This window comes from Dendrobates tinctorius, unplaced genomic scaffold, assembly GCF_039654945.1.
Source record: "Dendrobates tinctorius isolate UK_male_01 unplaced genomic scaffold, ASM3965494v1 ptg000134l, whole genome shotgun sequence".
NCBI classification, from domain to species: Eukaryota; Metazoa; Chordata; class Amphibia; order Anura; family Dendrobatidae; genus Dendrobates; species Dendrobates tinctorius.
The window spans coordinates 2,329,756-2,618,113 of record NW_027361802.1 but is presented as its reverse complement, the minus strand read 5'-3'; the positions used below and the strand labels follow the sequence as shown (position 1 = coordinate 2,618,113).

Below are 288,358 nucleotides of genomic sequence, written 5' to 3'. Positions count from 1 at the left end.
CCCTGTGGGCCCCAGACACCCCAGTCAGACCCTGCATACTGCATCCATCAGAACAGCATGGCTTTGCAGAAGAAGAGTTTGGATGATGAACTAGCCACCCGCAGCCCAACTACGAAAAAATATTTGGTACATTATAAAATGAAAAATCAGGCAAAGAAGACCCAGGACTGTAGAGCAGCTTGAATTCTACATCAGATAAGATTAGGGCAACGTTCCTCTCCCAAAACCCCAGTAATTTCCTCACTTCCCAGACATTTACAGATTGTTGTAAAAAGAAGACACTACACAAGATGCTACACAATGGTAGATGTCGTCCTGTACCAACTTTTGAGATGTGTTGCTGCAATTAATATCTAAATGAGTAAAAAAAAAATTAAATGAAATGAACAAATGTCTTTCACCTTCTCATATTATTTCCATGATCTCTTGTGTATAAAATATGGCTATAAAACATTTCTAAATAATTGCATTCTTGTTTTCTTTATATTTTAGGGCCTCCTTCACATGAACGTGTGTTATAGTTAGTGATGAGCGAGCACGCTCGTCATTACTCGGTGCTCGCAGCTCACCCAATTTTTCTGGGGTTGCTTGGCAGGAGCTCTGGTCCCCGCCCTGCATGTTTGCCACTCTTTAGAGCGCCAATGAACATGCAGGAATTGTGTGATTGTGACATGACTTATGGATATGGGACGGACCCCCACTCCATCTTAAAACCACCATAACTACAGTAAACCTAGGCACTAGAATAAATACACAACACATTATTTTGGTTGTCAAAATGGCCACAGCTTTATTTAAATCACAGGATTAAAAACAATCACAGTAGGAGTCAGGTGAAGTGCTAGTACATTGGGATTCACAAGTACTGTGATATCCCCAGCTGTCTGACATACAGAACCAGACCAGACAGCCATAAAGGGGCGGCACGCACTGGTTTGCCATTCAAGCAGAGCCAGTAAACTTTCAGGGCGACAATGACCCTATTATCCTCACTCCAGTGCTTAACCACTGTGCCCGCCCCTGATTGACGTTACCATTACAACGTCCTTGAGGCTGGCCACCAAAGCCGAGCCTGTTCACCACCATGAGGTTTTACATCCTCTATTAGTTAAAATGAGTCCCCCTTAACTTGCCTGCAACTTCCACCTGACTCCTAAACGCCACCAGAGAGGCCATTTGACACCTTAAATGGACTCGACCCCCATCAACCATTTCTACATGCTATGCAAAGTCTGTGCACACAAGTAATAAACTTAAAATTCCAGAGCTCCGACAGATTAATTTTATCAATGCCATGCTACCAAGTTATGATCGATAATACGGTAACTACAGCAAAATAGCAGTTGCTAAACATCCTGCAATGAGGATCCCATAATGGGGAATGTGGAAAGTAAACCATAATTAAGGTCGTAGCCACAATCTGAATACCTGTATAATGACATCTGTCATGCCTCAAAAAACTATTATACCGCTCGTATTGCAGCCAGCTCTAATAATTCACCAAATCACAGATTTTAGTTCTAGAAACCACCATTAGCTGTGCAGTAAAATTTCTTAAACCCACTTACTATCACTACCCGAAAAGTGATGAACACATCAATAGAAAGATATTATAAATAGGGAGTAATTAAAAACTATACACAATATAACAACATTATAACGGACCATAAAATAACGTTCAGAATATCTGGAAGTAGTAATTTAAATAAACCTAACATTTACTGTTGACCTCTCCAACTGGGTCAACGGCATTGGGAATAGGCATATTGCCCTTCGTGTTAATGCACTTGATTACTTTACCCTTAGCCGCTCCCACTGGCTCAAGGGCACATAGATTAGGTACACTGCTCTTCAGTTTCATGCACTAGATAACTGCATTGTCCAGACAACAACCTTGTTCTCTTCTCCCCTCCAGCTGCTGTTCCTGGCTCAGAGGAGGCAATTTCTTCTGTACCAGGGGGGGTCAGCGGCCAGTTTATTAACCACTAACATAAACATTTACAATAAGTATTAAATACACAATCTTATACGACATGAGGGAAGGGTTCTTGGAGCCCAAAAAATTCTGGCTAAATATTTGGCAAAAAACACAAGAACTTAAAAATCCACGTTACCCTCAGCCGTAAACCACCAGCTCGAGGGCACCAAACATCCCGTTCCGGGAAGTCCAACCACCAAAAGCTCCCGGGTAACACCCCGTCCAGTGTTACCCGTCCAGAGCCGTAACCAAAAGCCAGATCCAAAAGCTCCCGGGTAACACCCCGTCCAGAGTTACCCGTCCAGAGCCGTAACCAAAAAGCCAGATCCAAAAGCTCCCGGGTAACACCCCGTCCAGAGTTACCCGTCCAGAGCCGTAACCAAAAAGCCAGATCCAGAATTTTAACTTCCAATTCCTTTTCGCTGATTCAGCGTCAACTCCAAGAACCCCACCCCAGAGGTCCATACTTAATATGGTTACCCCTACTGACAAATTTATAAATAACTTCCAATGACCCACTAAAAGGAAAACAAATAACTGTTTTTTTTGTTTTTTTTTATAATTTTAAATTCATGTCCTTATTAAAATAAACATCATAGCATAAATAACGTTAACACGCTGGGGGGAGTCCTTGAAGCTCCCAAATCTGGTGATTACCAAACATAGTGAACATAAAATGTACCAACAATTACTCCCAGCCGTTACCCCACCAGCTCGGGAGCACCATAACCACAAGGGTTCCAATGTTCACTTGAATTTCCTGGGGATCCGACAAACCCTTGCCGAAACTCCCCTCCACCTTTCACCAGATCAGAACCATATTAACTTCCAAAAAGAGGAATCCATATCCCAATGGATCCCCCAGACCAATTTCTAACCAACTTCAAGGACCCCCCCCAACCACCAGGGTCCAGGTAATCCACTCAGGCCTGTGCTAACCGCCATCTTAAGTAATATAAAATAAGCACTTGGTTGGTATACACCGATCCTTTTTTTTTTTTTTTTTTTAATATAATTATTATTCACACCTTTATTAAAACAAAAATACCATAAAAAATCAAAGCATAAATAATATTAACACGCTGGTAGGAGTCCTTGAAGCTCCCAAAAATCTGGTGATTACCAAACATAAAGTGAACATAAAATGTACCAACAATTACTCCCAGCCATTACCCCACCAGCTCGGGAGCACCATAACCACAAGGGTTCCAATGTTCACTCGAATTTCCTGGGGATCCGACAAACCCTTGCCAAAACTCCCCTCCACCTTTCACCAGATCAGAACCATATTGAATTCCAAAAGGAGGAAACCATATCCCAATGGATCCCCAGACCATATTTAACCAACTTCAAGGACCCCTCCAACCGCACAAAATGTGGGATAAGTGAGGGTGAAAATCATGCAGGTTTACAACCAAGGTATACAACAGGTTAATAATGGAAAATATCCCATTGTAAGGTCCAGGAATAGGCAGAGATGGGAAATGCTGTGTTATATGCTGTAACAATAAATGAGAAGCCGCCTGCTCCTCTACAGCAGTTACAGACTCTAATCACCAGCTGCACATAAATGGTAAGAAACATGTAGGTCTAATATAAGCTGCCTGCAGCCATAGGTGTGTGTGCAGAAAACTGCAAGTTCTGTATCCCAGCCAGTCACTCTACTACATACAACAGACAAGAGACAGGGCTGAAAACTGGGCCCATGCTGTGTCCTCCAGAGCAATGTGCAGCCTCACACTAGGAGTGCCTCCTCACTGCCCGCCATGTGCTGAGTTATTAGTGCCCACTCACTGCCCGCCATGTGCTGAGTTATTAGTGCCCACTCAAATGTGCCGAGTTACTCCACGATTATTTATTTTACACATGATAAAACATAATCCATTCAGGCCTGTGCTATCCACCATCTTAGGTAATATAAAATAAGCTCTTGGTGGGTATACTCTGATCATGCAACATACGAGGGAGACAATATAAACAGGATGGATATATCCGGCAGGCCAGCATGTAACATAAGAGGACTAAAGGCAGCAATAGCTACAGAAATCAAGCACTAAGCTGGAAGTCATGTCCAGATTATATGTACAGCCAGGAAAATGACCTGGAGACACAGGATGTTTATACCCAGCATGATCCGTATATAGCAGAGTGAGGAGTGATATCATGTATACAGACCTGTGGTACAGGTTAGGTATACAGCACAGGAATAGAGCCTTTACACAGATACCACATATAGCGAGTAACCTGGCTACACTGGATCCGTACACCCAGCATCAAAGTATGTAACAGAGATGAGGTCTGTCGGGATCCCTCAGATACTTCTTTCATCCAAAGGACCGATGTTTTTGGGTGTAGGACACCATATGTCTCTAATTGATTGCCCCGTCGAGAAGAATTACACAGACACAAGCTGTATAATACAACTCGGGATGCCTGCCAAGACGCCTCTGGCTTATCAGTTAGGCTTCCATCTTTTATAGCAAAGAATTTAGACATTTACAGACATGCGCAATAAAGAAAAGAAAAATAGTTACTTCTACAACAGCTTTGCCATGTAAGCAGGAAATATTTGACCTTGGTTCACAAGGGAGATGTCTGAGACATCTCCTCGAAGAAAAGATAAAGTTCAGCAGAATTCATTTAACTCATTCAGTTCTTATCATTCCCCCCTTTGACATCTTCATTTTCCACAATCTGGAACACTGGATCCTGCAACAACAGCGGATAGTGGCTCGTTCACCAGGTACTATCCCAGGCCGACGGGTTGCCCAAGGGAGACAGGTCTTCTACCTTCTCCATCCCCCAGATACTGAAGCCACGTCCATCATTGCAAGAGTACGCTCCTTCATGCCAGAAATGAGATGTCAATCTAGGACTCAAAGGAATAATAGTTAAATTCTTGTTATTTACAGTCAAACTTCCTTATCTATTTCTACATCTTTTCTTGCATACAGAGATACACCAAAAAACAAGTTTCAATAGCACATATATTATAAGGAGACAAACGGCAATACGTAATAAACTTAGTATAATCCCAGCTATCCAGCCTCCAATACCCTTAAACCAATTAGCTGGATTAAGAAAGGAGAAAGTGTCTGACCACCAACTATCTTTAGTACGATCATTGTCTTTATCATACTGATCTCTAAGTCTCAGGACTTCAGAAGGAGACAAGCCTGTGTTTCTATTTGGAGTGTGTCTGACTGAAAAGAGTGCAAGAGGCAAGCACTCCACCCAGCTCTTTCCTGTGTCTGCCATGGCCTTTTGAATTTTCAGTTTGTGTCCCATTTAGTCTTTCCACTTTCCCACTACCTTGTGGCCTATATGGTGTATGAAATGTTTGCTGTACACCCGGGGCCTGCATGACTTCCCTCTTTATTTCTCCCGTGAAGTGTGCACCCCTATCTGTTTCTGTGGTTTCTGGGACACCATACCTGCAGATCAGTTCTTTCATCAGTTTGTCTGTAGTCATTTTAGCATTTGCACGTTTTACCGGATAGGCTTCCGGCCAACCAGAGAAGAGATCTACACATACTAGGATATTTGCATACACTCATACCTTGGTAGCTGTATGTCAATCTGCCGTCTCTGAAATGGGTAGAGAGGCCTAGGTGTCGCTTTCTTAGGGACTTTTACTGTTTTACCTGGGTTGTGCTGTGCACAGATGAGGCATGATTGTACAAGTTTCGCGGCTGCGTAACTGAAGCCAGGAGCGATCCAGAAGGCATCTACCATGGCACACATGTGACTTTTTGAGGTGTGATTGGGGCCATGTGCTGCTTGCGCCATGATTGGGAACAGGGACTTTGGTGGGCACATTTTATCCTTATTCTCCCATACTCCATTTGAGTTCAGCTCAGCTCCCAGTCTCCCCCGGTGTACCTTCTCTGTTTGGGCAGCTTTATGCTGGAGGGATTTCAGGACATCTAGACCCAATGTGGCTGGAATACGCTGACTCCCCGCCACCGTCCACTGCTCTCTCTAGGCCGCCTTGTGCTATTTTAGCAGCCTCGTTCGCCCTTCTATTGCCCTCTACCTCCACGGAGTCACCTTTGTGTGTGCTTTTACCTTGACAATGCCAACCTGGACTGGTAACATCAATGCCTCCATCAATTGTTTCACCAGCTCTGCATTTTTAATGGGCTTCGAATCTGTGAAAATATTAGCGACTTTACCTGCAGCGGCTCTACACGCCTCAGTGAGTGCCTTCAACTCTGCCTCCTGCGCCGACATGTGAGGAGAGAGTGGTTCCGCTCGGATTACCTCATGTGAGGATACTACTGCATATCCAGTGTAGAATCGTCCATCCTGGTGGTATCTGGGGCCATCTACAAAAAAGAAACTCAAAGTCTGCATTAGGAACAGGTTTTTCATGAATGTGTGCAAACCCAACTGTCTCCTGACTCATCAGTTCTATGCAGACATGTTCATGCGTCATGTCAAAGTATCCTTCCTCACTTGCTAATATGGTCACCAATTCCCCCTTTTCTGAATCCACAGGCAGGAGGGTGGCTGGATTCAGAACGTTACATCTTTTGAGGAGTGACATACTCAGGAATTAGTAGAGCACACTCAAGTCGGAGCTGTCTGGCCATAGACAGATGTTTTGGTTGAACTTGTAGGAGTATGGCATGGATGTCATGTGGGGAATAGATTGTCAAAAGAAACGTCAGTGTGATCTCACATGCCTTCCCTATTACGTCTCCACTTTTTTCCTTGTGCTCCAGCATACATGACAGGTCGTCTTATTGTCCTTGTTTGCTCAATTTCTTTAGCTACCTTAAGGAGGTCTTTCGGATCTACATATCTCCATTCAGGTCTGACTGTCTGTACTGCGTCTCGTAAGTCTTTGTTCATACCGTCAATGAATGCATTCACCAGTATTCTAACATCAAGTGGGTTTATGCAAATGTACCCCATGTCTGCCCATTTCAGCTGTAACCGTCCAAAGTACATCTCTACACTCTCTCCTTTTTGCTGTGTCACATTAGTCAGGAGTACAGACTGCTCTGATTGTTCCACTGCATCCCATTGTCTTAGTGACTCACAGTACGTCTCCCCAGATCGTGCAGATTTATCATCCATGCCCCAAGCCTGATTCTTTGTCACATCTGTATGTGTCTTAATTATATGATCTAGTGCGTCACCTGCCTTTAAACTCACCAACCTCTCTAGGTCTGCCCAGGTACACTTATATGTCTGCTGTACTTCCTTTATGTGTCTGTAAAACGGGAATGGTTGGTCTTCAGGGTCAGGCAGCTGCTTCAGCAAAGCTAGCTGGTCAGAGGGGCTCCAGGGATAATACACCTGCATCTTTCTTATTCTAGTCACACTTCTAGGTCCTGATGGGGTTGGTCGTCTGATGTCTACTGTCAGCTTACTCCTCAAGGGCCAATGTCCCCACTACCCACTATCCACACTATTATGTCAGCTTCTTATGATCTTGTCTGGATAGGATTTAGTGCAATTCGCTTAGGTCAGTAGCACAGGTCACACAAGTAGCTATTCAGTCTGGGTTTGTCTGAGTCTGACCACAGTGTTTACAAGTCCATCTGTTTTGTCTGGGTCTCTGGTTACACTTTGTCAATCAAACATTCATAATACACCTTCCATACTGCCGCACATTCTCAAGCATCATTTATTCACTTGCTATTTTCTTCCCTTGTCTGTGCCTTTTTGTATATCCAAACATTCACACTCTGGTATTTTTGCCTTTTTCAATATTTGTCCCACTTGTTTTACTGCTTCCTTCCTTTTCTGTCTTTTGTAATTTGACACAATTTGCTATACAAATCAATCACACAACTAGAAGCAGGTTCAAACACATTAATGACCAAGCAATCACTTACAATGACCAAACAATCACTTACAATTCCCTTCTAAATTAGGCACCATATCTTACTTTTAACTTCCAATCTTCAATTAAGTACTGTTGCTTTAAAATGCACAAATCTTTCAGCGCGTACCTTACGGATAGAATTACAGAGAATTTTGAGCACAGCTCACACTCAGCAGAGATAAGAGCCAAGGGAGAAGAAAAACTGTGCAGCGCCATCCTTCCCCCCTGCCATCAGAATGCAGCGTCGTCCTTCACAGAATTCTGTAGTTCTTTAGACTTATCAAAATCAATTTCTACAAAGAAACTCAAAATCACGGGATTTCACTCTAAGGGCAGATAACTGTATAATGAGATTAACCATGCCTTGCCCTTTTTCTGGCCAAATGCATTCAGGAAACTTTACAATGTAATGCCACATATAGCACGAACTATATCATTACTCAATTCATTCAGTCTCAGATGTAGATTTGAAATATCTATAACGCATCTGTCCGGGATTCCACCACAACTCGAAAGGTCACAAATCTCTTGACACAAAAATGATGTGTGATGATTCATTCATACGTGCTCATTCACTGATTTTTTTTTTTTTATACTCAATTGCTCATCTCTCATCTTATTCAGAGGTTCTCATAGACATATATACAAGGATTCACACAGCCTGACTATCTTGCACTTTGGATTTGATTAATACTTTTTCCAGGTTCTTTGCTGCACTACTTCCATAGCTATCCTCAATTATATCACATAACCAGTCTCCTTCTTCGGGTGTCTTTCCCTGATTGTTCCCCATTTTATCTTTTATTCTTATCCTGTTTTTCTTGTTTCTTTCCTGTTGGTCCCCTGCCTTAGGTGGTGTATTGGGTAAGCTCAAGACTAGGCTCTACTATACCTCGTTACCTTCTTCCTAAGGTGCCAACAGGTTAAACGGGGTGTCTGTTCCTCCTTGTACTACGTGTCTCGTGTACTTATATGCTAGGTAGCATCCGAACAGTAACACTCCCACAACACACAGGATTGTAAATAAAGTGTCCATCTACTGGGGTTCTTCAATCATATCTCGTCACAGGCTTATTTCATGATCCTGTGCTCATTCTATCACACTCTTATCTGTCACAAGGTTTATTCGTAAAGGGTGTTGATTTAAGCTTAGGCGGTGACCTCCCCGAAAGGACGCTGTCACATAACCCAGTTAGGCAATATCACCACTCTTTGAACGAATACCTACTGTGCAGCTTATTTTTCTACTTTCCACAATCTTTCAGATCAAAGCAGCCACTCAACGACCTCCTTGATTCCTAACGCGGAATCGTCTATTGTGAAAAACTTGTCCGTTCGGGCTGCGCAGTATGAACTGTTCACCCAGCCTTAGATTCCGTAATGTTAGACCTCTCAACGTATCATTCAATGGGATATGTGTATTTAATGCTAGTAATATCCACCATTCATCTCCCTTACGTACGTGGTGAAATTTTTGTATATTCAACCCTGGGACTGTTCCCGCAAACGTCCATGCACCATACCCATTTTGATTTGCATCAGCTCTTCTCCTAAAGATAGCAGTATACAGGCAGAATCTACAATAACCTCTCATTTGAGCAGAAATTACATATGCGTGTCACACCCGATTTCCTCAGAGTTCTTATATGGACCTGATTTTACGGCCCCCTCCTCTACTAGATTCCCCTTGATACGGACCTTAGTTATAATGATAGATTATGAAGAGCAGAGAAGAGAAGAATTGATCTCTTACCTGGCCAGGTGTTTAGGTCTGCTGTTCACAATTTCATCAGTAACCGGAGTGGTCCGTAGGTCGGGTAGTCTCGGAGAGGTGCCTATTTCAGGTCCCTGTTCAGGCGCCAGGAAACTGTCGGGATCCCTCAGATACTTCTTTCATCCAAAGGACCGATGTTCTTGGGTGTAGGACACCATATGTCTCTAATTGATTGCCCCGTCGAGAATTACACAGACACAAGCTGTATAATACAACTCGGGATGCCTGCCAAGACGCCTCTGGCTTATCAGTTAGGCTTCCATCTTTTATAGCAAAGAATTTAGACATTTACAGACATGCGCAATAAAGAAAAGAAAAATAGTTACTTCTACAACAGCTTTGCCATGTAAGCAGGAAATATTTGACCTTGGTTCACAAGGGAGATGTCTGAGACATCTCCTCGAAGAAAAGATAAAGTTCAGCAGAATTCATTTAATTCATTCAGTTCTTATCAGGTCACATACAGATCATCAGACTCCATAACTGGGGAGGGGGGTAATCAGCACACAGCAGGGTCAGTATACAGTGCACTAACATGAAGTGCAGCCTCTCATCATCATACATATACCATCCCCCGACTGCTCCTCTCACCAGTGTATCTAATACATGTGACTGTCCAGCTCCACCATAGTAATGGCAGACACTGTATGCGTCCCTGCTTTGTCCTATCATACATATACCCAGAACTCATGAAGACTCTGTATAATACAGCAGTAATGTGGTATATCAGAAATGTCTGCAGGGTGGTCACACAAAAGCTGCCTCTGCAATAAGTGAGGGGACATGGCAGCTACATGAATTTCTGAGGTAATCTTGATCCCAGATATGATGTAGGAGCTGATACTACCCTAGTACACACTACACAATGTCTGAGGTGAATGCAGAGTAGTATATGAAACATGTCTGCAGGGAGGTCACACGGAAGCTCACAGTCTGTGAGGAAAAATGCAGCATGCACATGAGGGACATGGCAGCTACATGAATCGCTGAGGTAATATTAATCCCATACATAATGTAGGAGCTGATACTACACTAGTACATGATGTCTGAGGTGAATGCAGAGTAGTATATCAAACATGTCTGCAGGGAGGTCACACAGAAGTTGTCTCACAGTCTGTGAGGAAAATGTAGCATGCACATGAGGAACATGGCAGCTACATGAATTTCTGAGGTAATATTGATCCCATACATAATGTAGGAGCTGATACTACACTGGTACATGATGTCTGAGGTGAATGTGCTCCTATCATCTGTAATGTGAGGTGATAACCCCAGTATTATACGCCCTGAAACTGCAGACATGCTTCCTCCTGTTCATCCTGTGTAAGAAAGAGGGAGAGAGACAGATTTCCTGTTTTACTGTATATAAGCCCCACCCTCCTCACAGTAACCCACCAGGCACAGACATACTGTGCTTCTTACTCTGAAAGCAACATCCCTCGTGCTTAAAAATCTATACCACTACACCAAAAAAGCTGCAGGAGTAAAGGTCCACCCATCCCCAAGTCATGTCCTCCTCCGCCTATGGCTCCAGTGGTTTCTTTACAGTGATTGGCTGGCCGCACAGCGTCATCAGGTCTATATCAGACCTGGTGCCGCCCTGCTCATCACAGTCAGCTCTGGAATCAAGCAATGTAGGGAGAGTTGCTGCTGAATTAGGGAGAGATGTGTTTGCTTCGTAGGTAGTGTGGGTATACCACATGTAATACACATATCCATCTCAAGTAGTAGAAATTCTGAAAACTAATAGCTGCACAAATATTAGTGCTAGGCAGGTAGGCAGTGTATGTGGAGACTGCAGTGCATATACTGTAGCAATAGGATCCATTCCAGTTCTGTCTGCTGCTGCTACCTATCACAGATATTTATAGACATAGCCCCAGGTATCAGGGGCCAGGAATAATTTTTGGGGGGATCTTAATCCTGATTATTTGCTTTAAAAGCAATCTATAGAACAATGTTTTTCTGCTCCATTTGCTTGTTGGCACTGCAGAATACAGCCAGATCCTTTCCATAAGACAGCGGTAAAAAAACAGCTATTTTAAACTGGGGTTTGTCCACCACACGCATCACATATCAGTATGTTCAAAATTGTGCCATTTCAAGCCTCAATTTAAATTTTGTTGCAGTGTCTTAGGCAAGTTATTGACATCAGTTTGCTGGAAAAAAAAAATTTACCTACAGGCCAGATATTTTACACTGGGGTTTGCCCACCACACGGATCGCATATCAGTGCTGTCAAAATTGTGCCATTTCACGCCTCAATTTCAATTTTGTCGCAGTGTCTTAGGCAAGTTATTGACAACAGTTTGCTGAAAAAAATAAGTTACCTACAGGCCAGATATTTTACACTGGGGTGTTCCCTCACACGGATCACAAATAAGTTTGCTCCAAATTCAGCCATTTGTAGCGAAGGTTGAAAATATTGTACTGGATTTAAAATGAGCAAGGTTTGTGACAAGGGATGGGGAAGTGGATGTGATGGTGATGGTGCATGCAGAGGCTGAGGCCATGGGAAAACTGAAATTGTGCCACAACAAACACCCACATCTACTCGGCCAACCTTCCTGTCCCAATTACTAGGGGACCATAGCAGCACATCACTATTGAACCCAGAGCAGTGTCAAAAGGTTGTTGGTTGGATAGCGGATAATGCTTCCAGTCACTTTGCTGCCACCACCACCACCCTGTCTTCCACACAGTCAAGTCTGAGTAAGCTTGAGTCTGGACCACATATTCCTCACCCTGATCCTCCTTCCTCCCACTATGCTGAGTACCCGGAGACAACTGATCCCACACTTGGGCACTCTGAAGAGCTGTTCACTGTGCCATTCATAGATTCGGGCCTCTCATCCGGTCCACTTGAAATGGGACAAGAGGAAATTGCATGTAGCGATGCCCAAATATTTGAGCAGCCACGATCACACGAAGGCGATGGTGGGAAAGTGTCACAAGAGGTGGACGATGATGAGACACAATTGCCAGAAAGTAAGGAGGAAGACCTGGGTGCGGAAGTGGAGGACAAGATGGTGGATGATATAGTATCTGACCCAAACTGGCAGGAGGACATGCAGAGTGAGGACAGCAGCACACAGGGAAAGGGAGGCGTAGCACCCTAACAGCCAGGAAGAAGCCATTGGCCGCAGACAGAAGGCGGGCAACCGTTCCCCTTAACACCAACTCGACAGAAGTTGACAGTTCAACTGTTAGGCCAACCCAAGTCTGGTTGTTTTTTAAAAACTCTGTCGAGAACACCAAAAAGGCCATTTGCATCACCTGCCAGGCCATCAGCAGCAGGAGTAGCAAAACTACCAGCCTGAGTACCACCAGCATGATCAGGCACATGGCAGCAAAGCACCCTACTTTGTGGGCTGAACCCAAGGGTCCAGGAACAGTGTCTGCGGGTGACACCATTTCTTCTTCCGCTGTTGTGCATGCAAGCCAATTCCCTGTCCATGGTGCATGTGAAGATGCCTCCAGCTCTGAACCAGTCATTGCACCCACTCAACTAGCACCATCAGCAGGTAAGTCCACGTCCTTGTCCCACCACAGCATTCAGTTGTCCATGCCCCAGTCTTTGGAACGCAAGCGCAAATGCGCAGCCAACGCCCCACAGGCCACACTACTAAATTCAGACATTTCTCGACTGCTTGCGCTCGAAATGTTGCCTTTTAGGCTTGTGGAGATGGTAGCTTTCCACAACCTGATGGCGGCGGCTTGGTCCCCAGCCGCCACTATTTCTCCCAGTGTGCCGTCCCTGCATTACACAAGCATGTGTTCCACAATATTAGCCATGTCCTCAACAATGCAGTTACTGGGAAAGTCCACCTAACCACGAACACGTGGAGAAGTGCTTATGGGCAGGGACGGTACATCTTGCTGATGGCACACTGGGTTAACATAGTGGAAGCAGGGACGCAGTTGGACCTTGGGATGGAACACATCCTCCCGACACCGAGGATTCCATGCCCTACATTAATCAGGGTTGCCCCCACAGTCTACAGCTTCTGCACCTCCTTCTCCTCTTCAGCCTCCATCTCCAAATTGACCACATCAGTCACAAGCTGGAAGCACTGCAGCACTGCCTCAGCCAAGCGGCAACAGGCTATGCTAAAGCTAATATGCTTAGGTGACAAACTACACAATGCTGAAGAGTTGTGGACAGCTCTGAAAGAGCAGGCAGATCTGTGGCTGACACTGCTGAACCTACAGCCAGGCATGGTCATATGTGACAATGGCTGGAACCTGGTGGCGACTCTGAGGTGAGACGAGCTCACACACATTCCATGCCTGGCCCATGTGCTTAACCTTGTGGTTCAGCGGTTTCTTAAAACCTACCCGGAGCTGCCGGATCAGCTTGTCAAAGTATGCTGCCTGTGTGCCTATTTTAGAAAGTCAGCTACAGCTTCTGCCACCCTTGCCATGCTTCAGCAGCATTTGCAGCTTCCGGCTCACCGACTGTTGTGTGATGTCCCCACAAGTTGGAACTCTACACTGCAGATGTTGGAAAGGATTTGTGAGCAGAAGAGGGCAGTTGTTGACTACCAGCATCAACAAGGCCATCGGTATTCAGTTTAAATGCCACACATAAGACCTCAGGAGGAGACATGGATGTCAGACATATGTACCATCCTCCCAAACTTTGAGGACTCCACCAAGATGGCAGGTGGCGATGACGCTATAATTAGCATCACCATCCCGCTTCTCTGTGTTCTGAAACGCTCTCTGCTCACAATTAAAGAGGATACATTGCAGGCGGAGCATCATGAGATGGAGCAAGGAACCATAGAGGGTGATTACACACAGCCCAGCCTCATCTCATCCCAATATGGATTGGGTGACAATGAGGAAGAGGAGGAGTAGAAAGAACAGGAGTTATTTTCATGTGCTATAGATGGTACTACAAGCACAACTGTCATACCGTCTGTTCAGCGTGGATGGCCTGAGGACAGGGAGGAGGAGGAGGAGGAAAGCATGGTCAGTCATCCTCTTAGTGATGACCCGGAAGTCTTGCCTGTTAGCAATCTGTCATGCATGGCTGAGTTTATGCTACGCTGCCTTTCCCGTGACCCTCGCATCCTCAAAATTTTGGGTGACAGTCATTACTAGTTGGTGACACTTCTAGACCCATGCTACAAGGAGAGCTATCTATCTCTTTTTCCAGAGGCAGACAGGTCTACTAAAATGGAGCAGTACCAGAGGGCCCTTGTTGCGGAATTATTAAAAAAATTCCCATCTGAAAACGCTGGCAGTAGAGGTCACAGTTCCTTGGACAACCAAGGAGTACAAGCTAGAGAGACACAACTCCAACCCAGCAGAGGCAAGGGAACACTGACAAAGTTCTGGGAGACTTTTCTCAGACCCTCCTTTCGTAAAGGCCCTGAGGCGCGGGGTACTCCCACAAGGAGTGCAAAGTTTGGTAAGATGCTGAGGGAGTACCATGCAGACCATATTAACTTCCTCCGTGATTCCCCTGTGCCTTATAATTATTGGGTATCCAAGCTGGACACATGGCATGAACTGGCTCTCTACGCCTTGGAGGTTCTGGCCTGCCGTGCTGCTAGTGCTTTGTCAGAGCAGGTTTTTAGTGCCACTGGTGGAATTATAACTGATAAGTGCATTCCACCTGACAACTGAAAATACTGACAGGCTGACATAAAAATGAACAATGCCTAGATTGGGCCAGACTTCTCAACAACACCGAATGATAGCAGCGTAACTTAAACTCAAATCCAGTGTCTTTTTTTGGGAGCTTTATTCCCACGCACCACTTCACACCCACACATGGGTATACATTTCCTGATTTTGGCTGTTTGCTATACCACAAGATCACAAGGGTGATGCAACACCCACATAATTTTTTTAAAAGGTGTTTATGATGTCCGTACCAAAAAAAAATGGCTATACAGTATGTTCATGTATACTCCCCCAGGGATAAATGTTTGTCAGCCCATACACTTAGTGCATGGGCATTACAAGTATAGGAGACCCTCTCCTTTCTAATGGGAGCGTTTTTTATGAGGCCCTCCTCCACATCTCGTCAAAGGGTTATTGGGGTGCGCCCAAATTTTTGGCAGCCCTTGCATTCACTGCAAAAGCAACAACACTATGGGAGACCCACTTCCTAATAATGGTTCTATTGTTTTCATTAGGCCCTCCTGTACGTCTCGTCAAAGGGGTATTGGGATGCAACCACATTTTTGGCAGCCATTGCATTCACTGCATAAGCAAACAGTATGGGAGACCCACTTCCTAATAATGGGAAAATTGTTTTATGAGGCCCTCCTCCACGCCTCTTCCAAGGGGTATTGGGGTGTGTCCAAATTTGTGGCAGCTCTTGCATTCATAGTATGGGAGACCCACCCCCTTTTGGACCTCCACCCCCTGTTGGGACCCCAGTATGGAGTAGGCTGTGTTCACACGGAACCTTACATCTCCTGGTATCTCTCGACCAGTTCTTCGGCATTCCGGGGATCACCCTGGGCAACCCAAGTATGTATGGGCCTCGACAGGGAGTGAACAAACTGGTCCATCACCATCCGTTCTAACATCTGTGCAGGCATAAAGGACTCAAGCTGCAACCACTTCTGGACCAGGTGCAACAGGTGAAACATTTGGGAGCGCGGTGGTTTATCCCTGTGATACGCCCAACGGTGAACCCACTAGGCCCTGATTGTCATTGTTACCCCCAAGCGTGCAAGAATCTCCATCTTTAGCTTGCCATACTCTAGCGCCCTGCAAAGCTAAATCATAGTATGCTTTCTGGGGTTCCTCCATCAAGTATGGTACTACTACCTGTGCCCACTGCTCTGGCAGGAGTTTCTCCCTCTCAGCGACCCTTTCAAACACTATCAGGAAAGCATCAACATTGCAATTCTCCATTGTAGATTCTTCAGCCTCAACAATCCAGTTCTCCACTGCACGTTGTTCAGCTTCAACAGTGCAATTCTCCACTGCAGTTTCTTCAGCTTCAACATTAAAATTCTCCACTGCAGGTTCTCCAGCTTCAACACTGCAATTCTCCACTGCAGGTTCTTCAGCCTCAACATTAAAATTCTCCACTGCAGGTTCTCCAGCTCCAACACTGCAATTCTCCACTGCAGGTTCTTCAGCCTCAACATTGCAATTCTCCACTGCAGGTTCTTCAGCCTCAACACTGCAATTTGCCAATGCCAGTTCTTCAGCCTCAACACTGCAATTCACTGCAGGTTCTTCAGCTTCAATATTGCAATTCTCCACTGCAGGTTCTTCAGCCTCAACACTGCAATTCTCCACTGCAGGTTCTTCAGCCTCAACATGGCAATTCTCCAATGCTGATTCTTCAGCCTCAACACTGCAATTCACTGCAGGTTCTTCAGCTTCAATATTGCAATTCTCCACTGCAGGTTCTTCAGCCTCAACACTGCAATTTGCCAATGCCAGTTCTTCAGCCTCAACACTGCAATTCACTGCAGGTTCTTCAGCTTCAATATTGCAATTCTCCACTGCAGGTTCTTCAGCCTCAACACTGCACTTCACTGCATAGGCAAACAGTATGGGACTACCAACTTCCTAATAATTGGAACATTGCTTTCAGGTGGCCCTCCTGTATGTCTCTTCAAAGGGTTCTTGGGGTGCGTCAAAATTTGAGGCAGGTCTTGAATTCGCTGCATAGGCAAACAGTATGGGAGTACCAACTTCCTAATAATGGGAACATTGCTTTCGGGTGGCCCTCCTGTACATCTCTTCAAAAGGGTATTGGGCTGAGTCCTAATTTTTGGCAGCCCTGCCACTCATTTCATAGGCAATAACAGTATAGGAGACTCACTGTTTAATAATAGGAACAATAAAGCATAGCTGGCTGATGTATGAATAGCAAAGGCCGCCTGATGGCCCTATAAAAATAGGCTTTGTGACTTTCTGAGTCCCTCTTTCATAAATGAAACAGGATGTGTCTGATGATGTGTCACACACCACATGCCCAGACAAGGTTGTAAAATGTTAAAATGACTTTTCCCAGTGAATGCATTTGTCTTGGTTGAAAGCAATGCTAAAGTTCATTAACGCATCAAAAATGCTACATGTGAACATAGCCCAAGGTGTGGAGGAGCATTTTTGTTTTTGGTTACTTATTACAATAATCATTACTTTTATATAGCGCTAACAAATTCCAAGGCGCTTTACAGTTTACAAACATTATCATCGCTGTCCCCAATGGGGCTCACAATCTAAATTCCCTGTCTTTGGAATGTGGGAGGAAACCCACACAAACACAGGGAGAACATACAAACTCCTTGCAAATGTTGTCCTTGGTGGGATTTGAACCCAGGCCCCCAGCGTTGCAAAGGCTACAGCGCTAACCACTGAGCCACCGTGCCGCCCGATTTTGCCTTATATACAAGTCATTAACCTGGAAAGGATGTTCCTTACAATACTTCCCAGGAAAATCCATTTTGGTTTCATTTTTTTATGTTTTATTGTGAATCTTTAAAAGTGGCGTAAGACTCTGACATTGTTCTCAGCAGTGACCTGGGAGTCAGAAATGCTTTCAGGGGTCATTTGAGAACTTTTCCCATCAATTTACACAATTTCTAGTCCCTCTAAACATCGCCGGGGGGGGTGGCATAGTAAAAATGCTCAAGCTTCCCATAGACTTATATCAGGCTCGTTGCCCGGGTCGAGCACCCGAGCATTCCAATATGCTCGACCTGAGCAACGAGCACCCAAGCATTTTAGTGCTCGCCCATCACTAATTATAATCTGTGAGGCTCCTCAGATGTCCTTGTTTTTCACGGAGACATAACTGATTTTTCCTGTCAGCACGGATGGCACACTGATCCAAATCACTGATGACACCGGTACTGTTTTTTCCAGTGCCAGTTTTATACAGACCTGTGAAGAGGACCTTAGGCCACGTTCACACATTTAGTATTTGGTCAGTTTTTATATCAATAGTGGAACAGTCAGAGGAAAAGTATAATAGAAACACTTCAACACTTCTGTATTTATCACCCACTCCTGGTTTTGTCTCACAAATACTGATGGAAAATACTGAACTTGTGAACGTGGCCGTACACAGCGTCCCAACATTTTTGGGAATTGGAGTTGTATGACTGCCTGTCTAAAGAGGCTATTAAACAACTACCAACAGTCAAACATAATAATAATAATACAAATACATTTTTGGCAGGAATAAAGATGCATAAAAATGTGCCTAACAACATTTTAATGTTTTTTGAATGAAAGTAATAGTTAACAGAATCCTCAGAGATCATCTTGAAGCCATGATGAAATTAAACTAATGGCCTGTGCAGTGTAAGACCCTATAGGATAGTGCCTAGATCAGTCATGAAATATGCAGGGCGCACACACAATGAATAATAGCTTCAGAGTGGTCAGCTGCAATATGTGGCAATAACAAATGACTCTGACAATTGGGGACTAGTTGTTCAATTAGATCTAAAATCCCAAGGCCAAATACAAAATAAGAATTAATGGTTCAACAGTGAGAACTGCTAGAAGAGAACAACAGCGGTTTTCACATTTACTACAAGAGTCGGGAAAAACTAAAGTGTATTATTTTTGTAATATTCCACCAGTATTGATATGTCTAAAGAAATCCTTTCTTATGACTTACAGTATGTAATATTTATTATTTTAGTTACATGATAAATTTGTAGAATAATGCAATGACTATATCCAGTGGCGTAGCAACTGTTGTGGCGCCCGGGGCGGTCGAAAAATTTGCCGTCCCTTTGGTCGTTGATAATCCGGATGCATCCGAAAAGACCACACTACACTCAAAGATGTCTGCTGTTATTATTTCTAAATTTATAGACTTTCATCTTCTTGATGATGCTGGATGAAGACCTAATGGCTTTTTTTATAATAATTTTTAATAATGTGACAGAAAAAAACAGAAAGTACAAATTATTTTCGAAACTTGGGTTTTGTTTTGTTTTTTTCAGGTTTTTCAATAAAAATAAAACATTCTAAGTATATAATAATATGCAATCATGTGTCCTTTTGTGAATACACTTAAAAACAGATAAAAAAAATTAGAAGGCTGGCACTAAAATGGGCATCAAAGTGGGCTATGAGGTATGGTATTGAAGGGGTTAAATGGCTTTGTGCCACTGATCTGACATGTGATTTACATACCTTGTGATGCCACACATCAAGTTCATGTCAATCCAGCCTGGCACAAATGGGTTCTGGGCATCAGAACTTTGATGCCAGTTCAGGTGTTAGATCAGTGGCCCAAAGCCATTTAACCCCTTAAATTTAGCTGTTACTTATTCACATGTGTGAAAATTGGTTCTCTGCCCACTTTGATGGCAGTTTTGATGCCCATAACCCATTTGTGCCAGGCTGGATTGACATGAACTTGATATGTGGTATCACAAGGTATGTAAATCACGTGTCAGATCAGTGGCACAAAGCCATTTAACCCCTTCAATACCATACCTCATAGCCCACTTTGATGCCCATTTTTGTGCCAGCCTTCTAATTTTTTTTATCTGTTTTTAAGTGTATTCACAAAAGGACACATGATTGCATATTTATTATATACTTTTATTTTTATTGAAAAACCTGAAAAAAACAGAAAATAAAAAATAGCCGAATAAGAAACTGCCGAATAAGAAACCAACTTCAGCATCGTCAATCTCCAGGACTCAAGGCCTGAGGCTGTCAGGGACCAGGTTGACCGGGCGGTGTGTGGCAGGCCGCAGGCAGGTCACGTGTCTCCCTCGTCCTCCCCTCACAGATATCACGGGCAACCTGGCAGCGCTTCCCGCCGTCCCCCTCACTCACCGGCTCCTGTGTCCCTCCCGGGATCCGCTCTGAGTCCTGCTGCGACGGCTCAGCGCGAACACCTCCTCCAGGAGCGGACGGGTCTCTGAGTGTGCCCGCCGCCCAGCACCGGCTCAGGAGCGGACAGCAGCCGAGGCTCCAGTCCAGCAAGCCAGGTAGTAGAAGAATTTGAAAGCGCCTGCACTGTGCGCCTCCGCGGAGTCCGCGCTGTTCTCCCACAGGCCACAGAGTGACAGAGGAGATTAATTGAATTGCTGCCGCGCCGCGCCGCCCCCACACACGTGCCGCCTGGGGCGGACCGCCCCCTCCGCCCGCCCCCCCCACGCTACGCCACTGACTATATCCTGGAAATATGAAAAAAGTTCCAAGTAGTTCTAATAATATGTAACAATAATAACAACAAGGACTTGTATCATGATATTGAAATACAATGCCATTCTGCGCACTTCTAATATCTGCAACAGAACAATCTACATATGATAAACATTTTTTCTAAAATAAACTTTGAAATAGTCACCTTTTGTATGTCCAGGAACACTCTAACACTAAAATGTATTCTAATAACATAATTCACACTGGCACGGCTAATATATAATGCAGTCAGCTGCAGCACTTCTCAGTCCACCATAGAAATACATAAAACCAACAATTACAATATTCTGTTCGAGCATAGTAATATTATACCTATCATTTTTACCAATAAAACCATAGACCTTAATTCCCAGGGACGGGATAGTACCTCACAATGATCAGCGGCGCTCACAGAGCGCAATGTCGGACCGCCCCCGACACGTTAACCCCTGGCACAACGCGATCAAACACGATCGCGGTGTACCGGGGGTTAAAGGGAAGCATCGTCAGGGAGGGGGCTCCCTCCGTGCTTCCCTGAGCCCCCCACAGCAGCGCAATGTGCAGCGCTGCTGCGGGGGGTTCCTTCCCTGCAGATCCCCGGATCCAATATGGCGACGGGGACCTTCTGGGGCATGCAGGGAGCTGGCTTCCTCAGTGCCTGCAAAGCGCAGGCATGAGGAAGTCTGCTTCTATGCCTGTGACAGATCGCTGATCTGTTACAGCGATCTGTGATGTGACAGATCAGCGATCTGTCACAGGACAGTGATGTCCCACCTGGGACAATGTAATAAAGTTAAAAAAAGTGTAAAAATAATTTTTAAAAAATCGCTTAATAAATTTAAAAAAAAAATATTCCCTAATAAATTCATTTTTTCGAAATAAAAAAAAACAAACAATAAAAGTACACATATTTGGTATCACCGCATCCGTAACGACCCGCCCTATAAAACTGTCCCATTGGTTAACCCTTTTAGCGAACCTCTTAAAAAATAAAAATAAAAAAACGAAGCAAAAAATAATGATTTATTATCATACTGCCGAATAAAAAGTGCAATAACGCGCGATCAAAAAGACGCATATAAATAACCATGGTACCACTGAAAACGACATCTTGTTCCGCAAAAAACGAGCTGCCAAACAGCATCATCAGTGAAAAAATAAAAAAGTTATAGCTCGCAGAATAAAGCGATGCAAAAATAATTATTTTTTATATAAAATTGTTTTCATTGCATAAAAGCACCAAAACATAAAAAAAACACATAAATGAGGTATTGCTGTAACCATACTGACCCGAAGAATAAAAGCGCTTTATCAATTTTACCGCAGGCGGAACAGTGTAAACGCACCCCTCAAAAGAAATTCATGAAACGCTGGTTTTTGTTCATTCTGCGTCCCAAAAATCGGAATAAAAAGTGATCAAAAGATGTCACGTGCCCAAAAATGGTACTAATAAAAACGTCAACTCGTCCCGCAAAGAATAAGACCTCACATGACGCGGTGGGTCAAAATATGGAAAAATTATAGCTCTCAATATGTGGTGATGCAAAATCTATTTTTACAATAAAAAGCGTCTTTTAGCGTGTGACAGCTGCCAAACATAAAAACCGGCATAAATAGTAAATCAAACCCCCCGTTATCACCCCCTTAGTTAGGGAAAAATAATAAAATTAAATGTATTTATTTCCATTTTCCCATTAGGGCTAGGGCCAGGGTTAGGGTTAGGGCTAGGGTTAGGGCTAGGGTTAGGGCTGAGATTAGGGTTAGGGGTGTGTTGGGGTTCGGGTTGGAGTTAGAATTGGGGGTTTCCACTGTTTGGGCACATCAGGGGCTCTCCAAACGCAACATGGCATCTGATCTCAATTCCAGCCAATTCTGCGTTGAAAAAGTCAAATGGTGCTCCTTCCTTTCCAAGCTCTGCCATGCCCCCAAACAGTGTTTTATCCCCACATATGGGGTATCAGCCTACTCAGGACAAATTTCAAAACAACTTTTGGGGTCCAATTTCTCCTGTTACCCTCAGGAAAATAAAAAAATTGGGGGCAAAAATATGATTTTTGTGGAAAAAAATATGATTTTTTTATTTTCACGCCCGGGCGTTATAAACTTCTGTGAAGCACTTGGGGGTTTAAAGTGCTCACCACACATCTAGATTAGTTCCGTGGGGGATCTAGTTTCCAAAATGGGGTCACTTGTGGGGAGTTTCAATAGTTTAGGCACATCAGGGGCTCTCCAAACGCACATGACACCCGCAGACCATTCCATCAAAGTCTGCATTCCAAAACGTCAATACTTCCCTTCCGATCCCCGACGTGTGCCCATACAGTAGTTTTCTCTCACATATGAGGTATCAGCGAACTCAGGACAAATTGGACAACAAAATGGGGACTAAAAGATCATGTTTGTGGAAAAAATACGATTTTTTTATTTTCTTGCCCGGGCATTATAAACTTCTGTGAAGCCCTTGGGGGTTCAAAGTGCTCACCACACATCTAGATAAGTTCCTTAGGGGGTCTAGTTTCCAAAATGGAGTCATTTGTGGGGGGTTTCCACTGTTTCGGTACATCAGGGGCTCTCCAAAGGCAACAAGACACCCACAGACCATTCCATCAATGTCTGCATTCCAAAACGTCACTACTTCCCTTCCGAGCCCCGACGTGTGCCCATACAGTAGTTTTCTCCCACATATGGGGTATCAGCGTACTCAGAACAAATTGGACAACAACTTTTGGGGTCCAATTTCTCCTGGTACCCTTGGGAAAATAAAAAAATGGGGGCTAAAAGATTATGTTTGTGGAAAAAATATGATTTTTTATTTTCACGCCCAGGCGTTATAAACTTCTTTAAAGCACTGGAGGGTTCAAAGTGCTCACCACACATCTAGTTAAGTTCCTTAGGGGGTCTAGTTTCCAAAATGGGGTTACTTGTGGGGGGTTTCCACTGATTAGGTACATCATGGGCTCTCCAAAAGCAACATGACACCCGCAGACCATTCCATCAAAGTCTGTATTTCAAAACGTCACTACTTCACTTCCAAGCCCTGACGTGTGCCCATACAGTAGTTTTCTCCCACATGTGGGGTATCAGCGTACTCAGGACAAATTGCTCAACAACTTTTGGGGTCCAATTTCTCCTGGTACCCTTGAGAAAATAAAAAAATGGGGACTAAAAGATCATGTTTGTGGAAAAAATACGATTTTTTTATTTTCACGCCCGGGCATTATAAACTTCTGTGTAGCACTGGGGGGTTCAAAGTGCTCACCACACATCTAGATAAGTTCCTTGGAGGGTCTAGTTTCCAAAAAGGTGCCATTTGTGGGGGGTTTGCACTGTTTTGGTACATCAGGGGCTTTCCAAATGCTAAAGTATAGGAGTAGCCTATCTCGAGATGTAGAGCTGAAACGTTGGATTGTAACACCATCTTTTTTCACATAAAATAAAATCACAACAAAAAAGACTGTCGTTGCAAAGACTCTACTTTCATGTCATTAGTGTGCCGGGGCTACTCCTATACTTTAGCTTTGTTTTTTTCCCAGAGCACCTAAGTTGGGGTTTGAGCCTGTCATATCTACTTTATATGGGCTTTCCAAATGCGACATGGTGTCCGATCTCAATTCCAGCCAAAAACGTCAAATGGCACTGCTTCCCTTCCGAGCTCTGCCATGCGCCCAAATAGTCGTTTATACCCACATATGGGGTATCAGCGTACTCAGGACAAATTGCACAATAACTTTTAGGGTCCTGTTACCCTTGGAAAAATAAGAATTGAGGGTGAAAAGATCATTTTTGTGGTAAAAAATGATTTTTTAATTGTACAGCTGTACATTATAAACTTCTGTGAAACCCTTGGGGGTTCAAAATTCTCACCACACATCTAGATAAGTTCCTTGGGGGGTCTAGTTTCCAAAATGGTGTCACTTGTGGGGGGGTTTCAACTGTTTTGGTACATCAGGGGCTTTCCAAACACGACATGGTGTCCGATCTCAATTCCAGCCAAAAACGTCAAATGGCCCTGCTTCCCTTCCAAGCTCTGCTATGCGCCCAAATAGTCGTTTATTCCCACATGTGGGGTATCAGCGCACTCAGGACAAATTGCACAATAACTTTTAGGGCCCTGTTATCCTTGGAAAAATAAGAATTGAGGGTGAAAAGATCATTTTTGTGGAAAAAATATGATTTTTTAATTGTACGGCTGTACGTTATAAACTTCTGTGAAGCTCTTGGTGGTTCAAAGTTCTCACCACACATCTAGATAAGTTCCTTGGGGGATCTAGTTTCCAAAATGGTGTCACTTGTGTGGGGTTTCAACTGTTTTGGTACATCAGGGGCTTTCCAAACACGACATGGTGTCCGATCTCAATTCCAGCCAAAAACGTCAAATGGCGCTGCTTCCCTTCCGAGCTCTGCTATGCGCACAAATAGTCGTTTATTCCCACATATGGGGTATCAGCGTACTCAGGACAAATTGCAAAATAACTTTTAGGGCCCTGTTATCCTTGGAAAAATAAGAATTGAGGGTGAAAAGATCATTTTTGTGGAAAAAATATGATTTTTTAATTGTACGGCTGTACGTTATAAACTTCTGTGAAGCCCTTGGTGGTTCAAAGTTCTCACCACACATCTAGATAAGTTCCTTGGGGGATCTAGTTTCCAAAATGGTGTCACTTGTGGGGGTTTTCCACTGTTTTGGTACATCAGGGGCTTTACAAACACGACATGGTGTCCGATGATTTTTTAATTGTATGGCTGTACGTTATAAACTTCTGTGAAGCCCTTGTGGGTTCAAAATTCTCACCACATATCTAGATAAGTTCCTTGGGGGGTCTAGTTTCCAAAATGGGGTAACTTGTGGGGGGGTTCCACTGTTTAGGTACATCAGGGGCTCTCCAAACGAGACATGGCGTCCGATCTGAATTCCAGCCAATTTTGCATTGAAAAAGTTAAACGGCGCTCCTTCCCTTCTGAGCTCTGCCATGTGCCGAAACAGTGGTTCCTCCCCACATATCAGGTATCAGCGTACTCAGGACAAATTGCACAATAACTTTTGCAGTCAAATTTCTCCTTTTACCCTTGGTAAAATAAAAAAAATTGAACCTGAATTATTTTTTTGTGAAAAAAAGTTAAATGTTCATTTTTTTTTAAATATTCAAAAAATGTCCTGTGAAGCACCTGAAGGTTTAATAAACTTCTTGAATGTGGTTTTGAGCACCTTAAGGGGTGCAGTTTTTAGAATGGTGTCACTTTTGGGTATTTTCTATCATATAGATCCCTCAAAGTGGCTTCAAATGTGATGTGGTCCGTAAAAATAAAATGGTGTTGCAAAAATGAGAAATCGCTGGTCAAATTTTAACCCTTATAACTTCCTAACAAAAAAAAAATTTGGTTCCCAAATTGTGCTGATGTAAAGTAAACATGTGGGAAATGTTATTTATTAAGTTTTTTGTGTGCTGTATCTCTGTGATTTAAGGGCATAAAAATTCAAAGTTGGAAAATTGTGAAATTTTCGCCAAATTTCCGTTTTTTTCACAAAGAAACGCAAGTTATTTGAATTAAATTTTACCACTAACATGAAGTACAATATGTAATGAGAAAATAATGTCAGAATCACCGGGATCCATGGAAGCATTTCAGAGTTATTACCTCATAAAGGGACTGTGGTCAGAATTGTAAAAATTGACCCGGCCATGAACGTGCAAACCACCCTTGGGGGTTAAGGGAAAAAGAAATCCAAACCTACAGGGCCCTGTGTGAAAGAGATTGCCCCCAAAACCTAATAACTGGTTGGGCCATCCTTAGCAGCAACAACTGCAATCAAGCAAAAAAAAAACAACGAAAGACAGAAATATAATGATTAAATACCCTGCAGTATTTAGCTTGTTGTGTGATGAAAAAAATGCAAAAGCCATCCCACCACTACACGGTGACCCTGATTGGGATAGTCATATCTCTAATATTTGAGCTGGACATTATATTGATGTGGTTCCCGATGACTGTGTGTCTACTAGCTGGGCCCAGTCCTTCTCAGTCCTTATTCACATGCATGTCATTTGACAAACAGTAAAGTTTTTAATATTAGTGTTAATGTTAAGACTGTACTAATTAAGGTAACCGTGAAGTGATGGGATGGCTTTTGCTTTTTTTTATAAAAAAAAATGTAAACTAAGTACACTATATTATTTTCATGCACTATTGCTGTTTATTTATTTATGGCAGGGTATTTAATCATTATTTTTCTGTCTTTTAGTTTTTTTTCTGTTCAGTGGCCAGTGTGAATGTGCGTTTACATGCTGCATACACACCAGTTTGTATCCCAGTTCATATCTTTCAACAAACATTTTTGATAACTGGCATTGAGTCTTTTACAATGCTCTAGAGGAGTTTTAGCCCCCTCATCTTTGCAAAATTGTTGTAATTCAGGCACATTGGAGGGTTTCTAAGCATGAACCATCCTTTTATGGTCATACCACAGCATCTCAAACGTATTAAGGTCAGGACTTTGACTAGGCCACTCCAAATAGGAGTATAATGCAGCCCCATAGGAGAATAATGCAGCCACATAGCAGTATAATGCAGCTCCCTGTAGAGTACAATGCAGCCCCACAGAAGTATTAGGCAGCTCCACAGAATTATAAAACATCCCCACAGGAGTTTAATGCAAACCTACAGGAATATAATGCAGCCCTACAGGAGTATAATACAGCCCCACAGGAGTATAATGCGGCCCCACGGGAGTATAATGCAGCTGCCATTGAGTATAATTCAGCCCCCATAAGGTATAATGCAGCCACACAGGAGTAAAATGCAGTCCCACAGGAGTATAATGCAGCCCCCATAGGAGTATAATGTGTTAGGAACGGCGGAACGCATTAAATAAAAATAATAATAAAGTGCGTTCGCCACTCGGGGTCTACCGTGCAGTAGGTGTTACAACCGCTGCTGAGTAATGGCAGAAGAGCAATATGGTGATATAATGCGCACGGGTTCAACTTCACCCAAAGTGCGCAGAGCGGGCTCTGTTCACACACAGAGGCACCGCAACAAAAACACACAAAAGGCTGAGCCTGTTAGAGTCACAGGCCTCAGGTAAATGCACACACGGTATAAGGTCACAGGAGCAGGAACTAAGACAGAGGGTCTGCGTCCGTCTAGACCTACCGTGTGTGCGGCGTCGCTACTGCGAATGCCTAGAAGGGCTAACTGAAGCGCGGCGCAGGACATTGCCACTGGGCGGCACAGCTACAAAGCAGGCGCTATGTCGGACGCTAGCGCAGAGGTGCGGTGTGCACAGTGGCCTAAGGCTTGCCGCAGACTACTGAACTAGTTCCCTAACCACATGCGTAATATCAGAGGGAAGAGGTTTCATAATATGTCAGTCACCAGAATCATACATCCGACAACATTCTCACATGGCAGTATAGTCTATACTAACGCATGGCGGAACGGCCATGCGCACTTTTTATAGCCGGGCGGGACCTTCCAGATCTCCGAGATGGACCAATGAGATCCACGTGGGAACCTTCGGCCGAAGGTGAGGGGGGACAAAGGTCTTGCCTGGTGGCACAGAGTTTGGCCATTGCAGGGCCCCGTTATCCTGGTAAACGGAGTGCTGACAGTGGCAGCTGCAAATGGAGCTTAGTGCCGGACGCGCCTCGAGACTGGTGCGAGACACCTCCATGGGCTCTGGGAGTGAACACTCTGGCTCAGGTGATTGCAGAGATTCAAAGAGGTTGGGAGCCGGAGTAACCTTCCGTCTGGATTGAGCATGCTCCAGCCCGCGCACCGAAAAACGGAGATCAATACCGGTGGCAATGGCAATCGGCTCCTCCAGACTTGCAGGAACCTCTCTGGTAGAAAGAGCATCCTTAACATGCTCAGCTAAACCTCTCCAAAACATAGGGATGAGGGCTTTGTCAGACCACTCCAGCTCGGAAGCCAGTGTCCGAAAACGAACGGCATACTGACTAACCGAGAGGGATCCCTGAGTCAAAGCCAGTAGCTGTAGAGAGGTGTCGTGCGTGAACCGTGGTCCCAGGAAGACCTGCTTAATAGCTGTTAAAAACTGAGCAGTGGTCCGAACCTCTGGGTCACCACGCTCCCATAGTGGCGTAGCCCACTCCAACGCCTTGCCCGACAGAAGGGAAACAATTAACCCCACCTTGGCCCGCTCCGCAGGGAATCGCGCAGCCAGTAACTCCAGCTGGATAGAGCACTGGCTGACGAAACCCCTACAGGAAGTGCCATCGCCAGAAAATTTATCGGGCAACGGGAGGCGGGTAACTGTCGGCACGCGGGAGGACGTGGACATACGAGAAACCGCCTCTGCGATCGCCTGTACAGCAGCCTCCAAAGACTTCGCCGCTGCGATAACACTCTCAAGAGTAGCCAACCGGCCCTCTAGCTGGCGAATGCACTGAAGGAGTTGCTGCTGATCTGCCATCACTAGCCAGACCTTGGAGCTAGTATAATGTTAGGAACGGCGGAACGCATTAAATAAAAATAATAATAAAGTGCGTTCGCCGCTCAGGGTCCACCGTGCAGTAGGTGTTACAACTGCTGCTGAGTAATGACAGATGAGCAAGATGGCGATATAATGTGCACGGGTTCAACCTCACCCGAAGTGCGCAGAGAGGGCTCTGCTCACACACAGTGGTGCCGCAACAAAAACATACAAAAGGCTGAGCCTGTTAGAGTCACAGGCCTCAGGTAAATGCACACACGGTATAAGGTCACAGGAGCAGGAACTAAGACAGAGGGGCTGCGTCCGTGTAGACCTACCGTGTGTGCGGCGTCGCTACTGCGAATGCCAAGAAGGGCTGCAAATGCAGCATGGCGTAGGACACTGCCGCTAGACGACACAGCTACAAAGCAAGTGCTATGTCGGACGCTAGCGCAGAGGTGCGGTGTGCACAGAGGCCTAAGGCTTGCCACAGACTGGCACAGACTACTGAACTAGTTCCCTAACCACATGCGTAATATCAGAGGGAAGGGGTTTCATAATAAGTCAGTCACCAGAATCAAACATCCGTCAACATTCTCACATAGCAGTATAGTCTATACTAGCGCATGGCAGAACGGCCATGCGCACTTTTTATAGCCGTGCGGGACCTTCCAGATCTCCGAGATGGACCAATGAGATCTGGAACAGGACCTGGACACATGACTCCTGATCTCCAATGGGAGATAGTCTCGTGAGCATGCCCAGTTGGAGCACAGAGGGACTTAGTCTCTGGAGCGGTCTGCTGCAAAGTAATCTCCTCTGCAGTAGAAAGACAGCAGGAGACCGCAGAATGTGAGGCTCTGGATTCCTGCAGAGCAGACGCAGAAACCTGATGCCTAACATAATGCAGCCACATAGAGTATAATGCAGCCCCACAGTAGTGTAATGCAGCTCCACAGGATTATACTACAGCCCCACATGAGTATAATGCATCCCTACAGGAATATTATGCAGCTCCAATAGAGTTTAATGCAGCCCCACAGAAGTATAATGCAGCCTCCATAGGCTTAAAATGTTCATTTTTGCCTGTGCACACTGCAATCTGTCTGACTGATGAAGGTCTTTGTAAGACTGAAGCGTTTAATTGTTTTTGGATTGCTTGCACAAAATAAAATTGCCTGCTCACAACTTTTACATTAGTGCCAAATTTTCTACAAAATTCCAAAGAAGTATAATGCAGCCTCACAGAGATATAATACTGCCCGATAAAGTATAATGCAGCCCCACAGAGGCATAATAGTAGTAGTAATACAGCCACAAAAGAGCATAACGTAGCACCACAGAGTATAATGCATCCCCTCAGGAATATAATGCATCCCCACAGGAGTATAATGCAGCCCCACAGAAGTAAAACACAGTCCCACAGAGTATAATGCTGCCCTCCATAGAGTATAATACAGCCCCACAAGAGTATAATGCAGCCCTACAGGAAAATAATGCAGCCTCCATAGGAGTATAATGCAGCCCCCAAAGGAGAATAATGCAGACCACCATAGAGTATAATGCAGCCCCACAGTAGTATTATGCAGCTCCACAGAATTATAATACAGCCCCACAGGACTTTAAAGCAGACCTACAGGAATATAATGCAGCCCCCATAGAGTATAATGCAGAACCACATGAGTATAATGCAGCCCCCATAAGGTATAATGCAGCCACACAAGAGTAAAATGCAGTCCCACATGAGTATAATGCAGCCCCTGTAGGAGTATAATGCAGCCCCACTGTAGTATAATGCAGCTCCACGGGATTATACTACAGCCCCACATGAGTATAGTGCATCCCTGCAGAATATTATGCAGCTCCCATAGAGTTTAATGCAGCCCCACAGAAGTATAATGCAGCCTCCATAGGCTTAAAATGCAGCCCCACAGGAGTAAAATGCATCCCCCCAGGAATATAATGCAGCCTCCATAGGCGTAAATTACAGCCCCACAGGAGTAAAATGCAGCCTCACAGGAATATAATGCAGCCTTCATAGATGTAAAATTCAGCCCCTATAGAGTATAATACTGCCCCATAAGAGTATAATGCAGTTCCCCATAGAGTATAATGTAGCCCCAGAAGAGTTTAAAGCAGCCCCACAGGAGTATAATGCAGCCCCACAGGAGTATAATGCAAACTATACAGTAGTATAATACAGCACCCATAAAGTATAGCACAGCCCCCTTAGAGTATTAGGCAGCCCCACAGGAGTATAATGCAGCCCCACAGGAGTATAATGCAAACCATACAGTAGTATAATACAGCACCCATAAAGTGTAGCACAGCACCCTTAGAGTATTATGCAGCCTCACAGGAGTATAATGCTGCCCTAAAGGAGTATAATGTATCCATTGTTCAATATTAAAAAAATCAGTTCAATACATAAAACATTACTGAAATGTAAATATCTCTATCTTATTATTTAACCTGTGTGGATTCAATGTGTTCTATTCAAATATCCAATTGCTTTCAACCTGGGAAATACTTTTTTATAGTCACCTCCTCTCCAGTGGGTTTTCACCGATTGTATGGCCCTCTGATACATGTTTAATTGGATAGTGTTTAAACTAGTAGTATCCCCACAGCCAATCACAGCTATTTCAGTGTTTCAGGCAATGATTCTACTCTCCCACTCTCTGCTTCTTTGCTGCACAGTGTGTTGTTCTGAAGCTGGCAGTTGACTTCTGTATGCGTGCAAGTGATGGTCAAAGCATAATGTCACTGCCATCACAGCCTTTTATGGGCTGGCAGCATCTATTACTGCATAGGGACCCGACGGGTCTATGCAACACATTTGAGCAGAATGTGCGCTCTTGGAAGCACATCCAATTAAAGTTGGCTGGCTCCCTTCCACATGGCTCAGTGGTTGTGTTAACTATCATATTTCATTCCTTTCTACCTCTATTAAGATACTTCTCAAGCCTTTGCCTCCTTATGTTGTTTCCCCACCTAGCACCAGCCTCTTTGATTTGTTTGCTAGTTCACTGTCTCTGTGACATAAAGCAAAGAAATCAGACAGTGAACTAAGAAACAAGCTAAAGAGGTTAGTCCTATGTGGGAAACAACTTAGAAGGTTAATCCTATGTGGGAAACAACTTAGAGAACCAGAGGTTTGTAAAGCATTCTGTAACACCCAGAGCAAATAATGTCTTTTGTATATAAATTAAAATACTGATTTCATTGGAATGCAGCAACAGATAGAAGATATAAAGGCGTCAATGTATTTAGCTTTCAAATACCTATACACACGTGGTTAAAATTGTTGGTACCCCTCATTTAATTACAGAAAAACCCAAAATGGTCACAGAAATAACTTGAATCTGACAAAAGTAATAATAAATCAAAAATCTATGAAAATGAACAAATGAAAGTCAGACATTGCTTTTCAACCATGCTTCCACAGAATTTAAAAAAAAATAAAACTCATGAAATAGGCCTGGACAGAAAAGCTGGTACCCCTGAAAATAATGTGACAAAAGTGACATGTTAAATCAAGGTGTGTCCACTAATTAGCATCACAATGTCTACAATCTTGGAATCAGTGAGTGGACCTGTATAGAGGGCTACAGATACTCACTGTGCTGTTTGGTGACATGGTGTGTATCACACTCAACATGGACCAGAGGAAGCGAAGGAAACAGTTGTCTCAGGAGATTAGAAAGAAAATTATAGACAAACATGTTAAAGGTAAAAGTTATAAGACCATCTCCAAGTAGCTTGATGTTCCTGTGACTACAGTTGCACATATTATTCAGAAATTTAAGCTCCATGGGACTGTAGCCAACCTCCCTGGACGTGGCTGCAGGAGGAAAATTGATGACAAATCAAAGAGACTGATAATACAAATGGTAACAAAAGAGCCCATAAAACATTCTAAACAGATTAAAGGTGAACTTCAAGCTCAAGGAACATCAGTGTCAGATTACACCATCCGTCGTTGTATGAGCCAAAGTGGACTTCAAGGGAGATGACCAAAGAGGACACCATTGTTGAAAAAATCATAAAAAAAAGCCAGACTGGAATTTGCCAAACTACATGTTGACAAGTCACAAAGCTTTTGGGAGAATGTCATATGGACATATAAGACAAAAATGGAACTTTTTGGCAAGGCACAGCTCGATGTTTACAGATGGAAAAATGATGCATATCAAGAAAAGAACACTGTCCCTTCTATGAAACAAGGAGGAGGCTTTGTTATGTTCTGGGGCCGCTTTGCTGCATCTGCCACAGGGTGTCTAGAATCTGTGCAGGGTACAACAAAATCTCAAGACTATCAAGGGATTCTAGAGAGAAATGTGTTGCCGAGTGTCAGAAACCTTGGTCTCAGTTGCAGGTCATGGGTCTTGTAACAGGATAATAAAAGTGGATAGGATCAAGCTCGACCACTGTTAGGTGCTCAGGTGTAAAACAGTAAGATAATACAAAATATCTAACCCCTTAGATCTTTTAGTATTTTAACAGGATAATGACCCAAAACACACAGCTAAAAACACCCAAGAATGGCTAAGAGGAAAACATTGGACTATTCTGTAGTTGCCTTCTGTGAGCCCTGACCTAAATCCTATTGAGCATTTTTGGAAAGAGCTGAAATATGTCATCTAGAAAAGGCAACCTTCAAACATGAGACAACTGGAGCAGTTTGCGCTTGAGGAGTGGGCCAAAATACCTGTCGAGAGGCGCAGAAGTCTCATTGACAGTTACAGGAATCGTTTGATTGCAGTGATTGACTCAAAAGGTTGTGCAACAAAATATTAAGTTAAGGGAACCATCATTTCTGCCCAAGGCCTATTACATGAGTTTTATTTTTTTTTTTTTAATTCTGTGGAAGCATGGCTGAATAGCAAAGTCTGACTTTCATTTGTTAATTTTCATTGATTTTTTATTTATTATTACTTTTGTCAGATTCAAGTTATTTCTGTGATCATTGTGGGTTTTTCTGTCATTAAACAAGGGGTACCAACAATTTTGACCGTGTGTACGTCCATATATTTGTAGTTTCTAGTGATGATCGAATAGTGAAGTATTCGGAAGCGGGAAAATCGTACCGAATAACGAATCCAATGCAAGTCAATGAGAAAGCTGATTATTTTTCTGCTGGACCCAACAAACAGGTCTGGGGACATGGGGAAAAAGCTGAAATGGAAGGAAAAGAGCTACAACTAAATGGGAACAGCAGGGAGAAGATGCCTGCATGCCTTTCTGGCTCACACATGGTATCTGGGAAAAATGTTGTCAGAGTATTGTGCTGGTTTTATAGATTTTTAAAAAAACCTACCAAATCAACCAAAAATATTTTTTAAAGGGAAAAGTGCTAATAAACATTTTTCCTTCATAATTACATGTATGTAAAGCTAAATAAAAATTAAAAAATTATACCTCCCCTTTAGCATAAGTTCACACGGAGCGTTTTGGCTTTAGTTTTTCCTGTAACATTTGTGAGGGCTCTCACTCCTACATTTGAGAGGTCCCTCCCTCATGCCAAATAGTTAGCAAGATAGTGGAATACATATTCCCGATCTCTTTACAATGCCATTTCAAACATGTCAATTTGAATTTTGGGCCTCTCCCACCACCACCATGTCCACCACGGTGTCATTATGCGGCTCTTACTGACAATTAGCAGGGTGCCAGCAGGTGCCGTGAAACCTAAGTTTGGTAAGGGCCCTCAGGTGGCCCTGTATCATACATTTGGGAGAGCTCTCACTCCTACATTCATTAGGTCCCTCCCTCATGCCAAATAGTTAGCAAGATAGTGGAATACATATTCTCCATCCCCTTACAATCCTATTTCCAACATGCCCTCCTTCCTCCCACCATCAAGAGTCCCCGGAGACATAAGACCTCAACGCTGGCCACTCTGAAGAACTGTTTACATTCCCTTGTAATTTATCAGGCCTCTCAAAATGCACCATTAAAGAGGCTCATGAGAATGTGGAGTGCAGTGATGCCCAAACATTTGAGTACTCATGGCCAGTAGAAAGTCTTGTTGGGGAAGGTCTATTCATGTCTGAAGAGGTGGAGGATAATCATGAAGCACAGTTGCCATCAGGTCAATATAAAATCGCAACTCAGAAGAAGGATCAAATTGAGGAATTGCAAGATGATATGGTCAATGATGAGGCCAGAGATCCAACCTGTCACAGTAGCATGCCTAACGAGCACAGCAGTGCAGACAGGGATTGGTCCGTAGCACAAAAACAGGCAAGAAGAGGTAGTGGTTTGACCAGAGGGAGAACTCCATCAACAGGTCCACAGAGCACCCCACTCGGCTAGATAACAGGCCAATGGTGCGCTGTTCCCCTGTATGGCAGTTTTCTCTGAAATTCTTTCAGACAAAACAACTGTAATTTGCATCATCTGCCAAACAAAGCTAAAAGACATAAGCTAAGAAGAGGCAAGAACACTGCCAACCTGAGACCACCAGCATACAAAAGCATATGGTAGCCAAGCTACCCAGTAGGTGGGCAGAAAGCCTGGGTGCAAAATTTTTGTCTGATAGTGAAACCACTGCCACTTACCCTGTGTTACAGCCTTCTCAATCTGCTGTCCATAAAGCAGGCGCTGATGCCTCCTGCCCATAACTTGCAGTTGCACAAACACAACAGTCAGCAACCACATCCAGTCCGTTGTCCGAGCGCAGCATTCAATTGTCCCTGCCCCAGATGTTTAACAGGAAGCAAAAATATCGACCCACCCACCCTCAAGCCAAAACGCTAAACACCCACATAGCCAGATTGGTAGCCTTGTGGGAGTATTTCCCTGACCTCTTGGTGGTGGCAGACCCACGGTACTCGATTACCATCCAACACTATTTTTCCCAGTGTGCCGTCAATGCGTAACATAAGCACGTGTTACACAATATCAGCCGTGCTCTTGCTAACGCTGTCACAGGGAAGGTCTGCTTTACCACAGACACGTGGACAAGTTCTTGTGGACAGGGATGCTACATTTCCCTTATGGTACACTGGCTGAAACTGGTGGAGTCTGGGACAGAGTCAAAGGCTGGGGCATCACATATCTTACTCACACCAAGAATAGCGGTCTAAACTTCCATCAGGGTTTCAGTCTCCGTATTACAGTTCCAGTCTCTCCTCCTCCTCACTGAAAGTAGCCTCCCCATCACTCCCCAGCTGGAAGGTCAGCAGCACTGCCTTGGCAAAGAGGCAGCATGCTCTGCTGAAGCTCCTCTGTTTAGGTGGTAAAGCTCACAGCGCAGCTGAGCTGTTGAAGGTGATAAAAGAACAGACCGATGGTGGCTCTCCCTGCTGAACCTCCAAACAGGTCTGGTTGTGTGCGATAATAGGTGTAATTTGGTGGCGGCTTTAAAGCTTGGCTAGCTGGCAAACACATTCCATGCATGGCCCATGTGCTAAACTTGGTTGTATAGTGTTTTGTAAAAACATACCCCTGACTTGCCGAACCTACTAGCCAAGGTACGGCGTATCAGCGCACATTTCTGAAAGTCATCTCTGGCTTTCAACGGACTAGCTTTTCTGCAGCAGCTCTGTAATTTGTCTAGTCACAGACTGATTTCTGACCTGCCCACACACTATAATTTGAACTTTAATAATAAGAAGAAATAATAATATTTTATTTCTATAGCACCAACATATTCCGCAGCACTTACAATTTAGAGGGGACAGACAATAAAGACATTACAGAATAACAATAATCACATAAACAACAGATGCCAAGAGGAATGCGGGCTCTATGAGGAAATAGGGGAGACATGAAAGGTGGATTGTTATGATAAGGTCACCGAGGAGGTTAGCCGGGAAATAAGATAGGCAACCAGAACACCAGAAAGGTTGGCAACTTAGCGGATTGCAGACCCCTAAACCTTACAAAACCACTAAAAATTAGCCGTGATACGTACCTACGATGCCCTAGACGCCTCGACACAGCCAAAGAGTTAACTAAGCCTAAAGCAAGAAAGGGGAGCGCTAAACTGCCCCGGAGCAGAGCCCCAAAGGAATAGATAGCCTCCAAACATATATTGCCGGTGAGACAAGATGAGGCACAAATACAGGCAGAAAATAGAGTAAGCAAATGATGGGGCACAAACTGTCTAGATAGCACAGGACAGAAAAGATACTGTCTGCAATCACGCAAAAACCCTAAAAAATCCAACATGTCTGATATGCAAAAATACTGAGGCCACACAACCTCTCCCCCACTAGATCAGCATTCTGGTGTGAATTGGAAGCAAAACCAAAGACACTGCCATAACTGGGGATTAGCAATACTGAACAGACTGACATAAGCTGTGGCATATGGAGCGGGGTTCAGCACCGGTCCCAGCAGGGAACAATACTGAACCCACACAGCAAAGCAGAAAGCAGAGAAAGGCAAAACTGGATCAAATGCAAAAAGATTCTAGCAAACAAATAACTTCTCTGAATGATGCAGGACCAAGCAGGGGACAAGCGGACTTCAAGATGCACAGGAAGAAAAACAAATCACCAGCAGCAACTGAGGGAAGCTTGCTCAATTACTGTAAATCTTCCCAGTCTGTAACACCTGACTTCCACTCATCGTCTTCAGGTGATGGACTTCTGTCAACCCGACCAGCTCCACTGTCATGGTTTATTGAGAGTTCAGGGTAGGTGGGATAGGAGTTAATATGGAGAGCCTCCCTTTGGATCTGGGGAAGGTTCTTATAGCATCAGGGGAGAGCCGTCCCCTGTCGTTTATACTCCTAGTTGAGTGTGCCTGACCCTGTTCTGTTTGTGCTTCTCGCCTGTCCCTGTATGCCTGTTTGGTGTTTGATCCGGTTTGGCCACGGTTATCGTCTCTTGGATTCTGATTCTGTACCTTTATGCACGCTCTGTGTATGATCCCTTGCTACATTTGACCCTTCTCTGTATATCCGCCTTTGTACTGTACTGCCTGCCCCGTGTATTTCCCTTGGCTCATTCGACTATTGCTATTTTCTTTACGCCGCTTCTTTACCAACACTGTGACCGGCACTGCTGTAGCCCGGCGGTAAGCTCTGCCCATCCCTCTGACGCGCGGCCACGTGGTAACAGTTCCTGCGGGCATCGAGCGCTTCACTATCGCTCCACCCCTCCAGCAGGTCCTGGAGCAGGAGTTCCCTCACCAACGCTGCGCTCCTGCCTGGCAACGTTGTGGGTAAGAATCCACTTTATACTTGCTATTAGGCTCTGGGGCCGCTGAGTATACCTGTCAGTCACGCAGTCTCTAACTGTTGTCCCTCTGAGCGTGACATTATAAACGACTGCTACAGTTCTCTTCCCCTCCCCTGAAGGAAAGGTGTGTGAGCGTGGGAGGGATAACTGGCATCATGGAGCCCATGCAAGCACTGTCAGACCAGGTGAAACAGTTGTCGCAGATGTTCCAGAAACTAAACGTGGAACAGCGATCTATGGCCCACACCCAGCAACAGCTAGTAAATACTGTACAAGGAGCTCTTGGTCCCGAGAACAAGGACGTGTCTCTTGCTTCTCTGGAGTCTCCAGTTAAACTGCCGGACTCTTTTTCTGGAGACAAATGGGAGTACAGGGCTTTCAGGGAAGGATGCAAGCTGTTCTTTTCCCTGAGACCCCGTTCTTCTGGGGGAGAATTTCAAAGGGTGGGGGTGATTATTTCCCTACTTAGGGGTGCCCCACAGGCCTGGGCCTTTTCTCTAGCCCCTACAGCCCCAGAACGTATGACGGTGGATGCGTTTTTTGAGGCCTTGGGCCGCATTTATGACGAACCCGACAGGGTTCGCCTGGCTGAGGACATGGTGATGAGTACACGTCAAGGTCGGCACTCAGCGGAGTGGTTCTGCTCAGAGTTCTGACGGTGGTCAGCAGAAGTCTCCTGGGATGATGCCGCTCTCAGGGGACTATTCCGTAGAGGCCTGTCGGAGCGCCTTCAGGATGCCTTGGCCCTGCATCCACCTCCTGACACTCTGGAGGATGCCATGACCCAAGCCGTGAGGATGGATCGCCGACTGAGAGCCAGAGGGGTTATGCACTCCGAAACATCCTTGTTTTCTGGCAGCAAAGAGGTGGAGGCTAGTCCAGTGCCCATGGAAATTGGCGCCACCTCGGTCAGAGAGAAAGAGAGGAAATGCCACAGAGAAAAGCAACTCTGCTTCTACTGTGGGGAATCGGGACATTGGAGGAGAGATTGTCCATCGTGTCCAGCGTCCTCCAAGTCGACGGGAAACTACTAGGTCTGGGTAGTGATAAAGGTGCCTGCCCAGACCTTCAGGTACTTTTTTCCTCATGCCCTAAATTTGTGCTTAAAGTTGAACTGGTAGTAGACAATTATCATTTTGTTTCTACAGCTTTGGTGGATTGCGGTTCATCACTTAATCTGGTCACCTCCCAGAATTCCTCTGTACACATCTCAATATTTAGATCACTATTAGTGTGATCTATTTCTCTTTAACATTTCTCTGTCTTCAGATCACAGAAATCACAACATGCTTCAGCTGCAGGGCAACGAGTATGGCCTACAATAGAACAGTTCTGGATGACATTTTTACTGTGTGAAACATTAATTAGTCATAAAAACATTATTTCTCTAGAACACAGTCAGGAGATACTTAGTAATTCCCCCCCGCCCCATTTAGTGGAATATGAAGGCCTTGAGATCCATTTGTAGGAATCCAGATATTAAAGCTATCAAACAGCAAATATTATCTTTTAAGTTGAAACAGATTATTGAAGACATTTAAACAAGTTATTCAACATTTATTTAGCCTCCCTTGACAGAACAGTAGAACAATAATTGTGCTGTATCACAATACTTGACCAAGGGGAAAACAGAAATTCTTGATGCAATAATGCAACTGCCCCACAACAAAGGTGAACTATACTACAATGCTGTGAACAGGATAAGTTGTCCAATGTCTGATGCCAGACGTCTTCAAACAACTGCCTGCTGGTGTTCATCACCAGCGTTAAACAAAAAATATATATATATATATTTTTTTTTTTTTAAAGGAGTGTCTGGACCCATTTGTGAATTGTGAATCTTTGTTATTACAGTCTCCAATTTGTTTTTGTGTCATCAGAGCTTAATCTTAAATGCAGTTGCTTGGATGACTGCTGATGACCCTGATGATTTAAAGAGTGCTTTAAAGATAGTATCAGGATCAACTTCAGCTGCAGGATTTTAAGGAACACTGTAGGAGGAGTTTGCATTTCTTCGACATTAACCTTCCTTCTTTGATGTGGTGTCACTTAATCTTAGAAGTATGGGCTGCTCAGAAGTTATCACACTACCATTCAAAGGCAGATTGCATTTCATTGGTTGGCCATCTAGGTATCTGTTGTTGCATTTTTTGTAGGCACCAACTGCATCTTCCTTTCTTACAAACGCAACCTCTGCAACTCCGGAACTCAACAAGCAGGTGCGCTTCAAGGCACCGCATACACAGAAAAGCTCCAAGATATCTTCCTCCGGCTCTTGGATGCAAATTATTAATGGTCATTTTTGTGCCTTCTAAAGAGCTAAAGACAGACTCTTTATGAGTGGGCCCTACTGATGAACTAGCCTTCTTTGTAACCAGCATCCATGACACGTTGGTTAGAGCCTTTATGTGCAATAAAGGTGGCGATTGGCGAAGTGTTGTGCTGAGTAGACATGGGAGCTGTGAATGCATCATTCTGTGACACTTTAGTAAGAGGTAAAGTTTTCCCAAGATAAAATAAATTTCCAGACAATCACGGCCTTTTTTTTCACATTGTTTGCAGCTGTGATCTTCATCTTCTTGGTGGGGTTGTGTTAAAGTTCCAAGTCGTCATCAATACCATAATCGTCCATATCTTGCAAAGAGGAAATCAGTTGTTTCTTAGGTTCGTGGTTAACTACACTTATTGGCATTCCTTTAGCAGTGTTCGCTACACTGGAACAAATATTTATCGGCTGTGATATTTGAATATTATTGATAATATGTATGAGTGAAGATAAAGAATCTTGTGTCACGGGTGTGTTGATAGTTACGACCGATGCACTCCTCTTTAAACTTAGTTTTTCACGAGCATCCATCAGTGTGTTTGGTTTTACTCCAACACTGATCTGCTTTGTATAATTCAGCATCTCATGAGCATGTTGAACTTTGCCCTTTATACCGACACGTGCGTCTTTCGATACATATTTCTTATGGGCATATTTTATGCAGAGCTTCAGACGCGCATCTGTTACACCGATCTTCTGGCAAGCATGAAACGCATTCTGGTAATTTGTGGTGGGCGACTAAACAACTAATCAATGTAGGCTGAATCCTGGATCTCATACCTCCCATAGCCACCTCTGTTATTAATCCTGTACGTTCCCTTGCCTGCCGTCACCATGCCCCTTTTCCTGATCACTCTCTTCCAACGACTCGTCTGCCATATTTTAACTAAAAGCCTGCACCTTCCTAGCAGCAACTGTAGGAAACCACGTTACTGTTTTCCAGGGTGTTTATGATGCCTGTAAAAAAAAAAGTTGACACACTACGTTGATGTGTACCCCCCAGGGGGAAATGTTTGTCAGCCCATACACTTAGTGTATGGGCATTCCAAGTGTAGGAGATCTGCTCCTTTGTAATGAGAATTTTTTTTTTATGAGGCCCTCCTCCACCTTTCTTCCAAGGGGGATTGGGGTGCATGCAAATTTGGGCCAGGCCTTGCATTCACTTCATGGGCAAACTTTATGATAGTAAAATAATAATAATAATAATAATAATAATAATAGGAACTTTTGTTTCATGTGGCCATCCAGTACGTGGGTTCAAAGGCTTATTGGGGTGAGTGTGAATTTGGTGCAAGGCAGGCCTTGCATTCAATGCATAGGCTAACAGTATGGCTGGACCAAAAGAATAATGTGAAGTTGATTTTCCTGTGGCCATCCAGTACGTCATTTCAAAGGGTTATTGGGGTGCGTGTAACTTTGTGCCAAGGCGGGCCTTGCATTCAATGCATAGGCTAAAAGTATGGAAAACCAAATGATTAATGTGAACTTGGTTTTCCTGTGGCCATCCAATACGTGAGTTCAAAGGCTTATTGAGGTACGTGTGATTTTGTGCAGGGCAGGCCTTGCATTCAATGCATAGGTAAACAGTATGGAAAATCAAATGAATAATGTGAACTTGGCTTTCCTGTGGCCATCCAGTACCGTGGGTTCAAAGGCTTATTGGGGTGCGTGTGAATTTGGTGCAGGGCAGGCCTTGCATTCAATGCATAGGCTAACAGTATGGCTGGACCAAAAGAACAATGTGAACTTGATTTTCCTGTGGCCATCCAGTACGTCATTTCAAAGGGTTATTGGGGTGCGTGTAACTTTGTGCCAAGGCGGGCCTTGCATTCAATGCATAGGCTAACAGTATGGAAAACCAAATGAATAATGTGAACTTGGTTTTCCTGTGGCCATCCAATACGTGAGTTCAAAGGCTTATTGAGGTACGTGTGATTTTGTGCAGGGCAGGCCTTGCATTCAATGCATAGGTAAACAGTATGGAAAACCAAATGAATAATGTGAACTTGGCTTTCCTGTGGCCATCCAGTACCGTGGGTTCAAAGGCTTATTGGGGTGCGTGTGAATTTGGTGCAGGGCAGGCCTTGCATTCAATGCATAAGCTAACAGTATGGCAGTACCAAAAGAATAATGTGAACTTGGTTTTCCTGTGGCCTTCCAGTACATTGTTTCAAAGTGTAATTGGGGTGTGTTTAACTTTGTGGCAAGGCGAGCCTTGCATTCAATGCATAGGCTAACAGTATGGCAGTACCAAAAGAATAGTGTGAACTTGGTTTTCCTGTGGCCTTCCAGTACGTGGGTTCAAAGGCTTATTGAGGTGCATGTAACTTTGTGGCAGGGCAGGCATTGCATTCAGTGTATAGGCAAACACTATGGGAGACCCACTTCCTTCTAATGGAAACATTTGTGTCATGAGGCCCTCAAATACGTCGGTTGAAAGGCTCATTGGGGTGCGGGTGAATTTGGTGCAGGGCAGGCCTTGCATTTAATGCATAGGCAAACACTATGGGAGACCTACTTCCTTCTAATAGGAACATTTGTGTCATGAAGCCCTCAAGTACATCTGTTGAAAGACTTATTGGGGTGCTTATGACTTTGTGGCAGTGCAGGCCTTGCATTCAATGCATAGGCAAATACTTTGGGAAACCCATTTCCTTCTAATGGGAACATTTGTGTCATGAGGCTCTCAAGTACTTCTGTTGAAAGGCTTATTTAGGCATGTGTTACTTTGGTGCAGAGCAGGCCTTGCATTCAATGCATAGGCTAACAGTATGGCAGTACCAAATCAAAAATGTGAACTTGGTTTTCCTGTAGCCATCCAGTACGTGGGTTCAAAGGCTTATTGGGATGCAGGTGACTTTGTGGCAGGGCAGGCCTTGCATTCAATGCATAGGCAAATACTTTGGGAAACCCATTTCCTTCTAATGGGAACATTTGTGTCATGAGGCTCTCAAGTACTACTGTTGAAAGGCTTATTTAGGCATGTGTTACTTTGGTGCAGAGCAGGCCTTGCATTCAATGCATAGGCTAACAGTATGGCAGTACCAAAAGAATAATGTGACCTTAGATTTCCTGTGGCCATCCAGTATGTGGTTTCAAAGGCTTATTGGGGTGCATGTGACTTTGTGGCAGGGCGGGCCTTGCATTCAAAGCATAGACTAAGAGTATGGCAGTACCAAATGAAAAATAATGGGAAATTTTGTTTCATGTGACCATCCAGGACGTCTGTTCCAAGGGTTATTGGGGTGCGTGTAACTTTGGGGCAAGGTAGCCCTTGCATTCAGTGCACTTCTCATAATGGGAACATAATGGGAACATTTTTTCAGGAGGTCTTCCTGTGCGTCTCTCGAAAGGGGTATTGGGGTGTGTCCTAATTTTTGGCAGCCCAGCCACTCAATGCATAGGCAATAATAGTATTGGAGACCCACTGTTTAATAATGGCCCTTTAAGAATAGTACATCTGCTGAAAGGGTTTTTGGGAAGTGTGTTACTTTGGTGCAAGGCAGGCCTTGTATTCAATGCATAAACAAATAGTATGGGAGACACACTTTCTTCTAATGGGAACCTATTTTTCATGAGGCCCTCAAGTACATCTGTTGAAAAGGTTATTGGGGTGTGTGTTACTTTGGTGCAGGACATGCCTTGCAATCAATGTATAGACTAACAGTATGAGAGACCCACTTTCTTATGGGAACATTTTTGTCATGAAGCCCTCCTGTACGTCTCGTGAAAGGGGTATTGGGGTGCGTCCTAATTTTTGGCAGCCCAGCCACTCAATGCATAGGCAATAACAGTATAGGAGACCCACTGTTTAATAATGGCCCTTTAAGAATAGTAATGCCGACTGATGCCCCTTTAAAAATAGGCTTTGTGACTTTAAGAGTCCTTCCTTCATAAATGAAACAAGATGTGTCTGATGATGTGTCACACACCACATGGTCAGCTAAGGTTGTTAAATGCTACAATCACATTTCCCAGTAAATGCATTTCTATTGGTTGAAAGCAATGGTAACGTTGAAAAGCGCATCAAAAACACTATGTGTGAACATGGCCAAAGTGGTGGAGGAACATTTTTTGGGGGTTATTTCTTTTGCCTTACATACAAATTGTAACCATTTTTGTATGTTTTACTGTGTACCTGGAAAAGTGGCCTCACGCTCTGACAACATTGGTCACAGCAGTGACCCCTAAGTCAGAAATGCTTCCAAGAGCCATCCACATGATGTTTCCATGTCGTTTGTGCACTGTTCCCATACATTTCCGACATTTTGATACCCTAGAAAACGTTTGGGGGGGGGGGTTGCGGCAAGAAAGCTTGCATTTCCCATAGACTAACATTGGGCTCATTGCTCGGGTCGAGTACCCGAGTATTCCAATTTGCTCGACCCGAGCAACGAGCACCTGATCATTTAAGTGCTCACTCATCACTAGTGATAATGTTTCCATATCAAAGAATACATGTCAACTGCTTTAATTGTTGCCTAACACCAGTGTGACGACTCCTGGAGTGGACCCTCTGGGTCGTGACACCAACCCTCCCAGGGCGAGCTGACCTAGTGAAGACCACCCCCTCTACAGGGAGTGTCAGGGGCAAGCCCCAGGGGGTGAGGCACCACGACTGCTGGCACCAGGCTGCCGGCTCACAGGAGACACGAGTGGGTGAGTGTGTCTGCAGGAACGTGTAAAGCGTGGACACGGGAACACGTGGTATACAGAGACTTCGTACGTCCGGGTGTGAGTGAAGCAGGATGCGTGCAAGGAGCACGTCAGAGCACTGAGTCAGGCAGCAGGTGTGCCAGGAGGTGTAACGGAGTACAGGAGCAGGGTGTGTGCCCGAGGGCACAACTGAGCATAAGACAGAGTGCAGGATTGGTACGTGTGACAGGAGGCACAACAGAGTAAGAGACTGAGTACAGGATCAGAGCATGTGCCAGGAGGCACAACTGAGTATGAGACAAAGCACAGGGTCCGAGTGTGTACCAGGAGGCACAACTGAGTATAAGACAGAGCACGGAAACAGAGTGTGTGCCAGGAGGCACAACTGAGTATAAGACAGAGCACGGAATCAGAGTGTGTGCCAGGAGGCACAACTGAGTATGAGACAGAGTACAGGATCAGAGCGTGTGCCAGGAGGCACAACCAAGTACAAGGCAGAGTGCAGGTTCAGAGCGTGTGCCAAGAGGCACAACAGAGTGCAAGGCAGGGGACCTGAATACAGCGCACAGCCAGGCAGGGACACGGCAGACCAAGCCAGGAAGCACAACAATAATCAGGCACTTCCCCTAGGAAGAGGTAGCCTGATATAGCACATGATGACGAGAGCTTCCTGGGTCAAGTCCTCCCGTACCATAGAGAGGACTGACCTGGAGACCGAACTGAGAAAAGCGCGCAAGCGCAGACATAACATGGAGGAGACAGGGACCTAGGTACGAGAGGTGCGTGTGCACACCCGGCGTTACCCCCGGAGTGACCGCGGCTCCGGAAGAGATGACGTTGGGACCGAGGTCCCGCCCCCAGGTGAGCGCGGCGTGATAACCAGCCTTTGTCTCCCTATCCTCATCCTTATCTGTTCTTACTCTTATAATAAAAATGTTTGTATATTTTTATTCAGATCTTCCATTACAAATCTGCTTAAAGATTTGAGACAATAGAGACTGAAATAAGAAGAACAGACACCATGATGTAACCACAACCGATCGGTTGTTAGTCATTGGTGTCTGGCTTGAGATGGATTTGGCAATAATTTTATTTAGATTAAAATGTAAACAAAACTGTCTACTCTCCTTTACAGGGCTGCCTGTCCTATTGTTATTCTTCCTATTCATTTTAACCCCTTAGTGAGTCAATTTGGTACTTAAAGATCAAGTCGATTTTTACAATTCTGACCATTGTCACTTTATGAGGTTATAGCTTTCAACTGATCCCACAGATTCTGATTTTGTTTTTTTGTGACATATTGTACTTCATGTTAGTGGTAAAATTTCTTTGATATGACTTGCGTTTGTTTATGAAAATAACAGAAATTTGGCAACAAATTTTGAAAATTTTAAATCAGAGTCATATCGCACAAAATAGTTAACAAATAACATTTCCCACATGTTTGCTTTACATCAGCTCAATTTTTGAAACATAATTTTTTTGTTAAGACGTTATAAGGGTTAAAATTTGACAAGCGATTTCTCATTTTTCCAACAAAATTTACAAAACCATTTTTTTTTTATTGACCACCTCATATTTGAAGTGAGTTTGGGGTCAATATAACAGAAAATACACAAAAGTGACACTATTCTAAAACCTGTGTCCCTTAAGGTGCACAAAACCACATACAAGAAGTTTATTAACCCTTCAGGTGCTTCATAAGAGCTAAAGCAATGTGGAAGGAAAAAATGAACATTTTACTTTTTTCACAAAAAAATTAGTTTGGAACCAAACTTTTTTATTTTCACAAGGGTATCAGGAGAAAATGGACCACAAAATTTGTTGTACAATTTCTCCTGAGTATGCTGATACCCCGAATGTGGGGGAAAGCCACTGTATGGGCGCATGGCAGGGCTCAGAAGGGAGGGAGCACCATTTGAATTTTTGAACACAAAATTGGCTGGAATCATTGGCGGGCACCATGTCGCGTTTGGAGACCCCCTGATGTACCTAAACAGTGGAAACCCCCAATTCCAACTCCAACCCTAACACAGCCCTAACCCCAACCTTAGCCCCAACACACCCCTAACCCTAATCCCAACCCTAACCATAACCTGACCACAACCCTATCCCCAACACCACAACCTTAACCCCCAACACAACTTTAACTGAAACACAACCCTAACCCCAAACTTAACCCTAGCCCCAAACCTAACCCTAGCCCAACCCTAACCCTAGCACTAACCCTAGCCCCATCCCTAACCCTAGCCCAACCTTAACCCTATCTCTAACCCCAACCCTAACCCTAGCCCCAATGCTGACCCCAGCCCAACCCTAACACTAACCCAACCTTATCCCTAGCTCTAACCCTAGCCCAACCCTAACACTAGCTCTAACTCCAACCCTAACCCAAACCCCATCCCTAGCCCCAACCCTAACCCTAGCTATAACCCCAACTTTAACCCCAATCATAACCATAACCCTAGCTCTAACAATAACCCTAATGGAAAAATGGAAAAAAAAAATATTTTTTTATTTTATTATTTTTACCTAAGGGGGTGATAAAGGAGGGTTTGATTTACTATTTTTTATTTTGATCACTGTGATAGGGTCATCACACTGATCAAAATGAACTAACAGGAAAAATTTCCTATTCTTGCCGGGTGCCGCCCGGCAGATCTCGGCAAACACACTGCGCATGCTCCCGTCATTTTCTTCTTGGAAGAAGACGTTGAGGGCCAGGAGACACAGCCGGTGGGAACAGGGTATACTGGAGGTACTGGGTGGGTTCAGGGAACCACATTTCTCTCTCTCCTCTGATGTGCTAGATCATATCAGGGGACAGAGAAATAAATAGGAAATCAGACTTTTTTTTGCGGTCGCCGTAATTCCGTGAGTAACGGTGACCGCAACACTGGGGTCAGTAAAAAACGACCCGAATCTTTTTCTCCAGGGTCTCAGCTAGCCAAGACACCGATGCTGGGGGCCACTATAACCTTAATTCTCAGCGCCGTTAAAAAGCGGCGCTGAGGAATAAGTACACTAAACTGCTGTCGTTAAAAGGTGTATTGTCGGTCATTAAGGGCATAAAGGAGCTGGTCAACATACCATTTTCAATTGACATTTGAAGCATATAATTTTCTTGGGGTTTATTGTCGGAAAGGCATACATGGCTTGAGAAGGTTGAGAAACAATAATGTAGACATCATGCAGATAAACTTGCTAAATGATAAAATAAAAAAAAAACTATTGGTCGGCAGGCGTGCCAGGAGTGATAGCTCCATCAATTTTATATTGATGGCCAATCGTGTGGCTAGGCTATCAATATTCTAAACCAGTATTAACCCTTTAAGTTATCAATCCACTCTTGGGAAGTATACAACAAAAAAATCATATAAAAAAACACAGAAGCTAAAAGGTAAGGAAACAGCGTTGGAAAAAATGCTTTTCACGTTCAAGTTGAACTGGCAATGTCATTTTGAAGTTACACTTTTTCTTCTAATCATTTCAAAGGATCAAAGTATATAGAAATCGATTTTACAATCTAATTGCAGCTAGGAATACAATTGGAGAGCCCTCTAACTGTGCTTACATGAAGCGTAGCATGTATTATGAGAATGTTTCATGCAGGATTGATTTAGGTCACAGAGTTTGCCAGTTCTCTGCTTTTTAAATGGTAAGTCATTACCAGATTGTGATCTGCCATAATATTATTTTTTACTTGATTCCTTCTTCTCATTGCCTACTATCTGTCTCTCTCATTAAGCCTTGTATATTAAATGCAAGGTATTTTTAGAATCACAGAAATGGGAGTGTGTGGGCTACTCAGATTAAAATAAGTATGTTGTATCGTCATCTTGCTCCTAGACAAGAAATATTTCAGTGATCAAATCAAGCTAAAAAGAGGAGACAATAAAATCATGTCTGCAGGGAGAAATCCCAGTAAAGGATACAAAAGATACAAATTGCTAAAGAAGGATAATCTTTAAATCCAGTTTAGCTCTTTTTAAACCTCTCCATTAACTTTTATACATCTGAAACATTCTTGAGTCTATTAAAGTACTTATTTTTAAATGGAAGAAGGTTGAACTGATCATTTAAATTGGAAAGTGGCAGACAGTGCAGTTGGAATGATAACAATAGAAAATAGACTTTTTATAAGATCTCCAAATGGTTACAAACAAAAAGCTGAAATGTTTCTTTTTGCCTTCTCTTTGACAATATTTTATACTGTATTTAGTGCAATAACTAGATAGAAGTATCTAGATAGAAGTATAAGTATGTGTTTCCTGGACGTCCTACACAGCAGATAATGGGTTAATATTGGACTCCCTACTTTGGATGGAAGGTATGTTAGTAAGCAGTGAAAACCTCCACTAAAACTTTTTCTCCACTCATGAATAGTGGTTGGGTGAAACCATTTATTGTCCAAGTACTATGTTTTCTCTTTTTAAATCATAATGACAACTCAAAACATCCAAATGACCCTGATCAAAAGTTTGCATACCCCATTTCTTAATACCGTGTATTGCCCCCTCTATCATAAATGACAGCTTGAAGTCTTTTGTGGGAGTTGTGGATTATCTTCACCCGACTATGTTCCCTTATCAATCTCACTAACTCACCCCTCCCCCTGTCTGACCATGATTCTGCCATCCCCCTCACAGACACCAAAACTCGTACAATCAACAGGCAACCCTGGCTGATCAGTCTGACTAAAGAACTGAGACGGGCTTCTAGGACTGCTGAGCGGAGTTGGAAGAGATCCCGTTCTGCCAAGCACTTTTTCGCATACAAGCAGTCCCTCACCAGCTTCAAGTCCACACTCACTACCGCATAACAAGCTTTTCAGCACTTTAAAATCTCTACTCCATCCGCCAGCACCTCCTCCCTCTACTCTCATTTCTGCTGAAGACTTTGCCTCTTTGTTTAAGCAGAAGATTGATAACATCAGAGAAAGCTTTTCCCCGTAGCCCCCAATGCCCCTACTCTTGACTGCTCAGCCCTGTTCTTCCAAAACCAGCTTCTCCACCATGACAGAAGATCAGCTCTCTATCCTTCTGTCAAGATCACATCTCACCACTTGCACGCTTGACCCTCTCCCGTTCCACCTCATCCCTAACCTCGCCACAGTCTTCACCCCAACACTAACACATCTCTTCAACCTTTCACTTACAATTGGTGTCCCCTCATCCTTCAAACATGCCTCAATCACATCCATCCTCAAAAAGCCCTCCCTTGACCCATCCTCTGTGTCTAGCTATCTCCCAATATCAATTCTCCCTTATGCCTCAAAATTACTGGAACGGCATGTCCATCTTGAACTGTCCTCCCATCTCTCCCCATTCTCCCTCTTTGACCGGTTCCAATCTGGCTTTCGACCGCATCAATCAACTGAAATCGCCCTAACTAAAGTCACCAATGACCTACTAACTGCCAAGAACAAGTGAACTACTCTGTCCTCCTCCTCCTGGACCTGTCTTCTGTCTTTGACACTGTAGACCATTCCCTCTTGTTACAGATTCTCTCATCTCTTGGCATCACAGATTTGGCCCTATCCTGGATCTCTTCATATCTAACAGACTGGACATTCAGTGTCTCCCTCTCCCACACCACCTCCTCACCTCGCCCCCTGTCTGTCGGTGTTCCCCAAGGGTCAGTTTTAGAACCCCTCTTTTCTCCATCTATGCCTTTGGCCTGGGACAGCTCATAGAATCACACGGGTTGCACTATCAACTCTACGCCAATGACACGTAGATCTAACTATCTTGACCTGACATCACCTCCTTACTGACCAAAACCCCACAATGTCTGTCCGCTATTTCATCTTTCTTTTCTGCTTATTTTCTAAAACTGAACATGAACAAAACAGAATTCATCATCTCTCCCCATCTCACTCTACCCCTCCACCAGACCTATCGATCAACGTCAATGGCTGCTGACTTTCCTCAGTCCCGCATGCTCGGTGCCTGAGGGTGATCCTCGACTCTGCCCTCTCTTTCAAGCCACATATCCAAGCCCTTGCCTCCTCCTGACGACTCCAACTTAAAAATATTTCCCGGGTCCGTACATTCCTTGCACAAGAAACTGCAAAAATGCTCGTGCACACCCTCATCATCTCCCGTTTTGACTATTGCAACCTCCTACTCTCTGGCCTCCCCTCTAGCACTCTTGCGCCACTCCAATCGATCCTAAGATCTGCTGCATGGCTAATTCACCTGTCTTCCCGTTATTCCCCAGCCTCTCCTCTCTGCCAAGCCCTTCACCGGTTTCTTGTTGTCCAGAGGCTCCAGTTCAAAACCCTCACTATGACATACAAAACCATCCACAACCTGTCTACTCCATACATCTGTGACATGGTCTCCCGATATTTACTTACACGCAACCTTCGTTCCTCTCAAGATCTCCTTCTCTACTCCCCTCTTATCTCTTCTTCCCACAACCGCATACAAGACTTCTTCCATGCTTCCACCATACTCTGGAACTCTCTACCCCAACACACCAGACTTTTGCCTACCACAGAAACCTTCAAAAGGAACCTGAAGACCCACCTCTTCTGGAATGCCTACAACCTGCAGTGATCCTCAGTATACTGAACCGCCGCATGACCAGCTCTACCATCTCCTAGTGTATTCTCACCCATCCCCTGTAGACTGTGAGCCCTCGCGGGCAGGGTCCTCTCTCCTTTTGTACTTGTGTGTGACTTGCATTGCTCATGTTTATTGTACTTGTCTTTGCATTCCCCTTTTTCACATGTAAAGCACCATAGAATAAATGGCGCTATAAAAATAAATAATAATAATAATGAGGTCCTTTATTTTCTCAGATGGTAAATTTGCCCACTCTTCTTGGCAAAAAACATCCAGTTCCTGTAAGTTCCTGGGCTGTCTAGCGTGAACTGCATGCTTGAGATCTTGATATTGATAATGATATTGAGGTCAGGAGACTGAGATGGCCACTCCTGAACCTTCACTTTGTTCCGCTGCAGCCAATGACAGGTCAATTTTGTAGCTCACACATCCCCAAAACATCAGCAATCCACCCCCATGCTTTACAATAGGAATAGTGTTCCTTTCATCATAGGCCCTGTGTTACGGGCTGGCGGAACGCACCAAATAAGTAAAGATGAAATAAAATAAGGGTGCGTTCGCAGCCCGGGCCCACCATGCAGAGGAGACCAACTGATGCTAAACAATGAGGGGAAGGCATGTAGGAGAAAAGCCGGACACCGGTAGGTAACCCCTGTCCCGGTGCTAGCAGGCACGAACTCCGTTGCTTCATGTAGCACGTGCCAGCCGGCGAACAACCGCAACCTGTTTACGTCACAGGTCACGGTAGTGGGAAACACTGCTTATGACAGATGCAATGTCCGCCCTGACGGACACCACTAACCAGCCTAACAACGGTGCTGGAAAGCGCACACATGGCGCACGGCGTTACTGTGGCAGACGCTGCGGTAGCAGTGTCGAAGAGGTCAGTAGTGGCCGATGCCCTAGGCGCTGAAGGTAGATGAGGATAACACTGCGCCGCTGTGCAGTGTCCGAGCTATTGAGCTGACTCTAATTCCTAACCCTAACTCATGCGAAATATCGAAGGAGGGGGAATTATAATGCGTCAGTCACCAGGCTCATTCATCCATCATCATGCATACACTAAGTACTATAGCCTTAGAGTCTATCATAGTGCATGGCCGGGCGGCCATGCAAACCTTTTATAGCCGTGCCCTTCCGGGACCTTCGTGATCCTCCAGAAAGACCAATCAGAACTGGAGAAGGACCTGAGCATGTGACTCCCGATCCCCAATGGGAGATCATCTCATGAGCATGCTCAGTGGACCGAAGGAAGGACTTAGACTCTGGAGTCTTTTACTGCTGGCCAGGCTGCATTGCCATAACTGGACCAGAGGTGGCAGCAGCAACCGAACCTACAATGCTGGTGTGGGCAGAACGCCGGGATCGTGGTGTCTGCTGAGCAGGCTCCACTGCAGTCGGAGGGGAATGGGAGACTGTCGATGGCAAGGCTCAGGATTCCCGCTGTGCAGCGCCCGGAACCCGACGCCTAACACCTTGTTGACCTCTCTGCAAATGTAACGTTTATGGTTGTGGCCAAAAAGTTCAATTTTGGTCTCATCTCTCCAAATTACCTTGTTTCAGAAGTTTTGAGGCTTGTCTGTGCCGTTTTGAGTATTGTAGGTGAGATACTTTGCGACATTTGTGCAGTAATGGCTTTCTTCTGATGACTCAACCATGCAGCTCCTTTTTCTATAAGTGGTTCATTACTGTGCATCCTGAAACAGCCACACTGCTAGTTTTCAGAGAGTCCAGTATTTCAGCTGATGTTATTTGTGGGTTTTTCTTTGCATCCAGAGCAATTTTCCTGGCAGTTGTGGACAAAATATTTGTTGGTATACCTGACCAGAGCCCCTGATTTTCCATTTGTTAATCACAGTTTGAAGGCTACTGACTGGCATTATTAATTCTATGGATATCTTTTTGTATCCCTTTCCTGTTTTATACAGTTCTACTACCTAGATCCATTGACAATTCTTTTGCTTTCCTCATGACTCACAATCCAGAAATGTCAGTGGCTGGATGAAAGATGCAAGAGTCTGTCTGGATCCCAGAAACTCACTCAGCTTTTATGCACACACAATGATTACATGCAAAAAGGTCACAGGTGAGGATGTTACCTTTAGTAGACAGTCAAACCCATTTGTGTCAACTTCTGAGCATGTTATCAGGCCAAAATCACCAAGGTATGTAAACTTTTGATCAAGGTCATTTGGATGTTTTAGGTTGTCATTATGATTTAAAAAGAGAAAACACAGTTGTTTGACAATAAATGGCTTCACCCAACCACTAACCATGAGTGGAGAAAAAGTTTTGGTGTTATTATTATTATCTGAATAAAGGCCAAGAAAGCAAAAATTATGCCAAGTTATGTAAACCTTTGAGCACAACTGTAAAAGAACTGAACAAGAGAAAAAACATGTATTTTTTTTCTACTGGATATCGGACATGCTTATTTCTTTTATCTCCACAATTATGGATCCAGAATACATAAGGTTCTTGTGTCCTTGGTTTCCATGTACAGTACGCCACCTTCAAACAAGTTTCAAACTTGATCCTACTGTTGTGTATCGTTTTCACACATTTAATGTGTGTGTTATGAGCAGTAAATACTGACAGTCCCGTCCATCAGCCATGTACTCTCTGGTTTGAATATCCAACTTCTATTAACCTGTTGGTGCCGTGATTGTCTCCTTATTGTTTTGAGTGGGGTATGATGAGCTCACACACTCACTTGCTATTTTCTTGTGAGTGGGGGCAGGGGAGGTTGTGCACATCGTTTTATTGTTTTTTGGGGAAAATGGGGGGGCATCTTATAGTCCAAATGTACTTACCAGGAGTGTGGTGGCAGCAGGAGTTGGGCGATTCTGCCGGTCCTGGGATGAAAAGAGGGGGTGTTTGGTGGTCCGACGCTGCAAGGTGTTGATCTGACTTCCATCCCAGGCTGGTTCGCTGACGTCGGGGCTACGACAACTTTTTGTGAAAGCCCAGAGCCCCCACACATCCATTGCTGCAATGCGGTAGCCTCAGAAAAAATGGCTGCCGGAAGCAGCGCATGCTCAGATTGAGATCTCAGCCCCGAAATCTCGTTGCCAAGATCTTATTGTGCACATTCGCCGGCTCCGATGGCCATTTTCCCAGAGGCCGCCACTTTGCAACAATGGAAGTGCAGGGGCTCCAGGCTTTCACAAATGTCGAAACTACCCAAAAAGGAAAAAGCAGTCAAAATTCCATAAAATACAAATTTTTATTAGATGATATTTAAAAAATTATTGTAAAGGACAAACAGTGCATGGTTGGGGAGAGACAGAAAATATAACGACATCATGGTCAAAAGGACCAGCCAAACTGCGAGCACAGCACCAGGAAATGAAAATGTGTAGGATGTAAGCAGATTACCGATAATCGGTCAGGGAAAGAATAACAACCATTGTTATGGCAAGGAGTGTACAAAGACATCACCATGTAGCCAAAGGCTACTGCCCTTTCAAATAAAAGAATTCCCTGCCCGTAGAGTGCACACAACATACATAACCGCTATGTAAAGCATCAAAGATGGAAGCAAATAGCTACATTCCTATACCTGGAAGCAGTGGTGGCAGTGAGGTCGATCCAGTCCCCGACGCGCGTTTCGGAGCCAGAGGACTCCTTCCTCAGGGGGCGTTGAGAAAGGTGCGACCACCGGGGTTATATAGTGCGCGCCTGCCAGAGGCTGTCTGCGCGCACGAGATGCCCGCCCCGCGCCGACCGGATCCATGCTACGACGTCACCGGAAACACGCGACGTCGTAGCATCGGTCCTGTACAATAATTTTTTAAATATCATCTAATAAAAATTTGTATTTCATGGAATTTTGACTGCTTTTTCCTTTTTGGGTAGTTTCTATTAAATGTGCAGTGTTCCTTATATTGGTTAGTCTTAATATGTGGATCATGATATACAATATATATTATTGATCATTTTTTCATGGCCGCTTAATCATTGATTATCCGGCCTCCACATTAATATGTCTTCTACCTATTTATTCTTTCACAAATGTCGGCAGAGCCCTTGCACAACTGAGCACCGCCGAAACCAGCCTGGGATGGGACTTCGCCGAGGCCATTGCATTGCAGAAATGGATGTGCAGAGGTCTAAGGGCTTTCACAAAATGTCAGCGGAGCCCCCACACCAGCCTGGGATGGGAGTCAGATCATCGTTGGACCACCAAACACCTCCTGTGACCCCGCTCCACCAGCACTGCAGATCCTTTCCCTGGTAAGCTGAATTTGGACTGTAAGACGGAACCCCCCTTGAAGTATTAATTTTTTTCCCTATTTTCCTTCTGAAAATTTGGAGTGGGTCTTATGGTCCGGTGTCTTTTATATTCCAAAAAATATAGAATATATATCTCTGCTAAGTTTTGTATATTAGCATTAGCTTTATAAGTGTTATTCATAAAAGCAATAACACAGTTTGCTGTATCTTATATTGAGGTGTTTGTGTGTTAAACACTCCTTTGTTTTTGAAAGTATAATAAACTGGGAAGAACCAGTTGAAAAGGAATTTGAAAGAATCCATAATTTACAATTTTGTTTTCCCAATTTAAATGTTGTGAAAAAACCAGAGTATATCTTAAATGCCCAGATGGCTATGTCTTAACAGGCCTGGAGGAATTGACTTTTTGTCTGTATATTTGGCTTGTGGATTTAAGTGTGGATTCTGGTGGGTCAAGAAGGCTGACTTGCACAATGATATACCATGTAACATAGTGTGTGCTTATCTGATGTTTGTTTATATTCTGGAATCAGTTTGTTGACTTGATTGTAGATAGGGAAAGGGTGAGGGTGTACTGAAGGACACTGGGTAATTCTAACAATAGCTTACCTGCCTTGGGTATAAAAGACCCTGGAGACAGAGAGACGGGGTCTCATCTCATCACATAGAGCTACTAGCCAGACATTCTGCTAAACACTTAATGGACAAGAAACTGTTCAGGATCCCAGCTGAGGGTATGTCAGACCCGGCAGAAAGAACACAGGACTGCTCTCGGTTATCTCCCTATGCTTGTCGTGACCTCCTCTCTGTGTGTTATCACAGGTGGAATAGCGACCCTGGGAGCTCTAACATAACATCCACTAGCATCTCGGTGAGTCAGCGGAGGGGAGAGACCTTGTAATGTGCACCATCTTGGGGAAATTGCTGGAATTGTTCTGTTTGCTACTGGGTGTTGTGGTTCAATAAAGTATTGCCACACTGTTTTACCCTAACCCTGCGTTGTCTGTGTAGTATGTTGCCCATGGGGAGGTAGAGTGGTATGAGCCCTGGTCCATGCAGTCATTCTAAAGACAGCCGGGCCAGCGGACGAGAGCACCCACTGACCCCGTTTCTCCACAAATATCTTCTGTCTTAGGTAATGTAATGTAAGAAGCCATTCCCATTTCTCCTTATATTTGTGGTTGAAATAAAAACTTGTGACTGGGCATCTGAGAGTCAGACAAGCCAGTACACTAACAAACACTGCTTGTGTGCCTTTGTCTCTGATCAACCGACTCTCTGATTTGATCAAAACTGGCAAGCGTGTGAAACCTTTTGAGTTTCTCTTAAAACTTTCCATATAGGTTTCCACATCAATAGGCATTCTGTTTCAGAGCAAGGGTATCTTCTTTGGCAGACTATAATAGGATTTTGTTGAGATACTACTTATATTCATTTTTTTTCCAGTTGTTTAGCTCTCAAAAGCACAAGAGGTCCAGATACAGGAACTGTGGTACCTGTTATCAACCCCACCTATATGATCATATAAGCAATACATGCTCTGCTCTGCTGATTTTACTCCTGTGCTACAGTTTGAGGCACACTCAATCATCACCAGAGTGAAGAAACAAATGTCTGAATTATTTCAGGAAATTAAATCAACTCGTAAGAAAGTGCCCATTAAGAAACACTATAAAGAATCTTCTCCTCAGCTGGCGATTTATTTCTCAGCTTCCTCTGACCATTGAGATAATAATTCTTCTTCTTATGATCCTGAACTATTTTCCTCTGAATATTTATTTCTTCTTTCAAACGATTGTTACTTCACTCTACTTAAAGCAGTCAAGTGTTCAGTAGAATCTTTGAAAAATACAGAAAAAAAGTCTAAAAGAAAGCGGCTGTATTACTTCCATCCCAATAGGGAGAAAGAGTTTTCAGCTCACCCCTAGTACACCCCCATATTTGAAGCTCTCTACAACATGTACACTGAAAGTGTTTCAGAATGAGAGAATCCAACTCATTAATTAGTCAGTAGCCAGATTGTTCAAAAAAGCTTTATTACCATCAAAAGAAACATACATTTTAGGACTGTGCTGCACCAATCCCCACAGACAGAATTGCTCTTTTCTCTGTCCCTATTATTAGAGCTTTATGAATTTGGCTTATTCAGTTTACCTATGATCTCCAGAATGGGTTTTACTGGGAAGAAATTTTCCAGAATTTACCTCTAATAAAATTTGCCATGAATTTCCTGAGTGATACTCCAGTTGACATCTCTCCAATACTACCAGAAGATCAATCTAGATCAAATAATAGTCTGGTGATGTACCTTCCAAAATCATTTTTGTACCTTGGCCTTCCAAATGTGATTTCTCTTTGGTCATCAACTAGAAGACATTCTGAAATCCATCAGTGAGGGGAATGGTACATTTTTTCCACAGTCCAGAAGATCTATTTGTCCAATTTGCACATAAGCAAAGATATCTCTAAAGTTTAGGAGAAGCTTCAATGCCAGAAGGCAGTTTAGGCCCAAACTCAGTTCTTACATTTCTAAAACGTTTTCATTCAGAAATCTGGTGTGACTTATGACATCAAAAGTTTACTCCCACCTGTAGGGTGTGGATTGTCCTTTTTTTCTAATATGGTCTTCCACATCTTCAGATGCCTTGGTAAAATTTATCATAAAAAGAAGTTACTCTCAGAAATTAAGGGATTTTCCCCCGGATTCCTTTGTTCTAAACTAGACAAGAACATAGTCGTTCTGTGCCTGGACCAAGAATTTGTCAGGATATTCCTCAGATTGCCGATCCATACAAATGAACCTTCAAATCCACTATCTACAATTCAATTGTCTTCCATTCGGCATTTTTGTAGCTCCAAGGATTTTCACAAATGTGACGGCAGTCCACTCAGCCACTCTTAGACTCCAAGGGACCAATGTCAAAGTCTCCTCCAAGCAACACTTCACTATTTTCAGTTAATTCCAGTGAAAGAAGTCAAATTCTTGGGCTTCCACATCAATAAATAAATCAGATAAATATTCTCAAGTATCTTTCCATTTCACTCCTCCCATGCCCCTATCTGATGTTTCTGTCCTGCAAGGAGTGTACTGGGCACACTTACCTCTGCAATGGGTGCAATGTGATTCTGTGGGCAAAAGAGCATTTTTAATCTCTCCAGTCCAATATTCTCTAAGCTTGGCACAAGAATCCCTTCTGCCTGGATGTCTCCATGAAGATTCTGCTATCCACCAAAAATAACTCAACTGGTGGCTATCTCTGAGTAGTCTGCTCATGAAATAGAAGAAAAGAAAGTACTAGGAGACAAGAAGGAGTGCAATAGGGTCTTATCCGATGATACCGGTACAATGATTAATGTGAGATCACTCACCTGATGTCGTTGCAAATAGCAACAAGAAATGAGCACGTGTTTCAGCTGCTGCAGGACACCGGTCACAATGTGCCACGGGTGAATGAAAAGTAAAAAGGAGGTGTCATCAACTGTGCTGCTGATAAGGATTCAATAGCAGGATAAAATCAATGGATTTTACTAAAAGGTTTACAAGTCAATGCGTTTCAAGGTCATACCCGACCCCTGATCGTTTGTTCAATAAAAGTTCCATTTCCCTGTTGGAGTACAGCTGCCTTCCGGACCTTTATTTTGCCTGGACTGCTGTGACCAGAGGAAGAGAAGCTAACCTGTGGGGAAAAGCTGTGTTGGTCCCATCTATCTATGTGCAAGGGACCGGGGGTGCTTGCTGAACGTTTGCTCAGTATACTCTGTTGATGAACCGTGCTTTTAAATAACCCGGCCACAACTCCCCCGGTCTCCCTTGTTACAAGTTCACTAGGTCACAGTCAGTGAGCACTCCGGCCCCTTGCACATGAAAAGACAGTTCTGACTTCCTGTTTCGGCGCCACCATGTGCAGACGCATGTAAGGGAGCTCCCGCTGACCGCCGCAAATACTCTCCATTTACACAGGGCCCTGACTCACAAAAGGTACTGGGATAATTGTGAGACCATCCGCAACATGGATCGGTTTGTCACGAGAGGCGCAGGGAAGGAGCAGGGGGAGGAGGAGGTCGGAGGAGGCCTGCAGAGTGGGAGCATAGTAATGGCGACGGAGACACAGGCACAAGCAGGGCAAGCAAATGAGGTGATAGAACGGGAGGAGGAAGCCCCAGAGAAAGAAGGAAATTTCAGCCAGGGGGAGACAGAGGAGGCATGAGGCACATTGGAAACGCAGCTACATGCTCATGGCTCATTAAACTTTAAACAGCTAACAAAAGAAATGGCATCATACCTTGCTGAAGACTTTAAGCAGGCAGTGGCTGACATAATCCAATCTTCCATTAAAGAGCTGCAAAGCAAGATGACTCATCAGGAACAGAAACTGCAGGAAGCGGAGCAGAGAACTTCTGAGGCAGAGGACAAAGTTATTCAGCTAGAAAAACAAGTCAGTGACTTAAAGAAACAAGCCTCCTACACTGTGGATAAACTAGAGGATCTGGAGAATAGGTCCCACAGAAGCAATCTGAAAATGATTGGCCTCCCAGAGACAATAAACACACAGCAGCTAAATGATATCTATGAGGTGGAATTGCCAAAAGCACTGGGACTGTCATATAACTGCAGAGTGGAGCGTGCACACAGGATAAGCCCCCCCAGAGAGGCCTCTGAGAGAGAGGGTCAGGAATAAACAGAATAACAAGGAAGCTCCGAGACCACGCCAGGCAGTGGCGAAGTACTTGAACTATAAAGATAAGGAAGAAATACTCAGGGTTTATAAAGGAAGAAGGCGACCACTGATAATTCAGGGACATAAAGTCCTTTTATTTGGAGACTATTCAGCAGAGGTGACACGGAGAAGGGCATTCAGCGAAGCATGCACTCTGTTGTTTAAACGCAACATCAGATTCCAGCTAAACTACCCAGCAACGCTGCGTTTTAGGACAAGAGATGGTGTGATGAGGTCATCTGGCCAACAATCACCTGATAATACCAGCTGAGATGGGACTTCCTGCCTGACAGCACGTGTGGACGCTGTGAGTAATGGCTGCAAGTGCCTGAGAGTTCCCTGGAGGGAATGAATGTCTGCAGTATGGAGAAGCAGCCATGAGATAACCCTGACGGGGTGAGCTATAACTGTGAGGCTGAAAAGCCTGCGTATTGGACATTGCTAACAGAGTGAAGCTCTGTCATGGACGCTATGCCGTTTATATATTGCTGGTCATGGTTTATGATGTTTAATAAATCGCATGGACTATACTGGTTTATGGAAAACCTGTGCCGGATCTGATTTTTGTGGCTGCCAAGCGAGTGATCCCCTACTTAAATGACAGCGCTACCTCACAGTATATATATATATATATAGAGAGAGAGAGAGAGAGAGAGAATGGATGTATGTTTTCACGAATATTTGAGGCCATGGATCCATTGTATGTCCATTTTGCAAGCCGCTCCATACGGATGTCACCCGGATGCTTAGATGCGAGAAAATCGCATCCTCGCATTGCAAACGGATGACATACGGATCACTGCTCAGGGAACATTTCTGCGATTCTCATCCGTAGAAAATGGATCGTATTTTTATATATTAAGTGTGCCTCCAGCCTTAGACATATTATACCATGGAGTAGATGTTGAAAAAGGACAACCTTCTATCAAAGAAGGGGAATAAAGCACTATAAGTGGAGGTAGCAAAGGCCAATTGAATAGTTTTTGATCATGTCGATCATAGTACTGATTAATCCCTTCCCAAAATGGCCAATTTATGCTTTGCTTTTTCATTTGTTTCCTCCTTTCCTTCCAATCCTCATATTTTTTTTTTATTTTTAGATCAAAATAAATGTATGAGGAAGTGATTTTAAGTGAGACAAGTTGCACTTTTGAATGTCACCATTAATTTTATCACATAGTGTACAGGAAAACAAGTACGGTGAAATTGTGAAAAAAAAAATGTAATTCTGAATTGTTTACAGCGTATATTTTATGGTAAAAATGACTTAAGATCATGATTGCCCAGGTCAGTACGATTACAGCGATACTAATCTTGTCCATATTTTTATTGTTTTAGTAGCTAAAAAGAAATAAATTTGTGACGAAAACAAACATTTTCTGATTGTGTCACCATTTTCCGAGACCCGTATTGTTTTGATTTTCCGGTTGATGGAACTGTAAAGGGCTTATATTTTGCAGAGCGAGCTGTCGTTTGCATATCTATCATTTTGGGGTAGATACGATGTTTTGATAACTTCTTACTGAACAAAAACACAACACAATTTAGTTTTTATTTTCTTTCTCTTTACAGAGTTTACCAATCTGGTTCATTAATGTTTTATTTTTCGAGATCAAAATTATCTGGATGCGATGATATCACATATTTGCACTTTTTTAAATTTTTCAATATCTTTATTTTTAGTAGAGGTAAAATGGGATGACTTTTATTTGTTTCCCATTTTTTAAAACGTTTTACATTTTTTTGTGTATTTACTTGTCCTCGTAGAAGACTTGAATCTGCGATATTGTGATCAGTGTTGCATCATGTAGTAAAAATAGCGGCTTTCTATGAACACAGGACACAGGTTGGATTTCAGCTGAGCTCCACGATGGAAGTCTTCAACATATCTTCAGCTACAGTAGCAACCCATCAGCGCAATCACATTGAGGGAGGCCATTGTGCACATAAAATCATGCACCCCCACCCTGATGCTCTGTTAATGTCGCTGTCAGAGATTGACAGCGGCATTTCACAGGTTGACAGTCATTATTTGTCGGAAGTGTTTTTAAAAATGTTTTACCGCAAAGAAAAAAATCAGTCATGATCCTCTGTTGTACGGTCGTATACTTATTTTTCTTCCCTAATGCTCAGGAGCTGTGGTATGATCAGACCATGTTCCTACACAGTCAGACACAGCCATTACACATTACACAGCAGGGGCACATTTATAAGATTATCTCAGCACAGGAACATTTTATTTAAACTCATCAAATTGTGGAAATTATTATTATTCCAAGATGTATTGATTAAAATGTACTTTTGTTCATGGGAAAGCCCTTTTAAGTACAATATCATAAACTATGCACATGCTTATACAGTGGGTACAGAAAGTATTCAGGCCACTTTAAACTTGTTGCATCATTCTCAAGAAGACTCATGGCTGTACTAACTCAAAAGGGTGCTTCTACTCAATACTGAGCAAAGGGTCTGAATACTTATGACCATGTGATATTTCAGTTTTTCTTTTGTAATAATTTAGCAAAAATTTCTACATTTCTGTTTGTTTAGTCAAGATGGGGTGCAGAGTGTACACTAATGAGAAAAAAAATTAACATTTTGGAATTTACCCAATGGCTGCAATGAAACAAATAGTGAAAAATGTAAAGTGGTCTGAATACTTTCCATACTCACTGTACATTACACACACATTTAAACAATACATACACCTATAGATATACAGTGTTGGCCAAAAGTATTAACACCCCTGCAATTCTGTCAGATAATACTCAGTTTCTTCCTGAAAATGATTGCAAACACAAATTCTTTGGTATTATTATCTTCATTTAATTTGTCTTAAATGAAAAAACACAAAAAGAATTGTCCTAAAGCCAAATTGGATATAATTCCACACCAAACATAAAAAAGAGGGTGGACAAAAGTATTGGCACTGTTCGAAAAATCATGTGATGCTTCTCTAATTTGTGTAATTAACAGCACCTGTAACTTACCTGTGGCACCTAACAGGTGTTGGCAATAACTAAATCACAATTGCAGCCAGTTGACATGGATTAAAGTTGACTCAACCTCTGTCCTGTGTCCTTGTGTGTACCACATTGAGCATGGAGAAAAGAAAGAAGACCAAAGAACTGTCTGAGGACTTGAGAAACCAAATTGTGAGGAAGCATGAGCAATCTCAAGGCTACAAGTCCATCTCCAAAGACCAGAATGTTCCTGTGTCTACCGTGCGCAGTGTCATCAAGAAGTTTAAAGCCCATGGCACTGTGGCTAACCTCCCTAGATGTGGACGGAAAAGAAAAATTGACAAGAGATTTCAACGCCAGAATGTGCGGATCTTGGATAAAGAACCTCCACTAACATCCAAACAAGTTCAAGCTGCCCTGCAGTCCGAGGGTACAACAGTGTCAACCCGTACTATCCGTCGGCGTCTGAATGAAAAGGGACTGTATGGTAGGAGACCCAGGAAAACCCCACTTCTTACCACGAGACATAAAAAAGCCAGGCTGGAGTTTGCCAAAACTTACCTGAAAAAGCCTAAAACGTTTTGGAAGAATGTTCTCTGGTCAGATGAGACAAAAGTAGAGCTTTTTGGGCAAAGGCATCAACATAGAGTTTACAGGAGAAAAAAAGAGGCATTCAAAGAAAAGAACACGGTCCCTACAGTCAAACATGGCGGAGGTTCCCTGATGTTTTGGGGTTGCTTTGCTGCCTCTGGCACTGGACTGCTTGACCGTGTGCATGGCATTATGAAGTCTGAAGACTACCAACAAATTTTGCAGCAGGGCCCAGTGTGAGAAAGCTGGGTCTCCCTCAGAAGTCATGGGTCTTCCAGCAGGACAATGACCCAAAACACACTTCAAAAAGCACTAGAAAATGGTTTGAGAGAAAGCACTGGAGACTTCTAAGGTGGCCAGCAATGAGTCCAGACCTGAATCCCATAGAACACCTGTGGAGAGATCTAAAAATGGCAGTTTGGAGAAGGCACCCTTCAAATATCAGGGACTTGGAGCAGTTTGCCAAAGAAGAATGGTCTAAAATTCCAGCAGAGCATTGTAAGAAACTCATTGATGGTTACCGGAAGCGGTTGGTCGCAGTTATTTTGGCTAAAGGTTGTGTAACCAAGTATTAGGCTGAGGGTGCCAATACTTTCGTCTGGCCCATTTTTGGAGTTTTGTGTGAAAAGATCAATGTTTTGCTTTTTGCTTCATTCTCTTTTCTGTTTTTTCATTTAAGACAAATTAAATGAAGATAATAATACCAAAGAATTTGTGTTTGCAATCATTTTCAGGAAGAAACTGAGTATTATCTGATAGAATTGCAGGGGTGTCAATACTTTTGGCCAGCACTGTATATAGTACACATGCATTTACACAATGACATTTTTGTGATTTACTTGTTCAGATGATCAGACAATTTTTATTTGTTCATTTATTCATAGTTGTAGCAGGTGTCTTTTTTTGTTCTTACATAATCTTCACTGTATGAAGTCTTGCTTATTAGCAAGATGAGCTGTAGTTTTGTAAGTGCCATTTTACCAAAGTTATATTTAGGCGCTAGATGCCTTTTAACTTTTTATGGATATAATGGCAAAAAAACAATCATGTCATTTTCTTACAACACTTAACTGAATAATATACTCACTGTATTCTCATCCATGTATGTGTGCTCAGTGTCTGCCTGTGAACTGTCATCCTGTAGACACGGTGCTCAGTGTCTACTGGATGACAGTCTGCATGGTTGCATCATGCAACCATGCATCCTGCCATCTAGATATAGCAGAGCTAGACCCGTTGTGGGACAAATGGACTAAAAGCAGGTGAGGAATATTGTTGTTTGTTTTTTATACCTTTTTTGCAGATGATGAGGGCATCAGGGGAATGGGCAAGGTCATAAGTATGGTTTAATTAAGATTATTAAAGGAGTCTGTCATGCTTTCAATTAAAGGACTTTTTTTTCTGGGTGTCTGTGTTTTCTTACAATGTGACTATGGGGTAAGTAATGGGGGTGTCTTATTGATGTCTCTCCATTACTAACCACGGGGCTTGATATCACCTGACAATACAAAGGTGACATCAACCCCCCCAACTATTACCCCACTTGCCACCGCTACAAAGCAAGTGGGAAGAGCAAGTCTAAGTGCCAGAATTGGCTCATCTTAGAGATGCGCCTTTTATGGGGCGACTGAGAGCTGATGTTTTTAGCCTGGAGGGCAGTATTCATGGCCCCTTGCTAAATTATTAATATCAACTTGCAGCTGTCTGCATAGCCTTTGCTGGTTATTAATTATAGGGGGACCTCATCATTTTTTTGGGGGGTCCCCCATTTTAATAGCTAGTAAAGCTAATTATACAGCTGTGAACTGATATTAACAGCCTGGGAAGCTCCATGGGTATTACCCCCTTACCAGGCTATAAACATCGGCCCCCAGCCATCGGCTTTCCCATTGTTGGTTATGAAAATTGCACTCGAGCTCACGCCATTTTTTTCTGAAAAATAATCTTTTATTAATTAAATACATGTACTGTAAGCTGCACACACTGTGCTAATTGTATTTGTCACAGCCGTCTGTATATCTACCTATTCTATTTGTATTTACTGTATGTAAGTCATCTCTTCTATCCTGTTGGCTCCTGCAGTGATTTTACAGTTCACGGCAGATGAATTAGCGGCTTTTCTTCTATCTATGTAATATATACAAATATATGTATATATATCTGTGTCACTGACATCTGTATACACTGTTCAAAAAAATAAAGGGAACACTAAAATACCACATCCTAGATATCTCTGAATGAAATATTCCAGTTGCAAATTTTTTATTAATTGCAGAGTGGAATGTGTTCAGAACAATAAAACATAACAATTATCAATTTAAATCAAAATGAATATCCCATAGAGGTCTGGATTTGGAATGATACTCAAAATCAAAGTGGAAAATCAAATTACAGTCTGATCCAGTGGAAATGACTCATGACAAGGAAAAGATGCTCAGTATTATGTGTGGCCTCCACGTGCTTGTATGACCTCCCTACTGTACAATGCCTGGGCATGCTCCTGATGAGGTGGCGGATGGTCTACTGAGGGATCTCCTCCCAGACCTGGACTAAAGCATCCGCCAACTCCTGGACAGTCTGTGGTGCAACGTGACGTTGGTGGATGGAGCGAGACATGATGTCCCAGATGTGCTCAATCGGATTCAGGTCTGGGGAATGGGTGAGACAGTCTATAGCTTCAATGCCTTCATCTTGCAGGAACTGCTGACACACAACAGCCAAATGAGGTCTGGAATTCTTATGCATTAGGAGGAACCCAGGGCCAACTGCTCCAGCATATGGTCTCACAAGGGCACTGAGGATCTCATCTCGGTACCTAAAGGCAGTCAGACCACTACTGACCCACTGCCAAACCGGTCATGCTGAAGGATGTTGCAGACAGCAGATTGCTCTCCACAGCATCTCCAGACTCTGTCACGTCTGTCACATATGCTCAGTGTGAACCTGCTTTCATCTGTGAAGAGCACAGGGCGTCAGTGGCGATTTTGCCAATCCTGGTGTTCTGTGGCAAATGCCAAGCATCCTGCATGGTGTTGGGCTGTGAGCACAACCCCCATCTGTGGATGTCGGGCACTCAGACCATCCTCATGGAGTCAGTTTCTAACCATTTGTGCAGACACTTGCACATTTGTGGCCTGCTGGAGGTCATTTTGCAGGGCTCTGGCAGTGCTCCTCCTGTTCCTCCTTGCACACAGGCTGAGGTAGGGGTCCTGCTGCTTGGTTGTTGCCCTCCTACGGCCCCCTCCACATCTCCTAGTGTACTGGCCTGTCTCCTGGTAGCGCCTCCAGCCTCTGGACACTATGCTGACAGACACAGCAAACCTTCTTGCAACAGCTGGCATTGATGTGCCATCCTGGATGAGCTGCACTACCTGAGCCACTTGTGTGGGTTGTAGAGTCAGTCTCATGCTACCACAAGTGTGAAAGCACAACCAACATTCAAAAGTGACCAAAACATCAGCCAGAAAGCATTGGTACTGAGATGTGCTCTGTGGTTCCCACCTGCAGAACCACTCCTTTATTCAGGGTGTCTTGATAATTGCCAATAATTTTCATCTGTTGTCTATTCCATTTGCACAACAGCATGTGAAACTGATTATCAATCAATGTGGCGTGTATATGTGTATATATCTATTCTATCTATTCTATTCTAACCTGTCAGTGTGATTTTACTGTACGCAGCACATGAATTGCAATATTTTATTCTATCTATCAATATATTATTTATTTACATACAGTCACATGTTAAAGTTTGGGCACCCCTATTAATGTTAACCTTTTTTCTTTATAACAATTTTGGTTTTTGCAACAGCTATTTCAGTTTCATATGTCTAATAATTGATGGACTCAGTTATATTTCTGGATTTAAATGAGGTTTATTGTACTAACAGAAAATGTGCAATTTGCATTTAAACAAAATTTGACCGGTGCAAAAGTATGGGCACCTCAACATAAAAGTGACATTAATATTTAGTAGATCCTCCTTTTGCAAAAATAACAGCCTCTAGTCGCTTCCTGTAGCTATTAATGAGTTCCTGGATCCTGGATGAAGGTGTTTGTGACCATTCCTGTTTACAAAACAATTCCAGTTCAGTTAAGTTTGATGGTCGCCGAGCATGGACAGCCCGCTTCAAATCATCCCACAGATGTTCAATGATATTCAGGTCTGGGGACTGGGATGGCCATTCCAGAACATTGTAATTGTTCCTCTGCATGAATGCCTGAGTAGATTTGGAGTGGTGTTTTGGATCATTGTCTTGCTGAAATTTCCATCCCCTGCGTAACTTTAACTTCGTCACTGATTCTTGCACATTATTGTCAAGAATCTGCTGATACTGAGTTGAATCCATGCGACCCTCAACTTTAACAAGATTCCCGGTGCCGGCATTGGCCACACAGCCCCAAAGCATGATGGAACCTCCACCAAATTTTACTGTGGGTAGCAAGTGTTTTTCTTGGAATGCTGTGTTTTTTTAGCCTCCATGCATAACGCCTTTTTGTATGACCAAACAACTCAATCTTTGTTTCATCAGTCCACAGGACCTTCTTCCAAAATGTAACTGGCTTGTCCAAATGTGCTTTTGCATACCTCAGGCGACTCTGTTTGTGGCGTGCTTGCAGAAACGGCTTCTTTCGCATCACTCTCCCATACAGCTTCTCCTTGTGCAAAGTGCGCTGTATTGTTGACCGATGCACAGTGACACCATCTGCAGCAAGATGATGCTGCAGGTCTTTGGAGGTGGTCTGTGGATTGTCCTTGACCTTTCTCACCATTCTTCTTCTCTGCCTTTCTGATATTTTTCTTGGCCTGCCACTTCTGGGCTTAACAAGAACTATACCTGTGTTCTTCCATTTCCTTACTATGTTCCTCACAGTGGAAACTGACAGGTTAAATCTCTGAGACAACTTTTTGTATCCTTCCCCTGAAAAGCTATGTTGAATAATCTTTGTTTTCAGATGATTTGAGAGTTGTTTTGAGGAGCCCATGATGCCACTCTTCATAGGAGAATCAAATAGGAGAACTACTTGCAAGTGGCCACCTTAAATACCTTTTCTCATGATTTGATACACCTGGCTATGAAGTTCAAAGCTCAATGAGGTTACAAAACCAATTTAGTGCTTCAGGAAGTCAGTAAAAAGTAGTTAGGAGTGTTCAAATCAAGAAAATGATAAGGGTGCCCATACTTTTGCACTGGTCAAATTTTGTTTAAATGCAGATTGCACATTTTCTGTTAGTACAATAAACCTCATTTGAATCCAGAAATATAACTGAGTCCATCAGTTATTAGATATATGAAACTGAAATAGCTGTTGCAAAAACCAAAATTGTTCTAAAGAAAAAAGGTTAACATTAATAGGGGTGCCCAAACTTTAACATATGACTGTATATGTGTGTGTGTTTTGATGAATATTTACTTTGAAAATAGTGTGTAAAGGACATAGAGAATTGCTGTATGTAAAAGCTCATGTTAAAATCACATTGCAATCTGTTAGCAATCACACTGCATTCTGATGTAAATCGGATGCTAGTTGTGAAAATCGGATTGTATGCGCATGACACTCGCATTACACTTGCGCGACTCTCGGCAGGGACACTCGGATCAATTTTTCATATGTTTAGTGTGACTGCGGCCTTAGGGAAATGATGTACATAGGCAATAGAAAGTCTGTGTTACTGTTTGGGTTCAGCAACCCAAACAATGGCTGTTTCAAATGCTGTCATTTCTGTAACAGCGCGACAAACACCTATGGCTCTGATCGGCGCTAAATTCGTTACCAACGGTCAGTGAGCTGCGATTCCCACGCTGTCAGATCACAGCATGCTAGCCAGCAGCTGTGACCGGCGTTAAAAAGGTTACTGCCAGTCACAAGCATCGGCTGATGAGAATACTGCTTTCATCAGAATATGCCTGCTGCCACTGATAGCAGGCGAGGGTGATGAGAGTATTCATCAGCCGGCACCTGTGCAATAAATAAATAAAATGGTGAGGTGTCTCTTCTATTTTTGATAACCAGTGCAGGCAAAACCGACAGTTGCGGACTGCAACCCCCAATTGCCAACTTTGTCATGGCTGGTTATCAAGCATAGAGGGGTCCCATGCAATTTCTTTTAACTATTTAAATAAATAATGTTTAAAAATGGCGTATTTGTGACAGCCAGCCATGCTAAAGCAGACAGCTGGGGACTGATATTCTCAGACTGGGAAGGGGCCATGGATATTGACCACTCTCAGCCTAAAAATAGCAGCCTGCAACTTCCCCAGAAAAGATGCACTATTACTTTAGATGCACAAATTCTGGTGCTTTGCCTGGCTCTTCCCACTTGCCCTGATGTGGTGGCAAGTGGGGTAATAGGATTGGAGTTGATGTCAGCTGTTCTATGGCCACTGGCATCAAGCCCAGGGGTTGGTAATGGAGAGGCATCTATAAGACACTCCCATTACTAACCGCATAGTTAGATTGAAAAAAAACCCCAGCCAGAATAAAGTCCTTTAATGAAATTAAAGATACTGACACCTTTATTTGAAATAAAAATAAAAAAGCAAAGTTATACTTATACTTATTAATGGATATGTCCCACAACGATCTGGATTAGTTGGATAGATGTGGTCACATCATGTATCCATGCCAGCCGGCTCACACTGAGACAGGTGTGTAATTACGCTCCTGCAGTGTGTAGCGGTGATGTCAGAAAGGTCACTGGGGATGAACCCTGGTCACCCCACTTGCAGCACCATGGGCTGCGTGACGCCACATCATTTTATTTATTGCACAGGTGCGGGCTAATGAATACTCTCATCAGCCTCACCTGCTCTTGCTGCTATCAGCGACAGCAGGCATACGTTGATGAGAGTAATACTCTCATCAGCCGATGCCTGTGACTGGTGGTAACCTTTTTCCCGCCGATCACATGCTGTCATCTGACAGCCCCTGTCTGCCGCAGTGTCATCCAAATGACAGCGTGGTAAAAAAACTCTGATGGTGAGGTTAGACTTGGCTCCCGATGAACACTAGGTGCCACTCCAGGACAGACCAATGGTCGCATAGCAGCTGAATCCGAAGGGCAGACTGGATGGAGCAGCAGGCAGAGCTTGTATCAGAGTGCAGCTGACCAAGTTTGTATCAGAGTGCAGAGGACAGAGTTTGTGTCAGAGACAGAGTTTGTGTCAGAGTGCAGAAAGCAAGCTTTGCTTCAGAGTGCAGCAAGCAGGATTTGCTTCAGAGTGTAGCAGGCAGGATTTGCTTCTGAGTGCAGCAGGCAGGATTTGCTTCAAAATGCAGCAGCCGAGATTTGCTTCAGAGTGCAGCAGGCAGGATTAGTTTCAGAGTGCAGCAGGAGGGATTTGCTTCAGAGTTCAGCAAGCAGGATTTGCACTTAGAGTACAGCAAGCAGGATTTGTACTTGGAGTACAACAGGCAGGATTTGTACTCGGAGTATAATAGGCAGGATTTGTACTTAGTACACAACAGGCAGGATTTGCACTGGTCTGTGACCTTACACAACATAGACTGAAACAGCAAGGTTGCTCAGGCACCTCCCCAGTGGAGAGGACGTAATATGTACATAATGCCTCTAAATCATTGGCTGGGGAGGAAATGGCAAGTGCACGTGCTGGCCCTTTAAGAGGGCGGGAGGGCACACACGCGTGACCTTAGAACATGGCCAAAGGCCCATCTGGAAGTGCTGCTGGGAGCATGCGAAGCATGAGGTAGAGAGGAACCAACTGCAGCATGGGTGAGTGAACTGACAAGCCGAGATCCCTGCATGATGCTAACACATTCACACTACATTACATGCCATTAAAATAACAACTATATAGATGGGAGTGCTTCTTTAAAAAGGAGTGCCCTTACACTATAGAGATACTCACCCTCTGAGAAAACATATTGTGCGAAGCAAGCATGAAGTGGGGATTTTGTTCCCTTACTTTGGTTGGTGCTATGTCAGTGAATTTGTGTCTACTATAATCTCTTGGCTACCATGATTATCTTGACTTAATATTAGAAAATATGTGATTATTGTCTATTGTTTATGATATATTGATATATTGTCTTGATATGGTAGCCCTTTTTATTTTTTTTTTATTTACAGCTACTATGTTGCTGTATGCATATTTATACATAGATATATTACCTTTGTTTTGACCTTTTTTTAAATAGTTTTGATTCCGTTATTATTTCTACATGTGTGTAAGGGGTATACTGGGACTGACTTGTGCCCCTCTGCCTTTGCCTAGTCCCTGTTATTATGTGTTAATTCATGGATGTTTTTAATGCTGTTACTGTGTAATGTAATGTGTAAATATATATGTTGTAGGGAAAGTGCAGTACTTAAGTTAGTCCACTAGATGGGGACACTTTAGCACACTTAGAATAGGAAAATAAGTAGTTAAATTAGGAGGGGACAACTGTGGGTAAGGCAGAGAATTTGCTGCATTTTAGTCAGGGCCTGAGAGATCAGACAGGGCAGTTGGCAACATAACGTTTCAGCAAGTAGCCCAGTCATCCAGGGCCTGTGGGCCGAAGGTCACAGCAGTAACGGAACGCAGGGCAGCTCCAATATGCAGCAGCTAACAACGTGGGCTGATGTCCTTTTCTCTGGGGCGAAACGGACAGGGGAACTCCTGAAGATAGTTATGATGCCAGAAGAAATGATGAGATACCGAATGAGTCGGTACGACCCTGGGACATTCCAGACAAAGCGAGGGAAAGCACAGAGAAAGAGAGGAATATGCTCTGTGATGTTTCCTATGATGTTGCTGTGACAGAGATGGATGTGCTGAGAATGGAACCAAGTAACATTGTTTATTTGAAGTTGGAACTGGACCATCAGACACAAATCCTCAGCAGATCAGAGAGGACCTTGTGACACTTATTTGGTCTTTTCAGTAAAATAAAAAAAAGTCATGTAATAACTTACATATCAGTTACACATTTTCTTTTCATTTCTCATCATCTTTCCACATTGTCTTATATCTCTGTAAAGGCTGCTCATAATTGTCTTTTCTAACATTTTTTATTCAGCTCTTTATTCACTCTTTGTTTATGTAATTTCCAACTTAATGCAGTAAATTTATAGGGGGCAGCTTGGAGAAGAGATTGCTTTGAATTGTCACGCTCTTGAGTATGGGATAGCGCTGAAGATCCTGATGGCAATGAAAGACATAAGATGAATCATTGCTGTTTGAAGCCAATTTATTTAGTCACTCTGCCACTGCAGAGTTATTTATTACTGTCATTACACGCTGTTAGTTCAATTAAATGTAAAAAGCCACTTTCTTTTCATTTTCTCTTCCGTTCCTTCTGCCCAAGGTACATGATACCAAACAAGACAGAAAACAAACGCAATTACTCATAATTATCTTTTGATATTGCCTTTGTTGACCATGATCTCATTGTTTGTAATAGAGGGAATGCTCTTTGTGATGTTAATATTAATGTTTTGTTCTTTCCGAGACATAATGTTTTAGTATTATGTTTTATTATGGTACATATCTTGTAGGTATATCCAGTAACTATTTTATTACCTAGTTTGCAACACAATGTAAACAAAACAATGCGCTCATAACCAGCTATCTACACATTGGAATTTTTCTTAGATGCTCGAAATACCCTTTTCGTGCTAAAATTGAACTTATTGGACTAGCCGTGTTTTCTGTGTCCTGAAGCTTTTAAGAAAATATTTTGTCCAGATAGAAGTGCAGCCCCCTATTACTTAAAGTACTACATTACTCCAACAACCCTTTCTCAATTTCTATATTTCCCCACGTAAAATAACAACAGCCTATACTCACCTCTGGTGCTGGTGCCATTCCATCAAAATAGGTGCTAGATCTCCTGGGGCTAGGTCTCCTTGGAGGTAAGTCTAGTTTGGATGTAACCGGAGTGATCACTTTTCCCAATACCTTTCCTTCACAGGAGACCTCTTGTGCCTGGGCAGTCCGGATCAATTGCTGAAACACTCTCCTTTGTGGAGTACGTGGGCTCCATAGTTTCAGAAACTCGTTCGGAGACTCGTTAATAAGAATACTTCCAAACTCTTTAAGTACATTCATTCCTATTGTGACAGTATGTCCTTGCACGGGGTCGCCCGAGGTTTACCGCAGACCTTAATCTGCATTCATGCCACCCCTGCGACCAGGATAGGCAGTTGATTGGCGGCCGTCAACTTGATCACTGGCCCCCACTCAGGCCTTATGGCTTCTGGGAAGTGTCTATTAAAGTATATAGAGAAGCCAAGAAGCCAGCACTGCCTATGGTCAGCACGCAATACATACTGTAAAGTGCATATGCACATATTGATTTCTAACTGTACTTAAAAATGAGACATTTAGCAAAAAATTGATTAATTCTTAGAGCCACCCCGCCACGTCACGGCATTCTCATATGGGGCAGTCCTACTCTAGGTTTTTTACATATGCTGTGCCATTAAGGCCTCCTAAATGTATTAAAAGCAAGACTATATTAAATGCAAATGGCAGGATGGCTCAAAGAATTGATCAATTGTTTGCTAATTGTCTCAGTTTAAAGTACAGTTAGAATCAAATATGAGCATATGCATTTTATGTACTGAGTACTAACCATAGGCAGCGCTGGCTTCTTGGCTTTTTTATTTGATATTGGTTTGTGGCTGACCCCCATTTTTTGCCGTGCTCCGCTTGGTTATGCACGCCTGTCTTTATCGTGATTGATCTAGGCTGTTGTACACACTTACAGCAGCCCTACCCTCCCCCATAGGCTCTACTTGAATATGCATCTGTGTCTTGGCCTGTTTCACCCTTCATCCATGGTTGCTGGTTTGGTAGTGTGAAGGTCAGATATGAAATGGCCTTTATCTGCGCTTGCCATTCTGCCGCCATGAGAGTGTTTCAGAAATGCTTCAGGTATGTTTGCATTTAATATAGTCTTGCTTTTAATATATTTAGGAGGCCGCAATGGCACAACGTATATAAAAAACGTAGAGTAGGACTGCCCCATCTGAGAATGCCATGACATGGTGGGGTGGCTCAAAGAATTGATCAATTGTTTGCTAAATGTCTCAGTTTAAAGTACAGTTAGAAACAAATATGTGCATATGCACTTTATGTATTGCATACTAACCATCGGCAGCGCTGGCTTCTTGGCTCTTTTAAAGTATGTTTCAGGCATCGTGGTTACTTGGGAGCCCGTGTCTACCAGGCAGCGTACGGCTCGTCCATCAATTACGGCCCATACTAATGGACTCACTGACAATAAATTGGTGGGACTATTGGTGCTCCTTTCGGGCTGTTCTGGCTCAAGGTGCTGTCCCCCAGCCTCAGAGCCCCTTAGTTTAACTGGCAATGCTGTAGTGGCCGCCCACATTGCGGGCAGGCACGGACCATATGTCCTAATTCTCCACAGAGGTAACATGTTGGGGGCTGTTCCCGACGAGATCCTCTTTCACCCCGTCGTGGTTCTGAAAGGGTTTTGCTTCCGGGGATATGTAACGAGGTCACCTTCCTTTTAGTTTCAGTCAGATCCTCCCTCATGGATTGGATCTCTTTCCGTAAATCTTCCACCCATCCTGGTTCAGCGGCTGCATTCACGGCCGCCTCCTCGCTCCGGACCTACGCCACCGGAACTGTAATCCCCTGCTCCTGTTCACGCACACACGCCTCGCTTCCCACCTCTGTAAAGGTCATATGTGGGTTCACGTGCAAACATTCTCGCAGGGCCTGCTTAAGCAACGCATTTCTCATCCCGGTCACTAATTGGTCTCGTAACACCACATCAGTCGGCCCTACTCCCAAGCCGTTTTTTCTGACTATGGCAGTGTGAATTTCTTGCAGCACGTTCATATACTGGGTCACTGTCCCCCCTCTCTTTGAATACGCCTGAACAGACGCATGCGTAATTTTCCCACATCCATAGGGTCCCCGTGAGTCTCCTCAAGTATTTGTAATACTTTGTCAAGGGTATCTCGATCCCGGGGGGGCCGCAACATAACTGAATCTCTTGCCTCCCCGTCTAAAGCCATCACGGCGACCTCTGCCTGCAAGGCGGGAACTATAGGGTGCATTCTCATCATTCCCTTTATACGCTCCGCTCAGTCCAGCTACATAACATGGTGTTATTTCCATTAAACTTTGGAAGGTTATTTAACATTGCCCCCAGAGAGATACTGGATCTAGGGACCTCCCAAGACGCTTGGTCTGCCATGTCCGTATGTGTGGACTGCATCCTGCCGAGTAAGCTAAGTGTGAGGAGACTGCAGGCACGTAGGATGCAGTAACGGACTGTACACAGACAAAGGGAGAAAGGGGTTTATTATACAGTAGAAACTCCATGCAGGGAGAAAACGGAGGGATGATAATCCCTAATACAGCAAAAGGCTAATGGGGATAACTTAAGGAACAGGGACAAGTAAAGCCGATAATACAATAAAATGTAACTTATCACTAAGGCGCCAGTCACAGTTGAACTTCTGTCTGTGATTGGTGCTGCCTAGATTGCGTAACAGTGGGGGTCTGTCACAATCCTGAGGTAAATGATGTAGTATCTTTTGATGTTGGCGGTGTCCTCCCGTGGTCCAGACAATGGCGGCGAATGCTCGGGATCCTGATGCGGGACTAGGGTCCAGCAGATGAGGTGATGAAAAGGGATACGTACTTATCCTCAGCGGTGAGTGTCCCATCACTACGGAGATTTGCAGCACTGCCCAAACACAGTTTACAATGGGCAGCCCTTTTCGCTGTGCCAAATCGACACACGCCAAAGTCCTGTTCACAGACCTTGCCTCTCATGGGTCAGTAGTGTTAGCGGGGGCGGCTGTGGCAGCGTTGTCAACTGTGTCAGCGGTCTCAGTGAGGGCAATAATGTCGGTTGGGACAATGGTGTCTGAGCGGTACTCAGTCGACGGTCTCCTGTCACAGCGCTCTGCCGTCCCAGGTTCTGCTCTGCCCAAACGCCTCTCAGCTGATTTTACCTCACAGGCGTCCTGTGCGCCCGAAGTTCTCGCCCAAACTGTCTGGTCACTTGTGCGCTGCAGCTGTCTGCTTAGCCACACCCCCTCTTCTCAAACACAGAGTACGGTCTGGAGTCTCAGGCTTTCTACCCCGCAATATAGGTGACAGCCCCGATGGTTGCGGACACTTTATGGAGGAGACATGCCTAGTTAGTTCCTTCCCCTTACACAATCATAACGGCTAGGCGCACACACCTGTCAATGGAGAATGCTAATTCTTCTAAAATTGATCAAGGGCTGAATTTTCGGTGACTTTGTAAGCCCTATGGATGACAGCTATTTAATGTAAAAGCAGCCTAAATGCTTTGTTTGGGAAGTTGTCTTAACATCCATCCCTTACCTTCCAAACCCATTTTGTTCATGAAATCACCTCCTCCACCTGCTTCTGCAACAAGTACTTAATGGTCATGTATGTATACCCCATGTGGCTAATGTTTTGTACTTTGTGAAAACTTGGCACATTGTGCAATAGTGAAACTTGTACTCCCTATTGATTCTCTTGCTGACACACTCCAACAGCGGAGTAATGAAGATTATTGCCCCTGCTAAATTGTCATGCAAGTTTATCTCTACCCAGATTGCGCTACTCGCACAACTGCTAGTTAAAAATACGCTATTTTTTAAACCAATAGAAAATTATGATTTTTTTTCGATCGTGTTGCTAACACACTTCAAATGCGAAGTAATGAAGATTGTTGCCCCTGCTAAATTGTCACGTACGATTATCTCTACCAAGATTGCGCCTGTCGCACAACTGCTAGACAAATATTAGGTATTTTAAGGGGCAAATAGCAGAGATCTGAGACATGTACTTGCAATGATGAGAACACCCAGCTGCCTGCCTTTCACTCTCACTCCTATTAAATCTCTCCCTACTTACCTACTAAATCCCCAACTAACAAATAACTAATCTTGACAATCTCCAGGTCTTAAAAGAGCTTTTTTGGGGAATAAACGCCCACTATAACCTCCTGTCACTCTCCCTCTCTCTTTCATGCTGAAACTACGCTCTCCCTACTCTGTTTCTGGCTGCAATGTGTGCAGGATGGCGCCGACAGCCTTTAAATAGTACCTATGATGCTGAAAGGCCAGACAATCTCAGTAATGACTAGAGTTGAGCGACTTTTGGTTTTTTAGGGTCGAGTTTCGTTTCGTGAAACCCGACTTTTCCAAAAGTCGGGTCGAGCAAGATCGGCCGATTATAGGGAAAAGTCGGGGTCGTCCCGAAACACGAAACCCAATGTAAGTCAATGGGGAATAAAAGTCGGCAGTGAGAGGAGGACAGGAAACACACCTACAGTGCCCATTTGAATGCCAAAAGCATCAATTCTTCTTACTTAAGCTTGTCAACCTTAATTAACTTCATAATACAAGTTACGCACTGAAAAATGCGGGTTATTTGGCTAAAGGTGTGGGGGGGTAGGGCTGGCTCCAGGTTTTCATGTGCCCTAGGAGAAAGAGCGCCCCTTTAACACATACCACAACTCATCATGCTCCGATACGGCAGAGAAATAGCGGTATAGTACAATGAAAAATACTTCACTTTTTACATCTCATGACGAGGCCCATCTATTTCTCCATACAGAATCATTGGTCCCATATAATGTTTGAAACAGTATATGATGAGCTCCACATAATGCTACAGTATATGTTGGTCCCCATGGATGAAGCTCCACTGTCTTATGGGCCCAAATAATGCTCCAAACATAATGGGCCCCATTTCTAATGCTCTAGTGTATAATGGGCCCTGTAAATGCTGCTCCAGTGTCTGATGTCCACCTTTGGAATGTTAAAGTGTATGGTGGGCCCCATCTATCATACTCCAGAGTATAGTGCTCCCCAAAAATTGCTGTCCCAACATTGAAAACAATCAAATAAGTCTCCTCGCTAGGGAATCCCTGTACTAGTCTGGACTCCTCGTCGTCCCCATCTTCCATCTCACTGCACAGTATTTCAACCTTGCAAGTGCTGTGATCCTGAGCAAGCAGGGGGGGCCCACTCGTTGGCGACGGCACTGGCACAGGGCCCCTGATAGTACGGTGGTGTGTCTGATGGCGGGTGGGCCGAACCTGCACTTTCATCTGCAGCTTCCTCTTTGTCACCGTGTAAGATGGAGCTGTATATGGGAAGGGTAAGTTTCATCAGGGTCAGATTCAGGCCGGGTAGCGTGCGAGGGGAATGTAGTGGTCTGGGTCAATGTACCAGCAGATTCATCGAGCAGTGGCTGGGCATCAGTGCACTTGTGTCGCCCCCAGGAGTACGGTCGCCACAGTGGCATTACCTTCCTCCTAGGGAGTGTGATGTCATGCTTGGGAGCAATGAAGGATCTCTCTAGCAGGTTAACTGATTGGGCGGCGTTATTCCCACGAGTCATGACCCTCCAAACAGCGTTCACGAAGGCAAAGTGTTTGTTTTACGTGGGCAGTATGGTTGCAAAGCTGAACCTTAAAGGAATGTCCAGAAGGGCACCACCAGGAGTGGAGCCTACGGTTAAATTCGACTCCACCTGGGAAACCTCAACCATGCCAGCTACAGAAAAGATGCACACATTGCAAGCTTAATTCCGTTAACGAACGAGACTCCGTCATGCCCCGCGGTCCGAGTCCGGCTTACTAGAGGGACACGTGAAGCTCTGGCACATGAGATTGGCCAATAACTGGTGTGTCATGCCTTACATGTCCGTGGCTGCATGTGCGCTACACTGAAAAGGCCAGCGTTTGTCGCTTACAGGTGCAGATAACCCGCTGAACAACGTTAGTGATGGGGATCACTGATTACAATTATTACCCGCGAACGATGATTTCCCAGTAAGTGCAGGTCAACCGCAGTTCCGGAATTAGGCCTAACCGTCATTCCTGAAAAAATGAAAAACTTACGTGTGCAAACCACAGGTGCTGTGGCTTGCTTAACAGCTCGCCAGCCGTTCTCACGCCCAGTATGGATTACACGTGATTGCACAAAGGTGAGAAAGGGTACCGTATCCCCGGATAACATGTATGGATAGCGTACACATTCAAAATATATGTCTATAAATCAGGAGGCAGGCTCAGACGGTGTTAGGCCCAGTATGGATTGCACGTGATTGCACAAAGGTGAGAAAGGGTACCGTATCCCCGGATAACATGTATGGATAGCGTACACATTCAAAATATATGTCTATACATCAGGAGGCAGGCTCAGACGGTGTTAGGCCCAGTATGGATTGCACGTGATTGCACAAAGGTGAGAAAGGGTACCGTATCCCCGGATAACATGTATGGATAGCGTATACATTCAAAATATATGTCTATACATCAGGAGGCAGGCTCAGATGGTGTCAGGCACAGTATGGATTTGACGGCCCAGACTACACAGCGGAGGAGCAGGGAGAGGTAAAGATTGCAAGTGCTGGGGCCCTGCCCAAGCAAGGGGGGCCCACTCGTCGGCGTCGGTACTGGCACTGGGCCCCTCATAGTACGGCGGTGTGTCTGACGGCGGGTGTGCACCACCACCGTCAGAGACACTGGATTGCACTATGAGGGACCCTGTGTCAGTGCCCGCGCCCAAGAGTCGGCCTACCCACCTGTCCAGGGCAACGGCACTCGCACGGTGTCGTGCGCTAGGTGGTGACCCTGGCCATGGGGGGGGGAGGCAGCACAGTTAGGGAGTTTTAGAAAGTGGCATATGTTGATGTTGGACATTCAGCTGATGCAAAAGGCGAAATAGGTCAAGTCCCAGGAAGAGGTGGACCAAAGCAAGCCATTTTTCTGTCACCCTATGTGTCATCAGGGGAAGGTGGGACAAAATCCTTGGAAACCCATGCATGGTTCATTTTAATGAAGGTTAGATCATCCACATTTTGGGTTGACAGACGGGTCCTTTTTTCTGTCAGGATTGATCCAGCTGCACTGAAGACTCTTTCCGATAGCACACTTGCAGCTGGGCAAGCGAGCTCCTGTAAGGCATATTGTGCCAATTCAGGCCAGGTGTCCAGTTTAGCGGCCCAATAGTCAAAGGGGAATGACCTGTGTGGGAGAACATCGATATGGGAGGAAAAGTAGTTTGTAACCATAGTTGACAACTGCTGTCTCCTGTCACTTTCCATCGATGCAGTATTACCAGTTGTGTGAGCGGTACTTGAAAAATCAGTCCACAACATTGTCATGAAACCCCTGTCTCCAACGTCACTTCTGCTGTGTGCACCATGAACACCTCTGCCAAGCTGCCCCCGGCCCGTACGGCTCGTGTGAGAACCATCACCGCTGCTGTGTGCTGGGAATGCCTCAAGCAACCGATTTACCAGAGTTGCTTGTTTATTAGCCAATATTAGGTCAAGGTTCTCCTGTGGCATGATGTTTTGTAATTTGCCTTTATAGCGTGGATCCAGGATGCTGGCCAACCAGTAGTCGTCATCGTTCATCATTTTGGCAATGCGGGGGTCCCTTTTTAGGATCTGCAAGGCATAATCTGACATGTGGGCCAATGTTCCCGGTGTCAATGATGCACTGCGAGTGCTGGTTGGAGGAGCACTTTCTGGCAAATCCACATCCCTCCAGTCACGCACAAACCCTGTACCAGACCTTGCCACACCAACATTTTCACTTGCCCCACGAGATGCATCCTCCTCCCCTAAGTAATCATCCCCATCATCATCCTCCTCCTCTTCTTCCTCCACCTCGTCCAGGAGAGGTCCCTGAGCAGACAATGGCTGAATGTCATCAAGGATTCCCTCCTCGTCAACATTGGCTGCAGACGCCTGCTCCTTAAGGTGCATCAAAGTTTGCATGAGCAGACGCATAAGTGGGATGCTCATGCTTAGGATGGCGTCGTCTGCGCTTACCAGTCGTGTGCATTCCTCAAAACACTGAAGGACTTTACAGAGGTCTTTCAGCTTCGACCACTGCACACCTGTCAACTCCATGTCTGCTCTCAAAGTGCCTGGCCGTGTATCCTCCCACAAATGCATTATGGCCTGCCTCTGCTCGCACAGCCGCTCCACCATGTGCAGGGTGGAGTTCCACCTTGTTGCAATGTCGATAATGAGGCGGTGGTTGGGAAGGTGGAGCAATCGCTGCAGCTTCTGCATACGAACGGAGTGTACAGGCGACCGGCGAATGTGCGCGCACAGTCTTCGCTAGAGTTGAGCGAAACGGGTCGAAAAAATTCAAAAGTCGCCGACTTTTGGCAAAGTCGGGTTTCATTAAATGAAACCCGACCCTAGGATGAGGTCGGCCACGAGGTCGGCGACTTACGCGCCAAAGTCGCGTTTCAAAAGTTTATTTTGCGCTCTTTTTCAGCCAATCAGGATCCACGGACACTGTGGGCAATGTGATGACATAGGCAGGGGTCACCACCATCTTTCAGAAGGGCATGCAAGTGATTGGCTTGCTTTGGTGGGCGTCACAGGGGGTATAAAAGGGCGTGCACGCCGACCGCCATCTTACTTCTGCCGATCTTAGTATAGGGAGAGGTTGCTGCTGATTCTGTAGGGAGAGCGTTAGGCAGGGAAGAAGACAAAAAAACTGCTTCTCCTGCTAGCGATTTGGCCTGCACAACACACCAGTCACTGTGTGTGCAGTGCAAGGGGAGGCTATATAGTGGTGTATCAGTGGTGTTGGTTGTTGGGCTGCCTTCTAAGGCTTCCTGACATTCCTGCATTGCTGTTTACCCACTGCTCCGCAAACTGCTTTTTTAAAAGCAATCCAATCTCCCTTATCCTTAGGTCACTTTTGTCACAGCTGTGCCATCGAGCCTGTCACATAGCGCTCAGATATTCATTGGGCCTCACACAATCCAAAAGTGTCCAGTGTCCAAAAGTGTGTGCAGAGATTCAAAATCTCCCTTATCCTCTAGTCACTTTGGTCACAGCTGTGCCATCGAGCCTGTCACATAGCGCTCAGATATCAGTGGGCCTCACACAATCCAAAAGTGTCCAGTGTCCAAAAGTGTGTGCAGAGATTCAAAATCTCCCTTATCCTCTAGTCACTTTGGTCACAGCTGTGCCATCGAGCCTGTCACATAGCGCTCAGATATCAGTGGGCCTCACACAATCCAAAAGTGTCCATCCAGTGTCCAAAAGTGTGTGCAGAGATTCAAAATCTCCCTTATCCTCTAGTCACTTTGGTCACAGCTGTGCCATCGAGCCTGTCACATAGCGCTCAGATATCAGTGGGCCTCACACAATCCAAAAGTGTCCAGTGTCCAAAAGTGTGTGCAGAGATTCAAAATCTCCCTTATCCTCTAGTCACTTTGGTCACAGCTGTGCCATCGAGCCTGTCACATAGCGCTCAGATATCAGTGGGCCTCACACAATCCAAAAGTGTCCAGTGTCCAAAAGTGTGTGCAGAGATTCAAAATCTCCCTTATCCTCTAGTCACTTTGGTCACAGCTGTGCCATCGAGCCTGTCACATAGCGCTCAGATATCAGTGGGCCTCACACAATCCAAAAGTGTCCAGTGTCCAAAAGTGTGTGCAGAGATTCAAAATCTCCCTTATCCTCTAGTCACTTTGGTCACAGCTGTGCCATCGAGCCTGTCACATAGCGCTCAGATATCAGTGGGCCTCACACAATCCAAAAGTGTCTAGTGTCCAAAAGTGTGTGCAGAGATTCAAAATCTCCCTTACTCTCTAGTCACTTTGGTCACAGCTGTGCCATCGAGCCTGTCACATAGCGCTCAGATATCAGTGGGCCTCACACAATCCAAAAGTGTCCAGTGTCCACAAGTGTCTGCAGAAATTCAAAATCTCCCCTGTCCTATAGACACCTTGTACCTTGTTTTACATTACTATATAGTTTGTTGGATTTTGTCTACATTTCTACCAAAAATGAGGAAGGCTGGTGGAAGAGGCCGTGGAATTGGGCGGGGGTTGGCAGCTGGTAATGATGGTGTTGGTGGTGGATCTGATGGTAGTGGCAAGAGCAAAATAGGACCGAATGCAGGAGGTGCTGACCCTGCGTCATCGTCTGGCTACATAAGGCCTCGAACGCTTAGTTTTCTAGGAGTTGGCAAACCGCTTTTAAAGCCAGAGCATCAGGAAAAAGTTTTGTCTTACATTGCTGACTCAGCCTCCAGCTCTATCGCCTCCTCTTCTTCTGTTGTAAAAAGTAAAAGCACTGAGTCGTCATTGGAGGCTCATGTTCATGAACCACACCTTTCTTTGTGTCCTTCACCCCAACCAAGATTGAAGGATGACGCAGTCCATACTACTGATTACTCCATGGAGCTGTTTTCACATACCATGCCTGGATTATCAAGTGAAATGGTGAATTACCCAGGCCAAGATGAATCTGACATGGAGTGCACTGATGCACAGCCGCTGATGGATGATTCTGCTGGTACATTCACTCAGAGCACTACATTGTCCTCGCAGTGTACAGAGCCAGATTCTGACCCTGATGAGACTCAGGTGCCCCTTCCCGCACACTATACCACCATACACGGTGACACAGAGGAAGGTGCACATGACATAGAAGAGGAGGTGATGGATGACCCAGTTGTTGACCAAGATTGGCATCCATTGGGGGAAGAGGGTGCTGCTTCCAATAGCTCAGATGAGGAGCATCCACAGCAGACATCGACATCGCAACAGCTGTTATCTGGCAGGCCCGGAGCACTCCAAAGACAGGTTCCAAACATCAAAAGAGTTGCTGGACAGCTTGTCCAGAGGGTCAAAAGATCACAGCGTGCTAGGCCGCAAAATGTCTGCCAAAGTAGGAAGAGTGCAGTGTGGCACTTTTTTGAACAAAATCATCATGATCAGGCCAAGGTTATCTGTAAGAAGTGCGCAAAGACCTTTAGCCGAGGGAAAAATCTGAAAAATTTGAATACCAGTTGCATGCTTAGACATTTAACCAGCATGCACTTGCAAGCGTGGACACAACACCAAACCTCAAGTGCCACATGTGCAACTGATCACAACGAAGGTAGTCAGCAACGCTACATTGTTTCCCCCACTGTAAGCCCACCGGTTAGCACAGCAGCAAATGTTGAGGTGTCGTTGCAAGACCACAGCAGTCAGGGAATCCCACTGTTATATCAACGAAAGACTGATTCTAGGCCATCAGAAAGAACACCAACTCCATCACCATCATCAACCCTCTCTCAGTCCGCCCTGTCCACCGCTACTTCCACCATATGCAGCTCTCAAGTCCAGCTCACCCTCCCAGACACTATGAGTAGGTCAAGAAAGTACTCAGTCTCTCATTCGCGTACACTGGGTTTGAACGCCCACATTGCCAAACTAATCTCGTTTGAGATGATGCCCTTTCGGTTGGTGGAAAGCACAGCTTTCCGCGAACTCATGGCCTATGCAGTACCACGCTATGACCTACCCAGTCGCCACTTCTTCTCTCGCAAAGCCATCCCAGCCCTCCACCATCATGTGAAAGACCGCATTGTCCATGCACTCAAGCAGTCAGTGAGCGGAAAGGTGCACCTCACAACTGATGCATGGTCCAGTCGGCATGGCCAGGGCCGTTACGTGTCCATCACTGCGCACTGGGTTAATGTGGTGGATGCAGGGTGCACAGGGGACAGCGGTGGTGGGACAGTGCTGCCTAGCCCACGGTATAGGAAACAGTTGGCTGTAGGCGTTCGACCCTCCTCCTCCTCCTCCAGAAGCGAAAGCTCGTCCACAGAGCGCAGTCGTACGAGCACTCCATCTGCAGCTGCCACTGTTGCACACGATGTGTCCCCCTATCGAGCAGCTAGTGGAAAGCGTCAGCAGGCTGTGTTGCAGATGATGTGTTTGGGCGACAGACACACCGCCGAGGTGCTGGCCGAGTACTTGAAGCGACAAACTGAGTCATGGCTGGGCAGTGTACATCTTGAGGCAGGCAAGGTAGTTAGTGATAACGGCCGTAATTTTGTGGCAGCCATAGCCCTTTCAAAACTCAGCCACATACCTTGCTTGTCTCACACCTTGAACCTGGTGGTGCAGTGCTTCCTCAAAAATTATCCGGAGTTAACAGCCCTGCTCCAGAAGGTGCTAAGACTGTGCGCGCACATCCGCCGGTCGCCTGTACACTCCGTTCGTATGCAGAAGCTGCAGCGATTGCTCCACCTTCCCAACCACCGCCTCATTATCGACATTGCAACAAGGTGGAACTCCACCCTGCACATGGTGGAGCGGCTGTGCGAGCAGAGGCAGGCCATAATGCATTTGTGGGAGGATACACGGCCAGGCACTTTGAGAGCAGACATGGAGTTGACAGGTGTGCAGTGGTCGAAGCTGAAAGACCTTTGTAAAGTCCTTCAGTGTTTTGAGGAATGCACACAGCTGGTAAGCGCAGACGACGCCATCCTAAGCATGAGCATCCCACTTATGCGTCTGCTCATGCAAACTTTGACGCACCTTAAGGAGCAGGCGTCTGCAGCCAATGTTGATGAGGAGGAAGAGGAGGAGGGAATCCTTGATGACATTCAGCCATTGTCTGCTCAGGGACCTCTCCTGGACGAGGTGGAGGAAGAAGAGGAGGAGGAGGATGATGATGGGGATGATTACTTAGGGGAGGAGGATGCATCTCGTGGGGCAAGTGAAAATGTTGGCGTGGCAAGGTCTGGTACAGGGTTTGTGCGTGACTGGAGGGATGTGGATTTGCCAGAAAGTGCTCCTCCACCCAGCACTCGCAGTGCATCATTGACACCGGGAACATTGGCCCACATGTCAGATTATGCCTTGCGGATCCTAAAAAGGGACCCCCGCATTGCCAAAATGATGAACGATGACGACTACTGGTTGGCCAGCATCCTGGATCCACGCTATAAAGGCAAATTACAAAACATCATGCCACAGGAGAACCTTGACCTAATATTGGCTAATAAACAAGCAACTCTGGTAAATCGGTTGCTTGAGGCATTCCCAGCACACAGCAGCGGTGATGGTTCTCACACGAGCCGTACGGGCCGGGGGCAGCTTGGCAGAGGTGTTCGTGGTGCACACAGCAGAAGTGGCGTTGGAGACAGGGGTTTCATGACAATGTTGTGGACTGATTTTTCAAATACCGCTCACACAACTGGTAATACTGCATTGATGGAAAGTGACAGGAGACAGCAGTTGTCAACTATGGTTACAAACTACTTTTCCTCCCATATCGATGTTCTCCCATACAGGTCATTCCCCTTTGACTATTGGGCCGCTAAACTGGACACCTGGCCTGAATTGGCACAATATGCCTTACAGGAGCTCGCTTGCCCAGCTGCAAGTGTGCTATCGGAAAGAGTCTTCAGTGCAGCTGGATCAATCCTGACAGAAAAAAGGACCCGTCTGTCAACCCAAAATGTGGATGATCTAACCTTCATTAAAATGAACCATGCATGGGTTTCCAAGGATTTTGTCCCACCTTCCCCTGATGACACATAGGGTGACAGAAAAATGGCTTGCTTTGGTCCACCTCTTCCTGGTACTTCACCTATTTCGCCTTTTGCATCAGCTGAATGTCCAACATCAACATATGCCACTTTCTAAAACTCCCTAACTGTGCTGCCCCCCCCATGGCCAGGGTCACCACCTAGCGCACGACACCGTGCGAGTGCCGTTGCCCTGGACAGGTGGGTAGGCCGACTCTTGGGCGCGGGCACTGGCACAGGGTCCCTCATAGTGCAATCAAGTGTCTCTGACGGTGGTGGTGCACACCCGCCGTCAGACACACCGCCGTACTATGAGGGGCCCAGTGCCAGTACCGACGCCCACGAGTGGGCCCCCCTTGCTTGGGCAGGGCCCCAGCATTTGCAATCTTTACCTCTCCCTGCTCCTCCGCTGTGTAATCTGGGCCGTCAAATCCATACTGTGCCTGACACCATCTGAGCCTGCCTCCTGATGTATAGACATATATTTTGAATGTGTACGCTATCCATACATGTTATCCGGGGAAACGGTACCCTTTCTAACCTTTGTGCAATCACGTGCAATCCATACTGGGCCTAACACCGTCTGAGCCTGCCTCCTGAGACATATATTTTGAATGTGTACGCTATCCATACATGTTATCTGGGGATACGGTACCCTTTCTAACCTTTGTGCAATCACGTGCAATCCATACTGGGCCTAACACCGTCTGAGCCTGCCTCCTGAGACATATATTTTGAATGTGTACGCTATCCATACATGTTATCTGGGGATACGGTACCCTTTCTAACCTTTGTGCAATCACGTGCAATCCATACTGGGCCTAACACCGTCTGAGCCTGCCTCCTGAGACATATATTTTGAATGTGTACGCTATCCATACATGTTATCTGGGGATACGGTACCCTTACTAACCTTTGTGCAATCACGTGCAATCCATACTGGGCCTAACACCGTCTGAGCCTGCCTCCTGAGACATATATTTTGAATGTGTACGCTATCCATACATGTTATCTGGGGATACGGTACCCTTTCTAACCTTTGTGCAATCACGTGCAATCCATACTAGGCCTAACACCGTCTGAGCCTGCCTCCTGAGACATATATTTTGAATGTGTACGCTATCCATACATGTTATCCGGGGATACGGTACCCTTTCTAACCTTTGTGCAATCATGTGCAATCCATACTGGGCCTAACACCGTCTGAGCCTGCCTCCTGAGACATATATTTTGAATGTGTACGCTATCCATACATGTTATCTGGGGATACGGTACCCTTTCTAACCTTTGTGCAATCACGTGCAATCCATACTGGGCCTAACACCGTCTGAGCCTGCCTCCTGAGACATATATTTTGAATGTGTACGCTATCCATACATGTTATCTGGGGATACGGTACCCTTTCTAACCTTTGTGCAATCACGTGCAATCCATACTGGGCCTAACACCGTCTGAGCCTGCCTCCTGAGACATATATTTTGAATGTGTACACTATCCATACATGTTATCTGGGGATACGGTACCCTTTCTAACCTTTGTGCAATCACGTGCAATCCATACTGGGCCTAACACCGTCTGAGCCTGCCTCGTGAGACATATATTTTGAATGTGTACGCTATCCATACATGTTATCTGGGGATACGGTACCCTTTCTAACCTTTGTGCAATCACGTGCAATCCATACTGGGCCTAACACCGTCTGAGCCTGCCTCCTGAGACATATATTTTGAATGTGTACGCTATCCATACATGTTATCCGGGGATACGGTACCCTTTCTAACCTTTGTGCAATCACGTGCAATCCATACTGGGCCTAACACCGTCTGAGCCTGCCTCCTGAGACATATATTTTGAATGTGTATGCTATCCATACATGTTATCTGGGGATACGGTACCCTTTCTAACCTTTGTGCAATCACGTGCAATCCATACTGGGCCTAACACCGTCTGAGCCTGCCTCCTGAGACATATATTTTGAATGTGTACGCTATCCATACATGTTATCTGGGGATACGGTACCCTTTCTAACCTTTGTGCAATCACGTGCAATCCATACTGGGCCTAACACCGTCTGAGCCTGCCTCCTGAGACATATATTTTGAATGTGTACGCTATCCATACATGTTATCCGGGGATACGGTACCCTTTCTAACCTTTGTGCAATCACGTGCAATCCATACTGGGCCTAACACCGTCTGAGCCTGCCTCCTGAGACATATATTTTGAATGTGTACGCTATCCATACATGTTATCTGGGGATACGGTACCCTTTCTAACCTTTGTGCAATCACGTGCAATCCATACTGGGCCTAACACCGTCTGAGCCTGCCTCCTGAGACATATATTTTGAATGTGTACGCTATCCATACATGTTATCTGGGGATACGGTACCCTTTCTAACCTTTGTGCAATCACGTGCAATCCATACTGGGCCTAACACTGTCTGAGCCTGCCTCCTGAGACATATATTTTGAATGTGTACGCTATCCATACATGTTATCTGGGGATACGGTACCCTTACTAACCTTTGTGCAATCACGTGCAATCCATACTGGGCCTAACACCGTCTGAGCCTGCCTCCTGAGACATATATTTTGAATGTGTACGCTATCCATACATGTTATCTGGGGATACAGTACCCTTTCTAACCTTTGTGCAATCACGTGCAATCCATACTGGGCCTAACACCGTCTGAGCCTGCCTCCTGAGACATATATTTTGAATGTGTACGCTATCCATACATGTTATCTGGGGATACGGTACCCTTTCTAACCTTTGTGCAATCACGTGCAATCCATACTGGGCCTAACACCGTCTGAGCCTGCCTCCTGAGACATATATTTTGAATGTGTACGCTATCCATACATGTTATCTGGGGATACGGTACCCTTTCTAACCTTTGTGCAATCACGTGCAATCCATACTGGGCCTAACACCGTCTGAGCCTGCCTCCTTAGACATATATTTTGAATGTGTACGCTATCCATACATGTTATCTGGGGATACGGTACCCTTTCTAACCTTTGTGCAATCACGTGCAATCCATACTGGGCCTAACACCGTCTGAGCCTGCCTCCTGAGACATATATTTTGAATGTGTACGCTATCCATACATGTTATCCGGGGATACGGTACCCTTTCTAACCTTTGTGCAATCACGTGCAATCCATACTGGGCCTAACACCGTCTGAGCCTGCCTCCTGAGACATATACTTTGAATGTGTACGCTATCCATACATGTTATCCGGGGATACGGTACCCTTTCTAACCTTTGTGCAATCACGTGTAATCCATACTGGGCGTGAGAACGGCTGGCGAGCTGTTAAGCAAGCTACAGCACCTGTGGTTTGCACACGTAAGTTTTTCATTTTTTCAGGAATGACGGTTAGGCCTAATTCCGGAACTGCGGTTGACCTGCACTTACTGGGAAATCATTGTTCGCGGGTAATAATTGTAATCAGTGATCCCCATCACTAACGTTGTTCAGCGGGTTATCTGCACCTGTAGGCGACAAACGCTGGCCTTTTCAGTGTAGCGCACATGCAGCCACGGACATGTAAGGGCATGACACACCAGTTATTGGCCAATCTCATGTGCCAGAGCCTCACGTGTCCCTCTAGTAAGCCGGACTCGGACCGCGGGGCATGACGGAGTCTCGTTCGTTAACGGAATTAAGCTTGCAATGTGTGCATCTGTTCTGTAGCTGGCATGGTTGAGGTTTCCCAGGTGGAGTCGAATTTAACCGTAGGCTCCACTCCTGGTGGTGCCCTTCTGGACATTCCTTTAAGGTTCAGCTTTGCAACCATACTGCCCACGTAAAACAAACACTTTGCCTTCATGAACGCTGTTTGGAGGGTCATGACTCGTGGGAATAACGCCGCCCAATCAGTTAACCTGCTAGAGAGATCCTTCGCTGCTCCCAAGCATGACATCACACTCCCTAGGAAGAAGGTAATGCCACTGTGGCGACCGTACTCCTGGGGGCGACACAAGTGCACTGATGCCCAGCCACTGCTCGATGAATCTGCTGGTACATTGACCCAGACCACTACATTCCCCTCGCACGCTACACGACCTGAATCTGACCCTGATGAAACTCAGGTTACCCCTCCCATATACAGTTCCATTTTACACGGTGACAAAGAGGAAGCTGCAGATGAAAGTGCAGGTTCGGCCCACCCTCCATCAGACACACCACCGTACTATCAGGGGCCCTGTGCCTGTGCCGTCGCCAACGAGTGGGCCCCCCCTGCTTGCCCAGGATCACAGCACTTGCAAAGTTGAAATACTGTGCAGTGAGATGGAAGATGGGGACGACGAGGAGTCCAGACAAGTACAGGGATTCCCTAGCGAGGAGACTTATTTGATTGTTTTCAATGTTGGGACAGCAATTTTTGGGGAGCACTATACTCTGGAGAATGATAGATGGGGCCCACCATACACTGGAACATTCCAAAGGTGGACATCAGACACTGGAGCAGCTTTTACAGGGCCCATTATACACTAGAGCATTAGAAATGGGGCCCATTATGTTTGGAGCATTATTTGGGCCCATAAGACAGTGGAGCTTCATCCATGGGGACCAACATATACTGTAGCATTATGTGGAGCTCATCATATACTGTTTCAAACATTATATGGGACCCATGATTCTGTATGGAGAAATAGATGGGCCTCGTCATGAGATGGAAAAAGTGAGGTATTTTTCATTGTACTATACCGCTATTTCTCTGCCGTATCGGAGCATGATGAGTTGTGGTATGTGTTAAAGGGGCGCTCTTTCGCCCAGGGCACATGAAAACCTGGAGCCAGCCCTCCCCCCCACAGTCTGTAGCCAAATAACCCCCATTTTTCAGTGCGTAACTTGTATTATGAAGTTAATTAAGGTTGACAAGCTTAAGTAAGAAGAATTGATGCTTTTGGCATTCAAATGGGCACTGTTGGTGTGTTTCCTGTCCTCCTCTCACTGCCGACTTTTATTCCCCATTGACTTACATTGGGTTTCGTGTTTCGGGACGACCCCGACTTTTCCCTATAATCGGACGATCTTGCTCGACCCGACTTTTGGAAAAGTCGGGTTTCACGAAACGAAACGCGACCCTAAAAAACCAAAAGTCGCTCAACTCTAGTCTTCGCACCTTCTGGAGCAGGGCTGTTAACTCAGGATAATTTTTGAAGAAGCACTGCACCACCAGGTTCAAGGTGTGAGCCAAGCAAGGTATGTGGCTGAGTTTTGAAAGGGCTATGGCTGCCACAAAATTACGGCCGTTATCACTAACTACCTTGCCTGCCTCAAGATGTACACTGCCCAGCCATGACTCAGTTTGTCGCTTCAAGTACTCAGCCAGCACCTCGGCGGTGTGTCTGTCGCCCAAACACATCATCTGCAACACAGCCTGCTGACGCTTTCCACTAGCTGCTCGATAGGGGGACACCTCGTGTGCAACAGTGGCAGCTGCAGATGGAGTGCTCGTACGACTGCGCTCTGTGGACGAGCTTTCGCTTCTGGAGGAGGAGGAGGAGGAGGAGGGTCGAACGCCTACATCCAACTGTTTCCTATACCGTGGGCTAGGCAGCACTGTCCCACCACCGCTGTCCCCTGTGGACCCTGCATCCACCACATTAACCCAGTGCGCAGTGATGGACACGTAACGGCCCTGGCCATGCCGACTGGACCATGCATCAGTTGTGAGGTGCACCTTTCCACTCACTGACTGCTTGAGTGCATGGACAATGCGGTCTTTTACATGATGGTGGAGGGCTGGGATGGCTTTGCGAGAGAAGAAGTGGCGACTGGGTAGGTCATAGCGTGGGACTGCAAAGGCCATGAGTTCGCGGAAAGCTGCGCTTTCCACCAACCGATAGGGCATCATCTCAAACGAGATTAGTTTGGCAATGTGGGCGTTCAAACCCAGTGTACGCGGATGAGAGACTGAGTACTTTCTTGACCTACTCATAGTGTCTGGGAGGGTGAGCTGGACTTGAGAGCTGCATATGGTGGAAGTAGCGGTGGACAGGGCGGACTGAGAGAGGGTTGATGATGGTGATGGAGTTGGTGTTCTTTCTGATGGCCTAGATTCAGTATTTCGTTGATATAACAGTGGGATTCCCTGACTGCTGTGGCCTTGCAACGACACCTCAACATTTGCTGCTGTGCTAACCGGTGGGCTTACAGTGGGGGAAACAATGTAGCGTTGCTGACTACCTTCTTTGTGATCAGTTGCACATGTGGCACTTGAGGTTTGGTGTTGTGTCCACGCTTGCAAGTGCATGGTGGTTAAATGTCTAAGCATGCAACTGGTATTCAAATTTTTCAGATTTTTCCCTCGGCTAAAGGTCTTTGCGCACTTCTTACAGATAACCTTGGCCTGATCATGAGGATTTTGTTCAAAAAAGTGCCACACTGCACTCTTCCTACTTTGGCAGACATTTTGCGGCCTAGCACGCTGTGATCTTTTGACCCTCTGGACAAGCTGTCCAGCAACTCTTTTGATTTTTGGAACCTGTCTTTGGAGTGCTCCGGGCCTGCCAGATAACAGCTGTTGCGATGTCGATGTCTGCTGTGGATGCTCCTCATCTGAGCTATTGGAAGCAGCACCCTCTTCCCCCAATGGATGCCAATCTGGGTCAACAACTGGGTCATCCATCACCTCCTCTTCAATGTCATATGCACCTTCCTCTGTGTCACCGTGTATGGTGGTATAGTGTGCGGGAAGGGGCACCTGAGTCTCATCAGGGTCAGAATCTGGCTCTGTACACTGCGAGGACAATGTAGTGCTCTGAGTGAATGTACCAGCAGAATCATCCATCAGCGGCTGTGCATCAGTGCACTCCATGTCAGATTCATCTTGGCCTGGGTAATTCACCATTTCACTTGATAATCCAGGCATGGTATGTGAAAACAGCTCCATGGAGTAATCAGTAGTATGGCCTGCGTCATCCTTCAATCTTGGTTGGGGTGAAGGACACAAGGAAAGGTGTGGTTCATGAACATGAGGCTCCAATGACGACTCAGTGCTTTTACTTTTTACAACTTCAGAAGAGGAGGCGATAGAGCTGGAGGCTGAGTCAGCAATGTAAGACAAAACTTTTTCCTGATGCTCTGGCTTTAAAAGCGGTTTGCCAACTCCTAGAAAACTAAGCCTTCAAAGCCTTATGGAGCCAGACGATGACGCAGGCTCAACACCTCCTGCATTCGGTCCTATTTTGCTCTTGCCACTACCATCAGATCCACCACCAACACCATCATTACCAGCTGCCAACCCCCGCCCAATTCCACGGCCTCTTCCACCAGCCTTCCTCATTTTTTGTAGAAATGTAGACAAAATCCAACAAACTATATAGTAATGTAAAACAAGGTACAAGGTGTCTATAGGACAGGGGAGATTTTGAATTTCTGCACACACTTGTGGACACTGGACACTTATGGATTGTGTGAGGCCCACTGAATATCAGAGCGCTATGTCACAGGCTCGATGGCACAGGTGTGAAAAAAGTGACTACAGGATAAGGGAGATTTTGAATTTCTGCACACACTAGTGGACACTGGACACTTTTGGATTGTGTGAGGCCCACTGAATATCAGAGCGCTATGTCACAGGCTCGATGGCACAGGTGTGAAAAAAGTGACTACAGGATCACAGAGATTTTGAATTTCTGCACACACTTGTGGACACTGGACACTTATGGATTGCGTGAGGCCCACTGAATATCACAGCGCTATGTCACAGGCTCGATGGCACAGGTGTGAAAAAAGTGACTACAGGATAAGGGAGATTTTGAATTTCTGCACACACTAGTGGACACTGGACACTTTTGGATTGTGTGAGGCCCACTGAATATCAGAGCGCTATGTCACAGGCTCGATGGCACAGGTGTGAAAAAAGTGACTACAGGATCACAGAGATTTTGAATTTCTGCACACACTTGTGGACACTGGACACTTATGGATTGCGTGAGGCCCACTGAATATCACAGCGCTATGTCACAGGCTCGATGGCACAGGTGTGAAAAAAGTGACTACAGGATAAGGGAGATTTTGAATTTCTGCACACACTAGTGGACACTGGACACTTTTGGATTGTGTGAGGCCCACTGAATATCAGAGCGCTATGTCACAGGCTCGATGGCACAGGTGTGAAAAAAGTGACTACAGGATCACAGAGATTTTGAATTTCTGCACACACTTGTGGACACTGGACACTTATGGATTGTGTGAGGCCCACTGAATATCACAGCGCTATGTCACAGGCTCGATGGCACAGGTGTGAAAAAAGTGACTACAGGATAAGGGAGATTTTGAATTTCTGCACACACTAGTGGACACTGGACACTTTTGGATTGTGTGAGGCCCACTGAATATCAGAGCGCTATGTCACAGGCTCGATGGCACAGGTGTGAAAAAAGTGACTACAGGATCACAGAGATTTTGAATTTCTGCACACACTTGTGGACACTGGACACTTATGGATTGCGTGAGGCCCACTGAATATCACAGCGCTATGTCACAGGCTCGATGGCACAGGTGTGAAAAAAGTGACTACAGGATAAGGGAGATTTTGAATTTCTGCACACACTAGTGGACACTGGACACTTTTGGATTGTGTGAGGCCCACTGAATATCAGAGCGCTATGTCACAGGCTCGATGGCACAGGTGTGAAAAAAGTGACTACAGGATCACAGAGATTTTGAATTTCTGCACACACTTGTGGACACTGGACACTTATGGATTGCGTGAGGCCCACTGAATATCACAGCGCTATGTCACAGGCTCGATGGCACAGGTGTGAAAAAAGTGACTACAGGATAAGGGAGATTTTGAATTTCTGCACACACTAGTGGACACTGGACACTTTTGGATTGTGTGAGGCCCACTGAATATCAGAGCGCTATGTCACAGGCTCGATGGCACAGGTGTGAAAAAAGTGACTACAGGATCACAGAGATTTTGAATTTCTGCACACACTTGTGGACACTGGACACTTATGGATTGTGTGAGGCCCACTGAATATCACAGCGCTATGTCACAGGCTCGATGGCACAGGTGTGAAAAAAGTGACTACAGGATAAGGGAGATTTTGAATTTCTGCACACACTAGTGGACACTGGACACTTTTGGATTGTGTGAGGCCCACTGAATATCAGAGCGCTATGTCACAGGCTCGATGGCACAGGTGTGAAAAAAGTGACTACAGGATCACAGAGATTTTGAATTTCTGCACACACTTGTGGACACTGGTCACTTATGGATTGTGTGAGGCCCACTGAATATCACAGCGCTATGTCACAGGCTCGATGGCACAGGTGTGAAAAAAGTGACTACAGGATAAGGGAGATTTTGAATTTCTGCACACACTAGTGGACACTGGACACTTATGGATTGTGTGAGGCCCACTGAATATCAGAGCGCTATGTCACAGGCAGAAATTGGCTAGTGTATCACAAACTACAAGGTGTATGTAGAATTGGGCAGAATAGGAATCTCCCTAGAGTGTAGGTCTGTAAGAACGGAACAAGTCCTCCACTTATCCTTCCACAGTGACACACAGATAGCTTCACTGTGGCCGTGATAACAGCCGTTACACGGTACTGAGAGGAGCGTGCACGTACACGGCTGTCCGGTGTGCATAAAATTGTCAAGCTCCGTGTTTTTTAAGTATACGGACTGACACACGCTGTCTCTCTATAGTTTTGAATGTGATCAAACAGCAAATATATTTAACTGTTTGAAAGCTAGACAAAACTAGTAGGTGCAGGTCTGTAAGAACGGAACATGTCCTCGACTTATTCTCACAGAGTGACACACAGATAGCTTCACTGTGGCCGTGATAACAGCCGTTACATGGTACTGAGAGGAGCGTGCACGTACACGGCTGTCCGGTGTACGTAAAATTGTCAAGCTCCGTGTTTTTTAAGTATACGGACTGACACACGCTGTCTCTCTATAGTTTTGAATGTGATCAAACAGCAAATATATTTAACTGTTTGAAAGCTAGACAAAACTAGTAGGTGCAGGTCTGTAAGAACGGAACATGTCCTCGACTTATTCTCACAGAGTGACACACAGATAGCTTCACTGTGGCTGTGATAACAGCCATTACACGGTACTGTGTGAGGAGCGTACACCGCTGTATGGTGTGAAAAAATGCATGCTCAGTACCTCAGCAGGACAAAAAAAAAAATTGGGATTGCTTTTAAAAATGCAGTTTGCAGAGCAGTGGGTAAACAGCAATGCAGCTGTCAGGAAGCCTTAGAAGGCAGCCTAACAACCAACACCGCTGATCCACCACAATATAGCCTCCCCTTGCACTGCACACACAGTGACTGGTGTGTTGTACAGGCAAAATCGCTAGCAGCAGAAGCAGTTTTTTTTCTTCTTCCCTGCCTAACGCTCTCCCTACAGAATCAGCAGCAGCAACCTCTCCCTATGCTAAGATCGGCAGAAGTAAGATGGCGGTCGGCGTGCACGCCCTTTTATAACCCCTGTGACGCCCATCAAAGCAAGCCAATCACTTGCATGCCCTTCTGAAAGATGGTGGTGACCCCTGCCTATGTCATCACGTTGCCCACAGTGTCCGTGGATCCTGATTGGCTGAAAAAGAGCGCAAAACAAACTTTTGAAACGCGACTTTGGCGCGTAAGTCGCCGACCTCGTGGCCGACCTCATCCTAGGGTCGGGTTTCGTTTCATGAAACCCGACTTTGCCAAAAGTCGGCGACTTTTGAAATTTTTCGACCCGTTTCGCTCAACTCTAGTAATGACATATCAAAGATGGCGCCGGCATTACTGTGAATGGCAAGCCAGCTGTTTATTGGCTGCAAATAAAGCGCCAAACATGCTGGGAGGGTCACTTGAATATACCGAGGTGAATACCTAATTACTCGTCAAGTAACGAACAGCCAGAATACCGTGCTATTCATGCGAATAACAAATAGTGCTGAATGTCTTCGCTCATCACTAATTATATTTACATACATTAAACATATTATACTTACAATGCTGTCTAGAGTTAATCTTACCCTATAGTCACTACCTTATGCCCTAAATCTTAACCTATACCTGTTCCACACTATACATGACAAAATATATCAAAAACCGCGTGACACTATTCACAATATAATATACAGCACAGCGCGATTGGTAGGAACACAATAGTATGGTTCACTACTCTTGCACAGCTCTAGTAGAGCTCTGAATATTGAACCCACACTACAGATTAGCAGCTTTATGTGTACAATGTATATGAAAAGAAAATTGCTAATCTGTAGTGGCATGAGATTGGACTAGAAGACAAAAGGCAGTTTCTAATGTAGTGATAATCTCCTGCTGGTAAAACACTGTATTGAAAGGGCAAAACACAGTCCAGTAAGTTACGCATTGCTGGAATAATGCTTTCTGCCCCTACATTATGATACTCTCAGGTTGCATAGCAAAAACCTGCTTTCAGATTCCCTTTAAAAGAATGTCACTAAAGGTACTGTCACACTTAGCGATGCACCAGCGATCCCGACCAGCGATATGACGCGGTCAGGATTGCTGGTGCATCGCTAAGTGGTCGCTAGTGAGCTGTCAAACAGGCAGATCTCACCAGCGACATCGCAGGGGTCGGGGGTCGTTACTTACCTGTCAGACGAGACAATCCTGACGTCCTCCCGCCCGCGTCCATGCGTCGGCGCCACAGGAAGCTGACGACGAGAAACGGTCCAGGACGTTCTCGTGCGATCAGCGATAACCAGCGGGGGAGCCGGTCGGAGGTAAGTATCAGACATAGCGATATCGCTAGTAATATCGCTATAACGTCACAAAAACCAGTCACGTTATAGCGATACTGCTAGCGATATCACTTAGTGTGACAGGCCCTTAACACACCACTGGGATATCACAGTGCAGAAAAGTATAATCTGACACCCAACTTCAGATCAGTCACTGGTTTTTGCAATTTTAACTTACCTTAATCCTCTTAAGTGAAACAACTTTCTGAGAAAAGTTGTCAAGCTGGTGTGCTTTTTGCATAGTTAAACTTCGCTACATCTGCCATATGGCTAGACTTTTGTTGCCAAGTTTAGGGTGCCTCCAATCTTATAGATTTGTACGTGCACAGCTCAAGAAGTATTAGTCGACTGTTAGGCAAAAAACACCAACAGTGGCTAAAAGATTAAGAGAAATATATTGAGGTGGTTGCATGAAACACTGGTAATTTGTCTTTTAGAGTGACACTTTGAAGTCTAATTATTGTTCAGCATTAAAATTACCATAAATAATAACATTGTATCTTCGCTCCAGGAATAATTGAGACGTTGGCTGTCTCTGGGGATTTGTGCTTTTGTTGTTTATAGAATAATATGAATGTGGGATTCCCAACCGAGAGGAAGCCTTTGTGCTGCTCAAATTAAAGTCTTGAATTAGGCTTCCCATTAGACTGTTTTACGTGCCCCATTTTAATATTGTTCCTCGATCTCAGCAGGATAGCCAAATACAAAGATTGAGCAGTATGCATTTCACAAGCCACGCCTGGGACTTTTCATTTACAGGGAAATATAGTCCGTTTCAATTTGTAGAGTTTAACCCCTAGATGTAAATGAGATATTCTGCTATTGAACAGTAGTGTATGATGGCAAATTGTATTACTTAGAGATAAAACAGAAAACCAATTAGTTAGTCCTTAGCAAATTAGTAAAACATTTTTACATGCACAATGTTTTTGTTATTGTTTCTGTGCTACTTTTGGCATTCATAGCTTATTTTATTTTTCAAAATGCAGAATGTACTGAATATGGCATTTTTTCATTTCCATATCTATAGAAATTAAAAAACACCAGGATTAAGAATGTCTTAAATGTTACAATATAAAAATCAAATGAAAAATGTTTGTAAAAAACACCATGAAAACCTCTTTAGGCTACATGAAGAGGGTGTCTTTTAGACACCAGTGGAACTGCTGATATTTCCCATGCAAAGTCGCTTCAGGAAACTGTTGCGAGTTTTTTCTTGAAGTGGCTTCACCAGGGGTGTTGCCAATTGTCTTGCATATACCTTGAAAGTTATGGTATATTTTACACGCATTTAAAACACTGAAGGAGTGCTTTTCTATTAGTGGTTCCAGAGCGCTAATGTTTATGCCTTCTCCTCTATTCCTTATAACTATATAAAATGAAGGGTGGCACATCGGGGTACAGAGCATGGTGGCAGTGTAAAACCATCGTCGAGGGGTGGACTCTTCAGTACAATCTGTACTTACTGTGCTGGCAGCTGCTTCTTCCCTGGTGCATCCCAGATTCCTCCTGGAGTTCAAAGGATTGGAGGCAGAGCCCAGGATAACTTCAAACAAATCAGATTTATTTTCCTCAGGACACAGCACATCCAATACACCATTAGCACACTTGACACAGTACCAGGAATACATCTTCTCAGCTTTCCCTAGCTTCTTCAGCTACACCAGAATGGACCAAAAAGTAACAGCGGGACGAGGAGCCCGGTGAAAACGGCACTTCGACCTCTCTCCTTGGAACCGACTTCAGTCCAGACACGGGAATACTCGTCTACTAGGTCGTCCATCCCTTTTTGGTTATCCTGCTCGTGCACTTGCTGGTGGCCCACTCGACTGCTTCGTCAGCACCCAGACTCAGGATGACATTTCCTCAGTGACTCATCCACTGGCTTCTTCACTGCTGCAGATACCATATACTTCACTTCTCTGCTCTACACAAGTCTCCCACAACTGCTATGGATGGCTAGGGACTCCACTTCACACTTTGTGTGTCAGCTACACAGCTCAGGAAGAGACGTCCGAGCAGCACCAGGGGTCCACCCCCCATTCACTAGAACCAGGAAACCTCTTCATCTAGTTCCCAGCTACCACTGTTCTAATTAACTCTAAAGTGTCCTAAAAGCTGTGCTCTATTATTAATGTGCTCAGTGCCCCCATCTAGAGTCCTTTTTAGTAACTGCACGGTCCCTAACATATATATATATATATATATATGGCAATAAACACGTATATACAGCTTACACATATTGCACAGACACGTAAATACGAGACATTCCAATGGCAATCATGTACAAACAAACAGTAGTATCAACATTTACAGGGCTAGGCCCTCTTACAGCAGAGCACCTCTATGTTTCTTGAATGATTACACCAAGGATCTATTTTGGTCCAATGGCCACATTGTCATACTGAATTATTATGGAGGCTGCACTAAATAGGGGTATTATCTTCTGTGAAATTTATGGCATATTGAATGTACATACCATAAATCTCTGAAGGTGCAAATTCTACTAACAGGACTTTTACTTACATCAATTAGCTGTGGTACATCCAAGTACCCATTCTACTGCTGCTGAGTGAAACAGTTGCAGTGGATTTGTTCCAATGTGCCAGTACTACTTTCATCACTGAGTTAGAAGATGTAATGTATTGCCAGTGCATACACTGAGAATTCATAAATATGCATTGCAAATTGTACTTTGCTGCAATCTACTGGTCAATGTATGTGAATGAAAGGTGATTCATTTCCTTAGACAAAGCTGCCATAAAAATGGCTGGAAAGCGACTCAGTTCTAACAAACTTCCTATGAGCTGGTACAAACCAGTTTTGTCTAGCCCTGTCTAGTGGACGTGCTGCTGTTGGTGCACGCAGAGGTCAATGTCATGGCATAGGTGAAACTATGTCTGCCGTGGGAGCACAATAAACATGCTCATTCATGAGACCTTGCTTCTTGCCCAAGGGGCACGGGACACCACTCTGGAAGCCAGAACAGTTATTATTATTATTATTATTATTTATTGTTAGAGCGTCATTTATTCCATGGCGCTTTACATGTAGGGAGGGGTATACATAAAAACAAGTACAATAATGTTGAACAATACAAGTCATAACTGGTACAGGAGGAGAGAGGACCTTGCCCGCGAAGGCTCACAATCTACAAGGGATGGGTGAAAATACAGTAGGCGAGGGTAGAGCTGGTCATGCAGCGGTTTGGTCGATCTGTGTTTACTGCAGGTTATAGGCTTGTCGGAAGAGGTGGGTCTTCAGGCTCAGTTCAAACAGGTGGTCAGTTGGATAGCAGATAATGCTTCCAGTATGTTTATCAGCACCTCCCTATCTTCCACATGGTCCAGTCTCACTAGCCAAGAGTATGGACCACATAATCCTGACCTTGATCCTCCTTCCTCCCACCATGGCGACTCTCAGGAGACAATTGATCCTACACTCAGATACTCAGAGGAGCTTTTACATGTCCATTTATTGATTCTGGCATCTTGCCCTGCACATTTCAAGAGGGACATGAGGAGCTTGTGTGTAGTGTAGTGATGCCCAAATATCTGAGCACCCACAGTCAGTAGAAGATGACAGTGGGGAATGGCAATTAGTGTCTCAAGAGGTAGATGATGAGACACAGTTGCCAATTGAGGTTGTGAAGTCAACAAGTCATAAGGACCAGGGTGTGGAAGTGGAAGACGAGGAGGTGAACGAAGAAGTCATTTACCCTACCTGAGAAGTTGCAATGAAAACGAGGCCAGAAGTGCAGAGGGGGGAGGATCCAGAGCACCGCAACAGGCAAGAAGAGACAGTGGGGTGGACAGAGGGTGAAGGTGGACAACGGTTCCCTAGAGAATCCACATGTGTGAAGTTCTCAGACCTAGTCTGGTGCTTTTTTAACCCCTTCATGACGAGGTATTTTTGGTTTTGCGTTTTCATTTTTTGCTACCCTTCTTCTCGCAGCCATAACTTTTTTATTTTTCTGTCAATGTCACCATGTGAGGGCTTTTTTTGCGGGACGAGTTGTACTTTTGAACAACACCATTGGTTTTAACATATCGTGTACTGGAAAATGGGAAAAAATTCCAAGTGCGGTGAAATTGCAAAAAAAAGTGCAATTCCATAGTTGTTTTTTGTGTAGCTTTTTTACTAGGTTCACTAAACACTAAAGCTGACCAGCCAATATGATTCTCCAGGTCATTATGAGTTCATAGACACCAAACATGTCTAGGTTCTTTTTTATTTAAGTGGTGAAAAAAATTCCAAACTTTGTTAAAGAAAAAAAAAAAAAATGGAACCAATTTCCGATTCCCATAGCATCTCCACTTTTCATGATCTCGGGTTGGCTGAGGGCTTATTTTTTGGGCGCCGAGCTGACATTTTTAATGATACCATTTTGGTGCAGATACGATCTTTTGATCACCCGTTGTTGCATTTTTATGCAAAGTCGACAACAAAAACGTAATTCTGGTGTTTTGACTTTTTTCTCACTACACCGTTTAGCGATAAGGTTAATCCTTTTTTTTATTCATAGATCAGGTGATTCTAAATACGACGATACCAAATATGTGTATGTTTGATTTTTTTTACTGTTTTATTTTGAATGGGGCGAAGGGGGTGATTTGAATTTTTAAATTTTTTAAATTTTTTTATATTTTTAAAAACTTTTTTTTCACTTTTGGCATGCTTCAATAGTCTCTATGGGAGACTGGATGCTGCCATAACCCAATCAGCTCTGCAACATACAGGTAATGATCAGTTTGCCTGTAGGTAGCTGAATTACTCACTTGCTATGAGCGCTGACCAATGGGCAGCGCTCATAGCAAGCCAGCAGGTACAACCATAAAAGTCTCCAGGAGACCTCTGGTCGTCATGCCAACCCACCGATGACCCGCGATTACGTGACAGGGTCACCGATGGGCAGATTTCTGGCACTATTGCCAGTAGCGCATGTTAAATGCCCCGGTCAGCATTTGGCAGCAGCATTTAACGGTTAATAGTCGCAGGTGTATCGCGATTCCACCCGCAGTTGTACCTGGCACATCTCAGCCATTCAAAACAGCTGACATGTGACGTGAAAGTTGTGGGCTCACTGCCGGAGCCCACATCAAAGGGAGGGTGTCCATCATTGGCGTACTATTACGCCCATGTCGGAAGGGGGTTAAAGAAAGTGCAGATGAGAAACTAATGGTCATTTGCAACCTGTGCGGTGCCAGGATCAGCAGTGGCCTGATCCCTACCAGCCAGACCACTACCAGCATGCTCAGGCACATGTCATCCAAGGACCCGACTAGGTGGGCCAAATGCCTAGGTCCACAGTCATTGTCTGAGGGTGACACCACAGCCTCTTCCCCTGTGCTACGTGCTTGCCAATCCCCTGTTCGAGATGCCTCCCACCCTACACCTGTCATTGCATATTCTCAACCACCATGAGCAACCATATCCACTTCCTTGTACAGCATTCAGCTGTTCATACCCCAGGCCTTGGAACTCAAGCAGAAATACGTAGCTAGTCACTCAGACTCAAACACTGAAAGGGCACATTTTCAGACTGTTTGCCCTGGAAATGTTGCCAATTAGGCTTGTGGACACTGCGGCTTTCTGCAACCTCATGGTGGCGACTGTCAATCGGTACTTGGCCCAAGATCGGCACTATTCCTCCCGGTGTCCCATCACTGTCTTACACAAGCACATGTCCCATAACATCACCAGTGCCCTGACCAATGCAGTTACTGGGAAGATCCACTTAACAAATGACATATGGACAAGTGCTTGAGGTCAGGGACGCTCAATTTCCCTGACGGCAGACTGGATGAACCTTGTGAAGGCCAGGACCGAGTCAGACCTTGCAACGGCACATGTTTAACCGATGCCTAGAATTGCATTACATCAGTGTTTATCCCATGTACTACACCTGCACCCCCTCTTCCGCCTCATCCTCCATGTCCAAATTATGATCCATATAGGTCCCAAGCTGGAAGCACTGCAGCACTGCCTCGGTGAAGTGGCAACAGGGTTTGCTGAAATTAATTTGTTTAGGAGACAAACAACACACCACCGCAGAGTTGTGCAAAGGTCAAACAGATCTGTGGATTTTGCCGGTGAACGTACAACCAAGCACGATCGTGTGTGAAAATGGTTGCAATCTGGTGACGGCTCTGAAGCTTGGCAAGCTGTCACATGTACCATGCCTGGCTCACGTGATCAAATTAGTGGTTCTGCATTTTCTGAAAACCACCCCAGATTTGCCTGAGCTACTTGTGAAGGTATGCCCATGTGCGCCCATTTCTGCAAATCACCTAAAGCTGCCACCGATCTGGCAACTCTGCAGCAGCATATTGCACATGCCACCTCACCTGGTTTGCGACCTGCCCACGCGTTGGAACACATTGCATGTGTTGGCAAGGCTTAGTGAGCAGCATAGGGCAGTAGTTGAATACCAGCTTACGATTCTCGACTGTATTTCAGTCAACCTCTGCACATAAGAACTGACGAGTGAACATGGATGTCTGATATCTGTGCATTTTTCAAAAACTTTGAAGAGTCAACTAAAAGAGTGATGGCGATGTTGCCATAATTAGAGTAACCATCCCACTTCTGTGTCTATTCAAACACATGCTGCTCCCAATTAAAGAGGAAGCTTTGCATGTGGACCAGATGGAGATGGAGGAAGAAAGTACACAGGGTCATACTACCCAGCCCAGCCTCATCTTCTCAGCGTGAATTGGGATCACCCATTTGTTGAGGGTGGCTGAGGAGGAACAGAAGATGGCTGCCTGCGCTACAGAGGGTATTACTAACACCAGCTACTTGTCTATTCAGTGTGGATGGCCTGAAAAGGAGTAGGAGAGTAGGAAGAAGAGGAGATGGACAGTCGTCCTCCTGGTGGGGATAGGGAAGTCTTGCCTGCCAAGGAGTATGGCACAAATGGTTGACTATGTCTCACTCTCTTTCTCGTGACCCTCGCATTATAAGTATTTTGGCCAACATTGCTTACTGGTTCTTCACCATACTTGACCCACTACAAGGCGAACTTTACATCTCTCCTTCCTGCGGCGGAGAGGGCATATAAAATGGTGCAATACCGGAAGGTCATAGTTGAACAATTAGTCAAAAAATTCCCATCTGACAACGCTGGCTGCAGAGGTCAGAGTTCTTTAGGTGTGGTTTGCACGTGCATGTTAAATGCCACTGTCAGAGGTTGACAGTAGCATTTAACATGTTAAAAGCCGCGGTTGGATCGCGATCAGATCAGTTGTAATGTGGTGTAAAAGGTGCAGGCTCATCGCCGGAGCCAACATCAAAGAGGGGAGGCACCCAATAACGGACACTGCATATCATTGGATGTTAAGGGGTTAACCTTTTCATCAGACCGTATGAAGCATGCTGCCTTGTCACGGTGAACCTCTCAGTGGGTCCCTGACCTTTTATAGCATTAAGCACTATGTGGATGACCTAGGAAACATCATCCACCTTTATCAAGATACAAGAGGCAGTTTTAATGGTTTGGGGAAGTGACAAATGTGATCTGGCAGAACCCATCATACCAGACCGTGCTATTTTCATGCAGAGCGGGATGCAGGGACTCCTGTGAAGGTATAAAGGAATTCTATTTACATGCTTTAAAAGGTGATGGCATTGATTACAAGTTATAAAACTGGTGACAGGGGATCATTAACGCCTTTACCCCTGAAGGTGGTTTGCACATTAATTTACCAGGCCAATTTTTACAATTCTGATCACTGTCACTTTATGTGGTTATCACTCTGGAACGCTTCAACGAATCCCAGTGATTTTGAGACTGTGTTAGGAAGTTATAAGAGTTAAAAGTTGACCAGCAATTTTTCATTGTTCCAGCAAAATTTGCAAAACAATTTTTTTTTTTAGGGACCACACCCATTTGAAGTTACTTTGAGGGGTCTATATGACAGAAAAATAGAATTAGACTTATCCTTCGTATTAGAAGGATTTGGGCAAAATGAGGGCAACACGATATCCTGACTTCTTTGAAAGTCTGACACCACTTTGGGAATAAAGGAGGGGTCTAGGCGCAGCACTAAACTGTCCGAGTTGAGTAGGAGGTATGGTTCCTGTACTGACAGGGTCTGTAGCTCCCCCACCCGCCTAGCCGATGTGATTGCCACAAGAAACACTGTTTTGAGTGTGAGAATTTTTAATGGAATTTCTGACAGGGGCTCAAACGGGGCCTGTGTTAGGCTATTGCGTACTAAATTAACATCCCAGGGGGAACCCGATTAGGGAGCGAAGGGCGAATTCTGCCTGCCGTGGTCATAAATCGCTTTACCCAGCGGTGTTTGGCTAGGTCTTGGTCAAAAAAGGAGCTAAGGGCAGATACCTGCACCCTTAATATGCTTGGGGTGAGTCCTAGATCTAACCCTTTTAGTAGGAAATCTAGTACCTGGGCAATATTGGGATGGGCGGGGTCAGGGGCCCCCGAAAGGCACCAGGAGCAAAATTTTTTCCATATTTTGCCATAAAACGCATTTGTTACCTGCTTTCTACTTTTTTGAAGGGTTCGGATTACTTCATCCGATAGCCCTTTGGCTTTTAGAATGTTGGCCTCAATAACCAAGCTGCTAGGCATAACTTGGTGGGGTTTGGGTGCAGGAAGGGACCCTGAAAAAGGAGGTCGGTCCTTTGGGGTAGGAGCAAGGGACCTTTCTGGGCCATGTTCAACAGGGCGCTGTACCAGCTTCATCCTGGCCACATAGGAGCCACCAGGATTGTTGTGACCTTGTCTTCTCTGATCTTCTGCAGCATCTTTGCCAGCATAGGGGTGGGGGGAAAGGCGTAGGCCAGTCTGAAGACCCATGGATGGGCGAATGCATCCGTCCCCCGGGCTCCGTACGTGGGACTGAGGGAGAAATAGGTAGTCGCTTTTGTATTTTGCGCACTTGAAAATAGGTCGACCTCTGGGTTTCCCCATCTCGAGGCTAGAGTCTGGAAGACCTCCAGGTTCAGACACCATTCTCCCGGATGGATGTCCTTCCTGCTCAGGAAGTCTGCCTGGATGTTTTCTGACCCCTTCAGGTGCACCGCAAAAATAGATAATAGGTGTTTCTCCGCCCAGAGAAAGATTCTTGTTGCCACCCTCTTTAGACTGGCGCACTTCGTGCCCCCCCGGTGTCTGAGATATGCCACCGTGGTCACATTGTCGGAGTATATCCGAACGTGATGGTCCCTGATAAGGGCAGATGCGGCTTTCAGTGACTCTTCCACTGCCGTCAATTCCCTTAGGTTTGAGGATCTGGATCTTATGTCCTGGGGCCACCGTCCCTGGAAGTATGAATCCTCGACCACGGCTCCCCAGCCTCTCAGACTGGCATCGGTACATAATATCTTCAGAGGCAGCTGATCCCAGCTTACTCCTCGTCTCAAGTTCCGGTAGCTCAGCCTCCACAAGAGGGCTGATTTTACGTGTCCTGGAAGTGGAACCTTCCTTGATAGGTTGTTTGGGTTCTTCCTTGCGTTTACCAGGACGTATGACTGGAGGACTCACGTGTGAGCTTGTGCCCAGGATACCGCCTGAATGCATGATGTCAGGGAACCCAGGATAGACATGGCATCCTTCAGCATCGGTGCTCTTTGGTCCCTGAACCGAATTATTCTCTGCCGAAGGTCTGCCTGACGATCCTCGGGAAGAAAGGACGTCCTCTTCTCTGAATCTAAGAGGATCCCCAGGAATTTTTTCCTCGGGGAAGGATAGAGGGCCGATTTCTGGAGATTCGGAATCTACCCTAGGGTCTCGAGTATCTGTAGGGCTTTCGATACGTCCTGGTTCAGTCGGGTTACCGATGGAGCGACGATCAGCAGATCATCTAGATATGGCACAATGCATATCCCTTGAAGACGAATGGAGATGATCGCTTCCCTCATGATCTTCGTAAATACCCTTGGTGCCGGGGATACGCCAAAGGGCAGGGCATTGAACTGGAGATGACTGATCCCTTGGTTGTGGGAAACCGCGAACCTCAGGAACTTCCGGCGATCCGGATGAATAGGAACGTGGTAATAAGAGTCCCTTAGATCTATCTTAGCCATCTGCCAGCCCCGTCCGATAAGCGGGATCGCCGATTTGACTGACTCCATCTTGGATCTTCGGTATTTGATGAAGCGGTTCAGGGGCTTCAGATTTATGATGAGTTTGTGTCTTCCTGAGGGTTTCCTTATCAGGAACAGGCGAGAGTAATGTCCTCTGCCAATCTCTTGTGGAGGTACATACGAGACCACTCTTTCCTGTAACAGATCTTCTATCTGAAGCAACAGGACCATTTGAAGGTCGGGACTGTGCCGGGGTAATTCTCAGGGCATGTGGGGGGTGCTCGAACTCCAGCTTCAGCCCAAATTGTATAGTATGCAGAACCCACTGGTTCGAGGTCATGGCCTGCCACTGGGCGAGAAACTGAGTGAGTCGACCCCCGACCCGGGAGTCACTGTTTCTCCGGGGGCTGTTGCTGCTGGGGCACAAGGATGTTTCTTCCTTTACCCCCTTTCGGGTAGCTCCATCGACCCGTCTTGCCTTTCCCTCTGAATGCCTTCTGAGAGGTCTGCTCTCTTGAGGGACGAAAAAATCACCTTTTGGTAGATATCTGCTCCGGCAGTGATTTGTTTTTGTCGGAAGCCTTCTCAAGAATATCATCCAAGACAGACCCGAACACGTGGCGCCCTTGGAAGGGGATGGCACAGAGTTTTGTCTTGGAGATGATGTCACCACCCCATGACTTCAGCCACAAGGCTCTCCTAGCCGAGTTTGAGAGGACTAGGGACCTTGCTGCTACCTGTACCGTTTCTCCTGAAGCATCGGCTAAATAACCTGTTGCCTTTTGGAGGATTGACAGGGAGTCTAAGATTTCATCTCTGGGGGTACCCCCTGATAGGTGGTCTTCCAACAAACGCAGCCAGAAGAACAAAGATCTGGCTACGCAGGTGGATGCAATATTTGCTTTGAGCAGGTTCATAGAAGCTTCCCAGGACTTTTTGAGGTGACTTTCTATTTTGCGATCCATAGGATCCTTCAATTGGGAAGCATCCTCAAAGGGCAGGGACATTTTCTTAGTAACTTTAGAGACTTGAACGTCTATCTTAGGGATCTCCCACACAGAATTGTCACCTTCTAGGGGAAACCGATTTTTTAGCTCAGAGGGCACAGTGAGTGCCTTCTCGGGGGAGGACCACTCCTGAGCTATTAGGTCCTGTATAACTTCATGAACCGGGAAACCCTTTCTACCCCTGGGTTTCAATCCCCCAAACATCTCATCCTGGACTGAGAGCTTGACCTCCTCCTCTTCCACTCCCATGGTATTTCTTACCATGGAGACCAACTCCTCCATATCCTCAGAGGAGAAATAGTATTTTTTCGCATCGTGTTTGGAGGTGGACGTGGAGCCCTCATTTTCCCAAATATCCTCCGATCCTGAGGAACGGACTTCTCCCGAATCTGAGTCGGCTTCCGTAGGTGCCCTTTTCCTCTTTTTTGGGGGAGGGCCCTGAGCCACCGGGGTCTGGGCTGCCATGGAGGTCTGAACCTCCTGTCTAATGAGTCTTTATGCTGTGAAATAGGGGGGGTTGCTCGGTACGCAGGATATTCTGCGTACAAGGTTGGCATAACTTCTTATAGTCAGAAGGAAACCTGGCACCACATATACCACATTTGCGGGGGTTTCTAGGGGCAGAGGCCTTGTCTTCCTGTAAGAAGAAAGAGAAGGCTTACTCAGACCTGTGCCACCAATTTGACAGACAAGGGACCGGCCCTGCTACTCACTGTAGGAGGGGGAACGCTGGGCTCCGCAGATGCTGCAGTCGAGGGCTTCTCACCATCCATGTCTGTACACACCACAGACACACTGCGCTTACCTTGGAGCCATGGCACCCTTATGTGGGTGTTGCCGCGTTCGTTGCTGGGTGCTCCTCCTTCTCCCTGTCCCTGGGGAGGAACCATCGCTCAACCCCCGCTGTGCTCAGATCCCTTTCCAGGGTTCCCGGCGCGCGTTTCCCATCACAGGAATGCCCGGGGAACGCAAACCGGAAGTGCACGCCACCGTCACTTCCGGTTGACTGCCCGCCCCCTCAGACACGCGCACAGCTTCCAATGCAGCGTGGGAGGAAGTCGGGGAGCTGCTGCAGGACCCCGGCAGGCACCATACCGCCCCGCTTTACCCCGGAGGGCGCGGGAGGGGTGGCCGATGTCCCGAGTCACACCAGCGGTGGAGACGGGAGCAGCGCTTGGAGGAGAGACGAACCCCCCGACCTCGGCTGCCCAGCTGTGAGTACATAGGGACTCCCCTCGCTGGCCACGGCAGTCCCTTGTAACCTCTTCATGCCCCGATAGGGGACAGGAAAAACACTGAGGTAGCAGGGAGGGGAGGGTTATTTAACCTCTTTGTGTTCCTGTCCCCTATTAGGGCGGGGAGACAACCTCCAAGGTGGCTGTCGTGGAAGGTGACTAGAGAAATACCCGAAAGTGACACTATTCTAAAAACTGCACCCCTCAAGGTGCTGAAAACCACATTCAAGAAGTTTATTAATCTTTCAGGTGCTTCACGGGAATTTTTGGAATGTGGAAAAAAAAAAAAAAGAACATTTAACTTTTTTTCACAAACTATTACCTTCAGATCCAAATTTTTTTTCTTTTACTTTGACAAGTGTAACAGGAAAAAATGGACGACTTTATTCTTCAGGTCAGTGCGATTACAGCAATACCAGATTTATATTGGATCTTTAGGTTTGGCTGCTGTCACAATAAAAGACGCTTTTTATTGCAAAAACTATTTTTTTTGCATCTTCATATTTTGAGAGCTATAATTTTTCCATATTCTGGCGCACAGTGATGTGAGGGCTTGTTTTTTGTGGGACGTGGTACCATTTTCAGATACATGACATTTTTTGATCGCTTTCTATTCTGATTTTTGGGAGGCAGAATGTACAAAAACCATCAGTTAAGGATTTTTTTTTTGGGGGGGGGGGGATTTAGGTCATTCCGCGTGTGGTAGAATTGATAAGGTAGTTTTATTCTTTGGGTCAGTATGATTATAGCGATACCTCTTTTTTTTTTTTACAGTGTGGAAAAAAGTATTTAGTCAGCCACCAATTGTGCAAGTTCTCCCATTTAAAAAGTTGAGAGAGGCCTGTAATTGATATCATTGGTAGACCACAACTATGAGAGTCAAAATGAGAAAACAAATCCAGAAAATCACCTTGTCTGATTTGGCAAGATTTATTTTGCAAAATATGGTGGAAAATAATTTTTGGTGCTTTTACACAATAAAAACTATTTTATAGAAAAAATTATTATTTGTGTATCGCTTTATTCTGAGAACTATACATTTTTTATTTTTCTGCTGATGGAGATATATGGCAGCTTGTTTTTTGCGGGACAAGATGACGTTTTCAGTGGTACCGTTTATTTTTATCCTTTTTGATCGCGTTTTATTCCACTTTTTGTTCAGCGGTATGATGATAAAACACTGTTTTCTGCCTTGTTTTTACTGATTTTTTATGGTGTTCGCTAAAGGGGTTAACTAGTGGGACAGTTTTGTAGGTCGGGTCATTCTGGACGCAGCGATACCAAACGTGTACTTTTTTTCTTTATTTTCTTTCATACAAGTATTTATTGGTACAATATCTATATTTTTATAATTTTTTTTTTTTTTTTTACTTTGTCCCATTATGGCACTATCATTTTTTGCAGGCTGATCGCTTGTATAGAATGGGGATGCAGCAGCATCCCTGTGCTATGCACTGACAGAGAAAGTTGCTTATCATGTGCATGATCAAGCAACTTTCCTAGCTCTGGTCACCCGGATACCATGGCAAGGATTGGGACCCCGCGTCACACTGCGGGGTTTCGGATCCAAGGAAAGAGGGGCCATCATCCTATCTGCTCCCGGAATGCTGCGTTCGCGTGTGATCGCAGCATTTAGGGGGTTAAAGTGCTGGGAGCGGTGTGTGACAGTTGCTGGCACTTAGCCTGTGTGCACGCTCAATCACCTAGACGAAATAATGCGTCTCTGGTCAATAAGGCCCAGGGCACAGTGACGTATTGCTATGCCCATTGTCAGAAAGGGGCTAAAGAAGTTATAAAACATGGAAAATATTCTCAGCAAGTTGTTTTGATATTACAATGTATAGGTTCATTTTTTTGTTTTTTTTTTTAAACCAAAGATTTTTTATTATATTCAAATGTCGTTATAATTACATTTAGGCAAAGCTTTCAAATCATCTCCATTGCATACAGAAAAAAGGAACACGACATTCAATTTCCTCCCCGTCATAAAAGAAGAAAATAAAAAACAAAACCAACCTCCTCCCTCCTCCCTCCCCCCCTTCCCGACTGCAATACAGGCTCTCTCAATGTGATTGTCTCGACTGTAGCCACATGGCCCAGAGTTTTTCAAAGTGTGCCTCTTTATGTCGTTTTCTATAAATTCTCTCTTCCAATCGGATTACATTATTCACACGAGTCACAAACTCCCCAATCGTTGGGGGTACAGCATCAATCCATTTTTGTGCGATCAGCTTACGGGCAGTATATAAGAGTTTTGCTATGATGGACTTATAGGCATTTCCCACCGACACCTCCTCCACATATCCCAACACACACGTTATTGGATCCCTTCCTATATCAAATCGGTATATCTTCTCAACAAGCCCTATAACCTCTTCCCAGTATGACAAAAGTCTTGGACAGGACCAGAGCATATGAAGCAGTCCCGCAGGTTCGTACCCACATCTTGGGACACTCCGCGTTGTCCCTCAAGCCCATTTTCCTCATAAGTTCTGGGGTCTTATATGTTCTATGTATGATATATAGTTGACATATCCTACCCGGCTCACTCAAAGAGAGCTTAGGTATATACTCTAAGATGGTCTCCCATGTCTCATCTACTATGTCCCCCACTTCTCTCTCCCATTTAGATTTTACTGTTAGAGGAAACCCAGCCAAGTAAGAGTATAATAAATCTCTATAAATGGTAGAGATAGCACCTCTAGTACCCCCGGGTGCACACACATAATCCAGCACCACATCCCTCTGTACCGTCATATTCGTTATCTGTTTCTGTGCTTGAAATGCATGCCTAAGACCAAAATATCGAAATTCCCCACTACGTGAGAGTCCAAACTCTTCTTTTAGAGCAGAGAAAGGCTTGATCTCGGACCCCTCCAATAGTTGCCACACATATTGCAAACCTCTCCTCTCCCAATCGATAAAATCCTTCAGTTTATATAGTTCCGATAGATTCACATTATCCCAAATAGGTGTGTATATCGTCAGTTCCTCAACTCGTCTAAGAAGTTTGATATGCTGCCATATCTTGTGCATTAGTCCAAATGTGGGTATGTCCTTCCCAAGTCTCCCAAAGCTTCCTGCTTCCAAACTTTGTACCAATGTTCTCTTGTTGGTCAGTTGGACCAAAATTTCCCCCATAACGCTCAAGTTCCCCTTCTCTCGCCAGCCCCTAAAGTGCTGCCCCTGCGTTGCTACAAAGTATATCCATGGAATTGGCGCTGCCAACCCTCCCTCTTCCTTCCCCCTTTGCAGTATTTCCAATTTAATTTTTGCTTGTTTTTTCCCCCAGATCAGTTCTCTAAAAATGGTATTATCTTTGTAAAATTTTTTCTTTGGGATCCAAACCGGGGCATTATGGAGGACATACATCAACTGAGGCATCATTATCATTTTAATTAGATTCGTCCTCCCCACTATTGATAATACTAACTTACACCATGCTGTCATTTTAACTTTGAATTTAACTAGTAACGGGTCGAAGTTTAGTTCGAGAAATCTAGATACAGGCATAGATACCCATATTCCGAGGTATTTAAACTCCTTAACTACTTTCAAATGACCAAACGCCTCCCCTACAGCTCGACATCCCAACTCTCCATCAATCCCCATGATACATGACTTGTCCCAATTAATTCTCAATCTGGAAAAGAAACCAAATTCCCCTATAAGGTCCATGACCCCAGTCAGTGTCTCTCCACCGTCTTTTAAGAACAGGAGTATATCATCCGCGTAAAGGGCGATCATCTTTTCCTCCAGTTCCCCATATCTAAAGCCTTGTATTTCTTTGGAGTTGCGAATTTTAATCGCTAACGGTTCCATCGCCACAGCAAACAATAACGGTGACAATGGACATCCCTGACGAGTTCCTCTGAACAACCCAAATGCCCCCGAGGTCTCCCCATTAATCCTAATATATCCTTTCGGGTCTACATACAATAACTTAACCCAAGAAATAAATCTGTGCCCAAATCCCATACATTTCAATACTGCCCATAAATAATTCCACTCTACCCTGTCAAAGGCTTTCCGTGCGTCCAGTGAGGCCACCACCCTTTCCCCCCTATTATCTGCTGTAATTTGAATATTTAAAAACAGTCTTCGAAGGTTAATGGCGGTAGATCTGTTTTGTAGGAACCCTGATTGGTCTGGATGTATTAATTTTGGGACAACTCTAGACATTCTTAACGCCAACATTTTGGCTAGTATTTTAACATCTGATGTCAATAACGAGATTGGTCTATAGGATTCTACGGATGAGGCATCTTTCCCTTCTTTAGGAATCACCACGATTACAGCCTCCCTCATAGAGCTTGGCAATACCCCCTTCTCCGCTGCCACCTCAAGTACATGCTTAAATTTAGGCGCTACAATTTCTATTAATTCTTTGTACACTTCTCCCAGGATTCCGTCAGATCCAGGTGACCTGTCATTTGTTAATGATAGGATAGCCTTCTCTACCTCTTCTACAGTGAATAATGCATCCAAATTTTGTTTATCAGTATCATCTAACCTAGGTAACTCTATCCCTTGTACGTATTTATCCAACTCCAAATCCGAGGCCCTCAATTCCGAGGTATACAATTCTACATAATATTCCTTAAAACATTCCAATATCCCGACGGTATCCCTATGAACTGCCCCATCTTTAGTGACAATTTTATATATATGTGATGGTTTTTTCTGCGCAGCAGTAATCACTGATAATAAGTGTCCCACCTTTTCCCCCTCTTCATAGAACAATGCTTTTTGGAATGCCCTTTTCTTATCTATCCCTTGTAGATATAACTTATTTACTTCTTCTTGTGCTTCTTTTAATGCTTTCTGGGTGTCGGCATTGGGTCTAACTATCATCTCTTCCTCTGCCCTGCTGAGTCTCTCAGCAGCCTCTTGGATTACCTGCCTCGTTCGTGTCTTCTGCCTCGAGATAGCTCGTATGAATAAACCCCGCAGATAAGCTTTCGTGGCATCCCATACTATGAGTGGATCCGCAGTACCTTCGTTCAACTGAAAGAACTCAACAATATCATTCCTAATAGTTCCCATGTTTAAGCATTTGAGCCATTCCGGGTGAATCATCCCCCCTACTCTCCTCCCTTTCCCCACTCCCAATCTCAGACTAACCTCAATTGCCCTGTGGTCGGAGATAAGTCTCTGTAAGTATTCCACTGTTCCAACCAATCTGTCCATGCCCCTATTACCCAGTGCCAAATCTATGCGTGATAAAGTATGATACGAAGTCGAATAACACGAAAAGCATTTCTTCCCCTCATTGCGTACTCTCCATAAGTCTATCATATCCATTTCACCAACATATGTCCCAAATGGAGTCATCCTATCTTTCCTAGGGCAATTTCCCTCACTGTCCGCCCGGTCCCAATACTCATTCATAACATTATTGACGTCTCCTAATATTAGCACTGGGCAATCCCCTCTCCCTCCAATCCACTCAAAAATCTCCTGTAGTTTCTTTTTCGAATATGGGGGTGGGATATAGAGGGCCACCACAATTATGCATATTCCAGAAATTCGACAACGCAGAGAAACAAACTGACCGTCCTTATCTATATAAGATAAGATAACTCAAGGAAAGTGCAGTATAAAATTCACCTAAAAATCATAATTATGCACCCATGGAAAATATATATAAAAGACAACTCGGACAAATAAGATAAAACAAACGAAAAAAACGAGGAAAATGTCCAATAATTAAAATTTCTTTATTTTATTATTTAACAGACAAATGTATACATTATATATATAATTAAAATAAATTAATAAGGGGAGGCCAATGCCAAAATGAAGGCACAGCCTGGGGACAGCTGTAAATACTTAGTAAAATGCACCCACAATAATAACATACAAAATCAAGTGAAAACAAACAATAAAAAATATATAATTAATGTATAATATATATATATATAAACATATATATCAAGTGCAAAACTACAGATGATAAGTGCAAGCAAGAAAGAACTGTGTAAAAAATAATAAAATAAAAATAGATATACACTGAAAAAAATTAATTAATAATAAATATATTACCACAAATAAAGTGCAATGTGATATAAAATAGTGAATAAAAAACGTGTACAAAAAAATCCCTGTATAAATATATACATATATACACATATATTTAAAACCAAATGCTGGGATAATTTATAATAAATAATAAATAAACTGCCGCACATAAAGTGCAATGTGCCGCGGTGATGTAGTAAATCAGCGCTTATAATATAAATATAATGAAAAAATAATAAAAGAATGTGAGCACAGTGTAGATACCTTTCAGCTGCTTCTGTCCCCAGGATGTGCCAGCCCCGACGCGCGTTTCGGCGTACCTTCGTCAGGGGGTGGCAACATCCAGACAGGAAGGAGTTTAAATAGGGCAAACTGTCCAATGAGAGCGGGGAGGTGTATGGTGACGCACGCAAGCATCGCTGGTAACCAGGCGGCCCCACGCCGTCGGCCCACGTGTCTCCCCGATCGTCGCAATGCAATGATGCGGCGAAGAGGGACGCAGGCACGGCGGGCGGGACTCCCGGAACCCGATGCCAGAGTGCGTACAACACTAACCGCTGTCATTGGATGGCATATGGCACGTGGTACATAAAATCATTGGGTGCTCTATGATAGGATGGATTAGACACATGACACAAAGGTCCTGAGCGCACACAACATAAACATAGAAATCACATGGTACGAAGGTCCTATTGAATAAAAAGAACCAAGTAAGTAAATAAGGAAAGAAAAAAGGAGAAGAAAAAAGAAAGAAGAAAAAACTAATATAAGTATAATGTCAATATACAATATATGACATATAATATATAACATATCACATATCGGGAACCAATAAGCAAATGAAAATAACTGTATATAATTGAAATGAATATATAAAATTAAATATACCCAAATAGAAAATAATGACAATAAATATATAAATAAGTGATAAATAATAAAAATAAATAAAACTAATAATGATAATAAATAATAAATAATAAAGTAATAAATAAATAATGGGAAATAATAAATGAAGTGTAAATAATAATAAAGTAATAATTGATATAATAGTATACAAACATATATACCCATTTTTCATAGAAAATGCATATTTGAGAGGATGACAATAATAAAATATTTATAGACACAGATAAATAAATACTAAATTCATATCCAATCAAATTCATATGTATATTTTGATTAAATAAATCCTTATTCTTTGTCCTCTTTCTTTCTCTTCTTTTTCATACAGATATATCAGCAGAAAGACGCCGACATCAGCATCAATCAACTCCAGAACCTCCACATAATGGATGACACAAGGTAATTGCTGATAGAAAATAAGAACAAAAAAATTAAAATAAATAAAGATTATATTAGCATTATATATAATAATCAATACATATCAATAAAACCATGTGAATAAATAATCAATAGTGAATATATCACATGCCCAATAAATAATTAATAATATAAAAGATATATAACAATTATATATAAGAAAATATAAAAAAAACTGGATGACTAGGTGGTCATAAAAAAGGGACATAACTGATATTCTCATTTAAACCAAAGGGGGATGTGGTTTTAAGAGTCCATATCCATCTTGTCTCCATTTGTGCTAATTTCTGACTAATTTGGCCTCCACGTATAGAAAACGGAATTATGTCTATTCCTCTTACTCGAAACTTGCTTGAATCACAGTCATGAAATTGTTTAAAATGCCTCGGAATGGTTTTCAAGGCAGAAATGTCACTCTCAGTTTTTGCTCCATTAATTCCAATTACATGCTCTCTTATTCTTACTTTCAATTGTCTTATGGTGAGACCAACATAGATCTTCGAACAAGGGCATGTGGCGTAATAAATTACTGCCTTGGTCTCACATTTAATGTAATGTTTAATAGAATAGTTTCTTGAACTAGAGGAGTCCGTAAACGTGTCACTTCTGTCCATATTTTGGCAAGCGATACAATGACCACATGGAAATGAGCCATTCCTTTTTGAAATCTGTGTGAAAAAAGATTTCTGTTCATTCTGATAGTGGCTCCTTACAAGCGAGTCTCGCAAATTCCTAGAGCGACGAAAGGTAATACTTGGTTGCTTCGTTAAATAATTAGATAAAGTCTGATCAGCCAATAAAATATGCCATGATTGACTTAACACTTCTCTTAGTCTTTGATTGGCAGTGTTGTAGTTCGTAATGAAACGAACTGATGATGAAGGCACAGGTTTCGATCTAGAATATAATAAATCATTTCTAGTTGAATGTTTAGCTCTATTAAATGCTTGCTTGACACATCGATTGCTGTAACCACGATTTAAGAACCGTATTTTAAGTTCTTCAGACCTCTTCTCAAAGTCTATATCATTAGAACATATTCTTCTTAGTCTTAAAAATTGACCTATGGGAATTGATCGAACAAGAGATGCTGGATGGGAAGAGGATGCATGTAAAAGAGAATTTGTTGCTGACTGTTTTCTAAAAATATCAGTTTGTAGGATATTGTTAGAATCACGTTTTACCAATACATCAAGGAATTCAATATTATTTTTATCATAGTGATGCGTCAACCGAATATTCAAAGAATTATTATTTAAATGGGAGATAAATAATTCGAGGGACTCAACAGAGCCTTGCCAAATAAAGAAAATGTCATCAATGTACCGTGTCCACAATAGGACATGGCACATTGAATGACAATCATCAGATAAAAAGAGGTCCCTCTCCCACAGCCCCAGGAACAGATTTGCATATGAAGGTGCATAAGACGCTCCCATTGCTGTACCCTGGAGCTGCAGGTAAAAGGACCCCTTAAAAATAAAAAAATTGTGTGACAAACTGAATTCCAAAATCTCTGTAATAAAATTTATCATAGAAAGAGAATAATCCGACATAGATAAAAAATATCTAGTAGCTTGTACACCATCTAGATGTTTTATATTGGTATATAGTGATTCGACATCACAAGTGACCAGCAATGCATCATCATCTATGTATAACCCATCAATCTTCCTCAAAAAGTCATTGGTATCACGTATAAAAGACGGAAGACATTCAACCAAAGGTTGAAGCTTTGAATCGATATATTTACCCACGTTCTCTAAAAAATTGGAATTTCCCGACACACTAGGTCTTCCAGGTGGTAACGTTAGATTTTTATGAATCTTCGGTAAAAGATAAAATGTGGGTGTGCATGGTTCCCTTATCTGTAACGCCTGACTCAATTCTTTTGTTATAAAGCCAGCACCAGTAGCTTCATTCAAAATTGAATTTAATTCTGATGTAAAAGCTGATAAAGGATTAAATGTAAGCTTCTTGTAACAGACTTTATTCCTTAATTGTCTAAAAACCTCTGTTTCATACATCGAAGAAGGCCAAATGACTATATTCCCGCCTTTATCGGCGGGTTTAATAACCACATCAGATAAATTTTTTAATTTTTCTAAACTTTTCCGCTCTTCAAAATTCAAATTTCCATTAGAAATATTCTGGGGAATCTTTTTAAACTCCTCACTGACTATTTTAACAAATAAATCAATGTTTGGACACGAAGAGAAAGATGGAAATTTCTTAGAATGTGGTAAAATACATGAAGGAATCTTACCCCCTTCAAAAGATGAATGTTCATGAGAACGCTCATTCAACATCTGTAGTGCTTCCTGCTCCGTGTCTGTTGGAAATAGATTATGTAATGTTTCATCATGGAAATGTTTTTTGAACATTAAAGTTCTAGCAAACATGTGCAGATCTTTAGTAGCAGAAAAGGTATCAAAACGTGCATCTGGACAGAAAGTGAGACCCTTGCCAAGGACCCTTAAATCTGTTTCAGAGAGACAATGTTCACTCAAATTAATTACCTGAAGACGATTACTGTCAGGTGAACGAACATTCCTTCTTCCATATGGAGAATTACGTAAATTCCGTTTTCGTTTAATGGTATTCTTATATGATAAAGAGGAAGAAGCTGAAACATCAGAGTATTCACTCGTCGAAAACACCGAAGATGTAGATGTAAGGCGAGTGCGATCAGTGGACATAAAGGATCTCTTCCAATTATATATCTTGTTCATTTGTCGATCCTTCATATCTCTCATTAATTTCTTGGCATGGTTTTCTTGAATTTCTTTAACCCATACTTCAACTTCCTTCTCCATAGATGTATTAATGGACTGAAAATTTTCTGCCGTCAATTGGTTCTTAGCTAATACATAAGTATTTCCTAATTGTAAATCAATATCAGCTAGATTCTTAGTATTAAGATTAACCAATAATTCCATGAATTTTTTTGAGGTATTATTGCAAATCTCTTCCCAATTTTGTATAAATTCTACATCTTCAATAGGAAAAGAGGGAATCACTCTTACACGTAAACCCCTAGGGATCAAATCCTTATTAATATAGTTTTGAAGAAAAGCCCTGTTCCACCATAAGCGTGTCCGCTTGTATGACAAATTTTTAATAGTGGAAGAAAAATCGATTAGTCCTTGACCACCTTTCTTTCCTTATTTACTTACTTGGTTCTTTTTATTCAATAGGACCTTCGTACCATGTGATTTCTATGTTTATGTTGTGTGCGCTCAGGACCTTTGTGTCATGTGTCTAATCCATCCTATCATAGAGCACCCAATGATTTTATGTACCACGTGCCATATGCCGTCCAATGACAGCGGTTAGTGTTGTACGCACTCTGGCATCGGGTTCCGGGAGTCCCGCCCGCCGTGCCTGCGTCCCTCTTCGCCGCATCATTGCATTGCGACGATCGGGGAGACACGTGGGCCGACGGCGTGGGGCAGCCTGGTTACCAGCGATGCTTGCGTGAGTCACCATACTCCTCCCCGCTCTCATTGGACAGTTTGCCCTATTTAAACTCCTTCCTGTCTGGATGTTGCCACCCCCTGACGAAGGTACGCCGAAACGCGCGTCGGGGCTGGCACATCCTGGGGACAGAAGCAGCTGAAAGGTATCTACACTGTGCTCACATTCTTTTATTATTTTTTCATTTATATTATAAGCGCTGATTTACTACATCACCGCGGCACATTGCACTTTATGTGCGGCAGTTTATTTATTATTTATTATAAATTATCCCAGCATTTGGTTTTAAATATATGTGTATATATGTATATATTTATACAGGGATTTTTTTGTACACGTTTTTTATTCACTATTTTATATCACATTGCACTTTATTTGTGGTAATATATTTATTATTAATTAATTTTTTTCAGTGTATATCTATTTTTATTTTATTATTTTTTACACAGTTCTTTCTTGCTTGCACTTATCATCTGTAGTTTTGCACTTGATATATATGTTTATATATATATATTATACATTAATTATATATTTTTTGTTTGTTTTCACTTGATTTTGTATGTTATTATTGTGGGTGCATTTTACTAAGTATTTACAGCTGTCCCCAGGCTGTGCCTTCATTTTGGCATTGGCCTCCCCTTATTAATTTATTATATATATAATGTATACATTTGTCTGTTAAATAATAAAATAAAGACATTTTAATTATTGGACATTTTCCTCGGTTTTTTCGTTTGTTTTATCTTATCTATATAAGAGTCAATTTCTTCATAATGAGTATGAGAGTATATCAGTACAGACACACCCCTTGCGTAAGCCGAATACATAGAGTGATAGGCCCGAGTGACCCACTTTTTCTCTAACCAATTTTCCTTTCCTTTAATCAAATGAGTTTCTAATAGACATACTATAGCTGGTTTATGCTTTCTAATTTCTGCCATAACTGCCGCTCTTTTATTTGGATCTGACATTCCCCGTACGTTCCAACTTAGAATTTTTACATCACCACTCATTATGTCCTAAAAAAATAAAAAATAACCGGGCTTCTGTGGTCACTATATTATATTGCAGTATGCGAACTCCCCCATAACCAACCCACCCCTGTCCCCCTCCCCTCCCCCCCCTCCCCACCATCCCAATCTAGCTGATTCTCTCCTTCCAACGAGAGAGAATACAGCCAGCACCCAATTGCTTCACACCCATATAAAGCCACTGAGTCTCCTTTGTTTGGCGTCCATCACTCCCACCATCAAAAAACAAAAACAATCATCAATACTAATCAGGCCGCATAACATTTTCTAACAAGGATATTGCAATAGTCATCAAAAAACACCCGGGGACCAACGCCCCCAAAAAAGTTTTTGAAAAACCAGGTGCCTCGGAGCACAACCTCCGAAAAAAAAGGAAATATGTCCGAGAGTCTCTACTTCATCCTTCACCGTCTCTCACTGCTCCCAGCTTGGAACGATTGTTCTCCATCCATTTGACTGCTTCTTCTGGGGACGGAAAAAACTGAACAGACCCCAACGCTGCTACTCTCAGTTTAGCAGGATACATCATAGAGTACTTCACTCCCAGCGCTCTCATTTCTCTCTTGACCTCGCCAAATTTCATCCGCATTTTCTGGACCTCTGCTGAATAGTCCGGATATATTTCAATACGGCTTCCATTAAACGTGAGATCCTGCAGCTTCCTTGCTTCCCGGAGGATAGTCTCTCTGTCTCTACAATTCAGTATCCTGGCCAGCATAGTACGAGGAGCACTACCCGGTGGGAGGGGTCGTAGGGGGACACGGTGTGCTCTCTCCACCGCGAACACCCTGGAAAGCGTGTCTCTGCCGAACTTGGATAAGATCCATTGCTCAATAAAGTCGGTGGGGTCGCTGCCCTCTATTTTTTCCGGAAAACCCACAAATCTGAGATTGTTCCTCCTTGATCTATTTTCCAAATCATCCTGCTTTAAATGCACTGCTGATATCTTTTGAGCATGCTGGGACTGAGTCTTCTGCATTTTGTTTACAGAGTCCTCAGTGCTGCTCACTCTCTCTTCCACAGCACCCATCCTGGTATCTGCTTTGTTCAGTGCCTCTTTAATGCCAGTGATTTCTTCTTTAATCTTATCAACCCGGCTATTCAACTTAGTCAGTGTCCTCTTGCAGAACGACACCACCAAAAAGACATCTTTCAAGGTTGGCTCTCTCTCAGGAGTCTCATCATCAGCTCCACTGTCTTCCTCCTCATACACACACTCAGGGCCAGCGATTTCCCCTCCCTCTCTTCTCCTGCTATCAGCATCTCCTACGGTTTCATCGCTCACCCCCTCTCCTTCCAGCACTATACCTTCTTCAGTGTCCCCCTCCTCCTCTCTTGCAAAGCGCTGCAACTTCTGAAGGATCTGTGACCTTTTACCAAAGCTCTCAGATTGTCTCCGCGCCTCCTCCACTTTCCCGGCGCCATCTTGTGCAGTCACGCTGCCATCCTCCCCGATATCTTTCTACCTCCTCCTCCCCATCTCGGCGCTCCTCTGCACTCACGGCGTCTCCTCCCGACTCTTGGGCACTCACTGTGCCAATCGATGTGCCCAGGTCAGTGTTAGAACGGCCTGTTTAAGGATAATTCATAAATCTGACGGCGGAGCTCTTCTACCTAGCGTCCACTCACATCCGCGCTAGGCCACGCCCCCCCCATTTTTTTGTTTTTAGTTTAGCACTTTTTCAGCTAGGATCTGGTGCAGCACATCAGGCAACATGGCCGCCCCCAGAATCATGTACAGAAAATAAAACAGCAATTTTTAAATCAGAAAACAAAAACTAAATGAGAAAATAAGGTTTTAATAAGAAAATAAATGCTTAAATTCCTAAAATTACTGAACTTTATAAAAGGAAAACACAGATGTGGACAATCAAGTTTTAATGTAAACCCCAGGCAGGAATGAAAAATGTAATAAATAAATGTTTGTTAATAACAGATAAGAAATGGTTAAAGACCACCTCTACCTATATGTCCTATCAAGATATATAGACATCATAAAGGGAATTTAAAACAGAGAGCTGCTTTGTATAAGTGCATAAGTAATGCCTGGCTGGTCAGTTTATCCCTGCAAAATTAGGTGTTTTGGGGTGAAAGAGAAGAACAAGACCTGGGGGTGGGGGGGGGGGGATCAGCTGCGTTTTAAAAAGGGTCTGTTTCTGATTAGACAATCCCTCTAAGTCTTCTTCACATCACCAGCCTTCATCAAGGCCTTAATCGCACGGGCTCTCATTTCTAACTCCAACAGTTCAAGCTGCTGGGCTGAGGGCTGAATTTCCTCTGGGAGCACAACAGGAGAGACAGTAGGTACTTCTTCCAACACTGGCTCAGCCATACCCAAAATCTCATTCACACTTTTCTCAATGTCCATCACAAGGTCGTCAGGTTGTCCTGTAGCTTTAATACCAGGTGTAACTGGTATCTCATGGATGCGTTCTTCACAGCTTGCCCCTTCTATGTCGCTGTCATATGTATCAGCATTAATGCTGATGGCATCATAATCTTCTCCTTTACCTGAATAAAAAGACACAGAAAGAAAATTAGCAGTTGATAAAATAATGAAAAGACAAAACTTTGTTCCAGCTCCTTGGATAAAAATCTTCAAATTTTATTCCAAAATTAAAACATGACAAAAGACATGCTCCAAGACCGCACCATGTATGCACAGAGAGACAGCAAGCAACGCGTTTCGCTTTTGGAATAAAATTTGAAGATTTTTATCCAGGGAGCTGGAACAAAGATTTGTCTTTTCTCTGTTGCATATCGTCTCATCAGGACGGGGTTCCCTTGCACCTGGAATGTGGAGAGCTGGCTTCATTTCCTTTTTTGTACTTGATAAAATAATACATGCAATCTTCGTTACATAATGGTGCCTGGATGAGTGAGAGAGATAGCTACAGTAGGTCTACTTTAAACGTAACCTGCATCAAGATCCACAACAGTTGTGACTGTAAACTGCAAATATTCACCAAATTGTAAGTGTGCAAATATACGGGGAGGAAAAACGGGGAGCACCTGGGTGCATGGGTGGTGAAATCCACTGTTTCCAAAAGTATCGGCTCACCTGTTGTTTTAGAGTGTCAAGGACACCTGTGTATGCCTTAATATACAGGTGGCAGAATACAAAAACACATACATACACTGTGTGTCAGCACACTGTGACTAAGGAATACATGAATACCACTATAGATATACATGTAAAAAGCATCAGGTACTTACCGGTAGATAACATTTTTTGATCAAGAAATAAAGCCATCCAACCACGACTGGGTGTAACTTAATTTTAGATTGAGAAGCAAGTTATTAGAGTGGGACCAAGCGCACAAACAGACCTCATGTGAATTGAAGAAGAGATGAAATCCAGATTTCGCTCTTAATTAAAACTTTTAGGGAAAGATGGGTGGATTGAGTCAAAAGAGTTAGGAACCATCCATAATTAAAGGTATATGTTGCCAGAGTTGGATGGCTTTTTCATTTCTTAAGCAAAAAATGTTAAAGTGTCATGGATGGGCTTGGGGATTCAATCCGGTGACCTGTGACTTGGTGATCAGTTGTTCTGCCTATTGAGCTATGGGCCTTTTTCTTCTCTGTCCTTATTCTCCCTTAATGGTTTGCTCCTTTCCAAGTGTTTTCCATTTTCCCATTTTGGTTTGCCCTTTCAAATTCTGGTTGAGTCTTTATATAGTATAACTTCTCTGCACTTCCTTGCTGGCTATATTTCCTGGTGGATGTATACTTAGGAGTTCCAAGATCATTATCTTTGGGGTTTACCTTAGTGGGGAAGCTCCAGTTATATTCTTGCTGCAAGTTGGTTTGTTTTCCCTCCCAGCAGCATTTTCTTTTACCACCGTTAGGTTCTTGGGAGGTCTTTCTTGTTACATTTATTTATAAAACTCATTAACCTTTACCCATCATCCTTATTTGAATGTGTCTTAGTTTCTTTTTTCTCCATTGACACAGCTGTATGAGGGCTTATTTTATGAGAGGCAGTTGTAGTTTTGAATAACACACCATACATTTAACCACGATGAAAAATACTAAATTCCCTCATTGTTTTTAAGGTTTTGTTTTTACAGTGTACATTGTGTGGGAAGAATGACCTGGCAATACGATTCTCCAAGTCAGTAAGAATACGGCAAAACCAAACTTAAAGGGTACCTGTCATCCCTCCAGGGCGTTTTTCAGTGTTACTAGGGGGTCAGAAAAAGAAGAACCACCTTCACAGAATGCAGCCTTAGTGCTGCTGAAGGTGGCTCTTTAATTGAAAAACGCCCTGCGGGGGGTGACAGGTTCCCTTTAAGTTTATTTATTTTTTCTTATATAATCTAGTTGCCCAAAAAAATATTCAGAAAGATGCAAAAAAATTCTTTGAATTGTCAGTTTTTGAGACTATAGCTTTTTTTCTTAATTTTCTTTCAGCTGATGGACCTTTATGAGGGCTTGTTTTTTTACGCACATACAAATGTTATCACTTTTATTGCAACTAATTAGGGATAGTGGCAATTCTGGCATTTATTATTTTAATGTACCGTATATACTCACGTATAAGTCAAGATTTTCAGCCCATATTTTAAGGCTGAAAGTCCCCCTCTCTGCTTATACGCGAGTCATATACCGGGGGTCGGCGGGGGAGTCAGAGATCATACTCAGGCCCTCCTGGCACGTCTCTGTAGCCCCCCTGCTTCTCCTTAGGTCTCCTGCGCCTGTGTTCAGGGTTACGTGGTACCGCTCATTAAAGTCATGAATATGCGCCTATTCATGGATTTAATGAGCGGTACCACGTGACCACTGAACGCAGGAAGATGACCGAGGAAGAAGCAGGGGCTACAGAGATGACCGTGCGCCAGGAGGGGGTGACTATGACAGGGGGCAGAGCAATATTCACCTGTCCCCGTTCCATCGCCGTGCACCGCTCTGTCTCCCAGGTCCTCTGGGTGTGATATTCAACAGAGGGAGTGATGACGTAGTCAGTGCAGAGACCCAGGAGACAGAGCGACGCACAGTGATGGATCAGGGACCGGTAAATATCGCCAGTGGCGGGGGCCTGAGCCAGCGGTGACACCGGCACCTGGCCCCCAGCGACGAGAGGTGAGCATGTCATTTTTTTCCTTTTAATTGCAGCAGCGGCAGCAGCATATAGGGGGTATTTGTGGAGCATCTTCTTGGGCCACCATTAACCCTTGTGCAGCAGCAAATGGGGGGTATTTATGGAGCATCTTCTTGGGCCAGCATTAACCCTTGTGCTGCAGCATATGGGGGTATTTATGGAGCATCATCTTTTTTGGGCCAGTATTAACCCTTGTGAAGCAATATATGGGGGGTATTTATGGAGCATCTCCTTGGGCCAGCATTACCCCTTGTGCAGCAGCATATGGGGGTATTTATGGAGCATTTTCTTGGGCCAGCATTAACCCTTGTGCAGTAATATATGGGGGGTATTTATGGAGCATCTTCTTGTGCCAGCATTAACCCTTGTGTAGCAGCATATGGGAGGTATTTATGGAGCATCTTCTTGGGCCAGCATTAACACATGTGTAGTAGAGTTGAGCGACTTTGGTCGGATCGGGTTTCATGAAACAAAATTTGTTTCAAATGAAACTGGTCCGACTAGGGCAAAAAAAGTCGGAGTTTCGTCCGAAACCCGACCCCAATGCAAGTCAATGGGGAATAAAAGTCGGCATTGATCGGATGACTCATCCGCTCAATGCCGACTTTTATTCCCCATTGACTTGCATTGGGGTCCGATCCGACCAAAGTCGCTCAACTCTAATGTGTAGCAATATATGTGTGTTTTTTTTTTTTTTTTATCTATGGAGCATCTTCTTGGGCCAGCATTAACGCTTGTGCAGCACAACCCTCGGCTTATACACGAGTCAAGTTTTCCCAGTTTTTGTGACAAAATTAGGGGGGTCAGCTTATACACTGGTCGGCTTATACACGAGTATATACAGTATTTATTTTATTTGCTTATATAGTGCTATTAATCTTCACAGCGCTTTACAGAAATCAGCATTTTTTAACTTTCTTTTAATTATCTTCATTTTTAAATGGATAAAAAGGGGTGACTTAAACTTAAAAATATTTTTATAATTTTTTTGTAAACTGTATTTTTTATTACTCCCCCACTCCCATCACCTTTAGGGGACTTGAACCAATGATTGCCATTTGATCGCTTATATTATAAACTGTAATACCTTTGCATACTGTATATAGGGGGCTATGCTGGGGCTCATACTATATATAGGGGCGGTGAGAGATTATACTGTATATAGTGGGCTGAGGGCTCATACTGTATATATGGAGTTATGTGGAGGTCTCATTGTATACAGAGAGGCTGTGTGGGCATTCACAACTTATACAGGGGGAGAATACTGAATATAGAGGGGTTATGTGGGGCTCATACTGTATGTAGGAGGCTGTGTGCGGGCTCATACATATAGATGGGTGTCAGCATACTTAACTCTGCTCAATATTAAATGATACAATTAGTATTAATATAAAATAATTAATATGATAAAATTAAGATTGAAAAGAATTTCAGCCTACTGGTTCAGCCCTTCAAAAAAATCATGGTCTCTCATATGGCCCCTGGCGAAAATTAATTGCCCTCCCCTGGGTTAGAGGGTTTCCAATATCTATAAATGTATTTAAAAATAATTACTTCTGTACCTTATTGATTCTATGGTGTCCCCACATCAATAGTTCACAGTGCTCCTTATTGATCAGATATATGACATGTGAGATTAAAGCAGCAATTCATAGAATAATGTGCTGTCAGCTAGGATGGTATAGCAGCACTTAGCCTAAATTTCCTGCTGCAATCTTATGACGTGATGTCATGCTATGGTCACCAGCTAATAAACAATTAGGATTGAGGGACAATGGTTTCGGGAACAAAGTAATCACTAAAGTACATATATTTGCAAAAAGAAAATGGAAAAAAAAATGTAATTATAAATGTTGACAAATCCCTTTAATGTCACATTAAACTCACAGTCATCATTATGCCACTAGAAAAACACTGCTCATGCAAGCTCTGCCAGTTACAATCCCATGAAAAATGAAACAGCAAAGATCTCCTATCTTATACATGGTATACTGGGGCCTCTGCATCCTATATACATACTAGCTATGAACCCGTTCTACACCCGGGTGGCGAGCATTTTTATTGGTATATGGTCTCCCGTCCTGCTATGTGCTGCCACCCTCCTATCCTGGTATGCATGGCACCCCTCATTCCTACCCTGGTCTACATGGTACCCTCACCCCCCCAATCCTGGTATGCATGGCACCCCATTCTTCATCCTGGTATGCATGGTCCTCTCATCCCCCAATCCTGGTATGCATGGTACCCCCCATCCCCCAAACTTGGTATGCATGGTCCTCTCATCCCCCCCAATCCTGGTATGCATGGTCCTCTCGCCCCCCAATCCTGGTATGCATGGTCCCCTCACCCCCTAACCTGGTATGCATGGTACCCCTCATCCGCCAATCCTGGTATGCATGGTAGTCCCTCATCCCTATCCTGGTATGTATGGTACCCCTCATCCTCCAATCCTGGTATGCATGGTACCCCCTCATCCCCCAATCCTGGTATGCATGGTCCTCTCACCCCCAATCCTGGTATGCATGGTACCCCTCATCCCCCAATCCTGGTATGCATGGTACCCCTCATCCCCCAATCCTGGTATGCATGGTACCCTCACCCCCCTATCCTGGTATGCATGGTCCCCTCACCCCCCTATCCTGGTATGCATGGTCCCCTCATCCCACAATTCTGGTATGCATGGTACCCCTCATCCCCCAATCCTGGTATGCATGGTACCCCTCATCCCCCAATCCTGGCATGCATGGTATCCCTCATCCCCCTATCCAGGTATGCATGGTCCCCTCACCCCCCCTATCCTGGAATGCATAGTCCTCTCACCCCCCCTATCCTGGTATGCATGGTACCCCTCATCTCCCAATCCTGGTATGCATGGTGCCCTCACCCCCCAATCCTGGTATGCATGGTCCTCTCACCTTCCCTATCCAGGTATGCATGGTGCTCTCACCCCCCTATCCTGGTATGTATGGTCCCCTCACCCCCTATCCTGGTATGCATGGTCCTCTCACCCCCCAATCCTGGTATGCATGGCCCCCTCACCCCCCAATCCTGGTATGCATGGCCCCCTCATCCCCCAATCCTGGTATGCATGGTCCTCTCACCTTCCCTATCCTGGTATGAATGGTCCCCTCACTCCTATTAATACTACACACATACAAAAAAAAAAATACATTTATACTCACCCTTCTTTTCTGTGCTCCAGCGCTGTCACGTTCTGCTGGAGGCCGGGGCAGCAGTGCGGCCGGAATCGCGCATGCCCATAGCGCTGTTCGGCGCCATATTGCTGAAGACACACTGCAAGTGTGTCTTCAGTAAAATGGCGCCGGATTGCGCTAAGCGCATGCGTGATTCCGGCCGCCCTCCTGCCCCGGTATCCGGCCGAAGAGAGGTGCCGCGGAAACGCTCCTCCTGGTCAGGTAAGTATGTATGTATGGCGTCGGAGATGACGGTATGCAGTGTGTACGGTACCGCCATCTCCGGCACCATATACACTCCTCACCGCTGGCTACCTCATTCTGTCTGGAGCCAGACTGTACAGGCGCATCGCGCTTGCGCAGTCTATAAAGGCTTCGGACAGAGTGACGCTTACAACGTTATATTATAGATTATAGATACTCACTGGATATGAGTTTGCATGTTTTAGCCAAAATATCAACTGACATCTAATGTATTTTGCAGGATGCAGCCAGGCCCAGTCAAGTTGGTTGTCCTTGTGGGGTGTACTTACATAATGCTGGGCAGCCTGCCTGATAGAGTATAGATTTGATCAATAGGCTGTAAGCCAGCCACTGTCCACTACCTACTGTATATCTGTGTGACTTGCGCCCTATAGAACCCTTACCTGTGTGCATTTATAATGCTAAGTAACTACTCCCTGCATGGATGAGAGGTGTGATAGTGGTTGTTCATCATTATTTTAAAACTGGAGCCTGCAACATTGTGCAGTAAACTAGTATTTTAACCATGTACTGAAACGTATTGCTGTTTTTTCAGTGACTGGTTGAAGATTACAGAGCGGTTCCCTTTCTCCTCACATCACATTGAAGCCAATAGGAATTTGGTGTAAAAAAAAGTATTCAGTGGGGGAATTTTAAAAGGGTCTAGGATGAAAACCTAATCCATAAAGTATCATATGCAAGTCAGAAATTGTCACTCTCCTATGGCTGCGAGGAGCACCGCATTTGCCAGCTTGGTTCTAAGGTCAGGGTGTTTTATGCTGTCGATTACCAAACAACCTGGGAAGAAGGTAATGGCAATCTTGTACGCTAGAGGAGCGCAGGAAGCACCTAGGGAGCTTCTGTCAAATGAACACACAGCAGAAATAAACTAGAGTTGCAGTGTTTTGTATATCAAGTAAAGTGCGCAAAAATAAGCATGTTTTATCATCTGCATGAAGACCGTATGTTATCCCCGTGTTTGCACGGAGTTCCCCTGGGTTCTCCAATTTCCTCCCATGCATGAAAGACATACTAATAGGGAATTTAGATTGCGAGTCCCAATGGGGACAGTGATGACCTCAGCAAATATACCGTATTTTTTGACTATAAGATGCACTTTTTTCCTCCCAAAACGTGAAGTAAAATGGGGGGAGCGTCTCATAGTCCGGATGTACCAGCTCTGGCTGTGGTGGGGAAGGTGGGGGAGCGGTTTCGGTGGAGCAGCAGGTCACAGAGGCAGGCTACATACTGTGCCCGCTGCTAAAGAGAAATGAATATTCACTGCATTCCATGCCCATGGGCGTGAATGGCAATGAATATTCATTTCTTTTTGGCATTCTGATATGATTGGACCCATCCTTATTCTGGTATAATTGGCCCCATCCTGGTATGATGGTCCCATCCTTATTCTAGTATGATTGGCCCCATCCCAGTCATGGTATGATTGATCCCATCCTTAGCCTGGTACGATTGGCCCCTCCTGGTCCTGGTATGCTTGGCCCCATCCCAGTCCTGGTATGATTGATCCCATCCTTATCCTGGTATGATTGGCCCCATCCTGGTCCTACTAGTGGGTTGCCTGCAAGAAGTTCAAAATGGAGTCACTCAGATAGGGCATACCGCTGATAAAAAAAAAAAAAGAATCGGTAATGAACACACTAGATCTAAAAAGTGCTTATTATCATGTACCTATCCATGCCTCGCACCAGAAGTACCTCAGGTTTGCAATAAAAGAACAGGGAAGGGTACTTCATTTTCAGTTCCAGTGCCTGCCATTCGGTCTCTCCTGTGCTCCCCGTATTTTCACAAAGCTTATGGTAGAAGTTATGGCTTTCTTAAGAGAAAAGAACATTCTCATCGTCCCATACTTGGACAACCTGCTATTAGTAGCAGACTCACTACGACAGATGGAAGAATGCTTAACAATCGTATCACTCCTGGAGAGGCTGGGGTGGTTAATAAACTTAAAGAAATCAAGTTTCGGGCCAGAAAGGAAGAAGGTGTTTCTGGGGGTACTCCCAGACTCCGAACAGGAGTATTCATTCCTTCCACCGCACAAACAACAGACAATCAAAAAAAGACGGTAAAAAAGGGAAAATACATCAGGAAAGCCATGAGAATCCTGGGTTTAATTACTTTGTGTATTCCCAGCGTCCAATGGACTCAATTCCATTCAAGGATCTTACAGCGGGAGGTCCTTTCAGCATGGGACGGCAAGGAAACATCGTTGGACAACAGGATGTTAATATCCGGAGAGGTAAAGCAGTCTTTGTCATGGTGGACCAGTACAGCAAACCTCGAGAAGGGAAGACCCTGGAGAGTGTTCCCGTGTGTAAACATCACTATGGATGCAGGTCTTAGAGGTTGGGGAGCCCACATGGAAGGTAGTTACCTCCAAGGAACATGGTTCACATCAGTGCGCAACAGCTCCTCAAACCACAGGGAACTCAGAGCACTCTGAGAAGCACTGAGGAGATTCCAAGAAAAGCTACAGGATCAACATGTCAAGATCTTCTCGGACAACTTGACCACAGTATCCTCCCACCTACATCAGCGAGGTTAAGGCACCGTCACTTACAGGAACTGTCAAAGACAATATTCTCCTGGGCAGAGCTCACAGTAAAATCAATCACGGAAGAACACCTAAAAACCTAAAAAGAAAAAATCAGGTAGCAGATTTCCTAAGCGGGGAGAAGGTTCAACCCTCGGAATGGTCTCTAAACAAAGAGGTCTTTGTTCACCTGACCCAGCGCTGGGGAACGCCAGAGATGGACTTATTCGCCTCAAGAATAAATACAAAAACAAAAGAATTCTTCTCATTAAATCCAGGAGACAATCCAACTGGGGTAGATGCCTTGGAATAGAGCGGGAATATGGGACTCGCTTACACCTTCCCACCACTCGCTCGAATACCGAGAGTTCTGAGGAAGATCCAGAAGAGCCACGCATCGGTAATCCTAATAGTCCCATACTGGCCCAAAAGGAGCTGGTTCTCCCTCTTAAAGTGGATGGCATTGGAAGACCCAATTCTCCTACCAAGATCGGATCTTCTGATGCAGGGCCCTCTGGTTCAGCAAAACCTACAGTTGTTACAACTGTCAACTTGGATCCTGAGAAGGAAATCTAAGTCAAAGCATTTGTCAGAACCAGTCATCTCTACCATACAAAAGAGCAGAAAGCCGGTAACCTTGGCTATATATTTAAAGGTCTGGGAGAAGTTCTGTTCACAAAGTACAGTTCCAGTATCCATCACTCAAGGTCCAAATATTCCTCAGATTCTAAATTTCCTTCAGGCTGGCTTTGATAGGGGTTTGAGGCCTAGTATGTTGAAGGTACAGATTTCACCCCTGGGTTCTTTTTTGACTATCCACTGGTCAATCATCCCTTTGTAGTAAGATTTATTAAAGGTACTCAGGGTATTATGTCCACAATACGTAGCTCAGTGCACCCCCACCGGATCTCAACTCAGTACAAAATGAACTACGCAAAAATCCATACGAGCCACAAGACCAGGCAGACCTAAGGTCTGTAGCATTTAAAACAGTCTTCCTAGTAACAATAACTTCGGCAAGGCGTATAGGCGAGATCCAGGCCCTTTCCATAAGTGACCCATATTTAAAGATTCAGGAGGACTGTATCATCTTAAAATTGGATCCTGCTTTTCTCCCCAAGGTGTTTATAGACTTAAACAAACAGAGAGCTGGAGAGTGGACTCTAACCTCTTTGTCCAGATGGCTGGAAAGAACAAAGGGAAAAAGGCTTCAAAAGCTACTTTAGCCAGATGGATAAAGTCGACAATTAGTGCAGCATATATCTCGGCAGAAAAGACTCCGCCAGAAAACCTCAGGGCTCACTCGCTGAGGGCAATCTCGGCTTCGTGGGCAGAGAGAGATGGGCATCCATGGACCAGATCGGTAGGGCTGCGACTTGGTTTAATTTAAATACCTTTTGCAGACATTATAAGTTGGACATTCTGTCAAATCAACAGACGGCCTTTGGAAGGAAAGTCCTCCAAGCAGTATTCCCTCCCTAGTAGGAGTTATTTGGTATTTCTCCTGGTAGTCCTGTCAGGAAGGACATCCTGGAAAGTAGGAATTTAGTCCTACAGGTAATGGTGTTTCAAGTAGTCCATCATGACAGCACCCCTTAAGGGCATGTCACACTAAGCGATATTGCTACAGAGTATCATATCGAGATCTGACAGGCAGGAAAGGAGGCGCTCACAAGCTACCATACCTGCAAGACCCGGAAGGGCCCCGCGGCCATCTTGGTGCAGGGGTCTCACGTTATACTGATGGAGGTGCGCAGCAAGCCCCCTCCCTGCGCGATGCTTGTGGCATCAGAGGGGTTAAAATGCCCAAGATCGGTCCTAGCGCCAATCATGGGCGCTGCTGCGGGGGTGTCGGCTGTCACCCGCACGTGATCGCCGCGGCGCTCAGCGTGAGGCTGCGCGATCACGGTGCTGTACTAATACTGCCGCTGGCACAAACGCACCTCTCGCAGAGCAGTACTAGTACGACGCATGTCGCAAAGGGGTTAAAATAGCCCAAACTTTGCTTTACTCACCCTCCCTGCCAGGTCCAGCTCTGAGGCTCTGCTGTTACAGGTGACTGATACTTTCCACAGCTACTGTCACGTTACCAACGCAGCAGCTAATAACCAAGCTCAGTGGCTCCGAGCGGCTCATATTGTCAACTCAGGCAGAGATACCGAGCTCACTGACTGACTACAGCGTTGTCAATGTGACATAAGTTCTGAAGACAATACAAAAACTTCTGGAGCAGCGACGGAGACTCAGTTCTGGACCTGAGGACAGTGAGTAAAGCACAGGGCTTTCCTGGAAACAGAAAACTCTATTAAAATTTGTTCTACATGTAATAGCAATAGATTAGAAAAAAAGTGATGTGTGGTTGATATATTAAATGGAAATGAGGTTTCCAAAAGCTATTAACCTACAAATATGGTGTTACTCTGCAGGTTAATAGTGGTCTACAGATTCCCGACTGCCACACTGAAAGCCCTGCTGCCAGGAGGAAATTAACTTCATGCACCTCTCAGTAAGAAGCAGCTGAAAGCTTGCTCGGTCATACGGATTGACAACTGTCTCTGCAGCGTATCTGTATTGTCAGTGCCGGGGTGTGCTTACAGCTGCCATTCACTTTATACTGAGCGGTGACCGAAGCCACACCGGCCGCACCGCCATGACTGAAAGCTGGATGGGATAAAGCTTATTTGCTCTGGGTAACTGCTTCCAGTGTGGCAGCTGCGACACGGCTTTAGAATGCTTTTAACCTACAGATTAACCCCATTTCTGCAGGTTAATAGAGATTGGGCCATGAATGGTTCCCTATAAGCACATATAGGGTTGGATACATCAGGGGTGCACAAACATGTGGCCTGGGGGCCACATGTGGTCATTTCGGATTCCTCTGTGTTCAGTAACTCTTCTGTTATGGGGATAGCTGCACTCATGTTTGGTCATCTTGACTCCTTTTTAATGCACTGATACAGAGGGGAGCAGAGGACCATATTTGGTCCACAACAGTGGAAGTTCTAGAAATTAAAGCCCCACTTGTTATATTATGGCCAATATATAACAAGAATACAATATATATATACAATACAATACAATAATGTATGGTCAATATATAACTAGAATAACAATACCCCTAAAAACATTATGAAGCTTAGGGAATAGTACATTCACATAATTTCAGACTTGTGCACCTCAGGTCTATATGGTATACAAGCCCCAGATGTGAGAAACATGCATCAGATTGATTTGGACATTAGGCAGAATTTTTCCTCCATCCTTTATCGAGAAGGAGCAGGGGAGTTGAAAACGGCAAGTATGAGCGAAAAGGTTTCTTGGAACATACACAAGCTACAATGGCCGAGGTGAGTGACAGCAAAAAGTTTCCTAATGGCAGTATAAAGTTGTGGCAGGTGATGGGTCTTAATCAAATGTGGTGTAATACATCAAGCAGACAAGTCTGATGGCAAGCGATTTACATGCAAGAGATGAACGTCCCGATTATTCACACCATTCATTTGAATAATTATTCCGCCCCTTTGTCGGCTCTTCTATATTCTCAAAGCAAACATTATAATATTAAGCTCTAGTAACATATAATTATTAGCTCATAAATCAGGAGAACTTTAATAATCCTGACAAAATCAGCATCTAGCAGCGTACGTGTGCCACCGCCTAGCTGGTAATAAGAGCCTGCGTTGTTGGTGGCTACCCTCCCATATATTTAATACTCTCCTTTCAATTCTGAATAGTAAAACATTGCACCAATCTGGGATTATTTGCATAAACCACCATTTATTCAGACATGATGACCCTTTCTGATTAGTAAGAAGCTTCTAGATATCCAAGGGCATTCATACGTATAATACCAATGGAAGCCTGGAATAGGAAAAAGGGAATTTATCTTTTCGGTGCAAAATTAACCCTTTAAAAAAAAAAAAAAAAAAAAAAAAAAAAAAAAGATGTTCACCTTAATCTATCTGGTTAGAAAGGCAAAATTCTGGGCTGGGAATTTTCTTTGAAATTTCCACTGATAGGAAGACAATTTAAGGGCATGTCACACTAAGAGAAATCGCTAGCAATATCGCTATAACTAGTGACGTTATAGCGATATTGCTAGCGATATCGCTATGTCTGATACTTACCTCCGACCGGCTCCCCCGCTGGTTATCGCTGATCGCGCGAGAACGTTCAGGACCGTTTCTCGTTGTCAGCTTCCTGCTGTGAGGACGAGTGACGCGTGGAGCCGGGCGGGAGGACGCAGGATGGCCTAGTGTGACAGGTAAGTAGCGACCCCCGTCCCTAGCGATGTCGCTGGTGAGATCTGCCTGTGTGGCAGCTCACTAGCGACCACTTAGCGATGTACCAGCGATCCTGACAGCGTCATATCGCTAGTCGGGATCGCTGGTACATCGCTAAGTGTGACAGTACCTTTAGGGTTATGGCACCCGAGTTTTCTATATCTGTTCATGTCTGGGTCGTGGGCGTAAGGCGATGGCATCTTCTGACAGGTCACCGTGACATCAGAACGTGCTGGTAAAGTCATTGTACTGTGCTATGTAAGTAAATTAAAGGAAAAATTCAGATAGGGAGTGTCCAAAAAAAGGTACCACCCATGTGCACACGCTATCTTTTAGATGCCGACATACCCGCCATGTTTTTAAGGCAAAGCCATTTCAGGAAAGCCACACATGCCATTTTCTTTGAGTGGTTTCACCAATGCCTTTTCAGATGTTTTGCAGCGGTTCCTTCAGCATCCTTTATACTCTGAAGGGAAGCCGCCCAAAGAACGGACAAATCACTTCATTTAAGCACATTTACTTTCTGAAAGTATTAGAGCAAAAGGTCCTTAAAGGGATCCGATCACTAGATTCATGCTGCTGCAAATCAGAGCCCGGCTAAATGTTTTAGGGCTCATTCAGACATCCCATTTTCACATACGAGTGCCATTTGTGTTTTTCACAGACAGCACTCGTACCTGTGATAGTCTATGGGGCCAGTCACATATCCGTGATTTTCTCCGTCCGTGGAAAATCGTGGCAACATGTCGGATTTTGATATGTAGGTCGAATCAAAACCAGCAACGCAAGTCAACGGGTCAGTGAAGAAAAAAAAAATTGGACCGTGCCCGGATGACAGTGGATTGTTGTCAGAATGGAGAACTTTTTTTTTTTTTACCGTTTCTCTACACATTAGAAAAACTGATGACACTTGAACCACAATCTGATCAGAATAATCTGGAATTTTTTCTCATCCGTAGAAAAAACAGTGTGAATGAGCCCTTACTCTGAGACACAGAGTGGGAAAAGCCAGCCAGGGACTATAGGGAGTCCTTCTAGTCCGAGGCAAGTCCCTGACCGCTCTAGTTGATCGGCTGATCTCTCCCTACATATACACATATGTACAAACATGAAGTGGGGCAAAAATTAACCTGCCATGGACTAGTCATGTCTATCCCTAGAGTCCCTGGCTGGCTTTTCTCTGAAAAGCTGCAGTACTTCAGACTAAAACATATCTGGCCAGGCTCTGATTCATGCTGCAAAGGTTTGGGCAATATCAATCTAGTGACAGGTTCTCATTTAAGGGGCTTTTGCAGGAATTTGTATAAAAGTAAAAATGTTATTGTTGCATATACAGTTGCTGCTAATAATAGTCTATGGAGAGAAGAGAAGGAGCTGGAGACTACTGACATTCTGCTTTACGTTCCCCTGAAAACACAGTTACATGTGCACTACAGAACTTTGCTCTGCCCTCGGCAGGGCACAGAGAAGTATGCCTGTGCAGAAGCATGATTGGGGGACACTGCATGGATGACGAAGGGCGCAAATAACCAAAGACTGACTGGCACTTCCAAATTAGGAAACTGGTGTGTACAGGTGCAAACCAAGAGTAACCATCTCTATACATAACAAAATAAATTTGCACTCGGTAGTGCTAAAGCATGTAAATAAGTACTGTATAGACTAGAGTATAAGCCGACCCCCCTAATTTTGCCACAAAAAACTGGGAAAACTTATTGACTCGAGTATAAGCCTAGGGTGAAAATGTAGCAGATACTGGTAAATTTAAAAAATAAAAATTGATAACAATAAAAGTAAAATTAATTGAGACATCAGTAGGCTAAATGTTTTTGAATATCCATACTGAATCAGGAGCCCCATATAATGCTGCATACAGTTCATGATGGCCCCATGAGATGCTCCATACAAAATACACCCCATATAATGCTGCACAAAGGTTAATAGTGGCCCCATAAGATGCTCCCTAGAAAAATATGCCCCATATGCTGCTCCATAAAGGTTATGGCCCCATATGATGCTCCATAGATTATGCCCCATATGCTGCCCCCATAAGATGCTCCATAGATTATGCCCCCATATGATGCTCCATAGATTATGCCCCAATATGCTGCCCCCATAAGATGCTCCATAGATTATGCCCCTATAAGATGCTCCATAGATTATTCCCCCATATGCTGCCCCCATAAGATGCTCCATAGATTATTCCCCCATATGCTGCCCCCATAAGATGCTCCATAGAATATACCCCTATATGCTGCCCCCATAAGATGCTCCATAGATTATGCTCCCATAAGATGCTCCATACATTATGCCCCCATGTGCTGCCGCATTTAAAAATAAAAAAGTGACATACTCACCTCTCCGTTGCTGGGGCCAGGTGTCGCTGCTTGCTGCTGTCTGGCACGTCATCTGTCAGTGACGTTCAGACTGCACGGCACGCACTAACCACGTCACCGCGCCCTCTGCTGTTTGAACGTCACTGACAGATGACATGCCAGACAGCAGCAAGCAGCGATGGACCCGGACAGGTGAGTATCGCTATACTTACCGGTCCTGGCACGGTCTCTGCAGCCCCCAGCTTCTCCGTGATCTCCCTTCTTGCCTTCAGCGGTCACGTGGTACCGCTCATTACACCTCATGAATAAATGCAGGAAGGAAGGGAGATCACGGAGAATCTGGGGGCTGCAGAGACCGTGCCAGGACGGGTAAGTATGACCTGACACCACCACCCCCCCTCCCCCCTCCCCCTCCGACCCCCTGGTGTATATGACTCGAATATAAGCCGAGAGGGGGACTTTCAGCCCCAAAAAATAGGCTGAAAATCTTGGCTTATATTCGAGAATATACGGTATATGAAATATGAATAGCAATATTACTCTAGATAATAACAAAAAAATGGAGATACCTAGCACATAATTTCATGCATGCCCAATGACAAGATGGTCTTCGGTTTTGCTGGGAACCGATCTAATGTGAATACCTCTCTAAGTCAGTCAGTCTTTTGTTATTTGCATATTAGCTCTCTGACTGAGAACTTCGCCCTCCATCCTGTGGTGGTTTTATTTGCGGCAGGATCTTACCTACCCATAAACTTAGGCTTTAGGCTTAGAGAGGAGTTCACACTAGATAGGTTCTCAACAAAACTGGAGATCGCCTTTTCGCTGCGAATGGATGAATTGGCCAAATTATGTGTTAAGTAACTCCATTTTTTTCTTATTATCTAGACCAGTAATGCAATTCATCTACTTACATAATCGCCAGTGGCTGCTGTCCCCGAATCCCATAAGGCACCGCAGCCACGAACTGCGCATGCGCGGGAATAGCGGTGACGTGTATATCACTTGCGCAGGAGCAAGGGCTGGCAGACAGCGCAGGCACACGGAGTTCAGGCAGGGCAGTAGGCACGGGCTCCAGCTCTGGATGTTGGCCAGGCAAACGCTGCACGTCTCCAGCAGGCTGAGGGCCTGGGGAGAGGAGGACAGAGGCAGGGCCTGCCAGAGGCCGAGGCCAGGGGAGAGGAGGACAGAGGCAGGGCCTGCCAGAGGCCGGAAGAGAGGAGGACAGAGGCAGGGCCTGCCAGAAGCTGGGAGAGAGGAGGACAGAGGCAGGGCCTGCCAGAGGCTGGGAGAGAGGAGGACAGAGGCAAGGGCCGGGGGAGAGGAGGACAGAGACAGAGGAGGACAGAGGTAGGGCCTGCCAGAGGCCGGGAGAGAGGAGGACAGAGGCAAGGGCCGGGGGAGAGGAGGACAGAGGCAGAGGACAGAGGCAGGGCCTGCCAGAGGCCGGGAGAGAGGGGGACAGAGGCAAGGGCCGGGGGAGAGGAGGACAGAGGCAGAGGAGGACAGAGGTAGGGCCTGCCAGAGGCCGGGAGAGAGGAGGACAGAGGCAAGGGCCGGGGGAGAGGAGGACAGAGGCAGAGGAGGACAGAGGTAGGGCCTGCCAGAGGCTGAGGGAGAGGAGGACAGAGGCAAGGGCCGGGGGAGAGCAGGACAGAAGTAGGGCCTGCCAGAGGCTGGAGGAGAGGAGGACAGAGGCAGAGGCCAGGGGAGAGGAGGACAGAGGCAAGGGTCGGGGGAGAGGAGGACAGAGGCCGGGAGAGAAGAGGACAGAGGCAGAGGTCGGGAGAGAAGACAGAGCGCAGTTTGTGGCTGCAAGGCCACGAACTGCACCTGTGCAAGCAGGGCTGTGGAGTCGGAGTCGTGGAGTCGGAGTTAGTTTTGGTAGGAGTCGGAGTCGGTAGAAATGTACCGACTCCGACTCCAGCTTTAAAAAAAATGTATTAATATTTCATAATTGAACTTTCATATGAATTTTATAAATGTTACTCAAATATATATGTTCTATCAAACTATGAACAACAGTGATAAGCAGTTCTGCTGGAGATAGAGACATTTCTTACTTCTTGTCACTGTTCTCCACTGCCCTTATCTAATCTTATACTTGGTTAACCTCATGCTGCCCCAACCCCCCTACTTACAATGTATGAAACTGAAAGTGAAAATGTGTTGCAAATTCTTAGTAGTAAAGCTCCTCCTCTAGACTAGATCATACTAGGTGTGCGTCTTCCAAGCATCTCACAGCTGCCTGCTACTCAGAAGAGGAAGACTGTAAGAAGTATTATCCTTTCAACAAACTTTGCATCAGTTAACTGTGAGTACATGAGGAATAATAACAGTATTACTGACCACTATATCAGTTGTACGACCTGGCAATAATTTTGTACAATTGTTTTTAGGAAAAACAATTGTCATTTGGATTGTGAATGCAGAATTAAAAACCTGAGAATGTCAAAGAAGCATCACATTAAATCAGCTGTATTTGAACATTTCACCATCACTCAAGATAAAAAACGTTATGTCTGTCAGTGTATGACAAATGATCCAGACGAAAACAAATGCTGTGAAGCCAAGATGAGTGCATATTCAGGCAAAGATAAAAATGCTCCTACCAGAGCTTCTAATCTAAAGAGACATTTACAGCACTTTCATCCAGAAGTACTGAAAGCAGTGGATGAGAAAGACTGCATCCAAACCAATGAACCAGTGCCCAGCTCTTCCAGCCAAACAAAGGAGCAGAGAACTTTGCAGCCATCAGTTGCAAGATATTTTGTCAGTGACAAAGTTACTGTGACAATGACAGTAGATACATTTAAAAAACATCATAGAGCTTGTTGTAAAGGATAGTGTGCCTATTTCATTATTTTCACGACCAGCTTTTATGTGTCTGAATGGGGAAATGGCCCGCAAGCTTGGTGTTTCTCTGGAGAGAGAGAGTATTAGAAAATTAGTAATCGAAGAAGCTTTTAAACAAAAGGAAGAACTTAAAAAAACTCTCAAGGGACGCTTTCTGTTTCTTAAAATGGATGCCTGCACACATCACAGAGTGAACTATTTTGCCATCAATGTCCGATTTGTTTGTGACAAAAATGAAATAGTTACCAAGACATTGGCAGTAAAAGACACCAAAGCTCATCACACCAGTGAGTTTCTCCAGGTCTTGGTGGAAAAGGTTCTGCAAGACTATGAACTTAAAAAAGAGCAAGTTCTTTCTGTCGTAACTGACAATGCTTCAAATATGATAAGTACTATTAAGCGAATGAATGAGAGTAATGATGGTGACCAGCAGCTAGAAGAACATTCTGGGTCCACAGACACAGAAATGTTTGAAATAGAGGAACACAGTATTGTAACTGAGGAGCAAACTGAAGTTGCTTCAGATGAAAAGCAACATGATAGTTTAGATGATCTTGTTGAAACTGTGTCAATATGTTCTTTCATTCATCACATGCGCTGTGTTGTGCATACGCTACAGCTGGCTATAAGAGACAGTCTGCAAGAAGGACATGCTGCTGCACTGATTGGCAAGGTGAGAAAATTGGCTACTGTTGCCAGAACCCCTAAAGTTGACTCAATTTTGAAGAGACGTGCTGGAAAAGGGGCAATTATTGATCAAGCCACACGATGGGGCAGTACTTACTTAATGATTCAGCGCTTGGTTGAACTGAAAACCTTTCTTGTAGACATGGCTAACCCTCAACTGACGCTAAATGAAAGTCAGTGGAATCAGGTGACTGAGCTGGAAAAATTGCTAGAGCACCCATTTACAGTGACTAAAAAATTACAAGCAGAGGACTTAACTCCAGGTATTTTCTTAAAGGAGTGGAAGAACCTGATGTTTCGCCTGTCCCAAAGAGGAGGGTTAATTGCAAGTGGCATTGCTACATCAATGAAACGGAGAGAGGAGCTACTATTACAAAATAACATTCTTTTGGCAGCTGTTTATGTAGACCCAATGCATCGGATTCTTCTAGATGATCAACAGCTAAGTAAAGGAAAAGAAGCTCTGTTTGAAATAGCAGTAAGGATGAAAGGGTTGCAGAACAGTCAGGAGGAACAAGAAGAATTTGGTCGTCCTGCCACATCTTCACCCTCATCATCAACTGATGAAGAATTTAATTTCGAAAAATATTTGGATCACAAGGACCGTGCAAAGCGTTCCCGCATAGAAGAAGAGTCATCCCCATCAAGGAACACAGCCAGTACATTTCAGCAGAATTTTTCATGTGCACTAAAAGAAATTGCGAAATTTGACCGTTCATCAAAAATAACAGTGCAACAAGCGATTCCTCTGTATCCTGACATTGTCAGAGATGTTGCCCGAGTGGTTACTGCTTTGCCACCAACACAAGTTAGTGTAGAGAGGTTGTTCTCTGCTCTCAAAATAATTAGATCAGATTTGAGGGCATCCATGAAGGAGGATCTGACAGAGGCAATACTTTTTCTGAGGACAAATTTATAGATTTCTTCTTATTAACTGCATAAAAGTGTTTATTGCATATTTACTTACAGTTTAGAAAAGTTTATAAAAGTTATTTGTTATATTCTAATTGTATTCTAATAAATGTAGTTTTTGCTCTAAGTGGTCTGATTACTTATATGATGGTGAGAAACTGAATAAGCACGATGTTTAATATTTTACAACAGTAAATTTGTTGTTATGAATTGGCCATTTATGAAGGAGTCGGAGTCGGAGCCGGAGTCGGAGCCTGATAAAATCCAGGAGTCGGAGTCGCAACTGTGGCTTACCGACTCCACAGCCCTGTGTGCAAGTAACATTCATGTCACCGCTATTCCCGCGCATGCGCAGTAACAGTCACAACTGCGCGCTCTACCCGCCGCAAACTGGTGTGAGACATGTCCACTACTCCTGTCAGCACCACTAAGCATACAAAGATGTTAATTTCACCGCACTCCCGATGCGATAACATCAGGCCTATTTCTAGTATATTTCATATTTACATGCTTTAGCACTACAGAGTGCAACTTTGTTTGTGATGACGTAGGACGCATCATCCACTCGAAACAGTAAAGGAGGACGGAATCACAAGAAGAGAGGAGGTGGAGGGTCCTAGACCAGAGACATCCATCTGACCTGACCACAGTGCATGAGAAAAGCTCTTAATTGTGCCTTGCAGAGCGGATTGGGGACATACATACAGCATTCTAGTATACTGTAACAGAGGGTTATAGGTGCTGGCCGTACTTTATATGAGGAAAACCTGGTGACAGGTTCCCTTTAAAGGAATTTCAGGAAAAACTACATAATCAGACACCCAGCAATTAGACACTTATAGCAACTAACCTATGGATGTGAATGGATGATATAGTTATAAGTTAGAACTCTCTAAGTTACCTGACTAATAAGGAGTTTTTTTTCCATTACAAGAACAAATCGCTGGTTAAGCTATTCTATACCATGTTCCTGGGAATGAATTGAGTAGATAATTATTTTTTCCCACTAGAAAGGTTTATAATGTCTGGCTATTCACAGTAATATGACAATGGCGATAACATGATTAATGACACAGACATGGGATTGAGAAGAAACAGGAATGGAGTAAATGCAGAATGAAGAAGCAGTATAATATGAGGGAACGAAGACAAAATAAGATTAATGAGATAATAAAAGGTTCAGAGAATACATCATATGCCACTGCTACACTTTCCATATTCAATTCTAGACTTTTAACACCTTCACAACCACACTTTCTTTACAGCACCATTCACTCCAAAATAGAATCTCGGCAGGCGAGACATAGGCAAACACACCCAATCTAGCCTCAAGCCCTCAGTCTTCAATTTTGGGTGGGAGTCCCAGCATGAGAGGTACAGTTTAGAGATCAGACGCCATCTTTATACTGACATAGTCCTATGTTGAAACAATTGACAGTGAAATATATGTCAGTAGGATTGTCCCTCCTTAGCTGCCTATGAGCATGTAGATCATAGAAAGTTGAATAAGGTGATACCCGGATATCTGCGATCCAATGTCTTATTCCAGAGAAATCCACATTTTTCTTATATGTATATGAGTTTATAACTATGGGCCGTACATAGATCTGTGTGAGAATCTGTCTACAGAGCTTATTTTACATGAAGGGGGTATTACCAGTGTGAGATATGTAATGGTTACCAGTGTGATATGTAATGGCCGCTCTCTGCTCTCCTGATCTCACTGCAGAGCTGTGTGTTATCATCTGACACATCTGCAGGTTCCTCTCAGCTTCAGCTTCCACCTCACAGGCAGTCAGGTCTGCAATATTGTTACAATACGGCAGAGCTCAGCTTCAGCTTCCACCTCACAGGCAGTCAGGTCTGCAATATTGTTACAATACGGCAGAGCTCAAGAGAGCTGCAAAAAATGTGTTTGTAAAGGGACAAAGTTCAGTCCTACTGTCCTGTGTTACATTTCTCACGTGGGTAACTCCCCTTTATATAAAAGAATCTCTGAAGGCAGATTCTCACCCAGATCAGTGTTTGCCCTATAGCCTGGAAATCTCATTTACATATAAGAAAAACGTGGACTTCTCCGGAAAAATACATCAGATCGCAGATATCAATGTATCATTTTATTCAGCTTCCTATGATCTACATGCCCATATACAGGGGGTACGGAAAGTATTCAGACTCCTTTAAATTTTTCACTCTGTTTCATTGTAGCCATTTGGTAAATTCATTTTTTTCTCATTAATGCACACTCTGCACCCCATCTTGACTGAAAAAAACAGAAGTGTAGAAATTTTTGCAAATTTATTAAAAAGAAAAGCTGAAATATCATATGGTCATAAGTATTCAGACCCTTTGCTCATTATTGAGTAGAAGTAACCTTTTGAGCTAGGACAGCCACTGAGTCTTCTTGGGAATGATGGAACAAGTTTTTCACGCCTGAATTTTGAGATCCTCTGCCATTCTTCCTTGCAGATACTCTCCAGTTTGGTCAGGTTGGATGGTGAACAGCCATTTTCAGGTCTCTCCAGAGATGCTCAATTGGGTTTAGGTCAGGGCTCTGGGTGGGCCAGTCAATAATGGTAACAGAGTTGTTCTGAAGCCACTCCTTTGCTATTTTAGCTGTGTGCTTAGGGTCATTGTCTTGTTGGAACGTGAACCTTTTGGCCAAGTCTGAGGTCCAGAACACTCTGGAAGAGGTTTTCATCCAGAATATCTCTGTACTTGGCTGCATTCATGTTTCCTTCAATCGCAACCAGTCATCCTATCCCTGCAGCTGAAAAACACTCCCATGGCATGATGCTACCACCACCATATTTCACTGTTGGGATTGTATTAAGCAGGTGATGAGCAGTGCCTGGTTTTCTCCACACATACCGCTTAGAATTATCACCAAAAACCTAGTAACATAGTAATTAAGGTTGAAGGAAGACTTTAAGTCCATCTAGTTCAACCCATATCCTATCCTAACCTGCCCTAACATGTTGATCCAGAGGAAGGCAAAAAAAAACCCATGTGGCAATCAGTAAGCTTCACATTGAGGAAAAAAATTCCTTCCCGACTCCACATACGGCAATCAGACTAGCTCCATGGATCAATGCAATATCAAGGAAATTACTGAATATAACCAGTAATATTATATTTTTCAAGAAAGGCATCCAGACCCTTCTTAAATTTTAGTAGGGAATCACTTATTAGAATCATAGAATCGTAGAGTTGGAAGGGACCTCCTGGGCCATCTGGTCCAACCCCCTGCTCAAAGCAGGATTCGCTAAATCATCCCAGTCAGATGTCTGTCCAGCCTCTGTTTGAAGACTTCCATTGAAGGAGAACTCACCACTTCTCGTGGCAGCCTGTTCCACTCATTGATCACTCTGTCAAAAAGTTTTTTCTAATATCTAATCTGTGTCTCTTCCCATTCAGTTTCATCCCATTGCTTCTAGTCTTTCCTTGTGCAAATGAGAATAAAGTTGATCCTTCTACAATGTGACAGCCCTTTAGATATTTGTAGACAGCTATTAAGTCTCCTCTCAGTCTTCTCTTTTGCAAACTAAACATTCCCAAATCCTGCAACCTTTCCTCATAAGACAGGGTTTGCAGACCGGTCACCATTCTGGTCGCTCTTTTCTGAACTTGCTCCAGTTTGTTGATGTCTTTTTTAAAATGTGGTGCCCAAAACTGGACACAATATTCCAGATGAGGTCTGACCAAAGAGGAGTAGAGGGAAATAATGACTTCACGTGATCTAGACTGTATGCTTCTGTTAATACATCCTAGAATTGCATTTGCCTTTTTTGCTGCTGCATCACACTGTTGACTCATATTCAGTCTGTGATCTATTAGTATACCCAAGTCTTTTTCACATGTGCTGTCACTTAGCCCTATTCCTCCCATTCTATATATGCTTTTTTCATTTTTATTGCCCAGATGTAGTACTTTGCATTTCTCCCTGTTAAAAACCATTCTGTTAGTTGCTGCCCACTTCTCCAGTTTATTTAAATCTTTTTGAATCCTCTCTCTCTCTTCTCTAGTATTAGCTATCCCTCCTAGCTTTGTGTCATCAGCAAATTTAATCAGTTTACCCTCAATTCCTTCATCTAAATCGTTGATAAAGATGTTGAACAATACAGGGCCCAGGACAGAGCCCTGTGGTACCCCACTTGAGACATTCTTCCAACTGGATGTGCAGCCATTTACGACCACTCTTTGGGTCCGATCACTAAGCCAGTTATGAATCCACCTAACAGTTGCCTTGTCCATTCCATACTTTTTTTTGATATTACAACATCATATGGAAGAAAGTTCCATAGTCTCACTGCTCATACAGTAAAGAATCTGTGATTATGCTTAAACCTTCTTTCCTCCAGACGTAGAGGATGCCCCCTTGTCCCCGTCACAGGTCTAAGAGTAAAAAAAATCATTAGAAAGGTCTTTGTACTATCCCCTCATATATTTATAAATTGTAATAAGATCACCCCTAAGCCTTCATTTTTCCAAACTAAATAACACCAAGTGTAATAACCTGTCTAGGTATTGCAGACCCCCCAGTTTCCCAATAACCTTGGTCGCTCTTCTCTGCACCCGCTCTAGTTCAGCTATGTCTTTCTTATACACTGGAGACCAGATCTGTTCACAGTATTCTAAGTGTGGTCGCACTAGTGACTTGTATAGAGGTAAAATTATGTTCTTCTCATGAGCATCTATGCCTCTTTTAATGCATCCCATTATTTTATTTGCCTTTGCAGCAGCTGCCTGACACTGGACACTAAATGTGAGTTTGTCGTTCACCCATACACCCAGGTCTTTTTCAGTGACATTTTTTGCCCAGTGTTTTACAATTAAGCACATATGTATATATTTTGTTTGTTCTACCCAAGTGAATGACCTTACATTTATCCCCATTAAAGCTCATTTGCCATCAGCCCAAGCTTCTAGCTTACATAAATCCTCCTGTAATATAAAATTGTCCTCCTCTGTATTGATTAACCTGCAGAGTTTAGTGTCTTCTGCAAATACTGAAATTCTACTCTGTATGCCCCCTACAAGGTCAAAAAGAGGGCCAAATACTGACCCCTGTGGTACCCCACTGCTAACCGTGACCCAGTCCGAGTGTGCTCTATTAATAACCACCCTTCGTTTCCTATCCCTGAGCCAGCTCTTAACCCACTTACACATATTTTCCCCTATCCCAATTGTTCTCATTTTATGTATCAACCTTTTGTGTGACACCGTATCAAAAGCTTTTGAAAAGTCCATGTACACCACGTCCACTGCATTTCCTTGGTCCAGTCCGGAACTTACCTCTTCATAAAAGCTTATCAGAATAGTCTGACAGGAACGGTCCCTTGTAAACCCATGTTGATATTGGGCCATGAGGTTATTCTTCTTCAGATACTCCAGTATAGTATCTCTTAGAAAACCCTCCAGTATTTTACCCACAGTAGAGGTTAAGCTTACTGGCCTATAATTTCCAAGTTCAGTTTTTGTCCCCTTTTTGAATATTGTCACCACATTTGCTATACGCCAGTCCTGTGGTACAGACCTTGTTATTATGGAATCTTTAAAGATTAAAAATAATGGTCTATCTATATAACTGCACTTAATTCCCACAGTACTCAGGGGTGTATCCCATCCAGGCCCGGGATTTGTAAATTTGAGTGATTTTTAGATGCCGCCGTACTTCCTGCTGGGTTAAGCAGGTGACATTTAATGGAGAATTTTTGTTATCACTGATCACGTTGTCCGTCATGGGATTTTCTTGTGTAAATACTGTTGAAAAAAAGTCATTTAGCATATTGGCTTTTTCCTCAGCCACCATTTCATCCAGACTATTTCTAACGGGGCCAACACTCCAACACTATCATTTTGTAGTTTCTTACCATTTATGTAGTTAAAGAATTTTTGGATTATTTTTACTTTCTCTGGCAATGAGTCTGTCTCAATCTTTGCTGCCTTGATTTGCTTTTTTACAGAATTTACTTAAATCTTCTGTATTTATTTAATACCTCATCATTTCCTACTTATTTTAATTCTTTAAATGCTTTATTTTTATCTCTTATTGCTCCCTTTACAGCTCTATTTAACCATAGTGGTTTCCTCCAATTTCTAGCATGTTTATTCCCATACGGTATATATTGTGCACAGGTCCTATTCAGGATGCTAATAAACGTCTCCCATTTTCTTTGTGTATTTTTATGTCTCAGGATATCGTCCCAGTTAATTGCACCAAGATCATCTCTCATCCGTTGGAAATTTGCTTTCCTGACGTTTAGTGTCCTTGTAACCCCTCTAATACACATCTTATTAAAGGATACATGAAAACTTATTATCTTGTGATCACTATTACCAAAGTGACCCTCAACCCTTACATTTGATATGCGGTCTGGCCTGTTGGTTAATATTAGGTCTAGCAGTGCCCCCCCTCTTGTTGGGTCCTGAACCAGTTGTGAAAGGTAGTTGTCTCGCATAATTGTCAAAAACCTATTACCTTTGCTGGAACTGCAGGTTTCGGTTCCCCAATGTATTTCAGGGTAGTTGAAGTCCCCCATGATAATGACTTCTCCTTGAGTCGCAGCTTCATATATTTGCTTTATGAGGATATTCTCTGTTGCTTCCATTATTTTTGGAGACTAATAACAAACCCCTATCAGTAATTTATTATTTTTTCTCCCTCCCCTTATCTCCACCCACAGGGACTCTACATTTTCATTAGATTCACATATATTATCATGCAGGATGGGTTTTAAGGATGATTTTACATGTAAGCACACACCTCCCTCTCGCTTATTTGTACGGCCATTTCTTTTCAAATAATATTTTATTAATTTTTAATTCATAAGGGAAAGAAGGTGCAACAAGGGGTAAGGGAAAGGAATTAAAAAATAGAGAACTCCACATTGATACAGAAATAGATACAATATACAGTCCAGACTTAATGCATAAAATAATACCGTTTCCAGAGTAAGAACAAGTTTACATAAAGATAGAATTCCAGACAGCCCATTTGAGATGGTATTTAGACAAGCTATTGTTATTGAGAGCAATTCTTTCCTCCATCTGGCTATGCAAGCGTAAATTGTCAACAACGGTGGAAAAAGGTGGTGGATCAGGTTTCCTCCACAAAAGAGCTATTATGTTTTTAACCGTAATAAACAAGTGTAACAACACATACTTTATTGAAGCATCCACCTGTTCCATGTCCATTGATAACAGTACCATCTGGGGCGTAACATTAATGTTAACTGGTGATAGCTTGGCCACATGAGCTTTAACCTCTAACCATAACAATTTTAGCTTAGGACAAGTCCAAAAAATATGATAAAGGTTCCCTGGTAAATGGCAATCCCTCCAACATAAAGAAGCATCCTGACTTATATGGGCTAATCTCGCTGGGGTGTAGTACCATCCGACTTATACCTTGTAATAAGTTTCCAGCAAGGCCATGGATGCAGTAGATCTATATGAATGATCTATAGCATATTCCCATTGCTCTAGACTAAAAGTCATTCTTAAGTCCACCTCCCACCGTTCCATATAGGTATGTTTGGAGAAAGTAAGGTCTCCATTGAGTCGAGAGTAAATGTTTCTAAGAGACCATTTAGTCCTAGAGTTAATGTTACCAAGCAAAGAGACTACGACATCTAGATTCAAAGACTTTTTGAGTAACAATTTATGGAGAATATCTTTTAAAATCTGATAAGACAAAGTCGTCAGAGGGTATATGAAACTTTTCCTTTATCTCGGAAAATGAAACGACATGAGTACCATCCCATATATCCCCTATTTTGTACGGCCATTTCTGAACAGGCTATAGCCCTGTAACTTAACAGCCCAGTCATGGCTCTCTTTTTCTTCTCTTTCAGGTTTCATCGGGGGCTTATCTACATCATTACAGAATGCTGTAGATAAGCCTCTGATGGCGGTGGCCACAGCTTATAGGGCTAAAATGGGGTGACAGATTCCCTTTAATAAATCGTGCTACCCAAGGGTTGTCTGCCACATCATGGTTATAAAGGGCAAATAAAGCCGCTATTTGTACTTTTAATGTATTAACCGCCAGCCCCTGCTCCAGGCCTCTCTGTAGAAATTCAAGAATTTTATTAATCTGGACCCCATCCTGGACTCTTACCCCGGAGATGGACAGAAATCTTTTCCAAGTTTTCCCATAGGTTCTTATCGTAACCGGTTTCCTACTGTTTTGTAGTATGGTAATCAGGTTCTCCGAGAACCCTCTTTCCCTCATCAGTGCCCTTTCAAACTCCATGCTGTTAAATGGAGGTTTCACTGCCCGAGGGTTTAATACCGGCCTCTGAGACAGTAGGTCCGGGAGATCCGGTAGGATCCAAGGGTCGGTGACCGAGAGCATTCTCAGCCAGGAGAACCAGGTTCTTTTGGGCCAAAAGGGGGCTATTAATATCATTCTCGTTCCATCCTCTCTGACTTTTCTTATGACTGCCGGAATGATGATCAGGGGAAAGGCATATGTCAGGTTCTGGGTCCATGGAAGCAAAAAGGCGTACAGAGCCCGAGGTTCCCTGTTATGATTAGGTCTCCAAGGAGGATAGCCGGGAAATAAGCTAGGCAACCAGAAAGGCTGGTAACTTAGCGGATTGCAGACCCCTAAACCTAACACAACTAGAATTAGCCGTGGGACGTACCTACAATGCCCTAGACGCCTCGGCACAGCCAAAGAGTTAACTAAGCCTAAAGCAAGAAAGGGAAAAGCTAAATTGCCCCAGAGCAGAACCCCAAAGGAATAGATAGCCCCCAAACATATATTGCTGGTGAGACAAGATGAGGCACAAACACAGGCAGAAAATAGAGTAAGCAAATTATGGGGCCCAAACTGTCTAGATAGCACAGGACAGGAAAGATACTGTCTGCAATCATGCAAAAAACCCTAAAAAATCCAACACGTCTGATCTGCAAAAATACTGAGGCCACACGACCTCTCCCCCACTAGATCATCATTCTGGTGTGAACTGGAAGCAAACAAAATATACTGATATAACAGGGGACTAGCATTACTGAACAGACATAAGCTGTGGCATATGAAACTGGGTCCAGCACCAGTCCCAGCAGGGAACAATGCTGAACCCACACAGCAAAGCAGAAAGCAGAGAAAGGCAAAACTGGATCAAATGCAAAAAGATTCCAGCAAATAACTTATCTGAATGATGCAGGACCAACCAAGGAACAAGCAGACTTCAAGATGCACAGGAAGAAAACCAAATCACCAGCAGCAACTGAGGGAAGCTTGCTCACTTAAATCTTCCCAGTCTGTAACACCTGACTTCCACTCATCTTCAGGTGATTTTCTTTCCATCCGACCAGCTCCACTACCCGCAGCAACCACCAGAGGGAGCCCAAACTCAGAAGGCAGGTCAAGAGTGTTCACAACATATCCCCCTGGGGTCTAGGGAGTAGAATGTTTCCACTTTTTTGTTTTTGAAGTTGGCAAACATCTGTCTGGGGTTCCCCACATTTCTACAATCCATTGAAAAATGGACTTCTTTAGGACCCATTCTCCCTGCCGCAATTGGGTGCGGCTCAGAGAGTCTGCTCTCTGGTTCTCTGTCCCCCGAATGTGTAATGCAAAGAGAGATAGTAGGTTTTTAACAGGCTAGGGAACGAATAGTCTTGGAATCTAGGATTATACAACCCTCTAATTGGCCTCCTAATGCTAACTGGCTGGCTAATACATCCCATTGCAGATCCCTCGTTTGTAGCTGCGCCCATTGGACCACCGGCAGGCAGGCAGAGAGACCCCAGCAGTGATATTGCTTTTCTTAAAGTCCCGTTACATTTAGTGATGCACCAGCGATCCCGACAACGATACAACCCGGTCAGGATCGCTGGTGCATTGTTAAATGGTCGCTAGTGAGCTACCAAACAGGCAGATCTCACTAGCAATGCAGCAGCAGTCGGCGGTCGTTACTTGCCTGTCAGACGGCAGCTCTGATGACGACTTCCTCTCGCGTCCATGGAGTCGCTTGTCGGCGCCAGCAGGAAGCCAACGACGAGAAATGGACTAGGACGATCTTGCGCGATCAACGATAGCAAGCGTGGGGGTCAGTCGGAGGTAAGTGTCACATGTAGCGATATCACTACCGATATCGCTGTTGCGTCACAAAATCGGTGACGCTTTAGCGATATCGATGTGTGTAAAAGGCCCTTTAGTGTCATGGAGGAGTTCTGTATTGCTCTTGCCACTATTTGCACAATTTTCTCTTTTTTGCGGTTTGGAAGGCGGCACTCTTGCTCGTTCGAGTCCAGCATTAGCCCTAGGAATTCCTGTACTTTGCTGGGCTCCAACCTTGATTTTTTCAGGTTTAGAAGCCAGCCGAGATTTTGTAGAGTGTCCATCACCCTTTCTCTCTGTTCCTTGCATTTTTGGGCCGAGTGGCTTGCTATTGAGAAGTCGTCCAGATAAGGGATTAATAATATATCCTGCTCCCTTAGGTGGGCCATCATTTCTGCCACTAGTTTTGTGAATACTCGTGGAGCTATAGATATTCCGATTGGCAAGGCCCTGTATTGGAATTCCCTTATCTCGCCATCTATAGAGACAGCTAGTGTGAAGTATTTTCGGGAGTCCTTGTGAATAGGGACGTGATAGTACGCGTCGCTGAGGTCTAATACAGTTATGAAGCAGTTGAAACAGGATTTTGATGGTGGACTTGATTGACTCCATTTTGAATCTTTGATTTTTGACGTATCCATTTAATTTCCTTAGATTTATGATTGTTCGAAACGTGTCGTCTGGTTTGGTCACTAAGAAAAAAAAAAAAAAAAAAAAAAAAAGAGGAGAGTAGAACCCTCTCCCCGTCTCCTGAGGGGGAACCTGCTGGGGGACTCTTTTTTTTACTAAAAACTTAGGACCTCGCATTCTAAGCTTTTTGCTCTCGTGTAGAGGATCTTAGCGGAGTCACCATGTATTTTTGAGGTAGGAGAGAAAGAAAGTCTATCCTTAGGCCTGACTCGATCATATTTAATACCCAAGGGCTGTTTGATATTTTCCTCCAGGTTGGAAGGAAAAGGGTTAATCTCCCCCCACCCTGGGCAAACTGTCACTTAGAGGGCTTCTTGTCTCGGGAAGAGTTACCGAAGAGGAACCCTCTATCTCTTCTTCTTCCCTCGTCCCACTTCTGTTCCCTCGGAGGCCTTCTCTGAAAGAACTTTTTGTTCCAAAAGGACCTCTTAAATGCTGCAGGCCCCAGGTTTGGAAACTCCTTTTCTTTATCCCCTGCCTTCTGGAAGATATCATCTAGCATCTCACCGAATAGGAACTTCCCTTCACAGGGGATTGAGCACAGCTGCATTTTAGCATGTAAGTCGCCTGGCCAGCATTTAAGTCGTAATGTTCTTAGGGCCGCGTTCGACAGTGCTGCTGCTTTGGATGATAAACGAACTGAGTCGGCCGATGTGTCCGCCAAGAAGGCCGCAGCTCCTCTTATTACTGGGATAGATTCCAGAATCTCATCTTTTGGTGTGCCTTCTCTTAGCTGCTTCTCGAGTTGGTCAACCCATACCATTAGGGCTCTGGAGGTACATGTTGCCGCTATGGTCGGCCTAAGATTTCCTCCTGCTGATTCCCAAGCCCCCTTGAGGAAGGTACCCATGTCCTCGAAGGGGAGGGCGAACTTTTTTGAGGCCTTGGCGAGCTCCGGGGCCTTGTCCCAAGATGTGGACGCCTCTTCATCGAAGGGATATTTTCTTTTAAGGGTGTTCTTCCTGTCCGGCTTCTCCCATTCTTTTTTGATTAGGCCCTGTACATATTCTCATTTAGTGGGAACACCCTGCGTTTCTTTTGGCCCAGTCCTGCGAACATTATGCCGTGGACCGATCTATCAGGACGAGGGTTCAACACCCCCATGATAGACGTTACTGCTTTTACTAGCACGTCTACCTCCTCTGGGCAAAAACAATTATGTCCTCCCGTTTCCTCGTCTGAGGATCAGGAGTCCGAGGTCTTAGAGGTAATTTCCCCCGATGTCGAGGGATCTGACTGGGAACCGACTACAGTGTCCTTTTTTATTTTATCCCCGTTTTAGGGATGTAAGGGCACTCTGAACCTCCGATCTGATTACGGCTCTTAGGTCAAAGGCGAAATCCGGGGTGTCCTCACAAAGCACTTCTTGTATGCAAGATTCGCAGAGCTTCTTATCCAATGATATTGGTAAGGCTCTGCTACAAGTGGGGCATTCCCTGTTCTTCTTTGTCCCCTTCTTTCCCTAATAAGGGAAAGGAAGTGTCAAGGTTAGGACATGGACAATGTCCTGTTCTCACAGGGTTAACTTTTGCCGGCCTCTCTTTGGATCTGGGAGGGGTATTTATACTCACTCCAGACTAGGATTCCCTGTCAGCTATACTGTTATTCTGGCTGTGTATCTGACCCCCCTGGTGTGCGTGTATACTGCATTGCTTGTTTGATTCCCGTGTATGACCCGGTCTGTCTCCTCACTCTGTACTCTGTTGTGAGTTCATTTTCCCCTTCGTCACTGAGGTCTGGTGAACTCCCTATTCTGGTAAAGGAAGGTAATGAGCCTGATTATCAGGCACCTGAGCCTAATGAGGATGACTGGCTGAGTGGAGTCACGGACTGGATATAAGGCTGCCGACGCCCTTCTGCCCTGCGGGTGATTTCTCTGTGGACTTCTAGGACACCAGTCTGATTCCTGCTCCTCTAAAGCTAAGTTTTCTGTTTTGCCTGTTAGCATTTTTGTTTTGTTTTTTGTTTTCCTTGCTTTTCTGTATTCTGCCATTCCCTGCTGGGGTGAGCAGAATCTCCTTTTGCCTTTAGCTCTGTCTTCAGAATATTCCTGAGTACTGACATAGCTTTTTTGAAGCCTAGAGTCTTCAGGGCCTTTTTCACTGTCAGTCTGTTGGCTCTTATTTTCATAGGGTTTTTCACGGATTGCAGACAGCAGCCTTCCTGTCCTTTTCTATCTAGTTAGCTTGGGCCCCGTCTTTGCTCAGTCTATCTTTCTGTCTGTGTTAGTATTTTCATCTTGCTTCACCGTCATTATATGTTGGGGGCTGCCTATTGCTTTGGGGTCTGTTCTGGGGCAGTTTAGATTTCCCCTTTCTTTCTTTAGGCCTATTTAATTCTCCGGCTGTGATCGAGGGGTCTAGGGCATCGTAGGAGCCCCCCACGGCTACTGCTAGTTGTGTTGATAGGTTCAGGGGTCTGCAATCCGATAGCTGCCAACTTCTCTGGTTTTCTGGACTTAGCTAGCATTTCTGTTTTTGCCTCCTACGGTGACTCAATCATAACAGTACTCCGTCTCTCGTTTTGGTACTATTGTCTTCTCCAGTTCTGACCTCCTGGCTTGACTTTTGTTACTCCGTTACAGTTTGTCCCTATTGTACCGTCCATTGCCCGTTCTGGTTTTCTGATCTATTGCTACGTCCTGACTATTCGCTCTGTCTAACCCTTTGGTACTGTCCTGCTATCTCGTGCTTTGACCCGGCTTGATCTGGTTTACATCCCTGTCTATGCCCCTTGGTAACTTTTCCCATAGTTACCTTTCTAGGAGTTTCCCTGCAGCTCCTAGCTCTGTGGAGCTTAGGTCACGCCCCCATCAGTCACGTGCTTCAGGTCCTGATAGTCTGAAGCACGCATCGTCACCACTGCTGCCCCGCTCCACAGGTATCTTTGAGCACTGTTTTTGTACTCAGGACACGCGCACTGGCTCAGTGAGCAAGTTCAGTGCGGTGTTCCTGACATTAAGCTATTACAATGGTGAACATTCACAAAGATCACTCACCCAGGAATGCACGGTTGCAGGTACCGGTTCGGGAGGTGGAATCAGGTTCTGTACAGGCTGATTTCCTGATGGCGACTTGCTCCTTGCAGCTGACCTGCTGCATGGAGTGGCTACTGGAACGACAGTTACGCCTGTCCCGCTCCTTTTGCCAGTGGTGGTGCTGCTGCTGCTTGTCGCTATCCTCCATTGGTCACAGGACGCTTCCAGCCAGGAGTATTCTTAGGCACTTCCTTTTTGAATTTCCCGGTGTGTGACGTCACGTCTGCTCCCATCCTGCACCGCTTCTCCCGGGGAGAGCGCACCGCGTAAGCACCGACTCAGGGACCCAGAAGTCGACGTTTATTTCCAGGGCGGTGGCCATCTTGGTACACCTCTGTACCGTGGAGCTGCCAGCGCGTGTGTCCCGGGTCCGCGTGAGCCCCAGCTTCCTTTCCGGAGCAGCGGCTCCATCCTCCCCCCGCAGACCATATTGGCCTCAGCGGTGGGAGCTTTGGGCACCGCACCCGCAGTGACAGGGGCCTCCCCGCTGCCAGCAACCAGACAGGTCGGCCACCAGCTTCTTCTCAGGTACAGCAATCCTGTAGGTCACCCGTCAGGGACAAGAACCCAACTGGAGGCGGAGAAGTGCCGCCCTTTTTATCTGTAGGTTCCCTCTCTCCGTGGTGCTGTCATGGGTGAGAGAAATAGGCGTTTCTGAGCAAAGGGTCTGAATACTTATGACCATGTGAAATTGCAGTTTTTCTTTTTTAATAAATTTGCAAAAATTTCTACATTTGTTTTTTTTTTTTTTCAGTCAAGATAGGGGGCAGCGTGTACATTAATGAGAAAAAAAAAATGAACTTTTTTGAATTTACCAAATGGCTGCAATGAAACAAAGAGTGAAAAATGTAAAGGGGTCTGAATACATTCCGTACCCCCTGTAGACAACTTAGGAGGGACGATTCTACTGACAGATTCCCTTTAATCTGCTGCCCCCACTGTTTGCATTATTAGTCAATAAATTTAGCTTTACCTACCCATTTTTGCATCTGTTTCTTCAAATCCTGAATTAACTCTCAAAGAAGATGCTTCTACATTATCATTTCTGAAAATGAAGCAAATTATCAATACACACAAAATAAAATTTGATGCATAAAAAGATGTACAAATAAAACAAATAAATTGCTGAATCATAGAAAATACAGCGTCGGGGTAACAGACTAATGGCATCTTCTTGAGGCAATCATTTTTCTAACATAACTGCATTCTGATCTCAAAAGGGGAACAGTTGTACATAGCAATCAGGTAGCAAAATTAAAAAAAAATATGTGTTGCTATTTGTAACTGCTCCACTTTTTCTTCAAGCAAATTTTAGTATGGTCAGGGCTATAGAATACTTTATTATTACATAGAACATTCTTTAACAAAAAATAGTGTAACAATAGGTCAAGGAATCGACAATACATGTAAAAACTAGACACTGAAATCACATCTAATGATTTCCTATAGTGTTGCATTGCAACCTACAAACTCCTACGACACAGAGTTGCAAATGTTTCCAGTTCTGTTGGATTGTCCTTGCAAGTCACACATGAGTAACTCCATAAGCTTCAATGTAAGCTAATTGAACAATAAATAGTGTACCAAGAGGTCATACAATCAACAATACAAGCTAGAGCAGGATGATCCCCGCAAATATAGGGAGATGTTAAGTGCTATGCCCAAATACAAAACCAGTATACAAAAATAGCTGGCGTAAATATGACAAAATTAGGCCAAGAATATACATAGAATATCAGTAAATACAGGATGTAATGACATACTATCACCATAACAAATAAAAAAGTATGACATGTAAAAGGGTATACATCCTCCATCATTCAAAATGGCAAGAGCATAGGAGGTACAGTTGTGGCCAAAAGTATTGACACCCCTGCAATTCTGTCAGATAATACTCAGTTTCTTCCTGAACATGATTGCAATCACAAATTCTTTGGTATTATCTTCATTTAATTTGTCTTAAATGAAAAAACACAAGAGAGAATGAAGCAAAAAGCAAAACATTGATCATTTCACACAAAACTCCAAAAATGGGCCAGACAAAAGTATTGGCACCCTCAGCCTAATACTTGGTTGCACAACCTTTAGCCAAAATAACTGCGACCAACCGCTTCCGGTAACCATCAATGAGTTTCTTACAATGCTCTGCTGGAATTTTAGACCATTCTTCTTTGACAAACTGCTCCAGGTCCCTGATATTTGAAGGGTGCCTTCTCCAAACTGCCATTTTTAGATTTCTCCACAGGTGTTCTATGGGATTCAGGTCTGGACTCATTGCTGGCCACCTTAGAAGTCTCCAGTGCTTTCTCTCAAACCATTTTCTAGTGCTTTTTGAAGTGTGTTTTGGGTCATTGTCCTGCTGGAAGACCCATGACCTCTGAGGGAGACCCAGCTATCTCACACTGGGCCCAACACTATGCTGCAAAATTTGTTGGTAGTCTTCAGACTTCATAATACCATGCACACGGTCAAGCAGTCCAGTGCCAGAGGCAGCAAAGCAACCCCAAAACATCAGGGAACCTCCGCCATGTTTGACTGTAGGGACAGTGTTTTTTTCATTGAACGCCTCTTTTTTTCTCCTGTAAACTCTATGTTGATGCCTTTGCCCAAAAAGCTCTACTTTTGTCTCATCTGACCAGAGAACATTCTTCCAAAACGTTTTAGGCTTTTTCAGGTAAGTTTTGGCAAACTCCAGCCTGGCTTTTTTATGTCTCGGAGTAAGAAGTGGGGTCTTCCCGAGTCTCCTACCATACAGTCCCTTTTCATTCAGACGCCGACGGATAGTACGGGTTGACACTGTTGTACCCTCGGACTGCAGGGCAGCTTGAACTTGTTTGGATGTTAGTCGAGGTTCTTTATCCAACATCCGCATAATCTTGCGTTGAAATCTCTTGTCAATTTTTCTTTTCCGTCACATGATTTTTCGAACAGTGCCAATACTTTTGTCCACCCTCTTTTTTATGTTTGGTGTGGAATTATATCCAATTTGGCTTTAGGACAATTCTTTTTGTGTTTTTTCATTTAAGACAAATTAAATGAAGATAATAATAACAAAGAATTTGTGTTTGCAATCATTTTCAGGAATAAACTGAGTATTATCAGACAGAATTGCAGGGGTGTCAATACTTTTGGCCACAACTTTATAAAGTGCCAATACAGTGCAGGTATAGGAGTATGTCATGGAAAAATGATAACTACAAGAGTCTTGGCATAAGAGAGAATGTCATAAAGGCAAAGGCAAGGGAAAAGTCCCTTAGCAAAATTAAAATTACCCCCATATCACATGACACAGGATTAGGTTGTGGAAGTACAGTGCTGGTCATCATTATTGGCATCCCTTCATTTTTTTCATAGCATGTACAATATCTTCAGAAATAAATGGACATGTACCATAGTTATTTTATATCCTCAGGATTTTTTAATTACTGGTCCAAAGTAATACAATAAAACATTGTTTTTCAGCTTACATGTTGCAATTTCACTGAAGAAACAGAATAAACACCATTAGCTGCAATAAAGGCACCCCTAATTAATACTTGGGTACACACCCTTTGGCATTGATAACAGTCTCCAAACGTTTCTTGTAGCCATCTATAAGCTCTTGCACTTCTCAGCTGGTATTTTCTCCCACTCTTCCTTTGCAGTTTGTTCAAGCTCTTCAATATTTGCAGGGTTCTTTTTTCCATTAGCAGATCTCAGCTCACCCCAAAGATTTTCAATGGGATTGAGATCAGGACTCATTGCTGGCCATTTTATAACATTCCACTTTTTCTTTTTCAACCATTACTGTGTACTTTTGGATGTGTGCATTGGGTCACTGTCTTGCTGGAGGATCCATGATCTTCGACTCTAACCAAGATTTCTTCCACATTACACTTTAAAATCTCTTGATAATTCTGATTTCATGATTCCTGTGATACGGTAAAGGCCTCTAGTACCAGACGCAGCAAAGCAATCCCACAGCATTATGGATTCAACACCATGCTTAACTGCTGGTAGGGTGTTATTTTCCCTATAAGCTTCATTGTGCAGTCTGTAAATAAACTGTTGCTTTGCATTGCCAAAAAGCTCTATTTTTGTTTCCTCTGTCCACAGAACATTTTCCCAGGATTATGGATTGTCAAGGTACTCTTTGGCAAAGATCAGTCTTTCTTTTTTATGTCTTTTCTTCAGCAATGGTTTCTTCCTTGGCCTTCACCCATAAAGCTCTGCTTTGTTTAGTATGGTTTATGGTACTTGTTGAAACCATGACCTCAGACTGTTCCAAGTTGGCCTTCATGTCTTTGGCGTGGTGTTTTTTCCACTATTCGCACCAACCTTTGAAGACATCTCATCAATTTTCCCCTTCCCCACGTCCAAGGAGGTTCTCGACAATTCCATACTTGGCAAACTTCTTAACATTGTGCACTGTTGAAACTGGGATACCAAGGTCTTTGGAAGTCTTGTGCTTGCTAATATTAGCAGTTCTGATGTCCTCAGACAGCTCCTTTGTTTTCACCATTGTGACAAAACGAATAGCGTGTACAATATAGCTTTTTAAAACACTAAAAACATCATTCATTGGCTAATAATAATAATATAATAATAAAATTTATTTCTATAGCGCCAACATATTCCGCAGCACTTTACATTTCAGAGGGGATTTGTACAGACAATAGACATTACAGCATAACAATAATCACATACAGTAGATTATAACAAAATAATTCATGTCACATGGGCACCGACAAACACAGGTGATTCTCATTTGTGATTTACCAAAGGTGAAGCAAAATATGTTTCCATACTAAGTTAATGTAAAGTATGCCAATACCAGTGTCACGGCATGCTTTAGGATTTTCTATTTTTCCCTCCCATTGTTTTTTATTTTAAAATTATTGTTTATCATTTGCTCTTTTGTATTCAACAGGAGTGCTCTATACAAAAAAAAGGTTTCACTGGATTCATTTTTTTCAGGAGATAGTCCACATTATGTACTTAAACTTCGTGGGTGCCAATAACGATGAGCAGGATATACAGTATATATTTAATATATACGTACTTGAGCAAGTGGTAAATCTAAATTTAATGTCAACATATTTTACATGGTGAACCCTTATGCCAAAAGGAACAAATTTGAGGGGTAAGACTTACCAATTTGCAAAGTTAATTTTTTCTTGGCACCCTACGTGTTCATGTAAGGTAACCACACATGTATAAAAGCTTTGCTTACCCATGTTAAAGAAGAGAGGGGAATCACCCCGCCGGTACTCACACGCGCCTTTTGCCTACTGCTTTTATGAGAGTATTTCCATTGATATTCTTTGTATATTCTTGGCCTAATTTTGTCATATTTACACCAGCTAATTTTGTATACTGGTTTTGTATTTGGGCATAGCACGTAACATATCCCTATATTAGCGGGGATCATCCTGCCCTAGTTTTTACTCGAATTGTCGATTGTATAACCTCTTGGTACACTATTTTTTTTGTAAAAAAAATTGATATGTAGGAGTTTTTTTGGGTGAGGCTTGTTCTCTCTCTGGTTCAATTAGCTTATATTGAAGCTTATGGAGTGACTCATGTGTGACTTCCGAAGACAATCCAACAGAACTGGAAACATTTGCAACTCTGTGTTGTAGGAGTTCATAGGTTGCAATGCGACACTAGGAAATCGTTAGATGTGAGTTCAATGTCACCGTGTAGCTTTGAGCTGCACTGAAAGATACAATGAGGATTTTCACACTGTCACGCACCACATTTGTATTGACCCTGCTTCCTATAATAAGTGTTGCCGTATTGGAATGTGAATTTTTTTTTTGCTAATTTCAGGTCCAGTAAAATGAATGCTAACCAGTCAGAATAAGCTGGACATCCATGCAGTACATAAAGCTGTGCTGGACATGGCTCTTTAGATAGTTCGGGTACGTCTTCATAATAAGTACTTTAAAAGGGTTGTTAAAATGAGAACACAAATGCAAAAATACACACAAAAAAAAAAAAAAAAAAAAAGAAAAATGAGAACATGAGCCTGGAACACGCGCCAGGCCTTTCTACGCTGCACACCACTTTTTAGTTGCTCCATTACGAGAACTGTCATTTCTATTACAGTAAAATGGGCAATAACTTGCACAAGAAGCCATTACTTGCACAAAAACAGAGATGGAATAGAGGAAACATGACCGTCTGCTCCTTAGGTCCCTGGAGAGGCATTCTGTATACACTATTCCATACTTTAAAACTTGCAGTAGTCATTTAGTTTATACATTGTAGGAATTCAGGTGGAATAGTAAAAACATCAGGCTTGTAGAGCCATCTACTGGCGGAGACTTCCATACTTCGGATGGATTCCAGGTTTCTATGTATGGATTATTTTGAGTACATACAGTGGGGCAAAAAAGTATTTAGTCAGTCAGCAATAGTGCAAGTTCCACCACTTAAAAAGATGAGAGGCGTCTGTAATTTACATCATAGGTAGACCTCAACTATGGGAGACAAACTGAGAAAAAAAATCCAGAAAATCACATTGTCTGTTTTTTTTTCATTTTATTTGCATATTATGGTGGAAAATAAGTATTTGGTCAGAAACAAAATTTCATCTCAATACTTTGTGATATATCCTTTGTTGGCAATGACAGAGGTCAAACGTTTTCTGTAAGTCTTCACAAGGTTGCCACACACTGTTGTTGGTATGTTGGCCCATTCCTCCATGCAGATCTCCTCTAGAGCAGTGATGTTTTTGGCTTTTCGCTGGGCAACACGGACTTTCAACTCCCTCCAAAGGTTTTCTATAGGGTTGAGATCTGGAGACTGGCTAGGCCACTCCAGGACCTTGAAATGCTTCTTACGAAGCCACTCCTTCGTTGCCCTGGCGGTGTGCTTTGGATCATTGTCATGTTGAAAGACCCAGCCACGTTTCATCTTCAATGCCCTTGCTGATGGAAGGAGGTTTGCACTCAAAATCTCACGATACATGGCCCCATTCATTCTTTCATGTACCCGGATCAGTCGTCCTGGCCACTTTGCAGAGAAACAGCCCCAAAGCATGATGTTTCCACCACCATGCTTTACAGTAGGTATGGTGTTTGATGGATGCAACTCAGTATTCTTTTTCCTCCAAACACGACAAGTTGTGTTTCTACCAAACAGTTCCAGTTTGGTTTCATCAGACCATAGGACATTCTCCCAAAACTCCTCTGGATCATCCAAATGCTCTCTAGCAAACTTCAGACGGGCCCGGACATGTACAGGCTTAAGCAGTGGGACACGTCTGGCACTGCAGGATCTGAGTCCATGGTGGCGTAGTGTGTTACTTATGGTAGGCCTTGTTACATTGGTCCCAGCTCTCTGCAGTTCATTCACTAGGTCCCCCCGCGTGGTTCTGGGATTTTTGCGCACCGTTCTTGTGATCATTCTGACCCCACGGGGTGGGATTTTGCGTGCAGCACCAGATCAAGGGAGATTATCAGTGGTCTTGTATGTCTTCCATTTTCTAATTATTGCTCCCACAGTTGATTTCTTCACTCCAAGCTGGTTGGCTATTGCAGATTCAGTCTTCCCAGCCTGGTGCAGGGCTACAATTTTGTTTATGGTGTCCTTTGACAGCTCTTTGGTCTTCACCATAGTGGAGTTTGGAGTCAGACTGTTTGAGGGTGTGCACAGGTGTCTTTATACTGATAACAAGTTTAAACAGGTGCCATTACTACAGGTAATGAGTGGAGGAAAGAGGAGACTCTTAAAGAAGAAGTTACAGGTCTGTGAGAGCCAGAAATCTTGATTGCTTGTTTCTGGATTTTTTTTTCTCAGTTTGTCTCCCATAGTTGAGGTCTACCTATGATGTAAATTACAGACGCCTCTCATCTTTTTAAGTGGTGGAACTTGCACTATTGCTGACTGACTAAATACTTTTTTGCCCCACTGTACATGTGGTCAAAATTATTGGTACCCCTCGTTTAATGACAGAAAAACCCACAGTGGTCACAGAAATAACTTGAATGTGACACAAGTAATAAATAAAAAATCTATGAAAATGAACAAATGAAAGTCAGACATTGCTTTTCAACCATGTTTCCACAGAATTTAAAAAAGAAATAAAACTCATGAAATAGGCCTGGACAGAAATGATGGCACCCCTGAAAATAATGTGACAAAAGGGACATGTTAAATCAAGGTGTGTCCACTAATTAGCATCACAGGTGTCTACAATCTTGGAATCAGTGAGTGGGCCTATAGAGGCTACAGATACTCACTGTGCTGTTTGGTGACATGGTGTGTATCACACTCAACATGGACCAGAGGAAGCGAAGGAAAGAGTTGTCTCAGGAGATCAGAAAGAAAATTATAGACAAACATGTTAAAGGTAAAAGTTATAAGAAAATCTCAAAGCAGCTTGATGTTGCTGTGACTACAGTTGTACATATTATCCAGAAATGTAAGCTCCATGGGACTGTAGCCAACCTCCCTGGACGTGGCTGCAGGAGGGAAATTGATGACAAAACAAAGAGATGGAATACGAAAGGTAACAAAAGAGCCCAGAAAAACTTCTAAACAGATTAAAGGTGAACTTCAAGCTCAAGTAACATCAGTGTCAGATTACACCATCCGTCATGTATGAACCAAAGTGGACTTCATGGGAGATGACCAAGGAGGACACCATTGTTGAGAAAAAAATCATAAAAAAAAGCCAGACTGGAATTTGCCAAACCACATGTTGACATGCCACAAAGCTTCTGGGAGAATGTCCTATGGACAGATGAGACAAAAATGGAACTTTTTGAAAAGGCACAGCTCGATGTTTACAGATGGAAAAATAAAGCATATCAAGGAAAGAACACTGTCCCTACTGTGAAACATGGAGGAGGCTCTGTTATGTTGTGGTGCTGCTTTGCTGCATCTGGCACAGTGTGTCTAGAATCTGTGCAGGGTACAATGAATTCTCAAGACTATCAAGGGAGGGTACAATGAGTTCTTAAGACTATCAAGGGATTCTAGAGAGAAATGTGCTGCCGAGTGTCAGAAAGCTAGGTCTTAGTCGCAGGTTATGGGACTTGTAACAGGATAATGACCCAAAACGCACAGCTACAAACACCCAAGAATGGCAAAGAGGAAAACATTGGTCTATTCTGAAGTGGCCTTTTATGAGCCCTGACTTAAATCCTATTGAGCATCTTTGGAAAGAGCTCAAACATGCCGTCTGGAAAAGGCAACCTTTAAACACGAGACAACTGGAGCAGTTTTCTCTTGAGGAGTGAGCCAAAATACCTGTTGAGAGGTGCAGAAGTCTCATTGACAGTTACAGGAATCATTTGATTGCAGTGATTGACTCAAAAGGTTGTGCAACAAAATATTAAGTTAAGGGTACCATCATTTCTGTCCAGACCTAAGTCATGAGTTTTATTTTTTCAAAATTACCGTATATACTCATGTATAAGCCGACCCGTGTATATGCAGACACCCCCTAATTTTGCCACAAAAAAAAAAACTGGGAAAACTTACTGACTCGCGTATAAGCCTAGGGTGGAAAATGCAGCAGCTACTGGTAAAATTTCAAAAATAAAAATAGATACCAGTAAAAGTAAAAATAATTGAGACATCAGTAGGTTAAATGTTTTTGAATATCCATATTAAATCAGGAGCCCCATATAATGCTCCATACAGTTCATGATGGCCCCATAAGATGCTACATACAAAATACACCCGATATAATGCTGAACAAAGGTTAATAATGGCCCCATAAGATGCTCCATAGAATAATATGTCTCATATGCTGCTCCATAAAGGTTATGGCCCCAAAAGCTGCTCCATAGAATATGCCCCCATAAGATGCTCCATAGATTAAGCCTCCATAAGATGCTCCACAGATTATGCCCCCATAAGATGCTCCATAGAATAGGCCCCCATAAGATGCTCCATAGAATATGTCCCCATAAGATGCCCCATAGAATATGCCCCCCATAAAATGCCCCATAGAATATGTCCTCATAAGATGCTCCATACGTTATGCCACCATAAGATGCCCCATAGAATAATTCCCATATGCTGCTGCAAAAAAAAAATAAATAAAAAATAAAATGACATACTCACCTCTCCGTCGCTGGGGGCCAGGTGCCGGTGTCGCTGCTGGCTCAGGACCAGGCACCTGAGATGTTCACCTGTCCCCGGTCCATTGCTGCTTGCCGCTGTCTGCCACGTCGTCTGTCAGTGACGTTCAGGCAGCAGAGGGCGCGGTGCGCACTAACTACGTCACCGCGCCCTCTGACCTGAACATCACTGACAGAGGACGCGGCAGGTAGCAGCGACCAGCGTGGGAACGGGGACAGGTGAATATATTGTATACTCACCCCCCCCCCGGCGCATGTCTGCAGCCCCGTTCTCCCACTGTCTCCGGCGCCTGCCTTCAGCGGTCACGTGATACCACGCATTAAAGACATGAATATGCACATATTCATGTCTTTAATGAGCGGTACCATGTGACCGCTGAAGGCAGGCCCCTGAGACCGTGGGACAAGCAGGGGGGCTGCAGAGACTTGCCGGGGGGGGGGGCAATATGATCTGACACCCCCGCTCCTCCTTCCCCGCCGACCCCGTGACGTATGACTCGCGTATAGGCCAAGAGGGGGACTTTCAGCCCAAAAAATATATATATGGTACGTGGAAGCATGGTGGAAGAGCAAAGTCTGACTTTCATTTGTTCATTTTCATAGATTTTTGATTTATTATTACTTTTGTCAGATTCAAGCTATTTCTGTGACCATTTTGGGTTTTTCTGTCATTAAAGGAGGGATACCAACAATTTTGACCACGTGTGTATGTCTGTAAATTGTTGGTTTGTTGCATATAAATATAGAAAATTAGATTATATTTAAAGCGGTTATCCACTGCTCTTACATTGATGCCCTGTCCTTAGGGTAGGTTATCGATGTCTGATCAGCCAGGGTCTGACACCCGACACCCCCGCAGATCAGCTGTTACTGGAGGCAGTGGCCACTGGCCGGAAGTGCTCACTTACTGTAATGCTCCGTATACATGTAGTGGCCACCGAATGGTACTACACATCCACCTCCTATTCAAATCAATAGGAGACGGATGTAGTACCCTGTGGCAGCCACTACAAGTATACAGAGCAGCTCGGTAAGTGACCACTTCCGGCACCGCCGTCAATAACAGCTGATCTGTGGGGGTGCCAGACCATGGCCGATCAGACATTGATGACCTAGCCTAAGGACAGGTCATCAGTGTAAGTAGTGGATAACCTCTAAGGATTCCCCTAAATGAACCTGTCAATTCCTTTTTTCACAAGCAAGTAGTGGTGTGGTCATACAGGCACTTTTCCCGCAATAAAGAAAAAAAAAAAAAAAGATCGATTTTTTGTAGAGATATGATGAGCCAAGAGAAAAAAAGTGTGCAAATCAGGCTGGAAGTACATTGGGGCGTGTCCGTGCACTTGGAAGAAGCCTGATTTGCATATGGTTCTAGGCTAGATTATTCATCACTCGCACTACAGTCATCTACAAAAGGTAACATACAGTATTTATTGGGGGACAGGCAGCTTTTAAGCCATATTGCTGCTTATTACAAGGTATATAAAGATATTAGAGGAACATAACAGTATATTTTAAAAAATAACCCCTATGTCACATAGATCTCCTACAGGAATCCCGCACTGTGAGAAGAGCAAAGTATCTAGCAAAAACTTTTTCCTTGCTTTATCTTTTAGTAATAAACCAAGATGTATAGACCAGAGGCTGAAATATCATGTGAACGAAGTCTAAGCCATAGACATGTCTGTTTATTTAGTATGACCACTGTATCACCCCCTCAATACTTACTTATTAACATAATATTATAGGAATATTAATAATACATTTATACAGAGTCAAAAATTAGGGCAAAACTGACACTTGCCCCTTTGATAGGTCTCGCTTACACTAACGGGAATCTGTCAGCAGGTTTTTGCTACCTCATCTGAGGGAAGCATAATTTAGGGAAAAGATGTAGCAGAGCTCAGAAAGCTAACCCCACCCATACCCCTGATTAGCAGCTTTCTGTGTACATTGTATAGTAACAGTAAGATTCTAATCAGTGGTGTCGATGTGGTTGGATCAGGGTGCACGTGAGAAGCTAGTCCGGCAGTGATAATTTCCTGCTGATAAAATACTCCTTGTACTGAAACAACAGTACACAGTTTAATCAGTGACAGATCCCTGAAATCAGTGTCTCAGAACCTACCTCATGCTGTCCACAGATTACATAGCAAAAACCTGCTCAAGGATTCCCTTTAACCTCAGGTTTATGTTCACCTTAACCAAAGTCGGGTGACGACAGAGAAGATGGCGTTGAAATCCCATACATGCCAAGTCATATCTATGGGCGGTAGTGGCACACTCTGGACTAAGGGCCGTAAGCTTGGTGTGGCTGAGCTGTATACACCTCGGCTCACTATGTTTGACAGAGGAGTTCTGAGCCCAGACCCTAAAAGATCACGTGCAAGATATCAAAAGACGTCTACTCTGACGTCCGCAGGCTGTGCAGCGATCAAACAGAATGGGCGATGACTCGGCAGGGATGCTGTACTGCCCTGATAGGCAGGGGTTGATCAGTAGTGTACAACACATTTAAAGGGAACCTAGCCTACCTAAATTTTCTTCCTACATTCTACCAATCCCCTTGTTGTGGTTTATTGATTGAATAACTATAAAAGTAACTTTAAAATTGCTCTCACTATGTAACTTTGTGGGTGACTAGTCCGGTGGGAGCGAGGGACGGGGGAGGGGATGGTCAATTTCTCTGCACTAATCGCCCCTCTCATCATGTAAGCATGCCCTTGCGGCTGTAAGGGTCCCGTTTCACATAGCGATGCACCAGCGATCCTGATAACGATACGACCTGGTAAGGATCGCTGGTGCGTCGCTACATGGTCGCTAGTAAGTTGCCAAACAGGCAGATCTCTTTAACGACGCACCAGCGATCCCAACAACGATATGACCTGGTAAGGATCGCTGGTGCGTTGTCACACAGCAGCTATTCTGAACGATTCCAACCTGCGTCCCTGAGTTCTGCGTCGCCAACGAGGTCTCTCGTCGGTGTCAAACACAGCGATGCACGCTGGCCAGCGGGACGCCAACGATGCCAAAATGGCCCAGGACATTCGAGCACGATCAGCGATATCCAGCGGGGAGGCGGTCACCGCTATGTGTCACTTGTAGGGAGATCGCTGGTGAGATCGCTGTTGCATCACAAAATCGTTGACGCTTCAGCAATCTCGCTATGTGAGAAGGGGGCTTAAGTGACAATATTTCCAAGAGTGTCGTCACCAACGTCTCCCTAGAAACGTGCAGCAAATCTGAGGGGAAAGTCACTGTGCCCTCCCATGGAACAGAATGTAGTGTAAGCTTCACAAAGAGCTACAAGAGACATCGGTCAACACAGGTTAGGGAGACTAAGCCCTTCAGATTTTACTGAGGGGGTTTCCCAAGTAGTGGAAAATGACCTAAAGGTGACCTGCCATCAGTAGAGAGTTTTCGCTTGCACATAATTTATTGCTGATACTTTCAAGTATTCCATTTTTTGTCGTTTTAAATAAGTTGCCATATGGGCCTTTTTATTTTGTGCTTATTTTTTTGAGTCTTTACCAAGAGGACGTTCATCACAGGGTAACAATGTAGAGCAGACCACCCCCAGAGAATCCTGTAAGCACTGTCACCTTTCTAATGACCATAACATTTCTTTTTATCTATATAAAAACTATAAAATGTTGTTAATATGTGCATATACATTTAGTACAAGGCTTCCAGGTACAATGGCAGGACCCAGTGAACCCCATATCTAATATACTCGGTGTGAGGTAGTGGCCACTTACTAAAGACTATTGGACCAATGCCCATAGAGCAGAGTCCACGGCTCTATGGGATGCAGACTTTTCCAGCCCGGAGCACCGGTTGTGTTTTATTAGTGATTTCCTCGCTCGTCAGTTCATCCTCAGGAATCAATGTTTCCATTTAGTGCCAGTAAGTTGAGGAAGACAAACAGGCTGGCTCTTATGTATAACTAAGGCCAGACAGGAAATTGTCAAAGGTAAATGTAAAGCAATCATCCTATCAATCTCATCTGAATCTATGGATTCTCAAGCTGTTGTTCTTCCAGCAACTAGGCCCATTGTGTGGATAGTAGACCCAGGGGGAGCCGTCACTACAGGGGTATCACGTGAAGTCCCAGATGATGGGCTTATTGAATATGCTTCATTCTTTAGGGTACCGTTACACTTAGCGATGCACCAGCGATCCCGACAACGATATGGATCGCTTGTGCATCGCTAAGTGGTCGCTAGTGAGCTGCCACACAGGCAGATCTCACCAGTGACATCGCAGGGGTCGGGGTCGCTACTTACCTGTCAGAGGCGGCGATCCAGACGTCCTCCCGCCCGCGTCCACGCGTCGCTTGTCGGCACCACAGGAAGCGCCCCAACGAGAAATGATCCAGAACATTCTCGCGCGATCAGCGATGAGCAGCGGGGGAGCCGGTCGGAGGTAAGTATCACACACAGCGATATTGCTAGCAATATCGCTGCTACGTCACAAAATCGGTGACGTTACAGCGATATTGGTAGCGATATCGCAATGTGTAACGGGGGCTTTAAGCTAACATCAAATGTTTAACCCCTAGTGACAGAGCCAATTTGGTACTTAATGACCAAGCCAATTTTTACAATTCTGACCATTGTCAATTTGTGAGGTTATAGCTCTAAACGCTTCAACGTATCCCACTGATTCTGAGAATGTTTTTCGTGACATATTGTAATTCATGTTAATGGTAAAATTTCTTCAAGACAACTTGCATTTATTTATAAAAAAAACAAAAAAACAAAAAAAAAACAAGTTTAGCAAAAATTTTGAACATTTTGCAATTTTCAAACTTTTAATTTTTGTACCCTTAAATCAGAAAGTGGGGTCACACAAAATAGTTAATAAATAACATTTCCCACATTTCAACTTTACATCAGCACGATTTTGGAAACAATTTTTTTTTGTTAGGACGTTGTAAGGGTTAAAAGTTGACCAGCGATTTCTCATTTTTCCAACATAATTTATAAAATTATTTTTTTTAAGGGCGACCTCTCATTTGAAGTGAGTTTGAGGAGGTCAATATAACAGAAAATACCCAAAAGTGACACCATTCTAAAAACTGCACCCCTCAAGGTGCGCAAAACCACATTCAAGAAGTTTATTAACCCTTCAGGTGCTTCATGAGAGCTAAAGCAATGTGGAAGGAAAAAATTAACATTTTATTTTTTTCACAAAAAAATTACTTTGGAACCATTTTTTTTTAATTTTCACAATGGTATCAGGAGAGAATGGACCCCTAACCCTAATCCCAACCCTAGCCCAACCCTAACTTTTGCCTCAAAACTAACCCTAGCCCCAAAACGAACCATAGCCCCAACCCTAATGAAAATAAATACATTTTTTAAATTTTATTATTTTACCTAACTAAAAGGGATAATAAGGGGGGCGTGATTTACTATTTTTTTTATTTTGATCACTGTGATAGACTTTATCACAGTGATCAAAATGAACCAATAGGAAAAAAGTCCTATTGTTGACAGGTGCCGATTTCTCTCTCCTATGATGTGCGATCACATCATGGGAGAGAGAAATTAAATGGGAAATCAGACTTTTTTTTCCGGCCGCCGTTATTCCATTAATAATGGCGATCGCAACACCGGGGTTGGTAAAAAACGATTCATGTTCCCTGGAAACCCTGGAGAAATTAAAACCCTGGAGGTGCTATACACTTATTTCTCAGCTCCGTTAAAAAGCTGCACTGAGGCATAAGTACCTTTAACTGCCGCCGTTAAAAGGCGTATCGGCAGTTGTTCAGGGGTTAAGGGGGAGGGAGAAAAAGACGCTACATGGTTAGTCAGGTAGTTGGAAAGAGTGACGTTGAAGGGATAAGTTTGAGGATGACTTCCTGGAGCACATGGATGGAATTTTGGAGATCAGCTGCTGACTGGGTTGGACATGCTCTTGAGGGATCTGTCATCTGGATTTCAGGAACTTTCTTAACTGGAACTGTTGATGCTGGCACATGGGCTTTATTTGAGTTACCGGTCATCTGAATAGCGCGGATTGTGACTACAGACTACTGTATACTGTCAGGAAATATCTGTGGGCCAACCAAAAGTTGTGAGACAGTGAGTATTGCCTAGTATGGGGGCAGTGGGGCTACCGACCCTGGGGAGGGGATCTTATGGACTGGGGACATTGTAAAACCATGGACAGAAGGAATAAAAAATAGTTGCATCGTTAAAGGGAACCTGGCAGCTGTTTTGGCCACTATAAGATGCGGCCACAGCCTTTCAGGGCTTATCTACAGCATAATGCTGTAGATAAGCCCCCGATCCAACCTGCAAGATAAGAAAAATAACTTATTGTTGTACTCACCCGGGGTGGGGGTGGTCCGGTCCGATGGGTGTCACAGGTCTGGATCCGGCGCCTCCTATCTTCGTGCGACATCGCCCTCCTGCTTACTTCATGCCTACCCAGCATCACGCTACTGCGCAGTCGTATTTCGCTGCCCTGTTGAGGGCAGATTAAAGTATTGCAGTGTGCAGGCGCCAGGGAAGGTCAAGAGAGGCCCAGCGCCTACGCATTGCAGGAATTTGCTCTGCCCTCAACAGGGCAGAGAAGTACGCCTGCGCAGGAGCACGATGGCGGGGAGCCATCAAGCAGGAGGGCGGCATCGCAAGATGGGAAGCGCCGGACCTGAACCTGCGACACCCCTCGGATCGGACCGCCCCCCCACCCCGGGTGAGTATAATAAAAGTTATTTTCCTTATCTTGCAGGTCGGATCAGGGGCTTATCTACAGCATTATAGAATGCTGTAGATAAGCCCTGAAAGGCAGCAGCCGCATCTTATAGCGGCCAAAACAGCTGCCAGTTCACTTTAACCTGCCTAGGTGATTATTACAACCCTCAACCTCAGATCTTCACACTCGAGTTTCAGGAAGTGGACGTCATTTTGATGGAAAATAAAAACAACAGAACCTGACACTATACACATGTGAACAGCCTTACACATTGTTAGAGATACTCTCTAAATACGTCCAGAAACTACTTACTGACTGGAAAGTCCCGCTTTGGCTTTTGCTGTATGTCCTTCGTTTTCTTCTTCTATGTTAGAATCTACCCCATGATCTCCTAGACAAAATAGTGAAAAAAAAAAAAATAGTGTTTAGGTGTGAAATAAATTCTCCCAATTGTTAAGATTATGTACTGTGGGGAAAATAAGTATTTGATACACTGCCGCTTTTGCAATTTTTCCCACCTACATAGATTGGAGAGGTCTGTAATTTTTATTGTAGGTACACTTCAACTGAGAGAAAATCTAATAATAAAAAACAAGAACATCACATTGTATGATTTTTACATAATTAATTTGCATTTTATTGCATGTATTAAGTATTTGATACTCGTACAATAGAAAAACAGAACTTAATATTTGGTATAGAAACCCGTTTGCAATTACAGAAGTCAGACATTTCCTATTGTTCTTGACCAAGTTTGCACACATTGCAGCAGGGATTTTGGCCCACTCCTCCATACAGATCTTCTCCAGATCTTTCAGGTTTCGGGTCTGTCACTGAGCAACATGGAGTTTCAGCTCCCTCCCAAGATTTTCTATTGGGTTCAGGACTGGAGACTGGCTAGACCAGGGTTGCCCAACTCCAGTCCTCAAGGCCCACCAACAGGTCATGTTTTCAGGATTTCCTTAGTATTGCTCATGTGATAATTGCTTCACCTGTGCAATACAAAGGAAATCCTGAAAATATGACCTGTTGGTGGGCCTTGAGGACTGGAGTTGGGGAACCCTGGGCTAGACCACTCCAGGACCTTGAAATGCTTCTTACCGAGCCACTCCAGCTCTGGCTGTGAGTTTTGGGTCAATGTCATGCTGGAAGACCCAGCCATGACCCATCTTCAATGCTCTTACTACTGAGAGGAGGAGGTTGTTGGCTAAAATCTTGCAATACATGACCCCCATCCATCCCCCTTCAATAATGTGCAGTCGTCCTGTCACCTCTGCAGAAAAACATCCCAAAAGTATGAGGTTTCCCCCACCATGCTTCACTGTTGGGACAATGTTCTTGGGGTACTCCTTCTTCCAAACATGGCGAGTGGAGTTGATAACAAAAAGTTCTATTTTGGTCTTATCTAACCACATGACCTTCTCCCATGCCTCCTCTGCATCATCCAGATGGTCATTGGCAAACTTCAAATGGGCCTGGACATGTGCTGGCATGAGCAGGGGGACCCCTTGAGTGCCTTGCAGGATTTTAATCCATGATGGCATAATGTGTTACTAATGGTAATGTTTGAGACTCTGTTCCCAGTTTTCTTCGGGTCATTGACTAGGTTTTCCCGTGTAGTTCTGGGCCGATTCCTGACCTTTCTCAGAATTCTCTTTACCCCACAAGGAAAGATCTTGCATGGAGCCCCAGACTGAGGAAGATTGACAGTCCTCGTGTTTTTCTATTTTCTAATAATAGTGCCAATAGCTGTTGCCTTCTCACAAAGTTGCTTACCTATTGTCCTGTAGCCCATCCCAGCCTTGAACAGGTCTACAATTTTGTCCCTAGTGTCCTTAGACAGCTCTTTGGTCTTGGAGAGGTTGGAGCGTGATTGTGTGTGCACAGGTGTATTTTATACAGGTAACAAGTTAAAACAGGTGCAATTAATACAGGTAAATGAGTGGAGTGTAGAAGGGCTTCTTAACCCCTTCACCCCCAAGGGTGGTTTGCACGTTCATGACCGGGCCAATTTTTACAATTCTGACCACTGTCCCTTTATGAGGTCATAACTCTGGAACGCTTCCATGGATCCCAGTGATTCTGACATTGTTTTCTCGTGACATTGTACTTCATGATAGTGGTAAAATTTCATTCAAATAACTTGCGTTTATTTGTGAGAAAAACGGAAATTTGGCGAAAATTTCGCAATTTTCCAACTTTGAATTTTTATGCCCTTAAATCACAGAGATACGGCACACAAAAAACTTGATAACTAACATTTCCCACATGTTTATTTTACATCAGCACTATTTTGGAACCAAAATTTTTCTTTGTTAGGAAGTTATAAGGGTTAAAAATTGACCAGCGATTTCTCATTTTTGCAACACCATTATATTTTTACGGACCACATCACATTTGAAGCCACTTTGTGGGGTCTATATGATAGAAAATACCCAAAAGTGACACCATTCTAAAAACTGCACCCCTTAAGGTGCTCAAAACCACATTCAAGAAGTTTATTAACCCTTCAGGTGCGTCACAGGAATTTTTTTGAAAAAAAAAAAAAAAAAAAAATGAACATCTAACTTTTTTTCACAAAAAAAATACTTCAGGTTCAATTTTTTTTATTTTACGAAGGGTAACAGGAGAAATTGGACTGCAAAAGTTATTGTGCAATTTGTCCTGAGTACGCTGATTCCTGATATGTGGGGGGGGGGAGGGAACGACTGTTTCGGCGCATGGCAGAGCTCAGAATGGAAGGAGCGCCGTTTGACTTTCAATGCAAAATTGGCTGGAATTCAGATTGGACGCCATGTCACGTTTGGAGAGTCCCTGATGTACTTAAACAGTGGAAACCCCCTACAAGTGACCCCATTTTGGAAACTAGACCCCCCCAAGGAACTTATCTAGATATGTGGTGAGAACTTTGAACCCACAAGGGCTTCACAGAAGTTTATAACGTACAGCGGTACAATTAAAAAACCATATTTTTTCCACAAAAATGATCTTTTCACCCCAATTTTTATTTTCCCAAGGGTAACAGGACCCTAAAAGTTATTGTGCAAATTGTCCTGAGTACGCTGATACCCCACATGTGGGGGTAAACCTCTATTTGGCAGAGCTCGGAAGAGAAGCAGCGCCATTTGACGTTTTTGGCTGCAATTGAGATCGGACACCATGTCGCGTTTGGAAAGCCCCTGATGTGCCTAAACAGTGGAAACCCCCCACAAATGACATCATTTTGTAAACTAGACCCACCAAGGAACTTATCTAGATGTGTGGTGAGCACCTTGAACCCCCCAAGGGCTTCACAGAAGTTTATAATGCCCGGGCATGAAAATAAAAAAAATCGTATTTTTTCCACAAACATGATCAATTAGTCCCTAATTTTTTTATTTTCCCAAGGGTAACAGGAGAAATTGAACCCCAAAAGTTGTTGTCCAATTTGTCCTGAGTACGCTGACGCCCCATATGTGGGAGAAAACTACTGTATGGACACACGTCGGGGCTCGGAAGGGAAGTAGTGACGTTTTGGAATGCAGACTTTGAGGTAATGTTCTGCGGGTGTCATGTTGCCTTTGGAGAGCCCCTAATGTACCTAAACAGTGGAAACCCCCCACAAATGACCCCATTTTGGAAACTAGACCCCCTAAGGAACTTATCTAGATGTGTGGTGAGCACTTTGAACCCCCAAGTGCTTCACAGAAGTTTATAACGCTCGGACGTGAAAATAAAAAAATCATTTTTTTCCACAGAAATGATATTTTTGCCCCCAATTTTTTATTTTCCTAAGGGTAACAGGAGAAATTGGACCCCAAAAGTTGTTTTGCAATTTGTCCTGAGTAGGCTGATACCCTACATGTGGGGGTAAAACACTGTTTGGGCGCATGGCAGAGCTTGGGAGGGGAGGAGCACCATTTGACTTTTTCAACTCAGAATTGGCTGGAATTGAGATCAGACGCCATGTTGCATTTGGAGAGCCCCTGATGTTCCCAAACAGTGGAAACCCCCAATTCTAACTCCAACCCGAACCCCAACACACCCCTAACCCTAATCCCAGCCCTAACCCTAACCTTAGCCCTAGCCCTAACCCTGGACCTAACCCTAATGGGAAAATGGAAATACATACTTTTTATTTTATTATTTTTCCCTAACTAAGGGGGTGATAACGGGGGGTTTGATTTACTATTTATGGCGGTTTTTATGTTTGGCAGCTGTCGCACGCTAAAAGACGCTTTTTATTGTAAAAATAGTTTTTGCATCACCACATATTGAGAGGTATAATTTTTCCATATTTTGACCCACCGAGTCATGAGGTCTTATTTTTTGCGGGACGAGTTGACGTTTTTATTGGTACCATTTTCGGGCACGTGACATTTTTTGATCGCTTTTTATTCCGATTTTTGGGACGCAGAATCAACAAAAACCAGCATTTCATGAATTTCTCTTGGGGGGGTGCGTTTACACCGTTCCGCGTGCGGTAAAATTGATAAAGTGGTTTTATTCTTCGGGTCAGTACGGTTACAGCGATACCTCATTTAGGTCATTTTTTATGTTTTGTCGGTTTTATGCAATGAAAACTATTTTATATAAAAAATAATTATTTTTGCATCGCTTTATTCTGCGAGCTATAACTTTTTTTTTTTTTCGCTGATGATGCTGTGTGGCAGCTCGTTTTTTGCGGGACAAGATGACGTTTTCAGCGGTACCATGGATATTTATATGCGTCTTTTTGATCGCGCGTTATTACACTTTTTGTTTGGCAGTATGATAAATCATTTTTTGCTTTTTTATTTTTTAAGGGGTTCGCTAAAGGGGTTAACTAATGGGACAGTTTTATAGGGCGGGTCGTTACGGACGCGGCGATACCTAATGTGTACTATTATTGTTTTTTTTTTATTTCTAAAAAATGGATTTATTGGGGGAATATTATTGTTTTTTTTCTAATTTATTTGGCGATTTTTAAAAAATTATTTTAACACTTTTTAATTTTTTTTAACTTTATTACATAGTCCCAGGTGGGACATCACTGTCCTGTGACAGATCGCTGATCTGTCACATCACAGATCACTGTGACAGATCAGCGATCTGTCACAGGCACTACTGCAGACTTCCTCATGCCTGCGCTTTGCAGGCACTGAGGAAGCCAGCTCCCTGCAGGCCCCCGTCGCCATCTTGGATTCGGGGGCCTGCAGTGAAAGAGCCCCCCCGCAGCAGCGCTGCACATTGCGCTGCTGTGGGGGGCCCAGGGAAGCACGGAGGGAGCCCCCTCCCTGCCGATGCTTCCCTTTAACCCCCGGTACACCGCGATCATGTTTGATCGCGGTGTGCAGGGGGTTAACGTGTCGGGGGCGGTCCGTGACCGCCCCTGACACATTGTGCCGGGTGTCAGCTGTGATAATCAGCTGACACCAGGCCGCGATCAGCGGCGCTCACCACGTGGGCGCCGCTGATCGCACTAGACGTACTATCCCGTCCATGGGCATAGGGGCCCGGGTCCCATGGACGGGATAGTACGTCTGATGTCAAAAAGGGGTTAAAATAAAAACTAACAGGTCTGTGAGAGCCAGAATTCTTGCTGGTTGGTAGGTGATCAAATACTTATTTCATGCAATGAAATGCAATTTAATTATGTGAAAATTATACAATGTGATTTTGTTTTTTATTTTTAGATTCTGTCTCAAAGAGTTGAAGTGTACCTACAATAAAAATTACAGACCTTTGGAAAACTTGCAAAATCAGCAGTGTATCAAACAGGGCTGTGGAGTCGGTAAGCCAAACCTCTGACTCCAATTTCCATGACACAGACTCCGACTCCACAACTCCGACTCCCTCATACATGGCTAATGTTTAAGTGATAAATTTACTGTAGTAAAATGGTAACATCAGGCTTTTAATCATTATTATGATACAATAATCAAGCCATTTAGAACAAAAAAAAAAATATTTATTGGCATACAAGTTACAAATTTATTATACACTATGCAGTAAGTGGAAAAAAAAACAGATTTCAACAAAAAAGTACTGAACAACATTTGTGAAGTCTTTGAATTTGTTCTGAGAAATAATATGGCCTCCATCAGATCCTCCTTCATAGATGACCTCCAATCTGACCTAATTAATTTAGGGCTATAGAACAACCTATCTACACTAACTTGGGTTGGTGGCAAAGCAGTAACCACTTGGGCAACAACATCTCTAACAATTTCAGGGTGTAGAGGAATTGCTTCGTGCAGTCAGTTTTGATGAACGATTGAACTCTTCTACTACTTTGAGAGCAAGTGAAAAATGTTAATCTGTTTTTTAAGGAAGCGGAATCTTTTTCCCTGTGGCAACGCTTTACCTGCTCCATGTCGTCCAAATACTTTTGGAAATCAAACTCCTCATCTGATGAGGATGAAGAAACGGCAGCAGCAGCACCGGCAGGACCTGAGTCCTCTTGCTCTTGGCCATCCTGTAGCTCACTCATCCTAACTGCTACCTCAATCATAGCTTCTTTACCTTTAGTAAGCTGTTGATCATCAAGCAGTATACGATGACTTGGGTCCACATAAACAGCTACCAGAAGAATTTTATTTTCTAATAGCAGTGTCTCCCTCCATTTCATTAAAGCAGCAGTGCCATCTGCGATTACCTCCTCTTTGGGACAGGCAAAACAACAAGTTCTTCCACTCCTTTATAAAATGCCAGGAGTTAAATCCTCAGCTTGTAACTTTTTAGTCACTGTAAATGGGTGATGAAGCAATTCCTTCAATTCAGCCACCTCTGTCCATTGACCTTCATGTAGTGGTACCTTAGGGTTGGCCATATCTACAAGGAAGGGTTTCAGCTCAAGCAATTGCCCCCTTTCCAGCACGTTTCTTCAAGATGGAATCAAATTTAGGGGTTCTGACAGCAATAGCCAATTTCCACACTTTGCTTATCAGAGTTCCAGCATGTCCCTCTTGCAGACTCTTATTGCCAGCTGCAGAGTGTGCACAACACAGCACATGTGATGAATAGGAAAGAGGTGTGAAGCAGCTTCAACAAGATCATCTAACTGTAAAGAATCATTTTGCTGTTCTTCTGTAGTAATATTTGTTTGTTCCTCTGTTATGGGCATAGGACTGTGGCCTTCCACCTCCAACATACTGAATATGAATTGTTTTTCCAGTTGCTGTTCCCCTTCATTATTCTCATTCATCAGTTTAATTGCACTTATGTTTAAAGCATTATCAGTTACAATTGCAAGAGCCTGTTCTTTTGTGAGTTCATAATCTTACAGAACTTTTTCCACTAAAGTCTGGAGAAACAGGCTATTGTGATGAGCTTTAGTATCTTTTACTGCCAGCGTCTTAGTAACAACTTTTTTTTGTCACAAACATATCGAACGTTGATAGCAAAATAGTTCACTCTGATGTGTGCAGGCATCCATTTTAAGAAACACAAAGCGTCTCTTGAGAGTCTTTTTAAGATCTTCTTCAATCACTAATTTTCTAATACTTTCCCTTTCCTGAGAAACACCAAGTTTTCGGGCCATTTCTCCATTAAGAGCTATAAAAGCTGGTGGTGCAAATAATGATAATGGTACACTGTCATTCACAAAAAGCTTGATGAGCTGTCTTTTAAACACATCTGTTGTCAGTTAAAGTAACTTTGTCACTTACAAAATATCTTGTAACTCAAGTTTGTGTTGCTTTTTCCTCCTCCTTTGCCTGGTTGGAAGTGTTGGTCTCTGGTTTCTTAGTGCTGCAGGGATCTTTTTCAATCACAGCTTTGTAAACTTCTGGGTGGCAGCATTGTAAAGGTCTTTTTAAATTGGAAGCTCTTGAAGGAGCATTTTTATCACTGCCTGAGTATGCATTGATTTTGGTAACACAGCATTTGTTTTCATCTGGGTCACTTATACAGTGACACACAAAATGTTTTTTTATCTTGAGTGACTGTAAAATGCTCAAATACAGCTGACTTCATAAGATGCTTCTTAGACATTTTGTAATTATGTAAATTCCCTCTCAAAATAATTTAGTCCTGTAAAAAAATAAGGTATATTGTAATTCTTGCAAGAATAGGGAATCATGCACTGTATAATTTAGAATAGAAATAAAACAATCTTTGCATAAATCAATAGGACAGATGATAAGTATAAAGTTTGTAAAATATGTGAGATAGCTTTACTCTGAACTTTCAATGTCAAGCTTGTCTCAGGGTACAGCTCACTAAATGCTTCACAGTCTATGAAGTGGGGAGGAGGGAGGGAGCATGTTTGTGCCGAATCATATTCCAGAACACACACACACACAAAAATATATATATATCCTCATCGATCCTGTTACTGAATTTCTGAATCTGAGATGTTAGAAAACAGTTTTTCCCCTTATATTCTATGTATAGTGTATACAAGTCATCAAAGCAGCTAATTTCTCCAAACAGGAGCTAAGAGGAAAACAAACTAAACCATCAAGCATACAGAGACAACATATACTGGACTATTGATTTATGCACAGTTTATTGAAAGTTTAGATATGCTTTAAGAAGTACTTACCTTATATTTTATACTGACTCCAACTCCGATTCCACTGCCCTGGTATCAAATTTTCCCCACTGTAACTATTGCAACCAGCCATGGAGTTTGTGCTCAGAACAATGAAAACTGCATATACTAGAAACCAATGTTTCTCGACGTCCAGAAGTGCCTGCTCAATTAAAGCTATATCAAAACATCCCAAAGGCTACTATAGTACACAGTGCTCAAAAAAACTTCCAATACTGCACTAATACATTATTATATAGATTTCTTAGCCCACATGAGACAGGTGTGCTAGCAAAAAAAAATCCAAGGGTGAACTAGTATTAAAAAAGCATTCAGACTTCAACTAACGCGTGAGAGAGATCGCAAGTCCAATCCAATTCAACAGAGAAGTAGACAATGTGGAGCTGTTAATCAGGCTAAGTGGCTGGGTAATAAGTTTCACAAAGGGTTGATAGCCATTCTCACATGAATCTTCAAAGTATACACACCAGCCTCAACAGGTCTAAGATTTATTAATGCATGTAGTGTGTTTTGTGAAATCTCATACCATAGAAGAGAAAAAGCAGGGCAAAGGCATGACCTGCTGAAGCGCAATGTAAGCGTGAAACGATCGTCGTCTGTACTTACTCCATGGTTTTATCTGCCTGCTGTTGATAACTTGATGCCACAATAAAGGATTATTTTGCACGGGACGGAATGTGCCTATCCACTTTCTTTTCTATGTGTTGTGAAATCTGGTGACGGATACTCTGTAAAGGTTTTTGCTATGTAATCTGTCCGCAGCACAAGGTAGGGGAAGAGACCCTGATTTCAGCAATGTATCACTTATATAACTGGGTGCAAAATTCACAGTTTTCTCTGTTGCAGATCTAACAGAGCTCAGTGGGTGAACCCTGAACAACCCCGCTCACACCACAGCTTTCTGTGAATTCTGTACAGTGACAGAGCTGCTAGTAAGTGCTGGGCCGGGGTTGGACTAGGATGCACGAGGCCAGTTGTCTTATGGTGATAATCTCCAGGTGTACTGAAAGAGCAAATCACAGCCCAGTAAGTAACACATCACTGAAATTAAGACTCTCTGCTCCTATATTATGGTGCTCTCAGATTACATAGCAAAAACCTGCTGATAGATTCATTTTAAAAAGGTGTGCCCCTCTTAAATCTGCGCCATTTAGAATTGCAATTGTTTTCTTGAATCCTGATATGGACAGAGAGACTTCTGAACCAGTAATCTGTGACTTTTTTTTAAGTTTTCTCTTATAGGGTATGACAGCTCAGGTTGCTTTTTACTTTAATGGGATCGAGATACTCGAAGCTGTAATGTCAGGCACATCTACTACTAATAGTACAGAGCTGTGCCTAATAAAGAAGGCAAAGTGACAATCAATGGAGCCCCCTTCAATCAGATGATCGGAGGGGGGCCAAGACTTGGACCTCCATTAATCTGATAATTGATGGCTTTTACAAAGAATCAGTTGCAGAGTTGCAGGTAAAAGTTGTACAGTCGGACTGTAGTTTATCATTTTTTAAACACCTTGACACTTGAGGTCTCTTTAAATTAAAGTATCTACATAGATCAGGTGTCATTTCTGGGACTCAGCTGCTGCTTTGATGACGCGGTGGGTTTCTTACATTTATTGCTCCTTTGGGGTTTCCTGCTGTTGAGCTATTTTCAGGGTGCACATTTAATTGGTGCCTTACGCCCTTAGGGATCTTAACCCTCATTTAGCTGAGAAGACAATGAACAATTAAGCAGCGTGTACGGATTTTAACTAGAAGCAGCAGTGGGCATCATGGGAAATGGCTGTATAAACTAGCACTACAAAAGCCATATATAATGTGCTTACCCTGAAGGATCCTTAACAAACTGTCATCAGTTTCCATTTCCACCTGCTCAAGACAAAGTTGTTTGATCTCATCCAGAGATAAGTCCTATAATATAAAATTACAAAGGAAATGCATTTTGTAAATGTAAAATATAGAGGCAGCACAAAGTGCAAGAACTTACTGTATGACGCATTGTACAGTAAGTGTCCTTTAACACACACATTACTATATACATATATGCCTTAGGCTACTTTCACATTTCCGGTTTTAAGCATCAGGCACGATGCGGCGAAATCTGTAAAAACCGGATCCGGCTTTTTTCCCCATAGACTTACATTATCGCCGCATTGCGCCTGAAGGCTATGCGGCTCGTCCGGCTTTTGCCGGATACGGCAAAAAATGCCTGTCCGGCGTCTGCAAAAAAACGTTCCCTGCAACGTTTTTTTTACAGCGCCGGACCGCTTTTTTGCAGAGCGCATGCCCGAAGACTCTCTCTCCCTCTCCTGCACCGTCTCCGGCCTAAATAGATGATCCAGCGGGCTGCGGCTTCTACCGGTTCCGGTTTGACAACTTTTCACCGCAGCCCGCCGGATATAAAAAAACTGAAATGTGAAAGTAGCCTTAGTGCTATATACTTATATGCCTTAGTCAGTGTGCCCTGTGTCTGTTTGTAACCGAAATACTGCCACCAAGTGGCTTAATGACCGCATGACATGCATTTATATATACATTGGCCAATAGAGGGGGACTTGATCCCTAAGGGCCTGCGCACACGATGTAGATTTGATGCATTATTCGCAAGGTTTTTTCTGCGCAGACTTGTCACAAAACCTGAAGCAATCCTGATGCCAGCAAAGTGAATGAGAATCCTGACGTCTCGTGCACATCTCTACATATAGGTCATAGTCATTATCATGGCGCAAGAACTCTGCCCTTAAGTGGATGCATTTTCTATTGCAGTCACCGTCCTGGGGTGGTCTATAAACTAGTTATATATGCATATGTATTAATAAAAGGTGGTGTGCACTGCTTAGAATTATTTACAAAAATGGGCCTATGCTGGTCCTAAAAGAACTAAAAACACAATCCCCTAATGGCTCCCCACCACGCCACCATAGTGCTGTCGCGTCCCCCCACCAATCTCTTGGCCTCCTCTTCCGGCGGGAGCTTCATGTGTCTAATGTAGCCGAACAGCGGACACCTAACGCTCCCTGCCGGACACAAAATGCCAGATTGTGGCCCTTTTATGTGGGGCAATGGTTTCCCACACATCCCGTCTCGATCACTGCCTGTGTAAACATGCCAAGCAATATAAAGAATATTATGCAGGCATATAAATGATCAGTGGGCTGCCGCACAAGCCCTTGTGTAGTAGGGGATATGCTGCTGACAATGATGCCGACTGACACCACCGGCAATGGGAAAAGCTGATCGGTGGCAGTCTCGGATGTTGCACACCCACCAATTTGATATTGATGACCAGCAAGCAATCCAAAAATCAAGGAAGTGGGTAATCTCATTCAAATTTTTTTTACTGACACCAGAGTACACACAGGAAAGGCAATAATGACGTTTCAACCATGCAGGGTCTTTTCTTTTTTTATGGAGACTACCCGATGCCTTGGATTTTTGGACTGCTTGCAGTTTTACACTCCAGTGGAGGGGTGCAGCAAGTCTGCACAGGCTACGGAGCGGTGCTCGGGATACATTCTTCACAAATCATATTCCAGAAAATAGGTCATCAATATAAAAGTAGTGGACAACCTCTTTATGGAAAAGAACCAAAACACTGATAAAGGCAATTTCTCACAATGTACAAATACGAACAACAGAGACTAAGACCTAGATTTGGCCTTAAAGAGATCATGTCTCATGGCTGTTAGACAGCCGCAACACATGTGAGGATTGCCTGATTGTTAGCCAATTCCCTGCCTGTGTTGGGATTGTCGAACAGACAAGCAATCGCTGCATGTGTTGCGGCTGTAGAAGAGCCGTGAGACATGCAGCCGTGGGAATTCAAGAAAATTTTTCGAGCACCCTGAAGACCCCCGGTCAGCACCCGAGCATGGGTAATGCCTTATCCGAGCACACTCGCTCATCACTAGCAATTAGCAATGACACTTCTCTTTGCCGCTTGTAGACATTGCTGTCCTTCTGTTGCAGGAAGTCTCTGTTGTACCAGCTTCATGTGAAGACTACCGTACTTACCTTTCCCATCATGGTCAGACATATCAGATCATCCCCTGCGATGAAGGAAGGTACAGTGTGGACCATACATGCGCATTTTCCACATTCAAAGTAAAATGCAACAACCACCATTCGTGTCTTCCCTATACCTGGCTGGGACTATCACCCCACCTACACCATGTCACTGGTACACCATTTTTTGGGCTTTTTTTTTTTTTTTTTACTGTGTGGGATTAATAATATTGTCATTTTATAGCATTGGTTCTGACGGGTGCAGTGATCTGGTTCTAAACAAGAAGTATTTTAAAAGGGGATGTGCAGAAAATTTTCGGCATGCTCTGCAACTTGCCGAATCGTAACAACGTGTACTATAAGCACTATTAGGATTTGCTGGATTGAATGGACATCATGTGAGCGCAGTTATGCCATTTGCACACTTGTGGTCACGTGCCAAGTGACTTCTCATCCGCATCAACAGATCGATGAGTGAAGCCAATTGGTATATGACCACAAGTCTGCGAGGCAGCTCAAATCGGCAAGCAGAGCTGAATCCTAACTGTGCATGGGACTAGACGAGCCTTTTAATCCTAATTTGGCACGTGAACTTATCAGCAGACAACCGATTACGTGAGCCTATAGTGTGGCAACACATTCCGTATCACTTCCTGGGCATGTAAATGGTGGCAGGCAGTCTTTAATAGGTTAAACGCATTATGCTCCCAGTTACCTTCAGCATATCTGGAAGCATTTTCTTCAGTTTCTTATCCCCAAGTACTCGGAAGCAGTGCTCGAGCATCTCCTTCCGGTCAGCAATGTAAAAGCTTATAGGCTTTAGTGGCACACTCAGATCCAGGCCTCCCTCCTCTATATCACTCAGCTCTTCCACATCTTCATCCTTCGCTCCAGTGAGCAGAGCAGACAATTCTGGCTCCTGAGAAGAACAATGATTAACAATGGTCCAGTGTCAGCTAGAGACATGCAATGCTGGAGAAGGTCACAGAAGACATCGAATTATTGCATCCCCTTCTGGAAGTGACTGGCATAATCTTAGCACCTGTGGACCCCCTGTCGTCAGATGTACTCGCTGGGGGAATCTCCCACTGAAATGAATAGGAAACCGTTTAATGAGAACCATAGAATAGTCCCTGCTTAATGATGGGGAATTTGAGACTACTGAGGACAGCACAGGAGAAACATGAATCTTTCAGTATATAAGGCTTAGGCCATGTTCACGCTATCGGTATTTGGTCAGTATTGTACATCAGTAATTGTAAGCCAAATCCAGGAGTGGGTGAGAAATACATATACATTTCCACTCCTGGTTTTGGCTTAAAGGGGTGTTCCCAGTATGACAGAATAAGTGATAAGTATCTGATCACGGAAAGTCCGATCACCGGGACACCCACCAATCAAAAGAACGGGTGCTCTGTTCCACCCACATGTCAATCATGCAAACTCTACGGGACTGATGGAGATAGCCGAGTGCTGTACTCGGAAGTCCCACACCGGAAACTCTACTGTACAACTTCCCACTTGGTACAACTGCTGTCACTGGCTCATCAATGCTCTTGATACCAAGGAACATAGGCCACATCCTGCAGTCAGGCTTTCTTGTGACAGCCAGCGCATGGCGACATCAGCAGAGAAGAGCACGCTCTGGTCCTATAGTGCTGGATGCCTGCGACTACCCACAGGCACCTAGAAAAATATGCTCCACTATTCATTGCTGTGGAGTCAGAGTTGGGTTCAGTATGAAATGGACTGACAATATATAAGAAATTGGCTACAGCAGTAGTAGGATGTGCTGTATATGTTTTCATGAGAATTTGGGAAAGTTCCGCAACATCTTATAAGTGTCTATTCTGTGCCTGATCCAAGGATCTCTGCTCTTAGCTGAGATGAATCTGTACATGCTCCGTAGAGAGGCAGTGCCGCACTTTCTGTACATGCTCCGTAGAGAGGCAGTGCCGCACTTTCTGTACATGCTCCGTAGAGAGGCAGTGCCGCACTTTCTGTACATGCTCCGTAGAGAGGCAGTGCCGCACTTTCTGTACATGCTCCGTAGAGAGGCCGTGCTGCACTTTCTGTACATGCTCCGTAGTGAGGCCGGGCTGCGCTCTCTGTACATGCTCAGTAGTGAGGCAGTGCTGCACATTCTGTACATGCTCAGTAGTGAGGCAGTGCTGCACATTCTGTACATGCTCAGTAGTGAGGCCGTGCTGCACTTTCTGTACATGCTCAGTAGTGAGGCCGTGCTGCACTTTCTGTACATGCTCAGTAGTGAGGCCGTGCTGCACTTTCTGTACATGCTCAGTAGTGAGGCCGTGCTGCACTTTCTGTACATGCTCAGTAGTGAGGCCGTGCTGCACTTTCTGTACATGCTCAGTAGTGAGGCCGTGCTGCACATTCTGTACATGCTCAGTAGTGAGGCCGTGCTGCGCTTTCTGTACATGCTTAGTAGTGAGGCCGTGCTGCGCTTTCTGTACATGCTCAGTAGTGAGGCCGTGCTGCGCTTTCTGTACATGCTCAGTAGTGAGGCAGTGCTGCGCTTTCTGTACATGCTCAGTAGTGAGGCAGTGCTGCGCTTTCTGTACATGCTCAGTAGTGAGGCCGTGCGGCGCTTTCTGTACATGCTCAGTAGTGAGGCCGTGCTGCGCTTTCTGTACATGCTCAGTAGTGAGGCCGTGCTGCGCTTTCTGTACATGCTCAGTAGTGAGGAAGTGCTGCACTTTCTGTACATGCTCAGTAGTGAGGCCGTGCTGCACTTTCTGTACATGCTCAGTAGTGAGGCAGTGCTGCACTTTCTGTACATGCTCAGTAGTGAGGCAGTGCTGCACTTTCTGTACATGCTCAGTAGTGAGGCCGTGCTGCACTTTCTGTACATGCTCAGTAGTGAGGCCGTGCTGCACTTTCTGTACATGCTCAGTAGTGAGGCCGTGCTGCACTTTCTGTGCATGCTCAGTAGTGAGGCCGTGCTGCACTTTCTGTGCATGCTCAGTAGTGAGGCCGTGCTGCACTTTCTGTGCATGCTCAGTAGTGAGGCCGTGCTGCACTTTCTGTACATGCTCAGTAGTGAGGCCGTGCTGCACTTTCTGTACATGCTCAGTAGTGAGGCCGTGCTGCACATTCTGTACATGCTCAGTAGTGAGGCCGTGCTGCACTTTCTGTACATGCTCAGTAGTGAGGCCGTGCTGCACTTTCTGTACATGCTCAGTAGTGAGGCCGTGCTGCGCTTTCTGTGCATGCTCAGTAGTGAGGCCGTGCTGCGCTTTCTGTGCATGCTCAGTAGTGAGGCCGTGCTGCGCTTTCTGTACATGCTCAGTAGTGAGGCAGTGCCTGCACTTTCTGTACATGCTCAGTAGTGAGGCAGTGCCTGCACTTTCTGTACATGCTCAGTAGTGAGGCAGTGCCTGCACTTTCTGTACATGCTCAGTAGTGAGGCAGTGCCTGCACTTTCTGTACATGCTCAGTAGTGAGGCCGTGCTGCGCTTTCTGTACATGCTCAGTAGTGAGGCCGTGCTGCGCTTTCTGCACATGCTCAGTAGTAAGGCTGCGCTTTCTGCACATGCTCAGTAGTAAGGCTGCGCTTTCTGCACATGCTCAGTAGTAAGGCTGCGCTTTCTGCACATGCTCAGTAGTAAGGCTGCGCTTTCTGCACATGCTCAGTAGTAAGGCTGCGCTTTCTGCACATGCTCAGTAGTAAGGCTGCGCTTTCTGCACATGCTCAGTAGTAAGGCTGCGCTTTCTGCACATGCTCAGTAGTAAGGCTGCGCTTTCTGCACATGCTCAGTAGTAAGGCTGCGCTTTCTGCACATGCTCAGTAGTAAGGCCGTGCTGTAGGGTCGGCGTTGGGGAATCGCAGTCACAGGTTACCGACCCCACAGCCCGGCTACTACCAGAGGGCAGGATACAATCTGAGCATGAGGCCATGACTGCTCCCAGGATTGTGCGGCACTACACTTTCCCTCAGCCTCAATACTGCTTCCAGCTACAGATTCCTAATGACCACCATACACCAGTGTGAACAAGGGCTGACGAATTCCGCATCACTGCTTGCTGTCAGTCCTGATCACCGTGACATGAGAAGTGCACTGGGCCCGCCCATGGATCTCCCCGGAATGAATACATTGCGCCCCCCGCACCTGCTGGCTGCACTCCGTGCTCCTCCTCTTCACCTGAGAGCCGGGCTCACAGGACGCCGACCTCCTCCTCTTCTTCTTGCCCTTGGAGTTCTTCTTTCCCCCGGCCATGGCTGCCCGTATAGTGACACCTGTGTACCCCGTGCCTCTGGGGACACTACACAGGAAAACAACCAGCTCCCCACATGAGTACAGGACAGTGCACGCCTTGTCACCAATCACAGCGCAGCAATCAGTCACGTCCTCAGCGAGCTTCCGTACACAGCTGGCACGTACGTGATGGTGAGGCCGGAGGCGCCATGGCAAGTCAGGGCAGAGTATGATAGGAGACTGTGAGGCGCATTGTGTAGGGGATATTCGCGGGTGTTAGACTTCATGGCCGTGGTGTGACTGAGGCAAAACTGAAGCTGCGGGAAGAGCGCCATTTCCGGTCCTTAGAAGCGGCAGAGGCTCGGTCACGTGACTCGAGCATGGGTGAGAAGAGCGTGAGTACTGGCTGTATGGAAACCAGGGTGGTGGTCAGTGGGGCGCTGCCGTGGCCCCGCACTAGGGGTCACACACGGCTCAGCTCTGGAGCTGCTGGCTATGGGCTTGTGTCTGGGGACTTCATGCTCCTGGCTGTCATACGTGGCAGTCTGTGTGAGGCCGGGCTCAGTCTGCGCTGAGGGCTCCAGCATAGTGGATGGAAGAGTGCAGCCCGCCGAAACCCTCGTGACAGGACTGACACTCCGATATATGTGGCCCCTGGCTGCCATTCCTAGGTGGCGGTCTGTGCGGGGGGCGCCATGGCAGATCCCATCCTGGTGGGAGGAGGCGTGCAGCCCACCTGTACAACAGAGAAGTAGAGATGACCAAGTATACTCGTTGCTCGGGTTTTCCCCAGCATGCTCGGGTGTCCTCCGAGTATTTTGGGGTGCTCGGAGATTTAGTTTCCGTCGTCTCAGCTGCATGAGTTGTGGCTGCTAGACTGCCTGTTTGTTAGGAATCCACACATGTATTCAGGCTGTCTAGCAGCCACAAATCATGCAGATGAGACGACGGAAACTAAATCTCCGAGCACGCCAAAATACTCGGAGGTCACCCGAGCAACGAGTATACTCGCTCATCACTAATGATCACGCCCGCGTGACCTCAGCCGGATGACTGGTTTCCATGTATGTGCTCTCTCTGTGATTATCATGGCTGAAGTACGTATACGTTATAGCCTGTGGGGCTGGTCACATGTGTAAGTGCAAAAATCATAGAGACATGTCCGCTTTGGAGCGGAGTCAAAATTTCTCATTCAAATCTATGGGTACATGAAGATCCTGACCAACACAGGTGGCATCAGTGTGCGATCCATGTGCTGTGCGTGATTAACATTGCAGTGAGAAGCGTCACTATATGGAAATCGTGGATGAAACACTGCTGGCGATAATAGATTCTGAAGAAAATAGCATCCAAGACACTGAGAACACTCGGACCGTATCTTACATATGTAAAATTCAAGAATTCTGAATGAGGCCTCAAGGAAAAGTCGGGCAAGAATCGCAATTCTCTGATTGTTGTCGGCTCTCTCCACCCGAGCCGGACAGCTGCATAGAAATATATACTGTCCCACTCTGGTCGGGAGAGCAGACGGCCAGTCAGAGCATCGCAATCCTCGGGGGAGTTATGTGGCAGCACGTTATGAGGACATGCTCAGTAATAGTGACGTAGCGGTGGGATCTGGGCCCCCTAACCTGTGGACTGATACCGCCAGTCTGGTATTGTTCCCCCTATCCCACACCCATGTACACTCGAATGTGGTTAGTTTGCCCTTTGATCTTCAACGTTTCTATTTTTGTTTTCTGAAATCAGACTTAAAATATTTAACATAAAGTAAACTAAAGTTTACCTATTGTTGAATTACTGATTTTTTTTTTTCTTCATAAGAGACACATTTTTGAGAAAAAAAAAAATTGTGACTCCTATCCCAGCAGGGCCCTGTGTCTACTCACAAAATTACAAGTCAGTAGAGAGGCCGTGCAGAATGTTTTCTTGTCACGGCCTGTGCAGAGCGGAGATCAGTTTGTCATTGGCTTCTGCATGAGCAGAGATGACAAAGCTCGCTTTATTATACAGAGAGCCTTGTCATCTCGCCCGACAAGCTCTCGGTGTCCCTAATGTGCTCCAAGAAGAAGCAGCTCAGTGCTGTGGTACATGAAAATGACTATGAAATCTGGTATGGGGGGGTGTCGTTTTCTGGTTGCATACCCCGATAGGGACCCCATTCTACGTGGCTGCATTTAGACATTTTCCTTTCACAAAGTGTGATGACTGATGAAAAGACTTCTGGATTGTGTGCAGCCCCAGCCCACCTACGGCTGACTTCATCAGACCTGAGCGGGTGGACCACCTATGATGCTCAGTAATGAAATTATCACTGACATACCAAATATTTCTCATTTTTCCTTCTCTGCTGATGCCATTTTTTTCCTTTTCCTCTTAGGAACCCCCACTTCTTCCTCAGGTTCCGGTCATTCGCCTTCCCCGGCCGCCATCACCTTCTGGCCGTGGTTTTGATCCAGCTTCACCACGAGCTCTGGCACATCGTAGCTCCGACGCCCATCAGAAAATCCGGTCTAATCTTCGCTTACACTTTCTTCGCAGCCTTCTTGCCTCTGCGGGTCTTCCAGTCACGTTCACACTTTACCAGCGTGTCACAGTTTCCGCTGAGCGGTTCAATGCCTGTGACATAGAGGGACATAATTTCCAGGTGTCCAACCTGCAAACGCCTCTGGGTGTGCAGAAGGAGGCGCTCATTCGTGGGCCGGATATCATCTCTTACTCATTTCATCTGTAAGGGACCACCACTATGTGCAGAATTAGAATACTGTCTGAATGAATGGTGCATTACAATGACATACAGCCCGTCAATAAGGTGTGGTGTTTCATTTCAGCTTTATAGTGTAAAGTCCCGGGTTGTAGGCAGCTATACCACTTGCACAGATGCGTTGCATGGTGTATTGTACTTTGGTGAGGTCGTGCAAACCCTGAGGTGCCTCTGTAAGAAACGTTATTCTCCGTTGGAAGCAATACTTCTACACCATATTTTTAATGTGGGTGATACATCCCATTTACATTTTAAAAGGGGTTTACCATTACTTTGGTATTGATGACCTTTTTTTAGGTCATCGATCACATTGGTGTGGGCCCAACCCTTGTTGTAGTGGCTGACTATTGCAGATTAGCGCCTATTCAGTTCTCCTGTATATTCTTTCCAACTGGCCAGAGCTGATGGGAGCACCATGAGACATCCTCACCTATGGATCTGAACAACCTAACGATAGGTCATCAGTATCAAAGCAAAGGGCAACACCTTTAAATGGTAGTCTGGAAACTGACACTGAACTCTTGATGTGGATATTGGTATTACATACTTGTTATGCTGACGCCTGCAAGGCTCTTCTAATGTATCCAGCGCTGGCAAAAAGCTGCCTGTAGATAAATAATAAAGCAGCACTGTACCCAAGAGGGAATGAAAGGATTACCGGGGTCAGCGTAAGAGTATGCAACTAATATCAAGACGCAGGAGCGATCTAACAGCAATGTGGTGATATTTGTGTGATAACCTTCATCCAAGAAGTATAGTTTCTCCTTGCGGAGATTGACATGCTTAGCATGCCGAGATGGAGACTTAATTTGCATATTTCCCAGTGGAGAATTGCGGCTTTGTCTCTTCAGACAGGAAGAGGACTAGAACTCTAGTGCCACCTATTGGAAGTAGCAACCCTAAAAGTCCTAAAATGTCGACCCTTTAACGAGCCTTGTCACATGACTTAGAATAAAGCCAAACCAGAATCTCAATTTGCAGACACTGTTTCGGGGTACTGCCCCTCGTCAGTGCAAAGTGTGAGATCTAGTTTGGCTGTGTGAGAGGCGTCTGACCGATATCCAAGAAATATCATTTCTCCTTGCAGAGATTGACATGCTAAGTATGAAGAGATGAGGAGACTTAAAGCCACAGTGCTCCTCTGGGAAATAGGCAAATTTGTCTCTTCATAGAGGAAGAGTCAATCTCCGCAAGGAGAAACGACACATCTTGGATATCGGTCAGATGTCTCTTACACAGCCAAACCAGATCTCACACTTTGCACTGACGAGGGTCAGTACCCCCGAAACAGTGTCTGCAAATTGAGATTCTGGTTTGGCTTTTATCCCAAGTCATGTGACAAGGCTCGTTAAAGGGTCAACATTGACTTTTAGGATGGCTACTTCCAATAGGTGGCACTAGAGTCCTAATCCTCTTCATCTCTGAAGAGACAATTTGTGATAACCCTCATCATGCTTCTAATAAGCCGTGTACTGATTAAAGGGGTTGTCTGGGCATCTAATATTGATTACATATCCTTAGAATAGATTATAAATCTGGGACCAGTGGCGGCCCGACACCCAGCACTCCCACTGCTGCAATTGGCTCTGGCGGCAAGATGTATACATTGAATGCGGACGAACAGCATTGATCCGCTCAGTTTTCAGAGTGCTACAGATCAGCTGCTATTCTCTGTGAATCGTAGCAGCCGCTGGGCATTGAATGGAGGTGTGCTGTTCAGCTAGTTCACATCTGGCCCAAGCAGATATCAGCTGATCGACAGGGGTGCCATGTGTTAAACCACCACCTTTCGTATTGATGACCTATCCTGAAGCTATGCCATTAATATTAGATGCCTGGACAATCCCTTTATTTTTTTTAAATTAACATATAAAAGTAACGTAAGGTTGCAACTACTTATAGGATAGTAGACCCCTAATGGCGTTTAGGTATTCTACTAGGCACTTTCTCTTCCATGCACTGAAAAGCTAATACTTGGTGTATAAATCTCATACACCATATAGATTTAATAACTGTAATATTCTTAGAGATTATTCTACTAGAGTATTGCACTTCCTATTGTGCACACTCATGCAGGAACCGAGTGCTTTAATGGCGTGTCTCGGGAGCTAGACCTCCTACCAATCTGCAGGACATTTCTCCTTCGCCTCGTTGGGGGACACAGATGCTGTGGGTGTATGCTTCTGCCGCTTGGAGGCTGACACTAAGTGAAAAAAAAGGTTAGCTCCTCCGCCGTATACACCCTCGCCCCTATTGTGGGCGGAAATCAGTTTTTTGCTTAGTGTCCATGGAGGCACACGTCTGTTTTTTTGCTCCAGACTTTTTCCATGAAGATTAGACAGGGGCAACGGATCCTATTGAAAGGGTCCGATTTCCCCAAACCAACAACAGGCGAGCACATGCGAGTGTCCCTCCACGTATCCTCTTCTGCGACGTGGGACACGATGCCGGACTTAGCCCTGACCACCCCTAGGTATTGAAACCATGGGCTGTACAGAGGCACAAGACTAGTCCGTGCGGCCCCCACTGCTCCACCAATGCTTAGACTGTGGTGCTGCAAGGCGGCAGACGGTCCCTCTCCTCACCCCCTGAAGGGGTTAGATGGAGCTAGGGTGCCTGCACCATCCTATTTTTCAAGGCCCCCTCACATACCTGAGCTAGGAAGCCGAAGAGGATCGCCAGTGAGGAGAGGGCCTGGGAGGGCTTCTGCTGTGAAGATCCGGGGCTGGAGCCCTTAGCCGGCAGATGCCACCGGCCATTCTTGGCTGAGCGTGGCTGCAGATGGAGAGCGGTGCGGAGCAGCCCGCGCCAGTAAGTAGCGCCAGTTTATGCGGTGCCATGGAAGGACCGCGCCCCCCCCCGTCGGGGCAGGGGCTAAATTTTGGCCGCGGCCGGAAGTTCCGCCTCCGGGCCGTGCGTCACTTCTGGCGGCCCGCCCCCCCAAGCCTGGGCGGCAGTGGATAAATTTAGTCCCCGGCATCGGAGCGCGGCTAGGCCGCAGAGCCGAAAGTGCCACCCCTGGAGCACTTTATATGCTGGCGGCCTGCCCCACAGCTGGTGGCGTGTGATTTTGGTGTGGAGGTATCCAGGAACGTGGGGGCACAGGACTGGGGTAAGTGCTGCCCGAGAGGCCACGCTACAGGGGAAACGAGGTGCTACCTCCTCCCCCCATTCCCAGCAGCGGACAGAAGCAGCATGTCCGAAAAAGCAAAGACGCACACGTTTTTTTTACGCTGCATGCATCTCTTGTCGGGCTGCGTTTCCGCGGGCACAGAGCAAGCGATTATGTGAAGCCTGCGAGTCCGAATGCGCCCAGGACCCCTCCAGGGACTGCGACCGAGGTCTCGAACCCCCCCGGAGTGGGCCCTATCACTGTCACAGTCCATGGCGTCGCTTACAAGGGCAGACGAGTCCCTTCTGGCCCTAGATAAGGACAGGGGCTCGCTGGCCTTAGAGGGAACCTCCACCTCACTAGAGCCTTCGGCCTGCAGGGAGACCCGGGGGAAGAGAATCCACGCGGTGTCGCCCAGTCCATCCGGTGTTTGGCATCTAAGTTCTGCTTCTCGCTCCCAGTCACCAGTGGTTGATAGACGAGCCCCTTGACCTGGATGCTCCAGGATCACGTGAGACAGTTGGCAGCCTCATAGAAGCAGTCAATCAGACCTTGGGGATTGAGGATGATCTCACAGCGGCTACAGGGCATAAGGTGGCGTTTAAGCGAGTGAAGCGGCCGCACAGAATTTTTTCCTCTCACCCCGAGTTTGAGGACATAGTGCAGCGACACAGGGAACAACCAGACAGGCGTTTCTCGGGTCAATAGGCACTCGAAGCAAGGTATCCATTTGCCCCGGACCTCCGTAAAAAAATGGACGGAATCTCCAATGGTGGATCTACTGGTGTCACGCCTAGCTACTAAAACTCTGTTATCCGTACCTAGTGGTTCCTCTATTAAGGATCCCACGGATCACCTCATAGAGAGCTTAGCTCGCTCAGTATATGAGGCGTCAGGATCAGCGCTCTCTCCCTCGTCCGCAGCAACTTGGGTAGCTAAGGCCATGATCTCATGGTCAGAATCATTAAACAAGTTCGCGCAAGAGCTACCTGCAGAGATATCGGAGATAGCGATGGCCGGAGACTACGTAATCAATGCATCTTTGGATGTGGCCAATTGCTTGGCACTTGCTGCCGCTAACGCAATTTCTATCAGAAGAGCTCTATGGTTAAGGACATGGCGGGCCGATTCTACTTCCAAGAAGTCCTTGACTTCCCTGCCCTATCAGTGCGGCCGTCTATTTGAGGAGATGTTAGATCAACTTATCTCCGACTCCACAGGAGGAAAGAGCGGTTTTCTCCCTCATAAAAAGGTCAAACCACCTTTTCGCCACCCTTTTCAGGCCTTTTGGAACCCCCGGGTGGACCACAGCGGCCAATTCCACCGCTTCAGGCCGCCCCAACCAGGATAAGGATATAGAATCAAGCCATTGGGGAGAATGCGTACTCAACAGCCCAGATCGAGGGGATCCAGATCCCAAAGATTGTAAGCCAAATGACTCGAGGCGTTTACCAGACGACACCAGCAAGGTGGGCGGCCGACTACTCTGGTTTGGCCACGTCTGGTTCAGTGTCGCAGGCGACGCATGGGTAGAGGAGTTGGTGGCCTCGGGTTACAAAATAGAGTTTGTCAGAAACCCTCCAAATCGTTTTTTTCTTTCTAGTCTTCCCAGGGTGCATACCCAGGCAAGAGCTCTGTTGGGAGCCATTGAATCGCTCCAGCGCAACGGGGTCATTGTTCCCGTGCCAGATCACGAAAGGGCTCAGGGCTTCTATTCCAACCTGTTTGCGGTTCCCAAAAAGGACGGGTCTATCAGACCTGTTTTGGACCCCAAACTTCTGATCAAATTCATCAGGGTCAGACATTTCCGGATGGAGTCTCTCCGTTCAGTCTTATCGGCCATGGAGCAGGGAGAATACTTGGCCTCGGTAGACATCCAGGATGCATATCTGCATATTCCCATCTTTCCTCCTCATCAAAGGTTACTGCGTTTCGCCATCAACGGTCGACATTTTCAGTTCGTAGCGCTACTTTTCGGGTTAGCCACGGCTCCCAGTGTGTTCACAAAGGTTATGGCAGTTGTCATGGCCACATTGCATTCTCGAGGCATAGTCGTCTTGACTTACTTGGACGACCTATTGGTCAAGGGCCCTTCAAGACGGGCATGCGAGGGAAATGTCAACATCACGCTACTCTTGCCCGCTTAGGGTGGTTGGTCAATGCGAAAAAGTCATCCCTTGTGCCAGCTCAGAGGATTTCCTTCTTAGGATTGGTCTTCGACACTTGCCGAGGGTTGGTGATTCTCCCTCAGGAAAAACCCCTAGCTCTCCGGCAGGGAGTTCGGACTCTTCGCGAACCAGTCCCTCATACCATTCGTTTCGGGATGAGGATTCTAGGAAGAATGGTGGCAGCAATACCATTCGCCCAGTTCCATTTTCGCCCCCTGCAGCACGCTCTCGTGTCAGCCTGGGACAAGAAACCTTTCACGCTCGATCTCGGTGCCAACTGTCCTCTCACGTCAGGCAGTCGTTTGGATGGTGGATAACCAGTTCCTCTCTGACCCAGGGGAAACCCTTCCCCCCAGACCATTGGTTGGTGATAACAACCGACGCCAGTCTCCTCGGCTGGGGAGCGGTGTTTCGCCACCACACGACTCAGGGACGGTGGTCGCCACAGGAGGCACGCCTCCCGATCAACTTATTGGAGATACGAGCAATTCGGCTGGCTCTGCAGCAGTTTCATCACTTCCTAGCAGGCCGCCCCGTCCGCATCCAATCGGACATCACCAAGGGGGCACTCGCAGCAGAGCAACCATGCGCGAGGTGGGGCACGTTCTTCAGTGGGCCGAAGCAAACCACTCGGTGATTTCGGCAGTCCACATCCCGGGCATGGAAAACTGGACGGCAGACTTTCTCAGCCGGCAGGGTCTTGCGTCCGGAGAGTGGTCACTACATCCTGAGGTCTTCCAACAGTTTTGTCAACTGTGGGGAACTCCGGATGTGGACCTGATGGCGTCCAGAGTGAACACCAAGGTGCCCATATATGTCGCTCGGGCCAGGGACCCGCAAGCAATCGCTGTAGATGTGTTGGTTCTGCCATGGAACCAGTTCCGCCTCCCATATCTATTTCCCCCACTGCCATTACTCCCGAGAGTCATCAAAAAGATCAAGATGGAAGGGGTTCCGGCGATTCTGCTGGCCCTGGACTGGCCCCGTCGAGCGTGGTACGCAGATCTAATGCAGCTGCTCGCCGGCGTTCCTTGGCGACTGCCAGCGCGCCCAGATCTACTTTCTCAAGTGCCGATTTGCCACCCGAACTCAGGGGCGCTGTGTTTGATGGCATGGCCATTGAATCTTGGATTCTAACCCAGGCAGGGTTTGGGAGTAAGGTGGCCGCTACAATGGTTAGCGCCCGGAAGCCGGCTTCAGCACGAATTTACCACCACACCTGGAAGGTGTTCTTTGCTTGGTGTCGAGGCCGGAGTGTTTCTCCACTGAGATTCTCGATTCCCAACATCTTGGCCTTTCTCCAGTCGGGCCTAGACTCGGGCTTGGCCCCAAGTTCCCTCAGGAGACAAATATCGGCCTTATCCGTCCTGTTCCAGCGCAGAATTGCTACCAATTTGCAGGTTAAGATTTTCATCCAGGGAGTCTACCACTTGGTACCTCCCCATAAGGCGCCTATGGACGCCTGGGACCATAACCTGGTCCTAAGTGTTCTGCAGGAAGCTCCATTTGAACACTTCAGGATGTCTCTTTGAGGTACCTTTCCTGGAAAGTGGTGTTCCTAGTGGCCATCACTTCTATCAGGCGAGTTTCAGAGCTGGCGGCCCTATCCTGCCGAGCTCCGTTCCTCACTTTCCATAAGGATAAGGTGGTGCTCAGACCAGCCCCTCCCTTTCTGCCGAAAGTCGTATCCTCATTTCACATGAATGAGGATGTTGTCTTGCCTTCATTTTGTCCAGCAGCGGTGCACCGTGTGGAAAAGGCTCTTCACACGTTAGACCTGGTAAGAGCCCTCCGGAAGTACGTGTCGAGGACAGCACCCTTTCGTCAGACGGACACGCTGTTCGTGCTCCCCGAAGGGCGCAGGAAGGGACTCGCTGCCTCGAAATTGACCATAGCCAGATGGATTAGTTTGACTATTCAGGAGTCCTACCGCATTAGAGGCACGCCGATTCCAGCAGGGATCAGAGCGCACTCCACTCGGGCAGTGGGCGCCTCTTGGGCGCTTCGGCACCAGGCTTCGACGGAACAGGTTTTCAAGGCAGAAACCTGGTCCAGCCTGCACACATTTGCCAAACATTATAATATCCATACTCAGGCCTCGGCAGATGCGAGCCTGGGTAGAAGGATTTTCCAAGCAGCGGTGGCGTACCTTTAAACAAGACTTGCATGTAGCTTGGATCGGTGAGTCAATCTCCCACTCAGGGACTGCTTTAGGACGTCCCACAGTATCTGTGTCCCCCAATGAGGCGAAGGAGAAACGGATTTTTGTGAAACTCACCGTAAAATCCTTTTCTCCGAGACGCTCATTGGGGGACACAGCACCCACCCTATTAGCCAAGTTGGCTTCTATTTTGTTTAATTTATACGCATTTATGTGATATAAGGGTGGTCTTTTTTCTGGACATGTTGTACCTGTATTTAGGCTGATTTTGTTGTCCTCCTACTGCTTTGGCACCAAACTGATTTCCGCCCGCAATAGGGGCGAGGGTGTATACGGCGGAGGAGGAGCGAACCTCTTTTTTTCACTTAGTGTCAGCCTTCAAGCGGCAGAAGCATACACCCAAAGTATCTGTGTCCCCCAATGAGCGTCTCGGAGAAAAGGATTTTACGGTGAGTTTATCACAAAAATCCCTGTTTCAGCACCTACGCCATACTAAAATTGGTTATAATACAGGTACATGTTAAAGTATTGTCCCTATACAGAGTGACGGCATACTTAGTGGGTGACCCTTAATCAGGAATGGCAAAGCAAGATTTACAAAATAAGAGATTCACAACAAACATTCAGTGCAAAAATTTAAGTAAATTTATATTTTGAGGACAAGACAAACTTTCAGCATTCAATCCACAGCATTCAGTGTATTCATAGCATGTTATGGTAAAAAAAAAAATCTGCTGCAGGGTTTGACTTTCTCCATGGACTTAGAGAGTATTTAAGAGCAACCGGCAACACTCGCTAACTTTGGCTGGCTCCGTCACAGACATGTATTTCTTAATCTGAGAGTCGACTCCTAGAGACTTGGCTAACTGCACAGCATTGGGATCATCACTGATCAGAGTCCCAAGGGCCACGAGAAGTCTGAACGCAGCTTCAAGGTCGTGCACAACTTCCAGAACGGTACTGATCGCGGACAGACACTGGGCTTTCCCCTCTAAGTCTTCTACCCTGTGTAAACAGGTGGCGTAATTGAGGATCAGAGTGGCCAGAGCGATGTGGACACTCTTATTGGAGACAGATTTGAGTTCCATGGATTTTGTTATCATGGCGTCTCTTTGTGACATCATAAACTTTGCACCTGCTTCACATGAAAAACAATTGCCTAATGTCCGAAGAGCAAGAAGCTGATTGGCCAGTCTGCCAGCCGGCCGCATTATCTGGAAGAGGTAGTTGGAGAACGCTCTCCCTTCTCTTTCACTGCAGAACATTTCATTGACGGTGGGATTCTTGATAGCTAACCGGAGGATATCTAACGCAGGAAAAACTATATCTGGAGTGGGAAGAAAAGGAAACATTAGCTTTTTATTTGTATATCCAGCAAAACATGAAAAAAAGCTAATATCCGAAACACATACTAACCCAGGCACATTAACCATTCCTGCGCCTGGCTCCAGGTTTTCCAGAAACCAATGCATTAGAGTATGTCACTCCCAAAACTCCAGTTAAAGGGAACCTGTCAGCAGGATTGTGCGCAGTAACGTACAGTGTTAGGTCAACGTCGTTAGGCTGTGTGCCCACGTAGCGATTTAAGCGTTTTTGCCGCGATTTTCGGCACGAAAACGCAGCGAAAACGTTTAAAAATAGTGTACAGAACGCCCCCCATGCATTGCTATGGCATTCCGCACATGCTGTGCTAATGATGCGCTTTTTTCCGCGGCGGAATCGCATCGCGGAAAAAATCGCAGCATGCTCATTCTTTTGTGCGGAATCGCAAAGAATTGCCGCGATTCCGCATCCATAGGAATGCATGAGAATCGCTTACTTCCCGCATGTGGCTATGCCCACCATGCGGGAAGTTAAGAGTCTCATGTGCGGTTGGTACCCACGGTGTGGAGGAGAGGAGACTGTCCTCCAGGCCCTGGGTACCATCCCCCTGTAAAAAAAAAAGAAATAAAAAATTGGGGTATATTTACCTTCCGATGTCCCGCGCTGCATTCCCGGCCTAGCGTTCCCAGTAATGCCTTGCGGCAAGGCCCTGTAATGACGTGGTCTCGCGAGATCGCTATAGCAACGCGAGACTACGTCATCACAGGTCTCGCAAGGCATTACTGGGAACCCTGAGGCCCGGGATGGCAGCGCGGGATGCCGGAAGGTAAATATACACCGGTTTTTTTTTAGCATTTTAACATTCTATCTTTTACTATTGATGACGCATAGGCGGCCTCAATAGTAAAAAACCTGGTCACACTTGTCAAACACTATGTTTGACGAGTGTGACCAACCTGTCAATCACTTTCCAAGCGATGCTTCAAATCGCTTGGAAAGTGCTTGAACATCGCACGCGAAAATCGCGGCAAAATCGCGATCATAATCGCGGTGAAATCGCGCGGAAAAAAACGCTACGTGGGCCCATAGCCTTACACTGATTAAAATTATACCTTGGTTGATGAAATCTGTCTTGTGGTTGTTGTTTAATCTTTATTTTCAGTTTTGAGTTAATGATATGCTCATTCTCCAGGGCAGCCTGTGGGGGGGGGGGTTCATGTGGTGCTCTGATTAGGTATTCATATGTATGGCTTTTGACAGTGACCTGCCCCCAATTTTACATAATGAATATTATATATACGATCATCATAAAGATTAAACAACAACCACAAGACAGATATCAGCCAAGGTGTTGTAATCAGTATAATGTCGCCGACCAGACATTGTCTGGAGGTTACTGTGCATAATCCTGCTGACAGGTTCCCTTTAACCTGCTAGTAAATCCATAAAGAGGACTTGGCCCCCACAAAAATCATTCCTGTACTATAGATTTTGAGGTCTAGAAAAAAAAATATGTATGTGTAAATCAAGGTTTCTCGCTTTTTCTGTAACAGCAGGAACAAGGACAGAGCATGCAAGCACTAATTCTGTGTGCACGCCACTAGGCAAGGAAACACTCAAGCTAAGCAGCAGTGCACCCATGCCAAGGGGTGCACCAATTTATATATGAAAACGGGGGTTTTTTGTCAGCAGAAGCAGTAAAGTCTATTGTTCCCTGCAGTGTTTTTAGGGGCTAAAACCCCTAAGATGTCTGTACTGACAGTTAAATTCGAATTTTGGGGGTGGTTTGAATAATAAATTTAAGCAACAGTATTTGTTAAAAGAATGACCTTTGCAATCTACATGCATTAAAAAATAAATGTAATTTACTAGTTCCTGTCCTAGCATACAACTAGAGACCAGTCCCTTTCCTCTGTCTCAACATAGGAGAAACAGATCCTCTGTCCAGCTGTCAAACTACCATGACCTGGCCCAAGTAAGTCTCCAACTACGTTAAATGAGTTATCCACCATTGGGGATATCTAAATATAGATTTTATTACTTAAATTCCTGTATTTGGTGCTAAAAAAAATTGCAATTGGGTTTCATTACAAGTTTTTAAGTGTTTGCCTTCTATAGCCTCTACTGCAGTATGTATTGCTGGCTGCAGAATGAGTTATCTGAGAAACTGTCAGTCAGCCAACTATGAAAGTCTGACAGGTTTGTAACTCTTATCTATTGCTGAGCTCCTCTCAGCAGATGTATGACCACTAGTGATGAGCGAGCATGCTAATAGAGTATCTTCGGCATGCAACAGCTGCAACACATACAGGGATTGTCTAACAAACAGGCAATCCTCACATGTGTTGAGGCTGTCGAACAGCCGTGTGACACATTGCCATGTGGGACTCGAACATATTATTCGAGCACGCTGAAGATAGTCTAATAGCACACGAGTGTTCCCGTTCATCACTAATGACCACATTTAGGCTATGTGCCCATGTAGCGTTTAAAACCTGACACCTGAAACCGGACTCCTTCCCAGAAAATGCACGTTTTTTTCTACGCGGTTATCGCGTTTTTCCCGTGATTTTCGCGTGCGGAATTCAAGCACTTTCCAAGCGATTTGAAGCATCGCTTGGAAAGTGATTGACAAGTTGGTCACACTCGTCAAACATAGTGTTTGACAAGTGTGAGCAGCTTTTTACTATTGAGGCTGCCTATGTGGCATCAATAGTAAAAGATAGAATGTTAAAAATACTAAAAAAATAAAAAATCGTGATATTCTCACATTCAGACGTCCCGCGCAGCCTTCCCGGGCCTCAGCAATGCTCACATTCCCAGTAATGCCTTGCGAGACCATTGATGACATAAGGTCTCGCGTTACTGTAGCGGTCTCGCGAGGAATAGGGACCGCTACAGTATCGCGGGACCGTGACATTAAAGGACTCGCAAGGCATTACTGGGAACGCGAGCATCGCTGAGGCCCGGGAAGGGTGCGCAGGACGCCGAAAGGTGAATATAACCCGATTTTTTATTTTGAATTCTTTTTTTTTTTTTTTTTTTACAGGGATATGGTACCCACTGCCTGGAGGACAGTTTCCTCTCCTCCAGGCCGTAGGTACCATCCGCACATGAGCCGCTCACTTTGCGCATGGTGGGCATAGCCACATGCGGGAAGTAAGTGGATCTCATGCATTCCTATGGGTGCAGAATCGCGGTGATTCCGCAAAAATAATGAGCGTGCTGCGTTTTTTTCCGCGATGCGACTCCGCTGCGGAAAAAAACGCATCATTAGCACAGCATGTGCGAATGCCATAGGAATGCATGGGGTGAGTTCAGTATGAATTTTTTAAGCGTTTTTGTGCAGAAAATCGCAGAAAAAAGGCTTAAAAACGCAACGAAACAAAAAGTCTGAAAGATAAACAGTACAAAATTAATGAAACCCAATTGCAAGAATGTTTTTAGCACTAAATGCATGAACGTAAAGACAAGCTATCATCGGAAAACAATCTATTGTGTAAATCAGGTTGTGTTCTATTTATATATTTTTCATTTAGAAATTTTTTTTTTTTTTACATATCACAATCTGTATTAATAATAATAGTAAAATATAAACTGATGCAATATTCACACTGGCCAAAAAAGGCTTTTTTAGACCATTATCATGCTGTTTCAGGAAACACCACATGCACATAGCCAGATCCTGACCCTATTTTTTGTATTGAATATCTGATGAGCCTGTGTAAATGTCATCATGAAGGGAGGGAGAGCAGGGTTAGCTGTGACATCACTTATTGCAGTTGGTGGATCCTGTCTTATCTATTATTGTAATATTGCCTCTAAGGCCTTATTCACATATCTGTGTTTAAACACTTACGTAAAAAAATTGTACCGGTGTAAGTGTTTTAAGTCGGTGTGTCTGGTTTTACCATCGGTGTGTGATCCGCGTGTCTGGTTTTCTCATCGGTGTGTGATCCGCGTGTCTGGTTTTCTCATCGGTGTGTGATCCGCGTGTCTGGTTTTCTCATCGGTGTGTGATCCGCGTGTCTGGTTTTCTCATCGGTGTGTGATCCGCGTGTCTGGTTTTCCCATCGGTGTGTGATCCGCGTGTCTGGTTTTCCCATCGGTGTGTGATCCGCGTGTCTGGTTTTCCCATCGGTGTGTGATCCGCGTGTCTGGTTTTCCCATCGGTGTGTGATCCGCGTGTCTGGTTTTCCCATCGGTGTGTGATCCGCGTGTCTGGTTTTCCCATCGGTGTGTGATCCGCGTGTCTGGTTTTCCCATCGGTGTGTGATCCGCGTGTCTGGTTTTCCCATCGGTGTGTGATCCGCGTGTCTGGTTTTCCCATCGGTGTGTGATCCGCGTGTCTGGTTTTCCCATCGGTGTGTGATCCGCGTGTCTGGTTTTCCCATCGGTGTGTGATCCGCGTGTCTGGTTTTCCCATCGGTGTGTGATCCGCGTGTCTGGTTTTCCCATTGGTGTGTCAACAGCATTTGTTACATATGAATAAATACATACATGTCACACATCCTCCTATCCTCTGCAATGATAAATATGTACACCACATGGGGTGGCACATGACATCTGTGTGCTGTACATGTTTTTCATGGACCCACAGACTTATTTTTGGCCCTTTTCATTGGTGGTACCGGAAAAAAACACATTTCCGTGAAAAAACCTGCAAATGTGAATCGCACTATAGATTATACTGGGTACGTGTTATGTCCATGAAAATCCGGGCTACAACATGGACATTCAATAGGACGTGTGAATGAGGCTTAGTAGTAAGGAGCTTGGCTGACAGCTTTCTGAAAGGACAGGAAGTATCAGTCTAAAAAAGTATGTGAAGCCAGTGTGAGAATGGCAAGATTAGGATTTTTTTAGGATCATAAATTGTTTTTTTAATACATGCAACACAGAAAAACCTGACAAACAATAGGTAATGTTCTGATGATCACTTCCCTTTAAGGAAATGAGTACACCTCTACAGATTTGTTAGAAAACCTTTAGTTTTCCTGTCAGCGTCCACATTTTCTGTGGGACACCATACTACAAAATCCTCCCACAAATGTGGGCCATTGATTGCAAACAAGATGTTCCTCTGCCCACCCATAACCCCATAGCTAATCAGCACACTCAGCAGCCCTTTCTGTATGGCCAGCTTTACTCCGCGGAGCACCAGTCCCGTACCTTCCGGCCACCTGACCGCCCGCCATAGTGTGTCCACTTGTTGAGCGGTCGCCTTTTCTCTTGAGGTATTAACAACTAAGGACAGCAGTTTATCAAGTCTGATTAAGTCCTCTTCAGGCATCCTGTATTCTTCAGGGGCGGACTCGTTCAGTTCTTTCATTTTACCTATTTGCAATGAAAGGTCATTAACCAACACACGGTAACGATCTACTTAACATTCAATATGCAATCACAGCAACCGAGAGGTTAATACTGACAAGAACGCTCCTGTATACAGTGAAGTGTGAGCACTACCGGAGGGAGGATGGCCGAACCCCTTCCCACCAATCCTGGTTTATACACAGTGGAAACAATCTGCACATCCCTATAGGACCATTTACCATAGAAACAAATGATCACTGGTCTCGTCTAAAAGGGATTGCTCCAACTTTGCAAGAGAGTATCACCCATCTTACTGCTGCTATTGTTCAGTACACAATGAGAAGAGCTGTAGAGCGTAGACATGGCAATCCGTGCATTCACTGTGAGACTGTCAGACATGTCTGCGATCTGTTCAATACACAATGAGTGGAGCTGTAGAGCGTAGACATGGCAATCCGTGCATTCACTGTGAGACTGTCAGACATGTCTGCGATCTGTTCAATACACAATGAGTGGAGCTGTAGAGCGTAGACATGGCAATCCGTGCATTCACTGTGAGACTGTCAGACATGTCTGCGATCTGTTCAATATACAATGAGTGGAGCTGTAGAGCGTAGACATGGCAATCCGTGCATTCACTGTGAGACTGTCAGACATGTCTGCGATCTGTTCAATACACAATGAGTGGAGCTGTAGAGTCCGGGCATGGCAATCCGTCCATTCACTGTGAGACTGTCAGACATGTCTGCGATCTGTTCAATACACAATGAGTGGAGCTGTAGAGTCCGGACATGGCAATCCGTCCATTCACTGTGAGACTGTCAGACATGTCTGCGATCTGTTCAATACACAATGAGTGGAGCTGTAGAGTCCGGGCATGGCAATCCGTCCATTCACTGTGAGACTGTCAGACATGTCTGCGATCTGTTCAATACACAATGAGTGGAGCTGTAGAGCGTGGACATGGCAATCTGTCCATTCACTGTGAGACTGTCAGACATGTCTGCGATCTGTTCAATACACAATGAGTGGAGCTGTAGACTCCGGGCATGGCAATCCGTGCATGCACCGTGAGACTGTCAGACATGTCTGCGATCTGTTCAATACACAATGAGTGGAGCTGTAGAGCGTGGACATGGCAATCCGTCCATTCACTGTGAGACTGTCAGACATGTCTGCGATCTGTTCAATACACAATGAGTGGAGCTGTAGAGTCCGGGCATGGCAATCCGTGCATGCACCGTGAGACTGTCAGACATATCTGCGTTCTGTTCAATACACAATGAGTGGAGCTGTAGAGCGTGGACATGGCAATCCGTGCATTCACTGTGAGACTGTCAGACATGTCTGCGATCTGTTCAATACACAATGAGTGGAGCTGTAGAGTCCGGGCATGGCAATCCGTGCATGCACCGTGAGACTGTCAGACATGTCTGCGATCTGTTCAATACACAATGAGTGGAGCTGTAGTGCGTGGACATGGCAATCCGTCCATTCACTGTGAGACTGTCAGACAATGAGTGGAGCTGTAGAGGCAGGTGATCCCCTGCTGTCCTGTCTGTATACTCTCTTTTGCTTCCTCCCCCTTTCCCAGGAGCTGTGATATGATCAGACCATGTCCCTGTAGGATGAGACACAGCCATTACACAGTACACAGCAGGGGCACATGTATAAGATTCTCCCAGCACAGGAACATTTTATTTAGACACATCCAATTGTGGAACTTTTTATTATTCCAAGATTCGTTCATTAAAATGTGCTTTGTTCGGGGGAAAACCCCTAGAAGGGTTGCTAAGGGAAACTATATGCTGACAAGCTAGTAACACTGCAGTGAGACTAGGGACTTTTATATAGCAGCTCTCTCTAAGAATAGGTTTCTACGTTTGGATTTTGTGAAACAGTTTCTGAAGTCAAAACCAGAAATGGATCATAAAAGGCAGATAGATACGAGTAAAGAAAAGCCCACACCTTCTGCTTCTCTGGAATAAATGTCTGTCTCTCGGCTTCAAGAATGGCATACAGAACCTGAACGTGCGAACGCACCCTTATGGTGTAATCATTAACTGCAGCCATGTTTTCTGATTCTTTAGAGTAAGCTTTTCCGATATGAGGCCTTGTCATCATTTTGTCAGCGTGTGGAAAACCACTTTAGAAATTTGTGGCTGCAAGGAAGCACTGTGTGTTACTCCGGGACCTGGGGAACCTCTTAGAAGTCGATAGGATCTTCAGGGAACACAACCTACTATGCCTGTGTGAGTGGAGCCTTAAACATTAGTCATCTGCTTTCCGAAAACATACTAAACCTTATGCCAACACAAAAATGTGAAATAGGGTATTACTGACTCACCCAAAATTTGTGTGGGATTTGCTTGATCAAACGTGAGAGGTTCTTTCCTAGGAAAGTAAGTATTTGGAATTTGTGTGGCCGCAGATCTGTAGGCATTCCTCCCTGAAAGAAAAGGTAATCCTTATTAGTGATGAGCGAGTCTACTCGTTGCTCAGGTTTTCCCGAGCATGCTCGGGTGATCTCCGAGTATTTGGATGTGCTCGGAGATTTAGTTTCTGTCGCCGTAGCTGCATGATTTGCGGCTGCTAGCCAGCCTGAATGTGGGGGTTGCCTGTGTGTTAGGAAATCCCCACATGTATGCAGGCTGTCAAGTAGCCGCAAATCATGCAGCTGCGGAGACAGAAACTAAATCTCCAAGCACATCCAAATACTCGGAGATCACCCGAGCATGCTCAGGAAAACCCAAGCAATGAGTATTCTCGTACTTCATTCTGTAAGCATCTTTTGGGACATACCATAGACAGAAATGGCAGCTACATTAGCCATGTCTTCATGCTTTGGGTAGCGTTAGAAACTCTTTGCAGGATAGGTGATATCTCGTTGATCAGTGGGGGTCCGATGCAGGAACTAGTATAGATCGGCAGAATAGGACTATTTTATCTGTTTGGAATGGAGCTGCGGTGCAAGTGGTCAACCGCTGCTCCGTTCATTCACTATGGGGTTGCCGAGTGCTGCGCTTGGTCTGGTGTCTGATCTGCCACATCATTTTGTAGCAGGGATAAGTCTGCCGATCGGTGCAGTTCCCAGCAGTAGGACACCCATCAATCAGCGATGGTCACAATACAACACTTTTCCTAATAATTACCTGTAAATGGATCTCCTGCCCCCGCAGCAGAATGGCTTGACGATGAGCCAGGCATGTATCGATTGCCACCTGTAGATGAAAATGTCACAAACAGGCATCAGTACACCAGAGGAGAAAACTGGACAAGAGTTGGCATAGCAGGGAAGACCGCTTTAGGTCTCATCACAAGATGGCATTTTGTATCCTTAATGAGCCCCGTAACCAGCCTCTACCATTACTGGTACAGAAGACATGTTCCTACACTGGACAAATCCCATCTCTAAATGCCATGGGTGTTAAAGAATGACTGGGATTTTCTAGCACCAAGAGATATTCCCAGTCCTCACTATCATGACAACAGACTCAAGGCGCAGTAAACTCACATTCAGTAAAAAGAAAACTACAACAAAGTGAAACATAACAAGGCAGAAAGCCGCTACCTGAGAGCCAACCGGAGATTAACCTGCAGCAACCTTTCACAATGTGAACTAAATTGGTTTCTTTGAAGCTGGAGAAGCTTTGATATATAGTTGCTGCCTGATCACCAGTTTCTTGCAATTTCCTATTCCCAAGAGACCTAATCAGACTCCTGTCTACTGTCCTCCTTCTTCAAAAGGATTCAGAGCCCTCCTGGGAAATGACAGCTGATAAGAAGCCTCATGCCTTAGGAGTGCAGTATATGGAAGGTACAATGTCACTTGCTTACTGTGCGGCCACTGATCATCTTAATATCGAAGCCTATTCTTTGTACTGATTTATTGGGCTCTGACCTCAGGAGAGAATGATATTCCCAGTCATTTTTTTCCTAACACTGCACCCACTCCTGGCAACCAAGTTGTTGCAGGAAACTGCAGCACAACCTCATTGAAATGAGCAGGTGGCAGGCGAAAATGATAAAGGTGATTAAAGGGGTGTTGTCAAGTTCTTAAATTGCTTTGATTCGCTAGACAGTATGAAAATAAGCAAATTTGCAATTGACTTGCTTTTGCTATCTGCTGTCATTCTCCTGCAATGACAGCTTTTATAATTTACAGATTCCACGGAGCCCGGCCTCTGATGCCTGGCCGAGAGTACACTGTAGTTACGGTACAAGAGAGGGGGTTAACTCCTAACATCCCAGTCAGCTACCTCCAGCTCAATGATTTCCATACACCAGTTAGTTGCCCACTTTCCGCATATTCTGAAGAGATGCATTTATAAATCACTAGGTTTCACAGCAGTTTTCCTAATCACAGTTCTCTGCTCTCCCTGTGCAGAGCTGTTTGCTTGTTCACATGTCCTGTTATCTCTATGTGTTAATGCTCCAAGACAAACCACTGATCGCTGAATGTGTTAGGCTGCGTTCAAATGTTGCGTTTTTTTCACGTTTTCGCGGCAGTTTTAAACAGGCGATTTTGCCGCGAAAAATAAGCATCCCATGCAATCCTATGGGATTCCGCAATGCTGTGCTAATGCTGCGTTTTTTCCCGTGGCGGAATCGCTTCACGGTAAAAAACGCAGCATGCTCATTAATTTAGCGGAATCGCGGCGATCCCGCACCCATAGGAATGCATTGTTCTGCTTACTTTCCGCATGTGGCTGTGCACACCATGCGAAAAGTAAGCAGAACATTTGCGGATGGTACCCACGGTCCGGAGGAGAGGAGACTGTCCTCCGGGCTGTGGGTACCATATCCCTGTAAAAAATAGAATTTTAAAATAAAAAATATTGTTATTCTTACCTTCCGGCGTCCCGTGTAGCCTTCCTACCTCTCGCCACGCTCTCGGCATCTTCCGGTCCCAGTAATCCTTTGCGAGAATGACCGCGATGACGTAGTGGTCTCGCGGTAGTGCGACGTCTCGCGGTCATTCGCACAAAGGATTACTGGGACCGGAAGATGCCGGGAGCATGGAGAGAGGCGGGAAGGATGCGTGGGACGCCGGAAGGTGAGAATAACAATATTTTTAATTTTTTTTATTATTTTTTAAATCCTATCTTTTACTACTGATGCCGCATAGGCAGCCTCAATAGTAAAAAGTTGGTCACACTCGTCAAACACTGTGTTTGACGAGTGTGACCAACCTGTCAATCAGTTCTCCAAGCGATGCTCCAGATCGCTTGGAAAACGCTAGCATTCTGCAAGCTAATTACGCTTGCAAATCGCTAGTTTTTCCACGGGAAAATCGCGGGAATTTAAAATGCGATTTTTCCCGAGGAATGGAATTCCGGAATTCTCGCTGTAACTTCCGCAAGAGTTCCCCTACGTGTGAACGTAGCCTTACCGCAGAACTGGTGCTGAGCTTTATAGTTCTACTGGTGCTACAGTTCTATTCACCAGAGCTGTCACTCAAGGAAGAGAGCCCGCCCTGCTAGAGACAAGGAAGTAAGGAAACGAAAGACAATACATTGTTCTGAGCTGCTCAAGAGACAACTTGAGAATACCCCTTCAAATCAGAACCATGAGTCCCTTTATGTTCACGATAGTTAAATCTTAGACCCACAAGTTGTAAAAGGATAACATATTCTAGAGATACGCCATCATTTTGAGATAATACCCCTTCAGTTCCTTTAAAAAAGTATCTGTCACCTCCTATTTTATTACCTCTGCTCCCTTGAGAATGCAGTTTTTCATGTTTTGATTTTTTTTTTTAAATTTGCCATATGTTTTCAGAGATGTGCTTCTTTTTTATTTAGGTTTTTATGGTCTTACTCTTTACCTCACAGGGTAATAATGTAGAGCAGTGAGTAGAGGAACAGCCGGGGAAACCGGGAGCACATATTGCAGAGGATGTTTCCAAGATGGCATCTTTCTCTTCCAGCGCTATCCATGTTGCTTCTCCAGTAAATCTGCCAGACAACAGTGCACGTATGCAGCTATACACTGATCTGGGGGATGCTGTGGACGAGAGTCTTTACAGGTAGAACCAACTTGATGTATTTGCAGCACATTCTCTCTATAATACCAATCTGGCCTCCATGAAGATACATATGGGCAGTCTCAAAGAGGACACTTCCCTGATAAAACGAGACTTAAAAAGAGTGAATGAGAGAATGAAAGAGGCTGAAGATATAGTGAGTAGACTTGAAGACCAGACTCCTATCATCCAAGATGAGCAGAATATTATGCTCCTAAACAAGGCAGAGGATATGGAAAACAGACTCGGAAGGAATAATATACGACTGCTTGGGATTTCAGAAAGATCGGAGGGAAGAGATGCGGTGGTCTTTTTTAAAAATTGGTTAGTAGAGGGCTTTGGAGAGAACACTCTTTCACCTCTGCCATAGAAAGGGCCCACTGCGCCCACTACCTCCTGGGGCATCACCTCTCTCTGTGCTGATTAAGCTGCTGCTTTTTTAGGATCGGGACACTATCTTATTTAAAGCCAGAGATCACCCCAATCTTATTAATGAGGTGAGAAAAATATCCTTATTTCCAAGAGGTTCAGAAAAAGAGAGCACACTTTATGGATATAAAGAAACGCCTGCGTGCTTTAGACGTCTCCAATGCAATGCTGTATTCTCCTTGGCTGTGAGTAGCGGCTCTTGGCAAAGTTCATATATTCGGCTCCCCCAAAGAAGCTTTTCAGTGGATGGACTCCATCGAAGGGCAGTTACAACATGACGGGCGGTGATCCATGATATATTGCATGATGTCAGAAGTGGTTATAGGTATATTTTTGAGAAAAATGTAAATTTCTCTTTTATTCTATAAAATACTGACAACATGTCTTTGAATTTCCGAGCACTAAATTTTGTATTTATTTTCAGAAAATGAGAAATGGTCAAAATAACAAAAAATGCAGTGCTTGCAGACCTCAAACAATGCTAAGAAAACAAGTTCATAATCATTTAGAAACAACAATACTAATGTTTTATCTCAGGAAGAGTTCAGAAATCAATATTCTGTAGAATAACCATGATTTTTAATCACAGCTTTCATGCGTCTTGGCATGCTTTCCACCAGTCTTTCACACTACTTTTGGGTGACCTTATGCCACTCCTGGTACAAAAATGTAAGCAGTTCTTCTTTGTTTGATGGCTTGTGACTATCCATCTTCCTCTTGATCACATTCCAGAGGTTTTCAATGGGGTTCAAGTCTGGAGATTGGGCTGGCCATAACAGGGATTTGATGTGGTGGTCCTTCATTCACACATTGATTGACCTAGCTGTGTGGCATGGCGCATTGTACTGCTGGAAAAACCAGTTGGGGAACATTGCCTGAGCAGAAGGAATCAACTGTTTTTCCAGGATAACCTTGTATGCGACTTGATTCATACGTCCTTCGCAAAAATTAACCTGCTCAATTCCAGCCTTGCTAAAGCATCCCCAGATCATCACCGATCCTCCACCAAATTTCACAGTGAGTGCAAGACACTGTGGCTTGTACGCTTCTCCAGGTCTCCGTCTAACCATTAGACGACCAGGTGTTGGGCAAAGATGAAAATTAGACTCATCAGAGAAGATTACCTTACTCCAGTCCTCTAAGGCCAATCCTTATGGTCTTTGGCAAACTTCAGCCTGGCTCTCCTATGCTTCTCATTGATGAAAGGCTTTTTGCTAGCATTACATGACTTGAGCCCTGCCTCTAGGAGAATGTTATGAACTGTTCTTACCATGCACTTCACCCTAGCTGCCATGTGCCATTCCTTTTGTAGGTCAATTGATGTCATCCTGCAGTTGCTGAGTGACATTCAAATAAAATGACGGTCATCCCGGTCAGTGGAGAGTCGTTTTTGCCCTCTGCCGGTCTGTAGCTTTGTTGTCCGCAATGTCTGCTGCTTGATCTTGTTGTAATGGACTGCCATCTTAGAAATTTTAAGAATGGAGGCAACATGACGCTCACTGTATCCCTCTGCTAGTAAAGCCAGAATTGAGCCCTTCTTTTCCTCACTCAATACTTTTCTTTTCAACTCCTTTAGCATGGTTAAAAGTTATTTTTTCATTCTTATTACTTTTGGGATATTACTAGCACTTGTTTTGCCATCCAGCTTGTCCTATTGCAAGAGGATTGTGAACACCACAGCAGGGGTTTTTTTTATACTTCCCTTCATTAAATAAGATTTGGTTCAGGTGATCACCTAATCAGAAGCACATTAAGTAGAATGAGGTGTACTCTGCTTGGAATTCAACTGACACTGGAATGGAATGGCTGTCAGACATGTAGAGAAGCTGATTTTTATAAAACTGTTCAGTGGTCTCTTAAGTCTTGCCAGAGCTGTATATGTTGTGTGCTCCATCTATAAGGTAACTATAATATTGTTTGCCTTCTATATTCCTCCCCATATTCTGGGGAAATACTTAAAAAAAACTTAATTTATTGCCATCTGCTACCTGGCCCCTGTTCTCATTATTGGTGATGATAGTAATTATTTCCACCTTTCTGGGGTAAATTTCATACAGGTAAAAATTGCTGATCTAGTTTTTCCTACCTCAAATGGCATATAATGATATATGGCCAGTAGGAAACCCTAAAGTTAAGACATATTCTCGTTATTCCTCATCTCACCACACGTTGTCTAGGATAGACCTAGCGGTTAGATCTGAATCTATGGTACCTGTAATTGCTGGTGTAGAATATTTGACGAGGAGGATTTCAGATCATTCCCCCATTAGAGTTCAGATGAATCTAGGAGCAGCAACAAAGTGGGGGTCCTTTGGTGACTCAACCCCTTCTGGCTTCAATTAATACAGGGGGAAAATCTTCTAAATGGTCTACAAGAGTATTTTGATATCAATACAGGTTCAACTTCCATAGACAATTAAGGCATTTATTAGAGGAATACCACTTAAGGAGATTTGCAAATTTAAAACTAAATCTAAAGTAATAAATAAGCTACAGGAAGAAGTAGATGATTCAGAACACCTATTCCTTAGCAATCCATCCAAAAGAACAAAGCGAAATTGGGAAGAGGCCCAGGAATTCTATACAGATCATTTATTAACCCTATCACGAAATTTGACGTACCGCGGGTCACCGATGGGTTGGCAGGACAACCAGAGGTCTCCTGGAAGCCTCTATGGTTGTCACTGCTGGCTTGCTGTGAGTACCGTCTGGTGGTTGCCGCTCATAGCAAGTGAGGTATTCTGATACATACAGGTGAGCTGATCATCTCCTGTATGTAGCAGAGCCGATCGGTTTATGGCAGCTTCTAGTCTCCGATGGAGACTATTGAAGCATGCCAAAAGTTAAAAAAAAAAAAAAAAAAAAAGTTTTTAAAAATAAAAAAAATATAAGTTTAAATCACCCCCCTTTCGCCCCATTCAAAATAATAAAAAAAAAACAAAAAAAAACAACATACACATTTCGTATCGCTGCGTTCAGAATCAGAAGAGGATTAACAGAAAACAAAGAAATATTAAAGGTTTTTTTATGACTATTACTCTGTTATACTCCTCTAGATCTCCAAATAATGAATCCGAAATGGGGGAATTTCTCTCCAAAGTTCAACTGCCTAAACTATCAAAATAGCAGTTGAGATTCTTGATAAGACCCTATGTCTGGAGGAATTGGTATGTGTGCTGCAGTCATTCCCTAATGAGAAGGGTCCAGGGTTGGGATGGCCTCTCGGGAAAATTCTACAAACGTTATAGAAAACTGCTGCTGCCTCAGCTATTGAAGGTATCTCAGGAGGCGTTTTCTACAGGCGATCTTTCACTATCAATGATGGAAGCAGTTGTAGTTATCCTTAAACAGGGAAGGGACCCTCATGTCCCTGACTCTTACAGACCCATATCTTTACTCCCGGTAGATCTAAAACTATTTATTAAGGTCTTGGCAATCAGACTCGCTAATGTCAGCACTGAAATCATCCATAGACCAGTCGGGTTTCATGCCAGATAAATCCACGGCTATTAATTTGAGAAGGCTTTTCTTAAATAGGCAACTGAGTTCTAAAGATTTCATTTCACGGGCGGTTCTTTCTTTGGATGCTGCCAAAGCATTAGACGAGGTCGAATGGAATTTTCTGTAGATGGTTCTCGATAGGCTCATATCCGATCCTAACTTTCTCGTGTTTATCAAATTGTTATGTAATGAACTGCTAGAATAAAGGCCCCGTCACACTAAGCGACTTACCAGTGATCCCGACACCGATATCAAGGTGTCAGGATCACTAGTAAGTCGCTATGTGATCGCTGGTGAGCTGTCACACAGACAGCTTCACCAGCGATCAGCACAGCGATGCCGAGCGCCCGGCATCTCTTGCCATCGCTGTAAAAAATAGAATCAAAATAAAAAATACAGTTATTCCCGTTCAGCCATCCTGCCTCTCTCCACGCTCCGGTCCCAGTGATCCTTTGCACGAATGACCGCGAGATGTCACGGTCTTGAGGGATAACAAAGTCTCGCGGTCATTCGTGCAAAGGATCACTGGGACCAGAGCGTGGAGAGAGGCCGGAAGACTGCGCGGGACATCGAAAGGTGAGAATAACTATATTTTTTTATTATGTTTTACACATGATCGCTGGTCTCCCACCTGTCACACACAGCGATGCGTGCTGGCCAGCGGGAGACCAGCGACCAAAGAAATGTCCAGAGGTTTCTTCCAGCGATCAGCGATACCGGCAGGGGGGCCGCTCGCTGATCGCTGTCACACATAGCGATCTCGCTGGTGAGATCGCTGTTACGTCACAAAAGTTGTGACTCAGCAGCGATCTCGCTACCGAGATCGCTTAGTGAGACGGGGCCTTAAGAGTTAATGGAAGTTTGTCTGGGGAGGAGCACATGTAGAGGTTGCACTCTGCATCCCCCTCCTTTTTTGGCATTGCCATAGAACCCCTGGCGTGTCTTACATGTGCTTTCCCAGAGGTAAAAGGATTTAGATGTGGTAAGGTCGAAGAACGCATATCTCTGTATGTGGATGATATGCTCTTGTTTCTTTGGGATTCTCCCTCTTCACTTAAACCAGTAATGGCTATTTTGGGAGAATTTGGAAAATGGGACTTCTCAGAAACGGAGACAAATCAGTTCTTATGCCTTAAATCCGATATCGGATTCACAGTTGATGGATTCTACCAACATTGAAGTGATAAAAGAATTAGAATACCTGGGCGTTAGTACTACATAACCCTTAACCTCACTCCACTTCTAGACAGGTTTATAAATAAGATAAATGTGTAGGGTCGTTTGCCCATCTCAATTGAGGGAAATGGTAACTGGGTAAAAATGGCATTAATGCCCCAATTTTTATATATATTGCACAATTCCCCGGTCTGGATACCAACATATTTTACAAAAAGCTCACAGATTATTACTGCTAAAAAAGCAACAACCCAGAATAAAGTTGGAGCATCTTCAAAGGGACAAAACAGACAGGGGGCCTAGGTATTCCCAGTGCTTGGATTTCTTATCTAGCTGGTAAAATCCAACAGTTGAAAAGATGGGATCAGGGAAATGACCAGGTGAAACATGGATTTTTGTGAGTACTCACCGTAAAATCCTTTTCTCCGAGACGCTCATTGGGGGACACAGGTACTGTGGGGTGTATGCTACTGCCATCTGGAGGCTGACACTAGGCAAACAACACAAGGTTAGCTCCTCCCCCGCCGTATACACCCTCGCCCTACATGCGGGCGGAAACCAGTTTAGTGCAAAAGCAGTAGGAGAACAATAACAATCAGCCTTAATGCAGTAAACAATATGTCTGGCAAGGGACCACCCTGACATTCATAAAAAAAATGCACATTAATTAAATAAACACGAGCCAAACAGCTAAAAGGGTGGGTGCTGTGTCCCCCAATGAGCGTCTCGGAGAAAAGGATTTTACGGTGAGTACTCACAAAAATCCATGTTTCGCCTTCGTCTCTTTGGGGGACACAGGTACTGTGGGACGTCCTAAAGCGGTCCCTGGGTGGGAGATTGACTCACCGATCCAAGCTACATGCACCTCGTGTCTAAAGGTGCGACACCGCTGCTTGGAGAATCCTTCTACCCAGGCTCGTTGCTGCTTTGCATACCTGCTCCGCTGAAGCCTGATGTCTAAGCGCCCAAGAGGTGCCCACTGCCCGAGTAGAGTGCGCTTTGATCCCCGATGGAACCGGCGCACCTCTGATACGATAAGCCTCCTGAATAGTTGAACGGACCCATCTGGCTATGGTCGATTTCGAGGCAGCAATTCCCTTCCTTCGCCCGTCAGGGAGCACGAACAGCGTGTCCGTCTGACGAAAGGGTGCCGTCCACGACACGTACCTCCTGAGTGCCCTCACCAGGTCTAATGTGTGAAGAGCTTTTTCCACCCGATGTACTGGCGCTGGACAAAATGAAGGCAAGACAATGTCCTCATTGATGTGGAACGAGGACACGACCTTCGGCAGAAAGGAGGAGCAGGTCTAAGGACCACCTTATCCTAGAAAAAAACAAGAAAAGGTGCCCGGCAAGACAGAGCCGCCAGCTCCAAGACTCGCCTAACAGAAGTAATAGCTACCAAAAATACCACCTTCCAGGAGAGGTACGACAAAGCGATATCCTGAAGCGGCTCAAAAGGAGCTTCCTGCAGGACACCCAGGACCAGGTTAAGATCCCAGGCGTCCATTGGCGCCCTATAGGGCGGTACCAAATGCGAGGCTCCCTGGATGAAAGTCTTCACCTGTTCCTTGGTAGCAATCTTTCGCTGAAAAAGGACGGACAATGCCGATATCTGTCTCCTAAGGGAACTCGGGGCTAGTCCTGAGTCTAGGCCTGACTGGAGAAAGGCCAAGATGTTAGGAATAGAGAATGTCAGAGAAGAAAAACCACGCTCTCAACACCAAGCGAAGAAAACCTTCCAGGTGTGATGGTAGATTCTCGCTGAGGTCGGCTTCCGGGCGCTAACCATTGTAGCGACCAACTCACGGTCAAAACCTGCCTGAGTTAGAATCCAAGATTCAACGGCCATGCCGTTAAACACAGGGCCCTTAAGTTCGGGTGGAAGATCGGCCCCTGGGACAGCAGATCTGGACGCTCTGGCAGTCGCCATAGAACGTCGGTGAGCAGCTGCACCAGATCTGCGTACCATGCCCGGCGGGGCCAGTCTGGTTCCAGCAGAATCGCTGGAACCCCCTATGTTTTGATCTTCCTGACAACCGTCGGAAGCAATGGCAGCGGCGGAAACAAGTATGGACGGCGAAACTGGTTCCATGGTAGAACCAACGCATCTACCGCGAACGCTCGCGGATCTTGTGACCGTGCAACGAACGCGGGCACCTTGGCGTTCACTCTGGATGCCATTAGATCTACATCCGGAGTTCCCCACCGTTGGCAAACTTGCTGGAAGACCTCGGGGTGCAAGGCCCATTCCCCAGCCACGACCTCCTGACGGCTGAGAAAATCTGCCGTCCAATTTTCTACGCCTGGGATGTGGACTGCTGATATTGCTGACTGATTCCTCTCGGCCCAGAAAACCGGATTACTTACCGGTAATACTCTTTTGTAGAGTCCACGACAGCACCCACTGAGAGAGGGGATCCGCCCCCGGAACAGGAAACCTACAGAGAGATAAATGGGGCGGTCCCCCTCGCTCCCTCAGTTTGTGTTACCGAGAACAACGGAGGAACCGCCATACATGTTTTAGTCAAACTGTTTGGGCGATTCATCTATCTTACCCCTATGCAGTTTTAAGCTTACTAAGTTTAATCACATATCTAATTTAAATCATAATCTCCACCACCAAGGAGACCCATGTGTGAAAAAATTCTTACGGGAGGGAAGTGAGCGGGTGCTGTCGTGGACTCTACAAAAGAGTATTACCGGTAAGTAATCCGGTTTTTCCTCTTCGCCACGACAGCACCCACTGAGAGATTTTCAGAGATAATCACTTGGGCGGGCACACCGTGTTAAGGACTGATCTACCAAAAGTTAGATCCTCGGTAGAGGACAAATCTAGTCTATAGTGACTATAAAAGTAGATGGAGAAGACCAGGTTGCAGCCTTACATATTTGTTCAATTGGGACGTTCGCCCTCTCGGCCCAGGAGGATGATATGGCTCTAGTAGAGTGCGCCTTAATCCCCAGTGGAGGGTCTTCTCCTTTTGTCAGATACGCCATTGTGATCGCATCTCTAATCCATCTGGATATCGTGCCTGATGTAACTGCAGACCCTTTCCTGCTGCCCTGGAATGAGACAAAAAGAGACCTACTCTGCCTCCAGGGACTGGTCCTATCAAGGTAGGCTAGCACAGCTCTTTTCACATCTAAGGTGTGATATTTCTCCTCGTCCTGTGTTGACGGGTTCTCATAGAATGAAGGTAGGCATATCTCTTGAGACCTATGAAATTTAGTTGCCCGTTTGGGCAGATAGGACGGGTCCGTCTTTAAAATGAGACTGTCTCGTGTTGTTAACAGGAACGGTGGGTCTACTGACAGAGCATGAAGATCACTCACTCTCCTGGCCGATACTAAGGCCACCAGCATAGCCGTTTTCAATGAGAGGCACTTTACTGATGCTGAGCTTATGGGCTCAAATGGTGCCTGAGTGAAGGCATCCAAAACTAAAGTAAGGTTCCACGCTGGAAGTCGAGGCACATGCACCGGTTCTGCTCGTTGACAGGCCGAGATAAACCAAGTCACCCATCTATTTGCTGCCACGTTATAGTTAAACAGGGCTCCTAGGGCTGACACGTGGACCTTAAGAGTGCTTACTGAGAGTCTAAGTTCTCGGCCTCTTTGTAGAAACTCTAGAATGGCCGTAATGGGTACTTCACCAGCTAGTTTTGTTGGGTGAAAGGCCAGGAACTTCCTCCACACCTTAGCATAAATTTTTGTCGTGGACTCCTTCCTGCTTTGCAGCAGGGTATTGATTAGGTTCTTTGAGAAACCCTTCTGCCTCAGTAGCTCCCTTTCAAATTCCAGGCCGCTAGGTGCAGGGCTTTGGCCTGTGGATGGTAGCAGGGTCCCTGCGAGAGAAGATTCTGGTGCAGCGGCAGGATCCACGGGTCGGTTACCGACATGGCTCTCAGCCATGAAAACCACGGTCTTTTTGGCCAAAACGGGGCTATCAAGATGACCCTCGCCCTCTCCTGTCTTATTTTCCTGACTACTGTTGGTAGTAGCACCATCGGAGGAAAGGCATAGGCTAGTTGGAATGCCCAGGGTGTTTGGAGGGCATCTAGAATATCTGGGTTGTCCGACCTGTAGAGAGAAGCAAACCTTTTTACGCGCCTGTTGGCTCTGGTTGCGAATAGGTCTATCTCCGGTCTGCCCATTCTGACGCTATCATTTCGAACACGTCTCTGCTGAGGACCCACTCTCCCTGGTATAGGGCCTGGCGACTGAGATAGTCTGCTCGGGAGTTGTCCACTCCTCTTATATGGAGCGCTGACAAGGAGAGAAGATGGACCTCGGCCATCTCCAGAATCTTTCCCGCAATAGACATCAGTGGCATTGACCGCGTGCCTCCTTGCCGGTTTACATAGGCCACTGCGGTGGTATTGTCTGTCTGGATCTTTACGTGGGCGCCTCTTAACTGCGGGAGGAAGTGAGATATCGCATAAAAAATCGCTGTTAGCTCCTTTACATTAGAGGAGGCCTCTATTTCATTCTCCCGCCACCAGCCTTGTACCATGTGCTCCTCTAGGTGGGCTCCCCAACCTAAGGGGCTGGCATCCGTGGTGAGTATCTTGGAGGGAGTCACCCACCACTGTACTCCCTTCGATAGATTGGAAGGAATTAACCACCATTTTAGGGATTCAACCACCTCGGGCGATAGGGACATCTTCCCTTCCAGCCGCCCCTGCAGTCTATCTATCTCCTGCAGAATAGCCCACTGTAGTTCTCTAGAGTGGAACTGAGCCCATTGCACCGCTGGAATGCATGATATCAGTGACCCCAGCAAGGACATGCCCTGTCTCAATGATATTACGGGTCTTCCTGTAGCATTCTGTACCTTGTCGATTATGGCCATTACTTTGGCGTTTGGCAGAAAGCACTCCTCAGTTACGGAGTCTACTTGCAGGCCCAAAAACCTTTGACAGGTCACTGGCTCTAGTCTGGATTTCTCCCAGTTAATTAGCCAACCCAGTGTTTGTAGGGATGAGATAATCCTAGCTATTCTTGCTTCACACTGTGAAACAGAATTCCCTACTATGAGTAGGTCGTCTAAGTAAGGGACAACTAGGGTGTCATTCAGCCTTACATATGACATTACTTCCAGCATTAATTTGGTAAATACCCGAGGAGCCATGGATAGCCCAAATGGCATTGCCGCAAACTGGAAATGCTGAATCCGACCTCTGAACCAGACTGCTACCCGCAGGAACCTTTGGTGCCCTCGATATATGGGGAGATGGTAGTAGGCGTCCTTTAGGTCCAAGACCGCCATATAACACCTGGGAAACAAAAGCTTTATTGCAGACTTAATCGACTCCATTTTAAACGACCTCAGTCTTAGGAAGGTATTAAGTTTCTTTAAATTTATTATAGTCCTGTAAGAGCCATCTGGTTTTGGGACTAAGAATAGAGGAGAATAAAAGCCCATCCCTGTTTCGTCGTCTGGGACCTCCACTAGAACCTGTTTAGTTAGCAGTACCGCAATCTCCATCTCCAGTGCTTCCTGCTGAGATCGGGACTTCATAGAAGTCAATAAGAAGGAGTTCGGTGGATACCGAACGAATTCTAATTTTAGGCCTGATGATACAATACTTAGGGCCCACGGGTTTGATGTCACCTTCATCCTTTGGCGGCTGAATCTTAATAGCCTGCCACCTACCGGTATAACGGTTTTATCGGGATCTGTCTCCTCTGAAGGGACGTTTCCCGAATAGGTTGCCTCTTTGCTTGGGGTCCTTATTTCCCCAGCGATCCTGGGGTCTAAAGTCTTTCTTTTTACCGAACGGTGGCTTCCTGTAGGCCCTCCTGTTGAACGGAACATACGGGTTAGGGAACCCCTTTTTCCTCTCCCCCGCTTTTGTCAAAATTTCATCCAGTTCTGTACCAAACAGGTACTTACCCTGGCAGGGTATAGCACACAATCTAGTTTTTGTTTGTGTGTCTCCTTTCCACCCCTTCAACCATAAGGCCCGCCTGCCTGCATTGGTCAGTCCCGCGGCTCTAGCCGACAACCGGAGAGAATCCGCGGAGGAGTCGGAGAGGAAGGCCGTTGCTCCCTTAATGAGGGGCATAGAGGAAAGAAGCCTACTCCTAGCTACTCCATTTTTAATATTGTCCTCCAAGTCGTTCAGCCACACCAACATAGATCTTGCCGTACATGTGGCTGCTATTGCGGGCTTAAAGGCTGCCGTACAAGCTTCCCAAGATCTTTTGAGGAATGTATCAGTCTTACGATCCGAAGAATCAGCCAAAGTTCCCGAATCCTCCACCGGCAAGGAGGATCTACGGGAGGTAGAGGCCACTGCCGCATCCACCTTGGGGGCTCTCGACCAGGCTGTTAACTCCTCATCGTCAAAGGGATACTTACGCTTTGACGTTAAGGGGAGGAAGGTCCTTTGGCCTTGTTTCTCCCATTCCCTCTTAACAAGGTCCTTTATAGCTGGGACCACTGGGAATGCTCGGACCTTTTTACGAGAAATACCCGCAAACATAATGTCCTGAGGGGTCTTGGGGTCCTTACTCTCCGGCAACCCCATGGTATTTCGGACAGACTTCACAAGATTACTGACACTGTCCGTGGGGAAACACGTCTGATCCTCGTCCTCTGAGGAAAGGTATTCCTGGGACTTATCGGAATCTAGTTCTCCGGTATCTGACGGCGACCTTGATGCCAGCGAGACTCCTCCTTTAGATGAACGTATTTCTCTCACGGAGGAGTGACCCCCTAGACTACTGGAACCGCCTAAGGCCCGTAGTTCCTCTCTTATCATTGCCCGGATATCCTCCTTCTTTCGTGAGGATTCCTCCTGCAAGGCCTCCTCAACACATGATTAGCATAATCTCTTTGGGTGGCCATCCGGGAGGGGCTGCGAACATAAGGCACACTCTCTATGTTTCGCCTTCTCTGTTCTTTTATCCTAAAGGGGGTATGGACCAGAAAGAGAAGGCTATCAATTATCTAACCTGACCAAAAAACACTCACCCGTGAATTTCGTCAGCAACTACCGGCTGCGGTGTCCGGGACCCAGGCTGAGGCGAGGCATGGGATGACTTCTTTTCCTTACGTTTCTTCTCTAACGGCTCATCTTGCTTGGAAGGCCCAATGGATTCCTTCCTAGAGCTGCCACTTCTTCTGGTGCTATTGGTTCTCCTCGTAGCACTACTCTGTCTACTGCCAAGTGGGGATACCACTAGCTGACCTAATGGGAGCGAAGCTGAGTCATCTAAGGACGACATGACTGCGCACTAGCGCTGTGTCTGTGGCTTCCTTTTAAAGCCTTTGCCATAGCTGCTCCTCCTTCTCTTTTTTTTTTTGTCCACCATTTTTTTTTTTTTTTTTTCGCCCTACTGCGCATGCGCGGGCGTTGTCCCGCGGTCTCTGCCTTCAGCCTGATCCCGGAAGTCCTCCTCCACTTCCGGGTTGCCTCTCCTGGAGCGCTGGGTCACCGCAAATAGTAATGCGTCCGGCGACACCGCGCGTCTGCACCCCCTCTCCACGCATGGGGTCCTTCTCCTGCCAGGTATGACTCCCAGCAGCGCCGCTCAGCACACACCGCACAAGCCCTTCTGCCACACTGGGAGGGGGGGGGGGCGCCGGTCTCAGTACGTCCGATGGCGTTTGTAATGCGTCCACCCCCTCGGGGGGGGGGGGAGGGGGGTATAGCCATAACCCCAGTGAGCTTTGGTACCACTTTCGCCTCCAGCCTCACCTGCATTACACCAGCTCTGGGGGGGGGGAATACACCTCTCCGCCCGACGCTACCTCCGGTCCTGGGGCCCCTGCTGCTCATATTTTGCGCGCAGGCGGTTACCAGACCAGGCATCCTCTTCTGCGGGTTCCTTTCCAGGAACAGGAAACCAAACTGAGGGAGCGAGGGGGACCGCCCCATTTATCTCTCTGTAGGTTTCCTGTTCCGGGGGCGGATCCCCTCTCTCAGTGGGTGCTGTCGTGGCGAAGAGGAAAAAACACGTGTTCTATCTCGCGCATGGCTGCCCTGCTGCGCGTGCCCCCTTGATGATTTACATAAGCCACCACTGTGCCGTTGTCTGACTGTATCCGAATGGGCCGTCCTGCTAGGAGGTGCTGAAAATGCTGGAGCGCCTGCCAGATCGCTCGTATTTCCAACAAGTTGATCGGGAGGCAAGCCTCCTGTTGCGACCACTGGCCCTGAGCTGTGTGGTGGTGAAAAATTGCTCCCCAACCGAGGAGACTGGCGTCGGTTGTGACCACTAGCCAGTGCTCTGGGGGAAACGGTTTCCTCCGAAGAAGGGAGGATCTGGACATCCACCACTCCAGCGATTGTCTGACCTGAGAGGATAGCCGACACCGCTGATCGAGGGTGAACGGGTTCTTGTCCCAAGCTGACAAGAGGGCGTGCTGTAGTGGGCGAAGATGAAACTGGGCAAACGGAATCGCTTCTATTGCTGCCACCATCTTCCCTAGAATCCTCATCCCAAAGAGAATGGTATGCGGGACTGGCTGCTGGAGCTTCTGGGCCCCTTGCCGGAGCGCTAGGGCTTTGTCTTGAGGGAGAATTACCAACCCTCGGGAGGTGTCGAAGATCATTCCTAGAAAAACAATCCTCCGGGCTGGGACCAGAGATGATTTTTTCCTGTTGACCAACCAACCTAAGCGGGAGAGAGTATCCAGCGTAATGCTGACATTCTCCTCGCATGCCTGAAATGAGGGACCCTTCACCAAGAGGTCGTCTAAGTAAGGAAAGACGACTATGCCCCGAGATTGTAAGACGGCCATCACGACTGCCATTACCTTTGTGAACACTCTGGGGGCGGTGGCTATCCCGAAAGGCAGTGCTGCAAATTGGAAGTGTTGGCCATTGATGGCAAAACGAAGAAACCTTTGATGCAGAGGAAAAATGGGAACGTGCAGATAGGCATCCTGGATGTCGACCGAGGCTAAGTACTCTCCCCGCTCCATGGCTGATATGACTGAACGGAGAGATTCCATCCTGAAATGTTTGATTCTGATGAGCCTGTTCAGTCGCTTCAGGTCCAAAACCGGCCTGACTGTCCCGTCCTGGGGACCGCGAACAGATTGGAATAAAAACCCTGAGCTTTCTCGTGCTCTGGTACGGGAACAATGACTCCGTTGTATTGGAGTGCATCGATGGCCCCTTCCAGCGCCTTTGCCCGGGACCTTACCTTGGGAAGTCGGGAGAGAAAAAATCGTGTTGGGGGGTACCAGATGAATTCTATTTTGTACCCCGAAGACACCAATTCTGTCACCCATGAGTCGTGTGCTACCTCGGCCCAAACATGACGAAAAAAGAGCAGGCGGCCGCCCACCCTGCTGGTGTCGCCTCCCAGGGGCTCCGAGTCATTTGGCTGCGGGCCTCTGAGTCCTGGCACCTCTCAACCTGGGCTGGCGAGCACGCATCCTTCCCACTGGATTGGGTCTATATGAAACCTGTCGCTCCCTATCCTGGTTGGGGCGAGCTGGACCGGCCAGGCTGGCTGATGCCATCCACCCGGTGTTGCGAAAGGCTCGGAAACGTGCCAGGGCCTGGCGAAAAGGCTGTTTAACCTTTTGCTGCGGGAGGGAGCTGCTTTTTCCTCCTGTAGCATCAGAGATGAGTTGATCCAACTTCTCCCCGAACAGGCGGCCTCCCTGATAGGGCAAGGAAGTCAAGAGGGCTCTCCTAATGGCTACCGCGTTAGCAGCTGCAAATGCTGCACAATTGGCTGCATCCAAAGAAGCATTAATTAAGTAATCTCCCGCCATGGCAATCTGACTTGCGACCTCAGACACCTCCGCAGGCAGGTCTCTATCCTGCAACGCCTTACACAAAGCCTCTGACCATGACATCATGGGTTTGGCTACCCACGTTGCCGGGAGCGAGCTCTGAGCCTGATGCCTCAAAAACTGATTGCGCCAGGCTCTCTATGAGCCGATCAGTGGGGTCCTTAATGGACGAGCCACTAGGCACCGACAGAGACTTCGAGGCCAGTCGTGACACTGGGGGGTCCACTACAGGGGATTCTGCCCATTTCTTACAGAGTTCCGGGGCAAAGGGATATCTTGCCTCTATAGCCTTCTGGCCCGAGAAGCGCCTATCTGGGCGTTTTCTGTGCCGCTGCACTACACTCACTGGCCACTTTATTAGGTACACCTGTCCAACTGTGTGTTAAGACTTAATTTCTAATCAGCCAATCACATGGCGGCAACTCAGTGCATTTAGGCATGTAGACATGGTCAAGACAATCTCCTGCAGTTCAAACCGAGCATCAGTATGGGGAAGAAAGGTGATTTGAGTGCCTTTGAACGTGGCATGATTGTTGGTGCCAGAAGGGCTGGTCTGAGTATTTCAGAAACTGCTGATCTACTGGGATTTTCACGCACAACCATCTCTAGGGTTTACAGAGAATGGTCCGAAAAAGAAAAAAAATCCAGTGAGCGGCAGTTCTGTGGCCGGAAATGCCATGCTGATGCCAGAGGTCAGAGGAGAATGGGCAGACTGGTTCGAGCTGATAGAAAGGCAACAGTGACTCAAATTGCCACCCGTTACAACCAAGGTAGGCAGAAGAGCATCTCTGAACGCACAGTGCGTCGAACTTTGAGGCAGATGGGCTACAGCAGCAGAAGACCACACTGGGTACCACTCCTCTCAGCTAAGAACAGGAAACTGAGGCTACAATTTGCACAAGCTCATCGAAATTGGACAGTAGAAGATTGGAAAAACGTTGCCTGGTCTGATGAGTCTCGATTTCTGCTGCGACATTCGGATGGTAGGGTCAGAATTTGGCGTAAACAACATGAAAGCATGGATCCATCCTGCCTTGTATCAACGGTTCAGGCTGGTGGTGGTGGTGTCATGGTGTGGGGAATTTTTTCTGGGCACTCTTTGGGCCCCTTGGTACCAATTGAGCATCGTTGCAACGCCACAGCCTACCTGAGTATTGTTGCTGACCATGTCCATCCCTTTATGACCACAATGTACCCAACATCTGATGGCTACTTTCAGCAGGATAATGCGCCATGTCATAAAGCTCGAATCATCTCAGATTGGTTTCTTGAACATGACAATGAGTTTACTGTACTCAAATGGCCTCCTCAGTCACCAGATCTCAATCCAATAGAGCATCTTTGGGATGTGGTGGAACGGGAGATTCGCATCAGGGATGTGCAGCCGACAAATCTGCGCCAACTGTGTGATGCCATCATGTCAATATGGTCCAAAATCTCTGAGGAATGCTTCCAGCACCTTGTTGAATCTCTGCCACGAAGAATTGAGGCAGTTCTGAAGGCAAAAGGGGGTCCAACCCGTTACTAGCATGGTGTACCTAATAAAGTGGCCAGTGAGTGTATGTCCTCAAATTCTGGGTGAGTGCCAAATACTCTATGCGGTTGCTTGGCCCGCTTAAAGACTACCTTATGGCTCGAGGCCAAGGAAGCCCCATCCTCGATCCCAAGGGTCTGATTGACAGCTTCAATGAGACTGTCCACTGTCTCCCGACACCCTGGTGTATCTAGATCAAATGGCTCGTTTGAGTCATGATCTGAACTCTGTTCGCTCGCTGGTGAAGGGGAGTGTGATGCTGGACTCCTGGATGCCGAGGCACCGGATCGGTCGGGAGACCTTGTGCGGGTTCGTTTCCTTTGCACCTGTCTGGCATGGGAGCGGCCCCTGCAGGCTAGAGGTTCCTGTGAGGTGGAGGACCCTTCCCAGATAAGCGGGCCACTATCCTTGCCCCCCTTTGGGGCGTGAAGGGACTCGATCGCCTTTGTAAGCGAAGCCATGGACTGTGACAATGACCGAGCCCATTCGGGAAGATTCGGCTCTCTGGACTCAGACGCCAGGGGGGCTCCTGGCCGCGTTCAGAGTCGCAGGCCTCGCACAATTTGCCGCTCTGCGCTCGCGGAAACGCAGCCCTACAAGAAATGCATGCAGCATATAGAAAGGTGTGCGTCTTCCCTTTCCCAGCCATATTGCTGCCAGGCGCTGGTGTATATATAAGAGAAAAGAAAAAACCTCTACTTTTTTTTTTTTAATTTTCCCTCTCTAAAGGAGAGGGAGGGCGGGGGGCGAAGAGCCCCCTCGGTCTCTAGTGGGCCTCCGCATCGAAGCTGCGCTCACCTGTTCTGCGTCCCCCGCACAGTTAGAGTGCACCGCAGCAAACGATCCTCCGTGGGGCAGGCCGACCACTTCTCTAGTCGCGGCCTACCCCGATCTGAAGCCGGGGCCTAAATTTAATCCGGTGCCCGCCCAGCTCCAGGGGGCGGGCCCCCGAAGTGACGCCGCGCGGCCGGGGGCGGAACTATCACCGCGGCCTAGCCTGACCAAAAACCGGGAACTAAATTTAACACTGCCCGCGGCGGTAGCGACGGTGTGATGCAGTGCCAATAGCGACGCCAGCGCTTCCTTTCTTTCTCCGACCCCACTAGTTAAGGAGGGGCAGGGAAAACGTACCCCACTGCCTGCTGCTGCCCAGGAGCCCCGCATCCAGCAGGTGCCGAGACCACCCCACGCCCTGTACCTTCATCCGGATAACTCCACAGGTAGGCAAACCAGGGAGACCGGGGGTGGTGGGGGATCCAGGACGGTGCAGGCACCCAAAACTCCGTCCAGCCAGGCCGAGGAGAGGGACTGTCCGCCGCCTTGCAGCACCTCCGTCTTGCGTTGGTGGAGCAGTGGGGGCAGCTCGGACCGTCTTGTGCCTCTGTATAGCCCATGGCTTCTGTACCTAGGGGTGGACAGGGCTAGGTCCGGCATAATGTCCCACGTCGCGGAAGAGGATACGTGGAGGGACAATCTCACGTGCTCGCCCGTTGATGGTTTGGGGAAATCGGACCCTTTCAATAGGATCCGTTGCCCCTGTCTCATCTTCTTAGAAAAAATAAAGGAAAGAAAAAAACTAAAATAAAAAATTCTGGGTAATTTCCCAGATTTGTCCCACTGTGCGGGAAAGGATACGTGGAGACGATACTCGACACGTGCTCACCCGTTGTTGGTTTGGGGAATTCGGACTCTTTCAATAGGATCCGTTGCCCCTGTCTAATCTTCATGGAACAAAAAAAGTCTGGAGAAAAAAGACCAGACGTGTGTCTCCATAGACACTAAGCAAAAAACTGGTTTCCGCCCGCAGGTAGGGCGAGGGTGTATATGGCGGGGGAGGAGCTAACCTTGTGTTGTTTGCCTAGTGTCAGCCTCCAGATGGCGGTAGCATACACCCCACAGTACCTGTGTCCCCCAATGAGACGAAGGAGAAAAGTGGACAAATCACTTTGTAGAGGTGGAAAGGGGTTGGGAAGCTGGAAAACAACGTACCATTTACCAACATTGTCGATGATATATAACGTGCGGGACAGAGGGACGAGTTTGCTGAATGGTAATGGTTGCGCAATAGTCACGCCCCTCCGGCACAATCTCTGGTTGTTGGGGTTGCTCCGAAGGCGAGGAAAGTAGTATTTCATATTTTGGCCCAAATCCAATCCAGGAATATTGAAGACTTTTGAGCAGTTGCAAAGTGAGTTTAACATACCTCATCACCAGTTATAGATTTCTGCAATTCAGACATTCCTACACAGCTCAGCTTAAGATGAAAGACTTGGCCGTATGACATAACTCTATGGTTGAAAGGGTGTCGCGGGAAGGAATGAGAGAAAATACACAACTCCAAAATATCGACATCCAATCAGTGTGAGGCAAAATTCTAACTGCCCGAGATGGGCTTTACCTAATGTCCACCTCATGCATATGAAGTGGGAATGCATTAATATTGGATCGCTGTGGAATGATGATCTGAGGGGGATCCGGTGGCAATTGGCCAGAATACTGTATATTGCAAGAAAAGCTATTGCTTCTCACTGGATACAACCTACTCCACCATCCACTGATGAATTTATTTATCGAGTAACTGGGTTTATATGTTTAAAAAAAGGAATTTATTAAAAAAAAGAAATGTGATTTACCATTTTGAATCCTACTGTTGGAAAATATTTTCACCTCTCTACACTAACTTTCAATTTCTAGGCTTGTAATAAACAATGTAAATGGATGATTGCTGGACAGCAGACAGCTTTTGCTTACACATTGAATCAGAGGAATCACTCTTGGTTTTATTTGCATATATGGAAAAATATGATATACAGCAGATTCTTTTTAGTCTTCCTATATATCTACAGATCCAAGACTTTTGGAATGGAGGGGGGTTACCATCATTTCTGTTTCTGGATGTGATTTATTTGGGGAGATATTCCCCGTGGTCGTAATTATTTGAAAAATGTTTAATAAAAAAAAATCAAATAAAAAAAAATTTCTGGAACTGTATGGCGGATTAAAAAAAAGAATACTCAGAGGAGCACTGGGAATAAAATAATCAAAAACTGGCCACTTTTCACCATATGACAAGTCATCTTTATAGGGTCTCTGTCACCTCAGAATGACTGTTCAAACCAAGTATAGGCACTTGGTGCTTCATGGTGGGCCAATCATTTCTATACACCTTCAGGGTGACGGTTATGGCCCTCTTTTCCTACTATTCAATTAGTACACCTCCCTGGTGGATGTCAGAAAGCTGCTTAGGTTAGTGAGTGGCTGGACTGGTCACATCTGTAGATGGGCACTTCACTGTTGCAGAAAACTGATCAGAATGGCGGTGCTGGATCACTGGGGGATTGATCTGAGCAATAATTTTTCTACTGTTCTTTTATGGTATTTTCACCTTTTAGATTACTTTTTTTTTGGATACTACAAAACTCAAAATTGAAGCCACCTTGTCTGTACAGAAAACACTACCTGCATTAAAAGGGTTGTCTGGTTACAACAAATCATCACCCAACCACAGGATGGGTGATTAATGATCAGCAAGGGGTCTGACCAATTGGTCTCACACCGACAGGCAGAGCAGGGGAACTTTTCTCCCAGTTACCAAAGCAGGTCGGATGCCCGAACATCACTCTATTTATTCTGAAAAAAGCCAAGTACAATGGTCAATCATGCTGCTCCACTTGTTAAGAGTAGAACATTTCTCATTCTTCCAATTAAGTGCAGGTCCAAGAGATCAGACACCCATGATCAACAAGTGATCACCTAGCCTGCATAACTTGTTTTCACTGGACAAGCACTTTAGTTACATATGGGGCTAGACCATGCCATACATCTATCATAAACTTGCCTGTGAATGGATCTGCAACAGAAGGATTAGAAGAGGAACTTCCCGGGATATAACGACCTTCACCTAGAAAGGAAGAATCATATTTTTGTTTTCTGGAGTCCAAACACTGTATAAAGATGGGTTAATAATGTACTCCCACTTGTTTGTACAGATAAGTGGACTGCTGTATTTTTTGAAGTGGTCATCAGGTAGGTGTTCAGGGGCTTGAACCCAATACTCCACTGTGCTGCTTTTTCTGTTTTTATCCCTCTTCTATATACATATATAGAATCCAAGAAATATTAGGCTAGTACAACACTGGTGGTGGAAATGTTTCAGGTACTAACACATTAGTGCCATTACTCATCCAGAATAGCTGACTTTTCCTATGAATTCACTTTATGTCTATACCATAGGGGATGTAAGGGGCCTACATTTTCTATAGAGAAAAATCTTTTCTGTATTTTTAGATCTTGGCCTTCATACTTTATAGATCATAAAAATACCTCTGAAAACTGCTCTACTGTCCTTATTGATGGCCTATCCTTACGATATCACTATCTGATCGGTGGGGTGTGACACCCAATACAACCACCGATCAGCTGTTACAGGCTCTGGCCAGAAGTTCTCAAATGCATCCATAACACAGCAGCTCCATCATTTCTATAGTGGCCATGTGCTGCAGATTCACCCCCTATTCAATTGTATACCATCAAAAACAGTAGTATCTAAACCCTTTAATAACAAAATCCCAAGAAGACAGAGCATTGTGTAGGAGGAGACCAGCATACCTACACTCTGACTATAGGCTGGAACAAGTGTTCATCTGTAAGGTTATATACTGTATTTTCCTGATATTTACCAGTAAATGGATCCGCAAATCCAGAATTTGTAGCAGCTATAATCTGGCCACCAGTATTGTCTATTATAAATTTTGCTACTTGATCCAAGAACATCGGATTCAGATCATTCCTCTGCAGGAAATTGTGTGCCACATGCCAGGGGTCCTCGGTTACATTATATGGCAGCTTGTAGGAAGGCCCACTTTCATTCACGTCTATTGTAAACACGTAGTCATACTCCTGGAACGAGAGGAAGAGTCAGGTGGGTTCAGATCTCACAGTAGATGACACCTCACAGCACTGATGTACAAGGACCACTTACCTACAGGAATGTATGGACTAGAGGTTGCATTGTGTGATATAACACTGAGTAGGGAGATTACATATCTGCGGCGTATATGTGCTCAGTGATAGGCCCTCCGTTTATAAGAAAGTGCAATAAAAAAGCAAAACTTCAGATTGCCCCTTTATCCCGGCAACTAAGGTATAACCCCCAAGCACTGCTCAGAATGTCCGTTCCCATCAATCTGACAAAACATCCATTAATCTGAATCCATTACGCACCGGAAGATCATTTAACTTTATGTAACAGTGCAGTAAATAATGTCTACCTACTTTTCCTTCGTACAGAACTTTTCCAGAGGTTTGCTGAGTGGCTCCAGAAGAGCCAACCACATCCCCTATCTTGAGCCAGCGTCCTTCGCCAATACTCCACTGGTAGGCTTCCACTTTGCCATCTACATTCACCAGACGAGTCTGTCCTTCCTTTGTGCCTGTAAGAGTGGCAAAAAAGAAATGGGGTCAAAGCTCGTCATCATTTCTTTCACATCACTGCCTTGTGAGAATACAAAATTTTCGGAAAAATAAATGTATCCTCACAGTGCATGGGCAATATGATCAGGTCTGGTCTGCAGGTGCCAAAAATGACACAAACACCAAATTGCTGCATAGTGTTATATGAACCGCACAAAGCTCACAGCAAAAAATTCACAACTAATGCAGAAATTCTATCCATCACATTTATGCAAACCAGCCCCAGCGCTAATGCAGAAGACTTGTGTAAAACGCTGATCAACTTGATGGGGACATGGCAGTAGGCAAAAAGCTTCCTGCAGGGCCGCTAATACGGTCATCTGTCCCTGCATCTTAAAGCGTGTAGGCAATTAAATAGAATGTGTGTGTATGTGTACATACAGTCATGGCTGAAAGTGCTGGCACCCATTACGTAATTTGTTCCAGAAAATGTAGTATTTCACCCAGAAAATTACTGCAATTACACATATTTTGTTATATACGTTTATTTCCTTTGAGTGTATTGGAACACAAAAAAAACAGAAAAAAAATCAAGTTGGATATAATTTCACACAAAACCCCAAAAATGGGCAGGACAAAATTGTTGGCACCTTTCCAAAATTGTGGGTAATCACCTTGGTTTCAAGAATGCGATGCTCATTCAAACTTTCCTGTGGCAAGTAACAGGTGTGGGAATATCACACCTGAAACCAGATAAAAAGGGGAGAAGTTGACTCAATCTTTGCATTGTGTGTCTTTGTCATACTAAGCATGGAGAACAGAAAGAAAAAGGAGAACTATCGGAGGACTTGAGAACTAAAATTGTTGAAAAATGTCAACGATCTCAAGGTTACAAGTCTGTCTGCAGAGATCTTGATGTTCCTATGTCCGGGTTGCACAACATAATCAGTAAGCTTACAACCCATGGCACTGTAGCTAATCTCCCTGGATGTGGACGGCAGATAAAAATTGATGAAAGGTTGCAACGCAGGATAGTCTGGGATGGTGGATAAGCAGCTCCAATCAAGTTTCAAAGAAATTCAAGATCTCCTGCAGACTCAGGGTGCATCACTGTCAGCACGAAAATTCCGTCAACATTTGAATGAATTGAAACGCTATGGCAAGAGGTCCAGGAGGACTCCACTGCTGACAGAGAGACATAAAAAAGCTAGAACGCAGTTTGCCAAAATGTACGTAAGCAAAAATCCTTCTGGGAAAGAGTCTTCTGGTCAGAGGAGACCAAGATAGAGCTTTTTTTTTTATAATGATAAAGCAAATAATTCTGCTGTTTACTGAAAACGGAATGTTAAAACCTGCAAAAGACAAAACTCAAACGAAGCTCAATTTTTGTGTTTTTTCTTTGTATTTTTGCATTCTGTGCAAGCTGGGGTGTGGCCTCCCTCTACTGAGCTGGAAATTGTATATAAGGCTTCCCCAGACTGGTGTCTACTGTTTGGGACCCAGTCCTTTTGTCTGCCCTTGTTCACACATTGAGGTCAACTTTGACACAAGGCACGGTTTTTAATATTAGACAGTGTAGGACTATCCCGAACAGAGTTACCGTGTCGTGGTGGGATAGCTTTCATGCTACTTTTGATCAAAAACAGTATTACTAAAAACTCTGTATTATTTAGATGCACTTTTGCTTTTACTTATTTAGTTACAGCAGGGTTTTTGCTCACTTTGTCTTTTGCAGGTTTTATGTTTTATGGCCAATGTCAACATGCATTTATACGCTGCATGTGTATCAACTCAAACCAAGCTCAATTTTTGTGTGAAAACGGAATGTTGCCTAATAAAGAAAAGAACACAGTACCTACAGTCAAATATGATGGATGTTCAAAGATGTTTGGGGTTGTTTTGCTGCCTCTGGCATTGGTCGCCTTGACTGTGTGCAAGGCATCATGACATCTGAAGATTACCAAAGGATTTTGGGTCGCAACGTAGTGCCCAGTGTCAGAAAGTTGTGTTTGCATCCTAGGTTATGGGTCTTTCAGCAGGACAATGACCCCAAACATACATCAAGAAGCACCCAGAAATAGATGCAAACAAAGCACTGGAGAGTTCTGAAATGGTCATCAATGAGTCCAGATCTAAATCCCATTGATCACCTGTGAAGATATCTGCTGTTAGGAGAAGGCACCCATCAAATATGAGAGATTTGGAGCAGTTTGCAAAAGAAGAATGGTCCAAAATTCCAGTTGAGAGGTGCAATAAGCTTATTGGTGGTTATAGGAAGTGTAGGGTTCCACCATGTGAGTGGACGGGGATTACTCGCTTTGCAGGTCTTAGAGGTAAACACTGGCACGCTCAGGGTTCAAACGAGTCCATTTGGTTTATTATTTAGACAGTTCCAGCAGCCATTACACTGTCCGTTAAACATTCAGTTTTAACACTTAAATACAGTCTCTCACTGAATAATACTTCTCACTGACCCCGGTCAGTATAACACACGGTTTTCAAGACTGCTACCTGTTGGATCGCCACACAGGTTCTCGGATCCCTCTTATGCACATGTAATCGAAGTACATGTATCAAAGTACTGGCAGTTATAACATGGATGAATGTGACACGCATCTCTATTCTCTTCAAACAGGTAACCAGCTCTTTCAATCTCTGCTCTGAATCAACCTGTGTTTCTCCACTCCATTCAATGTCAGCAAGCAGCTAATCCTGAATGCTATGTGTTTTCAACTATGCAAGCTTATATCTGGTAACCAGCTCTTTCAATCTCTGCTCTGAATCAACCTGTGTTTCTCCACTCCATTCAATGTCAGCAACCAGCTAATCCTGAATGCTATATATGTGTTTTCAACTATGCAAGCTTACAGTATATCTGGTAACCAGCTCTTTTCAATCTCTGCTCTGAATCAACTCTTGTGTTTCTCCATTCAATGTCAGCAAGCAGTTAATCCTGAATGCTATATATGTGTTTTCAACTATGCAAGCTTATATCTGGTATATAGTTATTTCAACTTACTCTGCTTGTCCCCTTATGTTGTGAGGTCAAGAAACTTTTCAAAGTGCTTTATGATCCATGTAGTGCTGGACATCTGTTTATCTGACCACAACATTTTATTGGGTCCTGCTGTCTCAATTTAGTTTGATTGATTAACGAGAAGAGAGAGAGCACAAAAAAAAAAAATCTAAGCCTTAGCCTCCTATATATTCAGACATAGCTTGGGGGAGCATTTATCCATGGTGCATTTATGCACATGTAATCTAAGTACATGTATCAAAGTACTGGCAGTTATAACATGGCAGTTAGACAGGGCAGGAGACAGGTAAGACATTTATATACATCTACTCCCTGTACATTTGGAGTACATCAAATATATACCATATGCATTTGTGTAATTTATATCCTGGCCACTGCAATCACACACATCCACCGCCCTGGCATTAACTCTATACACTCCATCCATATCGGCCCCTCGCTCCTTTCCTCTCCTATGTATAGCACTCACGCTCTTTTCACATTGTTAAATTGCACAGATCCAGTCAGTCCCACCATTCAACATAAGAGACGCTCTCACAAATCACTTAACCATCTGCTCACTCTTTCTATCCTCCTTCTCCTAGTCGCAGGAGACATTGCTCCCAACCCTGGTCCCCCATGTTATAGAAAGTGAAACCCCCCAAATGCTACACTCAGAAACTCCTCTAATCTTATTAATATTCCCTGCATGCCATCTGTCTCTCTTAATTGTGCCCTTTGGAATTCTCGCTCAGTGTGTAACAAACTCTCCTTCACTCATGACTTTTTCCTTTCTAATTCTCCTAACCTCCTGGCTCTTACTGAAACCTGGATCCAGCAGTCAGACACTACCGCTGCTGCTGCTCTTTCATACGGGGGACTACACTTCTCTCATACCCCAAGATCAGACAATAGAGCAGGTGGAGGCGTTGGTCTGCTCCTATCACCAAAATGTACCTTTCAGGTTATCCCTCAACTACCCTCACTAGTCTTCCCTTCTTTTGAGGTCCATGCCGTCAGACTCTACACCCCCTTCTCCATGCGAGTGGCGGTGGTGTATCGTCCTCCCGGCCCCTCCCATCAGTTCCTGGATCATTTTGCCACTTGGCTTCCACATTTTCTCTCCTGTGACATCCCTACCCTCATCATGGGAGATTTCAACATCCCCATTGCTCTTCCCCTCTCCCCATCTGCTACTCACCTTTTATCTCTAACCTCCTCGTTTGGCCTTTCGCAGCTTACTAATTCTCCAACGCATGAAGACGGAAACTCCCTCGACTTGGTCTTCTCTTGGCTTTGTACAGTGGATGATTTTGCAAACTCCCCTCTCTGACCACAATCTTCTTTCATTCTCTATCAAGAACTGCCAGGCTGCTCAGGTCAACCCCACTGTCCATATTTATAGAAACATACAGGCCATTAACACCCAGAAACTTATGAAGAACTTGCAGTCTTCATTGGCCCCTATCTCCTCCCTCTCATGTCCTGATTCTGCATTGAAGCAGTACAATGAAACACTTCAAAGTGCCCTGGATGAATTTGCACCCCCTATAAATAGAACACCACAACACAGACGGCGACAACCCTGGCACACCCTGCAAATACGTTTCCTGCAGCGGTGCTCCAGGTGAGTCGAACGCCTGTGGAGAAAATCCAATCTACACGAAGATTTCATCCATTATAAGTTTATGCTTAGAACATACAACACTGCCCTTCACCTCTCCAAACAAACCTATTTCAACACCCTCATCACCTCACTGTCCAATAACCCGAAACGTCTCTGACACTTATCATTCTCTACTCCACCCAAGAGTATAAGCCCCAACCATGGAGTTCCGAGCTGACGATCTGGCCAGTTACTTCAAAGAAAAAATTGACCAGATTCGACAGGAAATTATCTCCCAATCACCTCATACCATGCACTGTCCTCCCTCCCCCCACTGCATCTAGCTCACTCTCTGATTTTGAACCAGTCACAGAAGTAGTAAGCAGGCTCCTTGCATCTTCTCGCCCAACCACTTGCACCAGTGACCCATTTCCGTCACATCTCCTCCAGTCCCTTTCCCCTGCTGTCACCCCTCACCTAACTAAAATATTTAACCTCTCTCTTCTGGTATCTTTCCCTCCTCATTTAAGCATGCCATCATACATCCACTACTTAAAAAAACATCTCTTGACCAAAACTGTGCCGCTAACTATAGACCTGTCTCTAATCTTCCCTTCATCTCTAAACTCCTGGAACGCCTGGTCCACTCCCTTCTTATCCGCTATCTCTTTGATAACTCTCTTCTCGAGCCTCTCCAATCCGGTTTCCGCTCTTTACACTCTACGGAAACTGCCCTCACTAAAGTCTCTAATGATCTACTAACAGCTAAATTAAATGGTCATTACTCCATGCTAATTCTCTTGGATCTCTCTGCAGCATTCGACACTGTGGATCATCAGCTCCTCCTCACTATGCTCCGTTCCATTGGCCTCAAGGACTCCGTTCTCTCCTGGTTCTCCTCCTATCTCTCTGACCGCTCCTTTACTGTATCTTTTGCCGGTTCCTCCTCCTCTCACCTTCCCCTTACTGTTGGGGTTCCTCAAGGATCGGTTCTAGGCCCTCTCCTCTTCTCCTTGTACACTGCCCCTATTGGTCAAACAATCAGTAGATTTGGTTTCCCGTACCATCTCTATGCAGATGACACCCAATTATATGCTTCTTCTCCTGACATCACGCCAGCCTTTCTAGAAAACACCAGAGATTGTCTAAACGCTGTGTCTAACATCATGTCCTCACTATATCTGAAACTGAACCTGTCAAAGACTGAACTCCTTGTGTTTCCTCCCTATACTAATGTACCTATACCCGACATTGCCATTTCTGTGTGTGATTCCACTATTACTCCCCAGCAACATGCCCGCTGTCTTGGGGTCATACTTGACTCCGAGCTTTCCTTTGCCCCCCACATTCGATCACTGGCTCGCTCTTGTCATCTGCACCTCAAAAACATTTCTAGAATTCGACCTTTTCTTACATTTGACTCTGCAAAAACTCTTACTGTTTCTCTTATTCATTCTCGTCTCGACTATTGTAACTCTCTTCTAATCGGTCTCCCTCTTACCAAACTCTCCCCGCTCCAATCTGTCTCGAATGCTGCAGCCAGGATCATATTCCTCACCAATTGTTACAGCGATGCCTCTAACTTGTGCCAGTCATTACACTGGCTACCCATCCACTCCAGAATTTAGTATAAACTTATTACCCTCACCCACAAAGCCCTCCATGGCTCAGCACCACTCTACATCTCCTCCCTTGTTTTAGTATACCACCCTACCCTCGCCCTCCGTTCTGCTGATGACCTGAGGTTAGCATCCTCAATAATAAGAACCTCCCACTCCCGTCTCCAAGACTTTACATGTGCTGCGCCAATTCCCACAATTTTAAACGTACCCTGAAAACGCATTTATTTAGACTGGCCAATCGCCTCAACACATTAAACTAATCTATCCCTGTGTGGCACAGCCAAAAGTTTTACCATAACCAGGTTCCCACATGCTTTATGCATCCATTAGCCCTCTGTGTCTGTACTGTTACACACTTAACATTATGGCTGGTCCATACAATCAGGGCAACTGTTACCACCCACCTTTCGTGTCTACTTCTTTCCTCATAGACTGTAAGCTTGTGAGCAGGGCCCTCATTCCTCTTGGTATTTGTTATAATCTATGTGACTATTGTTATGCTGTAATGTCTATTGTCTGTACAAATCCCCTCTGAAATGTAAAGTGCTGCGGAATATGTCGGTGCTATAGAAATAAAATTTATTATTATTATTATCCTCAGAGGTGTCCGATAAAATCAGTTCACACATAGTCTCTTTCTGACCCTGGTCAGTATCACACGGTTTTCAAGACCGTTACCTGTTGGCCACGCAGGTTCACGGATCCCTCTTATCCGCAGAGGTATCCTGTAAATCCTTCTCATTGACCCCGGTCAGTATCACACGGTTTTCAAGACCATCTTCTCCTTTTGGCTCGGACTCGCTGGCACGGCTTCCCCAGGGTAAGCGACGTCCGAGCCTGGAACATGGGAGCTCTGTCCGGGCTGACAGACTCCTAACACACTCTCTCACATGTGCAACACACCTTCCTAGAGATAGCCTGTAACCACTCCCAGTTACCCATCACATGGCTAATCACATGTTCATGACCTCATCACAGGTCCTTAAAATTCACAACCATACACATATCTTCAGACAAAACGGAGTACAGTAAGCCCCCCTCATCACGGAGTGAGGCACATGGGTTGCCATATCCTCCCAACTCTCACAGCTACTCGTAGCCCAGACCCAAATGTGAATAACAACTACTTAAAATTTTACGTACACTTAAGAAAACACTCCGGGCTACATCACAGGGAGCTGCCATCCCTGTGATACATACCTGTTATGAATGGGTCACCGAGGAGGATGGCAGGAACAGGCTAAGCCACCAGAAAACCAGAGAGGTTGGTAACTAAGCAGATTGCAGACCCCTGATCCTATCAACACAACTAGCAGTAGCCATGGACCGTTCATACGATGCCCTAGACACTTCGTCACAGCCGGAGAACTAACTAAGCCTGAAGTCAGAAAGGTGAAATCTAAACTGCCCCGGGGCAGATCCCCAAAGGAAGAGACAGCCCCCAAACATATATTGCCAGTGAGACAAGATGAGACACAAACACAGGCAGAAAACAGACTGAGCAAACGATGGGGCCCAAGCTGTCTAGACAAGACAGGACAGAAAAGACACTGTCTGCAATCACGCACAAAACACTAAAAAAATCCAACACTACCGATATACAAAAAACCTGAGGCCATACGAACTCACCCCCGCTAGATCGGCACTCTGGTATAAACTGGAAGCAAAGCAAAAGATACTAACATAGCAGGGGACTGAACAAACTGACATAAGATGTAACATATAGAGCATGGCCCAGTGCTGCCCCAGCAGGGAGTACGCTGAACCCTAGCAACAAAGCAGAAAGCAAAAAAAAGGCACAACCAAATTAGATGCAAAGGATTAGCAAAAGAATCACTTAACTGAACCATGCAGATCAAGCAGGGGACAAAAGATCTCCAAATGCACAAGGAGGAAAATCACCAGCAACCTTCAAGAGCAGCCAGCTCAATTATATGCTCCCAGCCAGTAATCCCAGGTTCCCAATTATCGTCGTCAGGTGGGGAACTTCCATCAACCTGACCAGCTCCACTACTCTCAGTAACCACCAGAGGGAGCTTCCGCTCAGAAATGCAAGCAAGGGAATTCCCAACAGTACCCCCCTTGAGGTGGGTACTCCACGCCACCAGGCCGATTAGGATGGATCCGGTGAAAGGCACAAATCAATCTCTTGGCATGGATGTCAGAAGCAGAGACCCAAGAATTATCCTCCTGGCCATAACCCTTCCACTTGACCAAGTACTGAAGTCTCCGTCTAGCCAGACGAGAATCCAATATCTTCTCTACCTCATACTCCAAATTACCCTCAACCAGTACAGGATCAGGGGGCGTCGCCATGGGAACTACTGGCTCCACAAACCTTTTCATCAAAGATTTATGAAAAACGTTATGAATCTTAACCGTAACTCGAAGAGCTAAACGGAAAGAAACAGGGTTAAGGATTTCCCAAATCTTATAAGGTCCAAAAAACCTTGGCTTAAATTTTGGAGACACAACCTTCATGTGAATATTTTTTGAGGACAACCAAACCATATCACCCACTTTAAACCAGGGACCCATGGTCCTATGCCGGTTGGAAAACCGTTGGGCCTTTTCCTGAAAGTGGGACAACTTATCCACTGCTTGGTCCCAAATCTGCTGCATTCTCTCTACCACAGAATCCACACCTGGGCAGGCAGAAGCTTCCACCTGCCCCAAAGAAAATCAAGGATGAAACCCAAAGTTACAAAAGAAAGGGGACATCAAAGTGGCAGAATTAGCCCTATTGTTTAGCGCGAATTCGGCCAAGGGCAAAAATGAGACCCAATCATCCTGATCAGCAGATATGAAACACATCACAAATTGGACTCCAAAGTCTGGTTTGTTCTCTCAGTCTGACGATGAAATACAGAGGAGAAAGACAACTGAATTCCCAGTTTGGAACAAAAAACTCTCCAAAATCTGGAAACAAACTGAACCCCTCTGTCCGACACAATGTTCTCAGGAATCCCATGCAAACGAACCACTTGTAAAAACTAGGGCACCAACTCAGAAGAAGATGACAACTTTGGGAGTGGTACAAGATGGACCACCTTAGAAAATCTATCACAGATTACCCAAATAACAGTCATTCTCTGAGAGACAGGGAGATCAGTGATAAAATCCATTGAGATATGGGTCCACGGCCTCCTGGGCACCGGCAGGGGCATCAACAAACCACTAGCACGAGAACAGGGCTTAGACCGAGAACAAGTCCCACAGGACTGCACAAAATTCTTGACATCACGAGATAAGGCAGGCCACCAAAACGACCAACTCACCAAATCCCTGGTACCAAAGATACCTGGATGACCAGCCAACGCAGAGCAATGAATTTTAGACATTACTCTTTTCCGCCACTGCTCAGGGACATACAATTTTCCCATAGGGCATCGTTCAGGTTTATCCTCCTAAAATTTCTCCAGGGCACATCTCAAATCAGGAGAGATGGCGGAAAGAACTACACCCTCATTTAAAATGGTAGTAGGCTCGGTCACATCAAGAGAATCCGCAAAGAAACTCCTAGAAAGGGCATCCGCCTTAACATTCTTAGTGCCTGGAAGAAAGGAGACCACAAAATTAAAACGCGTGAAAAAGAAGGCCCACCTAGCCTGTCTAGGATTCAAGCGCTTGGCTGATTCAAGATAAATCAAATTCTTGTGATCAGCGAGGACCACAACTTGATGTCTAGCTCCCTCCAACCAATGTCTCCACTCTTCAAATACCCACTTCATGGCCAATAATTCCCGATTCCCCACGTCATAGTTACGTTCAGATGGAGAAAATTTTCGAGAAAAGAAGGCACAGGGATTCATCTTAGAGGTTACCAGATACCTTTGAGACAAAACTGCTCCTGCACCAATCTCAGAAGCATCTATCTCCACCTGAAATGGGAGTGAAACATCCGGGTGCTGTAGAACTGGAGCAGATGTGAATCTCTGCTAAAGCTCCTGAAATGCCGAGACTGCCTCTGGAGCCCAATTCACCACATCAGCGCCCTTCTTGGTCAAATCCGTCAGTGGTTTAACAATACCAGAAAAATTACTTATAAATTTACGGTAGAAATTAGAAAAACCCAAAAACTTCTGAAGAGCCTTCAGAGAAGTGGGATGAACCCAATCATAAATGGCCTGTACCTTGGCCGGGTCCATTTCAATAGCAGACAGGGACAAAATGAATCCCCAAAACACCAAAAAGACATTTCTATCCCTTAACATACAGAGTATTTTCCCTCAAAATCTGGAACACAGTCCGGACATGTTCCACATGAGAATCCCAATCACTGGAAAAAATCAAAATATCATCCAGATAAATGATCAAAAACTTATCCACAAGGTCCTGGAAAATATCTTTCATAAAAGATTGGAAGACGGAACGGGCATTAGCGAGCCCAAAAGGCATCACCAGGTACTTAAAATGTCCCTCCGGAGTATTAAACGCTGTCTTCCATTCATCCCCCTGCTTGATGCGAATAAGATTATACGCCCCCCTGAGGTCCAGTTAGGCAAACCAACAAGCACTTTAAACTCTAGAAAATAAATTAGAATTCAGGGGTAACGGGTACTGATATTTAACAGTGATTTTGTTAAGGGAACGATAGTCAATATATGACCTTAATGAGCCATCTTTTTTGGCCACAAAAAAAAAAAAAAACAGCGCCCAAAGGCGAAGAGGATGGTCTGATATGATGCTTCTCCAAAGATTCCTTGATATAAGATCGCATAGCATCATGTTCAGGTACTGATAAGTTGAAAAGCCGACCCTTGTGAAATTTACAACCGGGCATTAACTCAATTGCGGCGTCATAACTCCTATGAGGAGGCAAAGACGTGGACTTACTCTCACTAAATACATCAGAAAAATCAGCCAAATAGTCAGGAACATCTTGAGACTGGGGAGAGGTGGAGAAAACAGGAGTGTCACTAAGAACACATTGACAACCCCAACTCACCACAGACACAGATTTCGAATCCAAAACAGGATTATGGGCCTGCATCCAAGATAAACCCAGCACAACGTCATGCAAATTGTGCAACACCAAAAATTTACAATTCTCTTGATGGTTCGGGGCGACCCGCATTATTACCTGGGTCCAAAACTGGGGTCTATTCTCCGCCAAAGGGGTAGCATCAATCCCCCTCAAGAGAATAGAGGTTCTCAGGGGCACCATGATCAAACCACAACGTTTGGCAAAATCAAGAGCCATCAGATTCAAGGCTGCTCCTGAATCAACAAAGGCTTTAGCAGAAAATGTAGACAAGGAGCAGATCAAGGTAACTGCCAACAGGAACTTAGGCTGTACAATGCCCACCGCAAATGCGTGAGCAAAACGTTTTTCTCGTTTAGGGCAGACATAAATAACATGAGAGGCGTCCCCACAAAAGAAGCATAACTTATTACGCCTTCTGAACTCTTGACGTTGCGCCCTAGACAAAACCCTATCACATTGCAGGGGTTCAGAGGTTTGTTCAAAAGGCAACACCGCCTCTCGCGCAGTTTTACATTCACGTAAACGGCGATCAATTTGAATGGCTAATGACATGGAGTCATTCAGACCAGAGGGCACAGGAAATCCCACCATAACATCTTTTACAGTTTTACCTTTCTGAAAGAGGGCTGCTAGGGCATCATCATTCCATTTAGTAAGGACCGCCCACTTTCTGAACTTCTGGCAATATAACTCCGCAGCATCCTGACCCTGGGTCAATGCCAATAAGGTTTTCTCGGCTTGATCAATAGCATTAGGTTCATCATACAACAACCCCAGGGCCTGAAAACACGCATCTACATTAGCCAGAATAGGATCTCCAGGTGTCAGAACAAAAGCCCAATCCTGGGGATCGCTGCACAGCAGGGAGATGACAATTTTAACCTGCTGCACCGAGCTCCCTGACGAATTAGGCTTTAGAGCAAGAAATAGTTTACAGTTATTCTTGAAATTCAAAAATTTTGACCGATCCCCCAAAAAACACATCAGGAGTAGGGATCTTTGGTTCTACAGCAGATGATTGAGCGAGATAGGCAGAAATTCCCCACACTTCTGCAGCAAGCTGCTCAACACGATCGGACAATTGCTTATTCTCCATTAAGGAAGAAATCGTCCTACGGCCCCAGAGGAAAAGAGGAAAAAAATATATAAAAAAATTGACCCTTTTTTTTTTGCAATTCTTTCCTTCTTTTGAGTACCCTAGAGTCTACGGTGTGGCTGGTGATTCTGTTATGAATGGGTCACCGAGGAGGATGGCAGGAACAGGCTAAGCCACCAGAAAACCAGAGAGGTTGGTAACTAAGCGGATTGCAGACCCCTGATCAAATCAACACAACTAGCAGTAGCTGTGGAGCGTTCCTACGATGCCCTAGACGCTTCGTCACAGAACTAAGCCTGAAGTCAGAAAGGTGAAATCGAAACTGCCCCAGAGCAGATCCCCAAAGGAATAGACAGCCCCCAAACATATATTGTCGGTGAGACAAGAAGAGACACAAACACAGGCAGAAAACAGACTGAGCCCAAGCTGTCTAGACAGGACATGACAGAAAAGACACTGTCTGCAATCACGCATAAAAAAATCCAACACTTCTGAGATACAAAAAACCTGAGGCCACACGAACTCACCCCCGCTAGATCAGCACTCTGGTATAAACTGGAAGCAAAGCAAAAGATACTAATATAACAGGGGACTGAACAAACTGACACAAGCTGTAACATATAGAGCAGTGATTTCACTCGCCACAGCCTCAGGCGGGTCCGCGCACCGATGTGGCGAGTCACGAGGAGCATCGCCGGGCAGGATACCGGTCTTTGTGTCGGCGCCCCGGAAAATCCAAGATGGCCGCCGCAGCATTCACCATGCGACCAGCGGCAGTGTGGAGCACTCTGGGGGGAGGGGGGCTGATCTCCTGACACCCGGTCAGACCTCACCAGAGAGGGGCATGAGTGCAGCGGAGCAGGCACGGGAGAGAAGCAGAGCAACAAACTGCAAGTATACAGTTGTGGACAAAAGTATTAACACCCCTGCAATTCTGTCAGATAATACTCAGTTTCTTCCTGAAAATGACTGCAAACACAAATTCTTTGGTATTATCTTCATTTAATTTGTCTTAAATGACAAAACACAAAAAGAATTGTCCTAAAGCCAAATTGGATATAATTCCACACCAAACATAAAAAAGAGGGTGGACAAAAGTATTGGCACTGTTCGAAAAATCATGTGATGCTTCTCTAATTTGTGTAATTAACAGCACCTGTAACTTACCTGTGGCACCTAACAGGTGTTGGCAATAACTAAATTACACTTGCAGCCAGTTGACATGGATTAAAGTTGACTCAACCTGTGTCCTTGTGTGTACCACATTGAGCATGGAGAAAAGAAAGAAGACCAAAGAACTGTCTGAGGACTTGAGAAACCAAATTGTGAGGAAGCATGAGCAATCTCAAGGCTACAAGTCCATCTCCAAAGACCTGAATGTTCCTGTGTCTACCGTGCGCAGTGTCATCAAGAAGTTTAAAGCCCATGCACTGTGGCTAACCTCCCTAGATGTGGACGGAAAAGAAAAATTGACAAGAGATTTTAACGCAAGATTGTGCAGATGTTGGATAAAGAACCTCGACTAACATCCAAACAAGTTCAAGCTGCCCTGCAGTCCGAGGATACAACAGTGTCAACCCGTACTATCCATCGCCATCTGAATGAAAAGGGACTGTATGGTAGGAGACCCAGGAAGACCCCACTTCTTACCCCAAGACATAAAAAAGCCAGGCTGGAGTTTGCCAAAACTTACCTGAAAAAGCCTAAAACGTTTTGGAAGAATGTTCTCTGGTCAGATGAGACAAAAGTAGAGCTTTTTGGGCAAAGGCATCAACATAGAGTTTACAGGAGAAAAAAAAAAGAGGCATTCAAAGAAAAGAACACGGTCCCTACAGTCAAACATGGCGGAGGTTCCCTGATGTTTTGGGGTTGCTTTGCTGCCTCTGGCACTGGACTGCTTGACCGTGTGTATGGCATTATCAAGTCTGAAGACTACCAACAAATTTTGCAGCATAATGTAGGGCCCAGTGTGAGAAAGCTGGGTCTCCCTCAGAGGTCATGGGTCTTCCAGCAGGACAATGACCCAAAACACACTTCAAAAAGCACTAGAAAATGGTTTGAGAGAAAGCACTGGAGACTTCTAAGGTGGCCAGCAATGAGTCCAGACCTGAATCCCATAGAACACCTGTGGAGAGATCTAAAAATGGCAGTGTGGAGAAGGCACCCTTCAAATATCAGGGACCTGGAGCAGTTTGCCAAACAAGAATGGTCTAAAATGCCAGCAGAGCATTGCAAGAAACTCATTGATGGTTACCGGAAGCGGTTGGTCGCAGTTATTTTGGCCAAATGGTGTGCAACCAAGTATTAGGCTGAGGGTGCCAATACTTTTGTTTGACCCATTTTTGGAGTTTTGCATGAATTGATCAATTTTTTGCTTCATTCTCTTTTGTGTTTTTTCATTTAAGACAAATTAAATGAAGATAATAATACCAAAGAATTTGTGATTGCAATCATTTGAAGGAAGAAACTGAGTATTATCTGACAGAATTGCAGGGGTGTCAATACTTTTGGCCACAACTGTATGCACCTGACACAGGGGCACCCCTCCACCCCTATCACTGAGGCCACACTGAAGTCCCTGCTAAGAGATTTCAAGCAGGCTATACAGAGTGACATTACCTCAGCCTTCACTGCACTACAGAAAGACATTGGGCACATAGGGGACAGAACAGCCCACATTGAGAAGCAGGAGGAATTCATCACAGCCCACAACCACTTAGTGGACACTCACAACGAGGCAGATGAGGACATCGCCGCTCTAACACTGAAGCTGGAGGACCACTCCAGGCGCAACAACCTGCACATTAGGGGGGTACCAGAAAGCGTTTCTGCGGACGTGTTGAAGGAGTTCCTAATGGATTACTTTACCACACTAGTCCCTGAGGCAGAACAGTGAGACATCCTAAAAGACAGAGCGCACAGAATCCCCAAACCTAAAAGTGCCCTTGCCTCTGCGTCCAGGGATGCAATTGCCAGGCTTCATTTTTATCATTTTAAAGAAGCCGGAGCTCACAGAGAGATTCAAGAGCATCCTTGTGTTCACCGACCTCTCTGCCGTCACCCTGAACAGAAGGCTGGAATTCTCCACAGCCATCAAGATCCTACGGGACAACGGGATCGCGTACAAGCAGGGCTACCCGGTGAAGCTGATTGTCCCCAAGCATGGAGACACACAGTTCCTGACTTCCCCCCCGTGAGGCCATGAGCCTGCTGCAGAAGTGGTCGTTGGCGACGGAGGACGAGGATACCAGCTCCCCTCGCTGAAGAAGAAGATGCCGCTCAACCTAATGAAGGAGTGGACATGAACAAGAGAAGAGAATACAAGACCATTTTTCACCATGGTCTGCGGAGGCAAGAGAGGAGAGTTTTTTGTTTCTCTTCACTCCCCAACTATATACTGGATAGCGGAGCATATCTAGGAGGTTACAGATTTTTCACAAAATTAAAAGTTGTTTTTCGTTATTCCCCCATTTTTTCCCAATTGTCTAGTGGTGACACAGATTTTATCTATAATCTGTACATGGTTCTTCACATTTCTAGCATTAATTTAAAAGGACTGAATAGTTCGGGGTAAACTGCTCCAAATAGAGTCCTAGAATAAAAAAGCAAGACTACGCCAAATAGAGGAAATTAGTCAAAACATAGCCCCACAAATGCAATATTCCACGAATTACAGAAGCTAAGGTATGAATTATACCAACTGCTCCAATACAAATACGAGCACAATCTATGGAGAAGTAAAACCAAATATTATTGGCAGGGAAACAAAGCGGGCAAAATTTTAGCCAACAAAATTAAAGCCAAAATGACCAAACAAAGATTATCCCACATACAGGGCGACCAAAAAAAATAACATATAACCCTAAGGAAATCGCTAACGCCTTCTCACACTACTATTCCTCCCTCTATAATCTGAAGGAAAATACCGCAATACCACAACCTACTCCCCAACTAATAAATCAGTTCTTAAGGCCTCTTTCACACTTCAGTTTTTTACAATCAGTCACAATCCGCCAGGTTTAGAAAAAAACAGATCCGCAATTTTCTTTTGAGGATCCGTTTTTTTCCCCATTGACTTCCATTAATGGCGGATCGTGACGGATTGCCGTCCGTTGCATCCGTTTTTTTTGCAGATCCGCCAAAAGTTCCTGTCCGTCACCATCCTCAAAGATTTGAAAACGGAGCTTGCAACGTTTTTTTCTGTGGCGGATCCTCCAGACACTCATTTAACCCGAAATTCTTTCTGGGTGCTGGACAACAAAAATTAATTCTCTCTCTCTCATTCATTCTCTCATTCATATTCTCTCTCTCTCTCTCTCCTTTTCCAGGCTGCGATTCCTTTAAAATTATTCATTTGTTGGATCCGTCTAAAAAACGGACGGGTGCCATCCGTTGTCATCACTACTAAAACTGATCCGCCATCCGTCCTTTTGGCGGATCTTGACTGATGCAAAAAACTGAAGTGTGAAAGAGGCGTAAGAGAGCGTAAAACTTCCTAAAATACCGGAAGACTCATTACACATACTGAATCAACCAATATCCCAAACAGAAATACAGCAAACAATTAGAGGAATGAAAAATAATAAGTCCCCCGCAGGGCTGTGGAGTCGGTAAGCCAAACCTGTGGCTCCGACTCATCAATTTCCCTTACACCGACTCCGACTGCCACATATATTGCTTATATTTAAGTGAAAAAATTATTGGAGTACAATGTGAACATCAGACATTAAATTATTTTTATGATACAATAATCAAGATATTTAGCTAGAACATAATATATATTTATTGGAATACAACTTTAGAACACAAAAAACTAATTTAATTGAAAATATGTAATATCGATTTCATATACTGTGTGTATATATATATATATCACTATGTAATAAACTATGTAAGTGGCAAAAAACAGTTTTCAACAAAAACATACTAAATAAATAACATTTGTGCAGTCCATGAATTTGTTCTAAGAAATAGAATTGCCTCCATCAGATCCTCCTTCATAGATTACCTCAAATCTGACCTAATAATTTTAAGGCCAGAGAACAACCTCTCTACACTAACTTGGGTTGAAGGCAAAGCCGTAACCACATGGGCAACATCTCTAACAATTTCTGGGTATAAAGGAATTGCCTCGTGCACAGTCCGTTTTGATGAACAGTTGAATTTTTCTATTTCTTTGAGAGCAAGTGAAACATTTTGCTGAAATATGGTCAATCTGCTTGCTGTAGGAGACGGAGTGAAATCTTTTACCTTGCGGAAACTCTTTGCCTGCTCCATATCATCCAAATACTTGTCAAAGTCAAACTCGTCATCTGATGAGGATGAAGATATGGCAGCAGTAGCACTGTCAGACCCAAGTCCTCTTGCACCTGGCAGTCCTCCTGTAAGGCTACTCATCTTAACTGCTACCTCAGTCAGAGCTTCTTTTCCTTTAGTACTCTGTTGATCAACAAGCAGTATACGATGACTTGGGTCCACATAAACAGCTGCCAGAAGAATTTTATTTTCTAATAGCAGTGTCTCGCTCCGTTTCATTGAAGCAGAAATGCCATCTGAGATTAAACCTCCTCTTTGGGACAGGCAAAATAGCAAGTTCTTCCACTCCCTTATGAATAAGCCAGGAGTTAAATCCTCAGCTTGTAATTTTTTAGTCACGGTAAATGGGTGATTAAGCAATTCCTTCAATTCAGCCACCTGTGTCCATTGACCTTCATTTAGGGTTACTTGAGGGTTCGCTATATCTATAAGAAATGGTTTTAGTTCAAGCAATCGCTCAATCATTAAATAAGTGCTGCCACACCGAGTGGCTTGATCGACAATTGCCCCTTTCCCAGGACATCTCTTCAAGATGGAATCAATTTTAGGGGTTCTGGTGGCAATAACCAATTTCCTCACTTTTCCAATCAGATTTCCAGCATGTCCCTCTTGCAGACTCTCTCTTATTGCCAGCTGCAGCGTGTGCACAACTTTCTCCAGCTCGGGGCCCAGGAATCAGATCCTGTGCAGGGCAGGCACCCCTCCTCTCTCTGGTGAAGACGGCAGAAGACAGGACAGAGGAGGCGAGATTGCCCCCTGCAGTCTGGAGCCGGTGCAGGACGGGAGCACTACAGCATACAAGTGAGTTTTGATTGGTGCGTGCACCTGCTTCTGGGGGGGGGGGGCAGCTGCCCCTCCGCCCCTCCGCCCCTCGCTGGCTACGGCCATGATTCACACACAGCGTATTTGCGGATCCATTTTTTTTGCAGTACAATGCAGCGACTCTGGGCATCCCAGAAAAGTCAATGGGTTTCAAGACATGACATTGACACATTGTTTTGTGAGGATCCGTTTTTGGGCTGAATGAGAATGTCAGTTTGTGTGGCGGTTTTCCAATCTGCGTTGGCTATTGAAAACATTATCTATGAGCTCAAAAACCTTTCAGGTGATGCGGTTTTTTAAAAAGCTGATTTGCTTTTGCAGCTGAAAAATGTATCCTCAAAAAACGCAGCAAAAACGCTGTGTGTGAATGTAGCCTTAGATCAGGAATAGAACAGCCATTTATAGGACATTTCATAACTTTCCCAAATTCCTATGAAAAAATATTTAGCACATTCTGCAGTGCACTACTGTACCCAATTTATTATATATTTTAGGAGTCAGAGTCGGTCCATTTTATACCGACTCCACCACTCCGACTCCACAGCCCTGGTCCCCCGGCCCTGATGGTCTAACAAGCGAATACTTCAAAACATTCCAAGATATACTAATCCTTCACATGACATCAATTTTCCAAAATTTTATGCAAACTGGGATAATTCCAAAAGAGATGATTCAGGCAACAATTATACCCATCCCCAAACCAGAAAATCACCGGATCGGACAGTCAATTTTAGGCCGATTTCATTGTTGAACACAGACCTTAAAATTTACACCAAAATCCTAGCTAATAGGATCTCAGAAATAATCCCAGCCTTAGTGCAGAAAGACCAAGTGGGGTTTGTTAAGTCTAGACAGACCCTGGATGGTACGAGGAGGATGACTGATGTCATCCATGTAGCCGGAGGGAGACGGACCCCCTCTATGCTCCTCTCTTTAGATGCCGAAAAGGAGTTTGATCGGTTGCATTGCGGGTTTTTGTTTGAAGTGTTATCCAGATTTGGGTTTGACGGTAATATACTCCGAGTGATCACCCCTCTATATTCAAACCCGTCAGCCTCAGTTCTCATTTCTGGAATGATGTCAGATACATTTGATATCACTAATGGAACGAGGCTGGGGTGCCCACTCTCTCCCTTAATATTTGCATTAATAATCGAACCCTTAACTGGAAAAAAAAAAATCAGATCACACCCTGGGATAGCTGGTTATAAAATTGGTAATGTAGAGCCCAAAATCGGGCTATTTGCTGATGACATTATTTTGTCCCTTACCAATCCAGAAGAGTCGCTCAATAGCGTGATAGACTCCTTTACCCAAGTATCATATTATAAATTGAATGTCCCTAAATGCCAAATTCTTAATCTAACACCCTCTGTCCTGCATCTGGTAAATCTTAAAGCTAAGTATCCCTTTAGGTGGGATAATGAAAACATAACGTATCTCGGAATCCACTTAGCCCCCTCAGTAGATAGAATGCTCTCACTAAATTATGAAGCTCTCAGACAGAAGATCAAGGGCGACATGCTGCGCATGAGACAACACGACATGTCCTGGTTAGGAAGAATAGCGTCCATAAAAATGTTCATAATCCCCCAAATATTGTATGTATGTATTTCGCAACCACCCCATCACAGTCCCCATGAAAAAATACTCAAAGAGTTACAGTCATATTAAAATACATATGGCAGGAAAAACAGCACAGAGTTAAAGCAGATATACTTTATATCCCAATAAAAGAAGGAGGGCTGGTCTGCCCCTCAGTGGTGAGGTATTATAGTGCAGTCATATTTGAAAAACTGAGGTTGATGTGGAATGATAAGGATGACATGCATTGGATAGAAATCGAGAAACATCTCATAAAATCCCCAAATGTTGTATCGTTTTTTTATTCATATATCATTGCCGGGCCTAACCCCAGAGATGACAAAAAATTGTGTCTGCCACTAACGGTGGAAGCGGCTCTGGGAGTGTGGAGCATTCTGATCAATAAATTGCATGCTATTAATTTTGCTGTTGTGAACACTTTAGACCCGACTTCTGAGTTTGGGCTCCCTCTGGTGGTTGCTGCGGGTAATGGAGCTGGACGGGGTGACAGAAGTCAATCACCTGAAAATGATGATTGGAAGTCATGTGTTACAGACTGGGAAGATTTAAGTCAGCAAGCTTCCTTCAGTTGTTGCTGGTGATTTGGTTTTCTTCCTGTGTATCTTGACGTCCGCTTGCTCCCTGCTTGGTCCTGCATCGTTCAGATAAGTTATTTCTTTGCTGGAATCTTTTTGCATTTGATCCAGTATTTGCCTTTCTCTGCATTCTGCTTTGCTGTGTGGGTTCAGCATTGTTTCCTGCTGGGACTAGTGCTGGACTCCGTTCCATATGCCACAGCTTAGGTCAGTCTGTTCAGTATTGCTAGTCCCCTGTTATATCAGTATCTTTTCTTTTGCTCCCAGTTCACACCAGAATGCTAATCTAGTGGGGGAGAGGTCGTGTGACCTCAGTATTTTTTGCATATCAGACGTGTTGGGTTTTTTGTGTGATTGCAGACAGTATCCTTTCCTGTCCTATCTAGACACTTTGGGCCCCATCTTTTGCTTACTCTATTTTCTGCCTGTGTTTGTGCCTCATCTTGTCTTACCGGCAATATATGTTCGGGGGCTATCTATTCCTTTGGGGTTCTATTCCGGGGCAGTTTAGTTTTCCCCTTTCTTGCTTTAGGCTTAGTTAACTCTTCGGCTGTGCCGAGGCGTCTAGGGCATCGTAGGTACGTCCCACGGCTAATTCTAGTTGTGTTGTTAGTTTTAGGGATCTGCAATCCGCTTAGTTACCAACCTTTCTGGTTGCCTAGCTTATTCCCCGGCTATCCTCCTCGGTGACCTAATCATAACATTTGGCGCTCTCTAAAGCCCCCATAGAGACTTTGGAGATGTGTATCCCGGACCTCCAGATTCGTAACTGGAAATCCCTGGGAATCCTGTTGGTTTGGGATATGTATGAGGAAGGAATATTATTGGCCTTCTCTATGATCAGGGAGAAATATCTCCTTCCACATAGAGATCATTATAAATATCTACAAATAAGACATTTTTTACAAGGGAACAAAGATATGCTTTCACAACCCTCAAAATTATATACGATGCTCCTCATCCCAGCGCAGCAAATAAGAGCGCTGTCCGTAAGCTACAACCATATGCTGGAGGAGACCTTCCCCTCTCTGGACTCGTATCTCCATAAATGGGAGACTGATCTACAATGCGGGATCACACCGGGTCAGTGGCGGACGTCCTTCTCAATGATAGGGACACACTCTACATTCACCAATCACCAGGAGAATGCCAGAAAGCTGCGGTACAGGTGGTACTTCACACCATACAGATTGTCTAAGATCTACCGCAGCTCCCCAGATGTGTGCTGGAGACGCTAACGCAGATATGTTACATGTCTGGTGGGGGTGCTGTAAAGTAGAGCAGCTCTAGGACGCAATCTCCCATTTAGTGCCTCAGATTAGTGGCATCCCAATTAAAAATTGGGAGAGAGTAGGCACTTATGGCCATTGACCTGGATTTAGTTCTGCGTGAGTTCAGGACAGTGATTGCGCACATCCTCTTATCTACTAGATTTAAAATTGCAGGATATTGGAAAACCCCCAAATGTCAGTCATTGTCTGAGATCATGGCATTGGTGAGTCATAATTACTTATCAGAGAGGATAATTGCTTCATCCACAAATAATACATCATCATATCTCAGGAGATGGGACAGCTGGCAATCATTCAGACTTAATACTGTGGTTATAGAGATGTAATAGAGTTATTAATGGTAAATTATGGGTACAGTACTCTGTTGTCATCACCCCCTTCCCTCTTCCTGTTTCCCATAATGTTTAGATATGTTAAATTATTATTACATTTAGCCGATTAATGTTTTGAGGAAATTTCTGTAACAATGTACAATGACTGGAGGTCATTGCAGAATATTGTAATGTAAAATATGTAAACAAAAATGTAAAATATTAATGAAATGCTAACTGTCAACCAAACAGTGCTTTTTGTTGTGTTTTAAGTGTTTTTAGCCATTTGTAAAATTATATATAATGTATGTGTATGTATATATAATATTGTGAGGTAGCGCTGTCATTCAAGCAGGGGATACTCGCTCAGCAGCCACAAAATCAGATCCGGCACAGGTTTTCCATAAAATCATAACAGTCCATGCGGTTTATTCAGCAGCATAAACCCATAACAGCAACATACAGTTCACTTAACAGCATAGCGTCCATGACAGAGTTCAGCTGACACATTGAAACAACACCTCAGCAATATCATTGCTGATCAACACCCACACATAAGTCCATCTCAAGGCCACCCACCTTGAGATACATAACGGTCCTTCAGGATTCTGCCACTCATCCTCTCTCTTGGGACATCCACACAGCGCCCCCTAGCGGACACAGTGGTCACTATATATATATATATATATATATATACACATACACACACATATATATTTGACAGTGATGCCCCAATGACAAAAAAATGTGATACATGCTGTATTAATGCTGTATCTCTTACCAGGTTCACTGAGATGCTCTTTTCCTGGAAGTTCCTCTATTTTGATGTCTCCCAGGTTGCCCGTTTTCGGATCAATAACTGCATGGGACAGTTCATCTTCAAACGCCTGGATTTCCTCAGCGCTGGCCATGCGATCCTGGGACTTTGTGAACACCCGGATAACTCCATCACTAACATAATGCAGACACAGCACATTTAGAAGCCACAAGCAAAAAACCTGCCGCTTACAGTGGGGGAAATAAGTATTTGATCCCGCGCTGATTTTGTAAATTTGCCCACTGACAAAGACATGAACAGTCTATAATCTTAAGGGTGGGTTAATTTTAACATTGAGAGATAGAATATCAAATATAAAATCCAGAAAATCACATTGTATAAATTATGTAAATTTATTTGCATTTTGCAGTGAGAAATAAGTATTTGATCCCCTAGCAACCATTGAGAGTTCTGGCTCCTACAGACCAGATAGACGTTCCTAATCAACTTGTTGCCTGCATTAAAGACATCTTGGAATCTATGGAATATTAAAAGGATCTGCTAAAAATGTCCAACATGTGAGTCTCACCGATAGAATCCAAAAACAGAGCGCAGTCTCATGCTGTCAGGTATAGAGAGGTGGTCATGCATGTGCATTCATACAACATAGTTAATGCTGTCAAAGCTATGGCAAAATTCCTGGATTTTTTCCACCCTTCCCTAAAAAAATGTAGTAAATGTTAAACAATACATTATCTGTACCCCAAAAAATAAAAGTCATTAGGCAGAAAACAATTAACAATAGATTATACTGCTAGGCTGACAAAAAAAAAAAAAAAAAACTAGATGCGACTCCAAAAAAATGTTCAAAATGGTCGTCCTCACATATTTCAGGCAGTAAACCATGCAAGGCATAAATTTAGATCCTTGCCTGAAGACAGGTAAATAATATAATAAATAGGGTGTTCACATGATGCTGCATGAACCGGTTACCAGCCAGAAGGTGTACAAGTACAGACACAGAGGGCTATTAAGTGCATGTAGGATGTGTGAACATATGTTACGAGGGTCCTGATTTGAAAAAAAATTTTGTATGGACAAAACAAGACTAATTACATAAGTGAGGTGAGGCGATAGGCCGGGTATTGGAAATTAATCAAATTGTCCTGGGTAGTGCATTCCAGGGACTTGATGCAGCACGCAAGAAGTCTTGGAGATGGGAGTGGGTGGTTTGGATTTTGAGGATATTAATCTTAGGTCATTAGTGGGACAGAGGGCACAGGTAGGGTGGTAGACAGACGAGCAAGGAGATGTGGAGAGCTTTGTGGGTGAGGGTGAGAAGTTTATATTGGACCCTGTAGCAGATGGACAACCAGTGCAATGATTGGCACAGCGTAGAGGCATTGAGGTAGCAGTTGGAGAAGAATATGATCCTAGCTACAGTATTCAGGATGAATTGGAGAGGGGAGAGTTTAGTAAGAGGGAGACCGATTAAAAGACAGTTGCAATAGTTCAGGAGAGAATGAATAAGAGAAACAGTAAGAGTTTTTGCAGAGTCAACGGTAAGAAAAGGTCAAATTCTAGAGATGTTTTTGAGGTGTAGGTGAAGTGCGAGCGAGTGATCGCATGTAAGGAGTGAAAGAAGTGAAGGGTTGTAGCTTGAAATATGTTGAAATATGTAATTGCGGTAATTTTGGACACCTTCTCCGAGAGCCCCATTAAGTTCCAAACGAGGCCACATAATTAAGAGGTTAAATAAAAGAGTAATTTCAATATTTTCAAGTAGGGAGTCTTATTCCAACATTGATGGACTTTCTTTACTGTGGCATCACAATTGCAGAAACAGCAGGAACATTTTGACCCCTATACATCTGGTCTTTGTGGGGTCAACATGTGGCTGCAGTTTCAGTATTTGTGATGTCATAAGCAAGTGGATCATTATTGAACGCTGAAGTTCCCTCCTTCACTTGAATTTTGCTTGGGAAAATCGCATCTGGCGTTGGTGTATCGACATGGTTTTGAGGCTTGATGCAGTTTCTACATCACTGATATTCTGATATTATCTGTAAAGACCTGTCTAATGTATATATACCTGGATCCCACGACAATGTCCTCATTTTCCAAGACACAGCAGCACCACACTGACTGGGCAGGCAGGCAGATTGTCTGGGCGCACTCTCCTTTACTCCAGATCCGCACCGATCTGTCCTCTCCCGTGGTCACAAAGTCTAAAAATAATAAAACATATTGGAACGTCACTTTGTACTGTACAGTAGAAGAGCACAGAATATTTTTCGATTCACTTCTGCATTTAGTATTTACAGCATTCATTTTTGGCATTTTAAGATGCCACAATGCTGGGAGCCAAGTCTGAGCATGGCTGTAGAGGAAATGCCTTTCACAAGATATACAGGTCCTTAACCCCTTGCTGCTTGGTTGCCGCAGAGGACAGCTTTTGGCAGGAAGCATCTAATCACGAGGAGCTTTGTAGAAGGGCTTCTTGCTAGATGCACAGAACTAGGACAGAGAGCGTTGCTCCTACATGGTGTGCACTGATTACACTGTGTGGGGATACCCCCCAACTAGTAGCGCCCAGTTGTCAGTCTTTTTATACATTTTTAGGAGAAATAAAACAGGAAGAGCAGAATGAAACGCTGATTCAGAATTGTTACATTATTTCCTAAAACATAGAAGGAAAAGTGACAGGTCCTCTTTAAAGGCATCTTTTTCCGAACATACAGATTGCTCGTTATTGTGCACCCCTCTCCTCGTCAATAAGATATGCCCCCCACTCTACAGGATGGAGTCTATCATGCATCAGGATCGCAGCAACAATTATTCTTTTTTTTGCACTGCTGCATTCAGAGAGCTCCATGTTGTATACTTTTTGCCAATGCAGATGTCAGACGGATTGCCTTCATGTGGGAGGAGTTGGAATGTTGTGTTGGGAAGTATAGAACTTGCTGATCAGGGCTTTTTTAAATCTTTTTGGAAGAACAAAAAAATCCCAACAGTTCTGTTTTCCTGCTTTACTTTTCATTTACTTTTCACGATGGGGACGTCCGAGTGATGTAATAACGCACTAATGAATCACTGATACTAGTAGACAGGCAGGCAATCTAATAGGAATTACCGGTGTGTCACCACCATCTCAGATTGTGTGGGCACTGCCACATCTCCGGTACACCATCCTGGGTGCCCACTTTGTGCTGATGACATACATGCACACGACTAGTCATTAAGAGGTGACAGTGTGCTTTTAGCATTGCAATGCTCGCTTTCCCACCAGTAGATCATTTGTAAAGGTGGGAGATGCAGGCGGAGAATTGGGGGGGCCCATTGCTGAGACAATCGTATAACAGAAGCCTCTCCTTAGAACTAGTAGGACCTTTGCTGGAGAGGTTTATGGCATTGTAAAATTTAACAACCAAACGGTGGGTGCATGTCTTAATACGAGGCTGGAAGAATAGAGGCTGCTCTTAGCATTACCAATGACTTGGTCTGTACTGCTATCGCAGATATCTTGTAGCTTTTGTTCCTGGTCATGGTGGTAACGAATTGTTCTGCTGTGGCCATCTTTGTTGTGAAAACAGCAGTGCAGTCGGTGAGCAAAAAACAACTAGGATCATTAGGAGGCCTGGTATTGATAATTTCTTGGTACTATTAAAGGGGTTGTCCACGCTTTGGGTGCAGGTCTACAGTCACTTTATGTGATGCAGACTTGGGAATCCTCACATTGTGTACAGTGCACACTGTCAGGATTGTCCGGTGACAATATGCATACTTATGGCCCCATTCCAACTTGTCGTATCCGGCCTCGCTCACTTGTACTGAGCAAGACCGCGCATGGCTAGTCAGTATGTGACCGCATCCATGCATAGCATCCGCTCCCAGTGAGACAGCGGAGAATCCTGGCAGTATGAGGATTCACAAGTCTGCAGTCACAGAGTGACCATAGACCTGAACCCCAAGTCTGGACAACCCCTTTAAGTAACAAGATGCGCTTAGTGGGGATTGACCAAAGATCTTATGTATATGGGAGCATCCTGACTAAATATTGAGGTACTAGGCATGTCACGTCCATAGTGTAGAACTGGCAGTCTCTAAACAGTTAGATCGCATTTCCCTACCTTGAGAATCTGGAAAGAGACATATGCTATAGATATAATTGGTGTGGCCATAGTAGATCTGCAGGCACTCTCCGGTAATAAGCCATCTGCGTATACTGGCATCATTGGCGCAGGAAAGAAATTCCGCTTCACTCAGCGTTGCCAGCCCTCGGACACAGTCCTCATGTCCTGGAAATCAATCACAATGTTATTTTCTATAATAACGCATTAACCCCATAGCCTCTTATTACTAGGGGTCTCATTGCAGAGCATCATGACTACTAAACAAGAGATGACAGCAGAAATGTGGTAAAACTAGCAAGAAATTAAACGTTTGTACAACATTAGTGTGACTTTTTGTTTCTCTTCCATTATAACTAGTGATAGGCGAGTGTGCTTGGGTAAGGCGTGATTCATGCTCGGGCGCTAACCGAGTGACTTAGGCATCCTCGAATACTAGGTTTGAGTCCCTGCGGCTGCATGTCTTGTGGCTGTTAGCCAATCCCTGTGTGTGTTGCAGCTGTCTAACAGCCAGGTAATCCACGCATGTGTTGCAGCTAACAGCCTGGTAATCAATGCATGTGTTGCAGCTAACAGCCGGGAGACATGCAGCTGCAGGGACTCGAACCTAGTATTCCCGAGCATGGATAACGCCTTACCCGAGCACACTCGTTCATCACTATTTAGAACCTTTGAGTATTTCACACACCTACCTAGAAAGGTCCTGTCACAGCGGCCTCCCTTCCACAGCTTGATGGACTTGTCAGCTGATCCAGTCAGCATCAGACCCTGCTCCGGCAAAATCTTCACTGCCCATACAGCAGCAGTGTGACCCTACAAGAAAAAAAGAACCTTCCAAATATTACATTGCAGGACGATAATGTGAGCAAGTATGACGGCTGACATATACTCAGTGAACAATGTTTGTTGTATTGACAGCGTCGTCACCGCAGCTCCCAAATCGCCCGGCTATACGAACCTGCGCAGAACTGCCATTCTGGCCTCTAGGAAAGACTGGCATCATCCCCTGGGGCAACTGCTTGTAAAGGAACAAGCAGATATTGCGAAGAACATTGCAGAATCCACACCGGCAGGGACGAGGAGAGGCTTCCAGGATGGGTATTAAAGGGAACCGGTCATCGGATTCATGGTGCGCGAACCACAGACTACATGAATAGTCTGGCCAGGTAGATGTTACTCTCAAACCCTGCGGCATTTCATAGAAAACACTTTGAAATCCTGGCCGAGGACTATGTGTCTAGGCAGAGGAAGGGCCCAGGCTGCCTGTGACGTCTCCTGGTCTCTTGCTTCCATTGTGAAGGCTTGTTGCTCTCTATTAGGGACACTATGGGTTGGGGTTCATACCCACCAGTCTATGTTGGGAGGATACCTCAATGTTACACCACTGTACAACTAAACAGTGGCATACGTAGCACGCAGGCCACAAGGAAAGCGCACAGTATATGTTCTTTAATGAAAGCCTCTGAAAAGCATAGATCCTCTTATATCATATAAAAAGATCTACCGACCTATTACGGCCCAACAAAGGCCGCTAGGAATAGATGGGGCGATACATGTGTTAGAAATACCCGCAGGGAGCTTTCCCCAGAAGCAGGGGGCACTGTGACTGTAGCGTTTAGGTCATGTCCAGATCATGTTTCTGCTCCTGTTCCCATGCATTACACCAAATAATGAATGGCCCGTCCCAGATCTCACCTGTAAGGTCATCATACACTTGTCATTCAGCCACACTTTTCCAGTTGTATCCCATGAGCCACTTAATAGGGTGCCAAACTTTCCAGAAGATAGGCTGCACACTAGGAAACAAAGCAGCAGATATTACCACAGAATAGTGTCCAATGTAAGGAACAGCATATGTGGAGGGGAAACATATCCTGGGGACCAGAGTAATGACTGGATGACAGGGGCAATCACAAGAACAAAGGAGGTGGGCACTGCCTCTATAATAGCAGCAGCTGACAGGGACATTTATAATGAGACAGTGTTGCCCAATGGCTCTAGTCCAGACCTATACACAGTGTACAGAGAAAGCTGTCGTTCAATGGTGTGGACGGGGTTTTAGAGCGCTCAGCACATCGTTGGAATCAGGGTCTCTGCCCCTACATCATGCTGCTCTCAGATTAGGAGACAAAAACCTGGCGACTGATTCCTTTTAAAGGGAATCAGTCAGCAGGTTTTGCTATGTAATCTGAGAGCAGCATGATGTAAGGGCAGAGAGCCTCCTCCCATTCTGAGAGCCTCCTCCCATTCAGTTTCATCCCATTGCTCCTAGTCTTTCCTTGTGCAAATGAGAATAAAGTTGATCCTTCTACAATGTGACAGCCATTTAGATATTTGTAGACAGCTATTAAGTCTCCTCTCAGTCTAATCTTTTGCAAGCTAAACATTCCCAAATCCTGCAACCTTTCCTCATAAGACAGGGTTTGCAGACCGGTCACCATTCTGGTCGCTCTTTTCTGAACTTGCTCCAGTTTGTTGATGTCTTTTTTAAAATGTGGCGCCCAAAACTGGACACAGTATTCCAGATGAGGTGGTTACTTCCGGTGAGATGACGGTGGAACCAGTTGAAGAGGGACATATTCCTGGTGGAAAGCACGCAGCGTTCCATCATACATGCGACCAGGAAAGCAGTAGTCTTACTGTAGGACCACTCTCCACTCAAGCACGACTGATCCCCTGATGAACCCCTTATTCTGTTTCCTGGGGGGACGGGCTTCTGAATATCTACGATGAGATAAGTGTATTCTCTTATCACGTGGTCCGCTGTATTATGTGGACCAAGCATGGATTCTAACATGGATCCATGACTATGCTGATATTATCACTGTCTGGTGTTCTGTTGATCTAAGTCAGTGATCCACAACTGCAGGCCCACCAACAGGCCAAGTTTTCAGGATCTCCTTAGTATTGCACAGGTGATAATTCCATCACCTGCTCCAGCATTAATAGCATCACCTGTGCAATACTAAGGACATCCTGAAAACATGACCTGTTGGAGGGTCTTGAGGACTGGAGTTGAGAAACACTGGTTTAGGTGGTCACTCAAAGTGCAGTGACTGGGTGATCTCTACACTCATATTAGCACCTAAGCTGGGAACGATCTGATGCTCAACGTTCTGAAACTCTACAAGTATGGTATTGCTCCCACTCACTCCCAATATGTCCACCTGAGTACGGGAGATGTGGTTGCATATCCCTGCAGTACATGACATATGCTTATATAGCCAGACATAATTGTACTATAAGCACTTCAGCGCTTTATTGTTGGGTGATGGTGGAGGTTTCGCTAGGGGGTCATATAGGGATAGCTTACGGTGAACGGGGGCACCATATCGAATCCTTAAGGCGCTGACCTCCATGGCAAGGCAGGGACAGTGAGGGCTAATTTACTCCCTTCACTTCTTTAGACTGTTTTGATTTACGCCAAGCCTTGAGATACTCTTTCCCTGCATTTTTTCTGCCTCTCTATTTTATGGATAAATAATATGTTATTTTAATCATTTAATATTTAATGTTTTTCCGTTTTATCTCTAACTCTAATATATTCCCGTTTGATATACATAATAGGTCTGTCTAAACCCACACCACTGATTGACAGCTGTGTCTGTACATTGTACAGGTCTAGACCCTCGCCACCGGAAAAAATGTCCACATCTGCAACGAAGACTGCAGATCGTCCCTAGCGGGACATCTAGCCCTATACAGGACACTGTCTCAATCACAGTCTTCAAGTACCCCAATGGGTTGAGGATATCCTACTATGAGATCATTTATAGCAGTTCTTGCTAGCTATCATGGAGGACTGAGGTTGTGATGCAGTTCACTAAAACATGGCGGATAAGTAAGGGAACGTTCGCACGAGGCACCAACCCAATAGGATTTCCATTTGGATTTTCTGCATTGAAAAGCTGCCGCGTTTTCAGGCATTATGATTGAGATGTTAAACCATCACTATAGCATTTTTCTTTATTGCACAACTGGAGTGGCGCCTTGAACGCAAGTCCCCTGCCCCGTGTCTGATACTCACATTCTAGTGTTTTCAGTTGGTCTAAGTCAGTGTTTTCACCTCTGCTCCTTCCGGTGTCCAGCGAAAAGTGACCTACCCGCAGCTCCAGTGTTTCATAGAGGTCACTTTACAATACAAGCCTCGTTCTGGCCCTCATAGACATGCTCGTGACATCGCTTATGACTTCCGGCCAATCAGAAGCTGCGCTCACAAGATGGCACAGGGGGGCCAGAGCGGTGCCGAACAGTGAAGACGCCAGAGGGTAAGTATAAGACCAGGGGCTTAGATTTAAAGCACTACTCCAGCGGTGATAAAAAAAACACGCTGGAATGGCGCTTCAACAAAGCTGATGCCCACGATGAGGAGAATATCTACAGCAATTCTGCATATCTGCAGCATTTCTGCAACTTCCTGCCGTGGGTAAAACTCATGTGGAATTCGCATGAGTTTTCCTGCAAAACACAAGCGGTTTGCAAGAGTTTTTAGCTTGCAGAATGCTTGCGCTTTCCTATGCGGCATCAATAGTAAAAGATAGAATGTTAAAAATAATTTAAAAAAATAAAAAATATGGTGATTCTCACCTTCTGACGGCCCCCGATGTCCTTATCGGCGCTCCCGGTACGTTCCGTTCCCAGGCATGCTTTGCGCAAAGGACCTTTGTGAAGTCACGCTCGCGAGACCACGAATTCATCTCAGGTGATTCGCGCAAAGCATCACTGGGAATGGAAGATGCTGACAGCGTGGCTGAATGGCGGGAGGACTTCGGGGGCCGACAGTACTCGTAGGTGAGTATATCACTATTTTTTACTTTAATTCTATTTTTTACAGGGATATGGTAACCCAGGGCATGGAGGACAGTCTCCTCTCCTCCAGACCCTGGGTACCATCCGCACATGAAGCGCTCCCTTTACGCATGGTGGGCATAGCCACATGCGTAAAGTGAACATTTCAATGCAATCCCATGGTGGCGGAATCGCCGCTATTCTGCCAAAATAATGGACATGCTGCAGATTTTACTGCTATGCGATTCCGCAGCGGTAAAATCCACAGCATTGACACAGCAACTGCGGAATCCCATAGGATTGCATGGGGATGCGCTTATTAAGAGTTTCCGCAGCCGCTAAACGGAAACGCTGAAAAAACGCAACGTGGGCACACAGCCTTATTCTCACCTCCAATGCCCGGGCCATTCCAGCGGTGTCAGCACTGACTTTCCCGGGACTCTGGTGACATTGCCTGCAGGGATCGCATGACAAAACAATCTGTGTTGTATTCACGTTTCTCTTCTACAGTCGTAACTGACATCCAGTGGAAGGGAGAGCTGCGGCTGCTCTCTCACTTTCTGGGGATGTCTGAAGGAGAGGAGAGCCAGTGCTGATAGGTCACACAATCACTGCGGTCATACAAGGTCATGCGATCCACTGGAAAGCCAGGGTTGACACAATGGAGGCGAGTATAAGTTTTATTATTTTATAATGGAGAAACATAGGGATTGAGAAGGGGATGTCCGAGTAGTAGACAACCCCTTTAACAATATCATCTTCCCAACAACAGCTGCTTTGGGAAATATTGCTGCCGATTTCTCTGTGGCATTTCTACTGCTGGACGTCCACATTGGAATTGCACCTTGTGAGTGTACCCTAAGGGTCCTTTTTGGCTGGGGTCTCGTGTAGCAATTGGTGGACATGTGGCAAGCACCTAAATACATGCGCTTCTGCGTTCTATATTTTATGCTAATGTAGTCAGAGACTTAGAAGCATCCCGCCTGCACAGGATCCGATCTTCTGAATGTGCACCCTAACTAACTTCACGGTCATTCAGACGTATTAGTGATGAGCGAGCGTGCTCAGATAAGGTGTTATCTGAGCATGCTCAAGTGCTAATTGAGCATCTCAGCGTGTTCGAATACTATACTTGAGTCGCCGTGGCTGCATGTCTCGTGGCTATTCGACAGATGCAACACATCCAGGGATTCCCTCTTTATTAAGCAATCCCTTCATGTGTTGCGACTGTTGAACAGCGCCGAGATGCTCAATTTGCACTGGAGCATGCTCAGGTAATGCCTTATCAAATAATTTCAAAGTCTAGGTGCCAAACCTGGAATCAGACAAATAAAATATACGGTCAGCAGAGCGCTAGGAACACCAGGACAAGGTTGTTTTTCTTTAGCCCACAAAGCCTTTCAATGGTAACATCGTCTTCATCAGGTGGCAGGCTCGAGCTGCGGTGGATCTCCGTCCTACATTCAATCCTGATAGACTGCTCGCCTAGCGCTCCCCAGTGACTGCAACCTTCTTGGCTTTTAAACCTGGAATCAGGGCTGTGGAGTCGGTAAGCCAAACTTCCCACTCCTCAATTTCCATGACACCGACTCCACAACTCCGACTCCCTCATACATGGCTCATGTTTAAGAGATAAATTTACTGTAGTAAAATGGTAACATCAGGCTTTTAATCATTATTATGATACAATAATCAAGCCATTTAGAACCTAAAATATATTTATTGGAATAAAACATTAGAGCAAAAAAACTTTTGCATATTTACAATTATACACTATGCAGTAAGTGGGGAAAAAAAACAGTTTTCAACAAAAACGGACTGAACAACATTTGTGCTGTCTATGAATTTGTTCTGAGAAATAGTATGGCCTCCATCAGATCCTCCTTCATAGATGACCTCAAATCTGACCTAATTAATTTAGGGCTATAGAACAATCTCTCTACACTAACTTGGGTTGGTGGCAAAGCAGTAACCATATGGGCAACATCTCTAACAATTTCAGGATATAAAGGAACTGCCTTGTGCACAGTCAGTTTTGACGAACGATTGAACTCTTCTACTTCTTTGAGAGCAAGTGAAAAAAATGTCAATCTGTTTTCTATGGGAATGGAATCTTTTTCCCTGTGGCAACGCTTTACCTGCTCCATGTCGTCCAAATACTTTTCAAAATCAAACTCCTCATCTGCTGAGGATGAAGAAACGGCAGCAGCAGCACTGGCAGGACCTGAGTCCTCTTGCTCTTGGCCGTCCTGTATCCCACTCATCCTAACTGCTACCTCAATCATAGCTTCTTTTCCTTTAGTAAGCCATTGATCATCCAGCAATATACGATGACTCGGGTCCACATAAACAGCTGCCACAAGAGTTTTATTTTCTAATAGCAGTGTCCATCTCCGTTTCATTAAAGCAGCAATACCATCTGTGATTAAACCTCCTCTTTGGGACAGGCAAAACAACAAGTTCTTCCACTCCTTCATAAAAATGGCAGGAGTTAAATCCTGAGCTTGTAACTTTTTAAGTCACTGTAAATGGGTGATGAAGCAATTCCTTCAATTCAGCCACCTGTATCCATTGACCGCCATGTAGTGTTACCTGAGGGTTGGCCATATCTATAAGGAAGGGATTCAGCTCAAGCAATCGCTCAATCATTAAATAGATGCTGCCCCATCGAGTGGCTTGCTCTACAATTGCCACTTTTCCAGCATGTCTCTTCAAGATGGAATCAACTTTAGGGGTCCTGGCAGCAATAGTCAATTTCCTCACTTTGCTAGCATGTCTTTTTTGCAGACTATCTCTTATTGCCAGCTGCAACGTGTGCACAACACATCGCATGTGATGAATAGGAAAGAGGTGTGAAGCAGCTTCAACAAAATCTAACTGTAAAGAATCATTTTGCTGTTCTTCTGTAGTAATATCTGTTTGTTCCTCCGTTATGGGAACAGGACTGTGGCCTTCCATCTCCAACATACTGAATGTGAAATGTTCTTCTAGCTGCTGTTCCCCTTCATTACTCTCATTTATCAGTTTAATTGTACATATCATGTTTGAAGCATTATCCGTTACAATTGCAAGAGCCTGTTCTTTTGTGAGTTCGTAATCTTGCAAAACTTTTTCCACTAAGGTCTGGAGAAACTGGCGGCTGTGATGAGCTTTAGTATCTTTACTACCAGCGGCTTAGTAACAATTTTTTTGTTGTCACAAACATATCGAACGTTGATAGCAAAATAGTTCACTCTGTGACATGTGCAGGGATCCATTTTAAGAAACACAAAAGTGTCTCTTGAGAGTCTTTTAAGATCTTCCTTTTGGTTAAGGGCTTCTTCAATCACTAGTTTTCTAATATTTTCTCTTTCGAGAGAAACACCAAGTTTGGGGGCCATTTCTCCATTAAGAGCTGTAAAAGCCTGTCATGCAAATAATGATAATGGCACACTGTTCTTCACAACAAACTCAATGAGCTGTCTTTTACACACATCTACTGTCATTGTTACAGAAACTTTGTCACAAAATATCTTGTAACTGATGTTTGAAACGCTCTTTCCTGACGGGAAGTGCTGGGCTCTTTTCAATCACTGCTTTGTAAACTTCTAGGTGGCAGCGTTGTAAATGTATTTTTAGATTGGAAGCTCTTTTAGGAACATTTTTATCACTGCCTGAGTATGCAATGATTTTGGCATCACATCATTTAATTTCATCTGGGTCACCTGTACATTGACACAGTGGTTTTTATCTTGAGTCATTGTGAAATGCTCAAATATAGCTCACTTCAAAAGATGCTTCTTAGACATTTTTGTAATTATGTAAATGTAACCCTAAAAATAATTTTGTCCTGTAAAAAAATAAGACATATTGAAATTCTTGCAAGAATAGAGAATCATGCACTGTATAATTTAGGATATAACTAAAACAATCTTTGCATAAATCAATAGGACAGATGATAAGTATAAAGTTTGTAAAATATTATGTTAGATAGCTTTACTCTGAAGTTTCAATATCAGGTTTGTCTCAGGGTACAGCTCACTAAATGCTTCACATCATATTTCTTCACAGTCTATGAAGTGGGGAGGAGGGAGACAGCATGTTTGTACTAAATCATATTCCAGAACACACACACACACAAATATATATCCTCAGTGATCCTGTAACTGTATTTCCGAATTTGAAATGTTAGAAAACAGTTTTTCCCCTTATATTCTATGTATAGTGTATATAAGTCATCAGAGCAGCTAATTTCTCCAAACAGGAGCTAAGAGGAAAAACAAACTAAACCATCAAGCATACAAGACAACATAAACTGGACTATTGATTTATGCAGTTTATTGAAAAGTTTAGATATGCTTTAAGAAGTACTTACCATAATCTTGCTTTCCTGTTCACTCCAGAAGTTCTGAGATGAATGCAAGCATTCCTTCCTTGTGTGTTATTTTTCCCCTTATCTGTAGAGGAGCTTCACTACTTATCGTGAACATAAACTGCAGCATAGATTCATCTCAACTAAAAGTCTAGACCTCAGATCAGGAAAAGGACAGACATTTATAGGACATTTCCCAATTCTTATGAAAAAATTATTCCCAACAAACTGCAGTGAACTACTGTACCCAATTTATTATATATTTTAGGAGTCGGAGTTGGTCCATTTTATACCGACTCCACCACTCCGACTTCACCAAAATGGGCTCAGACTCTGACTCCATGATTCTGACTCTACAGCCCCGCCTGGAATCCCAGAAAATGAAGAGCAGAACGCACCTGTGTTCTTGTGGCCTTTCAGAACATACAGCGGGTTTGGACTATCCAGGCTGAATACACAGATGTTCTGATCATTTCCACCGGTGGCAATCAGTCCTCGAGGGTAGGTGTCGCTTGGTGGGATAAAGCACACGCAAGAGACAAAGTTGGAGTGTCCCTGCATACGATTCAGCTCAATGAAACCTGTGCGGGGACTGAACATTTACAATATGTGTTAGTAATTCCTCAAATTCTGCTCAGATCAGATTATATATTGAGTGGCCATGTACATAACCACGACAAAAGATGCTGCATCTACAAATAGACATGTGCTTTATAGCTAACTAACCAGTGCTCTAAAGCTAACTAACCAATGCTCTATAGTTAACTATAACCAATGCTCTATAGCTAACTATAACCAATGTTCTATAGTTAACTATAATCAATGCTCTATAGCTAACTAACCAATGCTCTATAGATAACTAACCAGTGCTCTAAAGCTAACTAACCAATGCTCTATAGTTAACTATAACCAATGCTCTATAGCTAACTATAACCAATGCTCTATAGCTAACTATAACCAATGCTCTATAGATAACTAACCAGTGCTCTATAGCTAACTATAACGAGTGTTCTATAGCTAATTAACCAATGCTTTATAGGTAACTAACCAATGCTTTATAGCTAACTAACCAGTGCTCTATAGCTAACTAACCAATGCTTTATAGCTAACTAACCAATGATCTATAGCTAACTATAACCAATGCTCTATAGCTAACTAACCAGTGCTCTATAGCTAACTAAAGCTGGAGTCACACATAGCGACTTACCAGCGATACCGACACCGATATCAAGGTGTCAGGATTGCTGGTAAGTCGCTATGTGATCGCTGGTGAGCTGTCACACAGACAGCTTCACCAGCGATCAGCACAGCGATGCCGAGCGCCCGGCATCGCTTGCCATCCCTGTAAAAAATAGAATTAAAATAAATAATATAGTTATTCTCACCTTCCGACGTCCCGCGCAGCCATCCTGCCTCTCTCCACGCTCCGGTCCCAGTGATCCTTTGCGAGAATGACCGCGAGAGTCACGGTCTCACGGGAGCGCAAAGTCTCGCGGTCATTCGTGCAAAGGATCACTGAGACCGGAGCGTGGAGAGAGGCAGGATGGCTGAACGGGACGTCGGCAGGTGAGAATAACAATATTTTTTATTTTAATTCTATTTTTTACAACTGATCGCTGGTCTACCGCCTGTCACACGCAGCGATGCGTGCTGGCCAGCGGGAGCCCAGCGACCAAAAAAATGTCCAGAGGTTTCTTACAGCGATACCGGCAGGGGGGCCGCTCGCTGATCGCTGTCACACACAGCGATCTCGCTGGTGAAATCGCTGTTACATCACAAAAGTTGTGACTCAGCAGCGATCTCGCTAGCGAGATTGCTATGTGTGACTCCAGCTTAACCAATGCTCTATAGATAACTAGCCAGTGCTCTATAGCTAACTATAACCAGTGCTCTATAGCTAATTAACCAATGTTTTATAGCTAACTAACCAATGCTCTATAGCTAACTAACCAGTGCTTTATAGCTAACTAACCAGTGCTCTATTGCTAACTAACCAATGCTCTATAGTTAACTAACCAATGCTTTATAGCTAACTGACCAATGCTTTATAGCTAACTGACCAATGGTCTATAGCTAACTAACCAGTGCTCTATAGCTAACTAACCAATGCTTTATAGCAGCGATGCCAAAGCTTTCAGAGACTGAATGCCCAAAATGCAATCCAAAACCCACTTTTTTTCGCAAAGTGCCCTGAATACTGAGGTTTTAGATTAGAAAGACAAATCGTAAATTAGCGCACTATAGAGTCGATATCAAAGAGCTTGTAAGCGCTGCACTCCAAGCCTAAGATACAAGCCCCCAATAGTAGTGAAGGTCTGTTCTTGAGAATGGAGATGATTTTTAATCAAAAGTAAAATGACAAAGCTGCTTGATTTTACAACCTCTTTGCAACTGTAACCCTTTATCATGATAACAAACCCTTTGAGGCAGGGATATCAAACTCAAATACACAGAGGACCAAAGGTAAAAGCTTACAGAAAGTTGCAGGCCAACCTTGATATTTGCTATAAAATGGCTACAATTGAGGAAGTTTTTCCTTATCAAATAAAATGTTTAACTTTTGAAATTACAGTGGAATAATATAATCTGTTATGTAACGGCAGTAAAAATCAATGACTGGATATAAATACACTACCGTTCAAAAGATTGGGGTCACTCAATTTTGTGTTTTCAACGAAAACTCATACTTTTATTAATCAAATGAGTTACCAAATTAATTTAACATCTAGTCCAGACATTGACAAGGTTCGAAAAAAAAGATTTGTATTTGAAATAATAATTTTCTCCTTCAAACTTTACTTTCGTCAAAGAATGCTCCCTTTGCAGCCAATTCCAGCCTTGCAGACCTTTGGCACTCTAGCAGTTAATTTGCTGAGGTAAGCCCCTCCCACAAGATGGTTTGGCTTGATGGGCACTTTTTGCATACCATATGGTCAAGCTTTCTCCCACAACAGCTCAATGGGGTTGAGATCTGGTGACTGTGCTGGCCACTCCATTACAGATAGAATACCAGCTGCCTGCTTCTTCCATAAATAGTCCTTGCATAATTTGGATGTGTGCTTTGGGTCATTGTCCTGTTGTAGGATGAAATTGGCTCCAATCAAGAGCTGGCCACAGGGTATGGCATGGCGTTGCAAAATGGAGTGATAGCCTTCCTTATTCAAAATCCCTTTTACCTTGTACAAATCTCCAACTTTACCAGCACCAAAGCAACCCCAGACCAGCACATTACCTCCACCATGCTTGACAGTTGGCATCAGGCACTCTTCCAGCATCTTTTCAGTTGTTCTGCGTCTCACACATGTTCTTCTATGTGATCCAAACACCACAAACTTGGATTCGTCTGTCCATAACACTATTTTCCAATCTTCCTCTGTCCAATGTCTGTGTTCTTTTGCCCATATTAATCTTTTCCTTTTATTAGCCAGTCTCATACATGGCTTTTTCTTTGCCACTCTGCCCTGAAGGCCAGCATCCTGGGGTCGCTTCTTCACTGTAGACGTTTACACTGGCGTTTTGCGTGTACTATTTAATGTAGCTGCCAGTTGGGGACTTGTGAGGCATCGATTTCTCAAACTACAGACTCTAATGTACTTGTCTTGTTGCTCAGTTGTGCAGCGGGGCCTCCCACTTCTCTTTCTACTCTGGTTAGAGCCTGTTTGTGCTCTCCTCCGAAGGAAGTAGTGCACACCGTTGTAGGAAATCTTCAGTTTCTTGGCAATTTCTAGCATGGAATAGCCTTCATTTCTAAGAACAAGAATAGACTGTCGAGTTTCACACGAAAGTTCTTTTTTTCTGGCCATTTTGAGAGTTTAATGGAACCAACAAATGTAATGCTCCAGATTCTCAACTAGCTCAAAGGAAAGTCAGGATCATAGCTTCTCTAATCAGCCAAACCGTTTTCAGCTGTGCTAACATTCTTGCACAAGGGTTTTCAAGGGTATTCTAACCATCCATTAGCATTCTTACACAGTTAGCAAACACAAAGCACCATAAGAACACTGGAGTGATGGTTGTTGGAAATGGGCCTCTATACACCTATGAAGATATTGCATAACAAACCAGACGTTTGCAGCTAGAATAATCATTTATCACATCAACAATGTATAGAGTGTATTTCTGAATCATTTAATGTTAGCTTCATTGGAAAAAACTGTGCTTTTCTTTCAAAAATAAGAAAATTTTTAAGTGACCCTAAACATTTGAACGGTAGTGTATGTAATAACAAAGGATAAAAAAATCTTGAATAAAACAAAGTATGATGCAAACAAAAGTGCTCCCAAACACAGTATGATACCCCCACAGTGAACTGCTCCACACGTGCACAGTATGATGACATTACTGTAACCCCCCTCCCTCAGTCAGTTCCCCCAACAAAGAATGGTGACCCCCATCACAGGATTCTCCAATTGTAAACCCCACACAGCCCTCCATACAGTATAACGGGCACATAACGTCCTCCATACAGTACAATGGTTCCACATAGAGCGCCATAAAGTATAATGGCTCCACATAGTCCTGCATAAAGTGTAATGGGCCCCACATTGTAATCCATGCAGTATAATGGTTTCGACACGGAAAACTTATTCACTTGAATATAAGCCGAGTAAGCATTGTCCCCTAATCCCCATTCTGGTGTGCATGGCTTCTCATCCCCATCCTTCCCTCCATGGCTCCTCATCCCCATCCTTGTCTGCATGGCTCCTCATTCCCATCCTTGTCTGCATGGCTCCTCATTCCCATCCTTGTCTGCATGGCTCCTCATTCCCATCCTTGTCTGCATGGCTCCTCATTCCCATCCTTGTCTGCATGGCTCCTCATTCCCATCCTTGTCTGCATGGCTCCTCATTCCCATCCTTGTCTGCATGGCTCCTCATTCCCATCCTTGTCTGCATGGCTCCTCATCCCCATCCTTGTCTGCATGGTTCCTCATCCCCATCCTTGTCTGCATGGTTCCTCATCCCCATCCTTGTCTGCATGGTTCCTCATCCGCATCCTTGTCTGCATGGTTCCTCATCCCCATCCTTGTCTGCATGGTTCCTCATCCCCATCCTTGTCTGCATGGTTCCTCATCCCCATCCTTGTCTGCATGGTTCCTCATCCCCATCCTTGTCTGCATGGTTCCTCATCCCCATCCTTGTCTGCATGGTTCCTCATCCCCATCCTTGTCTGCATGGTTCCTCATCCCCATCCTTATGTACATGGCTCCTTATTCCCATCCTTGTCTGCATGGCTCCTTATCCCCATTCTTGTCTGCATGGCTCCTTATCCCCATCCTTGTCTGCATGGCTCCTTATCCCCATCCTTGCATGCATGGCTCCTTATCCCCATCCTTGCATGCATGGCTCCTCATCATTATCTGCATGGCTCCTTATTCCCATCCTTGTCTGCAAGCCTCCTTATTCCCATCCTTGCATGCATGGTTCCTCATCCTTATCTCCATGACTCCTTATTCCCATCCTTGTCTGCATGGCTCCTTATTCCCATCCTTGCATGTATGGCTCCTCATCCTTATCCTTGTCTGCATGGCTTCATATTCCCATTCTTTTCTGCATGGCTTCTTATCCCCATCCTTGTCAGCATGGCTCCTTATTCCCATCCTTGTATGCACGGCTCCTTATTCCCATCCTTGTCTGCATGGCTCCTCATTCCTATCCATGTATGTATGGCCCCCATGATAAAAGCATTAAAAAAAAACAACAAAAAAAAAAAATCCTACTTACCTTCCCTGCGTGCCCTCACAACATCTTGTTCCAATGCCAGCAGCATCTGCTGCCAAGTGATCATATGTCCCCGCTCATTAAGGGAACGAATATTCACCTCATTCCACACCTATGGGAGTACAGAGAGGTGAATATTCATTACCTTAATGAGCGGGTACCCGTGTTAGCCCGGCAGCTGCTAGAAGCCGACGGCTACGGCTGAAATTGTGCGCGCTATAACAGAAATGAATACTCACTGCCAGTGCAATGAATATTCATTTCTCTTTAGCAGCGGGCACAGGAATTAGCTGTAGCCGCCGTCTCCTGCCTCCTGTGATCCCACTGCTCCCTCTCAGTTTTCTAATCCTGAGGAGATGGCGCACATGCCCACCGGGAGGGCTCTGTGTGCCCCCTCTGGCACACGTGCCATAGATTTGCCACCACTGCTCTATAGCTAACTATGAGGTGGCATAGTCACCCCTTTATACTGTGACCTGGCACCATATGAGGTGGCATGATCACTGTGGGATATATACTATACAGACAGGAGAACTGGGACAACTACAGGAGCTTCCATACTCCCATTCTAAAGCCAAAGACATTAGTATGGAGTTGACCTACAGCTGGTTGGTTTGTAGCTGCACAGCTTGCCGTCTTCTGGGAAAGCTTTCTCCATATTGTTGAAGCGTCTGTGGGAAGTTTCTAATCTGCTTTCTTGGACATGCCAATGGTGTTTGCTGGGGATAAGGTCAGGACTCTGTGCGGCCAAATTCTTCCACCCCACTCTCAGCCAACCACGCCTTTATGCACCTTGCATTGTGCATTGGGGTACAAAAAAGGGGAACACCGAAGTGTCTTCCCCAAACTGCTCCCAAAAATTGTCTAAAACGTCTTAGAATAATAGAGTACTAAAGCACCACTCCAGTGTATGTTTTATTTTCCCGCTGGAGTGGTGCCGCTAATATAAGTTTCCTGACTTATCTGCCGTCGTCTTCTTCTGCCATCAGAGCGGCTACGGACGGTCTCTAGTAGTTTGCGACCTGCCGGGTCTCTCCAGTGAGGTGACAATTCAACGTACAGGTGCTTCTAACAAAATTAGAAAATCATCAAAAGGTTAATTTATTTCAGTTCTTCAATACAAAAACTGAAACTCCTATATTGTATAGAGTCATTACAAAACCAGTGATCTATTTCACGTGTTTATTTCTGTTAAACTTGATGATTATGGCTTACAGCCAACAAAAGTCATTATCTCAGTAAATTAGAATAATTAACAACAAAAAAAAAAAAACACCTGCAAAGGCTTCCTAAGCGTTTAAGAAGGCCCCTTATTCTGTTTCAGTAGGTTCCACATTCATGGGGAAAACTCCTGAATTGACAGATGTCCAGAAGGCAGTCAGAATCATAGAATGTGAGGGTTGGAAGGGACCTCCTTATCCATCTGGTCCAACCCCCTGCTCAAAGCAGGATTTGCTAAATCTTCCCAGACAGATGTCTGTCCAGCCTCTGTTTGAAGACTTCCATTGAAGGAGAACTCACCACCTCTCGTGGCAGCCTGTTCCACTCATTGATCGCCCTGTCAAAAGTTTTTTCTACTCACTAATCTGTGTCTCCTCCCATTCAGTTTCATCCCATTGCCTCTAGTCTTTCCTTGTGCAAATGAGAATAAAGTTGATCCTTCTACAATGTGACAGCCCTTGAGATATTTGTAGACAGCTATTAAGTCTCCTCTCAGTCTTCTCTTTTGCAAGCTAAACATTTGCAAATCCTGTAACTGTACCTCATGGGACATGGTTTGCAGACCGGTCACTCTTCTCTGATCTTGCTCCAGTTTGTTGATGTCTTTTTTAAAATGTGGTGCCCAAAACTGGACACGGTATTCCTGATGAGGTCATTGACACACTCCACAAGGAGGGTAAGCCACAAAAGATAATGGCTAAAGAAGCTGGCTGTTCACAGAGTGCTGTATCCAAGCATATTAATGGAAAGTTGAGTGGAAGGAAAAAGTGTGGTAGAAAAAGGTGCACAAGCAACCGGGATAACCACAGCCTTGAAATGACTGTTAAGAAAAGGCCATTCAAAAATTTGGGGGAGATTCACAAGGAGGGGACTGCTGCTGGAGTCATTGCTTCAAGAGCCACCACACACAGACGTGTTCAGGACATGGACTGCAAGTGTCGCATTCCTTGTGTCAAGCCACTCGTGACCAATAGACAACACCAGAAGCATCTTACCTGGGCCAAGGAGAAAAAGAACTGGACTATTGCTCAGTGCTCCAAAGTATTGCTTTCAGTTTAAAGTAAATTTTGCATTTCATTTGGAAATCAAGGTCCCAGAGTCGGGAGGAAGAGTGGAGAGGAACACAATCCAAGCTGCTTGAGGTCTAGTGTGAAGTTTCCACAATCAGTGATTTGTTTGGGGAGCCATGTCATCTGCTGGTGCAGGTCCACTGTGTTTTATCAAGACCAAAAAGTAAGCGCAGCCGTCTACAAGGAAATTTTAGAGCACTTCATGCTTCGCTCTGCCGACAGGACTTGGCACCTGTCCACACTGCCAAAAGTACCAATACCTAGTTTAAAAACAACAGTATCACTGTGCTTGATTGGCAGCAAACTCACCTGACCTTAACCCCATAGAGAATCTATGGGGTATTGTCAATAGGAAGATGAGAAACACCAGACCCAACAATGCAAACGAGCCGAAGGCTGCTATCAAAGCAACCTGGGCTTCCATAACCCCTCAGCAGTGCCACAGGCTGATCGCCTCCATGTCATACCGCATTGCTGCAGTAACTGATGATAAAGGAGCCCCGACCAAGTATTGAGTGCATTTACTGAACATACATTTCAGTAGGTCAACATTTCAGATTTTAAAATCATTTTTTCAAGCTGGTGTTATAAAGTATTCTAATTTACTGAGATAATGACTTTTGGGTTTTCATTGGCTGTAAGCCATAATCATCAACATTACCAGAAATAAACAGGTGAAATGGATCACTCTGTGTGTAATGACTCTATATAATATGAGTTTCACTTTTTGCATTGAAGAACTGAAATAAATTAACGTTTTGACGATATTCTAATTTTGTGAGAAGCACTTGTAAGTTTATGAAGGCCAGAACGACGTTCACAGACTTACGCTGAGAGCGTGTGTCCGTTACCCTCCAACTTCCGGTCAGTCAGAAGTTCTGATCACAAGATGGCGGATAACAACCGGAGCGATGTCGGGAAGAGCTGAAGACAGCAGCTGGGGAGTATAATATTAGGGTCTGGGAACATACATTACTGGCAACACTCCAGCACGGAAACGAAAGAACACTTTAACCCCTTCATGACCAAGCCTATTTTGACCTCAATGACCAGGCCATTATTTGCAATTCTGACCAGTGTCCCTTTATGAGGTAATAACTCGGGAACGCTTCAACGCATTCTAGCGATTCTGAGACTGTTTTTTCGTGACATATTGGGCTTTATGTTAGTGGTAAATTTAGGTCGATAATTTAGGTCGATAATTTTTGCGTATATTTGTGAAAAAAATCACAAATTTGGCGAAAAATTTTGAAAATTTAGCAATTTTCAAATTTTGGATTTTTATTCTGTTAAACCAGAGAGTTATGTGACTCAAAATAGTTAATAAGTAACATTTCCTACATGTCGACTTTACATCAGTACAATTGTGGAAACAAAATTTTTTTTGTTAGGAAGTTATAAGGGTTAAAAGTTGACCAGCGATTTCTCATTTTTACAGCAAAATTTACAAAACCTTTCTTTTAGGGACCACCTCACATTGTCTATATGACAGAAAATACCCAAAAGTGACACCATTCTAAAAACTGCACCCCTCAAGCTACTCAAATCTACATTCAAGAAGATTATTTCTTCACAGGAACTAAAGCAACGTGGAAGGAAAAAATGGACATTTTAATTTTTCCAACACAAATTTTCTTTCAGCATCAGTTTTTTCATTTTCACATGGGCAACAGGATAAAATGGATCCTAAAATTTGTTGGACAATTTCCGCTGAGTACACTGATACCTCATATGTGGTCATAAACCACTGTTTGGGCGCACGGCAGGGCTCAGAAGGGAAGGAGCGTCATTTGACTTTTTGAATGGAAAATATGCTGGAATATTTAGCGGTTGCCATGTCGCGTTTGGAGAGTCCCTGTGCGCCTAAACATTGGAGCTCCCCCACAAGTGACCCCATTTTGGAAACTAGACTCTCCAAGGAACTTATTTAGATGCATAGTGAGCACTTTGAACCGCCAGGTGCTTCACAAATTGATCCGTAAAAAAAAAAAAAGTACTTTTTTTCACAAAAGATTTCCTTTTAGCCTCAGTTTTTTCATTTTCACATGGGCAACAGGATAAAATGGGGGGGGGGGGTTATTTACTTATTTTATTTTGATCACTGTGAAAGTTTATCAAAGTGATCAAAATGAATGAAAGGAATCTGCAGCCGCAGATTCCGGCGGGCGCATAGCGCATGCGCCCGCCATTTTCCAAGATGGCGGCGCCCGTGAACACTCTGAAGGTATCGGGGGGTGGGAGGGGAAATGATCGGAAGGCGGGGGGGAGCGGAGGGAAGGCGAGGGGAGCAGATGATGACAGAGGCGGCCGATCGCCGTTAACCGGTGGGGGGGGTCGGATCGGTGTCTCCAGCCACCCCCCCACCCCCTGTGGTGAAGTACAATGCCCCTTGTATCTGCGGGTCGGGTGACCTTTCATTGACCCCGGTCACCCGACCCGCAGGGGGGGGGGCTTTAAAGTCATGACACAGCATATGCGTCATTGGTCGGATTGGCACTGACTTTCATGACGCATACGCTGTGTCACTGGTCGGGAAGGGGTTAAGATTTCCCTTCAACCATACAAAACATCCCAAGCAGCTGCATACAAGCCGTACATCACTGAGAACCATATAAAACTTCCCTAGCAGCTGCATGCAAGCCTTACATCACCGAGAACCATATAAAACTTCCCAAACAGCTGCATACAAGCCTTATATTACTAAAACATTTTTTTTGAGCACTCCGAAGACAGGCTTGCACGCAGCTGCTTGGGATATTTTGTATGGTTCTCGGTGATGTAAGGCTAGTATGCAGATGCTTGGGATGTTGTGTATGGTTCTTGGTGATGTAAGGCTTGTATGCAGCTGCTTAGGGCAAATTATATGGTTTTTGGTGATGTATGGCTTTCATGCAATTGTTTAGGATGTTTTGTATGGTTCTCGGTGATGTAAGGCTAGTATGCAGATGCTTGGGATGTTGTGTATGGTTCTTGGTGATATAAGGCTTGTATGCAGCTGCTTAGGGCAAATTATATGGTTTTTGGTGATGTAAGGCTTTCATGCAATTGTTTAGGATGTTTTGTATGGTTCTCGGTGATGTAAGGCTAGTATGCAGATGCTTAGGATGTTGTGTATGGTTCTTGGTGATATAAGGCTTGTATGCAGCTGCTTAGGGCAAATTATATGGCTTTTGGTGATGTAAGGTTTCATGCTATTCGACAGCCGCAACAGATGCAGTGATTGCCTAACAGGCGCTTCGGTGTCTTAGTGAGCCCCAGAGGGCGGGTAGCACCGTGCCAGAGGGCGGGCAGCACCGTGCCAGAGGGCGGGTAGCACCGTGCCAGAGGGCGGGGAGCACCGTGCCAGAGGGCGGGGAGCACCGTGCCAGAGGGCGGGCAGCACCGTGCCAGAGGGCGGGCAGCACCGTGCCAGAGGGCGGGCAGCACCGTGCCAGAGGGCGGGTAGCACCGTGCCAGAGGGCGGGCAGCACCGTGCCAGAGGGCGGGCAGCACCGTGCCAGAGGGCGGGCAGCACCGTGCCAGAGGGCGGGTAGCACCGTGCCAGAGGGCGGGCAGCACCGTGCCAGAGGGCGGGCAGCACCGTGCCAGAGGGCGGGTAGCACCGTGCCAGAGGGCGGGCAGCACCGTGCCAGAGGGCGGGCAACACCGTGCCAGAGGGCGGGTAACACCGTGCCAGAGGGCGGGTAACACCGTGCCAGAGGGCGGGTAGCACCGTGCCAGAGGGCGGGCAGCACCGTGCCAGAGGGCGGGCAGCACCGTGCCAGAGGGCGGGTAGCACCGTGCCAGAGTGCGGGCAGCACCGTGCCAGAGGGCGGGCAGCACCGTGCCAGAGTGCGGGCAGCACCGTGCCAGAGGGCGGGCAGCACCGTGCCAGAGGGCGGGCAGCACCGTGCCAGAGGGCGGGCAGCACCGTGCCAGAGGGCGGGCAACACCGTGCCAGAGGGCGGGCAGCACCGTGCCAGAGGGCGGGTAACACCGTGCCAGAGTGCGGGTAGCACCGTGCCAGAGGGCGGGTAGCACCGTGCCAGAGGGCGGGTAGCACCGTGCCCGCTCACCACTCATGCTGGTGCTAATACCAGAGAGGGTTTGGTCTCCACAGTCGCTGCCGCCTCTCGTGCCTGTTGCCTTCTGCGGCAGTGACCGCTCTGCAATGTTCCCTGGTCTGGCACATCATGGCCGAGTTGCTGCGGTTCCTTCCAACCCTCATTATTCTCACCCATAAATGACTGTGGAACATTTAGGAGGGAAGAAACGTGGCCGATTCCAGGGGTGACCGGGATCAGCATGTTCTACACCGGAGGGCAGTGCCTGAAGACAGGGATTGTGGTACAGAGCACGGGCATCTCCCCAGTCCCATAATGGAGGGAGTGGTGGGCTTCTCCGCAGCCACACACCACCCTGTGTGACCCCTTCCCGCCCTGTCATTACCAGAGCCAGTGTTATCCGTGTGCATGGGATCACCATGGTTACGGGGGCACTGACACACTGGACACCTGATCTGCCTCCCCCGGGGGTCTCTCACCTGTCCGGCACCCACAGGCGTGCGCTCCTGTCACGTGATACGGAGACGAAGCCCTCACCTGGCGATAGGGGGCAGGAGACCACCCCGCGGACATCCAGCTCATGCCCGCGGACCGAGCAGCGCAGCCGGTAACAGCCGGCCTCCGCCATGACACAGTACGGAAGTGATGCGGCCGGCGGAGCGCAATGCCGGGGCACCAGAGGAAGTGACGGCAGAGACACGACGGCCTCCTGTGGGGGCAGGCTGCCCGGCACCGAAGCCTCAGCCCTGGTCACACCGTGCGGATTGTTGGCTACGTTTTCTACAGGCGTCATAACAAAAAGATGGACAAGTCCAATAATCCATTTCCTTGCGGTGCCCTGATGTGCCATCTATAGCCAGCTCCAGAAATGGGACACCGGGCATCACAGTGGGTTAGGGCAAGGGTTAAATGACTGCCCACCATTACAGATAGGGAGGGCGCTCATCAACTTCCGCTCCAACGGGTTCTGGGCATCAAGGTGGGCAAATAGCCACTTTGCTCAGATTAGAAGGGGTTAAATGACTAGGCCACTGCCATAACCCCGTCCACACCCAGCTAGCGATGCCCTGTGTGAGCAGCCGTTCCTGGCAGCAGGGTGGCATGCCACCATTGTTCACTGCGCTTCATAGCTTGTGGATTTCTAGGGTTAGTAGCTGGCTAGATGGAGGGCGGTAATGTCTGATGGGGGCAGGCTCTGCAGCGCTGAGAATCTCCCCCCATGTGCTCACCCCCCTCTCCACTCTCTCTCCCCCCATGTGCTCACCCACCTATCCACAGTCTCTTTCCCCCCCTCTCCACTCTCTCCCCATGTGCTCACCCACCTATCCACAGTCTCTTTCCCCCCCTCTCCACATGTGCTCACCCACCTATCCACAGTCTCTTCCCCCCCTCTCCACTCTCTCTCCCCATGTGCTCACCCACCTATCCACAGTCTCTTTCCCCCCCTCTCCACATGTGCTCACCCACCTATCCACAGTCTCTTTCCCCCCCTCTCCACTCTCTCTCTCCCCATGTGCTCACCCACCTATCCACAGTCTCTTTCCCCCCCTCGCCACTCTCTCCCCATGTGCTCACCCACCTATCCACAGTCTCTTTCCCCCCTCTCCACTCTCTCCCCATGTGCTCACCCACCTATCCACAGTCTCTTTCCCCCCTCTCCACTCTCTCCCCATGTGCTCACCCACCTATCCACAGTCTCTTTCCCCCCCTCTCCACTCTCTCTCTCTCCCCAGGTGCTCACCCCCCTCTCCACAGTCTCTTTCCCCCCCTCTCCACTCTCTCTCTCCCCAGGTGCTCACCCCCCTCTCCACAGTCTCTTTCCCCCCTCTCCACTCTCTCTCCCCCCATGTGCTCACCCACCTATCCACAGTCTCTTTCCCCCCTCTCCACTCTCTCTCTCCCCATGTGCTCACCCACCTATCCACAGTCTCTTTCCCCCCTCTCCACATGTGCTCACCCACCTATCCACAGTCTCTTTCCCCCCTCTCCACTCTCTCCCCATGTGCTCACCCACCTATCCACAGTCTCTTTCCCCCCCTCTCCACTCTCTCTCCCCAGGTGCTCACCCCCCTCTCCACAGTCTCTTTCCCCCCTCTCCACTCTCTCTCCCCCCATGTGCTCACCCACCTATCCACAGTCTCTTTCCCCCCTCTCCACTCTCTCTCTCTCCCCATGTGCTCACCCCCCTCTCCACAGTCTCCTTCC

At 44.8% G+C, this 288,358-nt stretch overlaps 3 protein-coding genes across 7 annotated transcripts; 1 reads left to right on the top strand and 2 right to left on the bottom strand.

Annotated features, from left to right (window-relative positions):
- Positions 1–125,434: 125,434 nt before the first annotated feature.
- On the bottom strand, positions 125,435–193,191 carry CAAP1 (caspase activity and apoptosis inhibitor 1). The gene is made up of 6 exons (XM_073543684.1): positions 193,058–193,191; positions 189,643–189,846; positions 186,749–186,833; positions 176,720–176,798; positions 160,601–160,668; positions 125,435–126,166 (listed from the first exon to the last, which is right to left on the bottom strand). Exons 1-6 carry the CDS (start codon positions 193,163–193,165, stop codon positions 125,829–125,831), a joined length of 882 nt encoding a protein of 293 aa, XP_073399785.1. The 5' UTR covers positions 193,166–193,191; the 3' UTR covers positions 125,435–125,828.
- A 10-nt stretch (positions 193,192–193,201) lies between these two features.
- Positions 193,202–195,955, top strand: GEMIN7 (gem nuclear organelle associated protein 7). 4 transcript variants are annotated; one of them, XM_073543689.1, is made up of 2 exons: positions 193,202–193,336; positions 195,525–195,955. In XM_073543689.1, the coding sequence occupies exons 1-2, from the start codon at positions 193,334–193,336 to the stop codon at positions 195,876–195,878; spliced, it is 357 nt and encodes a 118-aa protein (XP_073399790.1). In that variant the 5' UTR covers positions 193,202–193,333; the 3' UTR covers positions 195,879–195,955. The 4 variants fall into 4 exon arrangements, with proteins under 4 accessions (XP_073399790.1, XP_073399788.1, XP_073399787.1 ...); XM_073543687.1 differs by having other exon boundaries at positions 193,207–193,326; XM_073543686.1 differs by having other exon boundaries at positions 193,227–193,356.
- Positions 195,956–203,971: 8,016 nt separating this feature from the next.
- On the bottom strand, positions 203,972–287,271 carry PLAA (phospholipase A2 activating protein). Of its 2 annotated transcripts, none has more exons than XM_073543679.1 (14): positions 286,633–287,271; positions 274,498–274,691; positions 266,656–266,756; positions 265,653–265,773; positions 264,961–265,128; positions 262,923–263,058; positions 260,855–261,024; positions 237,688–237,845; positions 237,093–237,312; positions 236,252–236,314; positions 213,138–213,206; positions 212,333–212,434; positions 209,845–210,009; positions 203,972–204,676 (listed from the first exon to the last, which is right to left on the bottom strand). In XM_073543679.1, the coding sequence occupies exons 1-14, from the start codon at positions 287,001–287,003 to the stop codon at positions 204,111–204,113; spliced, it is 2,604 nt and encodes an 867-aa protein (XP_073399780.1). In that variant the 5' UTR covers positions 287,004–287,271; the 3' UTR covers positions 203,972–204,110. The 2 variants fall into 2 exon arrangements, with proteins under 2 accessions (XP_073399780.1, XP_073399781.1); XM_073543680.1 differs by having other exon boundaries at positions 286,691–287,268.
- Between the last annotated feature and the right edge of the window lie 1,087 nt (positions 287,272–288,358).

Bases quoted from the DNA above. Each gene is read 5' to 3' on its own strand.
- CAAP1 (XM_073543684.1), bottom strand. From the start codon at position 193,165: ATGGCCGGGGGAAAGAAGAACTCCAAGGGCAAGAAGAAGAGGAGGAGG. The intron at 189,847-193,057 runs GTGCGGGGGGCG...TGTTCTTCTCAG, and splicing joins GCACGGAGTGCAGCCAGCAG to GAGCCAGAATTGTCTGCTCT. The intron at 160,669-176,719 runs GTAAGTAGTTTC...CTTCATTTTCAG, and splicing joins AAAGCGGGACTTTCCAGTCA to AAATGATAATGTAGAAGCAT.
- GEMIN7 (XM_073543686.1), top strand. From the start codon at position 193,240: ATGAGTACAGGACAGTGCACGCCTTGTCACCAATCACAGCGCAGCAAT. The intron at 193,357-195,524 runs GCAAGTCAGGGC...TTTTCCTCTTAG, and splicing joins GTGAGGCCGGAGGCGCCATG to GAACCCCCACTTCTTCCTCA.
- PLAA (XM_073543679.1), bottom strand. From the start codon at position 287,003: ATGGCACATCAGGGCACCGCAAGGAAATGGATTATTGGACTTGTCCAT. The intron at 265,129-265,652 runs GTAGGTGTGTGA...ATTGATTTCCAG, and splicing joins CTGTGACAGGACCTTTCTAG to GACATGAGGACTGTGTCCGA. The intron at 237,313-237,687 runs GTAGGTAGACAT...CTCTCGTTCCAG, and splicing joins AAGTTCTGTACGAAGGAAAA to GAGTATGACTACGTGTTTAC.